Below are 237,109 nucleotides of genomic sequence, written 5' to 3'. Positions count from 1 at the left end.
CTGAGGGGGCTAGTGAGGAATGCCTGTTTTGGACCTGGAGTGATGGGGTGCACCACCAGTGTGGTTGTGTTTGACGGACTGCGTACGGTCTTACAGAGGAACTGTGGGTACATCTGCAAAAGTGGTGCTGCTGAGCCCGTTGGGCAGAACGAGGCTGAACAAGCCGCGTGCAGCCGGAGGGAGTCCAGGGTCCCATGGCCAACACCTCGAGTACTGAAGGTGTGTGTGTGTGTGTGTGTGTGCAGTGTGTGTCTGTGTGTGTGTCGTTATTACTTATGACATGCCTGCCAGACTGTAGCTCTGGTCCTATCTCGTCATACAGTATCAATACAACACCAGTCCTGACCTCCCTCAGCAGCCAGGTGCTTCTTTAAATCAAAGTAGTGTCCGGAGACAGGATTTCACTTCCTAAATCCACTCAACTGTCTTCCCATATCCTGTGAATTATATAGGGAACTTTTCAAAGTTTCCTTTAACACCAAACTTCCATTGAAGCAAAATGTGATACCATTTTTCCTACTCAGGAAACGGCACATGATCTGTAGGAAAGTAGGCCGAACCCCATTGTGTTGCTATATTCGTTTTTAATGGACCTCTTATCCTTCCATTTGAGGTACCAAACGCCACAAGGCAGCTTTTATGTACTTAAAATGAGCATAATAATCGTTTTTTTGTTGATAAATGAATCATGAATTCCTCCTTTTTAACTGACCTACTGCATTTCAGCTGCAGAAGTGCACCTATTTCAGTAGTATAATTGACTTGAAGCACCAGTGTGTGAAATATAAGGGGAGGAGGTTTGAGTCTCACCCTCTGCGATGCGCTCCAGGGGTTAAACCCTGTGCAGGAGAGACACTGGGCTCTGTGTCTGCTACAAATCCATCATCTTTGGGCTGCTGGCTGGCTGCATCCTCTGTTCTACCCAGTACCAGCTTGTCTGTCTTGACCTTTGTCTATGTCTTGTTTGCTCTCTAAGGATGCATGCAATTGCACCCTATTCCCTATATAGTGCACTACTTTTGAACTAAGCCTTATGGGCCCTGGTCAGAAGTAGTGCACTTTATAGATTAGGGTGCCCTTTGGGATGCTTCCTAACTGTGTCTAAAGGATACTGATGGCTCTTTCCTCCTGCTGAATGTGACAGCCATTGGGTTAACTGTGATGTGAACAGATTGACAGGGACGGCTCCATGGTAGAGTAGCCCGAAGAGACAGGAGAGATGTATAGGTCAAGGGCATTGTGACCTTCTATAGGTCAGAGATGCTCTGGTCATCTAGCTCTGCTGATTTGAATTCCCTCTCAGCATTTGGTTGTGTCACAAATCATTAGGCGAAAAGGTGCAGGGAGGGAGAATGATGCCGCATGACACCCATGGGTATCATACTGTAACTGATAGGACGTCAGAAGAAACGCAATGGTTGAAACCGAAGCATGTTTAGCTCCTTGGTGACTGCCCTCATAAAACAATGTTTTAATGTAAATAGTCTGGGTGGCCATTTGATTAATTGTTCAGCAGTCTTATGGCTTGGGGGTAGATTATGTTAAGGAGTCTTTTGGACCTAGACTTTGGGCTAAGGTACCGCTTGCAGAGAGAACAGTCTATGACGGGTGATTGGAGTTTAACTCTTTTAAAAAATGTGTTAAAAAAATWAACTGTGTGTGTAAGTAAAATAAAACGTTTCTTTTAAAGTACACACATACAGTTAAAAAAAAAAASTTAAAATAAAAGTTAAACTCCAATCACCCATCATAGACAATAAAATATTCATTTTTGGGGACCCCTACAGTACCTCGGGCCCCAGTTGAATACCCCTMCTGTACAGCATAACTGAATTAGCCGTAGTGTTACTCCACTGGATAAATTGAATTACTTAGCCAAATGTGGCTGTTGTTCCTTTTAGATGGTGACCACGTTGACTAGTCTTGTGTTTGTCTTAATGTTGTTAGGACGAGGTGTAGGACCATTTATTTGCAATGTCCGTTGCTAAGACCATAATATATTATCCTAGCCTAATTCCTTATAGGCATACAATCCCTCTCCTCTATTTATGTCATCCTTATAATTATTTTCTACAAGTGGAAACTCTGACCAGCCCCCATAGATAGTCAGTGTTATACACACAGGCTGGGCGTTCACCAGAACATCCACATGAAAGCAATGTGCCGTTAACTCTCTGCAGAGAGAAGACAAACAATCAGATCACTCCCCTGTCCTTTTTACACACTAGCCGTAAGCACAGCTKAATAACAACAGACGTAGCTATCTAGCTAGCTAGGGCAATGTTTTGGATTTGTCATGATTGTGTGTAACTGTGTGTGGTGTCTCAGGCCGTTGTGAAGTTGCCTAGAATGGGTTGTTTCCAGACATGCTAATAACATTAAGGTGCTTTCCGTTGCCCTCCCTCACACACTCTGATTGGGACAGGAGAACATTATCTCCAGCACTTAGCTAGGCTCCTTCACCATGACCTGCTCTGGCAACAAGTCCTAGAGACACTAGACGAGAACAACATTGTGTACATCAATGTGCAGCTGTTCAAACTTGACGAGCCACACATTTGTTCGATAGAATTGCATTGCGTTGCGTTCGGCCTTGGGTGAAAAAGACTACATGTATCTATGCAGGGAGGAGGAGGCTGGAAATGCCATAGTGTGCTGTATCCATCCCTACTGTGGTCATGTTTTGTTTCCCAGCTGCTTTGTGTGAGATGAGACTCTTGTTCTCACCTCTTTATACAGTACTGACGTAAGCAGCAGTGGGCGTAGATGTGGACTGACACTGACTGTATTATGATTTGCCTTATCGCCATGCAGTCAGTGTGAATTCTCCATCTTACCTGGCGCCTGGGAGCTCCCCGGGGGGACTGGAGTGAAAACAGCCCGGGTGCTGGTCCTGGGAAGGGTGTGTTCTGATGAAGAGGGGATGTGTGTTTTGTTACATTCCAGGGTTACACCCATCTGGTTTTCCCCTGGCTCCTACTGGGAAGAGAAGGCCCAATTATTGCATCAAGTCTTTGTTATGTAACACACCGCCCCAGCCCTGCTCCCTCCAGCCCTGCTCCGTTCAGGCCGGAATGGGATAGCTGGGTGTGGATGTCTGGCTAGCTTGGCCTAGGCAAACACCAGTCCATACTGAGACCTGGCAGCCATTGTATTAGGGCTTAAATCATCTGAAGAGGGAGATTAGTTGAGGGATTTTCACTATGTGCTAACCTTATCATTGGTATACAGAGCTGAAGCAAAGTCCTAATGAAAACACTGCTATCATTACACAATTTGATAACCGTCTTCTAGTGCCAGATGCAGTGTCATAGGCCCTAGCAATTTACATTCATGCCATAAAAGTCCCTTATCCCGAAAAGGATAACAAGGTGATTCAGTGATGACGCAGAATGAAACTCAATAAAAGTCTAGGACTGATGTAGAGGAAGCAACTCTTTCTTCTTAATGAGAGTGCTTCGGATAAAATGTCTGGGTGGAAATAAAGGGCAACAGTAATGATGAAACATGACGATAACTGTAGCAGACTTCTGTCCCTGCTCTGCTTTGTGTTTCATCACACTCTATATACTTCATATCTTAAAGATACAGATACACATTATGGATGCAATAGAAAACAGCTCTGTATTTATTCTGCACTTTCACAATCCTATAGTACCGTAGTTATAATGTATTCAGTAATATATATATATATATATATATATATATATACACATCCTATCATAGGGATACACTGTTTCAACTTAGTCTGGCGTGATTCTTGGTCTCAGTAGAAACTGAACAATAAGCATAACAAAAAACCCAAATTCACCCAGAATCTTTCCCCCTTCTGTGTAGTTGACTTGACGGCTGTGTGGGAATACAGTAGCAGAGCTGCACTGCAGAGGGGGGAGGGAATGTCTTTTGAAGTCCTCTACAGTACATTATCTCTCTCTGTTGCAGATAGGAGCAGGGGGTGGAACCGGCAGATCCTGACTCCTGTCCATGTATAAACACATTACAGCTCTCTGATCAACGTCATTATGGACTGTTAATGTGTTATTGTTCCTCATATAGAATAACTAAACAATTAGGCATCAGAGCTGATATCTGGTTGTTTCTGCTTGACTAATATACAATTAGTCCACTGTGTCCTGGGTGCTGTGTATGTTTGAATGTGCAATCCAGGATCTAGGAGTCTTTCACCCGCATGACTGCCATTACTGTTTAAGAACTGTTTACATGCTGATTTGTAAATGTAAAATTGTCAATGACTCCAGTCCCCCAAGTCATAGACTGTTCTCTCTGCTACCGCACGGCAATCGGTACTGGAGTGCCAAGTCTAGGACCGAAAGGCTCCTTAAGAGCTACTACACCCAAGCCATAAGACTGCTGAACAACTAATCAAATGGCCACCTGGACTATTTACATTGACCCCCCCCCCCCCCCCCTCCCTTTTTTGTTTTTACACTGCTGCTACTCGCTGTTTATAATCACGGTACCCATTTACGGGGTACCCCGTACCCACTAAAGTAAGCGTTGTTATTGTTAAAAAAATATCTTGTGTTACGTTTTGATTTTGATTTTATACGTTTTTTTAACTTGATTTAGTCTATTTTATTAACTCTATTTCTTGAACTGRGTTGTTGGTTAAGGGCTTGTAAGCATTTCACAGTAAGGTCTACACCTATTGTATTCGGCGCATGTGACAAATACAATTTWATWTTATTTGATGTCACAATCGATATTAACCACACAGTAATTCATTTGGATTCCGCTGAGAGCGTGACATAATGAACAAGTGGGTGTTTCAAAGGATGTCTGATGAAATTCCTCATGGAATTGTGGCGGGCAGCAGTAGGAGTAGCTAGATTACTGTACTTGTCCGCAACTTGGTTGTTCGCTATGTAGAGTCAACATCCCAAAAATAATTTTGTCAACAAAATGTGGTGTCCTTGCATTGCATCAGGGCAATTCCACGTAATGCTTTGACTTGCTTTGCTTTGACTTTAAAATGTATGCCAAACAAAAAACATTGATTTAGAAGTTTAACAAACCACACGGCTATGCACAATTTCCACTAAAACATTTACAAAAACAAATTTGGTGGAAGAACTGTGCAGATGCAAACTTTGGTAACAGAAATACATCATTATGGATATGAATGTCATTCTCCTCATGTTTCACAAGTTTGGACATCACAGCGCAGCACAGTAGAGTGCAGTGCAGTACAATACAGCACAGCAGAGTAGAGTTCGGTACAATACAGCACAGCACAGTAGAGTACAGTGCAGTACAATACAGCAGAGTAGAGTACAATACAGCACAGCAGAGTAGAGTACAATACAGCAGAGTAGAGTACAATACAGCACAGCAGAGTAGAGTACAATACAGCAGAGTAGAGTACAATACAGCAGAGTAGAGTTCGGTGCAGTACAATACAGCAGAGTACAATATAATGTATTGAACTGTACTCTGCTGTGTTCTACTCACTAGTGTTTTGACTTCGATACCAGGTCTAGTATCACGATACTCGATACCACAACAAAAGAAAGAAGGCTTATTAGACAAAGTCACAGAATGGCACTTGATCCAGACAGATAAACTCAGCTACTGCTCTGTTCAATCGTTGGGCGTCTATTGAATTCAATATTACTACATGTTTTAGAGGTAGCCGTGTATGCATTAATGAATACATGTTACAATCAATGTGGCGTAGTTGTAGCAATCATTTTGACTCTGGTGAAAACAATGTAACTACAAAACAACATAATGGTAATCATTTATTTGAAAGGTAAATCTCTATTGATAAACTGGGTAAATCAGGATGTAGCCTAGGCCTATTCACAATACAGGTGAATGCATATTATGCAACAGGAGTGTGTGCATGCATTGAGTTATTGAGCTGATTTCATGGGGCTACAGATGACAAACAATTCCTTCCATTTAGGACTTGTTTTATTGGCAACTGCTAGGAGAACATATTTTATTATCAACAACATGTGCATAGAACAGGGATGGGCAACTTTGATGGGGGTGGGGACCACAAAAATCTGAAATCATCATGAGGGGCCGCAGTTGCTTGCGGGTCTGCATACGACGTGTGTGTATATCGCATTTTAAAATTGTACCTTTTTTGTATTCTACTATTCTAACTTGCAACAGTAAAAAAAATATACAGTACCAGTCAAATGCTTGGACACGCCTACTCATTCAAGGGTTTTTCTTTATTTTTACTATTTTCTACATTGTAGAATAATAGTGAAGACATCAAAACTATGAAATAACACATATGGAATCATGTAATAACTAAAAAAGTGTGTTAAACAAATCAAAATATATTTCAATTTGAGATTCTTCAAAGTAGCCATCCTTTGCCTTTAGTACAGCTTTGCACCCTCTTAGCAAAGCCGTCGTACTGCTTGTAGAAATGTTTGTTAAAAATATCCTTCACTTGTGATAGAGAGAGACCACTATGCTCGACGTTACTGACACCGGCTTAAGTCTTTGTTATGGTAGCAACGTAGGCTACGCTGTTACTCCTCGCAGTTTCAGACAGGGCAGGTCGCAGGGCAGATAGAAACAGCACGGATTTAGGCAACTTAATAATTCATAAACAAAAATCAGTAAAATCACTATAATTGGTAGATCTATCATTACTTATTTCTGTGAGCTTTCATTATCCTCGTTCCTCATGAGGGAAATATCTTAAATATATGTGGGTTTTTGGTAACGGCAATATTTCTTAAACTTACAGAAGGTAAGAAAAATGAACCAACTAATCTATGCCTTCATTTCCCCCAAAACATGGACTCTTTAGCTTTCATTTGATATGCTCCCATACATTTCACATGATGGTGCTCATGGGTCCTTTTTAATGGAAATGCATACTGTAAAACATAATGAGCAATGGTTGTTTAGTAGTATGAGTAATGACAGTCTTGCACCAAATTGACGTTGCAGACGGTGTTTATCAGAGACAGGAACTCTGARTCACTGCTGCTCTGTGAAACCCAGAAAGCGCTGACACTTGTTGCCCTCAGGAAGACAGACTTGTAACTCATTCCACTGTGGAACCTGTCATGAATCCTGTTCCTGTCATGTTCTCCAGTCCTTCTCCCAGAGTCTCTGTGCCTTGAACCTAGGTGAGGCTGGAAGAAGGTTGTGCATTTCACAGCCTGGGGCTCCAGCACGTGAGCGGTCTAGTGTGGGACGGGGGTTAACTGTGGGGGCCAGAAGGGGGGAGGTGATAGTTGGATGGGAACAGCTGTAGTACCCACTGAGGCCCTCACGCTGAGCTCTGACACAACCACGAAAAGATAACATCCTCCCTGCTGTGGCCCACTGAGGAATCTGAAGGGTCGACCCTACACGGAGGTGGGTTAGCAGGGCTATGTTAGCCATGGAATGGCTCTCCGGCAGATGGATCAACAACCAGAGGCTCGTACAGACAGGAGACAAGCATAATCTCCTTGTCCGAGGCCCTGGCAAGGCCCTGTGACAACCAAGAGGCAGTTGGACACAAAAAGATTACATCCCAGCGCTACATACAATGGACAGATACAAACTGGTGACTTGTTTACTCATACTGTATATCTGGAAGTGAGGGATTCAGTCGGTAGTCACTAGTATCATCAAATAAGTTGCCACATTTAATTTAATTCAAGAGTTCATCTTCAGTTGAAAACTGACTTTCAATCAGTTTCAAACTGAGTACCAAAGAGTTTCAAACTGAGTGGGAACAGGAGAGAARGAACTTGGTGTTCACTGTTTTAGATGGCAGTTTATGTGGGTCACTCAGGATTTGTGAAAMATGTTTTCTGAGGTACTCACGACAAACTCAATCTGAGGAGCCGATTCTAGCAGCTTAACTGATGTTGACATGGGGAAAATCACTCCTCATCAGTGCTGTGCTGCTGCGTCTACTATCCTGTCAGATATGAATTCTCCAGATGTTATTTTTAATTCCATGAATAAATGACATGGGCTATGTTGACGATGGTACACTATTCCAGTCTCCGTGTCTATTATAGTCTCGCTTGCTTCTCTCTTTGTTGTTCGTCATGCTGAAATGGGAAGCTGCTCTATTTGCAGCTGTCTTACAGAAGTGGTGGAGCGGTGGACCGGACACTCCCTGGTTGGACTAGAAGACCAGTGGAATGGAATGRGTCTTTGTCTGTCGTTGTCAGCCTTTTGTCATTAGAGTGCAGGTGGATGGTGGGGGGGTCAGGCTGCAGGAGGAGGAGTGTGTGAAGGACAAGTGTGTGTGTGTGTGTGAAGGCTGTAACTCCCCCAGGAAGGCAGGCAGGCAGCGCAGCTGAGTGTGGGAGGGGCCGTCTCTCTCCGTAGCCTGGGTGTGAGTCTAGGACTGGGAGGCTCAGACATTCAGACAGAGTAGTCTGAGAGAGGGGAGTTGGTGCCTGAAGAGAGCTATAGGGGTTCTGGAGAACTTCCCTAACGTTACCCTGCATAAGGCATTTCTCCATTGGACATGCTGGCTGCCTGTTGCTGCTCTTTGGGATCTAGTGAGGAGATTTGTGGCCACAGCTGTTGACAATGCAAGGAAGGGCTAACAAAGGTCCTAAAAAGGAGCTGGTGATCGAGTCACCCCAGCAGTACAAGAGCTTGGCTGGAGCCGAGGCGGAGGTGGAGGCGGTGCCACAGGTGGTGGTAAGTCACGGCATGGGGGGTTACTTAGCCATGGTTTTTGTTGAGACACTAAAAGTTACTGAATTTCCTTACCACATGTTTTAAGTTTACTTTGGAAACTCGAAGTAGGAGCTGAAATGGTTGTGTTCATCACATTTCAGCAGTACTGTCAAGGATATGGTTTAGAGTAATATACAGCTGTAGCACTCTTAAGTGTTGCTTGTTGTGGCGTACTTGTAGCAAAACTGTTGTGTGAAGCAGGTCAGGCGCTTGGAAGCTCTGAGCTGGCCTTGCACTGCCATGCAGCTTCATGGCTAGTCTAAAAATCCACTCTCCTTTTATCAGATCTCAATTATTCTACACAATGGTGCAGGCTCACATTTCAAAGTGCTTTGTGTGCGCCACTGGAGAGGAACGTTGGACTCTYCTGGTGCTAAATMAGCTGCATGGACAAGACCAAGGCAGTGAATTGCATTCTTGAGAGGGTAATTACTGTGGTGTATACCACTCATAAAAGTTCCCTATTTGCCCCTTAAGCTCAAAAGTCAAACATAATAAGAAGTACTGTTTAATCCACGGCAGGTTGAACTTTTCATCCGATTTGTCCTAAACGGTCATTTAACAGCATATTTTAATCAAAGTGAAATAGCAACTGTATCTAATATAAAGGCATCACAGAGCACCATTGTTCCAGTGTGCAGCAGTAGTGTAGTGAGAGGTGCAGAGTAGGGAGAGATGGGAGCCAAGGCCTGGGGAAACACAGCTGTCAGAGGGGTAGAGAGTTGGACTTGGAAGATTTGGCTCCAGAAGCAGCTATTTGTTAACTCTTTCTCTTCAAGGGTTTGTGGTTTGTTTATGAAGCTAATATCCAGATGTGAGAGATTAAGTAATAGCTATGTTATACTCCTTTGGACTGATTGTCCTATAATTGCAAGGCTTTGGTTACTGCAAATGTGGAACTGTCATTTTATATCAAAAGGTTTCCCAGAGGCACTTGTTTTGAGTAAGGGATAGTTATCCTTCTGTTTCAAATCATATTCACTATTTAACCATGTTATTACTGAGCCTCACTACCCATTGTTTATGGTATGTCTCTGGTAGCCCTCAACAGGCGTTTGATTTGCAAATCTCTACAGCAGGGGTGTCAAAGTCATTATTTCTGCTGGCCGCATCAGTGCGGCCCTCTGGACACTATCATTTTTGGAATTGTCTATGCTTCCTTACTATCCAGCTTTCGTTTTGGTGTTTCTTAGCAACCTGAAAAGAGTGTAGAGACTATATCAAATATAGGTCCAATATAATTTCTATACAATTTCGATTTGGTTTTAGACATTTCAGGGAGATTTTTTTCAAATAAATGTTTTACTCAAACCTCCCGTGCCGCATTGAATGGGCTCCGGCCCGCGGGAGTTGACTTTGACACGTACTCTACAGGAAGAATTAGGAGGTTATGTACTATTATCACCAAGGCTAAAATAATATAGTGGAGGCTGTACTGTACAGTAGGAGGAACAGGGTTGTTGGTACAGCAGTGGACTGGACTGTGGTCATTGCTGAGGGAGTGAAAATGACTGGGCTCCAGTCAGTGAATAGACATTTTCATATCCGATGCTTACTCTGTGGTTTGGCTGAACCGGCTCGTATGGTCCCTGACAAAGGCATATGGAAAACCTCAACACTTATGTGGATGGTGGGAGGAAGGCTGAGAATAGGCAAGATTTTAGTCATGAGGCAGAGTTTGTAGGCTGAGGAATTCATCAATGGTGAGAGGAGGAAGACACCTAACAATAAGGTTATTACAACTCATTTAGCCTCCAATCATCTGAAATGTCAAGCCACAGTTACAGTGCATTTGGAAAGTTTTCAGCCCCCTTGACTTTTTCCACATTTTGTTACGTTACAGCCTTATTCTAAAATAGATTTAGTTTTTTCCCTCCTCAATCTACACACAATATCCCATAATGACAAAGCAAAAACAGGTTTTTCAAAAACGTTGCAAGAAAAAACCTCAACAAAACTGAAATCACAGTTAAGTATTRAGACCCTTTACTCAGTACTTTGTTTTAACACCTTTGGCAGCGATTACAGCATTGAGTCTTCTTGGGTATGACGCTACAAGCTTGAAACACCTGTATTTGGGAAATTTCTCKCATTCTTCTCTGCAGATCCTCAAGCTTTGTCAGGTTGGATGGGGTGCGTCGCTGCACAGCTATTTTCAGACCTCTCCAGAGATGTTCGATTGGGTTAAAATCTGGACTCTGTCTGGACCACTCAAGGACATTCAGAGACTTGTCRRGAAGCRACTCCTGCYTTGTCTTGGCTGTGRMCWTAGGGTCGTTGTCCTGTTGGAAGATGAACCTTCYCCCCAGTCTGAGGTCCTGAMRMCTCTGGAGCAGGCTTTCATCAAGGATCTCTCTGTACTTTGCTCCGTTCATCTTTCCCTCGCACCTGAATAGTCTCCCAGTCCCTGCCGCTGATTAACATCCCCATAGCATGATGCTGCCACCACCATGCTTCACTGTAGGGAAGATACCAGGTTTCCTCCAGACGTGATGCTTGGCATTCAGGCCATGAAGTTCAATCTTGGTTTCATCAGATCAGAGAATCTTGTTTCTCATGGTCAGAGTATTTAGGTGCCTTATAGCAAACTCCAAGCGGGRTGTCATGTGCCTTTTACTGAGGAGTGGCTTCCCTCTGGTCACTCTACCATAATGGCCTGATTGGTGCAAGGTTCTCCAATCTCCACAGAGGAACTCTGGAGGTCTGTCAGAGTGACCATCGGGTTCTTGGTCACCTCCCTGACCAAGTCCATTCTCCCCCGATTGCTCAGTTTAGGAATAGTCTTGGTGGTTCCAAACGTCTTCTATTTAAGAATGATGGAGGCCACATCTGTTCTTGGAGACCTTCAATGCTGCAGAAATTGTGGCACCCTTCCCCAGATCTGTGCCTTGACACAATCCTGTCTCGGAGCTRTACGGACAATTCCAACCATGGCTTGGTTTTTGCTCTGACATGCACTGTCAACTGTGGGACCTTATATAGACAGGTGTGTGCCTTTTCAAATCATGTCCAATCAATTGAATTTACCACAGGTGGACTCAAATTAAGTTGTAGAAACCTCTCCCAAGGATGATCAATGGAAACAGGAGGCACCTGAGCTCAATTTCGAGTCTCATAACAAAGGGTCTGAAACCTTATGTAAATAAGATATTTCATTTAAATAGTTTTTTTAAGTACATTTGCAAACATTTCTAAAAACCTGCTTTTGCTTTGTCATTATGAAGTATTGTGTCTAGATTGATGAGGAAAACATTTGAATCCATTTCAGAATAAGGCTGTAACGTAACAAAATGTGGAAAAYGGGAAGGGGTCTGAACTTTCAGAATACAATGATTTTCATGTTGGATGAGGACTTGTGGGGTGGTAAAGTGACATCGTTACAGTAGTTCCGATATTGATAAAGTAGGACACGTGTGTACTAGTTGTCTTCAAATCCATGTACTGAACGCAACAAGCTTTTTGTGTATTTTTATTCCTAGTGTGTAGAGTATTGTTAGCGACTGTAGGCTGATGGTTGACTTATTGTTGTAAAATCAGGCAGCAGTCACCTGACCCCCCCAGGTGTGTCCTACCCAGAGGGTGTGTGGGAAAATCCCTGTAATGAGGTTCCAACAGTATTGTCTCCTTTTGGGCTAATAGTGTACCCATGTACAGTGAACATAACTGTCATATTCAATGAACAGTCACTGACTTACAGGCGGGTTTGGGTCTCAAAGAATGCAGCAGGCGATGAACAGGTTAATACCTGGGTTCAGGAGAGGTAGCTCTGTGATGTTATATAGCTTTACAGTAGCTGTCTCTGACGGGTTACCTGTGTGTACTGTAGGTGTGGGGCCCTACACAAATCAGCGACTCTGCTCTGTGATCATAACGATGTGGAGTTATCAGCTGACAGAATGAACACACACACCGGTAMTCTGTCGGACTGTTATCTCCTGTTAGTCTGTAATCACGCTGAGCTGTTCATCTGTAATATCCTGACTCACCTGGCCTGTCTGCTTGAGTGCAGAGCGTGACTTCCGACGTCATTCCTCCCCTTGTCTCAGTGTGTCAGAGCGTGAGTGTGTGTGTGTGCGRGCATGCCTTTCGTGTGACACCTCTCTGCAGGTATGTTTGGGCACTTTTGTGTGCATGACATGTTCTTCGGGGGTAGGTGTGTGTTCATGCGTGCGTAAGCCGTCGTCGCTCCTCCGAACTGGAGAATGTCTGATGATCCCTCACAGGCTGGTAGCAGCCAGGAAGGAACCCTCCTCCTCACTGTCTTCCACTGATCCTCTGGACTGTGACTGTGAGAGGGACACGAACACGGATCTCACCAGTCAACGTTGATAGGTGCTGGCTGTGTTATTAGCATGGCCGCTAGAAACGCGTCTTAAAACTGGTCCATTTCCAAGACTCTCCCTCTGAGATCATACTTCGTATTATCAGGCCCAGATGTCGACGCAACAAGCAAACTGTACTGGAGCTCAACCCCTGGCTTGTAACACGCTTCACACCTCACTATCTCTCTGAGATCAACACCACAGGCTTCAGAGTTGTAGTGGAGCTGGTGAGAGCGTTGAGGCATGGGCATCGCAAGTGTTCTGTGTCTCTATGGCCACTGTGTTCTTACTGCTTGATGAGGGGAGATCTGACTTGTGTCGTATACACTACCGTGATGTAGCCTACCACGAATTCAACAGATTCATATGTCACCTCTGTTTTCGGTTATTCAGATAGTTCAGTGGACCTTTTTCATTGGAACTAATGGATGTGGTTTGTAGCTTATGTAGTTATTCAACTGCCTGTTGTGGTACAACTTGTCCAAGCAGAAGACYTTACGTGAGACGAAAAGGCTACAGTTCGTTTCCTCTGGAATGAAATCAACATTCCTATCTGCGCAAGGCATTATGTTGACATGAACAACAAGGCTGTTTTCAAAATACCTGAAAGTCGATTTATACAGCGTTCCGATATTTTAGCTAACTGTAATCATATCAATCATAAAGCCAGATGGGTTGGAAGGGGACGTCCAAAGATTCATATTTGAGGTCACGACATTCTGTGTACGTAAGGTAACAATGCTCCTACTTGTGGTGTTGCGTTATAGCTCCTCGGTGACGGGACAGAGCTGTGTGTTAGCTGTCAGTGAGGTGAAGTCATAATGATCCTTCCATCTGTGAGCTAGGCTAGGCGGATGTATTCTATGTGGGAAGCTGCAGGCTGGAGCTCTCATAGGACCGTCATGGTTGGACTGACAGATAGCATGTGTGAGGACAGGGCCCAGCCAGCTACAGATTCTCTGAGCACAACTTACGATATTGACTGCGTCCCACAGTAGACTACTTTTGACCAGGGCCCGCTGTCACTTCTGAGCTGAAATCAACAATCTGACTCAGCCATGTTTTATGTTGTGCGTTAGATCTGAGAGTTTCCTCCTTAAAACAAAGATATCCACCTTTTTCATAGCAGTCCTCTGGTCAACACCAGACCAGCGTTTTAAAATTGATAGGTCTACCTAATGTATGCCTCAGAGTGAGGAAATCCTACTCCGCTATGGCAAAGTGATGTTATAACATCTGTGGTGCATTGAGATGCTGTGCTCTGTCAAATCAGGCCGTTGAGGCCTTGGAGAGCACTACACTGGCATCACTTACTCCACATTTCCCCCATACCTAGGGTAAATGAGCCCACTTTCCACATGCACAATAGTTTCCACTTTTAGTGCTCCTTGGGTTTGAGAGAGAGACTTTCGATTTAGAAGGGATGCTTTAAATAGTCTATGGGGTGACTTAAATCCTCCGACTGACTAGATATTCAGACAGCTATGGTGTTTTCCCTTGCCTTATAATGTACTTCACGGCACATTGCCTGTCTTCTTGATTTCCCAAATTACACTTCCCTGGTGAGGATGATGACATTGTTCTGTCTTAGTTGTGTCTGAATAAATACCTGTATATTAACAGAGCACGTTTTGTTGTTTGTTCCCCAGGTGAAGCCCAAGGTGATTGAGCCGCTGGACTATGAGAGTGTGCTGGTCCAGAGGAAGACCCAGATCCTCAGTGATGTCCTCCGGGACATGCTGCAGTTCCCCCTGGAGGACTTCCAGGTGAGTGACCTCTGATCTTCTGACCTGTCACTGATAGGCTCACAGACCACTGAATTATATTTTCAGGTAGAGGGTGATTCCTCACGAAACTACAAAACAGGGTTTTCATAATCAATTGTTTTTTGACAATTGATTGTTGACATATATTTGACATTTGTATGTTAAAGCATAATTGAGAAATAAATAATTGAGGTTGGACCATTTGACATTTTGGCCTACCTAGGCCTCCTTCAAGACGTGATAATGTTTCATCTGTAGGTGTCACAAAGCAACAATTGGTGTCATATGAAGCTTTACCTCTTGCTCTGTAGTATCTTGATTTCAATAAAACATTTTTACATAAAATTATGAATATAAAAAAATATAAACATACATTGGTACATTTTTCAAGATCTTGTTGAACATAATATACCCAAAGTTCCAGAGTGGGATCTCTGCTACTTTTAGAGTTATAATACATTTTTGTAAGCATGAATGTGTGAATAGATTCAAATTGGCCATCCTCTGCTGAGAATTTGCAGGATGTCCAATGATACAAGTAAAAGGAGGGCTGTGATTGCCTACTATGCCAATTTCTCTGTAAAATACACCATAACTTTAAAACTAGCAGAGAGCCCACCTACTCTGGAACTTTGATATGCCTGTAGTGGACAGTGSATTTGGAAAATATTCCGACCCCTTGATTTTTTACGCGTTACGTTACAGCCTTATTCTGAAATGGATTAWATCAATCTACACACAATACCCCATAATGACAAAGCAAAAACAGGTTTTTATAAATGTTTGCAAATCTATTCAAAATAATAAACTGATTACATTTACGTAAGTATTCAGACCCTTTACTTAGTACTTTGTTGAAGCGCCTTTGGCAGCGATTACAGCCTTGGGTCTTCTTGGGTATGATGCTACAAGCTTGGCACACCTGTATTTGGGGAGTTTCTCCCATTCTCTGCAGATCTTCTCAAGCTCTGTCAGGTTGGATGGGGAGTGTCGCTGCAAAACTATTTTCAGGTCTCTCCAGAGATGTTAGATCGGGTTCAAGTCCGGCCTCTGGCCGGGCCTCTCAAGGACATTCAAAGACTTGACTCCTGCGTTGTCTTGGCTGTGTGCTTAGYGTCATTGTCCTGTTGGAAGGTAAACCTTCGCCCGAGTCTGAGGTCCTGAGCACTCTGGAGCAGGTTTTCATCAAGTATCTCTATGTACTTTGCTCTGTTCATCTTTCCCTCGATCCTGACTAGCCTCCCAGTCCCTGCCGCTGAAAAACATCCCCACAGCATGATGCTGCCACCACCATTCTTCACCGTAGGCATAGTGCCAGGTTTCCTTCAGACATGACGTTTGGCATTCAGGTCAAAGAGTTCAGTCTTGGTTTCATCAGACCAGAGAGTTGTTTTTCATGGTCTGAGTTCTTTTGGTGCCTTTTGCCAAACTCCAAGCGGGCTGTCATGTGCCTTTTAACTGAGGAGTMGCTTCAGTCTGGCCACTGCAGAGATGGGTGTCCATCTGGAAGGTTTRTCCCATTTTCCATAGAGGAACTCTGGAGCTCTGTCAGTGACCATCGGGTTCTTGGTCACATCCCTGACCAAGGCCCTTCTCCCCTGATTGCTCAGGTTTGCCGGGCGGCCACCTCTAAGAAGAGTCTTGGTGGTTCCAAACTTCTTCCATTTAAGAATGATGGAGGCCACTGTGTTCTTGGTGACCTTCAATGCTGCAGATATTTTTTTYGTACCCTTCCCCAGATCTGTACCTCAACACAACTCTGTCTCGGAGCTCTACAGAGAATTCCTTCAACCTCATGGTTTGGTTTTTGCTCTGACATGCACTGTCAACTGTGAGTCCTTATATAGACAGGCGTGTGCCTTTCCAAATCATGTCAAATCAATTGAATTTACCACAGGTGGACTCCAATCAAGTTGTAGAAACATCTCAAGGATGATCATTGGAGCTCAATTTCTAGTCTCATAGCAAAGGATCTGAATACTTATGTAAATGTTTTTACTTTTTCATTATGGGCTATTGTGTGTAGATAGATGAGGATTTTATTTTATCCATTTTAGAATAAGGCTGTAACATAACAAAATGTGGAAAAAGTTAATGGGCCAGAATACTTTAAGAATGCACTGTATATTATTTTCAACAAAAAATATGAATGTTTATTTTTTTCAATATTCGCATATTAATGTTAGAAAATTGGACTTATATTACAGGGCAAGTGGTAAAGCTTTATTACATAAATATTTCCCTTGATGCACCAGGCCGTCATTGTAAATAAGAATTTGTTCTTAATTGACTCGTCTGGATAAATAAAGGTAAAAAAAATTAAAAAAAATACAGATGAATCATTTTGTTGTCTTAAAGGAGGCCTGGGTACGACTAAAATGTTCCAACTTCAATTAATTATTTCTCACTTGTGCTTTAAGATACAAATGTCTAATATATGTCAACAATCCTTTCTCCAAAAGATCCTTTCTATCGATGACATTTCGTGAGCAAAATCAAAATCCTGGTCCTGTTTTGTTCTAGTTTCGTGAGGAATCACCCTAGAATAGAATTAGCCAAATCATTGTAACAAACTATGTTTGGCTTGACAAGGACAGAAATGGAGCACAACCTGATCTGGGTCCAGGCTAAAATAGAATCCCATCTGAGGAGTTTGCTACTGGATAATGCTCCAGAATAGTTAGTGAGGTAAATGATCTGTCAAGTGTTGATAAGATCTTTATAGTTTCCATACCATTGTACCATGTCAATAATTTCCATGATCTATTCATTGTTCATCTATCGACATCAGTCGTCTCTGCCTCCCACATGCATGTTATGGTTGTTATGTTTGTTGTGATTTCATGATATTTCAGTGCGGCCCAGCCAGGCCCATGTTGATTGTAGGGCGAGGTCCTCCACAGAGGCTTTTCTTCTGTTTACATCCATTCATGCTGTAAAGTTCAGGGGTCATATGTTTTATTGGCTCATTCTGCCTCTGCTGTTGTGATAGTGTAAGGGTTATCTCTATCCTCGTTCAGTAGGACGTAGCCCCTGTCACCCTCTCAAACATTCCATCGCTACACAACACGGGACGCCCGGTGTGGAAACTATGAAATGGGAATCTGGCCTGGCAGAAGCCCTTCAGGAAGTGAGAACACTTAGGAAGATGCTCTTAACAGCGGCAAGATGGACCCGTTTGTATCCGCAAAATTTGACCCTTCCTCTGTCTCACGATCCAACTGATATTTTTCAGAAGAGGGATTTTTTTGTCTTTTTCTCTCGTCTACTGAGAGGTTCCTTTGTTTCACGAGCCATAATGGTTTTTACATCTTTCATTAGAATATATATATATGTTGGAGAATCAACCATTTTAAAGAAGGGTTTGATTTCCTAGATTTATTCAGCGTGTAAAAATGTTTTTGTCTTATGGCTGTATTGCCAGAAAATAAGAATGCTCACTGGGCTTACTTATTGGCTGGGCTTACTCACTGGGCTTACATTACGTTTACTACGTTACACTGCAATCGTGACCTCGCTCTTTTTGAGAAAACCTCCTGGCCTGTCTTTGATGCTTCGCGATCAACCCAGTAAAAAACAAAACTGTATTGCATTTGCAAAAAGCTGTGAGGGAAAGGGAGCATTGTGGTGTGAGAGCTGGACAGGGAYCGGAGGCGGGGGGCAGGGGCCGGCTGGGTGTATGTGAAGGCCAGACAGCTGGACCACTCAACTTGGTGACACGGCCTTGACCAGCCGTGTCTGCTGTGCTCTCATGGTGCTCCGGAGTAACCCTCTGACATACGAGTACTGCATACACTACAAGCGGTGCGTTGTGAGGGGAGCGACAGGTGATGKTCCTGGAAGAAGAAAACAGATTGGGAAGACTGAGCCCCACATCTGTTTAGGTCGCATGGCTCTCTGAGATCTTCCTTACACAAGTGGTTTTATCCGGTTGTATGTCAAGACCTTTCGATTGTGTGTATTCAGTGTTATAGGCAGAGAAGGGAGGTTTCTGATGCTATTAAACTCCCAGACTCTGACTGTGTAGTGATAGCAGCCTATAAATCCAGTCCAGACCCGGCAGAGCMCATCTGACCACACTGCTAGTCTGTGGGCTGTTTTCTGCTGGTGTGTAAATCATTTTGTTGGCAGACACCGCCTCAGCTCAGGAACCGCTGTCAGGTTTCTCATGTCCTCTCTCCCCCCCCTCTGGATCCAAGGCCTCTCATTGGAGGTTGTTATCAAATTATATCTCAGAGAGAACAGGGACTTAACTGTTTAGGAAAATAAATTGTGAGATGGTGTTTACATTACCTCATCTGGATTTGATCAGACGGCGCTCGGCATTAGGAGAGCCAAGCACGTTTTGTCAACGTGTCTTCTTAGGGAATTTGTCTGGGATTACTGGGAAAGGGAGAGGAAGGGAATGGGAAGGYACCCTCCCTCCCTGCTTAAACTTGAGATGTACGCTGGTCATAAAGCCTGCGGATCAGGAAGAGCTCTAAACTGTCACTGGATTTACTCCCAGGAATGGCAAGGCATTTTCCTCTTCCTATTTCTCCCTATTTGAACGACTTCAGCTTGGCAGGGTGGTTTTAATAAAATCAATGTATACCTTCAAGTTTCAGGATTCAAAGAGTCGAAGTTGTGAGGGAAACATGAGATGGGGAGAAGTCTAATGGTAATTTTTAGAAGAATATTATATTAAGTACAATTTGAATTGACTACAATGAGAAGTCATAGTCACAAACCACATGCTACTGTCCTCCCTTCCGCTGGCATACTGTTATGTTCCGCGGGCAGTTTTTCCTCTTTCTGTCGTCTGGTGGTCAAAGCAAGAGCGTAAAAGGTCTGGACTCTCTCTCTCTTTCGCTCTTCGCTCTCTCTCTCATATTTAATATTAATGTCACCTCTACCCAAGTGCCCCCTCTCTTTCCATTTACTGTATACAGCAACCTCACGCGTTGAGCATCGACCAACATCGGACATCCGCAGACGCTGAAATTTGGTCAGTCCGCCCTGGCCTTGATTTCAACATCCATAGACATCTGGACCGACCTTAATTTGACCCATACATAGACGTCCATGATTGGTTCAGATTTGGTCCGGWSCGGACCAGTTCACTTACTGTTCAATAACACAAATAGATTTTTTCGAACTKAAGGTGCCATGTCATAGCTGACAACCCATTCTTTCTGCAGACATCTTTGAYTCTTAATTTAGAGCAGATATGTAACACATATTTGGAAAACGTGGTCACATAAAAAACAGATTTTATCAAAATTCTGTTGCCAAACATTGCATCTGCACAGTTCTTCCAGTAAATGTGTTTTTGTAAAAATGTTTAATGTAAATTGTTAAAAGTATTTCTTGTGCATAGAGTTTGTAAAAGAGTATGGTTTGTTCAACTTTGAAATCAATGGTTTATGTTTGGCATACATTTTAAGGGAAAAATCTAATTCTCAGCGCCACTTTGGAATTGTCCTGTATCTCATGCTAGTCTTTTCACTAAAGATCTCCACTGTGCTCCATGGGGTTGTCACCAGTATCGTGATACTATGATAGCATGAGCATTGGCAAAAAGGCAAACGCAAAAGCAGACTGAACTCTTTGGTCCTTTAAAAACCTACTGTATGTACAATATTGTGTGCAGTAYCTTGGAAAAGAGAAATGGGATTCTGGATCACAACATAAGGCTGTTTGTTTCCAAAATTAGCAGGGTTTTCCTCAGGAAATTGAGGACACTACATGTTTTGTTTCTCTCTGAGTACCGCGATACTGGTATCGTGACAACCTTAGTGCTCCATAGAGACTCATATCCCCAGTGCTTCTTCTGGTCCACTTCATGAATCCCTCTGGACTCGTCTGGCTTACAAGCCTGTTTGTTTCTGCTGCTTAGATTATGGTGAGATTGTCATCTCCCAGCAGGAAACCTGGGCTAGAGAGAGGAAATGGAGGAGAGAACTCAGGTTCACAAATAGGACCTCTGCATTGTATTCCTGGAATGGAGCGCAGGGCTAGGCTGCACTAACACCAGGCAGTCTCAGAGAGAAGGCTATTCTATTTCTTTTACTAGATTACCTGTAGTTTTTCATGTCTGTCTGTAATTGTGTAATGACTTGGTGCTGCCTATCTTGGCCAGGATGCTCTTGAAAAAGAGATTTCAAATCTCAATGAGTCCTTCCTGGTTAAATAAAGGTTAAATAAGAAATGCTCAGTGTTAGCCAACTCGTCACATCAACCAGTCTCATTGTATTGATTATCAATAAACCTCTACTGTAACAGCCACTGTATTTTTAACGATAKGTTACCTGTTCACCTCCAGAGTTCCCTTTGAAATGCCCTGACTSTAACCTGGAGCCCTATTCCCCCACTGCCTTTAGGCTAGGTACCCAAATGGACCTCTAGGCTCTATAACCAAGCCTGTGGAGTGCATAATAATATCCCTTTGATTCCCAAGGGAGTCATTTCTGCAGAGKATTTGAGATAGAACTTTTCTCTTTCTTTTGTGGTGCTGTTTTGTATCATTGTACAATGATTAACCTTGGGGTGGTGAGGTTTGGTCTATGATTTAGAATTTCTATTCTCCATCCTTTGTTTGGGCATAGGGAGTAGAAAAATGACGTCTGTACTAACCTGATTCTGCTTTTCATTTCACAGTCTGTGACTCAATTTAAGATTAATTGGAGAGCTGCTTTGCTCTGCATGCTGGAAAAATCCTGGCTATGTGTCTGCTGAAYGCTAGAGATAATGACTAAAGCAGGCCTATTGGTTAGGTTGCTCAGGAAAAGCTGCATGAACAGGGGATTTACTGCTATATTGAATTGCTTACCTTACTCCTGCCCCATTGCCTTGACCTTGAACTATTCTTTACTGTAAGTCAGGTACCACAGTCACATTTCTGTCATGGTTCACCTTTGAACTGTGTCCAGTTTGGCTTTAGCATGATATGAGTTAAGTGGGGAAGGTTGAGGTTTGTTATTCTTCTCTGGTGTTTTTGCTGTAGTTTGTTTCTCTATCACTCATGTGGGGTAACTGTAATCTGCTGTGGCCCCTAGTGTTTATTTTCTGTTTCCCTTACTTTAAAGATGTAAAGTTGAAAGGTTTCTGCTAAAGGAATCACCATGGGTTAACATGCTAGAGAAGATAGGATTACAAAACACTCTCTTTTAGTTTATTATCAAGGGGAATCTCCATTTAAGTGAGATATGTCAAACCGGTCTCAAAGGGGAGCTCAAAACTAGGTTACGCTCCTAACTGGGATTTAAATGTCCTATTAAGAATGAAGAACAACAGAAGGGAGCTCCAGCAATATTTTCCTTTCATAAATCTGCCGACATATCAACATTACTCCTATCTAAAATTAGTCCCACATATAGAGTAATTGATTCATAAAATTGAATTGTATCGGTCTTAGTTAAAGACGGTCTTTCTGAAAATAAAGTGATACTGAATTAGTTCTGTGTAGTTTTAAGAGTGGGTTAAACCGTTAGAGGCCTTGTGAATGGGAAATTAGGTTGAATGTGTGGATAGACTTTCTGTGAGGATTGACATAGGATACTGAAAACACTGAGTTCCAGGTTATTCTAGTGGTATTAAGTTGATACTGTCGATACCACTAGGGGTGTRTGTGGTGTATTTCCCCCTCCCATCACTAAACAACCACCATAAGCCTGCAGAGTGAAGGACATGGCCATTAAAGAGGGTGCAGAAGGAGGTGGTTTTGAGACAGTGTCCAGCTCCTCATGGAGGGAGCCCCATGGCTGGGCTGGGTGGCTGAGAGCCAGGCTAAGGCCCTGGGTGTGTCTGTCCATGGTTCCCTGGCCCAGCCTGGAGATCAACAATGTAGCGTAGCATCACATCCTGACGCTGCCTCCCTCTCTACCCTCTCTACCCTCCCGAAACCCCCACAGACCTGAGACTTTTCTCTGGCATGGAGTAATATTTGTAGGAGTGTTCAGGGAAATCATGTCCAGCTGAGACCACATACTGTAGTACTGAGAAAATATGATGTTAGCAGTCCTGTGTTGTGTCATTCCCAAAGGATATCTTGTATACTTTCATTTAAAAAAAAATCTGTGGTGATTTATGGTTTTAAGTTCATTTTCAGAGCATCACTCATCCAGTGTCATAATCTAGTCAGACCTTGTACTTGATTTAATTAGCTAAATAAAACTGTTTTCCATCCACAGATTGCGACTCAGAGACGCCAAGGAAGAACTCTCTACCCCACAGTGCCTGAGAACGCCGTGAAGGAGGCGCAGAGTCTGTTTGTCCAAGAGGTAAGAACCCACAAGTGCAATAACCCTGCAGGAATYAACCTTTGTGRAGAGAGAGCAGTGGTTTTATTGACAGTTGGATGTTGGCATTATGATGTGCCATTACTTGCTAGTGTACCCTATAGCCATATATAACCATAAATACAGTTACCATAAATACAGACATTAGTGTCAGTCTTCAGCCAGCTTCTGACCTGGCATTGATGTATATGGCAGCCTGCACAAGATCAATAGATATGGAAACACACTGGACTGCACACACTTTTAGTGTCTCTGATTTCCCCATTGTTTATAGAATGTGTCCAGCCAAACTGAACTTCCATTTCACCTAGCACATACTTTGTGACACAATGGTGTTTTATTGTTCAGGACAGGCAGGAGTAGGAATTATGGGCCGTTACTGGAAGCCATCCAGTCAACAGGAGTATTTTCATTCTCTTCAATAACATCTATTCAGGCCAGGAGACCAAAAAACTGATAAGAGCAATCCAGTTCCAAAGTAAATGGATGGTTCTTTTCCGACTTCTGGTCTTCATCCTCGTCAGAGCACTGTTTACACTAGTGCCTCCCTGTACCAAGCCTGGTAAATGCCTCTGGTCTTCATCCTCTCAGAGCACTGTTTACACTAGTGCCTCCCTGTACCAAGCCTGGTAAATGCCTTCTGGTCTTCATCCTCTCAGAGCACTGTTTACACTAGTGCCTCCCTGTACCAAGCCTGGTAAATGCCTCTGGTCTTCATCCTCTCAGAGCACTGTTTACACTAGTGCCTCCCTGTACCAAGCCTGGTAAATGCTCTCTGGTCTTCATCCTCTCAGAGCACTGTTTACACTGTGCCTCCTGTACCAAGCCTGGTAAATGCTTCGGTCTTCATCCTCTCAGAGCACTGTTTACACTAGTGCCTCCCTGTACCAAGCCTGGTAAATGCCTGCCTGGTCTTCATCCTCTCAGAGCACTGTTTACACTCTGGCCTCCCTGTACCAAGCCTTGATAATACCTTCTGGTCTTCACCTCTCAGAGCACTATTTACACTAGTGCCTCCCGTTACAAAGCCTGGTAAATGCCTCTTGGTCTTCATCCTCTCAGAGCCACTGTTTAACTCGTGCCTCCTGTACAAGCCTGGTAAATGCCTCCTGCCGTCTTTCATCCTCTCAGAGCACTGTTTACACTCGTGCCTCCCTGTACCAAGCCTGGTAAATACCTTCTGGGTCTTCATCCTCTCAGAGCACTATTACACTAGTGCCTCCTGTACCAAGCCTGGTAAATGCCTCCTGGTCTTCATCCTCTCAGAGCACTGTTTACACTAGTGCCTCCCGTACCAAGCCTGGTAAATGCCTCTGGTCTTCATCCTCTCAGAGCACTGTTTACACTAGTGCCTCCCTGTACCAAAGGCCTGGTAAATGCCTTCTGGTCTTCATCCTCTCAGAGCAGTTTACACTAGTGCCTCCCTGTACCAGCCTGGTAAATGCCTCCTGTCTTCATCCTCTCAGAGCACTGTTTACACTCGTGCCTCCTGTACCAAGCCTGGTAAATGCCTCCTGGTCTTCATCCTCTCAGAGCACTGTTTACACTCGTGCCTCCCTGTTACCAAGCCTGGTAAATACCTTCTGGTCTTCATCCTCTCAGAGCACTATTTACACTAGTGCCTCCCTGTACCAAGCCTGGTGAAATGCCTCCTGGTCTTCATCCTCTCAGAGCACTGTTTACATAGTGCCTCCCTGTACCAAGCCTTGGTAAAATGCCTCCTGGTCTTCATCCTCTCAGAGCACTGTTTACACTAGTGCCTCCCTGTTACCAAGCCTGGTAAATGCCTCTGCGTCTTCATCCTCTCAGAGCACTGTTTACACTCGTGCCTCCCTGTACCAAGCCTGGTAAATGCCTCCTGGTCTTCATCTCTCAGAGCACTGTTTACACTGTGCCTCCCTGTACCAAGCCTGGTAAATGCCTTCTGGTCTTCATCCTCTCAGAGCACTGTTTACACTAGTGCCTCCCTGTACCAAGCCTGGTAAATGCCTTCCTGGTCTTCATCCTCTCAGAGCACTGTTTACACTAGTGCCTCCCTGTACCAAGCCTGGTAAATCCTTCTGGTCTTCATCCTCTCAGAGCACTGTTTACACTAGTGCCTCCCGTTACCAAGCCTGGTAATGCCTTCTGGTCTTCATCCTCTCAGAGCACTGTTTACACTGTGCCTCCCTGTACCAAGCCTGGTAAATGCCTCCTGGTCTTCATCCTCTCAGAGCACTGTTTACACATGGTCCCTGCTACCAGCCTGGTAAATGCCTTCTGGTCTTCATCCTCTCAGAGCACTGTTTACACTAGTGCCTCCCTGTACCAAGCCTGGTAAATGCCTTCTGCAACCAAGTAGCGTTAAGTGTTTCAAATGTATCTTAAAATCAGATGTCAACCTTACTGTACATTCTGTTCCCATACAGTACTTTATTTATAAATAAATGTTAAATGAAAAATAACACAGTCTGACATTTTAACATCTTGCTCAAACACACAATCTTCCACACACAGTATACCTGAGCTACACAATGGTTTACTGTCATTGTGTCCMATGTGGACAGTTGGACACTTGATGGACACTGCTCCCATTGTAACACAAACCAGAGGCAACCGGCTGCTGACCCCTCAGGTCATGGGTCACAGATTAGGGAGTCCTGTCTTCAGTCATGAAGAAACACTTCCTTTTGGTCAAGTGCAAWATGACATCAGCAGGACAGCTGCAGAGTACAACCCTCTCTCTTTTCCATTCCTCCACTGATCAGATGGACTTTCCGCAACTCAGGACTCCCTTGTCAGACCGTTTCTTGTAAACTACACGCCTCTCTGCATGAATACCATTCTGGATGTTCATATCAATCTGGAAGTTTTAACAGTGAACAGATGTGTCTCACCCAGACTGAGAGATATAGGAGTATACTCCCTCCCAGTTTGTACTGGGTTGATCTAACGCCTACTTGATGATCCTTTTGAGTCTGGGGTGAAGTGTCATACTGTGTGGATGGGAAATGAGAAAGTATCCTTTGTGTGGGGCTGTAGCATTCCTCCTGAAGTGCCCAGGCATAACTGCTGGGTCATAATTAGGATTTATGCCATACTGCTCTAATCATAAAATATTTTATTTTCTCGTTGGTGGATTTGACTCTCCCGAAAAACTCTACCATTTCCATCTTAATATTTGTCTTCAAAGCAATTAGGATAATTACTGTAAATTGGATAGCTAGGATGTGAGATGAGACAAAGTAAGTCGGTGTTTCTTCATGTTACCGTCAAACACTTTTTAAATGTGTAAAGTCAGCAAGTAATGATGTAGGCTGATGAGAAAGTGCTCTGTGGAACTATTTTTCTTTAGTTCCAGATCCTGTGGAAGGCTTTAATTTCCACCAACTATCTGCTCAAGACGAGCATTCACTTTGATCCCTCTTCTTCCCCTTCCTTCCTTCAGATGTACTAATCTGATTTGAATAGGGAGCAAAGGATTCCCAGAATAAGGGCTGTTTCAGAAAGCCACTACGTTTAAAAAAAGGACTTCATAWAGGACCCAAAACATGTTTTATGGAGTTACTGTTGCGTCAGAAGCTATTCATACCCCACATTTTGTTGTTACAGCCTGAATTAAAAACCGATTTAAATAGATTTTATTTCTCACCCATCTAAACACAAGACCCTATAATGACAAAGTGAAAACGTTTTTTTTTTTTTTACATTACAAATGTATTGAAAATGAAATACAGAAATATGTCAATTTACGTAAGTATTCACACCTCCTGAGTAAATCGTTTGTAGAAGCACCTTTGGCAGCGATTACAGCTGTGAGTCTTTCTGGGTACYTTCTAAGAAGTATCCACACCTGGATTGTGCATCATTTGCCCATTTTATTCTTTTTATTTTTTTATTTAAGCTCTGTCAAATTGGATGTTGATCATTGCTAGACAACCATTTTGAGGTATTGCCATCGATTTTCAAGMAGATTTTAAATCAAAACTGTAACTCCACTTTCACTGTCTTCTTCAGTGTAGATTTGGCCTTGTGTTTTAGGTTATTGTCCTGCTGAAAGTTGAATTAATGGATTGTGCTTGTGCTTAGTTCATTCCATTCTTTTTTTTATCCTGAAAAACTCCAGTCCTTAACGATTACAAGCATACCCATAACATGATGCAGCKACCACTATGCTTGATAATATGGAGAGTGGTACTCAGTAATGMGTTGTATTGGATTTGCCCCAAATATAACACTTTGTATTCAGGACAAAAAGTTAATTGCTTTGGCACATTTATTTTACTTTAGTGCCTTGTTGCAAACAGGATGCATGTTTTGGAATATGTTTTATTCTGTACAGGCTTCCTTCTTTTCACTGTGTCAATTAGGTTGGTATTGTGAATTAACTGCAATGTTATCCATCCTCAGTTTTCTACTATCAAAGCCATCAAACTCTGTAACTGTTTTTTAAAGTCACCATTGGCCTCTTGGTGAAATCCCTGAGCGGTTTCCTTCCTCTTCGGCAACTGAGTTAGGAAGAACGCCTGTATCTTTGTAGTGACTGGGTGTATTGATACGCCATCCAAAGTCTAATTAATAACTTCACCATGCTCAAAGAAATATTCAATGTCTACCAATAGGTGCCCTTTTCYAGGAATTGGAAAACCTCCCTGGACTTTGTGGTTGAATCTGTTTGAAATMCACTGCTCGACTGAGGGACCTTACAGATAATTTAATGTGTGGGGTATAGAGATGAGGTGGTCATTAAAAAATGTTATGCACTATTATTGCACTARTAGTGAATCCYTGCAACTTATTATGTGACTTGTTAAGCACATTTTTATTCCTGAACTTATTTAYGCTTGCCATAACAAAGGGGTTGAATCCTTATTGACATTTCAGTTTTTCATTTGTAAAAATGTCAAAAAACATAATTCCGCTTTGACATTATTGGGTATTGTGTGTAGGCCAGTGACAAAAAAATATATTTAATCCATTTAAAATTCATTCTGTAACACAACAAAATGTGGAAAAAGTCAAGGGTTGGGAATACATTCTGAAGGCACTGTAGCTATCTGAAAATATCCTATTGGCCGACACTGATTTGGTTGTTGTGTGCCTGTTTCCTGTTTCTTTAGYCTAAACATTGAAACTGTCTTAGAWTACACTTGTAAACCATTGATTGTCTTTCTTTTTATTTCAGTGCATCAAGACCTACAATTCTGATTGGCATGTCGTTAATTACAAGTACGAGGACTACTCCGGGGACTTTCGGCAACTTCCAAAGTAAACCCTTTGCTCAGTCAGTATGGTGTCTTGACAGACGGTACAATGTTATGTAATGTGTAACCAAGTTGTGACTTCCTCCTGGGCAAGTTAGAACAGCTACCCTCTTTGTGCAGAGATTTCACACTGAAGTGCATGCACACCAGTGGAGGCTGGTGGGAGGAGCTATAGGAGGACAGGCTCATGGTAATTGGCTGGAATGGAAAACATGGAACAGTATCAAACACATCAATCGGACGGAAACCATATGTTTGACTCCATTCCATTACAATGAGCCAGTCCTCTTATAGCTCCTCCAACCAGCCCCCACTGACGCACACACCCGTGTCCATGTCATTCTGTCGGTAATCTTCAATCAGCCTTAGTTGCTGATCATTCAGGATATTTTGGCATGGATAGTCTACAAGGAAATGCAGGTTTTATGATTTAACCCACATTAACAATAGAGACTTCCTCAAGCCACACTTGGGTTGTTCCCAAAGATGTGGGGATTTAGTCAGGTTGGAAACCACCCCCGGTTCTAAGAGTGTCATCAATTCCACCTTCTGCCCTGAGGGCAATGGTTTCCAGTGTCATTGTGCTGGAATTTACACACAAAACAAAGCTGCKCTGACCTTGAGACTTGCCATTGATGTCAACAGACCTTTGGTCAGTATTCAGTGTCCAGGGAGGGAAATAAAAATGTTTTCCCGAGGTGAATTCGTGCAGGCTTCCTATGTAAGTGGGACATGCGCATTACATTGGGTTTCATTTCTTAGATCAATGAATGACCTCTCAGAGATTAGATAAAATAATAATTGTTTAACTTTATTCACATCCTTGTGTTTTACAGCAAAGTGTCCAGACCAGACAAACTGGCTGTCCATGTTTTTGAGGTGGATGAAGATGTCGATAAAGATGAAGTAAGTGAATGTTCTAGCTACAGTTCAGTGGAAGGTTACAAATAACAAACAATTTAGTTAAGCCGCTTATTCCCTCAACTCTCAACCTTAACCACCTGCTCCATGTACAAATCACCTCAATACCCTATTCTCCTTCTAAGTCTTCTAAGTCTTTACTGTAAATACCTGGACTGAACAAATAATCCTCCATACAGACAGACAAACAAGGTTTCCGCGCTCCGCTTTCAGTCCAGCAGCTTTGACGTTGCCAGAATGGCCACGGTATCTGATGTTTTTTCGCACTAGAAACCAGTCTTTCCTAGAACACAAGCACCAGATCTTATTAAGTGATTTAATTCAGATTAGGAACTGATTTGGCTGTCCTGTTCCAATCCCAGTTGTGAAACGTCTCCGGCATGAGATGAAAGCGTCATTGGGTCTAAATAGCACATTTTAATGTGAAGTATAAAGTGTAATTAGCCGCCGGACTTTGGTTAGCTGGCCGCCTCTCAAATGGTCTCGGGTTCTTCTCTGCTCCATGTGTTCATGGCCCCCAGACTCCTCACAGCCCATGGGTTTGGCTCTCTTTGTTGTGAGCTAATTTATAACATTTCGCGTCTGCCTGATTATACAACTGTGAACTCTTAGCTAGAAACCTTTGGTCTGTGAACCATAGAGATGTCTGAWTCTGTGCTGTGAACAGTCTCAATTAGTCTTTGTTGGCCTTGGAATAGCTTGTGCGAGTCAGTGCACACAAGGGAGGCTATGGGGTCACCTTTTTTCAAGCCAACCCTGAAGAGAGCCTGGATCACTGATGCCTGCAGAACCCTCAGAGGGACGGTGCTCTGCGGAGCATGACCGGAGGCAGTCTCAGGCTGTTGATGACACTGATGTTATACTGCCATCTATTAAACTGCTAGGATCATGTTGACATTTGCATATGTCACATACTGTTCATTATGTCTTTATGTCATGTCATACATGAGCAAATTAATAGGGATTTGAGTGACCTCGCTCACTTAACTGGGATGTAGGCAAATGGAWTCTWGAGCCGAGAGACTAGCCCAGGTCACCAGAGGTCAGGGCCTGACCAGTGAACCTTTCAGTGAACATTAGATCTGACAAGGAAGGGGCATTCCTTTCATCAGATAGACTGCCTGATGACAAGACCCCTCCCAGTTCACCCTTACCCTCACCTCACACACAGCTGTGTAAGAGCGTCCCTCACCTCCCACACAGCTGTGTAAGAGCGTCCCTCACCTCCCACACAGCTGTGTAAGAGCGTCCCTCACCTCCCACACAGCTGTGTAAGAGCGTCCCTCACCTCCCACACAGCTGTGTAAGAGCGTCCCTCACCTCCCACACAGCAGCCAAGAGCGTCCCAGCTACATACCCCTCTCCTCAGTTTGTCGCACGCAGGGAAGTAGGTCTGCACCGAGCAGATGATAGCTAAGGAAGTGAGCCATTTCTCCTGAAATCCCCAAATAAATCCTCACACACACATACAGTACATGGAAACCTCAGCCCCAAGTCTGTTCATGTGTTTAATGACAATAGCATTGCCACAGGCTGGGGCTATGTGACCAAAGTTAAAATGTTTATGGTCACATGTGTCATTGATTTATGAAATGATTATGCACTGTGTTGCAGTTTAGTTAATCTGGTTGGTTTGGGTGTTGCCAGGCAACATTTACAGAGCTTTGGGGTTCACTGAAAGCAAACACAAGTCATTTCTCAGCTCTCCTAGGGACTGGCGTATTCTGGTCAGTGAAAGYTGAGTGGAAGCAGGCCCTGAATGTTTCCAGACCCTCCTCATATGAGTCGACGATATACTGGAAATATTCTGCTCTTTGCCAACACTTTGTAAAGCCATTTTATTGGACGAGAGAGGGAATAGGAATCATYTCATCTTGAAAACCCATTAATTATATCCAAAATCATCTGGAACAATGGCTTTTACCTCTGTAGTCTCTCGAAGAGGAGGCTTAAACACTCTGGACATCTGATCGCAAGGACCTGAAGGAGACCATGCGAAGGGTAAAACACTGGTGCAGCAGCTCCTCTTCCCTCACTARCCCCCTAATTGATTTATTTACACAGATCATTACGCCTCTGGAAGTCTCCGTGGAATAGAGATGGAAGCCATGTGTCTAGTCATACTTGCTTTGTGCCAATGGTTTAGCTGGTTTTATGGTACCTGAGAACTGGGATGATATGGTCATGCCTCWGTGAAGAAGCCATTGAGAGGGGCTGTTTATTTGGGTTCATAGCGGTGGTTTGTTGTGTGGCTGGCTGATTGTTTGGAGTCAGATAGACCGACATTAAACTTAGCATTCTCTCATCTCATTCTCCATGTCTCCGATACTGTTTTTGTAACATTATCTCGACCACAGGATCAAGGGCCTCTCTTGAAATGGACAGTTTGGTAATGTTTTGGCAGAGTGATGTTTTGATGTGGTACAGTTTGTGTATGTGTGTATATAGTCTTGAGTTTGTCTGATCCCGTGCTCATGTCTCTTCCAGGACACAGCCTCTCTAGGTTCCCAGAAAGGTGGGATCACAAAGCATGGCTGGCTGTACAAAGGCAACATGAACAGTGCCATCAGTGTCACCATGAGGGTGAGTGATCCTAATGACAATGATGACACTAGCTGTCTCTATTAGGAATGATTATTACACGGTGTGCCAGATGTGCAGTGATGATGAATAGTCAGTGCTCGTGTCACCCGTGACAGAAGGATGGAGCCTGGTTTTCATTAATACCATTTCTCAGAAAAACTGATAGTAGTTTTGCAATATTAGGCTCTTGACTTCCTTCAAACCATGCTGCTGCAATTATCCYTGCCAAAACCGTGCCTCTTGTTGTCTAATAAAATCATTTCTATTTTTATTGTTGTATTCTACTTTCTAGTCTTTCAAGAGGAGGTATTTCCATCTAACCCAGCTGGGTGATGGCTCTTACAACCTGAACTTCTACAAGGATGAGAAGATCTCCAAAGAACCCAAAGGAACCATCTTCCTGGACTCCTGTATGGGAGTTGTTCAGGTAATATAGGAAACTCTGTGTCTGGGATTGTGCTTTGATTACACCACCACACTAACATTATATTGGATAGGTCATCCAGCCAGACATACTTCCCTTCCAAAGTCTTTTACTTCCTATAATATATTTACCCATGTAGAATGTTATAATGATCAGTTAAACTCGGCACAAGTTAAAGKTAGCAACAGGGAACTAATGAGGAAATGTGTCTGTCTGTATCACTGCTGGGACCCTTCTCCAATCCCCACCTAAAACCTGAGCGCACTCCCTCCTTCTCCAAGGTCATAATTTACTGCTGACTCTCAGCTGCTGAAACAAGGTGAATGCCGATAACATACTACCATGCACTTTGCAGCAGGCTAGCAATCAATACCACATGCTATAGCTAGCAGGCGCACATTTCCAAGTCCCAAGATGGGCTATAAGCATTAGTGTCTTCTACACACAAATGGATGGAAAGGTCCTGCTTTTACTTACCAAGCATTCAGCTGACATTAATCAGATACTTTAAAAGGAGGTACACTATACATACAAAAGTATGTGGACACCCCTTCAAATTAGTGGCTATTTCAGCCACACCTTTTGTTGACAGGTGTATAAAATTGTGCATACCACCATGCAATCTCCATAGKCAAACATTCAAATTAGAATGGCCTTACMGAAGAGCGCAGTGACTTTCAACGTGGCACCGGCATAGGATGCCACCTTTCCAACAAGTCAGTTTTGTCAAATTTCTGCCCTGCTAGAGCTGCCCCGGTCAACTGTACGTGCTGTTATTGTGAAGTGGAAACGTCTAGAAGCGACAACGGCTTAGCCGCAAAGTGGTAGGCCACACAAGCTCACAGAACGGGACCGCCGAGTGCTGAAGCACGTAAAAATCATCTATCCTTGGTTGCAGCACTCACTACCGAGTTCCAAACTGCCTCTGGAAGCAACGTCCGCACAATAACTGTTCATCGGGAGCATCATAAAATCGGTTTCCATGACAGAGCAGCRGCACACAAGCCTAAGATCACCATGCGCAATGCCAAGCATCGGTTGGAGAGGTGTAAAACTCCCCGCCATTGGAATCTGGAGCAGTGGAAATGCGTTCTCTGGAGTGATGAATCACGCTTCACCATCTGGCCGTCTGACGGACAAATCTGGGTTTGGCAGATGCCAGGAGAGCGCTACCTGCCCCAATGCATAGTGCCAACTGTAAAGTTGGGTGGAGGAGGAATAATGGTCTGGGTCTGTTTTTCATGGTTCGGACTTGGCCCCTTAGTTCCAGTAAAGAGAAATCTTAATGCGTACAATGACATTCTAGATGATTCTGAGCTTCCAACTTGTGGCAACTGTTTGGGGAAGGGKCTTTCCTGTTTCAGCATGACAATGCCCCCGTGCACAAAGCGAGGGCCATACAGAATTAGTTTGTCGAAATCGGTGTGGGAGAACTTTACTGGCCTGCACAGAGCCTTGACCTCAACCCCATTGAACACCTTTGGGATGAATTGGAACGCCAACTGCAAGCCAAGCCTAATTGCTCAACATCAGTGCCCGAACTCACTAATGCTCTTGTGGCTGAATGGAAGCAAGTCCCCGCAGCAATGTTCCAACATCTAGTGGAAAGCCTTCCAAGAAGAGTGGAGGCGGTTATAGCAGCAAAGGGGGAACCAACTCCATTTAATGCCCATGATTTTGGAATGAGATATTTGACAAGCAGGTGTCCACATACTTTTGGTCACAACTCATTTGTAAGATAAATTTTTRGGTGGGATTTGGAGGATGATGGAGGCAACAGAGTAAAGAGCCTCAGATCCACAAAGTCCCTTCTACCAGGTGGCTGATGAGACTAACTAGCAGATATTGTAAACAAGTTAGAAATGATTTCAACACACTTTGCTGTAGGCTACTATTTACTAGTAAACAAAAAATTATGTATGTCCATATAAAATATATTCACCCCACCCAGTATTGTAATCAAAACTTACCAGAAAGCATGTAGTCCTGGGCTCAGACAGTGTAGTAGTGTGGSKTCAATAGCATCTCYTTAGTGTGCAAGATCTTGAGAATCAGCTGTACATGTGATGGAAGAATGCACTGCACATGTGATGGAAGAATGCACTGCACATGTGATGGAAGAATGCACTGCACATGTGATGGAAGAATGCATGCACATGTGATGGAAGAATGCACTGCACATGTGATGGAAGAATGCACTGCACATGTGATGGAAGAATGCACTGCACATGTGATGGAAGAATGCACTGCGCATGTGATGGAAGAATGCACTGCGCATGTGATGGAAGAATGCACTGTGCATGCAGAAGGTTGCAATTCCATTGAATTGGGGATAGTTTAACCAAAATATGCCACAAGACCGAAAATTGCCTTATGTGTATCCCACAAAAAAGGTTCACTGTTATAAGCTAACTTTTTTGATAAATTTAAGCAAAATTCCCCAAATTCCATGGCTTAACTTCCCATGGAAAATTTACGGAAATATTCTGGAAATTTACTGGAAAGTTTCTGACCCTTTGCAACCCTAATGTACAGTACGTACGTATGTATCCGAAAGCGGGTCAAGCTAGCTAACTTTAGCCAACCAGATGTGTCCCTCCACAAAGTAAACAAAGATGGTGGTGCCTCTGCCTCCGTAAAAAAGGTTGTTTGGTAAATTCTGTTTCCTGTCAGTTGTCTATGTATGCTATCAACTCCACTCTGGACAGGTTTGTGTTTGATTTTTGGGGAGGTTTCACATTATATGGGCAAGATAATATTCCTAATTGTAAACCACAACAGCTGGTCTTGGGATCTGCTCTTGATTAACTCTGCAATTATTGGCATATGGAGTGACGTCATACTCCCCCTCTGGCCCCAAGCTCGTTCAGCATGCTTTGCCCTGCTCTTTTATGATAGGCCATCACACATGAACAAGAATACATACACACGCGCACACACAAACTTATTGAGGCTATCCACCTGACGGCCKTGTGGCCAGCTGCCTGCCGGCCGTCTCTCTGAAGGAGCCTCTTGAGCCTCTCTCACTAGGAGGACCTGCTCTGTGTGATCTGAGATCTCAGGTCTGGTGTCCTGTCTCCAGCCATTCTCTTACACCCCCATCGTAATCCTTCCCATCCCAGTGCTGCTCAAACTTTCCATGATGAGAGAACCAGAGGATGCTTCCAAGATCCTCATCTCCCTCTGRGTAATGTATGGAGTTGAGTTACCAAGGCTTTGTGTTCTAAACCAGTGGTTTAAATTACTTAAATAAAAATACTTTAAAGTATTACTTATGTTTTTTTTTGTGATATCTGTACTTTACTATTTATATTTGACAACTTTTACTTCACTACACCCCCCCCCCCCCAAAAAGTACTTTTTACGCCATATACATTTTCCCTGACAACCAAAAGTATTTGTTACATTTCAAATGCTTTGAAGGACATGAAAATGGTCAAATTCACACACTTATCAAGAGAACATCCCAGGTCATCCCTACTGCCTCTGAGCTGGCGGACTCACTAAACACATGCTTTGTTTGTAAATGAGTTTTGGAGTGTGCCCCTGGCTATCCATTCATTTAAAAAACAAGACATTTGTGCCGTCTGGTTTGTGGAATGATTTATCCTTTTACTTTTGATACTTAAGTCAATTTTAGCAATTACATTTACTTTTGATACTTAAGTATATTTAAAATCAAATACTTTTAGACGTTTACTCAAGTAGTATTTTACTGGGTGACTTTCACTTTTACTTGAGTCATTTTCTATTAAGATATCTTTACTTTTACTCAAGTATGACAAATGTTTTTATTTTTTTTTCCACCACTGTCCTAAACACCAGGCCTGCATATTTCACTCATTTGCATCGTTGGAGTCCTTGCTGCTTAAGGGTGAAGTTAAGACAGTGGTATTCAAAGTCAAGTCGTGGGGGAACTGCAGTGGGGTAGCCAAAAAATGGGCCCATCAGAAATTCTGGCACAAAAAAACGGGGTCCCCGCTGAAAAGGTTTGAATAGCACTGCGTTAAGGATGGATTCACAACCTACAGAAATGAATGTGGCTCAGTAGAGTGATTATKTGCTCATATCTCTAAGTATAAAACTTTTACTCAATATTAATGTGTTATTTTGAGAATATATAGAAAATGTCTTCCTCCTATCTCTCTAATAACCCTGGTTATTAATCCRGTGATGATGAATCCGCTCTGATTCCTATCCCAAACACCCCCATATCTACTGTTTACTTTACTGGTCTTGAGCTAATGACCCTCCCTACCATCCTCCTCCCTCTCTYCAGGATGAAAGCCTCCTCCTTATTGCAATAATAACCATGGTGGCTAAAGCATGGCCTAATGTAATGCAGTGCTTTATCAGAACTCCCACGTGGGCCAACTCAGTCCATGATTTATTTAGAAATGTTCCGGCAATGTTTTGGGGAGGTTGTTTACACAACAGCGGAATTACTGCACCTCAGCCTCCCTCACTTAGCTCTCCGGGACGTTTTATGTTAACTCCGTAAGGATCAAAGCCTGGATGCATACTGTAACATTACTCAACTACGGTGGTTAGTTTATGGTGGCTGACTGAATCACCAGCATCGGGAGGTTCTGAGGCCCACCTGAGGCGGTGACATCACTCTGGCTGGCTGATTTGGGGGTCGTAGGTCAACTCCACAGCTCGGGCCCAGTGCTGCTGACTGACTCCCTCAGCAGACCCAGTCCCTTTATAAGAGCTCAGCTCCAGTCCTGGCAGCACTACGCTTTTTGTTGCGCATATGGAAATACTTTCCCTCTTCCACCCTGCTCCGCTGTGTGTTCACTCTTATGGTAGTAAGATGGGGTTTTTTCTCCTGCATGTCTCTTTTTAACCATCACAAAGAAACACTTTTTAAAGCTTTCGTAAATATAGGATTTATGGARGATGATGCTATCGTTGTCAAATATATACACATACCAGTTTTACTGTTTCCTCGTATTTTCTTAACCTAGTGTGTGACTAGATGAAATGTGCAATGAGGGAGAGGATAGGAGTTGTTTTCAGTAACGCTTTCTTCAAGAAATAAATCAGAAAACTAAGCAGGAGCTGCCTTCTGGTGACCTGACTAAATATTGGATGTTAACTTTGGATGGTGGATCGGAACGTTTGATTCACAGTTGGGCATTTGTTTTTCGACTGTAAGAAACTCAGGCACACTCGACCTGCACACACTGTAATCGTCATCTTTTCAAAAAGTCAGCTCAACTGATGTTGTTTTCGTGTGATGCTACGGCTTAGTTTTTTTTATGAAGAGCACGTCCCTCGGTATTTGTAGTTGACCCTTGCTCTCTAATCAAACTGTTGCTATTCCTTAGCAACTTCCACTCCAGCCCTACATAGACAATGATGGTCTCACCGAGTTTACTCCTCCTCTGTGTGTCTGTCTGCAGAATAACAAGGTGCGGCGCTTTGCCTTTGAGCTGAAGATGCAGGACAAGAGCACGTACCTGCTGGCTGCCGACAGCGAGGGAGAGATGGAGGACTGGATCAGCACTCTCAACAAGATCCTCCACAGCAGCTTCGAGATCGCCATGCAGGAGAAGCGTAACGGGGACATCCACGATGGTGTGTTTGTGTGCTCTGTCTGTGTGCGTGCATGCTCACGTGGGTTCATGGGATGGGAGGTAATGAGAGACATAGACGGGCATTAGATTTCCTTGTGAATTCTGTTTAAAACATCATCCACCAACAAAACCCCTAGTACAAGGATACTGTGCTTCTCATAGTGCCAGTAGAAGAAAGAAAACATCCCAGGGATCACTGCAGTACACTTATCTGCCTGTCAGGGAAAGGAATGTGTAAATAAGGTGTACTTAGGCCTGTTCTACAGTCTGTAGTTTACAGTGTGCCACAGAGAAGAGGATGTCTTTGGCCTGCACCCTTTAATCACACTCCCATGTAAATAACCCTGTTTTAGCGTATTAKATTTTTACATTTACGTCCTTTAGCAGACGCTCTTATCCAGAGGGACTTACAGGAGCAATTKGGGTTAAGTGCCTTGCTCAAGGGCACATKGACAGGTTTCACCTAGTCAGCTCGGGGTTTCAAACCTGCAACCTTTTGGTTACTGGCCCAACCTCTTAACRGCTAGGCTACCTGCCGCTCATATTGATGGCATAAGCACCACATTAATTGAGTGTAGTTGGCTCAGAGTAGTTTAAAAACGCCTAGGAGGTAGATCCGAGAGGACAGTGGRATAAATACATAGACTAGATCCTGTACAAGCTAATGCACATCATTAGCATTCTTGTCTGTCTATGTGGCAAACAATACCAGTCAATCTGAACTCGGTGTTTATGCCCACACACCTCCCAGACACCTCCTTCTCCTGGTCTGTGGTGGTGCTGTAGCTAGAGGGCCACCCAGGTTTTTAATACTCCCCTCCTGTCTGATCCCAGGCCTGAGCCAGGAGGAAAGAGCCATGTCTGCACAAAAGAACCCCGCTAATCTCAGTAACCCCTCAGCTTTTATTAATCACGCTCTCCTAGGGGGGAAACAACCCTGGTACCTCCAGGGGCTCTAAGATCTGATCTGAGGCCTGCTCTGTTCTCAGGGCAGTCTAAGTCACTGTTTACTCTACTTAAGTGTTAGTAGCGTACGATTTAAGGAAGAGGTGTGGTTAATGGAGTTGTAACCTATGAAATAGTGGATTTGTTGAACCGTGTGTTGGRTCTGTTTCCAGTGAGTGCTCTGCTCTCTTTTCTGTTGCAGATGACGAGCTGGGAAAGGCAGATGGTTCGCCTGGGAGTATGGACAGCTTTCAGGTAGGTCCTGTCTTTTCACTAATGCGCTGCCTCAAGCATAAGAGCCCTACAGGGCCTGTTCACATGAGACATACTGTAGGTGCACCATGAAATCACTTCACCATGGGAGGTAGGGAGCAGCCAGTCAGGCCTCTCAGAGGAGTGTAGCTGCCTCTACAAAAATATATTTATTTAGCTTTAACTCTGCTTGTGTTTAGATAAGCACCTCATTAAAAAAAACTATATTCTCTATCTCTGGTTAGACATACACAGACAGATGACAGCTCCCGCTGTTTGAAAAGTGACCAAAAAAAGGAGAGGAACCAAAATCTAATACGTTCCTTTAGAGAAAAGCTACAGTATGAGATTTCCATGGCCATTTGCTGAAGTACTCAGTGCTTGTGCAGACTTCAACGGCTGGGTTTCCAGTAACGGCCTGGGCTCTAAGGTGGACATCTGACTGTCTCCTAGGAGCACATGTCCATGTGTCAGCCCTGAAGAACAGTCTGCCTTTTTCAAATAATAAAAGCAGTTCAATTTTAAAACCTTTTGCTTAAGGAGGTTTCAATTTCTTGTCCTCAGAGTGCAAGAGATATTGAATCGAAAATGAGGAACGAGACCAGATTGAAACTGTTCACCTTGGACCCTGACACACAGGTTAGTAACTATCAAGTTTCCCTAAAGGTATTTGACCATCCCCCCCAGCTCCAAATGTTGATTCAAAATCCTTTTTTGTATCTTTAGAAACTTGACTTCTCAGGGATTGAGCCTGATATAAAGCAGTTTGAAGAGAAGTTTGGAAAGCGCATTTTGGTGAATTGCAATGACCTGGCCTTCAACCTGCAAAGCTGTGTAGCGGAGAATGAGGAGGGACCAACAACAAACGTAAGCCAGATGTCCTATTCAGAGTCCTCAATGAGTCAGTGCTCAATTTGTACAGTCAGTGTGTTATCATCGTAGTGTATAGTATCTGCTCTGGAGAATGGATTAGAGAGTGAAAGAGAGGGGTGGAGGGATCACATCTCTAGCCTATGTCATCACTGCTGTTTGTCTTTGTCAAGAGGGAGCACTGGGTTGGCATAGTAACCAGCCGAGAGCCACGGTAATGAAGGAAGGAGCTGTCTAATGGAGGGCAGTTTCCTGCTGTCACACACAGCAGGCTGTCCAGTGCCAAGAGAACATGTCAACCTGTTCAGAGAAACACAGACCTGACAGATACAGACCTGACAGATACAGACCTGACAGATACAGACCTGACAGATACAGACCTGACAGATACAGACCTGACGGATACACAGATACAGACCTGACGAATACAGAAACTTGGCATAATGACACTGTCAGTCCCTTGTCCATCCTTCTGGCTCACTATGTCATCACAGTGCTCATCTATAAATGGCGTAGACTGGAAGTTCATTCTCAGGCTCTGTTGTTTAAACCTTTGCTTAATTTTGCAGGTGGAGCCGTTCTACGTGACCTTGTCGCTGTTTGACATCCAGAACAGCAGGAAGATCTCGTCGGACTTCTACGTGGACTTGAATCACCCATCCGTCAGACAGCTAGTGCCCAACCCCAGCAGCCCGTACATGAACGGGGGAGGGGACGCTCTGCCGGGGGCGCAGAGGGGGGTCCACAGCCTGCCTGAGGGGGCCATGCAGTACCCCAGACAGGTGAAGAGATTTTAGAGATACTAATCTCTGTACAATCTTTTGAGTTATTAATCTCTCAATATGACCATGTGGTTTTCGAGGTTCACTCATATCTGTTATGACTTGGTTTTCTGTCTCCACAGGGAGTGTTCTCTGTAACYTGTCCACACCCAGATATCTTTCTGGTGGCTCGCATTGAGAAGGTCCTGCAGGGGGGAATCACCCACTGTGCTGAGCCCTACATGAAAAGCTCAGACTCCACCAAGGTACGCTCTGTACCAGGCCTCTGTATCACAAAACGCAAAAGTCAATTCCCCCACGCTCAGCAAATTTTATTTGATTATTCCACACATAACAAATGAGAGAATCATCCATGTCATAAGTGCTGGATGGTTACAACAACACTCCACAAGCATTGGTTTTGGCTATACAAATCTGGTTACGTGCTGTTAAAGGGGGTACAACGAGCAGTAATGGGATCCGAGAGAGAGAATCTGAAATGCATTAGGGACCGTTTTCAAGGTGCGTGTGTGTGTATGCATGCTTGCGTATGTGTTTGTGCACGCTTGCGTATGTGTTTGTGTGTCCGTGCCTGTTTGTGGAGATTGGCAGGCCTCAGAGCTAACTCAATGAGATATGCTGGAGTGCTGACCATCACCTCTGTCTGTGTTGTCAGACCAGCGTGGTTTCACTTACACACTGTTCCTCTTTCCCACCAGGTGGCACAGAAGGTCCTGAAAAATGCCAAATTGGCCTGCAGCCGGTTGGGCCAGTACAGGATGCCTTTTGCATGGGCCGCCAGGTACTATTCGGTTACTAACCTGAACTGATGTTTAAAGTAAGAGATTATTGACAGATGTTTTACCTTTTGGAATATATTTTCATCAGTAGAGAAACTTGACAATATGTAAGCAACGTCTACTGAATATGGCATCGCTTTGAAAGGATAGAGTACAAAATGTCTAGATTAAATAAAAAAACATTGAGTTTTTTCCCAGGCACAGTAAAGGTAGGGAATTTCCTARGTCTGTTTTTCCCTTTTTGGCACTGGTAAATGTATCACTCTTCAATGAATTGTGGAAAAGCTCAGTACCCATGGTGTCTGGAAAGAGAATAAAGGTGTCACAGGATACCAGACCAGGGGGAAAAACCCTGACAGGAACATCAGCAGATCTTTGTCCAGAGACCTAGTGGAAACAGACCTGGGTTTTAATGATTCTCATCTCTCCTTCCCTGCAGGACTCTGTTCAAAGATGCATCGGGGACGCTGGATAAAAGTGCTCGTTTCTCCGCCATCTATAGACAGGACAGCAACAAGCTGTCCAACGACGACATGTTCAAACTGCTGGCTGACTTCAGAAAGTTAGTAACTCTCCTACTGTCTGCAGTTAATGGAATTCAAAATGTAGTTAATTGTTGAGGTACTATATCTTACAGAAATGTTGAATTTGGATTATTCTTGCTTATTCTGAATGAGTACAGTGTTATAACAGTGGGTATTTCTTAAGCTGAATCCCATATAGCGATTTGTTGGCTGAAGAGACTAGATGGTCAGAGATTCTCTTTCACAATGAAAGCCTGTACCCCAGATGTTTTCCCACCTTTACAAATATTTGGTTCTCCTCTTTGGTTCTGTCTGTTCACAGGGTAGTTTCCAGGCGGCTTGCCTGTTTTCCATCAGGTCCTCCTAGGTAGATGATAACAAAGGCATTAACCGCTGCTTATTTTGCTTCCCCTCCCTAGGCCAGAGAAGATGGCCAAGCTCCCTGTAATCTTAGGAAACCTAGACGTTACCATTGACAATGTTGCCCCTGACTTGACAAGTAAGCCCTCCAAACTCAGCTCACACTGGGAACATGAAAGATGAAAGCTGTTTCTCTTCACGTCAGATTGGTCTGATTGTCTGTCGGCTGTTTATTTGACCCCCCCCCCCCCCTCTGTTCTGTGTCTGCATGTACGTAGGTTGTGTTACCTCATCCTACATTCCTGTGAAGACTTTTGAGAGCAGTGAGAAGACGAACATCTTCTTTGAAGTGGAGGAGTTTGTTCCCTGCATAGCCAAGTGCTCCCAGCCGTTCACCATCTACAACAATCACCTCTATGTCTACCCCAGGCACCTGAAGTACGACAGCCAAAAATCCTTCACAAAGGTATAAACATTGACCCTACATTTCTGTTTGATCAAATTATGTGCACTGTACATTTACGTGACTTTCAAATCATGAATCATATTTTGACGCAGTCTGTACACTGATGTGGTAAACTCCACTATTTGCTATTGCATTTCATATGACTGCATAGTTTGCATTTCATATGACTGCATAGTAGTCACTATGGAGTTTACCACATCAGTGTACAGACTGCGTCAAAATATGATTCATGATTTGAAAGTCACGTAAATGTAAGGTACTTGTAACTTGTCCAACTTTCTCTGAGAGAGAAACTTTGCTCTAGACAGTACAGCAGAAATGTGTTCCCGCCAGCATCTTCAAGTAGGTCAGCTTTGTTCTGTCTGTCTCCMCTCTCTCTCCCCTCAGGCTAGAAACATAGCTGTCTGCATCGAGTTCAAGGACTCGGATGAGGAGGAGGCTGTTTCGCTCAAGGTAAGCTCCTAGTCATATGACTCCTTCTGGCAGAGTTCCTGAAGCCACAGTGTCATTTGGTAGCAGAAGAACTGCGTACTACTTAGGGGAGTAAACGTACTGTTGTTATTACCCACAGTGCATCTATGGTCGACCAGGAGGACCRCTGTTTACTAAAAATGCATTTGCTGCAGTATTACATCACCAGCATAGCCCGGAGTTTTATGATGAGGTACGTTGTTATAACAAGCCAATCTGGCCATCTTTATACAGACAGCTCCAGTCATGATTAGTGCGCAGACGAAGCAGTGTCAGCGTGTATGCTTGCTAACTCATAAGGTGTATATTTTTGTTCCTGTCCCTCAGTTTAAGATGGAGCTTCCCACCCAGCTCAATGAGAAGCACCATCTGCTSTTCACCTTCTTCCACGTCAGCTGTGACAGCAACAGCAAGGCCAGCACCAAGAAGAGAGACGTGGTGGAGACACAAGGTATTTATTTATTTATTTCACCTTAACCAGGTAGGCCAGTTGAGAACAAGTTGTCATTTACAACTGCGACCTGGCCAAGATAAAGCAAAGCAGTGTGACCAAAAACAACACAGAGTTACACATAAACAAACGTACAGTCACTAACACAATAGAAAAATCTATGTACAGTGTGTGCAAATGTAGAAGAGTAGGGAGGTAAGGCAAAAAATAGGCCATGGAGGCGAAATAATTACAATTTAGCATTAACACTGGAGTGATAGATGTGCAGATGATGATGTACAAGTAGAGATACTGGGGTGCAAAAGAGCAAGAGGATAAGTTACAATATAGGGATGAGGTAGTTGGGTGTGCTATTTACAGATTGGCTGTGTACAGGTACAGTGATTGGTAAGTAGCTCTGACAGCTGATGCTTAAAGTTAGAGAGGGAGATATAAGACTCCAGCTTCAGTGATTTTTGCAATTCGTTCCAGTCATTGGCAGCAGAGAACTGTAAGGAAAGGCGGCCAAAGGAAGTGTTGGCTTTGGGGYTGACCAGTGAAATATACCTGCTGGAGCGCYTGCTARGGGTGGGTGTTGCTATGGTGACCAGTGAGCTGAGATAAGGCGGGGCTTTACCTAGCATAGACTTATAGATGACCTGGAGCCAGTGGGTTTGGTGATGAATATGTAGCGAGGGCCAGCAAACGAGAGCATACAGGTTGCGGTGGTGGGTAGTATATGGGGCTTTGGTGACAAAACGGATGGCACTGTGATAGACTACATCCAGTTTGCAGGTAGACACCAGACCCAGGATTAGGGTTGCAAAATTCTGGGAATTTTCAATAAATTCCCTTTTTTGAATATATATTTTTTTATCCTGGTTCGAGCATTACAGATTTCCTACTTATTCCCTCCTGATTTCAGGCAATCCTCCAACCGGGAATGACATTTTGCAACCCTACCTAGGATACAGCCCTCAAGGCCTAGATCCAGTGTTAAGCCATGCAGATTCATTGTATCCACCCTGTTTCTATCRATTGCCCTCCCCAGTATAACGATTTGTATCTGTGCCAGTTTCCATTCTTCCCTATTCTCCCAGTGCTGAGTCACTGTTGGGCGTGACCATAGAGATCCTAGTAAATGAATTAGTATTCTAATTCCTAATTCTATGGGTATGACACTGTCTTTGAGCAGACTGACAGTCCTGTCTCTTGTCCTTGTCTCTCCCCAGTGGGTTACGCCTGGCTGCCTCTGCTGAAGGATGGCAGGGTGATCATGAATGAGAGTCACGTCCCCGTGGCTGCCAACCTGCCCGCTGGCTACCTCAGCTGTCAGGACGGTGTCAGCAAGGTAGCGCTCCCTTCACTCCCACAGACACACACACTGTCCTTCTCCCTTTCCGTGGCTCCTTTTTTWATTTTTTTATAAAAACAATTTGAACTAGGCAAGTCAGTTAAGAACAAATTCTTATTTACAATGACYACCTAGGTTAACTGCCTTGTTCAGYGGCAGATTTTTACCTTGTCAGCTCAGGGATTTGATCTAGCAACCTTTCGGTTACTGGCCCTACGCTCTAACCACTAGGCTACCTGCTGCCCCGTCCTTCATCACCACAAGACTGAAAGAACATAATGGGTTTAAAGCAATCGGATTTAAACCTATCCAGTCATTTTAGATCAGTAAAATCGAACCTATTTTAGCCGTGAAAGAAAGTAGAGCCGTGAGCCACAGACTTAACCTTTGTGTGTAGTGCCCTGCCTGTAAATTAGAGTTGGCACTGTGGGGATTACTTGTTGTCTGCCTCAAGGTTGTGTGAGATGTACGCTTTCACCTTCCCTGATTGGATAATTACAACAGTGTGACCAAACAATATTAAGCTAATTGCATGAGAATATATGMCTGAATTATTTACTGATGTGAGTTTCAACTTAATGTTGAGCTTTAGATCTGTTCTCAGCGTTGTTTTGGATCAACCTACGGTAAACTTAAATGCCTTTCATTTTGTATACGTTTCTGCAACTACCTCCCCCTAACAAGCAARGTTTGAAGTATGTCCTACCCTCTTGTGGCATTGCGACAGTGACTCCTATCACGGAGTGCCGTTTTAAATCCATCACCAATACGTGTTGCGTGATCCAGTACAAAACCAATGATAACCACTGTCGTTGTTTTTAAATATGTCCTATGTCTCACGCAGCAGCATCCTGAAATCAAATGGGTGGATGGAGGAAAACCTTTGTTCAAGGTGTCCACTCACCTCGTCTCCACAGTGTACACTCAGGTTGGTATCATTTCACAGATTAGCTCAGGGACACAACTGACCCAGGATTCTTAAAGGCTTGTTCTCCATTGTCTMTTCTAGGAATCTTGTGTTCTAACATCTCTACCTTTTTTCTTTCCTCTGTAGGATCAACATTTGCACAATTTCTTTGCCCACTGTCAGAGCACAGAGTGTGCAGCCCCGGTGGCGGCAGGAGAGCTGGTCAAGTATCTGAAGGTAAAGCAGTAACTGTGGCACCTCTGGGTCTGACAGACATGTCACATCTCTCTCCCCAACACCTGTCACCCATCACTCTGATTTCCTCAGGATGTTTAGAAATCTGTGCTTGTTTCCTCAGGCCGGGGTGGGACAATGCTAACATGACCCTAGGCTCTAATCCACGGGTGCTCTCCATTGTCCCCCTGTGGACATCGACATTTTCAGATGTATCTCTGGGGTGCTCATGTAAACACACGAGTCCACAGCACACAAACAATTGCAAGAGGGTCACACAAGATCAGGATTTAGCAGAGCGTTTCACTGGCAGGTTGCCAAATTCTTTGGCTGGCTTTGGCTGTGTTAGCAGCCCCTACAAATGTAGGCTCTTAATTTGATCACCTTGTTGCAGGGGAACTTTGCTGCAATGTTGCGGTTTKAAAAGGCTGCTGAAGTTTTTAACTTCCACTTTGAAATTTTACACTTGATCTTCTGTTATCATTTTTTTTTATCAACCCCTACAAAAATGTCCATTAATTATAATCCACATATTTCAAATTTCCTGTTGCCACAGGATTATTTTCCTGCTCTAGCAAACTGGCTCAAATTAAGATCCTAAATAGCCAGTGATGCACCAGTGCCCCGCTCTGCCTCATTCCAGGATACACGTGTTTGTGTGTGTGATTAACACATGCTTATTCTCAGGTGTGTCCTGTTATTCTGTGCGACTTCCGTTTCCTCTTACGCAAGCTTGTGTTGTTGTTTTTTCTCGCCTCTTTTGGATGTGGGATGGAACTTTCACCCCCTCATAGACTCCGAGACTGATTAGAGCCAGGATGGGAGGGAATGTTMACAGTACGCCACCAAGCATTTACGTTGAAGCTGATTCTTGTTCTCATGTAGCCTTGTTTTATCTCCCCCTCAGAATAGTTTTATCGTTTTAAGTCAATTCTGATCATGCAGTTAAACCTGTCTAGACATTTGATGTGCTTGTGGATGATATTCTGCAGGTTCAGCATTTTAGCTGGGAGGGGAGCACAGAAAAACACAATGCCTTGAGCATCTGATTTACTGCATTCTCCCCCCACCCACCTCAGAGTCTTCATGCTATGGAAAGTCACGTGATGGTTAAGTTCCTGCCCACCACTCTCAACCAGCTGTTCCGGGTGTTGACAAGTGCCACCCATGAGGAGGTGGCCGTCAACGTCACCAGGTCAGTAGTCTGGCTCCCAAATGGCACCCTATTCCCTATCTAGTGCAATACATTTGACTAGGGCCCATAGGGAAACTATATGGGGAATAGGCTGCCGTTATGCACGTAGCCATAGACATGGTACACTGGYTTCTCTATGTGAAGCCTGAGTATTGAGACATAAACCACAAACATGTTATTATTGCACAACTCTTACACATGCTTTTTGCCCCGTTCAGAGTCATGATTCACATTGTTGCCCAGTGCCACGAAGAGGGGTTGGAGCACCACCTACGATCATATGTCAAGGTAAACGTCATACTGGTCCATTTATTTAAATGGCACATTTTCTTATGCTGTGTTTCTAGAAAAGCTTCTTCTTCTTTTTTTTGTCTCTTTCCTCGTTCAGTATGTGTTTAAGACCGAGCCATACACAGCCACTGCCACGAGAACAGTACATGAGGAGCTGGCCAAAGCCATGACTGCAATTCTAAAGCCTTCCACAGACTTCCTCACCAGCAACAAGCTGCTCAAGGTAATAGATAGCACAGCATTAGTGTGGAAAAGGAGGCTATGGACATTTGCATCAGGTTTCATGTTGGCATTGATTTGTATTTGTTTCCGTATTTCTGTTTCGTAGTACTCCTGGTATTTCTTCGAAGCCTTAGTGAAGTCCATGGCCCAGTACTTGATTGAGAGCAGTAAAGTCAAGGTAAGTCTGATGTGACACTTTACTAAGCCAACTAAGTCTTCCTTTTTCTTTTAATAGAAATGTCAGCTTATCAGTGATAGCTCCTAACATGCACAGCCATGTGGGCTGCCACATTCCTCSCACAGAATAAACACAGCCATAACTAACCATCGCCTCAATGCTATCCACAGCAATCTCTCCTAACCAACCATAGCCCTGAGTTTCCTCTCTGGCATGGCCGTGTATAATCAGGAAGCTGCTGTAGGAACCATTAGGAGTGTGCCACACTAAACAGAGGAAACAGGGACACTCCATTAAGGATTCCCCCTCTGCTGTGGTTTTGTGGTGGTTCACTGGGATGGCCTCTCTCTGGGAATAGCTGTGGTGGGATCAGAAACACAACAGCGAGTTGTTGTTGTTGTCGCTCCTCAAGCACCACATTGGAAATTAGTGTTGTATATGAATTTCATGTGTTATCCTCTTGGCCCTACTGTAATACTAACCAAAAAGGTAATTCAATCAAATAAAAAATGTACTGTAACACCACGGACAGTGACAGCTCTGGCGGTAACAGCTTGTCTCTTGTTTCTCAGCTGTCCAGGAACCAGCGTTTCTCGGCCGGSTTCCACCACACGGTGGAGACCCTGGTCAACATGATGATGCCCCACATCACCCAGAAGTACAAGGACAACCTGGACGCAGCCCGCAACGCCAACCACAGCCTGGCTGTCTTCATCAAGGTCAGCTGGCGCCGTCTGATTGGCTAGTCTAGCACCGTTGGTCCTCCTTGTAGTCGGTTCTGGATAGTAACAATGTATTGGTGTTCATTAGAGGTTGATGATATCCTCTGTACTATACTGAACTGTATGTGGGAATGTCCTTTCCTTCCTGTGTCCACAGCGCTGTTTCACCCTGATGGATAGAGGCTTTGTCTTCAAGCAGATCAACAACTACATCAACTGTTTTGTGCCCGGAGACCCAAAGGTAGTTATCATGATTTAAATAAATATGATGAGTCATTACAAATGATAGTCCACCAGTAGACCTTTTGTTTCTTACACTAATGTGCTCTTTTTTTCAGACTCTGTTTGAGTTCAAGTTTGAGTTCCTGCGTGTCATATGCAACCACGAGCACTATATTCCCTTGAATCTGCCCATGCCTTTTGGAAAGGGGAGGATACAGAGATTTCAAGGTGAGCACATTTCTATCGTTTGGGCAAAATAAAAGCGACTGTATACAGGTATACCAGGGTCATATGAGGTACATCTATTGAACTAGAAGCACAAGGCTTTTGTAATATGAAGTTTTGAGGGCTGTCTGCCAAAGGCTCTTGTCCATTTTTACATAGAGTGTTTCAGCAGATAGTGGATTCAATCGTTTTTCCAGCAGCATCTCGTCGAACTCAAGCACAATACCCGTACTGTCCAAGTTCTGTCAGCCAAATGTCATAAAGACACGTTACAGTATATCATGTACTGTTCTCTTTGTGTTCTTGCTACCTCTGTTTTGGAATAGAGCTTATTTGTTTGTTTCCACTTTGTTCCTCTTCTCTCTCTTGCCAATTAGCTTTACTTTCTCCCAACATGGAGTCATACAGTAATCCTGTAGGTAGGTTCAAGGTGTGCTGTCTGCTTGTRCTGTCAGAAAAAAAAATACTTTGACACCCCCCTTTTAATTATGACCACATAGGCAAAAGAATCCCCTTGAACAACTCAATTGAGTCATTCATTCAACAGCGTCATTGCATACATTTGGCGTGGATGTAGAATGATTCATTTGTCTCTCCCATGTCTAATACTAAATGATAAATCATAAAAATGATCTCTGTCTATATGAACTGTAATTGGCTGTAATGAGTGAGTTAGAAAAGGTATGGGTGTGTGTACGTTTTAATTCTTTGGACTACAAAGCGTTCTTATTTCTGTGTCAAGGGTTTGGATTGTGCGACTATAGCAATAGGTTTGTACTTGAGGGCAAACCATTTTTTTCCCATTTTTTTTTTTTTCTTCAATTTAACATTTCGGAGGTGTTTACATTTAAAATGTGCATGTAAACCAATTACAGCTCATATTGAGGCTAATAGTGGATGTGACATTTTAGCACCATCATTTCAGTACACCTTCTGTGTGTCACTTGTGATTTGATTTGACTTGTGCCTCATGCTCTGTGAAGCGATCAGTTTATTTGCCGGTCTGTTACCCATAACAACCACCCTGCTTGCTAACTGTATCTGTTTATTCACTGCCTGGTCCCCGACTCCTTTAGACTCATAATTACCAGACAAATTGCCGATCTGTGTAGCAAAACAGAATGTAAGCTRGTGAGCCTTCCAGGATGGTTGTACGAGGTTATGACTCCTGTCTGGTTGTCTATTTTGACTGATAATCTCTGTTATATACATTTTATTGTAATACTTTAGAAAGTCATAATTTACAACCACTCTTTGATTTTAGTTGTGTATTTTTTTAAATTATTTTATCTGATCAATTWTCATAAGTGATCATGAAAATGGAATCATATAGTAGCTCACTGTAACCAATATGTGTTATCCTYTCCTTACGCAAATAGATTATCAGCATGCATTGGGGTTGTTTTGTTGTTGGTTTGTTTGAATACTTTATCTTGTTGGAAAAGTTTCTCAGCGTTGGAAATAGTTTTGTGGCCCTGATTACAATCTTCATTAGAGTTTAAGTGCAGTTGAACTTCATTCGGATGGCGCCAGTCTATTTAAGGGCAAAGGTCGGCTCAGTGCTACACTGGTGGTATTGTTTACATCGGGGCAGATAGTTTAGGTTCAGGACTTCCTCCTAAAGTTTGTCTCCTGTTTGTCCTCCTTCCAGACCTCCAGTTGGACTACTCGCTGACAGACGACTTCTGTAAGAACCACTTCCTGGTTGGGCTGCTGCTGCGGGAGGTGGGCGGGGCCCTGCAGGAGTTTCGAGAGATCCGTCAAATATCCATCCACGTGCTCAAGAACCTGATGGTCAAGCACACCTTTGACGAACGCTACACCTCCAAGGTAAGCAGACTAATTCTCCCTGCCTCTTTCCTCTAGTCGTTTCGAAATTCATCATAAGGGACAATGAAGTTTAATCAGAGCTTTATCTCTATTTCAGAGCCAGCAGGCTAGGTTGGCAACTCTCTACCTGCCCCTGTTRGGTCTGCTCCAGGAGAACGTCAACAGGCTCAATGTGAAGGAAGTCTCCCCATTCATCATCAACCACTCCAACAATGTAAGGCTGACATCTAGTGGCTGACTACCACCACAACTCAAAGGCCCTACCTGTAAATGTTTGGCTTTACTAATGGTCCATTTTCCTTTCAGAATGGAAGAGATGACCCACTCTTGGGCAACTCCATGATGATGACGCCTCCACGCTCCAGTACTTTGTTAGACAACAGTTTGCACAAGGATGTGTTTGGGGTTATCTCTGGCACCGGTGAGATTCAGTCTGCTTTTGGCAGGCAACGATATGACACTCGACTCATGTTGTCCCGTTGCGATTGAGCGGCATGCGGGCCATGAGTTTAACTGTGCTGTTGRCTTTGTGTTCTCCAGCCTCCCCCCACGCGTCCTCCACCCCCAACATTAACTCTGTCCGCCACGCTGACTCCCGGGGCTCCCTCATCAGCACTGACTCTGGCAACAGTCTTCATGAGAAGAGCAATGATAAGACCAACTCTCTGGACAAGGTACAACTCCATGGAGTCAGAGTACAGCCACTGTCATGGACTATTACTTAAAGTTGATCATTTCTGKTTTCACTTATTGAGGGTGTAGCCTATGTCTGTTGCATGTGTCCAACTGGCACATGACCTCCATCAGGATATCAGATCACTGCAGTGCTGTTAGTCCATTTGGGCTAGAAATAAATGTGTACGGGTCAATATGAGTTGAGCAGCTATTCAGTGAATGAGATTCAGGCCACGTATTTAGTTGATGTTTCATGCATCATTTTGTGTATTTCTCACTGACACATAAGAGGTGCATCCATTACAGTGGCAAGAAAAAGTATGTGAACCCTTTGAAAATACCTGGATTTCTYCATAAATTGGTCATAACATTTGATCTGATCTTTATCTAGGTCACAACAATAGACAAACACAGTCTGCTTAAACTAATAACACACAAACAATTATATGTTWTCATGTCTTTATTGAACACACCGTGTAAACATTCAGTGTAGGGTGYAAAAGTATGTGAACCCTTGGATTTAATAACTGGTTGACCCTCCTTTGGCAGCAACAACCTCAACCAAACGTTTTCTGTAGTTGCYGATCAGACCTGCACAACGGTCAGGAGGAATTTTGGACCATTCCTCTTTACAAAACTGTTTCAGTTCAGCAATGTTCTTGGGATGTCTGGTGTGAACTGCTCTCTTGAGGTCAGACCACAGCATCTCAATCGGGTTGAGGTCAGGACTCTGACTGGGCCACTCCAGAAGGCGTATTTTCTTCTGTTGAAGCCATTCTTTTGTTGATTTACTTCTGTGTTTTGGGTCGTTGTCCTGTTGCATCACCCATCATCTGTTGAGCTTCAATTGGTGGACAGATAGCCATACATTCTCCTGCAAAATGTCTTGATAAACTTGGGAATACATTTTTCCGTCTGATAGCAAGCTGTCCAGGCCCTGAGGCAGCAAAGCAGCCCCAAACCATGTTGCTCCTCCACCATACTTTACAGTTGGGATGAGGTTTTGATGTTGGTGTGCTGTGCCTTTTATTCTCCACACAGTGTCGTGTGTTCCTTCCAAACACCTCAACTTTAGTTTCATCTGTCCACTGAATATTTTGTCAAACATCCAGGTGCACTTTTGTGAACTTCAGATGTGCAGCAATGTTTTTTTTTGGGCAGCAGTGGCTTTATCCGTGGGATCCTCCTATGAACACCATTCTTGTTTAGTTTATTACGTATCGTAGGTTGTTAGCATGTTCCAGAGATTTCTGTAAGTCTTTAGCTGACACTCTAGGATTCTTCTTAACCTCATTGAGCATTCTGTGCTGTGCTCTTGCAGTCATCTTTGCKGGAAGGACACTCCTAGGGAGAGTAGCAACAGTGCTGAAATTTCTCCATTTATAGACAATTTGTCTTACTGTGGACTGATGAACATCAAGGCTTTTAGAGATACTTTTGTAACCCTTTCCAGATTGATGCAAGTCAACAATTCTTAATCTTAGGCCTTCTGAGATCTTTTGTTTGAGGCATGGTTCACATCAGGCAATGCTTCTTGTGAATAGCAAACTCAAATTTTGTGAGCGTAACCAACATCTCCAATCTCATCTCATTGATTGGACTCCAGGTCAGCTGACTCCTGACTCCAATTAGCTTTTGGAGAAGTCATTAGCCTAGGGGTTCACATACTTTTAGACAAGAAAAATACAATAATTTGTGTGTTATTAGTTTTCTATGTTTGTCTATTGTTGTGACTTAGATATAGATCAGATCAAATTTTATGACCAATTTATGCTGAAATCCAAGTAATTCCAAATGGTTCACATACTTTTTCTTGCCACTGTATACCTGTGACAGTTATGAGGTTACCCCCTATTAACTTATCGTTGTACCATTGACTCCTCCACCCACCCACCCACACACTCCTGCTGCTGGCCGAAGGAGAATATCAGGCGGAGACACTCTGCCAACGTGCTGCGCTTCTTTTCTGAGCCCGAGGACTCCGTGCTATCCATTCGCTCCAAGCGCGCCACCATGGACTTTTCCCTGCTCACTGTCCCCAGTGTCTCAGAGAATCATGTCCCGCATCACACCACCACTCCACTCCAAGTACAGAATACCAATAAACCTCCCTCACCCCCCCTTCCTCCCAAGAGTGTCCCATCTGGGAGTGTGTGTGAGCGAGTGTGTGTGTTTTAGTCTTGCCGAGTTCCTTTCTTTGCCAGGCGGATGATACACAGTTTCGTCTCTGGTGCCATGAAGCACAGCTACTGTGTGGCTTCATGGGGGCTTTCTGTAGGAGTGATACACACAGCTGGAGCCTCTTTATTTTTGATCTCGCTCACATGTGCTGTGTGACTTTTCTATCTCAGTCTGTAAGAGTTCCGAGTTCCTTTCTTTGTGTTATGTTTCTCAATTTTTTTCCCATTTTTTGGGGGGTGAATGATACTCTGAGGAGACAGTTAGCCAGAAGGGGAAAGAAAAACATGAATGTGTAATATTTGTTTAATTTTTAGGCTGTGAATGATACCCATCTAGTATATTTCCAATTATAAATCCTTCTTAATAAAGAATTCATGCAAATGATCACCTACCCTCTTCAGTCAAGTTCCCAGACTTATTTGGGGCAGCTAAGTTTAGCTGCTAACTTTCTCTGTCAACACTCCAAGACAAGACATAGCTTCAGTCTTTCCGTGAGGTCATCCTCAGTTAGGAGTTCTGGTCTAGACTAACTCACCGCTGGCAACGGAAGACGCTGTATTCCGCCAAACCCACGCTGTGCTATAACTGCTGGTTCCTGCTCCCTGCTCTCTGTCCCGGCTTGGAGAATTCTAGTGATTAGGCCCTGCACGTAGAGTTGATCTGGAAGTCTCACCCACGTCTAGAGGCCAACAGGGCCTGAGTGACTGACTCCATTAGTGTAGTCATACTGCACCGTGAGTCATACTACATGCTTATCAGCACATCATATCACATGAATACTAATGTATAGGATGTAGATGTACTGAAGTGCAATTTAGTATTACATAATAATGACAATGATAAACTCTAATGTTTTACTGTTTTCAATATTTAAAATGTCCTTGTTTTTTTTCTACCCGTTTTGCCTTTTAGAACATGGACGGATTAAGATAAGATGAAGAAGTAGACAACAAAATGGCAAATATGTCAACAAAGACAGCAATAGGACAAATACTACAAATCTCCCAATAGCATTATGCTGTGAATAGAGCAGTGCAACAGGGCATAAGTAGTGTGTTGTAGTGTATTCCAGCTGATCTCTGACCAGCGCGTCTGTCCCTCAGAACCAGCCAGCCTCAGCCCTGGGCAGCAGCCTACTGCGCTGTGACAAACTGGACCAGACTGAGATCAAGAGCCTGCTCATGTGCTTCCTGCATGTCCTCAAGAGCATGTCTGAGGGTAAGACCACACCTCTCTCTAGTACAATTACATGATTATATGTTTTTTTGGGGGGGGGGGTTAGGATATGCTTAGTGACCTGTGTTTTCTACAGCCAGTAGTTTCGCCAAGACTACATCCCCTATCCTCTATTTAGTGCACTGCTTTTGACCCAGTGCCATTCGGGAAGCAGCGCAGGTGACTCTCTAACTCCCTTCTATCCTTCGTTCAGATGCTCTGTTTACATACTGGAACAAGGCCTCATCTTCTGAGCTCATGGACTTCTTCACACTAGTAGAGTAAGAAGTGAACTCGGCTTGGCCGTGTTATTATTGACCTGATGCTAGTCCATACCATTTACCGTGCATATCAGGGGATGTTTAAGCGTCCTCTGTCCACATTGTCTAACGATGAGTCTCCCAACGTTTCTGTTTCCAGGGTGTGTCTCCATCAATTCAGATACATAGGAAAAAGATCCATCGCAAGGTAATGTTGTTGTCAGAATGGTTCAATTAGTTGTATGGAGCTTGTATGTAATACCTGTATATGACACTACTCTAAATTCATAATTTATTACAGTTTCATATATTTTATGTTTATATAATTGTGTTGATTCAAATGTTATGTTAATGTTGTGTGAATATTGTCCAACCATTTTAGTGACATGATATTGTGCTATTTTAAGGTATAGGAATGAATGTCGATTTGTAGTAACACTTGAGACCAGAACACAAACCTGTGACTGATATTTCTACCAATAGGCCCAAAACAGTACTAATGTGTGGTTTGTTGAGCTTGGTTAACATTGTGTGTACAGTAAAGCCCCTAAAACACTACACCTTATAAACACACTATACAGTACGCTCATAATTTGCCTTTGGACTCTGGCACACACATTCTCTGTGGGAGCTCTGCGCCGGACACACTGATGGCTATGGGTCTCACTCTCCACTCTCTCTAACCCACCACCACTCTCTCTGTTTTTCTGTTCATTTAAATGCTGGCAAGTTTAATATAGTTTAAAAAAAAACATGGCTCCTGCCCCTCCTGCTTGGGTAAGACTAGAAGTGGAATTAACTCTCCTATACTAAAAGCATGTTGTCTTCTCTCTTTTCTGATTGGCCATCTTATAACAGCACACAACTGATTGGGCATGTAATAGCACCTCACTACTCTACCCTGACATAAGCGTCACCGTATATAGTGTCTGTCACTGTTATGTGCATGCGCTGGCTTCTGCTGCTACTAACTGCTGTGATGCTGATCTGGCACTGTCTGACCCATCGCATGAGAAACACGCTTCTCTGAAATGCCTCACAGCTATGCTTTTACTTCTCAACCCTGAATCAAGACTGTATAGATGATCACAAATGGGAAGAGTAGCAGTGTGTTAAATTAGCTCAAAGATGCTCCAAATATACCTAAAGCAGACATTTGTTCATGTCCTAGAGGTGCGCTTGATTTTCTCTTTAACCCTATTTCTAGCCTGGGAGACAGTTTATGATTTAAGACGACCACAAAGGAGTCTTAAACTGATCTGGTTACCAGGCTATACAGTATATCCTACCATTTTTTAAATCAATAGAATAGTTAGGTATGTGTAATATCCACTCTAACCTGCTTGACTAACCCTGGTCCTGCTGGTAATGAGCCACTCGTTTAACAGTGTCCTGTTTCCTCATCAGGAACCAGGAAGGGGTGGGACTCGTAGCAGCACATGAGCGGAAGTCTCAGACTCTGCCTGTGTCCCGTAACAGGGCGGGAATGATGCATGCCCGCTTACAGCAACTCAGCAGCCTGGATAACTCATACACTTTTAACCACAGTAAGTCCCCCCAAACACCCACCCCTAAACCAAAGGCCCCTCTGCTCCTCCCTCTGTAGTCAGTCATCATCATCATCCTCTTCATTAGAATCATGTGTGCCAAACCCAAGTCCAAAGTCAGCCGTTCTAGAGCCGTCCATGGATGTTGTGGTTTTGAGTGAATAAAAGTTCACCGAAAGCAAAAGAGATTCAACTCTATAGTATAGGGTGTCTGTTACATGATTCCCTTTAATGAAGTGAGTTTCTTTGTGTTTTCAGTGTAAGAAAGATTTCAAGTGTTCTTGGAATATCTGTAGACCATGGTAAGAAAGTATCAGGTCAACGACAGGCAGCTTTCAGACTATTTACTATTAGCTCTGTTCATCTGGTTGAATTAAGAGCATGCCATTTTAAACCCTCTGATCCCTCTATCCTGTTCATTTCTGTTCCCTTAACTCATTTCATTGTATTCAAACCTCTGAAAAATCACAAGTAAAATGCATTTTGTTTTCAACTCCACAGAATATTATTTCCTCCTTTGAAGCAAGGTTTTTTACCTTGATACTAATGATGACTATTCTCTCTGACTGTATTGTAATGAATTCTCACGACGGCATTTATGCAGCCCTGACTCAGGCTGCAGCCCAAATGTCACCCTATTCCCTATACCAGAGCCCTATGGGTCCTGTTTAAAAGTAGTGCACTAAATAGGGAATACAGTGCAATTTGAGACTCAGTCGGAGCAGCATAAGAATTTAGGGGTGATTTGAAAGTGCTCCAGCAGTGTGGTGTGTGTGTGTACCCTGCAGCCTATAGCCACTCTGATGCTGACGTGATGAACCAATCGGTCCTGGAAGCCAACATCGCCACGGAGGTCTGCCTCACCGTGCTGGACACTCTCAGCATCTTCATCATGGGATTCAAGGTACACTCCTAGCTGTGGTTTCTGTTGGTTATAATAAGCGGTCCTTACTTATCTGATTATGTTATCTAAAAGTTGAAACTCCCTCTTCAGTTTTGCCTTACCAATCCCTGACAAGAACACAATCCTGCTTGTGTACATACAGTGCATGCATTTGATATGTCTTGTTTGCCATTTTATTGGATTATGTCACCTTTTTCCCCACTTCTTACTTGATGTTGTCTATTACTGCCAGTCCCCGGGATTTTGAAGATAACTGTCTGTACTTTTATGTTGTCAGACCCAACTCTGTTCGGACCATGGCCACAACCCGCTCATGAAGAAGGTGTTCCAGGTACACCTCTGCTTCCTGCAGATCAACCAATCAGAGACGGCCCTCAAGCAGGTCTTCACCTCGCTGCGCACCTTCATCTACAAAGTAAGGAGGCCATTGGTCTTCAACACTTCGCAGTAGTGAAGTGTTTTTCTCTCCCGGTCTTAAATGTGCCGAGTATCTAATCATCACTATGTGTTTGTTTCCAGTTCCCCTGCACCTTCTTCGAGGGCCGAGCGGACATGTGTGCTTCGTTCTGCTACGAGATCCTGAAGTGCTGCAACTCCAAGCTGAGCTCCATCCGCAGCGACGCCGCCCACCTCCTCTACTTCCTCATGAAGAGTAACTTTGACTACACCGGGCGCAAGTCCTTCGTCCGCACTCACCTCCAAGTGAGAGATAGAGGGTTTCCCTTCCACATGCTGATACATTTGTCTCCTCAGAACATCTCTATGTAGCAGCACGCTCTATGGAGCTTTCATAAAGAGCGGATTGGTTGATGGTTGTGATAGTAGTTTCGTATTGATGTGCATTTCCTGCCTTCACGCCCAGGTGGTGATCGCTGTCAGTCAGCTGATTGCTGACGTCATCGGTATCGGAGGAACCCGCTTCCAACAGTCTCTGTCTATCATCAACAACTGTGCCAACAGTGATAAGACCATCAAGGTCAGATCCCGATGGACACTCTATTCACATTCAAACTTCATGTCATCGGTATTGCTTGGTCTTTAATGGACATATTATATGAAATATATTACAGCCAAGGTTGGACCACTTGAATAATCTGCTGTATTATCCTGTGTAGAACACCGCTTTCCCGTCAGATGTGAAGGACCTGACCAAGCGGATCCGGACGGTCCTGATGGCCACGGCTCAGATGAAGGAGCATGAGAGGGACCCGGAGATGCTGGTGGACCTGCAGTATAGCCTAGCCAAGTCCTACGCCAGCACGCCCGAACTCCGCAAGACTTGGCTGGACAGCATGGCCCGCATCCATGTGAAGAATGGAGACCTGTCCGAGGTCTGTACCAGGCTAGGGGTCAGAGTTTGGGCCTAAAAATATATGAATATAAGTCAATGCCAGAGGGATGGGTGTTATTTTGATAGGTGTAGATATTTAAGGAATGGATTATGGTTGAATCTTTCTATACACAGTATGATGATGTTATATGTTGAATTCAAGTCATGTGGGTGGCTGGTAAAACATACTGATCTATCTGGGATGTTCTCTGTTGTTCACAGGCAGCCATGTGTTATGTGCACGTGGCGGCACTGGTGGCCGAGTATCTCCGGAGAAAAGGTGCGTTTTCCGTCAGCAGTAGAGATGTTGCTGATGATTGTCATTCGATGGTGCCGTTGTCTCTTTTCAAGACAGGAGAACTTCACAAGGGGTTCATGAATGGTCAGCGCAATGTGATTTTAATGAAATTATTGGTAGTTATTAGTTTGTTATTAGTCAGTAGTCCAATACTATACTGTGATTAGTGTACATAGCACTATGTAATTTGTCGTTCTTTCTACGTTCCGATACGATCAGGGGCCGTATGTATTAGGGATGGGGGAGAAAATCGATACAGTGACACAAAGGGATATTATTTTTGACGATATAGGGTGGTGTTTTGACAATATCGCAATATTATTTTTGCGCTAGTTGGCTGTACCTGCACCAAAACTCCTTCATAGCTTTTTCTCTGTCTTCTTTTTAAATAGCACTTTTATTTCTATGACTGATCAAAAGTCGTTTTGTCAAGGCTCTCTCTGTCCCTCTGCAGCAGACATATGGTGAGGAATATGTTTAGAACATCAAATCGCAATAAAATGGCGCTGTCAGATCGCAATACATATACAGTTGAAGTCGGAAGTTTACATACACCTTAGCCGAATACATTTAAAATAAGTTTTTCAAAATTCCTGACATTTAATCCTAGTAAAAATTCCCTGTCTTAGGTCAGTTAGGATCACCACTTTATTTTAAGAATGTGAAATGTCAGAATAATAGCAGTGAGAATGATTTATTTTAGCTTTTATTTCTTTCATTACATTCCCAGTGGGTCAGAAGTTTACGTACACTCAATTAGTATTTGGTAGCATTGTCTTTAAATTGTATAACTTGGGTCAAACGTTTCAGGTAGCCTTCCACCAGCTTCCCACACAAGTTGGGTGAATTTTGGCCCATTCCTCCTGACAGAGCTGGTGTAACTGAGTCAGGTTTGTAGGCCTCCTTGCTCGCACACGCTTTTTCAGTTCTGCCCACAAATTTTCTATGGGATTGAGGTCAGGGCTTTGTGATGGCCACTCCAATACCTTGACTTTGTTGTCCTTAAGCCATTTTGCCACAACTTTGGAAGTATGCTTGGGGTCATTGTCCATTTGGAAGACCCATCTGCGACCAAGCTTTACCTTCCTGACTAATGTCTTGAGATGTTGCTTCAATATATCCACATAATTTTCCTCCCTCATGATTCTATCTATTTTATGAAGTGCACCAGTCCCTCCTGCAGCAAAGCACCCCCACAACATGATGCTGCCACCCCCGTACTTCACGGTTGGGATGGTGTTCTTCGGCTTGCAAGCCTCCCCCTTTTTCCTCCAAACATAATGATGGTCATTATGGCCAAACAGTTCCATTTTTGTTTCATCAGACCAGAGGACATTTCTCCAAAAAGTACGATCTTTGTCCCCATGCGTACTATTGTTTGTACAGATGAACGTGGTACCTTCAGGCGTTTGGAAATTGCTCCCAAGGATGAACCAGACTTGTGGAGGTCTACATTCTTTTCTGAGGTCTCCGCTGATTTATTTTGATTTTCCCATGATGTCAAGCAAAGAGGCACTGAGTATGAAGGTAGGCCTTGAAATACATTCACAGGTACACCTCCAATTGACTCAAATTATGTCAATTAGACTATCAGAAGCTTCTAAAGTCTTGACATCATTTTCTGGGATTTTCCAAGCTGTTTAAAGGCAGAGTCAACTTAGTGTATGTAAACTTCTGACTCACTGGAATTGTGATGCAGTGAATTATAAGTTAAATAATCTGTAAACAATTGTCGGAGAAATTTGTTCTGTCATGCAGAAAGTAGATGTCCTAAACGACTTGCCAAATCTATAGTTTGTTAACAAGAAATTTGTGTAGTGGTTGAAAAACGAGTTTTAATGACTCCAATCTAAGTGTATGTAAACTTCCGACTTCAACTGTAGAATCGTGAGAATCGCAATAGATATCGTATCTCCACCTAAGTATCGTGATGATATTGTATCGTGAGTTCCCAGACCTAGTATGTATCAAGCGCCTCAGAGTTAGAGTGCTGATCTAGGATCAGGTCCTCCCTGTCCGTATTCAATGTGATCTAAAAGGCAAAACTGATCATAAATCAGCACTTTTTTGCTCTGAGATGCTTGATACATACAGCCACATATTTTGTCATGTAACATTGTAATCTGTCGGTCTGTGTTGTTTCACACACAGCTTCTTAACACCAGAGGGATAATCAGCTCTGTGAAAGCAGGTCCACTCATAGCACTCTGTATAAGAGAGCAATTATCTGTTTCCCTGACAACAAACTTTGACCTTTTGCCTGTTAGTACACCAGATAATGTTCTGAATGAAGCTATATTTTCCCCTTAGTGTAGAACCTGTATAAAACACCTCAGAAAGAATAAAATGTCTGTCTATTTGGTTTATTGATGATGGTCCCATCTCCTTAACGTCCGTAGGCATGTTCAAACAGGGTTGCTCAGCCTTCCGGGTGGTCACTCCCAACATTGATGAAGAGGTGTCCATGATGGAGGATGTGGGCATGCAGGATGTCCACTTCAACGAGGTGAGAGACTAGCAGCCTGCTGCTATCTGCTGCTAGGTCAAGACATGAGTTCTGGTGCTCGTTTGAATGTCGTGTTTTGGGCGGGGCATTCACAACTCTATCTTTTTTTTTTAATGATCAGTTTATATCCTTGGATCATTTCCAGCACACTTGCTGCTAAATTTTGGAGTTTGCACTTTCCTGGAGATAACTAGGCAGCTATCTTGTAGAGATGTTATCTGTGAATCGGCTCTGCTCCACACTATCAAACAACATGCAAAACAAAAGCACTTACTGAACAACATGCAACCAATTCCACATCTAATGATACGCTTGAATTTATTACAAATAAATCCTCACTGTTCTCTAATAAGGCACAGTGTAGCTTATCATTGTGGCATATGATAGCCGTCCAATAGCCATTTAGAGTTGATGCCGAACAAATGTGCATTTTAAATCCCATTTTCATATCCTGTTCACCATATCCTCATTATACAGGATGTCATTGGAGTTATACAACCGTTCATGTTGCGTTGAGTCAAGGACAATAGGCCTCTAGTACTTTCTCTTTGCACTAACCTTCATAAAGCTTTGAAATGAAGCCCTCGTGTTGTCTATGTTCAGATCACCTTCGTGTGGACACCATATGAAAAGTGGTGTTTTCTCTCGTCCTTTCTCCAAAACAGGATGTACTGATGGAGCTGTTGGAGGAGTGTGCTGATGGCCTGTGGAAGGCTGAGCGCTATGAGCTCATCTCAGACGTCTACAAGCTCATCATCCCCATCTATGAGAAGCGTAGGGACTTTGAGGTACAGCAGCAGACCTGCACCCACTGTTGGTTCCACTCTCAAGGTCATGGGGCTCAACATTTAAAGGATAAAGGCCCAAACATTGATTAAAAGATGCTGTTTCTTATCGGTGTGTTTCTCAATTCCACAGAAACTAGCTCACCTGTACGACACGCTCCATCGTGCCTACAGCAAAGTGACCGAGGTCATGCACACGGGCAAGAGGCTGCTGGGCACATATTTCAGAGTGGCTTTCTTTGGTCAGGTGAGCTAGCGATTGAAATCTGACGGTAGACTGTTGTATCACAAAACAATGCAATGGAGATCTCAAATTGTTTCACTTTCCCGCTATACTATTGCTTTGCTCTTTCAAATACAGTATGCAGGTATTTTAGATTTTTAACTAATTATATTTTCAATGTATTGTTTAAGATGAATTCAATTTCAAGGCGCAAATGGCTAAATTAATAAGTGCCCTTTGTCCCCCCCCCCCCAAAATAGTCTTGATTTGAGCATGGGAGATGCTGGAAGCGTTTTGATTGATAAAAGCATGACCACGTCACGTGCCCTTTTTATTATCCAATCTAATACTTTTTCCCCCTGCTTTTTTATCCTCTTTAAAGGCAGCGGTAAGTTCTGCAGTAGGATCTGCTCCTGAACAGCCTAAATCTGTGTGTGGTGTGCTGTTGCTGTAATCCATGCCATTTTTTCAGCCAAAGTGTGCTGCTTAAAGCTCTTAGCAGTTACATTAACTCACTAACCTTCCGCCAACTATTTGTGTTTGGTTGTTGCAACAGCATTGCATGTTGCTGATTCAATGGAGTAATAGACTGTCTTCTTAGCTTCCATTTTCCAATGTTATTTTCAAAGTCTTCTTACATCTGGTTCTTCCTCGTCTTTCACTGTGTTAACTCTTGTGTTTTGCAGTTCTTGCTTTTGACAGTTTGCTTTGTTGGCGTGTATAACTTTCATAGAACCATGTTACTTCTGTATGTGGTGTTATAGTGTGAACACTTACATGCTATAGTTGTAGTCTGGGTAGTGTTGGAATAACTATGATTTTTTTGTTTTCTGTTGCTCTACCTACAACTCCGTAGCAGTACCAGTTTACTGACTCTGAGGCTGAGGTAAATGAATGAGAAAGCAAATAACGTGGTAGGCACTCTGCGTTAGAGCTTAAGGCTTGTGATGTGCCCCTGTTAGTGCAGTCAGTGGTATTAACCGCCGCCTAGCTTATCCATCTCGACCCTCTACTACTCTCTGGCTTAGTGTTGCCCTGACAACAAGCATATTATTCAAGGTTCAATGGGAGGATTCCATTTTTCATCTCTGTATCCATTCATCCAGGTGATAGCTACTTCCCCATTCAGCTACAGTGCTGAGGGATTTTTGTATTATTGTTTTTTGGGTATAAATACTGTGCATCCTTTGATGGAGTGAAATCCAAATCCCTGCATCCGTACTTTTATTTGTCCAGTAGCACTGATTCTAGATCAGTTTTGTTTGTTTCTGTGCTTTGACTGTGACATTGATCCAGGGATATGTATTTTGGGAATATTTCTTGCTCTTAGGGTCAGGATATGAAATTGTTGCTGTCACTCATCCCATTTCCACAGACAATTAGTCAACACGGCGTAGTGCCCTGCTCATTTGTCTGTTATACTCTTGTTTTTAAGTCTTCATACTGCTTTCGACGTCGTCGTTACATGAACACCTTGACATTTGGGTTTTCGTTGGTTTCCTTTTCTCTAGTACTGTAACCATAGTGTGTATTTTTGGCTTCCTGCTAGGGATTCTTTGAGGATGAAGATGGTAAAGAGTACATCTACAAAGAACCCAAATTCACCCCACTGTCAGAGATATCTCAGAGGCTACTCAAGCTCTACTCTGACAAGTTTGGTCCAGAGAATGTTAAGATCATTCAGGACTCTGGGAGGGTAAGTGTCAAATCTTTACTCTTGGTATTTGACCCTCGATTTGTGTTTTCGATGGTTGTGATTGGTCATTCCTCTTATTGGTCATTTATGTTATGTGTTCTGATTGGTATTTTGTGTTATGTGTCCTATCCAGATCAACCCTAAAGATCTCGACTCGAAGTATGCCTACATCCAGGTGACCCATGTCATCCCGTTCCTGGAAGAGAAGGAGCTGGTGGACAGGAAGACAGACTTTGAGAAGAGCCACAACATCCGACGCTTTGTCTTCGAGATGCCCTTCACCGTGTCGGGCAAGAAGCAGGGAGGGGTGGAGGAGCAGTGCAAACGCAGGACCATCCTGACCAGTAGGTGTTCCACTTCATCTAGACAGTTAGGGCCAATGAAGGGACCCATAGGTCGACATCTTATTCCAAATGTATGTTCATGGATGTACAGATTTGTAAAGATTTTCCTATTGCTTACACAGTGAGACAAACCTATAGATGACTCTCACGGAAAATAATGTGACGCAAATATCAGACACATTCCTTATCACTCAAACATGATCCGTGCATACTGCTTAGAACACTCCCTGCGTGTAGCTGGGAAAGGGGAGGGTATCCAGGTAATCTACAGATATGTACAGTCCATGGGATCATGCTGTGGCGCAGACAAAGGTAATGAAACACATCGGTCAACACAGTTCCAGTCACAGGGGAATATTGATGTTAAACATGTCTTAGCATCTATAGTATTTACTTAGACAAGCACCTTATACCCATAGAAACCTTTGCTAGTACTGGCATGTATGTATGTACATGTACCTGGCATAATATTGCTGTGCAATAATGGAAATATCTGATTAGGTTCTGAGTATGTCAGCTCTTTGTTAATAATATTTCTTCATCCCAATTGGTTGTGTTTTATTGTTTTACAGTGTAAAACACTCCAATGTACAAACTTAATCTTATATCTTCATTATCTGATAAGGCTGCCTTGCCTCAAAGGTCTTTAGTGAGTGAATGGGCAAGTCTCACGCCATCAAACTGCTTAGGACACATATCTGTCTGAACCCCTAATAAACGTATGTGTGGGTGAGGATGTTTTACGCACCTAATAGGTTGAGCAACCATGTTCACATCCATTTTCTCTCTCTCTCTCATAGCAACACACTGTTTCCCCTATGTGAAGAAGCGTATTGCGGTGATGTACCAGCACCACACAGACCTGAACCCCATAGAGGTGGCTATAGATGAGATGAGCAAGAGGTTGACCGAGCTAAGACAGCTAGTTGCCACCAGCGAGGTGGACATGATCCGCCTGCAGCTCAAACTACAGGGCAGCATCAGTGTCCAGGTGCAGGCCTATGTCCTCATAAACCACAATTCCTGTCCTCACTAACCACATCCCCTGTCCTCACTAACCACATCCTCTGCTCACAAGCCAAATCCTCTGTCCTCACAAACCACATCCTCTGTCCTCACAGAGCACAGAAACACAACTTCCTCATTTTTTTACCCATTCACCTATTTTATTCACTATATAGAAATTCTATATGGCAAAGACATCCCTTAACTTTCCAATCTGAAATAAATGTTATTCTCACCTTTTAGGTAAATGCTGGTCCCCTCGCATATGCCAGAGCTTTCCTGGATGATGCCAGCACCAAGAAGTATCCTGACAACAAGGTCAAACAACTTAAAGAAGTCTTTAGGTGAGTTCTTACAGAATACACATTCCCATGCCACACAACATATCTATCCACTAAGTAATTACAGAAGACCATGAATTACATACACTATGTATTATGTATGACACTGGCCTTTTGTGGAGCAGGCAGTTTGTGGAGGCGTGTGGCCATGGCCTGGGCATCAACGAGCGGCTGATCAAAGAGGACCAGCAGGAGTACCATGACGAGATGAAGGCCAACTACAGAGACCTGGCCAGAGAGCTGTCCGCCATCATGCACGAGCCAGTAAGGAGGAGCTACCTGCTAGCATAACAAACATTGGGACTCAATATTGTTTGTGCATCAGTTGTTTTTAATGATTTGTACATTTTGGATGAATCTGTTCTATTTGTTCTGATTGCAATGCTGGTGAAACAGTTTAGTTTGAGGAATGTTATGAACGTAACCGTTATTATCAGGGATTGGAATTGCATAGTCTAATATTTGGTCTTTGATATCCCCCTTTTCCCTCTGTTTTTCCTTTGTGCTGACATGAGCAGATTGGATGGTAAAACATCTTTGGCATGGGCTTCATTATGTGTGATTAATCCTAATTAAATTGTCTAAAATAGACCATTTATCATTTAGCATCACCTTGAACTCTCTCCCTCGCTCCCTTCCTCCGCCTTCCAGATCATTCCAGTGGAGGATGGCATGAAGAGCGTTCTTCCAGACTCGCTGCACATCTTCAATGCCATCAGTGGTACCCCCAGCGGTGCCACCATTGCGGGCATGCCCAACTCCTCCTCTGTGGTGTGAGATCCACTGGGATTGGCTGACTCCTGACCTCAACGCTCCGCATGCACGCGCCAACCAGTGTGCCAGTGCTGCCATGAGCCCCCATTCCTGCTTCACTGCTCTCCTTATCATCAAGTTTGCTCTGGCTAAAGTGAGACACTATTAATGTTCTTTTAACCTTCTCTCACCACCTCCTTTGGCTTGTCCCGTGGGCCAGGACAAAGGACCATGTCGTTTTCTGATTTCACTATCGTATACAGTACAGCCCCTCTGTGGAGGATGGGACAAGGGACATTGATCCATGAGGGCGACTGAACTAAAGCAGGTCCACATGAACAGAGGAGGGTGGGGGGAGGCGAGGTGAGGTGAGGCAGGGTGGGGCTGTCTATCTGTGGAGCAGACATACAGAATGAGGGGGGACTGGTGTATCCTCCACCCTGTGTCTTGAGTCTGACTGGGGTTCCATGATATATACTGTATATGACATCACTGGTAGTGTTTCCTGTGGAGACGTTCCTGTAGGGATCCTTAAAGCAACACAAATGTGCATGTGATGTCACTAGCTCCCCATCAGCCTCCTGTCGTCTCATTTTCATCTTTTTGTTTTGATCATTGGTCTTCTGCTCTGAACTCTTCAAGTGATCTTGTATGTACATTATTCCACTTTGATAAATCTCATATTGATGTCTTGGCGAACTATATTTGCTGCATACATTGGCATTCATCTCTCTGTACATGAAGACTCGTTATGTTTTTACAAAGCTGCAACTTAATGGAAAAAGAGCCTCCTATGAAAACATTAGTGTTCAACCTTAATCACTGAAATGTCTTAGAATGGGATTTTTTTTAATATTTTTTTTTTACAGCCGTTGCATATAAGTATATTCCAAGCTGTTAATTCTTGTATATAAAAAAGGAGTGCAATATTTGTCTTTTGCAAGGTGTCTTGCTGTGTTGGGTTCAATACACTGTAAAGATGTTTGTCCTTCTTGCCAAAGCAATGAGGTGTGGATCCAGAGACGAGATCTACTGTGGTAGTTTATATGAAGCTTTGACCATTTTAGTGTTCATTCAAATGTTAATGAAATCATTTTTATATTTGGGAAGCATTGGGTTTTTTATTTTTATTTAACAGAAAGTCACTGTTCTGCTGTATACAGAAATGTTCCCTAATGCTTTTCTTTTAAATAAAATTCCCTTATTTCTCTGCACTTCTACTTGATTTACTTATGAACCTTTCTCACAAAAACATTGATGGAAGTAGTCTAGTAGCTTATTGACTGTAACGTTGTTTTGTATGATACAGTATTATCTAATTATTAGCTCATTTGAGGTATTGACTCACTCTCACCTTCCTGCCTCTGGTGTTCTCGCACAAGATAAAACCATAAAACAGCATTCTGGGATACCATTCCAGGGTCGTGCCTCCTAGTCTTAGTGGCAGGAATCACTGTGTTAGCCTGGAAGGGATCACTAAAGGATACTAAACATTACAGGACGAAGAGCAGTCTCTATACACTGCCATCATGACAGGTCAGGCAACAAAATGCTATTAAAATTGCAAAAATTGCATCTGTTAAATGATATTATGGATCAATGCTATTCAGATATCTGGCATTTTCTGATAGGCTTATGTTATTGGTGGGAAAAAATGCATCTATTTAATTGTTACATCAGTACCCTGCTTAGATATCTCTAATATTTTATATATTTAACCTAATGGTTTTATTTCTCACACACAAAAAGATGAAGACGTTGTTAAGAAGGGCAAGTCAAAGGTAAGACTTCTAGTGCACTGTCCATTGTCTGGATTAATTTATTTTACACGTGATGCTCTGAAAAATCAATAAATGCTTCATAGATTAAATTAACTAGCACCAATTGATATACGCAATTCAAGCTTGCATATTCAGCTACACTACACGACCAAAAGTATTTGGACACCTGCTTGTCGAACATCTCATTCCAAAATCATGAGCATTAATATGGAGTTGGTGCCCTTGCTGTTGGGAAGGCTTTCAACTAGATGTTGGAACTTTGCTGCGGGGACTTGCTTTCCATTCAGCCACGAGCATTAGTGAGGTCCAGCACTGATGTTGGGCGATTAGGCCTTGTTCGCAGTCGACGTTCCAATTCATCCCAAAGGTGGGGTTGAGGGCAGGGCTCTGCAGGCCAGTCAAGTTCTTCCACACCGATTGACAAATTATTTCTGGATAGACCTTACTTTGTGCATGGTGGCATTGTTATGCTGAAACAGGAAAGGGCCTTCACCAAACTGTTGCCAAAAAGTTGGAAGCACATTATCGTCTAGAATGGACATGCCAACTGACATTTACTTATGAGGTGCTGACCTGTTGCAGCCTCTGCAACCACCGTGATTATTGTTATTATTATTTGACCCTGCTGGTCATCTATGAACGTTTGAACATCTTGGCCATGTGCTGTTATAATCTCAACCCAGCACAGCCAGAAGAGGACTGGCCACCCCTCAGAGCCTGGTTCCTCTCTAGGTTCCTTCCTTTCTAGGGAGTTTTTCCAAGCCACTGTGCTACTACATCTGCATTGCTTGCTGTTTGTGGTTTTAAGTTGGGTTTCTGTATAGCACTTTTTGACATCGGCTGATGTAAAAAGGGCTTTATAAATAAATGTGATTGATTGATTGATAGCGTTAAGATTTCCCTTCACAGGATCTAAGGGGCCTAGATTTGTCTGTCGGACTGCCAGATGGTGAAGCGTGATTCATCACTCCAGAGAATGTGTTTTCACTGCTACAGTGTCCAATGGCGGCGAGCTTTACACCACTTCAGCCGACGTTTGGCGTTGCACATGGGGATCTTAGGCTTCTGTGCTGCTGCTCGGCCATGGAAACCCTTTTCATGAAGCTCCCGACCAACAGTTCTTGTGCTGATGTAGCTTCCAGAAACAMTTTGGAACTCATTAGTGAGTTTTGCAACCGACGACAGACTATTTAAACGCTACGTGCTTCAGCACTCTGTGGTTCCGTTCTGTGAGCTTGTGTGTCCTACCACTTCGCAGCTGAGCCATTGTTGCTCCAAAACATTTCCACTTCACAATAACAGGATTTACAGTTGACTGGGGGCAGTTCTAGAAGGGCAGATATTTGACAAACTGACTTTGCCGGTGCCACGTTGAAAGTCACTGAGCTCTTCAGTAAGGCCATTCTACTGCCAATGTTTGTCTATTGAGATTGCATGGCTGTGTGCTCGATTTTATACACCTATCAGCAACGAGTGTGGCTGAAATAGCCGAATCCACTAATTTGAAAGGGTGTCCACATACTTTTGTATATATAGTGTATGTGTATTTCATTCAATATCATAGCTGTAAGGGAATCCTTATTTTTAACTGCACTCTGCAATTTTAAAGTAACTTGGCTTTTATTCAGATATAGTATAGATGAAGTTATACAGATACCAGTGTAATATGGCCCTTATTTTGTGTCTGTATGAACAGGAGGTATGTGGCTATCCCCTAAGCATATTCTTCATTGTTGTAAATGAGTTCTGCGAGAGATTCTCCTACTATGGCATGCGAGGTAAGAATATGACACAGTATCTACTACATGGGAGTAATCAACAGTTCTAACCCAGTGAGCAAAACTAGTTAAAAATGTCTAATTTCAACGAGTTTTGCCCACTGGGAACAACTATAGTGGCTTTGTGGAGTGCCCATCCTGAGGAGCTTCCCCTTCTCTCTCTCCTGTCCACAGCTGTGCTGGTGCTGTACTTCAGGTACTTCCTTCGGTTTGATGATGACCTGGCCACCTCCATCTACCACACCTTTGTGGCTCTGTGCTACCTGACTCCCATCCTGGGAGCCATTGTAGCAGACTCCTGGTTGGGCAAGTTTAAGTAAGTGACTGTTCGGAGTCCTAGAACTAGGGTGTATTACAGAACAGGAATTTGTTCTTGCACTGGTAGCTAACACCTTGATTTCCCCTTCCTGCAGGACTATCATCTACTTGTCCATTGTCTATGCAATTGGCCAGGTTGTGATGGCAGTCAGCGCCATTCATGACATCACGGACACAGACAGAGATGGCACGCCAGACAACTTGACCTTGCATATGTGAGTCATCCTCATTTAAAGTCAAGTTCATAGATCCGCTTCCGCAAACACAAGTCACATGCAAAGGCTTGCTGGGGTATGTCCTGACTACATGGACTTTGTGAGGTGCTACTGAATGCATGGCATAACAATATTGCTCTCCCTCCTCTCTCAGTGTGCTGTCCATGGTGGGCCTGCTCCTCATTGCGCTGGGTACAGGTGGTATCAAACCATGTGTAGCTGCTTTTGGAGGAGACCAGTTTCAGGACCACCAGGTTAGCAGAATAACTCAGTATTCAGAGAATAACACCACCACTGTGTCTGTCTGTATCTTTGTCAGTAGGCAGATATTTCCTCACTACAGCTGCCAAGTCATTTTAATACCCACGAACACTGATGTTAACCTTGAAATGAAGAACGTGTWGGAGAACCTTGCTCCTTTGATAAGTGTAATGTACATGTATCTCCTATGAATGGCACATAATATACAGTACCAGTCAAAAGCTTGGGCACCTACTGATTCATTTTTACTATTTTCTACATTGTAGAATAATAGTAAAGACATCAACACTATGAAATAACACATATGGAATCATGTAGTAACAAAATAACTGTTAAACAAATCAAAATATATTTTAGATACTTCAAAGTAGCCACCCTTTGTCTTGATGACAGCTTTGCATACTTGGCATTCTCTCAACCAGCTTCATGAGGTAGTCACCTGGAATGCATTTCAATTAACAGGCGTGCCTTGTTAAACGTTCGTTTGTGGAATTTCTTTCCTTCGGTATTGTTGTAACAAAGGTAGGGGTGGTATACAGAAGATAGCCCTATTTGGTAAAAGACCAAGTCCATATTATGGCAAGAACAGCTCAAATAAGCAAAGAGAAACGACAGTCCATCATTACTTTAAGACATGAAGGCAGTCAATCTGGAACATTTCAAGAACTTTGAAAGTTTCTTTAATTAAATGCAGTCGCAAACACCATCAAGCGCTATGATGAAACTGGCTCTCATGAGGACCGCCACAGGAAAGGAAGACCCAGAGTTACATCTGCTGCAGAGGATAAGTTCATTAAAGTTACCAGCCTCAGAAATGGGCAATTAACTGCACCTCAGATTGCAGCCCAAATAAATACTTCACAGAGTTCAGGTAACAGACACATCTCAACATCAACTGTTCAGAGGAGACTGCGTGAATCAGGCCTTCATGGTCAAATTGCTGCAAAGAAACCACTACTGAAGGACACCAATAAGAAGACATGCTTGGGCCAAGAAACACGAGCAATGGACATTAGACCAGTGGAAATGTGTCCTTTGGTCTGATGAGTCCAAATTTGCGATTTTTGGTTCCAACCTCCGTGTCTTTGTGAGACAGGGAGTAGGTGAACGGATGATCTCCGGATGTGTGGTTCCAACCGTGAAGCTTGGAGGAAGAGGTGTGATGGTGTGGGGGTGCTTTGCTGGTGACACTCTCTGTGATTTATTTACAATTCAAGGCACACTTAACCAGCATGGCTACCACAGCATTCTGCAGCGATACGCCATCCCATCTGGTTTGCGCTTAGTGGGACTGTCATTTGTTTTCCAACAGGACAATGACACAACACACTTCCAGGCTGTGTAAGGGCTATTGAGAGTGATGAAAGAGAGTGATGGAGTGCTGCGTCAGATGACCTTGCCTCCACAATCACCTGACCTCAACCCAATTGAGATGGTTTGGGAAGAGATGGACCGCAGAGTTAAGGAAAAGCAGCAACAAGTGCTCTGCATATGTGGGAACTACTTCAAGACTGTTGGAAAAGCATTCCAGGTGAAGCTGGTTGAAAGAATGGCAACAGTGTGCAAAGGTGTCATCAAGGCAAAGGGTGGCTACTTTGAATAATGTCCAAAAACAAATCAAAATATATTTTATATAACACTTTTTTGGTTACTACATGATTCCAGATGTGTTATTTCATAGTTTTGATGTCTTCACTATTATTCTACAATGTCAAAATAAACAAAAACCCTTGAATGAGTAGGTGTGTCCAAACTTTTGACTGGTACAGTACAAACTTTACACACGATACAAATCTATTCCTTTTTATTTTCGCAGGCAAAACAGAGGAGCACTTTCTTCTCGGTTTTCTACCTGTGTATCAATGGTGGGAGTCTCCTGTCTACTATCATTACACCAATCCTCAGAGGTAGGGGGAATGTCCAAGCCAGGCCAGGCTATGTATAATAACTCCATCAATGCCGTCTGAAGATATTACCACAAATCTGCATAAATAACTATTTAATACACAACACAACTGCAGCTAGTGTATGGATGAGTGATGTCTGTGCTGTGTCCCTGTGTTAAGGCCAGGAGTGTGGCATCCACAGCCAGCAGAAGTGTTACCCTCTGGCCTTCGGTGTCCCTGCTGCGCTCATGGTGGTCGCCCTTGGTTAGTGTCTCTACCATCTTCTTTATTCTACCTACAGATGTAGGATCTTAATTTGACCTATATTGTCACAGCATATTAAATCCTACAGCAACAGGATTTGAATGTTCAGTCTGTAATTTTGCTTGTTCAGTGGTCAGACTATTAGCCGGGCAAAAGTAGGCTGCAGGAAAAGTGCAATACTGTTAATATAACCATGTGTTAGTGTGGGTTTTCAGTGAATTTATGTAAATCACGAAGCTCTTTTGCATTTCCTGCGGTGAAGGAAAATTCTCAGCAACAAAAGAGTGATCAAATTAAGATCCTACAACTGTACCTTGTCCCGTGGTTTTGCTGTAAAAAACATTCTGATAAAGAGTATAAAAATGTAGTTTGAAAGTGCTGTTTTGCTGTTTGTCCCTACAGTCGTGTTCATAATTGGAAGTGGTATGTACCATAAGACTGAACCGCAGGGAAACATAATGCTGGATGTGTGTAAATGTATTGGGGTAAGTCAAAACATTATCTAGTACCAGCATTTAGCATAATTGCATCAACTTTCACAACGATGTGAAAAATGACTGGTGGACTCTTCCCTGCAGCCATCCTGGTGTTTCTGAAAGGATCATTTCTGTGTCTGCCTTTACAGTTTGCAATAAAGAACCGCTTCAGGCATCGCAGCAAGACGTTCCCTAAGAGAGAACACTGGATGGACTGGGCCGATGAGAAATATGATGTAGGTCCATGTTCATTGTTCTATGGGGAAACCAACCAGATTAGCAGTTCATATAACTGTTGAAAATGAAAGTCAACCGGACGATGTTTACAACACAGAGAACTCATTAATAAATCCTTCCTCTCCTCTTCTTCCTCTTCTTCTCTCCTCCTCCTCCTCTCTCCCCTCTCTCCTCTTCTTTCTCGTCCTCCTCTCTCCTCCTCCTCAGAGAAACACGAGGTAGGTTATCTACACTGCAAACTACACAGTACTATCTAAATGGCATGTTCGGTCTCAAATATATGAGCAACACCTCATATTGTCTTTCTCTCTTTTTGTGCTTGTAGAAACTCCTCATTGCTCAGATAAAGATGGTGCTGAAGGTTCTATTTCTGTACATTCCCCTTCCCATGTTCTGGACCCTATTTGACCAAAAGGTATCTGACATACGTTGGTAAATAATCTAGTTTGTCCTGCAATATGTGATGTAACTTGTAATATCCATATGGTATAATCAAGTAAAACGTTCTGCTCCCTCACAGGGCTCTAGGTGGACTCTTCAGGCCACCACCATGGATGGGAACTTTGTACGTTTGCAAAACCATCCCACTGTAAAAAGTCAACTAAAGCTACAGTTTGCAAGTTGTTCTTGTTAGTAATAACCTTGCTCTCTTTCCAGGGAGCCCTCATTCTGCAGCCTGATCAAATGCAGGTACGTTAGAGGTACTTTATGGTTCCTGTTTGTTTTCATCCATGGCTAAATGCACTTCTCACCATAGAAACCATCTTTTTGACAGACTGTCAACCCTATCCTGATCCTGACTCTGGTACCGATCATGGACAGTGTGGTGTACCCACTGATAAAGAAATGTGGCCTGAACTTCACGTAAGTTCTACTTAAAGAAAATGATAAAACAAATGCCTGTGCAGTATCTACAAAACAGTGAAGAGGCAGGTGTAAGCATGCTTAGGAATCTAACCATGAACCTTTCCTCAACAGTCCTTTGAGGAGAATGACAGTGGGGATGTTTTTGGCAGCCATGGCCTTTGTTGCTGCAGCTTTGGTACAGATCCAGATTGATGTAAGTGTGTACGATACATCTACATTGTGTGGCAGTTTGTTTCTGGTTTAGTAAAGTATTATTTGATGCTATCATGCCTTGTATGGCTAGGAATAGATGTAGCATTGTTGAAAGCAGAAACAGTCTAGAACCCGGGCTACAGGAAATCTCTATTATGACGAAGTCAAAATGGAGAGTATCCCATTTTGACCCTCTTAATGGCAATACTTTCACTGTCTATAGAATTGGAACGCATAACAAAGAGATTATATTATTTGCTAAATCCTTACTTGTACCCAGAGCCATATACTAACATATATCTATCTACAGTTGAAGTAGGAAGTTTACATACACTTACAGTTGAAGTCGGAAGTCTACATACACATATTTTGGAGTCATTGAAACTCGTTTTTCAACCACTCCACAAATTTCTTGTTAACAAACTATAGTTTTGGCAAGTCGGTTAGGACATCTACTTTCTGCATGACACTTAATTTTTCCAACAATTGTTTACAGATTATTTCACTTATAATTCACTTTATCACAGTTCCAGTGGGTCAGAAGTTTTCATACACGTAGTTGACTGTGCCTTTAAACAGCTTGGAAAATTCCAGAAAATTATGTCATGGCTTTAGAAGCTTCTGATATGCTAATTGACATAATTTGAGTCAATTTGAGGTGTACCTGTGGATGTATTTCAAGGCCTACCTTCAAACTCAGTGCCTCTTTGCTTGGCATCATGGGAAAATCAAAAATAAATCAGCCAAGACCTCAGAAAACAAATTGTAGACCTCCACAAGTCTGGTTCATCCTTGGGAGCAATTTCCAAATGCCTGAAGGTACCACGTTCATCTGTACAAACAATAGTACACAAGTATAAACTCCATGGGACCACATAGCCGTCAAACCGCTCAGGAAGGAGACACATTCTGTCTCCTAGAGATTAACATACTTTGGTGCAAAAAGTGCAAATCAATCCCAGAACAGCAGCAAAGGACCCTGTGAAGATGCTGGAGGAAACAGGTACGAAAGTATCTATATCCACAGTAAAATGAGTCCTATATCGACATAACCTGAAAGGCCACTCAGCAAGGAAGAAGCCACTGCTCCAAAACCACCATAAAAAAGCCAGACTACGGTTTGCAACTACACATGGGGACAAAGATACTTTTTGGAGAAATGTGGAGAAATGTACTCTGGTCTGATGAAACACAAATAGAACTGTTTGGCCATAATGACCATCGTTCTGTTTGGAGGAAAAAGCGGGAAGCTTGCGAGTCAAAGAACACCATCCCAACCGTGAAGTACGGGGGTGGCAGCATCATGTTGTGGGGGTCCTTTGCTGCAGGAGGGACTGGTGCACTTCACAAAATAGATGGCTCATGAGGAAGGAAAATTATGTGGATATATTGAAGCAACATCTCAAGACATCAGTCAGGAAGTTAAAGCTTGGTCGCAAATGGGTCTTCCAAATGGACAATGACCCCAAGCATACTTCCAAAGTTGTGGCAAAATGGCTTAAGGACAAGAAAGTCATGGTATTGGAGTGGCCATCACAAAGCCCTGACCTCAATCCTATCGAAAATTTGTGGGCCAGAACTGAAAAAGCGTGTGTGAGCAAGGAGGCCTACAAACCTGACTCCGTTACATCAGCTCTGTCAGGAGGAATGGGCCAAAATTCACCCAACTGATTGTGTGAAGCTTGTGGAAGGCTACCTGAAATGTTTCACCCAAGTGAAACAATTTGAAGGCAATGCACCAAATACTAATTGAGTGTATGTAAACTTCTGACCCACTGGGAATGTGATGAAAGAAATAAAAGCTGAAATAAATCATTCTCTCTGCTAGTATTCTGACATTTCACATTCTTAAAATAAAGTGGTGATCCTAACTGACCTAAAACAGGGAATTTTTACTAGGATTAAATGTCAGGAATTTTGAAAAACTGAGTTTAAATCTATTTGGCTAAGGTGTATGTAAACTTCCGACTTCAACTGTATATATAAATATATGACTCTGCTTGTATCCATTTCAGAAAACCTTGCCAACCTTCCCATCATCCTCCCAGAGCCAATTAAAATTACTCAACATGGGCAGTATCCCCTTGACAGTTACCCTACCCAATAATGATCCATTCGTCATTGAAGCAGCTAAGGTAAAACCATCTTGAGGAGGTTCTCTTAGGCATTCATATCACAAAACCTGACTGTATTGGCAGAAATCTTACACAGATGTTGATGTCTACTAGAAGAATATCTTTTACATGTTTTATTTAACCTTTATTTTATCAGGGAGTCATACTGAGAGAAAGGTCTCTTTTACAGATGAGCCCTGAATTACAGAATTTACAGAAAATACACACATCAAAATATAAATACAAAATGCAAGCAGAAAGAACACACGGTCATAAAAAACAAAGCCATTCGTCAGTAGTAAGGTCCTCAAGTAATGGTTTAAGTAGAATGGCGAAGTTATGATCAACCAAAACATTACATGAAGACATGTATCAGTTGTAGTAACTTTTCTAATTGAACCAAGTGCTTCACTGTAACTGTCAAGTGTTTACACCTTGTTGTGGGACTGACTCCACTTATATATTTTACAGGCTAGTGCAAATTACCTTACATTTGAGGAAGAAAGCATCCAAGTTTCATTTCAGAGTCCTGCAATATCTAGGACTATTTCCTTAGCAAAGGACAAGCGACAAACACTTCTAATTCCCTCAAACCTCAGTGCACCAATGTGGGAAGTGGTAAGTACATACCTATTATTGCACCCTTATAAAAGTACAGTATAAACATCATGAGCATTAAGTCAATATACATTTTCTCGGATCCTCTGTTGCAGACTGATGATGTGATGGCAAAGCCAGAGCAAGGGGCCAATGCAATCAGGTACATTTGGATGCATTTCCCAATGTTTGTTTGCCGAGATGACCGAAATGAACATACATTTTCAGATAATCTATAGCCATTCATGGTTAATTTGGATGTGTTTTTTTGTTGATGCTGTTTCTCAACTCTATGTGTATTCATTTCCAGATTTGTTAATGGTATGGCTGGAGCGGTGAATGTGTCAACTTTTGGAAGCATTGACTACTCCTCTGCTTCCAACTACTCTCTCATATCAAATGGAAAGTAAGGAATTAATTCTTGATTATACTTGCAAATATGTAGTATAATAAAGAGGATGACATAAAGAATATGCAGCTAAATCCTTAAAATGTGTATTTAGCTGATTTTGCTTACGTTATAAGACTCACAAACACAGATTTCCAAAGCATCTCTTCTTACTCATTTCCAGAGCCACCTTCACCATTACCAATGATGCAAACACATGTGAATACTCCAGAGAATTTGGATTCGGGAGTTCTTACACTCTGCTTATCCCCAGTCATTTTGCATGGGGCCCGACTGTAAGTTTCACTCCTTCTACGTGTCACTTAATAATACAGTGATATATCCCATAATCAGCTTCAGAAAGTTACAGTTTTGATTCTCTTTTATATAGTGCTCGGAATCAATTTCTGGGGTTGAGGATATCCAGCCCAACTCCTTCCACATGGGCTGGCAGATCCCCCAGTACTTCCTCATGACAGCAGGAGAGGTGGTGTTCTCTGTTACTGGCCTGGAGTTCTCTTATTCACAGGTGAAGCACACACAACCTTATTAGTCGACATTTAGTCATATGTTAGACCCTGTGCTGAACTTGAATCATTTTGATCTGCCCAACAACAGGGGAAAGTATAAAGTAATCTCTTGAATTTTCAGTTGTAAAATAATGGGTGGCTGTCCTCCAATTTGCAGCCTYATTTACCAAGCTATATTTCTTTCTTCAAAGGCACCGAGCAACATGAAGGCAGTGCTACAAGCAGGCTGGCTGTTCACTGTAGCTATTGGCAACTTTATTGTCCTTATTGTGGCTGAGATTGCACAGATCGAAGAGCAGGTACAGTGACACTACACTACACTCTAAAGATAAACCTCTCATTCTATGTCCTCTGAGGACACACTCACAGCCCTCTTGCGGCACGTTGTCTGCATATTGGGAAAGCCAGCCCTGACTCTATGGGTGAAAGAGTTGAAGTCTTCAGTGCCCATGAATCATACCTCAAGGGCCAGATCTGATGAGGAAAATATGTGACGTGTCAAATCTTTGTGTTTTTTCCTCCTGCAGTGGGCAGAGTTTGTCCTCTTCGCCTCCCTCCTAGTGGCAGTGTGTGTCATCTTCTCCATCATGGCCTATTTCTATACCTACATGGACCCTGCAGAGATCGAGGCCCAGTTCAGGGACGAAGGTGGTAAGGAAGAATCAGACAAAGAGGAGTTTCAAATGCAGAAGAAAGATTCCGTAGCCCATCACAATCAAGATGATGAAGCCAAACAAACCAAAATGTAAATTTCTGTAAATTTGCATAAATGTGTGTGTGTGTGTGTGTGTGTGTGTGTGTGTGTGTGTGTGTGTGTGTGTGTGTGTGTGTGTGTGTGTGTGTGTGTGTGTGTGTGTGTGTGTGTGTGTGTGTGTGTGTGTGTGTGTGTGTGTGTGTGTGTGTGTGTGTGTGTGTGTGTGTACACATCTAGATGTGTATAAGAGACAGGTGTGTGTGTGTGTGCGCGTGCGTGCATAAGAGAGAAGGGGCAAGAGAAAGAACATGAATACCAATTGTATTATATTATAGTTTTGATATGCACAAAATAACTGCTCCAAGTATGGTGCAGAGAGGGAAAATAACATTTTTGCTACATTTAAAATACATTTAAATTCCAGACTTGTTTTAAGCTTTCGGCTGTAAGAGAAAACAACAAAACATTACAAATGGACAATCTGTTTTTGAAAAAAACTGTAAAACATCCCAATGTCCATCGATCAGGATTAATTTTGTATGATTATACTGTATAGGTTGCATTGTTATTAATATAGAAGTTAGTGTGTATTAAAAAACATTTACATTTAACATAAACATTTCATTATATAACTGGAGAAAAAAATCTGTCATTGCTAAAATAAACATGAAGAAGACATTTTTACCATGGCTCTCATTTAGGCTCACTTACATTCATCTGTGGCTTGGGCATAATACAATTTATAGTCCATGTGATCTGTCTTAGACTATAACATACATTTTTAAAAGAGGACTGGGTTTGCACAGGCCAATCATTTATAATTAAGTTACTTTTTGGGTCATAATGAGACAATATGTGTCAGATAACATACATTAGGCCAACTCATATTCTGCTCTTCTTAAATACATTTTATTCATATCATGTTTCTTTAGACTTGCCTAAAATACAGTTGAAGTCGGAAGTTTACATACACTTAGATTGGAGTCATTAAAACTTGTTTTTCAACCACTCAACAAATTTCTTGTTAACAAACTATAGTTTTGGCAAGTCAGTTAGGACATCTACTTTCTGCATGACACAAGTAATTTTTCCAACAARTGTTTACAGATTATTTCACTTATAATTCACTGTATCACAGTTCCAGTGGGTCAGAAGTTTACATACACTAAATTGACTGTGCCTTTAAACAGCTTGGAAAATTCCAGAAAATTATGTCATGGCTTCAGAAGCTTCTGATAGGCTAATTGACATAATTTGAGTCTATTGGTGGTGTACCTGTGAATGTATTTCAAGGCCTACCTTCAAACTCAGTGCCTCTTTGCTTGGCATCATGGGAAAATCAAAATAAATCAGGCAAGACCTCCACAAGTCTGGTTCATCATTGGGAGGAATTTCCAAACACCTGAAGGWACCACGTTCATCTGTACAAACAATAGTACGCAAGTACAAACACCATGGGACCACGCAGCCGTCAAACTGTTCAGGAAGGAGATGCGTTCTTTGGTGCAAAAAGTGCAAATCAATCCCAGAAAAACAGRAAAGGACCTTGTGAAGATGCTGGAGGAAACAGGTACAAAAGTATCTATATCCACAGTAAAACGAGTCCTATATCGACATAACCTGAAAGGCCGCTCAGCACGGAAGAAGCCACTGCTCCAAACCCACCATAAAAAAGCCAGACTACGGTTTGCAACTGCACATGGGGACAAAGATCGTACGTTCCTCTGGTCTGATGAAACAAAAATAGAACTGTTTGGCCATAATGTCTATCGTTATGTTTGGAGGAAAAAGGGGGATGTTTGCAAGATGAAGAACACCATCCCAACTGTGAAGCACGGGGGTGGCAGCATCATGTTGTGGTGGTGCTTTGCTGCAGGAGGGACTGGTGCACTTCACAAAATAGATGGCATCATGAGTTAGGAAAATTATGTGGATATATTGAAACATCTCAAGACATCAGTCAGGAAGTTAAAGCTTGGCCGCAAATGGGTCTTCCAAATGGACAATGACCCCAAGCATACTTCCAAAGTTGTGGCAAAATGGCTTATTAAGGACAACATTGGAGTGGCCATCACAAAGCCCTGACCTCAATCCTATAGAACATTTGTGGGCAGAACTGAAAAAGCGTGTGTGAGCAAGGAGGCCTACAAACATGACTCAGTTACTCCAGCTCTGTCAAGAGGAATGGGCCAAAATTCACCCAACTTATTGTGGGAAGCTTGTGGAAGGCTACCTGAAATGTTTGACCCAAGTGAAACAATTTGAAGGCAATGCTACCAAATACTAATTGTGTGTATGTAAACTTCTGACCCACTGGGAATGTGATGAAAGAAATAAAAGCTGAAATAAATCATTCTCTCTGCTATTATTCTGACATTTCACATTCTTAAAATAAAGTGGTGATCCTAACTGACCTAAGACAGAGAATTTTTACTAGGATTAAATGTCAGGAAATTTTWAAAACTGAGTTTAAATGTATTTGGCTAAGGTGTATGTAAACTTCCGTCTTCAACTGTATTTCATGGATTTATTGTGATGATGTATATTAAATTGATTTATTATACTTTTTTAAATGTAGATGTTCCATGTTTTTAAATGTAGATGTTCTAAGCTGCTTGTGTGCAATCAAAATTGCATATAATCTCTTCTAAAATACTACTTATYAACGGAATTTAGAATGTTCGTAGGCATACACACTGAAAAATGCAGCGTGTGCCAAATCTTCCAACAGAGCAAGATCAGGCATCTCTCATTTGATTTCCATTGTCGCAGTATTTTATAGTATTTCTACAATGGTTTCACTTTAACATGTGCCTCTAATTCAACAAATTACAGTAGGCTACTTTATATGGATTATTATCATAACAAAAGCACTGATGTCAACTTAAATATGTATCCTGTCAACAGTTGTTGCATGAATTCACAATGGAAATACAAGTCAATTAAAATATATATATATATATATATATATATTACTCTAACAATTTCCCACATTTTCAACATATTCTCCCCATTCTTGACAAGCAGTTCCCTTATTCCACCACTTGGCACTGTGCCTACACATGGTCGTGTCTGTGCTTAAATGTACTCACACTCACAAGCAAACATTTATATTGATATATCTCACACTATGCGTGGAAATGATCCCACGCATGGTTTACGCACAGATTTGTGCCTTTGCACGGTTGATTAAAGAGGCCCCTGGAGATGCTAAATGTGTTTGTTAATTAAGGGTCACGGCAGGCTTTTGTATGACAATCAAATCCAATTGTATTTATCACATGCGCCGAATACAACAGGTGTAGTAGACCTTACCGTGAAATGCTTACTTTCAAGCCCTTAACCAACAATACAGTAAAATATTTTCTAAATAAACTAAAGTAAAAAAATCCAATCAAAAAGTAACACAAGAAATGTACATAACAGTAATGAGGCTATATACAGGGGGTACAGGTACCGAGTCAATGTGCGGAGTACAGGTTAGTCAAGGTAATTTGTAAAGTGACTATGCATAGATAATAAACAGCGAGTAGCATGTAAATAGTCCGGGTGGCCATTTGATTAGTTTAGTGGTTCAGCAGTCTTATGGCTTGGGGGTAGAAGCTGTTAAGGAGCCTTTTGGTCCTAGACTTGGCGCTCCGGTACCGCTTGCCGTGCGGTAGCAGAGGGAACAATCTATGACTTGGGTGACTGGAGTCTTTGACAATTTTTTGGGCCTTCCTCTAGTATACAGGTCCTGGACGGCAGGAAGCATGACCCCAGTGATGTACTGGGCCATACACACTACCCTCTGTAGCGCCTTACGGTCAGATGCCAAGCATTTGCCAGACCAGGCGGTGATGCAACCGGTCAGGATGCTCTCGATGGTGTAGCTGTAGAACTTTTTGAGGATCTGGGGACCCATGCCTAATCTTTTCTGTCTTCTGAGGGGGAAAAGGTGTTGTTGTGCCCTCTTCACAACTGTCTTGGTGTGTTTGGACCATGATAGTTTGTTGGTGATGTGGAAACCAAGGAACTTAACTCTCGACCTGCTCCACTTCAGTCCTGTTAATGTTAACGGGGGCCTGTTCTGCCCTCCTTTTCCTATAGTCCACAATCAGCTCGTTTGTCTTGCTCACATTGATAGAGAGGTTGTTGTCTCTGACCTCCTCCCTATAGGCTGTCTCATCGTTAACGGTGATCAGATTGTGTCGTCAGCCAACTTAATGATGGTGTTGGAGTCGTGCTTGGCCACGCAGTCGTGGGTGAACAGGGAGTACAGGAGGGGACTGAGCACGCACCCCTGAGGGGCCCCAGTGTTGAGGATCAGTGTGGCGGATGTGTTGTTGCCTAACCTTACCACCTGGGGGCGGTCCGTCAGGAAGTCCAGGATCCAGTTGCAGAGGGAGGTGTTTAGTCCCAATATCCTTAGCTTCGTGATGAGCTTTGTGGGCACTATGGTGTTGAATGCTGAGCTGTAGTCAATGAAAAGCATTCTCACATAGGTGTTCCTTTAGTCCAGGTGGGAAAGGGCAGTTTGGAGTGCGATTGAAATTGCATCATCTGTGGATCTGTTGGGGCGGTATGGTAATTGGAGTGGGTCTAGGGTTTCTGGCATGATGGTGTTGATGTGATCCATGACCAGCCTTTCAAAGCACTTCATAGTTACCGACGTGAGTGCTACAAGGCGGTAATCATTTAGGCAGGTTACCTTCGCTCTCTTGGCCACAGGGACTATGGTGGTCTGTTTGAAACATGTAGGTATTACAGACTTTGCCAGGAAGAGGTTGAAAATGTCAGTGAAGACACTTGCCAGTTGGTCTGCACATGCTTTGAGTACACGTCCTGGTAATCCATCTGGCCCCATGGCTTTGTGAATGCTGACCTGTTTAAAGGTTTTGCCCACATCGGCTACGGAGAGCGTGATCACATAGTCGTCCAGAACAGCTGGTGCTCTCATGTAGGCTTCAGTGTTGCTTGCCTCAAAGCGAGCATAATAAAATAAAAAATACAATGTATGCTTGATCCGAAAATGTGGTCGGAGGCTTTGTATGAAGGTTGTGATGCAATTGCGGAGCCTCCGGAGGCATGCAGAGGCTAAACTGAGCTCCGTACCTCATCGCCGTGTGCTTCTCAAATTTTGTAACAATGCGGAAGGCTCTGTATAGCTCCGCATTGACATGATTGGTTGATGGTAGGTGGGGGCGGGAGATCTTGTATAAACAAAAACTTACTTCCTTGACAACTTCCTTGAAGCTCAAGTATGAATGCCCTGACTTCTGCAGAGGTCATTTTACCGTAAATGCTACATGGCCAATGCAGACGTCAGATTGACCATTCACTTTTGCATGACAATAACTGGCTGACAAAATTTCATGACTACCATAGCCTTAGCCACGATATGTCTGGAAATCACAGGACAGGTGAGGGGCCGAGCAGACAGGTTGCAATGTGAGAAAACTCATGTAATCTGAGCATGCAGGTCGCAGACTTCAGGATGACAAGATTATGCAGACAATTTGCATTTTATTGCTCACAAAATGTCAACATTTTTGTCATAGCCTAATGTATGCCTAGGGGCTCTTTTCAATCGGGATCGAGGAAGTTCAGCGTTACTGTGATTGAAATTTAAAGACAATGATCCCGTGTTAGAAAAGACTGGATTCACGGTAAACGTGGCATATGTTGGCTCAATCATAAAGTAATTAAACATTTATTATCAGGTATCAAGGTAAGACCCAGATGCAGACTGTGTCGAAGTAACAATGTTTATTACAACGACTGCGGCAACGGTACAGGATGGCAGGCAGGCTCAGGGTCAGGTCAGGCAGAGGTCAGTAGTACAGAGGTGGTTGCAAAGGTACAGGACGGCAGGCAGGCTCAGGGTCAGGGGCAGGCAGAGTGGTCAGGCAGGTGGTTACAGAGTCAGGACAGGCAAGGGTCAAAAACCAGGAGCACGAGAAAAGAGAGACTGGGGAAAAGCAGGAGGTGACACAAAAACGCTGGTTGGCTTGACAAACAAGACGAACTGGCAACAGACAAACAGAGAACACAGGTATAAATATAATGGGGTAGATGGGTGACACCTGATACATGGAGACAGTCACAAAGACAGGTGATACAGATCAGGGTGTGACAATTTATATTGCGCAATCTGTAACGTTTCAGAGATACAGATTGAATAGAGCCCTACTAAGAGATTTCACTGTCTTTCAGTTCATCAAGTGGTGGGTCGCCTTCAATTTCTTTGCAATACTTAAGCCAACCTGCTAGCTACTGTAACATTGCTACTGACTCAAGGAAGTCAACGCACATCCACACTAGCTAGCTGTGTTAACTAGTTTATTAAATTACTAGCTATCCAACTATGGGAAGACATAAGATATTGAATCATTTGCACCAGAAAAAGGCCCGCTGATAAGGCCAATCTATTGAGCCATACACTGAGTGTACAAAACATTCAATTAAGGACACCTGCTCTTTCCATTACATAGACTGACCAGGTGAATCCAATAATCCCTTATTGATGTCGCTTGTTAAATCCACTTCAATCAGTGTAGATGAAGGGGAGGAGCTGGGTTAAATAATGATATTTAAGCCTTAAAACAATTGAGACATGGATTGTGTATGTGTGCCATTCAGGGTGAATGGGCAAGATTAAAGATTTCAGTGTCTTTGAACGGGGTATGGTAGTAGGTGCAAGGTGCATTGGTTTGAGTGTGTCAAAAGCTGCAATGCTGCTGGGTTTTTCACGCCAACAGTTTCCCCTGTGTATCAAGAATAGTCTACCACACAAAGGACATCCAGCCAACTTGACACAACTGTGGGAATTATTGGCGTCAACATGGGCCAGCATTCTTGTGGAATGCTTTCAACACCTTGTAGAGTCCATGTCATGACGGACTGAGCCTGTTCTGAGGGCAAAAGGGAGGAAAACTCAATATTAGGATGGTGTTCCTAATGTTTTTTTACACAGTGTATATGTGCAAAAAAGGCAGTGTCTGGTATGCTGATGTTTTAATCATGTAGTCTTGTAGATTGTATTATCATTCTTGTCAAGCGGTGTTTCACTAATTTCTCTGTCTTTTTATCTAGATAAAAAGATTTGCAAATGCAATTTGGACTGCAGGACAGCAGTGGCATGGTGCTAAGGGAAGCCAGGCTTCCCCCCKAAAAATGTACAAGGAAAAACATACAAAAACATACAAAATAGTGTATCTTTCGTCTCTGTTTCATAAATGTCTTTCAATTGGCTTGACTGTATCTCACCAGATAAAGCATCCGGGCAAACGAAACAGCGCCCATCTGTCTCAGTATGTGTAGCCCGTCTACCTGATGCTGTCTGATCAAAAAGAGTATGACATTGTTGCCGCCCGTAGCATTGAATGCAAGGGAAGCCAGCGAGTATTTGGCCTCCCTTGATWAAAAAAAATTATAAAATAATAGCCAATCAGCGTTGAGCTAAACTGAGTGAGATCAGCTGTGAATTGTACTGGTGTACCCAAAAAAGTGTCAAGGGAAGGGCTTCACACCAATCACAACACATCAGAAGCCATTGACAGAACAAAATTGAATTGTTGCATCATCTCGTTGTGTTGTTGTTCTCCGGTGGCTGGCTAGCTAGCTAAAATTGTCCCTTTCCTAAATTAGCTATAGATGGAGATAGGGATATGGACTTGTGGTTTAATGCTGGCCAAGGATTATAATGCCGGTTCTGATCAAACCATAAATTCATACATTGTGCCCCTGGCCTGAGAGTATTGAAGTTCAACAGGAAGCTAGATGTAGTAGGCTCATGTTAATTAGAAGACCCTGCGCATCGCTGCCCATTAAATAAAGTTAGGCTACGAGCAGAAATCAGTACATATGGACAGCCATATTTAGTTTACYTTGATTGGACTAAATCATTTTTGGTATATTTTAGTTGTCACTATTAGACTAAGCATAGGTGATTAGATGATGTTGAAGTTGAAATGGTGCTCGAATAGTGACAGTAGTGCCTGTTTTCTTTGCTACTTGCGTTAACTCTCCGTGGCTCTAAATCAGTAGTTGTTTAGTAGTCAGAAATGTCGAAAACATGAACTCTCTTGACCATGCTGTAGGTCATGTAACTGTTTGTTACATGCAATATGTTTTGTGGACTTCACCGGACAGATGTTGCTCTCCGGTTTTGTGATGAAACAAAGGTGTGGTTGAATTTATTCTGCTGCTGTCTCCTTATTGTCTCAGCCTTAGCGCTATATACCACGGTGTCAAGACATATGAACTAACAAGATATTATAGACCAAACAACGCAATTATCACAACACAGGTTGTAATATGGATTTCCCCCCCTGGCTTGGCTTCTCTGGTGATTTTACCCATGCACCGCTACTGTAGGACAGATGGCCATTATCACTGCCCCCAGTCTGAAAAAATCAGGGGAATTAACATGACAATTCACCTGCTGTCGTCTCAAGGGGCTTCTCTTGTTACGTCATCTACACTGCCCTCCATGCCTGCTTGGTTGTCTATGACAAACAGAAAGTGTTTTTTTAAATCTATTAATTATTTGAGATTAATGGCTATAAATCAATCTCTGAATGTGCTACCATGATGAAACGACTCTCTCCTGGTGCGCTACGATGTAACAATTGCAGCACTTTGTCAGTGGCTGTGACGTATGGTTCAGCCAGGAGTTGATGGACAGTCGGAAGAGCGAATTAAAGTGTAGGGAGGGACATCCCAGCTTCAGGTGATTTCAGATTTCACATCCTACGTTATAAAGGCTCAGAAAATATAGTCTGTGTACGTGGGAACCAATGCAAGCCATTTTGATCTATGGTTTCCACAGATCTAATTGTAAATGAAAATGTTGGTTGGAACTGATACCAGAACCACACAGGTCCCCTAAACAGGGGACTTTACAACTAAGAGGTTTTAAAAGTAATTTTGCCACCCACCTAACCTGAAAACATACAGACACTTCCAAAGATTGTAACAGTCACAAGCCATCTAAAAAGCATCTGTGTAGATGCTACAAATAGGATATTAGCATTTAAATAAAACTGAAAGGATTTTCAGTACCCATACACGTACAGTAGAAAACCTGGGGCAAAAGTCATTCCATCAGATGCGAGTTAGAGGAGTGTCGACAGTATCGTTTCTTTGCACAAAGGAGTAATCTACCCTTCAGTCAGTGTGAACATGTCCGTTCACTTGATTACTGTGAACACACACAGTCTGAAGAATTTCTTGAAACAACAGTTTTCAATGAATCGGTTGCATGCACATTTGTGGGAGAAACTAAAAAGGCAACTTGCCTAAAGAGGCAAAAGCTGCCCCAGAAAGCTCATGTACCATTTTCTGTTTTGGTCCAATTTGGTGAATCCCCAAAACAGATCGGTCTGTCAATCSATGAGCACGTAATAAAGCATTTTAGTCGGCTTGGCAGAGGTAAAGTGACCTACAACACAAACAATAACACTTGGCATTGTTTGGCATATCCTGCCATCACAAAAAAAACATAGGAAAATTGCACTTATTTGAGACAGACTGATTCACCACAAGAACCCCAAAATTATGTCATCTGTCCGCTCACCAATGACTTGGAATGCATTGTTCGATATATACACTGAGGAAAAAGTTCCAGGCAACCTCCCAGAAGAAGTAATCTGTTTTTAAACACCAACTGAGTATGCTACACAGTTATTTCCTGCATATACCAAATGCACTCTCTGTCCAGACCATCCAAAGCTTCAAAAACCAGTTCAGATAACTAAAAAATGTGTAATCTCTTTCTCTCTCCCTCTCTCTCCACCCCTGTCGCTCCTTCAAATGTTTCCCCTAGGGCTTGTGTGATGGCCTCACTCTCCATGGATGGACACACGCCTGAGGCTATTGTGGGAAACTGTTTTACTATGCAAGGGTCTACTGTTATGGTTGTGAATGGAAAGGTATCATGTAGTTATGAAAGTTCAATCAGTAAGGCTGGTCTGAATGGATCGTCACTTTTCATTCATCAAGTAAACTCATAACTCATATCACTTTCTCTCACTCATCAGCATAGCAGGTATTTCTATGGTGGTGGTTATAATGTTACCTCATCAGCTTAGCGTCATGTTTCTCCTCCTCCTTTACTATTAGCAAGTGTTCGGAATGTCATCCACCTATTTAACTTCGGCCTATAAGCATGGCACACTAAGTCAATTCCACCACGGTTGCTGATTAACCTATGGGCTAACTCATGCAATAATCACTTCCCTTTCTTTCAACCAATGGGCGTGAATCTAGGGGAGTATTTATATGTCATCTCAAACTTCATCTCCCACTTGATGTTTTGCAGCAGAAGTCTTCCAATGACCTTCCACCACCCCATCACCACCAACTGAAGGCCCGTCATCAGGGTCCCCGTTCTCCCATTGGGTTCCGATGCCAGCTGTCCAGGGCAACCCACCATCAGCATCTGGCTCTGAGGAGCATTCCTCGGAGACGAGGCCTACCCCAAACTATTCAATAAAATTCCATAATGTATTCTGTCTATATTGTCATTCAGTTAAGACTTTACTTAACTTTACTTAAGACTGAATTGTTGTGCTTGAATGTGTAAGTCTGGTTCAGTATGACCTACAGTACCAGTCAAAAGTTTGGACACACCTACTCATTCAAGGGTTTTTCTTTGGCTTCCTATTTTTTACATTGTTGAATATTAGTGAAGACATCAAAACTATGAAATAACACATTTGAAATAATGTAGTAACCAAAAAAGTGTTAACCAAAACAAAATATATTTTATATTTGAGATTCTTCAAATATCCCCCCTTTGCCTTGATGACAGATTTGCACACTCTTGGCATTCTCTGAACCAGCTTCACAAGGAATGCTTTTCCAACAGTCTTGAAGGAGTTCCCACATATGCAGAGCACTTGTTGGCTGCTTTTCCTTCACTCTGCGGTCCAACTCATCCCAAACCATCTCAATTGGGTTGAGGACGGGTGATTGTGGAGGCCAGGTCATCTGATGCCACACTCCACCACTCTCCTTCTTGGTCAAATAGCCCTTACACAACCTGGAGGTGTGTTGTGTCATTGTCCTGTTGAAAAACAAATGACAGTCCCACTAAGTGCAAACCAGATGGGATGGCGTATCGCTGCAGCCATGCTGGGTAAGTGTGCCTTGAATTCTAAATAAATCACAGACAGTGTCACCAGCAAAGCACCCCCACACCATCACACCACCTACTCCATGCTTCACGGTGGGAACCACACATCCAGAGATCATCCTTTCACCTACTCTGCATTTCACAAAAACACAGAGTAGGTTGAAACCAAAAATGTCAAATTTGGACTCATCAGACCAAAGGACAGATTTCCACCAGTCTAATGTCCGTTGCTCGTGTTTCTTGGCCCAAGCAAGTCTCTTCTTATTATTGGTGTCCTTCAGTAGTGGTTCCTTTGCTGCAATTCGACCATGATGGTTTTTGCGGCTGCACTTAAAGAAACGTTCAAAGTTCTTGAAATTTTCCGTATTGACTGACCTTAAAGTCTTAAAGTAATGATGGACTGTCGTTTCTCTTTGCTTATTTGAGCTGTTCTGGACTTGGTCTTTTACCAAATCTTCTGTATACCACCACTACCTTGTCACAACACAACTGATTGGCTCAAATGCATTAAGAAGGAAAGAAATTCTACAAATTTACTTTTAACAAGGCACACCTGTTAATTTAAATGCATTCCGACTACCTCATGAAGCTGGGTGACGGAATGCCAAGAGTGTGCAAAGCTGTCTTCAAGGCAAAGAGTGGCTACTTTGATACTTCTCAAATATAAAATACACTTTTTTGGTTACTATATGATTCCATATGTGTTATTTCACAGTTTTGATGTTATTCTACAATGTAGAAAATATTACAAATAAAGAAAAACCCTTAAATGAGTAGGTGTGTCCAAACTTGTAACTGATACTGTATACTTTTCATAATATTTTCCGTAATGTTATTAGCCTACCTCCTCTTTCTCGCTCTATCGTTACTTCATTCCTTCCTGGCTTTCAACAGTTAAATGAAATACGTTTCGATGTCCTTATCTTCATCATTCTAATGACATCCTTGAATAATATAGGACTAGAATTAGATGCAGAAGGCCTTCTCTTTTTGAAGATGGAATGGTTATGGGTCAGAAGGAATAACTGCTATAGCGTAGCGCCGTCGTGCGTTCGCTCTTCTTTCAAACTACCCTGTGAGTTATATTGTCTGCTGTATTTAACATTCAGCAAACAAGAGCTTGCCTCCCTCTTCGAATAGTCTATTGGTATAAGAAATGCAAAAAAAATAATAATGTCCAGCAAGCTGTTTTAGAGCACAGGTGTGTGCATATTGCACAAGAGACGGCTATAAATTAGAAGCTTATTATGCATAACCCATCATTAATTAGATAAATATAAGGTGAATAGTGAATTGAATGTACTACCTGAAAGTGGTAGGCTAGAACATCTATATATAGGCCTATATATCAATCCAGAACAGGATGATCTATTTTGGATGCAATTTGAATCATGGAGAGAAAGAGTTGATGGAGAGAAAGACTGTGAGAGAGTGCTCGTGCGTGCACTGATTTGAAAGCAACAATATTCAAGTGATAGGCTGTTTTAAAACTCTTTACAATAGAAAAATAAGGTGACCCCCTAAAGCCAGATGGAGATGGATAAATTTGACGGGCATTCGGTCTTTATATTACTGTAGCATAGACTATGCTGCAGCAAATGCAGACCTACCTGTCACAGGAATAAAAGTTACCATGATGAGATAGATGATAGGTCTACATGCATTGTGAACTGCGCTCCATACTGAGATGGGCTATCTGTCCCCACCATGAACATTGATGATTCATCATGCAGAGGCCGTAGAGAAGCCAGATTTAGACATCACATATAATTTAACAGTTCCATTTCACTCCATGCTGTTCATATAAATAATTTATCATAATTTACCGGTTTCTAGCAGTTATAATGAAAAAGGGACTGGTTTTGGGCAGTAAATCCCAGTAAATCTCAGCAACCGGTTTCCCTTGATTCAATTCTAGTCTACATGTAGTCATCTTTTAGGCCCTGTGCTGAACTTGAATAATTTTGATCTGCCCAACAACAGGGGAAAGTATAAAGTAATCTCTTGAATTTTCAGTTGTAAAATAATGGGTGGCTGTACTCCAATTTGCAGCCTAATTTACCAAGCTATATTTCTTTCTTCAAAGGCACCGAGCAACATGAAGGCAGTGCTACAAGCAGGCTGGCTGTTCACTGTAGCTATTGGCAACTTTATTGTCCTTATTGTGGCTGAGATTGCACAGATCGAAGAACAGGTACAGTGACACTACACTACACTCTCCTGATAACTCTCTCATAACACTCATAGCACTCCTGCAGCATGTGGTCCGTGTATGGGGCGAGCCAGCCCTGACTCTATGGGTGAAAGAGCTGAAGTATTCAGTGCCCATGAAGCATACCTCAAGGGCCAGATCTGTTCAAATCTTTGTGTTTTTTCCTCCTGCAGTGGGCAGAGTTTGTCCTCTTCGCCTCCCTCCTAGTGGCAGTGTGTGTCATCTTCTCCATCATGGCCTATTTCTATACCTACATGGACCCTGCAGAGATCGAGGCCCAGTTCAGGGACGAAGGTGGTAAGAAAGAATCAGACAAAGAGGAGCTTCAAATGCAGAAGAAAGATTCCGTAGCCCATCACAATCAAGATGATYCGGCCAAACAAACTAAAATGTAAACAGCTGAGCATTTCTCAATTCATCTCTGTCAATTTGCATAAGTGTGTGTGTGCGTGCGTGCGTGCGAGAGGGGATTAGAGAAAGCGAGAATTACATGAATTAGAGAAGATACACACATCAAATGCAAGCAGAAAGAAAAACATGGTCATAAAAAACAAACACATTAGTAATAAGGTCCTCATACAGCTTTCTGAATTGCCCTAGGCACCAAAACATTTTGAAGATTGTTCCACAAATAAGGTGCAAGAAAACTAAAATCTGATTGATCTAACTCAGTAGAGACCAAAGGAATTTCCAGAGTTAGCCATTCTATGTCAAGTCATTTTTTACCAGTTACATGCAGCCTGATCTAGGCCAATTGAGTTATTATCAGAGGAAAGCCTCTGAACTAGCAGTGAGTGGTCAACATATTGAAAGCCTTCTGACAGGTCAATGAAGAGGGCAGCACAATGTTGACTTTTATCCATATAGTTAACCACATCATTTATAACTAGAGATGCAGCAGAGATAGTGCTGTGACCTGGTCTAAAACCTGACTGATGTACATTTAGAATAGATTTAAAAGATTTAAAAAAAGATATTAGCTGAGAATTAATCAAGGATTCTAAGATTTTAGCTAGGCAAGAAAGGCAAGGGTCACCACCTTTGTGAAGGGGCAGTACATGGGCAGTCTTCCAAACYTTGGGGATAGGACGAGATATAATCATCAGGTAAAAAATATGGGTTATTTATTCAGCAATCAGGGGGCAGAAAAAATGGATCAAACATATCAGCCCCAGTGGATTTCTTTTACATCAATCTTTAACAAGGCATCTAGTACATCACAGAAAGTAAATTGTTGAATTGTTGAATACCAATGCTATTATATTGTAGTTTTGATATGCACAAAATAACTGCTCCAAGTATGGTGCAGAGAGGGAAAAGGACATTGGTACTATATTTAAGATACATTTAAAGTCCAGACTTTTTTAAGCTTTCAGCTGTGAAAGAAAATAACAAAACATTACAAACGGAACCATCTGTTATTTCTTAAAAGTCTAAGCCAATGGGGGTGGGGACCCTTTAGGTATACAATAAATATATATATTTTTAAAAATGAATAGTCTCCATTTTGATAGTCTCCCCTTTCGGACGCTACAGACGTTTTCGTGAGAAGACCGATTTTCGGGATGGGGTGGATTGAGACACATCCAATGCAAAAAACATATCTCTAGCTTAACCTGATGGATTTTGATGAGGATTGTTTTATTATGTTACTTACATTGACCCACAGGCAGTAGTGGAAAAAGTACCAAATTGTTATACTTGAGTAAAAGTAAAGATACCTAATGGAAAATTACTCAAGTAAAAGTGAAAATTACCCAGTAAAATACTACTTGAGTAAAAGTCTAAAAGTATTTGGTTTAAAATATACTTAAGTATCAAAAGTAAAAGTATAAATAATTTCAAAGTAGTACTTTAAAGTATTTTTACTTAAGTACTTTACACCACTGCCCACCGGTGCATCAATCGGCTCTAGGGGGTTATTAAAAATAACTGTAAAACATCCCAATGTCCCTAGATCAGGATTCATTTTGTACACTTGTATATGTTGCATTATTTTTATATCGAAGTTAGTGTGTATTAAAAAACAAWTTTTTTTCTTGATTTGATTAAATAACTGGAACAATTTTTTTCCTTGTCATTGCTTTAAAAAACATTTTTGTCATGGCTGTTATTTAAGGTCACTTACATTAATCTAATCTGTCTGGGGATAATAACACCCTGTCCTTGTGATTGGCCTTAGACTATAACAAAAATGTTGAAAGGAGGACTGGGTTTGCATAAGCCAGTAAATTATAACAGTGATATTTAGGGACATAATTAGACAATATTGACCTCCCCACCTGTTCAAGTTGGTACATTTCCATTTGTCCCATGTGTTGGACCAGTGTGCTTCCTCCCCGAAAGCTCCAATGTAACTACTTCCTAAATAGGGCTACTGGCTTCTGATATTTGAAGAAAAATATACACCCGACACACATGAAAACTAGATGTATAGCTAGATAAGGTGTATACATTTTACTGAAGGGATACAGGGCATACCTGATTGTCAGTAGTTACCACAGCCACAAAGTCAATAAATTTAAACAAACATTTGCTTTTTCTAGACATGAGGTTAGCAATGTGGTTAATGTTATGGTTATGTTTAAAATCAGATTTTAAGAAGATAAATGTTTAAATAGGCGTGGTTTAGCCATGACTATGACTTTGTGGATGTGGTAACTAGTGACAACCGTCATCCCTTCGTTCTATGACGTTATAGCACAGCTGTAGTTTTTCTGGAGTGTGATTGGTTCCCCTTATATGTGAATGACAGCAATCAAGATGGCGGACGGCAATAGAGAAAAGTGATGAGGACAGGACAACAAATGATACAACTAGCCTCAATTTAGACATTCAATATCTTATTACTATCCTCACTGTTCACCGGATATTTGCAGAAACGTTGCGAATTAATCAGACTTGTGTGGAAGGAGCGCATAACCTAGTTTGCGCTTATGTTAAAGATTTAGGTAGCTAGCTAGCCAGCTGCTAACGTTATCTGCGGAAGAAGAGGCACGTTGCAGCCAAAAAACAAGTACTGTTTTTGAGCTGATTGCGTGGTAGACTTTTGTAAATTCGGTCACCGATTATAATACCTATAACGCAAGGTAACGTTAGGTTGGCATAAACAGCGTTGCGTTCTCCGATTTGGGCTTGCTAGATAGATAAACTAGCTAATCGACTTCGCTATCTAGCTAGCGTCAACTGAGTGAGGATTTTTTTTTTTACTGACGACATGGCTCACTCCCCGGTTCAGAGTGGCATTCCAGGGATGCAGGTAAGTTATATCGCCGTCCTTTCAGCTCATCAAGTGGTCGGTCTCCTTAAATTTCTTTGCAATACTTTAAAAGTTTAGCATACTCCCTAGCTACTGTAACGTCGTTACTGACTCAAGGAATTCGACTTTATTATTGATATTGTCACACCCATTGATATTGTGTTAACTCGTTTTTTTTTTTACAAGTTAGTCCACTATGGCAAGACATAAGGTATTGGCCCACTGATGAGGCCGATCTATTTAGTCATGAATGTTGAGCAGAGATGTGGCTATATTTGCCCCATGTGTTGCAGCATGTCTCTGGCAGTGCTGCTGTAAGTCCTTCAGAATCCAAGAGTAGAAGACTTAAATATCCCTTTAATACTAAGACATTTTTRCGACAATTTTACCAAACCGCTAACGCCATTTCTTTATATCTGAAAGGTATTACCGATATCAAATTAAAAACTTTTATTTCTGCCAAACCACCAAGTAATTATTTCAGTGAAGTTCTACCTGCAGGCTTTAGTATTCCCGAGCTGACAAGTTAAACAGCTGTCGTTCTGCCCCTGTCCCTAGGCCGTCATTGAAAATAAGAATTTGTTCTTAACTGACTTGCCTAGTTAAATAACGGTAAAGTAAGAAACGTAGCCGCAATGCTGAGGCTGCATTTGGCATACACTAAACTCTTAAACTATTGGTTGCTAGGCAGCGCCTCGTTACCATCCTTCTGGCAGTTCTAAACTTTGTCACTTTGTCAGCATGTCACTTCGCCCATCGCTTTGCATAGCCCACCACTAAGCAGTGGTGTAAAAATACTTTAAAGTTCTACTTAAGTCGTTTTTTTGTGATATCTGGACTTTACTATTTCAATTTGACAACTTTTACTTCACTACATTCCTAAATAACATGTACTTTTTACACCATACATTTTCCCTGACAAACAAAAGTACTTGTTACATTTTGAATACTCAGCAGGACAGGAAAATGGTTTAATTCACACACTTATCAAGAGCATCCCTGGTCATCCCTATTGCCTCTGATCTGGCATACTCACTAAACACAAATGCTTTGTTTGTAAATTATGTCACTGTTGGAGTGCTATCCGTGAATAAATAAAAACAAGGAAATGGTGCCATCTACTTAATATAAAGAATTTGAAATTATTTTTACTTTTGATACTTAAGTATATTTTAAACCAAATATGTTTATACTTATGTAGTATTTTACTGGGTGACTTTTACATTAATAGAAAATGACTCAAGTATCTTTACTTTTAATCAAGTTTGACAATTGGGTACTTTTCCCACCACTGCTACTACACGTGCACTGTTTTCTTAACTACAACTGGATGGCTCCATAAAGAATTACTGTGGGAAAAATAAAACTGAATAAAGAAAACATTGGGGAAAAAGTAGGCTAGTTCAATTAATATAAGGCATGTATCAAATTGTTTCTTACTGAAACTCCCAAACTCATCCAATCCTTGTAATACATTTGAAGCAATATGCTATATACCCGTGTGTGGTCAGTTAGATGATAATTTCAGAACTGTTTTGATTGGGACAGCTCCATCGCACTGCTTAAGACAAGCGTGGGGACTCATCTTGATAAATCAATCCATGTCAGATTGTTTTCAATTAATCTCCGTTTGGATATTGGTTAGGCTCAAATTCAAATCAAATGTCACATCCACTACAGCCCCTTACTGTGAAATGCTTACTTACAATCCCTTAACCAACAATGCAGTTTTAATAAAAATAAGAGTTAATAAAAATATTTACTAAATAAACTGAAGTAAAAAATAAAAGAGCAACAATAAAATAACAATAAGGAGGCAATATACAGGGGTGGCAGGTAGCCTAGTGGTTGGAGCGTTGGGCCAGTAACCGAAAGGTTGCTGGATCGAATCCCCCGAGCTGACAAGGTAAAAATCTGTCGTTCTTCCCCTGAACAAGGCAGTTAACCCACTGTTCCTAGGCCGTCATTGTAAATACGAATATGTTCTTAACTGACTTGCGTAGTTAAATAAAAAAAATACAGGGGGTGCCGGTACCGAGTCAATGTGCGGGGGTACAGGTTAGTCGAGGTAATATGTAGGTAGGGGTAAAATGACTATGCATAGATAATAAACAGCGAGTAGCAGCAGTGTAAAAGTGTCCAGGTAGCCATTTGATTAGCTGTTAAGCAGTCTTATGGCTTGGTGGTAGAAGCCTTTTGGACCTAGACGTGGCACTCCGGTACCGCTTGCAGTGCGGGTGCAGAGAAAACAGTCTATGACTAGGGTGGCTGGGGTATATGGCAATTTTTTAGGGCCTTCCTCTGACACGCCTGGTATAGAGGTCCTGGGTGGCAGGAAGCTTGGCCCCAGTGATGTACTGGGCCGTAGGCCCTACCCTCTGTAGCGCCTTGCAGTCGGAGGCAGAGCAATTGCCATACCAGGCGGTGATGAAACCAGTCAGGATGCTCTCGATGGTGCAGCTGTAGAAGTTTTTGAGGATCTGAGGACCTATGCCAAATCTTTTCAGTCTCCTGAGGGGGAATAGGTGTTGTCGTGCCCTCTTCACAACTGTCTTGGCGTGTTTGGACCATGATAGTTTGTTGATGTGGACACCAAGGAACTTGAAGCGCTCAACCTGCACCACTACAGCCCCGTCGATGACAATGCGGGTGTGCTCTGCCCTCCTTTTCCTGTAGTCCACTATCATCTCCTTTTTCTTGATCACGTTGAGGGAGAGGTTGTTTTCCTGGCACCACATTTCCAGGTCTCTGAGCTCCTCCCTATAGGCTGTCTCATCGTTGTTGGTGATCAGGCCTACCGCTGTTGTTATCGGCAAACTTGAAGGTGTTGGACTCGTGCCTGGCCATGCAGTAATGAGTGAACAGGGAGTACAGGAGGGGACTGAGCACGTACCCCCCCCATGGGCCCCCCATGTGTTGAGGATCAGCGTGGCGGATGTGGTGTTACCGATCCTTACCATCAGGAAGTGCAGGATCCAGTTGCAGAGGGAGGGGTTTAGTCCCAGGGTCATTAGCTTAGGGATGAGCTTTGTGGGCACTATGGTGTTTTTCACTAAATGTAATCCATAGAAGGGTCCTTCTAGAGGAAGGATTGTTGACTTTTATATTTTACATTTGTATCTTAACTTTAAAACTAACAGAAATCCCACTGGAACTTTGCTATGCCCCTAGAGTATATTAGTAGTATTATGTTCAACAATATATTGACAAATTTGACAAATCAAAAATCGTATTTTCCATATTCATGTTTATATTTTGTTGCGATGCACGATATATAGGTGTGCCTATCGGAATCGTCCGATATTAGCTAAAAATGCCAGGATCGGTCCGATGTCAAGTTTAATGCCGACGACATCGGTTTTGCACAAAGCTGACGTGCATACCTATATAACGTAGGTAGATGACGTCATGACGCCACGAAAAATACAGTGCTACACAGAACAAAAGCAGAAAAATACTAAGTGCACTTCCATCAACTGAACAAGTTCAAGTCGAGCAGTCATTTGAAAGAGTAAGAACATTTCAGCGAGACAACTCAAAGGCGAAATCCATTAATGCCAGACTAATGGAATTCATTGCCCTTGACAATCAACCGTTCTGTCGTGGAGGATGATGTCTTTTGCCGACTGGTCGAGCACCAGTACACACTACCAAGTAGGCGCTAGTTTTCAGATGTTGCCCTACCGGAGGTACACAGTATTGTTGAAACGCACATCCGTGAGCTACTTGCTATGGGTGTCACTGCTATTAGCTTCACGACTGACATTTGGACCAGCGATGTCAGCCCCATATATGTTTGTTCTCATACCGCTGCCGCCATTTCAATGGCATTTAAGAACATGTTTGAAACTTGGAAACATGAACACACTCCTAGCTCCATTCGAACAACTGACTTGAGAAATAAGCTAATCAGCTGCGTCTGCGGCAGACGTGATACCATCTGTCATGGCATTGAAACGCCTGCTCAAAAAAACGTACAAAAGTACTCAAGGCTGTAAACAAGCGATTCGGTGGCATTCTCTCTGAGCCTCTTTACTGTGTCGCCACCATGCTCGATGCTGGATACAAAGACCGCTACTTCGATGCAGACAAGAAACAGGGTTTACGTGAAATGTTACACACACAGCTGGACCAGATGGAAACGGACACAGTGACAATGCGCACAGAGGGAGAGGCCACGGACAGACAGAGCTGAAACTTCACTGCTTGACATGTATGATGAAATCCTGGTTGAGAATGAAATGACTGATCAAATGAACAACGAAACAGCACAGCAAGTAAGTGAAAGAAATAGATTTTGATTGTTTTACTGGTAATGGGGACATGCGTAAATGCCAACTACTCTTTGTGGTGTGTGTAACCTTTATTTAACTAGGCAAGTAAGTTAAGAACAAATTATTATTTACAATGACGGCCTACCCCCGCCAAACCCGGACGACGCTGGCCAATTGTGCGCCGCCCTATGGGACTATCAATCACGTCCGGATGTGATACAGCCTGGATTCAAACCAGGGACTGCAATAACGCCTCTTGCACTGAGATGCAGTTCCTTAGACCGCTGCGTCCGTGTGTGTTTTTGCTAACTATTTAACTGTACTAGAATGCTTAAAATCCAGCTAAAATGTTTAATATCGGATATCTGTAATGGGTGTTTTTGGCAAGGAAAATATCGGAATCCGCCAAAAATGGCATATCGGTGCATCCCTAATTTTCCAATCTTCATAAATTAATATAAGCAAATTATTAAAATGTAAATACTACTCATTACAGAGCAAGTGGTAAAGCTTGTTTTTGCTTTGTAGCACTTACAGATGAAACAACATGGTATCTTAAAGGAGGCCTGGGTAAGGCCATAAGGTCACACATGCTCCAACGTCAATTAATTATTTCTCCATTATGCTTTAATGTCAAATATACAAATGTCAACAATCCTCCAAAGGATCTTCTGTTGATTACGTTTTGTGAAATTCCCCAATATCATGGTTTTGTTCTAGTTTCGTGAGGAATCACCCACACGTTATTGAGGTGTCTGCCATTTTATGAGGCAGTGGAAATTAAGTCTTTACTTTTTAACAAGAACTGCAAGGACATGACTTATCTCGTAAACTAGGTCACTTGGTCTTTCCCCATTCAGACAATGGACATATGACTGACATTCTCATGGGGCACCGTGGCATAGCTTTGAGTAGGGCTGTGACAGTCATGCAATTTTGGATGACAGTTATTGGTCAGCCAAATGACCATGGTCACTGTTACAATTTTTTTTTTTAAATGTAACTTTACATTTTGAGGCACATTTTCTCTTCGCCGCCGCTCCTGACTTCATGTGCTGCTGCTGCAGGAGGGAGGGCAAACACTCGTTTGCTTGTCTCAGCAAGGACCAAAAGTTTCATCATGTTGTAAAGGGTCCAGGTAACTGCGGAAAAGGGCTCAATTGCGCAAATGCCCGGCTGTCCAGTCGTCAGTCAGCTGTTCGTTTCACCCACTTTTTTAAGTTTCATGACGGACTTCGTCCATAATTGTCGGTTACACGATTATACGCTAATTGTGCCAGCCCTAGCCTTGAGCTGCATGAATAGAGCCATGTTTCACCTCCATACTGTCCTCTCCTGAATAGTGGCAACCTGGTTCATGCTGTGTCCAGCATGGGCTTGGAGAGCAGGTCCAGAGAGGGCGATATGTCATTTGGTTATGGGGTTGGGGGGGAGCCGATGAGCTTCAGCCCTCAGGGTGCGGACTGACTGCAGTGGACCACACAATCGGGTGGTGTAGCTGGTAGAGGATCAAACGCATGCTTTTAGAGGGAGGTTTCGGGTAGCTTTAGCAGTCGTGATAAACCTGCTGACTGTGGGAACAGCACAGTGTTTTTCCAGCATGTGGAATCTGTAGTAACAGTGCCCAGTGTTGTTTTTCCCCATTGTGACCACCAAAGTCAGACTCAACAGGATGATTTTCACCTGGATGACCACTCTGCTGTTGGGCTTTTATTTGCCTTGCTTCATTTTTCTTCACCCCCGCCCCTTTCAGTCTCTTGACTTAAGGCTCTCTTGGAAACTCAAGTTAATGACTCCTCTCTTTCCCTTCTTTGTGGCAGATTTACAACATTCTCTAGGGGATTGCTTGAGAGCAATGGCTGCACAGGCATTGCTTATCTGGTAAATTAAACAATAATTCTGGTGCAAGCAAATCAAGTCAATCTCCAGAATGTCCCTTAATGGGTATCAAAATGTTATTAGTGTGGAGGAATATGAAATCTTTATGCCTCTATTGAAATTAATTGGACATTTTTTAAAGCGGTATTTAGATTTAGATTTAGATTTTTAAAGCGGTATTGTGACTGGAAAATGTTCCTTCACACTATTTTTGTCATGCAAGTTATTTTATGCTGCAACAAAAATGCTTCTGCTTCAGGCAGTTAATCGTTGCACTGCAGGAAGTATAAAGATGTTATTGGTTCCTGCTTTTGGGACTGCAAAGCTGTGACTCCCCCAGGTTAATTTGTATTACAGCATTTCATGATCGGCCTAATGAAGCATGAAGAACTGAACGCAGGCTACGCAGCCCTAATACATTTACATTCTAGTCATTTATTAGCAGAGTACGTTGTGCAAAGCCTATATAGCTATTATGTGCCCTTGCGTTCACGCGCTACAGGTTCGTAAATGCAACTCATAGCTTTAGAGTCTTGAATGAAATCATTATCTTGAAGAGCGAGGCACCTTTGCAACCCGCTAGTGCTGGACAGGCACGCTTTGCATTGAATAGTCAGCCTGGGTAATATTTGGTAACAATTTATTTTAGCCACCCCTGTCATAAGGCCTAGTAACACAGCAGATCATAAATAGACATGACCACACTAGGCTAATTGAAATGTACCACGGCGTGCTCCTCTGCATTGTCAATGTTTCTAAGTTTTGTTTCACGTCTACAGCCTGCGTCTTGCCATTTGCTCTAAAAGGCCTAGCTGGTTTGAAATGCACCATACACATTTTGTTGACCTTTTTAACCCAGATATGAAACCTTTTTTTTTTTTTTTTTTGGTAGGGCTGAGAATTGCCAGGGACCTCACGATACAATGTTATCATGATACATAGGTGCCGATGTGATATGTATTGCGAGACGAGGGACAAGAAAGAGGGATCCATGAGAAAACAAGTTTTGATCAGTCATGGAAATAAGTGCTGAAAACAATTTGGCTCCCTATTATTTTTTTAAAATGTTGGTGAAGGTAGAAAAATAATATTGCAATATTGTCAAAAGGATACTTTTAGGCCTATGATCTAAACCCAAACAGGCTACAACCATAAACTAAAAACCTATGCTAAATCTCTTGATTGCATGGTCCTTATTTACCTGTAYTTGAAAATGCCTGCTCTGCTTTTTTTACTCCAACCCACTTTGTTTCTCTCCTTCCCTCAGAACTTTAAAGCTGATCCGGAGGAGCTGTTCACCAAGCTGGAGAGGATAGGGAAAGGCTCTTTTGGAGAGGTGTTCAAAGGCATTGACAATCGGACTCAGAAAGTAGTGGCCATTAAGATAATTGACCTTGAGGAGGCAGAGGATGAAATCGAAGACATTCAACAGGAAATAACAGTCCTTAGCCAGTGTGACAGTCCCTTCGTTACCAAGTATTATGGATCATATCTGAAGGTAAGTTGACTAAACCAAATGTAATCTCAGAATGCTGTGAGAAAGGATTTAGGCTAGATGGTCAATCGTCCTTATTTTAATTTTTTTATGTTCTTTTTCTACACACATTTGAGATGCTGTGCTCTATTTGTGTTACAGATTTGGTGTAGATTTAAGTATAGTTGTCAGTGGTGGGATGTGTAACAATTGCAGACAACTGTATGTGGGTCAATAAATCATTCATACGGGCAATGGGACAAGGCTCCCATGAATTGTGCCTGAGCATTAGGCCTATGGCATGGATTGGCACTGGTGCTGGCGAACAGAACACACAGGCATACATCACACTTCCCTTCACATTGGCCTATATTACCTTCAATGTATGTCATGCAAAGACAGGAACACTATGAAAAACCAAGAGACATTGAGCATCCTGTGTTGACTTGATTGTGAGAGATTGCATCATTTCCTGGCCTCGGTTGCTGTCAACCATAAGTTTGAAGTGAATGTGGAGTAGACAGAGTACTAGTAGACTTACATGTGATGGGGTTTAAGTGGCTCACAGAGCATGTTGTGTGTTAGTGGTTTACTTAAGGCCAGTGGGGAGAGTGCCAGTGGGCTGTCGGGTCCAGTTGTGCTGATGGATGGATGAAGAGGGAGGGAGGCTAGCGTTGCGTGCATGACTAACAGTGGGGCAGGCAGCAGGTGCTACTCCAGCCCTCGGCGCGCTGGATCATACGGCTCAGACCCCAACATCTGCTCAGAGAGAGAGAGAGAGAGAGAGCCGCCTGACAGCCTTCCAGCTCTGCTCTGGAGAAGCCAGGCAGCTAGCAACAGCCGGGCTCATTCTGCCCATACCCTGTTCAGTCAGACAATTAGTGCTACAGGCTATCAGGCCTTCCAAGGGCGTCTATGCATACTGATCTTATGCAGTCTCTGAAAAGGTAGGCCAATCATGTCGAACAGGGGTGTCAAACATACGGTCTGTCCCGTGAGGGGATCCAGTCTAGCTCGAGGGTGGTTTTGAGTTGTGGAAATGACAATGGACCTACGTTTCTTTACTGTGTCCAGCTCGCTAATAATCGCCACATTTTGACGACTAGGAAGTATAACCACACGGCCTACATTACCTGTCTATAATATAACCACACGGCCTACATTACCTGTCTATAAGGGGGAAATCACTTCCGCAGCATGCACAGCCATTTAGAAACAAAAATGGCCACTCGGTCAGAATGCCCTTAATGACATAGAAGTTATATTATAAATAAACCATATTGCAACCTGTCAGAGGTTTCAATTTGGTTCATTTTATATATTATTCAGATATTTCCCCCCTGACTTCCAACCTTTTGGTATAGAAGTTTTCTGCAGAGTTGGTCATATTTGTGCTGGATCATTGCTCTTCCTTATGGGCCGTATGAGTGCATGGGCTACTTCCTAATCTCTCGGGTATTGTTAGCTGTGAGGGCTTCGGTTTGGGTCAGTGCATGACTGTATATCTAGTATTGTGTAAGGATCAGCCACCAGCATCTAAAACATGCACTCTTCCACACTGCTACTAGTGAGAAGACACTTCTCAAGACCCCAGGCGACGTGCTCTGTCTGATGGAGGCTATTGAGTGTGTGTAACTCTCATGTCTGCTCTCACCGTAGGCTTGCTCCCTCCCTAAGACGACGGGGTTCTTCTACCATGTGATTGGCTCAGTGCAGGGCCCATTACTTCATCTACTGTTTGATTTGGTTATGGTTTACATATGAAATGCTCTGTCTGCTCCCATACTGAGGATACTTTCTGGTGAGTTAGTATGTCAAGCTGCTGCTGATGCACTCTCAAAACAGGCTGCATCTCAGACTGAAGAGGTTCCTGCCAGGGAGACTGTCTGATTTATGGATCATAAAGTCTGAATGGTCTTGTGTTTTGACGTTTTGGCCTACACACTGGACTGGTATATCTAGAACCTCCGTTAGTATTTCTTTGACCTAATGCTAGCCTCCCTTTTAGAAATGGTGTATAATGCTATCAAGTCTGCTATAATAACGTGTAGGCCTAAACTGTCCTATAGGACGCCAGGCTTTAGGCCACTACACCTAATGAAAGCAAAGGGGCTTCAGCAGTACTTCCTCCTCCAAAGCACATTGTTAATGTGCTGCTTTATTGAACTGCACTTGGTCCAGGCATCACTAGGCTGTTATGGCTTCATACCTTAAATGACATAATTGTCCGTTATCTAATATGATCCCTGATGCGGCCAGATGTGCTGTGATTGGCTCCCCTAGACTCACTGGGGGAAGGGATGGCTGAAGTGCTTAGCGTAAGCTGCCTTTTAATATGTATGAAAATGGTTGAATTTTTATGAAAGTGAAGGGAGGAGATTAGCGCTGTCTTGATTTTGAGATTTAATTTCCCCTTCCACTCTATTCCAGTATGATGCTAAATTATAACTGTACAGGTTGATCTGTTTTAATGGAGACTCTGCGTGATTTCTAAAATCATTCTCATTTTCAGGATGCAAAATTATGGATTATTATGGAATATTTAGGAGGAGGATCAGCTCTGGATTTGGTAAGTTTCCCTAAGATTGAGGTGATGTAGGCCTACATAATCCAAAGGCTATAATTAAGCAATCAGGCATGAGGAGGTGTGGTATATAGCCAATATATCACAGCTAACTGCTGTTCTTAGGCACAACGCATCGCGGAGTTCCTGGATACAACCATTAGCAGTGGTTAATTAGCCATAAACCACAAACCCCCGATGTGCCTTATTGCTATTATAAACTGGTTACCAATGTAATTTAAAGCGGTAAAAATAAATGTTTTGTCATACCTTATTGCTATTATAAACTGGTTACCAATGTAATTTAAAGCGGTAAAAATAAATGTTTTGTCTCAGTCTCATTCCACGGTTGACAGCCAATCAGCATTCAGGGCTGGAACCACCCAGTTTATAATCACATTTCAGTCACGGTGCATGCAAGTAGCCTAACCAAATATTGGTTCAGGAAGACCCTCGACACAAGCCTTCTTTCTGTTTCAGTTGGAGCCGGGTGCCTTGGACGAAACCCAGATAGCCACAATTGTCAGAGAGATCCTGAAGGGGCTTGAGTACCTGCACTCTGAAAAGAAAATCCACCGAGATATTAAAGGTACTGTTCAGAACACTTTAGCAACCCTTTAGCAACATTACATCTTAACATAGTATTGTCTAAGTTTAGATGTCTGGACAACTGTCTTATTTAACTGTGTTTTCCCCCCAGCCGCCAACGTGCTGCTGTCGGAGCAAGGAGATGTGAAGCTGGCAGACTTTGGAGTGGCGGGGCAGTTAACGGACACTCAGATAAAGAGGAACACGTTCGTGGGCACTCCGTTCTGGATGGCACCTGAAGTCATAAAACAGTCTGCGTACGACTCAAAGGTCCGAAATACCACAAGCTCTCTTTCAGGTTCCAGGTTAAGATGAAACGGCAGTTCATAGGTTCATCCACGTGTTATAATGGGTCATAGGTAACGTTATGGAAATGTCAACACAGTTTTGAATACTAACTCTGTTTTCCATAATTGTCTAATGAAGATGTTTTTTTCCCCTAGTACTGAAATGTGCTGTGTAGAGGCATAGCAGGGGTAGCTTCAGCTCTGTGACCTGCTTTGATCACACTGGAAGTCCGTGRACAGCGCTGCACACAGATGGAAATATCACCAGACACATTAGGAAAGGCCACAACCATGCGGATAACCAGAAACACCACACTGTCTCATCCTGGGTTGACTGTAGTTCCTTAAATGGACTATTACAGCCTCCGTTGATATAGGCCTACTAAATTGGGCCTTTCTAGTGGGTGTGAATGTTGTTACTAGCTAGAGTGTTAATGTGTGACTATAAAATGCCACCCTCCATCTTTTGAGTACAAATCTCTAGTCACGTCTCAAGAAGTGTTATTTATCACTTTCATCCAGTGAATCATGCCAGCTGTATATCAGTTGCATCACCAAACCGGCCCTGTTGGTATTTTCCTATGACGTTTTTGAAGTGTGTAGTGGGAGTGTGACGAATTTGTACTCAAAACGTTCTCCCTTTTTTATTGTTGTGTCTCAGGCGGATATCTGGTCGCTAGGCATAACGGCCATAGAGCTAGCCAAAGGAGAGCCGCCCCACTCAGAGCTCCACCCTATGAAGGTCTTATTCCTCATCCCAAAGAACAACCCGCCCACGCTGGAAGGAAACTACTGCAAACCCCTCAAAGAATTCATTGAAGCCTGTTTGAACAAAGAGCCCAGCTTTGTAAGTGGTGTTTGGGGAGAAATTGAGCTCAAATTGCCATTCTGATAATGGTCTTCTTTCTAGAAAGTCGACCCTCTGTACGTTATGCAAAGATGCTAATGTTGAGAACATCCAATATTTACACTTGCTTGACGCTCTGCGCCTCCTTAGAGGCCAACTGCCAAAGAGCTGCTGAAACACAAGCTGATCGTCCGGCACGCCAAGAAGACATCCTACCTTTCAGAGCTGGTGGACAAGTACAAGAGGTGGAAAGCAGAGCAGTCTCGGGAGGAATCCAGCGACGATGAGTCGGACTCGTAAGTCATTCTCATTTGGTCCCTTCGTCTGTCCTCTAGTGTTGTTCAGCAGATCGTGGTCACTCTTTTCTCTGCAATTCACACAGAAGGGCTGGTTTACCAGATTGTGTTTTGGAACAGTTCACTGATATGCTCTTTTTAAAGGTGCATGCTTCAGACGGCGTCTCCATGTGAGGTTGTCTAAAGGTTGTTGCCTTGTCTTGTCAGGGAGCAGGATGGCCAGGCGTCTGGAGGGAACGACTCTGGGAACGATGACTGGATCTTCAACACCATCAGGGAGAAGGACCCCAAGAAGTTCCAGAACGGAGCCGCCCAGCCTGATGAGCTGGAGAGGAACAAGGTAAGATGGAACCTGGTTGAAATGGCAATATAACAAGTCATATGAAAGGGGTTTCAAGAGAAAAATGCTACTTAGTTTTGGAGTTTGATTCACATGGTTATTCTCACCTAAAATGCTGATTTTAAGCATAGTGTATATTCATACCTCAAGCTTTCTCGTTTCAGTTTTTTTATATACATGTTCAAACTACAGTAGTTCAGGAAGTGGTTTCTGGGCGTTTTCAATCTCATGTGGTGTCTCTGACCTTATTCTTCTGCTTTTTTTATTTAGCTCTTTCTCTGAGCCGTTGTTGTAAAATGAGTGATTATACTTCCTTTTTCAGGTGCAAGAAAGTCCAAAGAGGCCTTTGTCACAGAGCTTGTCCACTATAATTTCCCCTTTGTTTTCTGAGGTAAGAATATATTTATGCAAATGTAGGGTATCTTCTGACCCCTTGTGGTGATCCCTTTTCTATTTTTATTATTTCACTGAAAGGTATGAGAGAATCTGTCAAGTTAAATTATTCAGTGTCAAACTGTTCTGAGATCTGTGTTGAAGCTATTGAGGCTTCAGCTGCACACCATGCATAGAGCCCCACCGTGGAGGTGTCATAATATCCATAAAACCTAGCGGTCAAACGAGGAAATAGTTCCAATCGTTTCTCTACCATTTTTCCCATATGAGATTTTAGAAACACTTAACATAAGGGCTGTGTTTCGTGTAGGCGTACCCTGGCGTGACGTTTTGATAACCATGTAAATCTCTCTTGGACAAGGTGACGTTTATCAATATATTGGGCTCTGTTTACTCTGATTTGGAAATGCTAATTACCATCGAAGTAGACTTATTGCAAAACTACAAATCCTTGCAAGCTCCTGCACGTCATCTCAACCTGAAACCTTCGCTGATAGTTATTGTGTCAATTTAAAACTTGCACAAGACAGTTCACAGAATTGTTAATTTTTAAAGAAATGTTGCCAATTTATTCATTACTACATTTAGCTAACATAAGATAGTTAATCCAGAGATTCTTACCTTTGCCTCGATTCTGCAGTCTGTCCACATAATCATGACATTTGTAGTTCTTTATGATAGCCACATTAGCAGCTAATTAGCTTTTCATTTTTGGGGCTTAAATACATGTGAATACATATATTGTGAATACATATATTGATAAGTCAGCTTGTCCTAGAGAGATTTACATGGCTATAAAAACGTCACGCCAGGATAAGCCTACACGTAAAACAGCATTTATTTGAAGTGCCGTAGTCCCTTATGGTGGAAATACAATTGGAACAATTTCCCTGTTTGACCGCTAGGTTTTATGGGTATTATGACTTTTATACTGTGGTACTCTATTAGGATGATCCAGTAAACCATGTGTCAAACTCATTCCACAGAGGGCCAAGTGTCTTACATGCTGACCAGACTGGAGGTCGCGTGCGCGAGTGTCGCAAAATAAATTTTGAAACCCATGTTATTCAATTATTGCACCCACACTGCTTGCGCGCACCAACGAGCGTCTGCGACACCAAGGGCTAAAATAMATGTCGTTCCTATTTCTGACGCAGATCGCGCTGCAAGTCCTGCCTCTCCCATCTCCTCATTGGTTTATAGAAGCAGGTACCACGTACCATCTCCTCATTGGTTATACCCACGTGGGTGATAGAAAGACGAAAACTGTTTTGCTGGTAGTCGTGGTAATACAATGAAAGTTTAGATGCGATCACCATATAATTTAAACGATGAAAAAGCCTGGAAGGAGGAGAGATGACTAGAAACGATTCGGTTGGCCGTTTTATATGTGGATTAATTGTCGGAGTAGAGATCCTTGTCCATTTCAGGTAAAATAACAACTCAATGTTTATATCCCAGGACAAATTAGCTAGCAACAGCAAGCTAGCTAAATAGGACAAATTAACGTTAGCTAGCAAGTGCAAGCTAACTAGCTAAAATACCATACATGTTTAATGCTTTTCGACCTGTCCCCAAATGAATGTCATTGGTTCAGAGTTTGTTTTGATATTTTAACCTACGTGTCGTGATCGCGTTTGGTGTGGGGGGGCAAAATAAATTTATGCACGATAGCGCACGATGGCGATTTGGGCAAGGTGTTAGGGTTTTCGCTCCTCACTTGATTGAAGGTGACTAATTAGTAAAGAACTCGCCTCAGCTGCTTGTCTAGGTGTTAATTGAAAGAAYAAAAKAAACCCACAGACACTAGGCCCTACATGGAATGAGTTTGACAACCCTGCAGTAAACGGTCTCTCCTTCCCTTGCAGTTAAAAGAGAAGCAGGTTGAGGCGACCAATGGCAAGCCAGAGGCTGTAGATGAGTTGAGGGAGGCCATTTTCCTGGCAGAAGAGTCATATCCTGGCATCTCTGACTCCCTGGTGTCTGAACTAGTGCAGAGACTACAGAGGTAATGGCAATACCATCATTGCCTCCATGATTTGATTTAGGTTATAGCTTCAAGTTTTTCTGCTCATACATTTTCATTTTATTCCAACATTAGGGTGCAGACCTGTTGTTTCTCACACCTCCATTCCAAGCTACGTCTTCCCGTTTTTAATTCCTCCTTTGCTTCTGCAGGTTCTCTCTACCCGGGGCCGCCTCCTCTCAGTAAGACCTGCTGTGTCCAGCAACCATCCACCTCCCACCCATAGCAGCAGTCAGTCCATGGCCTCTGACATCAACAGCCAAGATGAAGTCTCCCAGGAAGTTCTCATCACTCATTCGCCTAAAGCAAAACCTCGACCCACTTTATCTCTACTTGTCCACGCCAACATATTGTCACATTGGGGACAGTCAGTGGCTAGTTGATAATCTGCCACCTTCACTTCCACCTGCTGTAAGACATCTTAGTCTCATTAACTCCAACATGAGTGCAGTTTATTTTAGGGGGGGGGGGATTTCATTCACAATTCTTCTAAAAGAACCATTGATTTAAAAAAGTTGGTGTGGCTTATTCTGAAATGTCTATCTGCAGCCTTTGGGGGAGTATGTAACTTTCTTTAGTTTGCGTGGTTGTGTGCGAGTCGGTGTGTGCGAGCGCATGTGAGCATCTCCCTTGATATCCTGTGAAATGTGTGGTGGAGATTTGAAGCATTCGTTTTGAAAACTCAGGTGTCCTGCTTTAAGTGGATGTGGTTCTCTGGGAGATGGAGAGAGCTCTGTTGGGTGGCTGTACAAACTTGTATATAGGCACATTTTTACAGATATTGAGAAATAATGGCGTGTACGCAAAGGAATCACTGTGTACAAATGGCCAAATGCTTCTGTAGATATATTCTGTTAGAAAAGGTAAATATTTAAAGAGACATAAATGGCCATAACTGAGATTGCCTTGCCTTTATTACTTGTTCTTTTGTATTTCAATCTTTGATTCCCTCTGGTTTTAATACATTTTTCAAGGACACTCATCATTTCAATGGCTGCCCCCTGTCCTGTTTTTATGTTGATTGACACTTTGGGTACCTATGTTACTTAAATGCTCTTTGACCTTTTGAATTCACACTATGTTATGGCTGTCATTGCAATGCGGTGGAGACCATAGAAACAAAACCTTTCTAGCTGGATCACATCTAATCCTCTCCAGTCTACACACTGGATGCTATGTTCCCAGCTCCATCTTCATGAGGCCACATGGTTTTATGACGATGGTTGTTGGATTGTTCCTCTGTCCGTCACGTGTTAGATGAGCGCTTTAGTTTAGTTATATGGAAGGTTCACCTGCCCTCTCCTTTTAACATAGCAGTAACTTCAACTACTTAATCCTCAACAGACAAGTCTTCCTGGGAGCTGCAATTGATTCCCTCAGTGTACCAACCGCTTGAATTGCACTTGGAAAATAAATGCCTTTTTATTGTAGACAAAGTAGCCATAAGACAGTAGCATGATAATTATTGTATAGGTATGTGTCATGCTACATAAGGACTGTCCACCTGAAGCAGCACAGCTTTGAGAACAGAAGAACCGATATGATCTCCTGTAAATTGGATTTACACACACAGGGTTTAGTTTAAACGGATTGCAGAAGTGCGTTTAGTATATTCATACTAGTTGACGTCGCTGCTCATAGATCTAAAAAGTTGCAGAAAGCCAGCAGCCATTAGGAAACATACTGCACTTCCCTGCTGCTACAGACTCCGTGTAGTTTGAAATGAATGTGCATGGAAAAATAGCTCCTGTGAATTGAACCGCACAGTATGTGTTGTAGCATACTACAGGACTCTGAACATGATGTACTGGACCTTGAGTGTTAAAAGCCTTAGCATCTTTGGCGAGAGGAGTGCAGAGTCACAGCTTTAAAAAGATTTGAGCCAAGTGTTTTTTTTGGGGTCGATTTTGGCCTTTTTGTAATTGGTAGAAATCCTGCAGCTATCAAGACATGTATGCAGCAGTGTTTCAAATAAACAAATCGTGGCAAGGCGTTCAACTTTTAATCCCATTCTATCGCAGCATGGCCAAATTAACGATTGACCTACGTGTGCTTTAAAAAAATAAAATAAAAAATTGAATAGTTTTAGTTGCATATTTTAAATGGGGTCAGATCCTATAAAGCACACCAATTCAGAAGTATGTACAGTGGGTCTCCTATGGGATTTCAACAGCTACTGGGAACCTTTATATTAGTGTTCAGACCAATTTTAGCTGTCCACTTTCCCTCTGAGTTTTGGCGTTTGGGGTTGGAATTATCTTGCTTTATTAGTCCAAATTTAACTTGCAATCACATCCATCTAAGTAGTAAGTAGCCTATTATAAAAATTATTTAATGTAACCCCCCTTCACGATCAAATTTTTCCTCTGACATGTCTCTTGCTAGTAGGATTTGTAGGAATGGACTAGACAGCATGTCGTTAATAAAGGAGGTACATCATGCATTTTCATTTTGGACTATAAAAAATATTCCCACATGAACATATTCCAAATAGTTGCCATTTACCCCATTTTTATTCTATTGAACTGTTTGCCAACATTTGACTGGACCCCTGAATCTATTTCCATTTCCCCCCTTTTGTCACATGTATGTACACACACCTTTTTTGTTGTAATTTGCACCTTGTGGAGACTGTCCAGTTTGATTATCTGTTGCACTTTGTAAGCGTTTCTTCAGAATTCAAGAAAAGAAATGGTACTTGAGGCCGGTTCTTTTTTCCGTTGTCATTTGTTAAATGATTACTACTGTACCTTTTTGAGTATGGCAATAAAGCAGAGGTCATCAGGTCACAATTCTCAGCGCAGGTATATTCTATGGAACAAGAATATTTTTCTAACTAAAGAGCAGTATTATAGTATAGAATAAAACCAATATTGTCCTGTTATTAATGATAGTTATCACAAAGTTCACATTTCATTTTCTGTAACATTGCTGACCGTTTATAGTCCTGTTTATAATCCTTGCTTATGTCACTCAAACACCAAGGTATTGGACTCTTTATAAGCTTTCAAGTGATTAAGAAAAATAAAAATCTAATGCAAATATAAATGGATGTCTTTGTGTGGAGCAATATTGCTTTCTTAGCACCGGATAACTACAATAGGACACAGGTTACTATGGTACATTCCGTTCTCTTCTAATTTCATTAGTTCCTTGGTCTGTAGAACATCACCACACAGGTGTGTAAATGCGTAGGACAAAAGGCCCTGAAGTTTGATGACTAATCTAAGGCAGCGAGACATATCTGAATTGTCCATCTAGAAATAAAAACACTGCACAACCCCTGTCAGCGAATACCTCACAGCAAGTTTTATTTATACATCCAAAAACAGATCAAATTATCACACTATATACAGATATTACATACAGTGTTTATACACATATTACATCATTTGTACACAAGAAAAATATACATAAAAATGTAAACCTTTGTATACAAAAAAATACCTTAGACAAATTAAACAAGGACCAATAAAAGGTGACTAGATTATTATTAGCTCATCCTATCATGTTTAAAAACAGTAATACAGTACATTCAATGAGTATAGGAATTTGTCAGCCATCTCTCAGATTTCAAGCGCCTACAGAGCCCCGTGGAGTTTGATCTATATCGTTGGTGGGGAGTCTAGCTGTGCAATGTCTCTAATCTCATGCTTTGTGAATACAGCAGTATCGCCTTGCTTGCGCAAATTTAAGACCACTTTCCAGCCCACCTAATTCCTAGGGGCTATACATCTAGGAACAACAATGGGGTGGTCAAGCAAAAGAAACAAACTTGAGTCTGCTCTGGTAATGTGTCTCTTTGGAACTGGGAGAAAGAACTAGGCCTTCAGTTGGAATTGGGACCTGCTCAGGTCTTAAAAATGTGTGTGTGCAGTTGACAGCTGTTAGTAATCCGTATCCTGACAAAATGCAAGATGCCTACTAGGCGAATCTCTGGCCTCTCTCAGTCCTGTTTAGAGCAGGTCAGCGATGTGCTCCAAATCCAAACTGATTACAGGTGCTGTTATGTATATCCCTAGTACTTGCAAAAAATAAATTTAAAAAAGGTTAAATGGTATGCAACGCTATGGTTGGATTTACTGCTACCTAGAGTGATCCAGTAGTAAATGAGGGAGAAATGTTCTGGCTTTGCACTCAGCTGTCAGATTGTCTCTCCATGCAATCCCAGTCTTTCAGCAGCAAATGCTTGCCAGAATGTAATAGCTATCAAAATTACTGTCTTACATAATTATAGACATTGTCTATAATTGACAGTGTACAGAAACATAGATCATTCCACTTAAGATAAATGAAGAGTTCTGATAGCCATTAAAACAAGAAAGGTTTCCACAAAAGTTTCCATCAAGCACTTTGCAAATGGCAAGATTATTTTTATTTTTTGTTTTACTTCATTTTCAATCCATTGCAACTCGTTAACTCACCAATAAAACCCACTGTAGAGATTTCTACCCTACAAATATATCTAATACTTAACACTGAGTATCTTTCAGTTAAAAAAATATATACCGAACCTCATGGTTTACTGCTGTAATAAGAGTTATTAAAAGCAGATAGGACAGAGTTGTCAGGTAGAGTCCATCCTCATTCCCTAACCAAACAGTTAACAGAGACCCATGCTTCATTGACCTTAATTCACCTGATAATAATTTTGTAGTACAACAGACAGTGCTATACCTCAGAAATGCTCATTGCACCAGTTTACATCAATGGTGTCACTACCACACAGACAGCTAACAGAGGGTTAAACAAGGGGGCCATAATTCCACATCCATATACACATCCACTGTATCCATATACACTGCTAGACTAGTGAAAGACAACGTWCTGGTCCTTTACTGGATGAGTTCTGATATTGAAGAGAACCATCCCCCCCCACTGGGTTCCTGAAGTAGAGAGTTTCTCTCTTAGGAGGGACCACATGCATGCATGTCCCTATAAAAACACCATTATTTAGCAAGACCAGAGAGCACCATGGAGAGTTGCGAACAATAAAGCCCCTGGATATGGCCATTACCCTTGCAATAACATTGACCCTTTTTTCCTTCGCTATGTGAAACTAAGTATGACCCAAGAGAAGCTACCTGACCTGGGCCCGGTTTCCCAAAAGCATCTTAAGGTTAAGTTCATCGTTAGAACTATAAGATCCTAACAATGAACTTAAGATGCTTTTGGCAAGCTGGCTCCTGTTTAGTGTTCTGTTACAGACACTCTATATCTCTACTCAAACAGTTTAGCCTTGATTTAGAACAAACTGTTTATGACACAGAGTTATACAGGCCCCAAAATATTTCTGGTCCACATTGGTATGGATTACATAATGAAGATACATAAAGTGAAGACTAATACAATACATTACACGACTGTGACCGAGTATGGCAATGTGTTTATTGCTTAAAGTAACAAGATTTACCTTCAAGTGTCTAATAGGCCACCCGTAAGGAGTTCCCCAAACAATGGTGAGGTCAAAAGACCTTTTACATTTGAGTAAACCGATAAAATACCAAATATATACAAAATATAAAAAATGATGTTTAAAAGTGGTTCGGCCAAATTCTGTGTCTGTTATGTCGTAGGAGGAGATGAGTCTAGTTCATGATATTCGACAGAGCAATTTCCTCTGTTGCTTCATAATGGGTCACACACATAGATGCCTACAAAGGATCTACCCTAGAATCTCTTTCAAAGGTGAATGGAATGAGGAACAGATGAGGCGATGCAATGATCAGCAAGGCAGGTTATAGTTGAAGACTGTTAGACAGGACTAAACTGGCGATACAAAAAAAACACAAAAAAAACAAGACCACTAATTGAGGCTTTGTCACAGAATTCTCTAGCACTGTTGCGGTCACTATGATAGGAATAATCGCTCCTAAGGTACTTCCTCCAATGTTCCTCCACGTCAGTCCATGTTTCTACTGAGCGACCTCCCTCCACACAAACGCTGCCCAACATCTCCCCCTGCTGGTGAAACCCTCGAGCGGCATTCACATCAAACCACTGGACTCTTTGCATACCCTTTCAGATGGCCAAATGGCTATAACATCACCCAAATCATTACAGTTAAGGAATATCTGAAGTTGTGGAAATTCAGATAGTATAGTGCACCGTTACCACATTTCACACTTGAAGTAGATGGAAAATGCATCGACTGTGGGTGAATGAGTGTCTAGAGTCCATGGTTTGACCGACTTGCTCTCAGTCACTGTGTGGAAAAGGGGGTGTTACACTGTTGGCACTTGCAGCGGTGGCACTAGCTATGGAGAAGCCAGTGGGGGGCGCCGTGGAGCTGTGACTGGGCTGCACGTCCTTGGGGATGCCACTGTGGGAGGCCAGCTGGTGGCCAAAGGCAGCGCTGAACTGAGGGAGCTGCTGCTTAGACTGGGTGGAGGTCAGGAGGTCGCGTGGTGAGGGGTCGGGGGAAGCAGTCAAGCCCGTCAGGCCACTCTGGGGGATCGCTGAGAGGGCAGCCATGGGCTGCAGGGTCACAGAGTGGGAGGAGGAGGGGGGAGTGGAAAGAGAGGTGGATATGAGGTGGCCCTCAGGTCTGATGAGGTTGCCAAACTGTGTGGGGTCAGTGAGGGGCAGGTGGAGGTTGTTCCAGGAGGACTGCGGGGGGCCTGGTACCCCGCTCAGAGGGACCTCCAGAAGGAGAGGAGTCTCTGTCTGGAAGGAGGTGGCATGGGGGGAGGACATGTGGTCACTGTAGGGGGATGGCACATGCTCGCTGCTGTAATGGCTGCCCTGTGGAGACGAGGTGGGCACCTCAGGCTTGGCCAGGATGTTAGGCTGGTGTGTCCGGGGGAACGTTCGCTCTGACAGGGGGCTCTGTGCGACTGTGGGGGTGGTGAGGCTAGGCCCTGGGGGGGGGGCCTGGCCCTGGGCAGGGGGCTGCTGAGGTGACACCGCAGAGGAGAAGTGGCCCCCAGCAGAGTGCAGCAGGTTGTCCTCCAGCTCCAGGCTGGAGAAGTTCTCTGGGGGGATGCGGCCGTTGAGCAGGTCCCCAATCCCACCTGGCTGGACCCCTGGCCCAGGAAACACTGCTGCCATGACCCGATGGTCCACTCCGTCTGCCTGTGCCAGCTCCGCCATGGAGGTCAGGCACACCAGGGAGTCTGGGTAGGAGCCCATCAGCCCAGCCTGCAGTGCTCGCACCAGCTCCTCAGCCTCCTCCGTGGTGGGTAGCAGCTCCCCATTTTTACCTGAGGATATACACAACTTTCTTACCCACACCCTAGGAATCTACCAACAATCTCCCTTTCTCAAGAGATCAAGAAGAAATGGGAGTAAATAGTTGAGACTTCAGTTTATTCAGCAGACAAACCTGATCAAATATAACAATTTTTGAAAAATAAACTATAAAAAGGCTGACATCACACACATGCTAAAAATACCCCCAATGGGAAAGTCTTAATCTAACGGAGGTTATATAGCAGGTCAAATCTAAAAGTATAAACTAACATTGATGATTAGGACCTTGAGCAGTGAAATCCATGACAATAAGCAAATGAAGTGTACCTTCAAACAAATCAAAGTCCTGCAGGTCGTCGGGGAGCCTGGGTAATACGTCCGAGAAGTCTTCCTGGTTAAGTTCGAGGTCGTTTGGAATGTCTGCCATGTCATTGGTGATGTCATCAGGAAGCTCATCAGTGCTCAGTTCGGGCGTCGAAGGACTCCTGCCACCAAGACAGCTTCATAAAATACAATTCTCAGTGTACACTGATAGGACTGTGCAGTCGTTTGTGACAATATATTGATTAGAGGTCGACCGATTAATTAGGGCCGATTTCAAGATTTCATAACAATCGGAAATGTTGTATTTTTTTACACCTTTATTTAACTAGGCAAGTCAGTTAAGAACACATTCTTATTTTCAATGACGGCCTAGGAACGGTGGGTTAACTGCCTTGTTCAGGGGCAGAACGACAGATTTTTACCTTGTCAGCTCAGGGATTCAATCTTGCAACCTTACGGTTAACTAGTCTAACGAGGAGCCTGCCTTTTACGTGAATGCAGTAAGAAACCAAGGTAAGTCTTATAAAATCTTATAAAAAACAATCAATCAATCATAATCACTAGTTATAACTACACATGGTTGATGATATTACTAGTTTATCTAGCATGTCCTGCATTGCATATAATCGTTGCGGTGCGCATTCGCAAAAAAGGACTGTCGTTGCTCCAACATGTACCTAACCATAAACATCAATGCCTTTCTTAAAATCAATACACAGAAGTATATATTTTTAAACCTGCATATTAGACTAAAAGAAATCCAGGTTAGCAGGCAATATTAACCAGGTGAAATTGTGTCACTTCTCTTGCGTTCATTGCACGCAGAGTCAGGGTATATGCAACGTCACTCGCTCTGAGACTTGGAGTAGTTGTTCCCCCTGCATGGGAAACGCTGCATCGAGGGTGGCTGTTGTCGATGTGTTCCTGGTTTGAGCCCAGGTAGCGGCGAGGAGAGGGATGGAAGCTATACTGTTACACTGGCAATACTAAAGTGCCTATAAGAACATCCAATAGTCAAAGGTATATGAAATACAAATCGTATAGAGAGAAATAGTCCTATAATTCCTATAATAACTACAACCTAAAACTTCTTACTTGGGAATATTGAAGCTGGAACCACCAGCTTTCATATGTTCTCATGTTCTGAGCAAGGAACTTAAACGTTAGCTTTCTTACATGGCACATATTGCACTTTTACTTTCTTCTCCAACACTTTGTTTTTGCATTATTTAAACCAAATTGAACATGTTTCATTATTTATTTGAGGCTAAATTGATTTTATTGATGTATTATATTAAGTTAAAATAAGTGTTCATTCAGTATTGTTGTAATTGTCATTATTACAATTGTTTTTTAAATATAACATTTTTTTTTTTTAAACAATCGGCCGATTAATCGTATCAGCTTTTTTGGCCCTCCAATAATCGGTATCGGCGTTGAAAAATCATAATCGGTCGACCTCTAATATTGATACTACTTATGTACATCTTTCCCTTTCAAGACGATTCGATACGCATCTAGATAGATGGGCTCCCATTTATACAGGAACCACAAGTCTTAGTTTGAAACGATTCAGTGCAATTCTGTTTGACTTGAGAACAAATCGATGCGATTCGGTTCGATGCACTAACATTGGTTGCATAAAAACATTCATTATCCATTCTAAATTAAAATCTGCTGATGATGGAATTCATGAGCTGGGTCTCTCTGAGCTGGGTCTCTCTGAGCTGCGCCTCTCTGAGCTGCGCCTCTCTGAGCTGCGCCTCTCTGAGCTGCGCCTCTCTGAGCTGCGCCTCTCTGAGCTGCGCCTCTCGAGCGTTGCGTCCTCTCTGAGCTGCGTCTCTCTGAGCTGCGTCTCTCTGAGCTGGGTCTCTCTGAGCTGGGTCTCTCTGAGCTGGGTCTCTCTGAGCTGGGTCTCTCTGAGCTGGGTCTCTCTGAGCATGCGTGGGTGCTTGTATTAGTATCCTTGTGGGTACCGGAAATCCCTAAAAGTTCCCACAAGGATAGTAAAACAAGGAAAATGATCCCCATGTGGACATTTCCCACATCCCCATGAGGACAAAGGCTATTTTAAACTTGGGTTAGGTTTAGGGTTAGAATTAGGCTAAGACTGTGGGGAAATAGGATTTTGAATGGAAATAAAATGTTAGTTCCCCACAAGGAGAGTAAAACATATAACATATGTGTGTGTGTTTAAATGATGTATGTCAGGGATGGGCAACTTAGATGAGGTTGGGGGCCACAAAAATATCTAATCATGGGGGGCCGCAGTGGCTCACTGGTCTGCATACCCACATATGTAGATATGCTAAATTAGGGTTGGACTGAAAACCTACAGGACAGTAGATCTCCAGGAAGAGGGTTGGGCAGCCCTGATATACACGGATTGTTTAAAGCTGCAATATGGCACTTTTTGGGCGACCCGACCAAATTCACATAGAAATGTGAGTTATAGATCTGTCATTCTCATTGAAAGCAAGTCTAAGAAGTTGTAGGTAGATCTGTTCTATGTGCGCTATTTCTATGCTTCCTGTTCTTAAGGTTTGTTTTTGCATCTTTTACTTTCGGTTTTGTACAGCATGCTTCAAACAGCTGAAAATACAATATTTTTGGTTATTGAAAAGATATTTCACAACGGTTTAGATGGCACAATGATCCTCTAAACTTGTTTTGTCACAAACTGCAATTAGGCAAAATATTAGAATTTTAGCAACCAGGAAATGGCGGAGCGATTTATGCATATTGTACCTTTAAAGCAAATCTATTGCTGATCGTAAACCTGAACAATCAAAATAAAATATACTGTAAGCCCAGTTCAGCAGGTATAGCCAGATGAGAGCTGGTCAGCGCGCCAAGCTTGGCACAGTGCGCAGTTTGACTAGGCTACTGATATGCCTGTCAACAGTTACATGCTTAGTTCGACAATGAAGGAGAGGACGCGTCAGTTGTCACAAACGACTACGTAGAAGAAAGTAATATGAGCAACAAAACAAAATGATTAATCGGAGATTCGTAACATTTGAATCTATTTTCTGACCGATCCATGGATTGGTGTCCGTGGACCGAGGCAGTCATACCTTATCTTAAACATTTGAATCGGGGACAGATGCGTATCGTTACATTCCTAGTTAATACTAGAACTGAGAGAGGATGAGAGAGAGATTACGTGAGTGGGACAGACCTGATGCCAGCCTGGGTGGGCATGGTCAGGCTGGAGGAGGAAGGCATTCCCAAGTTCCCCTGGGGCAGAGCCGGCGGGATGGGCTTTTGGGGCCGCCATGGCCCTCTCCTCCTCTTCTTTTTGTGTTTCTTGGTGAGCGCCGGTGGTTTGCTCTTCTTCCGCGGCTTCCGCTGCTGCTGTTGCTGCACTCTTCTGTTACCATCCCCACGCAGGAAATTGTCCTATAGGAAAAACACATGTTCACAAGTATAGTAATACAGAGCAGATACTGTGCCATAGGTATTACAATGGCAACGCTCCAATTAACTGACTGAAGGGGAACTCACCATCTTTTTGGCATGCTCCTCACAGAGCGGTGTCTGATGCGTGATGTCAAACACAGGGATGGAGCATTGTTGTCCATCTGCAAATTTGGCTGTACAACTGGAGAAGAGCTGCTGGGAGCGATTCAACAGAACGTCTGCAGAGAAACCGTGAAGGAAACACTCCAATGGAAAAGATAGCACACAGTCATGTGTCAAAAACAGAACACATTATTTGAATCTGTTCGCTAAGTTGAAATAAAACAAGTTAAAAAGCCATATTCCCCAATAAATTACAGTTTAGCTATAAGAGTCCAGTGTGCCATGTAACTGATGTAAGGGGTTGGTGAAAAGGATACGCTGGAAGCAGTGTCGGGTGAAGGGTAGAGCTTGGCTACTGCAGGGCCGGCCCTTGGTGCTTCCAGTGCAGATTCCCGCCTCTGTCTCCTGCTGCCCCATCGCACTGAGCAGAGAGACAGACCCACTCTCAGGACACAACCACATCAACACTTCCTCAGCTATTCACAACACATCTAGCATATCAACACTCCCTCAGAACTCCCTTAGCTCTTCAGAACAGAATTATCATTACTGGGGACAGGTGCTTCTCCTGATCATGTGACCAACTGACCAGGAAAGACTTGAGTATCTAGGGCCTGGGCACTAGTTATAACTTACGTCACGAATTTTGGTAGATTATCCATTGACAGATGGTATTGAAGGAGACTAACCAGGCCCTAGGGAGTTTTGAGTCCAGTGTTGAGTGTGGGTACCTTGACGAGGTCTGGGAAACCTTGCGCAGCTCCTGGATCAATTGGCCAGCACAGTCAGGGTCTTTACTGGCGGCATGCAGCAGGGCTTTGCGGAAGGCATAGCGGTATCTCTTCTGGCGCATGGTTGCCCTCTCCTGCCTGCACAAGTGCTTGTATTTATCCTGGAGGTACGAGCACAGCCGCGCCAGACGTGTTCTCCGAGAGCTACCAGCATCTTCATCAGAGCTGTGATGGGAAAAAATAAACAGTCATAGCCTATCCATGTCTGACTACAATGAGAGCCTAACTATTAGCATGTGAGAAAGCAACATACACGTCCTGTGTGTGTCCTTCCTGTAGTCTCCAGGCGTTGTGATATGGTGGAACTCTCTCGGCCTCCACGTCATCATCCTCTGCACTGTCTTCAGACCAGTCCAACCCTGAAAGAAGATAGCCTGTTAGACCAGCTGGCCTCAGCAGCATAGTGTCAGATCATCTATATTACACAGACCCCATGTCCCACAACTAATAAGCCTACTTTTTTTTTTTTAAGTTATAAATGCCTTTTGTAAACTAACACGTAATAAATGCCTTTTGTAAACTAACACTTACACTTGTCTTTTCCTACTTAGCACTGACTATGCTGATACCTACTTTGAGGTACAAATGTACTTACTATGACTGAGATAAGTGGTTGTTCCACCTAGGTATCTTAAGATGAATGCACCAACTGCAAGTCGCTCTGGATAAGAGCATCTTCTAAATTACTCAAATAGATTTTTCCCACCCATTAATTGGTCTACTGACCAATCAAATCAGATATTTTCACATCAGATCAAAAGAACAATTACATAGTGAAAAAAATGTATCAGAATTGTGCTGCCTGTGTAAACTCTATTTAACATGGATAGGAAGAAGAGGTACCTAGATGAGGGAAAAGGTCTCCGTGCTCCTGATGTCTTTGGGCGCAGAGCTGTACCAGATGCTGTAACCTGGCCAGGCAGGCAGGGGGAGGTGAGAAGGCAGCTGGGTGCATGGCCACCATATGCCGCTGAGTGCTGTCCCAGCTACTGGATGGCAAGGGCGTGGCAGTGAACAGAGCTTTCCTGCTGAGGGGGGGACCAGAGGACTGCACCTGACTGGGAGCCGTGTTGGGGGGCAGCCCGACAGGCAGAAAGGCGGGAGTCTGAGGTGGAGCTGGCTTGCATAAAAAACCCTGCTGCTGTCCTGGGAGGACAAACGAGGGCATGGTGGAGTGCTGGGGGGGCTGGAGGAGTCCTGTCTGCTGTTTACGGGGGAGGTGAGGGTGGAGGGGTGAGGGGTGCACACGGGGAAGAGGAGAGGGGCTAAAGTGCTCTAGAGGTGGTTGGAGAAAGTCAGTGTCGTGATGATGGAGCTGGAGTTTCTGGCTGAGCACCAGCCGACTGTGTAGTTTCTTCCTGACGGCGGAGCCCTTCCGAGCAGCGCACTCTTCCCCGTTTGTGTCGTCCTCATAAAAGGCAAAAGGGTCCAGGATCTCCCCGTCTGGGAGGGGTAGGAGACGGGTACAGGGTGGAGAGGGTGGCAGCTCATCCAGGCCGTTGGAGGCCTTCAGGGCCAGCGAGGGCACAGTTATGTTAAGAGCCACTGACTCCAGGTGAGGTCGTGAGCGCATCTCCTCCAATGTATCATGCTTCTTCTTCCGCTCCTTCTTGGGGATAAACCCAAGAACTTGGAGGTGGCTGTTACAGTATCTGTGGAACACACAAACGTTTAACAAGCTGTTCACAACTATGACAGATGGGTCAATGACAAAAACCTACCGTCCTCAGTGCAGAGGACAACTTTCTATTGTATTGTCACACCTACCTGCGGTCCTCAGACTTGGGGATGGGGTTGGTGCACTGTTGGCTGTTGTACTTGGCCACATATTCACATTGCTTGAAGGGGGCAGTCTTATCCTCCAGAACATGACGGATACAGAAGGCATAGCCATTGAGCCTGCGCTGCTTGCAGAGCTTTGGGCTGTATGAGCACAATGGCTTATTGTCCACCTCCGAGAAGTGGATGTGTTTGCCCTCATACATCACGTGACTCTTGTCCTTGAGAACATCAGCTGATGGGAGAGGAAGATGCCAGGGGAAACCATAAGTCTTACATCATGCACAGTAATGCAGAGACTGCCCTGAATATGCAAACAAGACAAACACAAACAGACTGGGGGTACAGAAATAAACATTTACAGCTCCCCTGACTCTATAGTTTGACTTGTTAGCAACATCACCGTTCACAATTCAGGAATCAAATCAATAATTTGTTCATGAGGTACGCCAAATAGTCTACTAGCGTAAAACATGCACACATGACCGAAATAATCGGAGGATCTGTGGCATATGACTTCATGTTTGTTTAATTTGTTTTTTTAACCAATGCTGTAAAGGGACATTTTTGGCTTAGGGCAATCAGTTGTAGAAAGTACTGTAATGCTTCCCCATACCTGTGGCCACAGTACATTCATGCGCACGAGGATGCAGTCAGACTGAAGTTGCCCGTTACATGCAAATAAATACAGGATGTGGAAACGCTGTCCTGTATTGTCACTTTCAGAATGTCACCAGTTATTCCATTAGCTAGTTAACCTTGAATTAAACGAGGCTCTCATAAAAATATAACTATTACTAACGTTATGATTAAAACTGAAGGAATAGCTAGCTAGCTAATACATGCACACTTCTTGAGCAAATTGAATTAAATAACGTTAAGTAAACTACGTGTCTAATTATCTACGAAACAGCCCGACAAATACTAGTTAGTTATCAAAACAAATAGTTAGATACCATATTTACCTACTTAGCTTACGTTAGCTAACGTTAGCTAGCTAGCTCGGTTCGCTATCTAGCTAGCTACATTTCTTGGGCAGCTAGCTTGCTATCGTTAGTAGCTAGTTAACTAGCTACATTCTGGCCAATTTACACACCTCCGAAAAGTATTGGCATTGGACAGCAATTACAAATGTATATGTTAACGACATACTTTAACATCATACATAACTAGCTAACTAGTTACCTTATACACTCGCCACTGTAGCCTACTGTCTAGCGATATGTTGTTAGCTAACGTTAGCACATTAGTTAACATTAGCCAACTACGCTAAAAACACAAAAGTTGCGGTAGCCAGGAAACGGAAACATCAATATACACCAGAAAATGTCTATGAAATATTATGCTCCATTTGCAGTAACCTGAAATATATTTGATAGTATAAAAACATCTTCAGACTAGGATTTCACGAGAACCAAACATATGGCAAGGGGAGGCACAGAGGCCCGGTCAAAAAGGCCTTCAAAACAAAACATTGCATGCAAGTCATCTGATCATTTTCTGTTTAGAAAAATACATTTAGGTGATTAATGAAACGTTGTGAACGTATGTATATTATTTTACAGCTCATTAACCAGCTATAATTATCATATGTTGTGTGATACAGATAACAAATCAAACGTTTCAACATTAAACAATAAGGCCTACCAGACCTAATAATCCTAGGGCCTCGAGTAGCAAAGTCGTCCTTCTAGTCCTACGCCATAACCGGGCTCCCCAAAAATCGAAGTCGAGGCTGTGAAGAGGCTTCGCTTACCTTCAATTGGTATAGGCTATGTAGGGTATTCACTCCGGAAAGACTGTAGAAGTGCCAGAAGAATCAGCTTGCCTATTTGTGCATCAATAATCAATATTTTAGGATACTAATAATGCTCCTATTCGAATACAATATAATTGAAAATACTGATGCATGTAAATTAGGTTTATCCACAGCAAATATTAGCAGTTGGGAGCTGCTGAGGATTTTAGCTCAGTCCACAGTAGACTCCTCACAGCACCACTACAGGCACTGCGGAGACATGACAACAGTCCACTGTACAACAACAACCTCTCTACCATATTGGAAATTCAACTTTGTATTAGCTACAGCAGTGAAGAAATGCAATTTTATGCATTGCCGAGTACATGCATGGCAATGCTAATTGGAGTGTAGAGTAGCTATAGTTATGCGCTTTGAAACAAGTTACATTTCCCTACCTATATCAACCTTATTATAACACGTCACGGTTCTATCTGGCAACGGCTGATATCACAGCATTCTTTATGAATGAGTTCTCTCTACCCTAGCTGCAACACTGTTGCCCAATGCTGATGCAGCTAGTACCCATCACGTCTATTCCTACTAACAGCTTGTAACTATACAAAGTTATAGGGGAACACAGCTTTAATGTAATACTCCACATGAAAGTATTCTTCTTTCCTTAGGAAAATAAGTCAAAGTTAGATTTTTTGTTAATTTCTCTGCTGTAGAAATTAACATTTCTGATAAGCCTGCCTTATTTGGTTCGCAATGCACTTATGACATTCTCACCAGCGCAATTTGGCCATTACAATACATGCATTTGTGGGTGTGTGATTATAAAGAAGTATTTCATGAAGGTTACAAATATGTACATTTAATCTATTTCAACAGTGTAATAAAAATATTTGTGATCACCGATATAAACTGTGCTACAGTTTAGATTGTGCTGACCAATGGCTCTATTCAGGCTCTATCTCCAAAAATTAAGAAGAGTTTGTGCTTTACCATTGACTCCTAATGAAGAAAAATAGATTTATTACATTTATTCTTGTATACATTATCTACAAAGCAGCGTATTCTCAATCATTGGGGAAAATACAATCTATACACAATTCACAGTGGTACGGTAATATACATAGAGGAAATAAATGATCTATGCCGTTGTCAGCTGGAAGACTGAAAGGTGCTTGTACTGCATTTGGTCATTAAGGGTATGAGGAAGTTGTGTGTATACTATAGCATAGGAAGTTGTGCGTATAGTTAGGAATGGAATAGGCATCTATTACAATAACTTTACTGCATAATAAATGTTTCTATGGATGTGCCACAGCTGTTGTTAAAGTGAGAATTGTATTAGGTACTGCATCTATTGCATTGACTTTACGACATACATTAATATATTTTTGTAGGTGTGCAAATTATTTCTATAGGTGTGTGAGTTGAACAGGCATCTATTACAATGACACTGTACAGCATATAGATACATGTCTATGGATATATGTAGGTGGTTGGTTATTTCTGCAAGTATGTGAGAGTTGGATAGACATGTTACATTTAGAGAGGAATGACCCTGAAAACAGAGCTTTAGCATATGGATGGTTCCTCTATAGCTTGGGCTCCTTCTGTTACAGCCTTCACACACTTAGCCATTGTCTGAGAGGCTCTGCTGATAGGATCTGTGGAGAAGTGAGAGATTTTAACACAACATTCACATACAGTAGTAAAGAAAAGACAGAGTCAGTAGGCCTGCCTCACCTGTCATGTAAAAGTCTCGAACAGTGAGCTGTGGAGGAACCAGAGGCTCTGTGAGGATGGTCTGATTCACAGCCTGAGGGAGAAGACAGAGACCATTAGTTTACAATCTAATTAACCATATGGAGCCGACACGAGGCACTAGAGTGTGTTTAAAAATGTAAAAAATAACATGTTCATAGGATAGGTTTTCCTCAGGCCAACTATTTTTCCTACTTCCTAAGAAGAACAATAACAATATTCTTTAGGGAGTTCCAGGGAAGACAGAGGCTTTTGTGTGGGTGTATATAGTATTATTGTATACTGTATATACTATGTATATATATATATATATATATATATATATATATATATATATATATATATAGATAGTGTTACAACTGACCTTGGCCAGTTCATTTGCCTGCTTAAAATAGTTAGCCTCCTCCACGTCATCATAGCGCACCAGGTTGGGTGAAACCTCCGCCAATCTGTCACGCACCTCATCCATGGTCTCATAGGGCAGTGTCAATCCAGCAAGCTATAGAAAAACGCCAACACAGTTAAGTCATGAAATTGCTACTGAACACATTCACTGACTGATAAGTGTGGTGAACCAGTAGTTTACCTCAGATATGGCACGGATGATCTTCCAGTCCTCCCTGGCCATGCCTGGAGCAGTCACAGCCAGCCTAGTCTGTTGGGCGCGCCCCTCAGTGTTCACATAGGTGCTACATTTCTCTGTGTACGCTGCTCCAGGGAGAATGATGTCAGCCATCGTCGCCCCAGCGTCTCCATGGTGCCCTGTGTAGAGTTATGAAACAAAAACGACATTCAGTCTGGCGCAAGACTCACTTAAAGATCATGGATATTATTGTTGAAATTCTGCACACCAAAGAATAGTGTTATGTCTCTGTTGTGGAGGAGCTTTGCTGACCCTGATAAATGATGAAGCTGTCCTTTGCCAGGTCTTGGCGGGTGATGCAGCCAGCATCGGCCCCAAGGAGGAACAGGACTTTGGGAGGATTCTTCCTGATGGCCTCCACGCCTGGCTTGTACCCAAGATCCAACGCAGCTACTTGACTGGCCACCCTGTAGTAAGAAACAGACAACAACAAAAAAATACGGATTTGCTGTGAAAACTAATAAAAACTAATTCTACATCAATCTAAATGTGAGATCAAGTACAGTAGTAGTTATTACCTGTGAAGCACATTGAGAACCTTCCAGCTTTCCTCCACTCCACTGCTGACACGGGCATTCTGAGCAATGGTAGACACTGCTGCGTGTATTGCACCCCCATCCTCTCTCTGCAGGGAACCACTGCCCAACACCACTACAGGACGCTTTGCCTTGGCAAGAACCTGGGAACGAGATTTTAAATAACTGTTGATGTAGCAAATTCTCAATGACAGCACTAAGTGGCCGACCATGAGAGATCTGTAAATAATACATGACTACCTTAGAGAAGGGGTGAGTCCCAGCAGCTATTTCCTGCAGGACCTTAGCAGACACCCCAAGATGATCGTATGTGTAGGTCAAGTCCACCTCCTGCCCCACCAAGGCTACCTGCAGCTCGTTATGAAGCCAACTACCCACGGTACAACATGAAGCATGCATACCAGTCATCTCAATGGTGTAAACATGTTTCAGATTTATAGTTTCCACTTAAAGAGAGTGCGTAAATCAGGAGCTGGATGCTGCACACAGCTCTGACAGTTTACATGCTAATTGAGATGCCAGTGATTTTTGTCAGCACTTAAATCCCATCCCAACTATACCTCTTCCTGATGCGTGCGTTGAAAAGTGGTGCCTCATAGCGTGGGTTGGTGCCAACTAGGAGCAGCAAATCAGCCTCTTCAATGCCAGCGATGCGGGAATTCAGTAGGTAGTTTGAGCGCAGGTCAGAACTATAGTAAATAGAACCCAAATCAGGAATGTTCCACTGAGGTCTTATCTTAACTAGCTCTGTACCACTGTATTCCCCTCAGGCTCAGCCTTGCCTTACCCAGCCCCAGCCATGGGGAAGATCTCCTCAGTACATAGGCTGTCACTATTCAAGCGGTTCAGCATGTCTTTCAGGGCGATTAGAGCCTCTGCATCCACCATCCCTCCTACAACGGCCGCTACACTGGTGCCTTGGGCTCCTTGCAACTGCAAAAGTAAACACTGATGTAATAGGCTACTCGTGTCTACACACCATTTAAAAGACTTGCACACAAACACAAGAACATCAACATGGAAATGCATGAATCACAACAGATCAAACTACATCTCAGGTCATGAAACACTGTGGATAAACTGTTCTCTCGTTGCTGATAAACTTTTAAAAAATTGTTTTTAATTGAACTTTTATTTAACTAGGCATGTCAGTTAAGAACAAATTCTTATTTACAATGACGGCCTACACCGGCCAAAACCAGACGACGCTGGGCCAATTGTGCACCACCCACATAACTTGGAGGAAGGTCCGACTGTAAACAGAAACGTTCAATATGCCACAAATATCACATACCACCCCAGCCACTCTAGTCAACACATCCTCCCAGGAAGTGGCCACCAGCTGTCCAGACGCATCCTTCACCATGGGCTGAGTGAGGCGCTGCCGCTTCAGCCCATCGTAGGCAAACCTGCCATCGAGGGAGAGAATGAGTTCACTGTTAATTCAGACAGACAAGGGAAAGCAGTGTGGTTTTGACATGAGCTGGTCCTCAGCTTACCTGGTCTTATCTGAGATCCACTCCTCATTGATGTCCTCGTGGAGACGGGGCAGAATCCTCATGACCTCACCACCCCGGGTGCTCACCACGATGTTGCTGCCCACCGCATCCAGCACGTCAATGGATTCAGTCTTCCTGTGAGGAGAGAAAGGTTAGTTGATAACCAACAAGGTCTATATACTACTACTTGGATTCCATTTCAAGAGCTGGCTTGTATTGTATTCAAAACAACATACTGTAATGCACATACCTGGTCTCCCAGGGACGGGAAGTGAAGGCATACGGCTTGGAAGTCAGTGCTCCCACAGGGCATATGTCAATTACATTCCCAGACAGCTCCGACATGAACATCTTCTCCACATAAGTGCCAATTTGCAAGTCATTGCCCCTTCCAGTGGTTCCCAGATCCTCCACACCTGCAATCTCACTGGCAAAGCTGCAAAGATGGAAAACATTATTTAGCACATAGATATCGGTCCCCTTTTGAAATTATTAGTATAATTAATCCTTCCAAGGTGGACCATGATTACTAGTCTGACTCACCGGACACATCGGGTGCACTGGATACAGCGGGTCATGATGGTCTTGATGAGGGGACCAATGTTCTTGTCCTCCACAGCTCTCTTGCTCTCCAAGAAGCGGCTTCGGTCACTGCCAAACTGCATGGACTGGTCCTGCAGTCAGCACACAATGGCAAAAACARGTTACTTTTACAAGTCCAATGCCAAAAACCTCATTACCAGTTCCTTTCACTTGATGAATCATCATCATTACTATCCTCTTCAAGAGGAGATTTAGAAGTTCTAGGAAACAACGATGACATATTTTTACCTGAAGGTCACATTCTCCCCCCTGGTCACAGATTGGGCAGTCTAAAGGGTGATTGGCCAACAGGAACTCCATCACACCCTCTCTACCAGAAGAGTGTAAAAAAAAAAATGCTATAGTACTGGTGATGATTACCAAATAAGAAGGTAATGAAAAAGGAATATGTGTTTGCAGGTGATTCTTCCTACCTAGCTTTCCTTGTTTTGTCAGAGTCAGTTAAAATGTTCCAACCCTTCATGACTGGCATGGCACATGCTGCCACTGGCTGTAAAGAGATGTGCATGTGTTAATATTAGAATAAGAGTGTACATCATAAACAAGGGTACAAGTACATGCCAGCCAATTGAAAAGCTTCAATAACCCATAAGAACATACCTTTGGAGCTTTCTCGATCTCCACGAGACACATCCGACAGTTCCCTGCAACTGACAGGCGCTCATGGTAACAGAAGCGAGGAATCTGCACTCCCACCTTTTCACATGCCTAAAACAAGATATCAATAAAGTCTAGCGTAATTGCCAAAGCAGTTACTCTGTATAAACATCTGACAAGACATTATATTCTAGAGTCAAGTATTTGTCAAATATTAGTGATTAGAGCCCCTGCTACCTGCAGCACTGTGGTTCCTGGTTCCACCATGAGTGGCTTCCCATCCACAAATACCTCCACCAGGTTACTGGCTGCTGCTGTAGCTGCGTTGCGAACTATAAACACATAAAAAAAAAAATAAACACAGTCTACATCCTTGTATCTAAAACCACCCTCCATCTTACTCTTTGTATTTCACACAATGGCATAGACTTTATTATCCCAATTTTTTCAATTGAACTAATGAATTATGTAGTGCGCCATCACAATAAAAGGCCCTTTTAACAAACCACCTGCACTAAATTGAGCAGATCGGATATGACCATTCCAGCCAAACCCTGGCAATTCTGTTATCCTGCTAATAATCCGTGACAAGAATAAAGTAACAAGGACAACATGGGCGCATGTGCCATACGAATTGTTCACATCTTATTCCTTCATGTATAATAACATATCATGATATTATTAATACTGTTGGTAAATTTATGAGGCCTACCATTTTTTGTGATTGCCACACTCCCTGTAGAGTGAGCGACTCCGAGAGCCCGACTCACCCCAGGTAGACGCAACATGCTGAAAACGAAAATATGTACAGGTAAAATAGCCAACTAAAAAGGTCATTTCATCAACTTTACTTGCCATTTAGAAAGTGCAATCACTTCCATATTTGCAAGCAGCATCACCTGATATTTGTGTATAAAAATTGCTTGTGTGTTCAGACATACGCTAAGTACGCAAGTGATGCATTTGGCATTAACCCGTCTCTCAGATTAGACAGGAATAAAAAGATTAACGTTAGCTGTGTAAATAGCCAGCTAACTTTAGCTATAAAGTAATCATTCACATATTTATTTGTAAAGCTACATAGCAGTTGCGTATTTATGATAAGAAAACAACAGCTTGCAAATGCATAACTGCTATCCCTGACAACACTGATCCTTTATTTTACTATGGCCATGACCCATCTATACTAAACCGCTAACGTTAGCTATCTATTTTTACAACCGTCGCACTTCGTGGTGCTTTGTCCTAAACTAGTCATGATGGATTTCAAAACACCTTCAAATATCACATTCCTCTTATACTTTTAAAATGTAAACACGAGAGCAGTCATTGTAAGTCCTTACCTTGCCACTAGCATCGGCAGTACCCCAATGGACACCACTGACTGCGCACTTTCTCTATTCAAATGCGACACGATTTGGTAATTCCCGTAATATATGCCGCGTTCAAAACAACTGGGAACTCGGAATTCTCCGACTTCAGTGCGTTCAAGACAACTGGGAACTCGAAAAAAAGTGCTCCGACTGTGAAAAATCGTTTTGAACGGTCATCCAACTAGGAATTCCAAGTTGGAAACTCGGGCATCTTTCTAGAGCTCCGATTTTCCAACCTGAAAAAAACCGACGWCATGCTTTGACCTCGTTCTTTTCCAAATTCCCAGTTGTCTTGAAAGCATCATCCTAATGTAGCCTAATAATGTTGCCATTTGGTCAATACATTACCATATCTCTATGGGGATGCATTCAGTACCTAAAAAGACAGCCTCTCAACAATAAACATTGTTGCTACCATGTTGTTGTCATGTTGTMTTGCTACCATGCTGTGTTGTCATGTGTTGCTACCATGCTATGTTGTTGTTTTAGGTCTCAATATGTAGTGTTGTCTCTCTTGTCGTGATGTGTGTTTTGTCCTATATTTTAATAAAATGTATTTTTAATCGCAGCCCCCGTCCCCACAGGCCTTTTGCCTTGTGGTAGGCCATCATTGTAAATAAGAATTTGTTCTTAACTGACTTGCAGAGTTAAATAGAGGTTCAATAAAAATAAATAAATAAAAATAAATTATATGAGTATTTTCCAATCTGTAAATTAGTAGTAGCTGAACTACTAGTCTTTTATAAATCTGATTTCTTTGCATGTGAGAACTTCAGACATTCTCCCTAGCTGAGCAATTCATTTCCATCCAGGACATGCAACTGGATTTGCTTCCCTGAGATGCACTTGACTATAAAATGGCTTTTCATTCCTATCTCTATTCAGTTTAAATCCCCAATTAGGTGTCCAAAAATCCCAATCTGGTTTCATTCATTCCAGATTATTTTTCAACAACACCCCTCATTTGCCTAATAAATTAATCTGAATCAAATGTCAATAGCCCACTATTCCAAGTGTTGTGTCAAGGTATTGGCAGAAGAAATGGGGTGATTAATACAACAATGATACAGTTGATGTTTCCTCAGGCCATGGTTCCAGATGTGGACCACATTACCCAACCAATCTCAACTCATCTGGGTTTGTTTACCAATAACATTTACATTGACAACAACGGGACTGAGCTTCAGGAAGACAGCAGTTAGGATTAAGTGATATATTGGAAATCCACATATTTGACAGTGGAGAGTGGCAACACACTCTCTAGCTATAATTGAATGCGTATTAGATGTTCACGTCTTCTTGTGTATTCTTCTTTGATCAACTACGCATGTGGTATGTTTATTCCATCCTCAGTGTACTCTAACCTTAATGAGGTTACAGGCAATATCCTGTTAGTTCCCTGGAGATTGAGCACCACTTTATATAGCAGCACTCCTGGCACTGCTTCCCTATAACAGATGCAATAAATATTTAAACACACTACCAATAAAGATAAGGGATTGGATTTATTGTGTATTCCTTTGACTCAAATATATTAGAATTAACAAATAAATTGCATTTCAAATTTCCCTCATAGATTGCAAATTCCCACACAGTGAAAGCAATGTGAACACTATTTGAAAATGTAATGTAAACATAAGTGATTCATTTATAGATTTATTATAATTTGAGAAGGAAATAAAGGCCAAATAGAATTTGGTTCTTGTGTACACCAGCCATACACTCGAAAAAATGCTGGGTTAAAAACCCCGGGTCAGATCAGAAAACTGGAGGCGTGGCCTAGTAGTGGCGTGGATTTTATATAGATATTTTTGGCCACCCACGAGAGTAAATGTTGTAAATGAGAACTTGTTCTCAACTAGCCTACCTGGTTAAATAAAGTTAAAAAAAATAATAATAATTACGGTTAATCTGTTCTGTTGTATTGTGTGTATACCTTCAGGTTGAGTAGTGACGCTTTTGTAGCTTAATAAATTAAGTTGTTCAAGTGCTGATGCATATCCCAATGTTTGGATAGTTAAATAATGTTATTAATTTCATATTCAAATATGTAATGTACAAAAATATTAAAGGAATGTCTTTATTATAAGTGTACCAAACATAACATGATGAACAGGAATTACATTTACTCTCATGAAAGCCATGCCTCTTGAAAATAACCTATGGATTACATTAAAAAGACATCTGCTGAGTCAACCCAGCATGGAAGTGAATAGTCCCTGTGTCCAAGAAAGCGAAGGTAACCTGCCTAATTGACTACCGCCCCATAGCACTCACGTCGGTAGCCATGAAGTGATTTGAAATGCTGGTCATGGCTCACATCAACCACACCATCCCGGAAACCCTAGACCCACTCCAATTCACATACCGCCCCAACAGATCTACAGATGGCGCAATCTCAATTGCACTCCACACTGCCCTTTCCCACCTGGACAAAAATAACACCTATGTGAGAATGCTGTTCATTGACTACATCTCAGCAATCAACACCATAGTGCCCACAAATCTCATCACTAAACTAAGGACCATGGGACTAAACACCTCCCTCTGTAGATGGATCCTGGATGTCCTGACGGGCCACCCCCAGATGATAAGGGTAGGCAACAACACATCCGCCACTCTGATCCTCAACACTGGGGCCCCTCTGGAGTGCGTGCTTAGTCCCCTCCTGTACTCCCTGTTCACCAACGACTGTGTGGCCAAGCACGGCTGTGTGGCTCTAACACCATCATTAAGTTTGCTGACGACACAACAGTGGTAGGCCTGATCATAGACAACAATGGGACAGCCAATAGGGAGGATGTCAGAGACCTGGCAGTGTGGTGCCAGGACAACAACCTCTCCCTCAACGTGAGCAAGACAAAGGAGCTGATCGTGGACTACAGGAAAAGGAGGGCAGAACACGCCCCCATTCACATCAACGGGGCTGTGGTGGAGCGGGTCGAGAGTTTCAAGTTTCTTGGGGTCCACATCACAAGCAAACTATCATGGTCCAAACACACCAAGACAGTCGTGAAGAGGGCACGACAACACCTTTTCCCCTGCAGGAGACTGAAAAGATTTGGCATGGGTCCCCAGATCCTCAAAAATTTCTACAGCTGCACCATCGAGAGCATCCTGACCGGTGGCATCACCGGCTGGTATGGTAACTGTTCGACATCCAACCGTAAGGTGCTATAGAGGGTAGTGCGTATGGCCCTGTACATGACTGGGGCCAAGCTTCCTGCCATCCTTAACAGCTTCTACCTCCAAGCCATAAGACTGCTGAACAATTAATCAAATGGCCACCCGGACTATTTACATTGACCCCCCTTTGTTTTACACTGCTGCTACTCGCTGTTTATTATCTATGCATAGCCACTTTACCCCTACCTACATGTTCAAATTACCTCGACTAACCTGTACCCCTGCACATTGACTCGGTACCGGTACCCCTTGTATATAGCCTTGTTATTGTTATTTTATTGTGTTACTTTTCATTTTTTAATTTAATTTAATTTAGTAAATATTTTCTCAACTCTATTTCTTGAACTGCACTGTCAGTTAAGGGCTTGTAAGTAAGCCTTTCGCGGTAACCTGTTGTATTCTGTGCATGTGACTCATAAAATTTGACTTAATTTGAAAAGTGTTAGTGCTCAACCTTAACAGGTGATGACAAGAAAACAGAACAGATTAACCGGAATGACATTTGCACTCACATGTGGCCAAAAATAACTATCTAAAAACCACACCCCTACTAAGTCAAGCCTCCAGTCTTCTGGTCTGACCCGGTGGATCATAGCTCAATAACCGAGCATCAACAACCCAACCTTTCTCTTTTAAAGAAAACAATGGGTTGTTTGTGACCCAACTGGCTGGGTCAAAATAACCCAACATGTGTTCTGTCCAATATTTACCCAAATGTTTGTTTTGTTTTTAACCCAGCATTTTTTATAGTGTATAATAACAGAGAACACTATAACAGGAAATTAGCTTAGAAAGGAAAACATACCTTTTCAATGTAATATATTCCTAAGGGAAAGAGGCCTACTGAGATTTGCACATTTCCATCAGGGTTAAACTTGGATTTGTTTAAAGATCGAAATCTAAATACAAAGTGTTTATGAAAATGGTAGATCTGCTTCTAATAATTCCTGTTCCAGAGGCTGTGGGGATGGTTGGCCCCCTTTCCTGTTTGTTTTTGGGGTAATTAGGATCAGATTATTCTTTCAAATCATTAAAGTTACCTCTTTTTCCCTGTGCAAGTTATACTTTTAGTGCACGACTTTACTCAGGTTTTCCACTGAGGGCAATTTACAGTCAACAGAAGTTGGCACTCTGAGTAATTGCTGCTTGGAAATATCCAACTGAAACAACTAGCAGAAATGTTACACTGAAGTAGAATATAAAATAAGTCACATCTGGTAAAATAATGGTCAGGCTGGCTCTCAAAGGTAAAATAGCAGTTCTTGTTGATTTCTGCTTTACAGGTAACTGTGGGTTTAGGAAGTACTGCATTATAATCATACAGTTGATGATTCTGTGGGCTCCTCTGGTGGAGGGATGTCTGAAGGACTGATGTCTGCTACAGTCACCGATTCAGTTGCAGAGATGGACTGGCTGAGCTCCCGCAGATAACTCTTTGTGATGTCCAGACACGAGCGCTTCAGGAGCTGGCGAACCTTCTTGCCCACCAACATGTAGAGGAGAGGGTTGACACAGCTGTTGAAAAAGGCTAAGCTAGTAGCAAGAGGAAAGCCTGTCTTCAGAACAGTATGTAGAAACATTGAAGAGTGCATGGAAAGCTCCATTAAACTAAAGGTATGGAACGGTGCCCAGCAAAAAAAGAAGGCCAGAATGACAGCGGAAACTGTTTTAGAGAAGCTGGATAGGCGCACAGAATCTTCAGACTGGTGGACTTTGATTGCCAGGAGAATTCCAGTCACACAGATGGCACTGAAGGGCAGTAAGAAGCCCACTGCTGTACGAACGGCCACCAGCGTGATATGTATCATAGCAGCTGTATGTCCATCCTGGACATTGAAGTTGTTGAAGCACACCACCCTGCCATGTATGTGCATAGTGTCACGGAATATCAGAGTAGGGTGGCTCAGTAGAGCAGACACCCCCCACACACAGCCACATACGATCCAGGCTCGCCGTATAGTGCGACTCCTCTGAGACCAGCTAAGGTGGACCAATGAGACATACCTGTCTAGACTGAGAATCATGAGGAAGAGCACACTGGCGTACATGTTCATCACAGACACAAACGAGTTGAGTTTACACATGACCAGCCCAAAGGACCAGTGGAAGTCTCGAAGAACGTAGTCGATGGAGAAGGGCAAAAAGAGCACAAACACAAAGTCTGCGATAGCCATGTTCAGCAACCATATACTGTTCACTGTCCGTTTGCTTTTAAATGCCGTCACCCATATGACTATTCCATTTCCAGTGACACCGAGCACGAAGGAAATACTATATATGATAACTGATATGATGTGCATAGCCTCCTTCTGAGAGTATCCACCTTTGACCTTTTCTTCTTCCAAGTCTCCATACTCCAGATAATCGTAGGTGTAATTGTCATAGTCTTGCGAGGACTCTTCCATTACTGCAGCGCTACTACCTTTGTAAGCAGAGGTCCTGTAAGAAAGAAAAAGCAATAAGACGCAGTCCTTCAATATGTGTCATTTGTTTTGTCAGTTAAAATGTAAGTTGCGTTAAGTTGCTCTTGTACTTCTGTAGTCACCCTGTAATTACTCATGTTGATAACGTGTTAACACAATATTTTTAATTGCCGTGTACAATACAACATGCAGATGTTCCGCAAAAGAGATATTGTTGTCATTAATAGCCCATTATGTTTTTACATCATGGCTTCTCACCTGGTACTGCAAATATCCCTGCACTTCTTTTACACAAAATTTGCTTTTGTTAGTGTCCTGGTCACAGTTCCTCCAGTTGTTTGAAAACTGAAATTTAATTACAGCTGGGTCCTTATCCTGGAAGAGTGTCATCATTAGTGAGCTGACATGAAAAAGAGGGTAGGTGGAGTGCCCACACCCTTCACACTCACACACACACGCGTGCACACACACACACCCACAACACGCACACACACAGTGTCACACATTGTTAAATCATGACTACATCCTGCTTATCTGTTTCTTCCGGGCCTCAACGTGAACTTATGTGACCCGTAAACACAATAAATCTTCAGTACAAACGGACCTCCAACCCACAAAATTGCACACAACACAGTCTCTTCAGTCTAACTTTGGCCTTAAAGGTCTATGGTCAGATAAACTGAAGGCAACAGTAGTAAAACTCAAAAGCTAAAACACAATGACAACAGAATTTAACTGTAGGCATAATTCAAATATGTTTTGTTTTAAAATAATTTGCCACATGATACAGTACTTGAGTTATGAATCTACTATTAACATATACGTTCGTGATGTATGTTCTATATACATATAACTATTTAATAAGTAATGTTAAGGTCAGTCTGAATGATCAGAAAAAACTGCATCTGATATTTTGCGATTTTGCTATCCATTTTCTTATGCGTTATCCAACACCCATGAAAGCCTCCTAGTCTACATACTGTATGCATACCTCCCAGTTGCTTCTCTATGTCCCGCGAACCGCCTCGGAGTCGAAATCACCCAAACGAAAACTTTCAGAGTTAAAGCAGCATAAAATAGTTAGGCTCTCACTAACTCTCACTATTTTACAATTTGTCTCACTGAGTGATAAGTTTAATTGAAATTCCAAACTCCATCCCTATGTTATTACTGGGGTTGGAGTATCGTTTATGTTCGAGTATCCTCGTTAGAGTCTGTGCGTAAACCCGTTACACCGTATAAATACTGGAGAGTTGGGTCGTTGTCCAAGTGGGCGCGTCCACTGACGCATCACTTGCACTGTATAGGAATGAGGAAAACTTGGGGTCCTGGCATAGGGAGGAAAGGAATGCCTTGTTTAAGAGAATAATCGCTAAATTACTTATATTAAACATTCCATTACTTATAGAATAGGTGAGGACAGATTTTCCGACTGGCTGACCACTAGCAATTCAATCTCAGAAGTTCCAAGCACCAGTAAGCCTATAGTAAGCATGATTTACTGCAGTGTATGGTATTTAAAAAGAACATCAGGAAAATATACAGAGCAAGTCTAAATCAATAACACAAAAACGTCAGGTTTAGAGTAACCCTGGTCTTCAGGAATCCATTATATTGCATTAATTTATTGTTTTTACAATCTCTGAGCATATATGATTATCATCTCGTGCAGATACTAGATTTGATGTCAAGTATAAGTTAGGAAATTTAAATCCTCCGCATACCAAAAAAACCCTGCAAATTAAATCCCCCAAAGAAGTAATTAATGTGAAAAACTGCTTACTTTTACCACTTTTTGCCTCTTAAAATAACAAAACAGGCTTTTCTCTTTATCTCTGCCAAGCGACCCTAGCTGGCCATCCTACTGCGGCCCATTTAACCCAGAGGGAGGAGCTGTCAGATCCTGCAGGACCGATAGGGGGACAGTGTGTGTGTGTGTGTGTGTGTGTGTGTGTTGTGTGTGTGTGTGTGTGTGTGTGTGTGTGTGTGTGTGTGTGTGTGTGTGTGTGTGTGTGTGTGTGTGTGTGTGTAAAAATACTGAGAGTGTGTCTGTTTGTGTTTGTGTGTGTGTGTGCGCACGGTGCGCAACAATCATAGATTTGATCAAGAGGCCTGCCGGTCGTGCCAGGCACACATGAGTAGTCCTGACAAACAATCCTCCTGGAGGATACTAAGTGCTAAGGAGGGTCTTACTGGAAGGATGGACAGCAATAGCCTATGGCAGCAAAATGCAGCGATGGTGCCCTCTAAAATGCCTACATTTAAGGGTATTTGTAAAAAGAGGGTAGGGCCTACCTTCATACACTAGTTGTAAGAGCAACCCCTCATAGGGATAAAGTAAAGCAATGAATGTGACCATTTAAGTATTTCTCACCCTATGTAATTAAACACGGTTGGATACATTATTTGAACTGGACATACTGGGCACTACATTAAAATCATGATTGAAGTGCAGCTCTCTGTGTGGATTTTATTTACTGCTTAAAAGAGCGTGATGGACATGAAATCTGGAGGTGCCATGTGTTATGCAAAGGATACGCAAAGCTTTATCAAATATTTAAATGACAGCAACGCAGCCTTATTGAAGCAGACATACTCTCCCACTAGCTCCGATAGTAACTAGGATCTGTCTTGGGCAATTTTGTGTGATCTTTATGTGATATAGATCCTATCTGTATCACACAGAATTGCCCAAGACTGATCCTAGTTGGGATGGCACTTTTTCATCTGAAGTAATTTGTCTGATTGGTATGATCCAAAATTAAGCTTTGCTCAGGTCAACCTATTTTATTCTATTTGTCTGAAATCAAATAAAGAATTTGAAAGATCAATGTGATTTTTTGAATTGAATGAAACGCCTCATCTGCATTCGCATTGCATATGGTGGGTGCAATTTAGCGATGGCAGCCTATCATAAGAGTTGGAGGCGTGGTCTATGGGGGGCGGGCTTTAAGTTTGTTATTTTTGGCCACCCGTGAGAGTGAATGTCATTCCAGAAAATGTGCTCTGTTTTATTCTTGTTTATAAGTTCAGTTTATATTTGTGTATTGTAATACTAAAGATCATGGAAAGGTTACTATTGATGAGATGGTCACCATTTGGTTACAGTATTGTAACAAGTTAATGTGGAAATATAATTTAAAGAAAGTGTTTGGAGTCAATATTTCATGTTATGGAACTAACATAATATCTTGATTAACAGCAAATGTATTTAATTACTTGTAACCTAATTTAAGAAATGTGGATGGGTAATTCTGAAGTGTAAAATTAACTACTGTATAACTGGTTGTATACAATATATTGTYCAGTATATTGTATGTATGCTATTTATTAGGTTTAACCAAAGTAAGTTGACATAGGTTGCAACTTGAAATATAGATTAGTTAATAATCAAATATAACAGTTGAACAGGCATTGAATCATATATCTAGTTTCAACTAATGTCATAAAAAAAAATTGAGAATGCCTAACTCATTTACTTGCAACCAGTTGATGTAGTTATTTTTAGGTTGATCCAAAGAGTAATTTATTACAGTGTACCCCATTTAGGTTAGTCTATAGCAGGGTTTCCAAAACTAGGCCCGATGGACCCCAAGGTATGGACATTTTGGTTTTTGCCCGATCACTACACAGCTGATTAAAATAATCAACTAATCATCAAGCTTTGATCATTTGAACCAACTGTGTAGTGTTAGGGCAAAAAACAAAGCGGGCACCCCTTGGAGTCCCGAGGACTGAGTTTTGGAAATGCTGGTCTATAGACTTCGGTCAAGCAGGTAGCCTATTGGGCCAGTTACCAAAAGGTTGCTGGTTTGAATTGCCGAGCCGACTAGGTGAAAAATCTGTTGACGTGCCCTTGAGCAAGGCACTTAACCCCAATTGCTCCTATAAGTTGCTCTGGAGAGGATCTGCTAAATGACTAAAATATGAACATTTTTTTAAAGGAAAGCCAAGATGATTAACAAAACAATTAAATAATTCCCATCAAAATAGCTCTCCAACTGTTATGATGCTTACCAATTTGAGTTTAGACCGAGATAAACACTGTGGTGCAGAATACAGTAAAATACTCATCAGCCTTCAAAATACGTAGGCTAAATACATAGGCCACCATATCATAAAACTGCTCACCATTTACTTTGGACCATGTAAAATAGAGTGTGAATCAGAATAGGTATGACCTCATACACTATAGACAGAGTACATAATTGCAGCACGGATGTGATGCAGTTTAAGCAGATGACCCGGGCTCTCTTCTCTCTGAAAATCACCTGCATGTAGGCTACTTTAAGGCTCATGCACGAGCCTGTGCTATGTGCGCGCGGGCAAAGGGTGGACTTGTGTTGAATTGTGGTAGACTCGGCACTTGCGCGGATGCAGAATCAGGAGGAGTCTGCTCGTTGAATTCGAGTGGCTGGCCACCGCCTTCCATTCGCCCCCCCCCGCCCGTTGCTGCAGGAGTCCTCTCCCCCACTGACTGGATACATGAAGAATTACCCGTAAACGACATCTTCCCTGCAATAATGGGCCGCCAGCTAATTACTGCGTTGACGTGTTGATATAAAGATATTTCAGATATCAAATATGAATCATGCATTTGATATTTCTGGCAAATTTGCTCGTGAGCATTCTTGCGTCCTGGCTCCATCCATCCATAGCGGCAATTGGTATGTACTGCATATTCTTAGCCCAATCCTGTCCCTTCATAACGGTATCAGTTACATTTAATAACTCGCATGCTTCTTTGTGTCATTATCTGATATTTATGATAGATATGTTGGTTTTTCTCGCTATGCCGTTTCTATTTTGGGACGGATCTGTCTGTGTCCGGAGGACAATTTAATATGCCGAGCCCTTTTAAGTGACGGTGAGAGAGGGGGCAGACGAAAGCACCTCAGCATCTTTTGTTCAGGTTTATGAACATGAAGTATAGCTAAATTAACCCGAGACAAATGTTTAAGATGAACTCGTTTTAGCTGTATAATTGTGTCTAATTATTAGTACCTCAAAGATCAAAACACCTTTATAAACTTGCTGTTGCAGTTTACCTTAACGTTGACCTTAACAAGGCACTCCTTTATTATATTAAGCGCTAATTTAATTATGAATTGAACTGTTCTATTTTCATTAGTAGAATAATATTCAACATAACAACATGAAGAAGCCTACCCAGTCGGTCATATTCAATTTATATTTCAAATATAGATGTTTGTAATGCAATTTAACACTATTTTGAGTTTATGTACATTTGTATTTAATTGTTTATGGGAATCCCCATATCATTATTTTTAGGTAGACCTTGAAAAAGGAATGTCATAGTTTACTGCAATACTCTAATGGTACACATACACAACATTATACACTTAACTCTCTCAATTGTGTCCTGGAGGAATGGTGAAGTCATAATCACTTCCTGCAGTAGCAGCAATTGTTTACATGATTAGATTATGATTGACAGGCTTCCTTATGTTGGGGCTATGCAGAGTATAGACTGACTGTCATGCTCGTGTGGTATCTTCTCTTCTGCAGTTTCTCAAGGAGGAGAGAATGAGGTGGTTGAGAGGGACGCAGTGTCATTATTGTTGGAGCGAGAGGCAACTGCAGCAGCGGCCACAGACAACACAAGTCACCATGCGGCTGAGCATGTGATCACCTACCCCTCTCGGCTCATCTACTACCTGAACGAGGACTCAGAGAGCACTTACCATGACCTGGACACCCGGGCTAGGAACCAGGCCACAGAGGGTCATGATCAGGTAAGACTTTTGGTCAGAACTTGGGATTGTTATCCTATTGGGGAAAGGGGGATACCTAGTCAGTTGTGGAACTGAATGCATCTTCCGCATTTAACCCCTCTGAATCAGAGAGAGCTGCCTTAATCAACATCCATGTCTTCAGCACCCGGGGAACAGTGGGTTAACTGCCATGCTCAGGGGCAGAACAACATATTTTTACCTTGTCAGCTCAGGGATTTCATCCAGCAACCTTTCGGTTAGTGGCTCAACGCTCTAACCACTAGGCTACCTGCCGCCCCTGAACCTATTGGAGTGCAGTGGTGGTTATGCTTGCCAATGGCAGTACACTTGTCCATGTTGGCACACTGGATAAAGTAAACGGATGAATGGGTATAGTTTGATTTAAATGATAGAAGGAATCATCAATGAGAGCATTGTCTCGCTCTATCCTCCCCTCCTCTCTCATGTTATGAGGGCATTGCCCTATTTTACTTGATATGCAGGGGAGTTTCTTAACTTGGCTCGGCAGTGAAGTTGGCATGGCATTCCTTACAGTCATTACAGTTACAATTTCTCTATTAAATAACCATAGAAATAAGATTATAATTATATAACTATTAATAATAATAATAATAATAATACATGTGATTTTTATAGTGGTATCACTAGTCTTACCATTACCCTTACCAATGGCATCCATTCTCCCAATAAACCTACAATTAGAAAAGAAAACAGCCTGATAAAAACTGAAAACAAGGACCTGTGATGTTGTTAACATTCTCTCTCCCACAGGCAGTCCACCTTGCTCAAGCCAGTTTCCAGTTAGAGGCCTTTGGCTCCAGATTTGTACTGGACCTAACGTTAAACAAGTAAGTGTTTTTGTCTACTTCATACCTTGCTTCTCTTACTCAATACGGTTTGGTTAGCAGGCGGATCTTTTAGCTTCTGAAATAGGCGTGGGTATTAGCTAACAGTGATGGATATATGCATTTGGGTGTTGCCCAGCTCTTGTTATTTCATGGTGTACAGCAGAGAGGTCATTTTATATAAACATAAGGAGTAATTTTCTGAACAGTCTTCCATTTTCATCCAGATCCAGTGTGTGGAACACATCCAACTACAATTTCTGTTATCAAGGTCATGGTCACAACAGTAGCCACGTTCTGCAGGGCCACCGTGCTAGACTCATTGATACGGAGAGCACCATGTTGGGCTGGATGGGTCATCTTTAAATCAAAGTGACAGGTCCCCATGATTCCAAGGTAGTTGTAGGTGATTTTCCTCACTAGTAATGAGGTGTACTATTGGTCAGGTTAATGCAGGGCCTCATGAGTCTTTGCTATGGTGATTGAACAGGTCCTCTTGGCAGAGACTGCCTGTGTGTCTCATCAATGGTAGACCTCATGTTGTGTTCACCATCAGTCTTCTCAGAGCTGTCARATGAAGAACATTAGCTCCTATGACCGTGAACATACATTATGTTGTGGGCTGATTATAATATCCTAAAGCTAAATGAACACTCAAATAAGAGCCTGGCAAATGCATTGTCTTTTCAAGTGAATATAGGTATGGGGAAGCATGGAGACTCTTGGCAGCCATTGACCTTTGAAGGTAGTGTGGTTTGGTGACCATGTGTAGGAAGGTAGTAGAGATGGGGGAAGTGGTCATGGTGACCAATGCTGTCAGAGGAGATGGGATGATACACACACACACAATAAACTACAGCAGGAAGCATGAGGGGTCGGTGCCCTGTCCCTGACCTGATAACTTAACCATCTCCTGGCCTCACAACACAAACTAGTTTTCCTGTTACTCTCAGTCCCAACAGTCAGGCTTTGAACAATAGCATTTAATCAAGAGAAAATGTGTTTTTGATCAGACAATAATTACACAATAAGTATTATGTGAGTGTGACTTTTTGGTGCAGGTCTTTTTAGTCTGTGTCTATGGGTAGGATGAATTCTGCTCACTGTTGTAGCTGTGAGAATGCTGATCTAAATATAGATAGGTCTGCAACCTGCCAATGGGTGCAACTTGTACTGCTCGCTGTTCCTCTTACTTCTGCACCTGGAGAACATATTTTCAGCATAATAGAGTTGACTATTTTTAAAGGGATACTTCAGGATTTTTCTACTTCCCCAGAGTCAGATGAACTTGTGGATGCCATTTTATGTATCTCTGTCCAGTATGAAGGAAGTTGAAGGTAGTTTTGCGAGCCAATGCTAACTACCATTAGCGCAATGACTGGAAGTCTATGGGTATCTGCTAGCCATTAGCGCAATGACTGGAAGTCTATGGGTATCTGCTAGCCGTTAGCACAATAACTGGAAGTCTAAGGGTATCTGCTAGCAGCAGATACCCTTAGACTTGCACTAACACTATTTAGCAATTGTGCTAGCGCTAGTTAGCAACTTCCCAAATCCCAAGGTATCCCTTTAACAGTGAACTGTGTTTTATTGTCATTTCAATGTCAAAACCGATATAGTTTTCATGGAAAACCTATATGCAGATGGTTTAATGTAGGTCTAGATTGAGTATCTACTGGTCTCATAATATCTCTGTGTTTTAATTAGCATTGATCTGGGGCTGATTCAGTCATGCAGTGGTCTGGGCTGCAGTACAGTATGTCTTGTCCTCCCTTTCCCAGAGCATCACTATTCAATTAGGCGCAGACTGATTATTTCCATGTGCCAGGGCTATAGCAATGATAGCATCATGTGTCATTGGGGGATTTGGGCTGGAGCTGGTCTTTCGCCAGGCCCCAGAACCTCCTGCAGTTTCTGGTCTTTCCCCTCTCCTCTACCACTGCATTGTGTAACTCAGTCTCCTGTGGACTCAAATACCTCAGGGTAGGACTCCTTGGCCCCAAACACATAAACACTCTCATACACACTGGCTGCACATTACACATTGCGACATGTACTTCTCCGGCCTCCCTTCTCTACACACACACATACACACACTTCGGTACACTCACGTTCCACTGCTCCAGCCCTCCACACTCTGCAATGCCGCACTCTCCCCTCTCTCCCCTCCACGCACTTTCTCTCTCTCTCTCTCTCTTCCTCACTCACTCACACATACACACACACTCTGTCTCTGTCTCACACATACATGCATGCACGCACACATACACACATTTTCTCTCACGTACACAGACATTCACACACACACTCACAGTGCTGTGGCACACTCTCCTCTCCCTGCCTCATACGTCAAGCTAAAAATAGCCCCTCACTCAGGAATCTCTCACAGACACTGCACTGGTGCTTTGACTCTCTCTCTCTCTCTCTCTCTCTCTCTCTCTCTCTCTCTCTCTCTCTCTCTCTCTCTCTCTCTCTCTCTCTCTCTCTCTCTCTCTCTCTCTCTTTCTCTCTTCTCTCTACACTCAACTGTGCACAGCACTTCCAGCCCACCGCTGAGCAACGCTTCAAAATGTCACACACGTACAGTACATTTCCAAAGACACTCTTTTGTATTTTTTTTTCTACTTTTCTGCAGCAAAAAGGTGCTGTATGTCCAGGGGGGAGGGTGTTTGAATGAGATCTACAAGGTTACCCCGAAAAGCGCCATTGTGGCAGAAATGTCAGTCTCTTGAAGTCAGTCGTCAGCTAACAGATTGAGGTGTTGTAACGGTGTGGTGTGACATGGCTCGCTGAGTCAGACGGTGGGAACAGCCTGGAGGACAGTGGTGCTCAAGGTGAAGCAAAAGCCTCACACAATCATTTATCATGTCTTGCTTCATTGACACCATTTTGAAAAGGGATATGATATTCTTAGTTACTTGTATCAATGTCATACCTGTCATGGCTGCTTTTCTATGCTTTGCCTGTCATGGCTGCTTTTTCTATGTTCTTTGCCTGTCATGGCTGCTTTTCTATGTTCTTTGCCTGTCATGGCTATTTTCTATGTTCTTTGCCTGTCATGGCTATTTTTCTATGTTCTTTGACTGTCATGGCTATTTTTCTATGGTCTTTGCCTGTCATGGCTGCTTTTCATGTTCTTTGCCTGTCATGGCTATTTTTCTATGTTCTTTGCCTGTCATGGCTATTTTTCTATGTTCTTTGCCTGTCATGGCTGCTTTTCTATGTTCTTTGCCTGTCATGGCTGCTTTTCTATGTTCTTTGCCTGTCATGGCTGCTTTCTATGTTCTTTTGCCTGTCATGGCTATTTTTCTATGTTCTTTGCCTGTCATGGCTGCTTTTCTATGTTCTTTGCCTGTCATGGCTGCTTTTCTATGTTCTTTGCCTCTTATGGATGTTCTTTCTAATCAATGTACTTACTCATTTTAGAAAAAGTATTTGTTTTTGAAATAATGATACAATTTCAAATTATGAGTTGTTTTAGATGTTCTCTTGCTCTAGATGGTGTTTAAAGGTTAGAATAGATTTGTCATTGGTTTGAACTCCAAAAGAGCATTTCTCCTTGTTTGTTCACTAAATGACAGCTTTGTGATGGATTCTCTATCCCTTTTTTGGAAGCAGTCTGTCACGACTGTGTGTTGACTGTCTTTCATACTCTTTCAGAGTATGCAGCTTGGTGTATTTATGCTGTATTATACTGTATGTATCTTATACATATTCTTGTACTGTCTCAACCACCTGGCAGCCTAACAAAAATAATGTTTCCCTCACTCCCTCTACTCATTCGAACTGAAGCATCTTACCTACTCTTTTTATAGCTGCACAGTATTCAACGTTTAAGCTACCTTTTTAACTGTGAGATGGTGTGGGTGTATTTTAAGTTCATGTGGGTGTATTTGACGTTGGGTTTTTGAAGAGGATTACCTAAGGTTTGTGGTGATTGTTGAATGTAGCTGTTTAACAGGATACACACCTTTAACCCGCCAAGTAAGTCACAGTACTAGGCCAGACCACAGCCAGACGGTTAGGGCAGCAGGTCATCACTACAGACACACATGTCACTAACCCACACCCTTCTCCTTTTACTTCCTAGTGACTTGTTGTCGTCGGATTATGTGGAGATCCACTATGAAGAGGGTAAACCTGTTCTATCAAAGGTAACATCTCCAGTCAGAACACACACTCTGTTTGGGTACCTGTTTTTCGTTTTCTCTTTTTTCAGAGGAGCCTAATTGGTTCCCTGTGGAAGGTACAGGGCCTGCAGCTGTTACAGGATGTATTGTTTTGTTTAACTGTGGCTAGTTAGGGCCAATCAAAGAACAAGTGGAGAGTTAAAGCAAAATGCAGAAAAATGCTTAAAGACATCCAAACTATTCATCCTACTATGTTGACAGGACCACTGGGGTTCACAGACATGAAAATAAATAAAATGGCCTTGTATAGTACAGAGGTACTTTGACATTTCTATTTTGATGTTATTTATTGACTTGGTCTTGATGTATCCTGACATTGCTGTTATTGATTACCATTAGCTAACCTCATCAAGTCAATGGTGCTCCATCATCAGTACAACTATACTTTATCTTATCCACCCTGATGTTGTGTAAGTGTTGCATCTGTTTTAGTGATGTAAGAGAAAGACCGAGGGAAGGAGGGAGGGATAGACTGCTAGCAAGAGAGAGGTAAAAGAGGCTAGAGATGTGATAGTTGGCTGATGTGTGCCTGTGTTAGTTACTGTACTGCTGCTGCTGGTGTTGCTGAATCAGGTTGAGGCAGAGGGGCTGGGCTGGGCACAGTGGAGCTAGCTGACTCAGCACAGCTCCACTCCGCTCCCCTGCAGCCTCCTGTCTCTCCTGCCTGCCTGGCTGCCTGGAACCCAGGTCACGTGACAGGGGAGCTAGAGACGCTGGTGCTCTGCAGTAGCTATGCAGTGTGGGATGGTGGGAGTGAAAGAGAGAGTGTCCTCTGCTCACCCTGGGCCTAGTTGATAACTGAGTCACAGATGAGGGAGAGGGCGAGGGAAAGTGATGTGGACCATTGAGGTCTGAAGAAGAACAGTCATTAGTTTGAGGCCCACCACCACAACCCACACTGCAGAAAGATATTATTTATAAATGTGAGCTGAATGCGTAAACCAGGCTGCAGATGACATATTGCACACATTTATAGTCTCTCCAACTGAATAAACAGTCAAAGTCGACAATGTTGCAATAATCCAGCAAATACACCCTGGGCCTAGTTGAAAGTAGGCTACTCCATCTGAGTTATGTTGCATTGCTATTTATTGACTCATATGGTACAGCTGTGAATGTGATAAGTACGCCGTGTATGTATTTGTTTGATGAATATTTTGAAGGAAGCTCCACTCCAAACCCATGGAGTAATGTTGGTATGTACACTCAGTGGCCAGTTTATTAGGTGCACCACCCCGTTCACGAAAATGGTTCGATCCTACTGACAGTGAGTTACATGGCCGTGGCTTGCTATATAAAGRGGGCAGACAGGCATCGAGGCATTCAGTTACTGTTCGATTGAATGTTAGAATGGGCAAAACAAGTGACTTAAGCGACTGAGCATGGCGATGATTGACAGTAGCAGGCCCGCCAGTTCCAGTATGTCAGAAACGTCCGGCCTCCTTGGCTTTTCACGGATGACAGTGAAAATAATGGCAAATAACGGCGCAGTACAACAGTGGTGTGCGGAACGGCATCTCAGAACGCACAACTCGTTGYTCCTTSTCACYGATMGGCTATTGCAGCAGACGACCACACCGGGTTCCACTCCTATCAGCTAAAAACAAGAAGAAGCGGRTCCAMTGGGCACYCGATCACCAACACTGGACAATTGAGGAGTGGAAAAACATTGCCTGGAACCAACAAATCCTGGTTCCTGTTGCTTCATGCTGATGGCAGAGTCAGGAATTGGCGTAAGCAGCATAAGTTCATGGCCCCATCCTTCCAAGTGTCAACGGTACAGGCTGGTGGCAGTGGGGTATTGGTGTAGGGAATGTTTTCCTGGCACACGTTAGGTCCCTTGATACCAATTGAGCAATGTTTCCATGCCCCGAACAATTGAGGCTGTTCTGCATGTTTTTCTGGAGGCAACCCCGTGCTAGATGTGTGTACCTAATAAACTGGCCACTGAGTGTACAGTATATGTCTCATATTTGCCCTCTGCTCTACAGTAGGTGATGTTGTATAAGTATTGTATAAATGTTGTTTCTGTGTATCCTCAGGGTGGTGAGCACTGTTACTACCACGGCCAGGTGAGGGGGGAAGATGACTCTAATGTGGCCTTGTCTACCTGCAATGGCCTGCAGTAAGTGAACACCAGCAGTTTTACATAAAAGTCCGTGCACGGAATACTTTTAGATATCGGTGCTTTCCACAGCTGCTATTGACTTAGTATTGACTGTCTTCTCTCTTCACTTTTCCTCTCGCTCCCTCTCTCTTTACCTGACAGCGGAATGTTTGATGATGGACTCTATGTGTATCTAATTGAGCCTTTGCAACAGACTCACTCAATTGTAAGTTCTTCCTCATATTTAGGTTTTTCAAAAGCTTTGCTACACAAATACTATTTGTTCTACCTCTACTTGTGCTACTGCTAGGATTGCTTCTGCCACTTTTYCTGTTACTAAAGCCTCCTTTTTTCCTGTAAAGCACATTAGGTTATCTAGTAAAGATTGTATGTTTGCCATTGACAAGGGTGTTCTTGTTTTTAAAGGAAGTCCATGGTTTACAATAGTGAAGGACATAATGATAACAAAGTGCTGCAAGTGTGGAAATGGTTATACCTCACTAATCTGTATTGAGCTTTTCCAAAAGTTATATAAGCATAGAATGTACAGTGCCTTCAGGAAGTATTCATACCCCTTGACTTATTCCACATTTTGTTGTGTTACAGCCTGAATTCAAAATTGATTCAATAAAAAACAAGTATCACCCATCTACACACAATACCCCATTATGACAAAGTGAAAACATGTTTTTAGAAATTCTTGCAAAACAAACAAACAATGAAATACAGAAATATCTAATTTACATAAGTATTCACATCCCTGAGTCAAGACATGTTAGAATCCTCGTTGGTTTAAAAAAAATCACTTCTACTTTAAGTTAGAGGCCAGGAAATAGATAAGTGATTACAGCTGTGAGTCTTTCTGGCTCTTGAAGTTCTTTGCACACCTGGATTGTACATTTGCCCATTATTCTTTTCAAAATTCTTCAAGTTCTCTCAAGTTGGTTGTTGACAATWAAAAAAAAATGATAAAAAAAWATATATATTTGTATTTTTTWAATAATTGTTTTTATTATTAACCCATCCACCATCCCCTCTCTTCGGAGGACACATATATTTTGGGGTGCTTACAGGTTCTGATACATATACATACATTTTACATATACTTTTTACATATACATTTTACACATACATTTGACATATACATTTTACACATACATTTAACATATACATTTGACATACATTTTACACATATATTTTACATATACAGTACTTTTATATACAGCAATCACATAACAATAATACGTTACCGACATAAGCTCTTTAATCCCTCCCTTCAGCCACTCTCAGCCCATCCCACCTAACACCCTAGACCCTCTTTTGGTTTCCATGTGCCATGTATTTTTCAATTGTGCTGTGATGTTTTACATACATGTTGAACCTTTCTAATTCATAGTATCCACAGATTGTGAGCTAAAGATGAAAAGATTTCCTACGAGTATTATTATATTATTGATTGACTGACTATGGTTTTCCAAATCGCCCAACACTGCTATTTGTAAGGTTAATTTTAAGTGAATGTTGTGATTTTTTAAGTGAATGTTGTGAGCAGAAACAAGCTACATAGGGGCAATACCAGAATGAATGATCTAGTGATTATGTCTCTTCGCAGCAAAATCTACAGAGCTGAGATTTTTGTATGCCCGATATTGTTGACCATTGCTAGACAGCCATTTTCATGTCTTGACATAGATTTTCAAGTCGATTTAAGTAAAAACTGTAACTAGGCCACACAGGAACATTCAATGTTGTCTTGGTAGGCAACTCCAGTATATATTTGGCCTTGTGTTTTAGGTAAATGCCCTGCTGAAAGGTGAATTTGTCTCCCAGTGTCTGTTGGAAAGCAGACTGAACCAGGTTTTCCTCTAGGATTTTGCCTCTGCTTWGCTCTATTCTGCTTATTTTTATCATACCCATAACACAATTCAGTATATTTATGTATTTAGTACATGAAGTTCCTTTCTTTGCCACATTTTTTGCATTATTACTTTAGTGCATTGATCCAAACAGAATGCATGTTTTTGAATATCTTTTTTTCTCTACAGGCTTCCTTCTTTTCGCTATGTCATTTAGGTTAGTATTGTGGGGTAACTACAATGTTGTTGATCCATCCCCAGTTTTCTCCTATCACAGGTATTACATTTTGTAACTGTTTTAAAGTTACCACTGGCCTGAAATCCCTGAGCAGTTTCCTTCCTTTCTGGCAACTGAGTTAGGAAGGACACCTTTATCTTTGTAGTGAATGGGTGTATTGATACACCATCTGAAGTGTAATGAATAACTTCACCATGCTCAAAGAAATATTCAATGTCTGCTTTTTTTCAAGGAATTGGAAAACCTCCCTGGTCTTAGTGGTTGAATCTGTTGGAAATTCACTGCTCGACTGAGAGACCTTACAGATAACTATATGTGTGGGGTACAGAGATGAGGTAGTCATTCAAAAATCATATTAAACACTATTATTGCACACATAGTGAGTCCATACAACTTATTATGTGACTTGTTAAGCACATGTGTATTCCTGAACTTATTTAGGCTTGCCATAACAAAGGGGTTGAGTACTTATTGACTCAATATTTCATTGAATTTCAAAAATTTCATTTTTTCATATTTTATTAATTTGTAAACATTTCTAAAAACATAATTCCACTTTTACATTATGGGGTATTGTGTGTCGGCCAGTGATACAAAATCTCAATTTAATACATTTTAAATTCAGGCTGTAACACAACAAAATGTGGAAAAAATAAATGGCTGTAATACTTTCTGAAGCCACCGTATATCAGTCAAGGTCCATGATGCAAATGGAAAGAATAATGGTAATGTAATGATAATGATAATGTAGTAAGCTTAATAAAGTATTGAGTTTTACATGTCTACCTTAAATATTGATTGATGTTGACTAGTTGTGAAAATGTGATCATGTCCCTTGTCATGCAGACCAATGTCGATGCCCTCCGAGCCAGCCAGTCTCTACCCCGTTATGACCTATCTTTTGTAACTTGACCCCTGTTCCCTGATCCCTGTTTCCACCACATTTATCACACCCTTGCTGACGGTTAATGGTTTCCCTCACAGGATACAGCTGCACGACCCCACTCACTGCGCAGGAGGCCCACCCTCCAGAGGAACAATGACCAAGAGGAACTGGGTAATGAGTTATGCATCTTTCTGCCATCATGAATCTTGCATAACCTCCAAGAGGCCTCCACCACTTTACATCAACACTCTCAAGGCGTGTCTACCTGACATTCCAAAACCGTTCTTATCCTCTCCTACTAACGCTAACATTAGGTTCCCCATATGACAGCTCTAGACCTGGGTGAAATACATATACACATACTTTCAAATAGCTGTGTTGCGCTTGATTTGGTTTGCCCAGTAGGTTGGAACCAATGGAGTGAAAGGGAAAGGGGGATACCTAGTCAGTTGTACAACTCAATGCCTTTAACTGAAATGTGTCTTCCGCATTTAACCCAACCCCTCTGAATCAGAGAGGTGCGGAGTTTGTTCTTGTTCTTGTTCTTCACTAAGGCAGCCCGCCTTAGTGAAGAACAAACTCCAAGGTAAATCAATTGTCTTTTATATGTATTTGACCTACGCATACTTCAATGTATTTGACCTATGTATTTGACCCAGATCTGGACTGTGTCACAGGACACAGCAGGTTTCCCTCCTATGGCAGCTGTATCTTGCCCTATACATTGGTGTGTTTCTCTTCCCGGGTAAAGGTCCAATGCAGCCGTCTGGGTAACATTGAAAGTAGCTTGCTAGCTAGGTTTCCATCCAATTGGCGACAGATGTTCATGCAAACTGACTTGTTGGAGATAAAAATCACTGCAAAATGACGTAGTGCACCCAAAATGTACTTTTTAGTTGAAGTTAAAAATCTAAAGTTCAATGTGATTCCATCGCATTTTCAACTCTAACCGATAATTGTCACAAAAACTGTTGTGTTAAATAGAAAATGTGCCTACTTTGGTCTTGGTACCTGGGCTCTAGCAAACAGCTCGCAGATACAGTAGGCTAGTCTACATGATGAGATAATTATGGATACGAGCYAAAATATTTGTATTTGTCAAGCGGCAGTCAAGCATCGATCATCATTTCAACAGAATAAGACCGTTGATATTTATTGGAAAGGAGCATCAAGCTCATCACCTTGCACTTTCACCTCCCTGTGAAGTTCATCACAACTTCTATCATCTGTAGCCTAATCAACTGTATGGTTTCCTGAGGACCACACACTATATCATCGCGTGATCCAAGTTTACTTCTATACGATGGTTATTATATCAATATTTGTGCAAAAAGGCGTTCCCACCGCCATTTCTCGCAATTGTACCAACACAAAAAGATCCCACCATATCGAACAAACTATTTATCTTTCCTTATTTATTCAGTTGTATCGAAACTTCCTGTTTCCATCACAACTGTCATGATTTTCTTTTATACAGTATGACTGTTTTCAATTAAACTTGTCAAAAATAAACAAAATAGCTTCTTAGCAAAGAGCCATTTTTCAAGAAATAATTTTCCTAGGACTGTCTGGGAGTGGTCTGAGTGGGAAGGGGAAAACAGAAAAAAGAGCTGTTATTAGCAGAGAGGTTTGGAACTCTCTTTCTTATTGGTCTATTAACTAATTCACTGCCTGGTGATGTCACCAGGCAGGCCAAAACTCCATCCCAACAAAACAGGCTGAAATTTCACTTCAATAACATTATCATAATTTTCACAATTTCACAGTATTATTCCAACCTCATAGCGTGGAAATATATATAACATACAGGCAAATCACATTTCTGACTGCACTGGGCCTTTAATGTGTTCTATGTRTCTCTAGTGGAGGAGGAGCAGCTGCTTTCGGAGCTGGATGACATGTCCTGGCTGAAGCGCAGGAAAAAGCGGGCTGTAAGTCTGTGACCTCATCAGTCCCTTAAAAGGATTTTGTAACACACTCCACCTACTGTAAGTTCATTCACTCCTGCTGTATTATGTAGTGTGTTAAGTTATTGTGTTATGTAGCCTTGGGTTACAACGTAGCCTCCCAGTATAGGTCCATCATTTAAAGTGACCTCTTTTAATTTTGTTTATCTCTCACATCATAATTTGCAACTCAACTCAGCACCACACAACATGTTGTCTTTTGTTGTCTTCCTCTATACATCTTTCATGTCTGTGTGTTATGAAAGTGAACTGATCTGTGTTTTTTTCCCAGATGCCTCGGAATGTCTTTGAGGAAATGAAGTATTTGGAGATTATGATTGTCAGTGACCACAATATGGTATGTGCCCTCAAAAAAACAAAACAGTCAACACATAGACACAAGACAGGAAATATGAGTGAGCTGGTGTGAAATATTTCAGCAATGTCTTTTACTGTAAGAATGACTCAAAATAGTATTCAACCAACTATGCCCACAAGAGGGTGCAACACGATTGAATGTGGTGGACGCATGATTCATATCCTATCTAACATAACCATTGTCCAGATTTGAAAACACCAGTCTTATTCTATTGTTGGACCGTRATAAAAACAACATGCATATTTTATGCATTTTTAAAATGGTGTCGGAGAAAATTGGTATATTTATGTATTTATTCAAATTGCACTTAATAATCCTTTTTAATCAAAGCTATGTGCCATTGTTTTTGTGTGGGGTGCAGTATAAGCGACACAAGGCCAAGCAGCACACCAGGAACTTTGCCAAGTCAGTGGTGAACTTTGTGGATGCTGTGAGTAACCTCTTCAGTTGGCTCTGAGAACTGATTCTTTACTTTGTGCCTCTTTTAAACTCTACAAATATTCAGTCCTCTATTTCCTTTTTCTGGTATATGTATCAGGGTGCCCACCAGAACATCCAGAATAAGGCTAAACTCTGATACTTTACTGGCTGTTGATATGTTTGTGTACCTTGAGGTATATTTTCAGTGTAATCATAGTTGAATCAATGATTGTGTTTTTTGCAAAGTACAGGAATACCTAAACGTTTATGTGTATGCGTCCAGCACAGGAGGTTGGTGGCACCTTAATTGGGGAGGACGGGCTTGTGGTAATGACTGGAGCGGAATCAGCGGAATGGTATCAAATACATCAAACACATGGTTTGATGCCATTCCATTTGCTCCGTTCCAGCCATTATAATGAGCCGTCCTCCCCTCAGCAGCCCCCAGTGGTGTATATCACGTTATGCGTATGTCTATTGAGAAAAGTTGTTCAACATGTTATTAGAGAGCCCCTAGAGGTAGAACCCAGTAATGACCACTTCCTCATGTATCACACTGTACATCTCCTGTACCCTGAGTCGGCCCCATACTCGTGTCTGTGCTATTCAGATTTTGTACTGTATCACTACGGTGTTTGTTGTTGCTCTGTGTAGCCGTGATGTGCAATAACAGTCCCTTGTCTCTCCCTGCTCCCAGTGTGCTTTGTCCCCTGTCRCATGTCTGTCCTCAGACAGTACAGATGATCATTCACACCCAGTGTTCTTCTCCTGTCCCTGTGCTGTCATTTCTCTCTCTCTCGCGCTCTTTTTCTCTTTCTCTGTGTCCTCCCACTACCCATCATGCGCCGATGACAGGTCTTTAAGGAGCACCTGCACACACGGGTTGTTCTGGTTGCCGTGGAGATATGGACGGACAAGGACCACATTCCCATCAGTGTGAAGCCACTGGACATGCTGAAAGATTTCTCTAAGTACCGGGCGCAGAGCATCAAGCAGCACGCTGACTCTGTGCACCTCTTCACGTAAGTGCCCTCTCCTCTCTGTCCCTCGGGGCCAACCCATGCTGCTACTCGCCAGACTGCCATTAGTATATCTTACACACTGAGTCCTTATGGCTTCCCAGAATATTAGAGCATGTCAGAGGACTAGGCCCTAATACTTTGGCTTTAGCAATAAAGCAAAACATTTCCATCTARTTCCATTTGTCTTCCAAGGGCAGCTGAATACCTCTCACTTGTCCGTCTACCTGTCTGTTTGATAGTTACTCTGTGTCTCTTTGATGCACAGCAATGTGACCTTCCACTACCGCCGGAGCAGCGCAGCGTACTTCGGGGGCATGTGCTCTGTGAGCCGTGGAGTAGGGGTCAACGAGGTAAGATGTGCTGACTAATGTACATGATCGTACTGTTTGATTACAGCAGAGCAGACGAGTAACTGCTGATTTGCTGTACCTYCAGTATGGCACCACGTGGACCATGGCTTCATCACTCTCCCAGAGCTTGGCACAGAACCTAGGCATCCAGTGGGATCCAGCCGCCAAGAGAAGTACAGAGACTGGCTCCCATTCATCACTGCACATTAATTTCTGCCTTACAGACAGACACTATTTAAGGAACAGCTTAAAACATTTTAGGCACATACACTACCGTTCAAAAGTTTGGGGTCACTTAGAAAATGTCCTTGTTTTTGAAAGATAATAATTTTTTTTGTCCATTAAAATAACATCAAATTGATCAGAAATACAGTGTAGACATTGTTAATGTTGTAAATGACTATTGTAGCTGGAAACGGCAGATTTATAAAAATAAAAAATGGAATATCTACATAGGCGTACAGAGGCCCATTATCAGCAACCATCACTCCTGTGTTCCAATGACATGTTGTGTTAGCTAATCCAAGTTTATAATTTTAAAAGGCTAATTGATCATTAGAAAACCCTTTTGCAATTATGTTAGCACAGCTGAAAACGGTTGTCCTGATTAAAGAAGCAATACAACTGGCCTTTTTTAGACTAGTTGAGTATCTGGAGCATCAGCATTTGTGGGTTTGATTACAGGCTCAAAATGGCCAGAAACGAAGCACTTTCTTCTGAAACTCGTCAGTCTATTCTTGTTCTGAGAAATGAAGGCTATTCCATGCGAGAAATTGCCAAAAAACTGAAGATCTTGTACAACGCTGTGTACTACTCCCTTCATAGAACAGCGCAAACTGGCTCTAACCAGAATAGAAAGAGGAATGGGAGGCCCCGGTGCACAACTGAGCAAGAGGACAAGTACATTTTAGAGTGTCTAGTTTGGGAAACAGACGCCTCACAAGTCCTCAACTGGCAGCCAGTCTCAACGTCAACAGTGAAGAGGCGACTCCGGGATGCTGGGCTTCCAGGCAGAGTTGCAAAGAAAAATACATATCTCAGACTGGCCAATAAAAAGAAAAGATTAAGATGGGCCAAAGAACACAGACACTGGACAGAGGAACTCTGCCTAGAAGGACAGCATCSCGGAGTCGCCTCTTCACTGTTGACGTTGAGACTGATCAATTAGCCTTTTTAAATGATAAACTTGGATTAGCTAACACAACGTGCCATTGGAACACAGGAGTGATGGTTGCTGATAATGGGCATCTGTACGCATATGTAGATATTCCATAAAAAATCTGTCGTTTCCGGCTACAATAGTCATTTACAACATTAACAATGCCTACACTATATTTCTGATCAATCTGATGTTATTTTAATGGGCAAAAAATGTGCTTTTCTTTCAAAAACAAGGACATTTCTAAGTGACCCCAAACTTTTGAACAGTAGTGTATGTTTGTACCAATTTCTTTGTATGATAGCCATGTTGTGTGTTGTTCTTTCACAGAGGAATGTGGCTGTGCTGACTCCTGGGTGGGCTGCATCATGGAGGATACTGGGTAATGTTCTACTGCTCAACTGTTATTCTCACTTTCTCTCTCTGTTTCTGTGTCTGTCTCTATGTCTTTCTCTCTCAAACGCACGCACGCACGCACGCACGCACGCACGCACGCACGCACGCACGCACGCACGCACGCACCACACACACACACACACACACACACACACACACACACACACACACACACACACACACACACACACACACACACACACACACACACACACACACACACACACACACACACACACACACACACACACACACACACACACACACACACACACACACACACACACACACACAGAGACAGAGTATAACACCATGAAGCAGATGTTATAATTAAAGGTTCGATTAGGAGAGAGAATAGATTCTTTCCGTGGATTTGTGTGACGGTAATGTGCAATAACGAGCTTCTATCCCCCAGTCCCCCAGCCCCTCTCCATGATAGCAGGGTATGGCTCTCCCTTCGCGTAATGACAGGGTGTGCAGAGCTGCAGCTCAGCTGAGTCTCTCCTGGGTCATGACCAGCATTAGCATGTGAAAGGTGCCCTGGCGTCATGCTTGTGTTGTTGACAGCGGCTCTTTAGGCACACTGGCTCAGAGTGCGTCACCTGACGTGATTGACTGCTCATACAGCCTCTTGCTCTAAGCTGACTCATGGAATTGTTTTTAAGTCATACCATGGATCATTTACAGTTCCGGGAACCTATTGTTGATACTGAATGTAATCAGATCTTCAACCAAAACCTAATATTAGATAAAGGGAACCTGAGTGATCAAATAACATAACAATTACTGTACATACTTACTTCATTTATTTCATAAACAAAGTTATGCAACACCCAATGAACATGTGTGGAAAAGTAATTGCTCTTTTACACTCAGTAACTGGTTGTGCCACCTTTAACTGGAATGACTATAACCAAATGCTTCCTGTAGTTGTTGATCAGTCTCTCACATTGCTGTGGAGGAATTTTGACCCACTGTTGCATGCAGAACTGCTTTAACTCAGCGACATTTGCGGGTTTTCAAGCATGGACTGATCGTTTCAAGTCCTGCCACAACATCTCAATTGGGATTAGGTCTGAAAAATAAACCAAAATAATTTTATAAAATATTACATTTGGCCTACTATAGCCCATAGAAATGCATTGAATAACACATTCATAAATGACAAAAAAGACAGTCAAAAAATAAATCATAAGGAATAATATTTTGAAGTTTCTGTCCTATATCTATGAGATATAAAAAAGCTCAGGAATTGTACAAAAAATAGTTTTGCACTTATGTAACCACTTATTTTTGCTGGCACAAAACTACCTCCGTACTTCCCATTCATTTGTATGGGTTACCTTCAGACGAGTCCCGTGACACTTGTGGGAGCCGTAGAGCAAAACGGAAAACACCARCGTGTCGCCCTACGTCCCCTTTCTATAGAAAGGTCATAATACATTGTTGACCAAACCGTTCGAGTGCTACAGATGTTTTCGTGAGAAGATCGATTTTCGGGATCTCACCTGGTCTGACAGACAGCGCTGTAGCTCTGACACTTTCCACCACAGATGCAGAAGGACGCCATTGGCGGATGTGATGAATTGAGACGCAGCCCATGCAAAAAAATGATATCTTTAGCTTAAACTGACAGATTTTGATGGGGATTTTTGTGTTATGTTACTTAGATTGACGAACCGATGCATCAATAGACTCTAGGGGGTTTAAAAGCTGGATGTTAAAGGTGGATGTATCCCTTAACCTCCAGGGTCCAGCATCCCCGGATGTTCTCCAAATGCAGCATCTCAGACTACAAGGAATTCCTGCTGAAAGGCGGTGGATCCTGTCTTTTTAACAGGCCAAACAAGGTGAGTCAGACGAGAATAGTTCATGTTGTGGTTGTCATACAGCAGAAAATCAAAGACAGATACTGTATATAACCAGTAATAAAAAGACCATAATAACCCTCTGATTGTGTTTGCTTTGGCAGCTGTTTGAATCCACAGAGTGTGGGAATGGATACATCGAGGTGGGAGAGGAGTGTGACTGCGGAGCTAGATCCGTGAGTTACGATGCAATATTATTCTATTTACATCACAGTTATATTATTCGAATACAGTGTCAGACTGGTGGTGTCGTCTGTGTTGTAGGAGTGCTACAAGGAGTGCTGCAAGAAGTGTTCCCTAGCTAATGGTGCACATTGTGCTGATGGACCTTGCTGCAACAACACTTGTCTGGTAAGGGCTTTTTAATCACTGTGTAAGTCTGCTCACTAAGAACCAGAATGGCTTTTTTCTTAGTGTACAAAAGCTGAAGAACATAGGCACGTCCAGGTCATTTCTTGCAGGTGCTGGAGTTATAGGTGAACTCGTGAAAGATAAAAATAAAATGCGGCACACTGCTGTTCATGCTCCCAGGAGATTTTATTGATACAACGTTTCAGGTCTTCATTAGGCATCAACGTCCCAGGTGGGGTGGAAGGTCCTATATACAGTATATATCGGCAGTGCTCAGTGACATCACTTCCTGAAACAAGAGGTACAAATATATAATATAGGTTCACAATATCAACAGTCAATATATCAAATATTAGCTCAGCAAAAAAAGAAACGTCCTCTCACTGTCAACTGCGTTTATTTTCAGCAAACTTAACATGCGTAAATATTTGTGTGAACATAACAAGATTCAACAACTGAGACATAAACTGGACAAGTTCCATAGACATGTGACTAACAGAAATGGAATAATGTGTCCCTGAACAAAGGGGGTGGGGGGTCAAAATCAAAAATAACATTAGTATCTGGTGTGGCCACCAGCTGCATTAAGTACTGCAGTGCATCTCCTCCTCAAGGACTGCACCAGATTTGCCAGTTCTTGCTGTGAGATGTTACCCCACTCTTCCACCAAGGCACCTGCAAGTTCCCTGACATTTCTGGGGGGAATGGCCCTAGCCCTCACCCTTCGATCCAACAGGGACCAGACGTGCTCAATGGGATTGATATCCGGGCTCTTCGCTGGCCATGGCAGAACACTGACATTCCTGTCTTGCAGAAATCACGCACAGAACGAGCAGTATGGCTGGTGGCATTGTCATGCTGGAGGGTCATGTCAGGATGAGCCTGCAGGAAGGGTACCACATGAGGGAGGAGGATGTCTTCCCTGTAACGCACAGCGTTGAGATTGCCTGCAATGACAACAAGCTCTGTCCGATGATGCTGTGACACATAACCATACTCTTTTTTTAGTATGCTGCTATAGGCAAACTGTTAGTATCTGTAGAATATGTGTGTGATGTTAGATAAGGTCTCTAATGCTAACAAATATATTTATTTTCTTGGTAACCTGAACATTGTCTGGTTATCATCTAGTTCTCCTCTCAAGAGGAACCTTCTTACTGTGACTAATGCCTGTAACATGACCCAGGTTATCACTCAACCAACTGCAGTGTATACCAATAGTGTTGGATCTGTGACATCCACTTGTATTGATCGTATCTTCACTAATTCTGCTGAGCTTTGCAGCAAAGCAATATCAGTTCCCATTGGCTGTAGTGACCATAACATTGTGGCAATAACAAGGAAAGCCAAAGTACCAAAGGCAGGGCCTAAAGTTATGTATAAGATATCATACAATATGTTTTCTCGAGACTGTTTTGTTGAAGATGTAAAAAATGTATGTTGTTCTGAAGTGTATAAGGAGGAGAATCCAGATGCAGCACTTGGAGTATTTGTAAAATTATTCTTGCCAATTGATGACAAACATGCACCTGTTAAGAAACGGACTGTGAGAACCGTTTGAGCCCCCTGGATCGATGATGAATTGAAAAAGTGTATGGTTCAATTAAATTATGCAAAAAAGGTGGCAAACAAGTCACACTGCTCAGCTGATTGGTTCACATACTGTCAATTGAGAAATTGTGTGACTGAAGTACATGAAAAACAATGGGAAAAGACTTTGGAGCACCTTGCCTAAAATATAATTTATCTCCATCGTTCATTGAGGTTGATGGGTCATTTATAACAAAACCTTTTGATATAGCCAATCATTTCAATTACTATTTCACTGGCAAAGTGGACAAACTGAGAAGTGAAATGATATCATTGAACAGTAAACCATCATATTTTGTGTATTGAAAATAATTAATAATAAGTAAAAGAAGGATTGCTGTTTTGAGTTTGGTCAAGTTTGTGTGGAAGAGGTGAAAAAATTATTGTTATCCATCAATAATGATAAGCTACCAGGTATAGACAGCCTAGATGGGAAACTATTGAGAATGGTAGCAGATTGTATTGCCAGGCCTATTTGCCATGTCTTTAACCAAAGCCTAAAGGAGTGCGTGTGTCCACAGGTGTGGAAGGAAGCTAAAGTAATTCCACTACCTAAAAATAGTAAAGCACTCTTTGCTGGCTCTAACAGCCGACTAATCCGTTTGGTGCCTCTTCTTAGTAAACTGATGGAGAAAATTGTGTTTGTAACAAATACAATGCTATTTTTCAAAGAACAAGTTAACTACTGATTTTCAGCATGCGTATAGTGAAGGGCACTCAACTTGTACTGCACTGACTCAGATGACTGATGATTGGCTAAAATAAATAGATAATAAGAACATAGTTGGAGCTGTATTGTTAGATTTCATCACCGGCCATCACATGGTTGGAGAGTTACTTATCTAATAGAACCCAGAGAGTATTCTTCAATTGAAGCTTCTCTAACATCAGATATGTACAGTGCGGTATCCCTCGGGGCAGTTGCCTTGGGCCGTTACTCTTCTCTATTTTTACGAATGATTTGCAACTTGTCTTACAAGAAGCTAAAATTACTATGTATGCTGATGATTGCACACTCTACACATAAGCACCTACYGCCAGTGAGCTCACTGAGACTCTTAGCAAGGAGTTACATTCAGTGTCGGGTATTTAACAATAAACTGGTCTTAAATACATCTAAAACCAAAAGCATTGTATTTGGTTCAACYGATTCTCTTAGACGTAAAACTCAACTGGAGTTGTGCATAAAGGGTGTGACCATTGAACAAGTTGAAGAAGCTGAACACCTACGAGTAACATTGGATGGTCAGTCATCATGGTCAAGTCATGTTGACAAAGTTGTTGTGAAGATGGGGAGAGATAATGTATGTCTGTTATAAAAAGATGATCTGCATTTTTAAGACAGAAATCAACTGTACTAGTTGTTCAGGCTCTGATCTTGTCCCATCTTGATTACTGTCTGGTAATATGGTCAGGTGCAGCAAAGAAAGACAGCAAAGCTGCAGCTGGCTCAAAATAAAGCAGCTTTCCTGCACACACAGATGTTACTCGTAGGAGTTCAGCTTCTTCAACTTGTTCAATGGTCACAACAACAGGCATGATAGTCTTTCATGGTTGTGGCTTCTCTTGTAGTCTTTTTAAGAAACATTTGTGTGTTGAAAATGCCTAACCACTTGTATAATCCATTTGTATACACTTCAAACAGACACAAATACCCCACCAGACCCYCCACTATGGGTTTCTTCACGGTACCCAAACCAAAAACAGATTTAATGTGTCGCTCAGTTATGTATAGAACCATGTCATCATGGAATGTTCTGCCACCAGAGATTACTRAGACAAAAAGCAAGTTTAGCTTTAAGAAACATATTGTATCACAGCTCCTCTTTCTAAAGATCTTTATTTAACTAGACAAGTCAGTTAAGAACAACTTCTTATTTTCAATGACGGCCTAGAAACAGTGGGTTAACTGCCTTGTTCAGGGGCAGAACGACAGATTTTTACCTTGTCAGCTCAGGGATTTGATCTTGCAACCTTTCCGGTTACTAGTCCAACGCTCTACCCACTAGGCTACCTGCCACACCATCTAATTGATCTGTAATGTATATAAGAAAATGAATAGGTACAGTGCTTTCAGAAAGTATTCACACCCCTTGACTTTTTCCATATTTTGTTGTGTTACAGCCTGAATTTAAAATTGATTAAATGTAGATGTTTTGTCACTGGTCACCACACCATACCCCATTATGTCAAAGGGGAATTATGTTTTTTAATKGTTTTTACAAATTATGAAAAGCTGAAATGTCTTGAGTCAATAAGTATTCAACCCCTTTTTTAGGGAAAGCATAAATACGTTCAGAAGTAAAACATTTCTAAACAAGTCACATAATAAGTTGCATGGACTCTGTGTGCAATAATAGAGTTTAACATTATTTTTGAATGACTACCTCATCTTTGTACCCCACACTTATCTTTGTACCCCACAATTATCTGTAAGGTCCCTCAGTCAAGCAGTGAATTTCAAGCACAGATTCAAGCACAAAGACCAGGGAGGTTTTCCAATGCCTCGCAAAGAAGGGCACCTATTGGTAGATGGGTACAAATAAAAAAAGCAGAAAATTGAAAATCCTTTTCACTTTGGATGGTGTATAAGTCACTACAAAGATACAGGCGTCCTTCCTAAGTGGCAGGCGTCCTTCCTAACTCAGTTGCTGAAGAGGAAGGAAACCTCTCTGAGATTTAAATCACCATGATGCCAATGTTGACATTAGAACAGTGACAGAGTTTAATGGCTGTGATAGGAGAAAACTGAGGATGGATCAATAACATGGTAGTTACTCCACAATACTAACCTCATTGACAGAGTGAAAAGAAGGAAGCCTGTACAGAATAAAAAATATTCCAAAACATGAATTCTGTTTTGCAACAAGGCACTAAAGTAATCCAGCAAAAAATGTGGCAAAGTAGTTCACCTTTTGTCCTGTATACAAAGTGTAGCTCAGTTGGTAGAGCATGGTGCTTTCAACGCCAGGGTTGTGGGTTTGATTCCCACAGGGGACCAGTCTGAAAATGTATGCGCTCACTACTGTAAGTTGCTCTGGATAAGAGTGTCTGCTAAATGACTAAATTGTGAAACATGGAAGGTGTTATGTTTGGGCCAAATACAACACATTGCTGAGTACCACTCTCCATATGTTCAAGCATAGCGGTTGCTGCATCATGTTATGGGTATGCTTGTAATTGTTAAGGACAAGAGTTTTTCAGGATAAAAAAAGCAATGGCAAAATCCTAGAGGAAAACCTAGTTCAGTCTGCTTTCCACCAGACACTAACCTAAAACGCATTGCCAAATCTACACTGGAGTTGCTTACCATGAAGACAGTGAATGTTCCTGAGTGGCCAAGTTCAATTTTTGACATAAATCTGCTTCAAAATCTATGGAAAGACCTGAAAATGGTTGTCTAGCAGTGATCAACAACCAATTTGACAGAGCATAAAGAATTTTGAAATTAAGAATGGGCAAATACTGTCCAATCCAGGTGTGCAAGGCTCTTAGAGACTTACCCAGAAAGACTCACAGCTGTAATCGCTGCCAAGGCTGATTCTAACACATATTGACTCAGGGGTGTGAATACTTATGTAAATGAGATATTTCTGTATTTAATTTGTATAATATTTCCAACAATTTCTATAAACATGTTTTCACTTTGTCATTATGGGGTGTTGTGTGTATATGGGTGAGCAAAGAAATATTGAAATATGTTTTGAATAAGTCAAGGGGTATGAATACTTTTGTTGTCTCTTGGTGTCTTTTCAATATATAACTTATTTTATTTGTATTTTTTATTTGAAATGTCATGTAATATCTTATGTTGTTGTTGTCTGTGATGGTTCTGTACTTTGTCATGTATTTGTACATGTTATGTGGACCCCAGGAAGAGTAGCTGCTGCATGTGCAGTAGCTAATGGGGATCCTAATAAACTAAACATGAGGAATGTGATAAATATTTACAGTGATATACAGGTATAAAACATTAAGAACACCTTCCTAATATTGATTGCCCCCCCCCCCCTTTTTCCCTCAGAACAGCCTCAATTCGTCATGGCATGGACACTACAAGGTGTGGAAAGCGTTCCACAGGAATGCTGGCCCATGTTGACTCCAATGCTTCCGACAGATGTGTCAAGTTGGCCTGGTGTCCATTGGGTGGTGGACCGTTGCAGTTCTTGACACAAACTACCACACCCCGTTCAAAGGCACTTAAATCTTTTTTCTTGCCCATTCACCCTCTGAATGGCACACATACACAATCCATGTCTCAATTGTCTCAAGGCTTAAAAATCCTTGTTTAACCTGTCTCCTCCCGTTCATCTACACTGATTGAGGTGGATTTGAAGTGGATTGAATCAATAAGCGATCATAGATTTCACCTGGATGCACCTGGTCAGTCTATGTCATGAAAAGAGCAGGTGTTCATAATGTTTTGTACACTCAGTGTACAGTGTATAAGTGTATATACACTATTCGATTAGGGTAAAAAGCTGTTTGGTTTTTATTGTCATGAATCTTGCCATGGAGGCAGCTCTGCAGAGTGGTCACTAGCTGGCACAGCCACAAAGTCATAAAATCTGATTTTAAACATGCAGATAATCAGGCCTTGTCCTGTGCAGGGGTGGGTGAAATAGCCACATTTGTACGTGAAACTGAATTTGGCACATTGGCCACATTTTTAATTCCTGTGGGTACCCTCTGGGCACACAATGGTTGAATCAACGTCGTTTCCACGTCATTTCAATGAAATGACGTTGAACCAATGTGGAACAGATGTTGAATTGACATATGTGCCCAGTGGGTAGTCAGATTTGGCCACAAAGTCTCTCAGGTTTGGGGGTCTTTTGAAGACCATACATGGGGATGTTTAAAGATGGGTTTCAGTTGTGGGTGAATGTCAACAATGTACCAGTGCTTCCTGATAATGTCATTGAATGCCTTCCCCAAGGCGTGAAGCATGAGGGGACATGTTCTGCTTTTCTTTTACTTTTGGTTGAAGGCTTTCTAATTGTGTTAGACTTTCAAAATGATCATCGGCATGTTTGACCCAATTCTCTTTGTACCCCCTGTGTGAGGTCCGTGGTCTGTWTCTGGTAAGAAGCATCAGAGCTACACATGAGACATTTAATGAGTGGAGGTGGATGGAAACGGTCACCTCTAAGGAAAGTGTTCCTTTCCGTAGGTTTCCTGTAAAGATCAGTAGAGAGGGACATTTTGTCCTTAATAACCATCACGTCAAGAAAACAGATTTTGATTCATGGTTAAAAGGATGTGCTCATTCATAGAGTTTAGATAAGCATGGAGTTCCTAGAGTTCTTCCTGAGTCCCTGTATAGATCAGGAAAATATTATCTAAATATCTAAAAACGAGAAAAATATTGGGGAGAAAGGAGTTAAGTTCTGGATTCAGCACCATCTGTTTTTCTAACCTTCCTCAGCCAAGTCCACAATACAATTGGTGCTGGGAAGAGCATCGAGGTAGAACATGAGGGCCTCTAGTCCACCCTGGTGGGGGATGTTAGTGTATAGACTGGTAACATCAAAAGTACACGGAATAGAATGTTCTGGTATGTGGTCCACAGATTTCAGAAGATTGATAAAATCAATAGAATCTCTGGTGTACGTGGGTAGAGAGCTCGGTCAGGGTTTCGCAAAATCTTCTACAAAGGTAGAAATGTTCTGTTTCAGAGATCCGGGACCACTCACAATGGGCCTGCCTGGTATAGGTGGGGTCATGTTCTTGTGAATTTTGGGGAGGGTGTACATGACAGGTGTGGTTGGTCAGTCAACTTTCATATACTCATATTCTGTCTTTGCAATCTCCACTTCATTCTGAAACTTAGATCAGACCATGGATCAGAGACTTGAAAAAATATCACTGTAAATATTTATCACATTCCCGCATGTACGGTTGTATATTATATTGAATGTCGATATTGTGAACCTATATTATAAATGTGTACCTCTTGTTTCAGGAAGTGATGTCACTGAGCACTGCCTCTACATATAGGACCTTCCACCCCCACCTGGGATGTGGATGCCTAATGAAGACCTAAGGGTCGAAATGTTTTATCAATAAAATCATCTGGGAGCATGAACAGCAGTGGGCAGCGTTTTCCTTTAGGTTTTTTCTTAGTGTTGCATGAGATACCAAAGTGGTACAGGAAATTCCACTCTTGTTTTTTCTCCCTCTATGTCAGTTCTACCCGCGGGGTTATAGTTGTCGCTATGCGGTGAATGACTGTGACATCTCAGAGACATGCTCAGGAGACTCTGGCCAGGTGAGTTGGGCTCTAACTATTATACATTTCGGAGAAAGGATGAAACGTTCAGCTCTGTTTCAAGGAAATATTTGTATATCGTTTATTGTAGTGCCCTCCTAACCTTCACAAACAAGATGGCTACCACTGTCAAGTCGACCAGGTGAGCAGCATGATCACTGAGACACAACGACATACTCATATCTATTCAGATTGTATGATTTAGAAAATGGTCGTCACCATAGGCTTGCTTGAACAGATAGGGAATGAATGAGTGTGCCCTTTTGTCTCTTTAGGGACGCTGCTACGGTGGAGAGTGCAAGACCAGGGGGAACCAGTGCAAATACCTCTGGGGTTCAAGTGAGTTCAAAATCCCTTTTGCTTAAGTTGCTTTACTCACTGCAAGATATGCAAAAATATGTAGTCAAAAAGGCATTGAGACAGAATCTGAAACGGCTGTCTGCGCTCCCTTTCCCCTCTCCTATGTTGCGTCTTCCTGCAGAGGCGGGAGGCTCCGAGAAGTTCTGCTATGAGAAGCTCAATACAGAGGGAACAGAGAAGGGAAACTGTGGGAAGGATGGAGAGAAATGGCTCCAGTGCAGCAAGCAGTGAGTTGAACATGATACCAAATATACACTGTACACTGTAGTTATGCACTATACCAGAACAAACATTCGAGTGTTGCTGTATCTGTTCTACATCAATGTAGTACTCACAAAGTATCAGTGTTCCCTTAGCTCTAACTCTCTCGGACTCTCTGTCTGCAGCGATGTGTTCTGTGGGTCCCTGCTGTGCAGCAACATAGGACGCAACCCCCGCATCGGGATAATGAAGGGAGACATCACCCCCACCTCCTTCAACCATCAGGGCAGGCTGGTGGACTGCAGGTGAAGACAACCGTCTCACCTCTCATGTCCACACACAGAGACACCAGCCACGGATACTGTCTGACCTCTCTCCTACGGCACCCTCTCTCTCTCGCTCTCTGTCTCTCTCTCTCTCTCTCTCTCCGTCCACAGTGGTGGCCACGTTCTTTTGGACGATGAGACTGATTTAGGCTACGTGGAGGACGGGACGCCCTGTGGGCCGTCCATGATGTGCCTTGACCACAAGTGTCTGCCCATCCAGTCCCTCAACATGAGCACCTGCCCCAGCGGGCCCAACAGCCAGGTGTGCTCAGCCCACGGGGTAAGTCCAGGGGAGCTGCTTAACCCTCTAGGTGTACCCATACGAGCCCAGACGATTACCGCAACCTTGAATGTTCTATTATTAGCCATAAGTGTCCACAATGGTATCTCCAGTGACAATGTCAATTAAGTGACATATTCACTACAATTTCAACAAGCGTGTAAAATCTCGTCCCCAGCATGCGGTAACCATTGAACCTGGGACGTATTCACTTGTTATGGAGCATAGGTTAATGAAGTCCTCCCTGCCCGCCTCTCTTGCTCCCTCTATCATACCTGGCCAGGTGTGTAACAACGAAGCGACGTGCACCTGTGACACTACATGGGCGGGGACAGACTGCAGCATGCCTGACCCCCCCAAGGAGCCTGCACCCGCAGAAGACGAAGGACCCAAGGGTTTGTTTCCGTCTAGTTTTCAGAACGTCCCTATCTCCTCTCCATGATAGACTAAATATAACGTCCTTTCTTGAGTACGGTCAGTCCATTGTGTTTTGTATCACATTTAAAGTAGATTTGTTAATATGTCAGTTATTATCAAGTGCCCTCTTCTGTCTAAAGATCAAAGCTACATGTCACGGAACATTTGCACATGTCAATGTGATTGAAAGGTCATTCAAGATGGCACTGGCTTTTAACTACTGTGCCATTTAGTTCTTGTTTGTCTGTTTTTAATTTGTAATTGTTTTTAAATTCGTTTTTTTTATTGCTGTTTCTATTGGTTGACTTTTATTGCTCTTATTGTTTTACTATCATGTTTTATTGTGTTATTTTATTGTTTTTTTTAAAGTGCTAATTGTAAAAGCACTTTAAGCTGCTATTGCTTGTATGAAAGGTGCTAAACAAATCAAGTTTATTATTACCATTAATATTGTTATAATAACATGGAACAGGCACACAGATACGTCTAATGATTCCCAGGAGAATAGAGAAAGATGTTCTAGCTGAGGCCTCTGGCTGATAATATCACCATGCATCACAGATATAGAGAGCCTTTTGAACATAAACACATAGTCATGTCTGAGTATTTCTATTGGCTGTTATAAGTCAGTGGATTTCCTAGGGCTTTCGACAGCAGGTGGAGGGGAGGCGGAATGGACAGTTGCCAAGGGAACGGCATCACTCTACCCATGTTACTGAAGCAGAACAGAAGCCTGCTGTTTGTTGTGACCAGGTGGTAATAATGATAATGCTCCTTTTCCCTCTGCGCAGTGAGCGTGGCAACTAACAGGCTGATAGGGGCAGTAGCAGGGACCATTCTGGCCCTGGGGGTGATTTTTGGAGGCACAGGGTGGGGAGTAGAGTAAGCATCTTTCTCCGTTTCCACAGCTCTTCCTCTCATTGTGGTGCCTCAGTGTGCTGGCTGAGGGTCTCGTGACCCGGCCTGAGCCCGTGTGTGCGTCCTGGTGGCTTTGTCTCGTGTTGGTGGTGACCATATAAATGTCATGTGATTGGATGTTTCAGTGTCATGTGATTGATCGATGGATTCCCCTTATCCCGCCATTTCCTGTTGTTCCCCCATTATTATTAGTCTCCCTCTTCCTCTTTTTTTCCTCTTCTTCTTCCTCTTCTTCTTCCTCCTCTTCTTCCTATTACTCGTCATGTGGCTCCTCTTCTGATCCTCTCCTTTCTGGGGCATGTGGGGCATGGAGATAGACCCCAGTCAAGGGAAGTGATTTGCAGTGAGATAGCCTGTCTTTCAGTGGTGGGCTGTGTGGTGACTGGGACTCCCAAATAGTGCCATGTGGTCATTTTCCACGATTCAAATCCTCATATAGATCACCTGAGACATAACCTTTATGTAACCTGTCATCGGAAGCTAATGTAGGTTAGGGTGAGACTGTAGCTAGGTACATGCCACCATAAAGGAGTAAAACAACTCAGTTTAAGATGATACAGTAAGAGAGAGGTCTATGGTCTCCTGTGGTTTGTTGTGTGCTAAACGTGTGCTAACCACCATGTTTATCGGGACCATTGCTCTGCCCAACTTTTCAACTTAGTGGTCTGTCTTTTCAGAACCTCCGCCCGTAGACAATAGGGTCCCTGAAATGTAGACTTGACCTTTGAATTTACAAGCAAAGTGCTACATCACATCAGATTCACGATCACTACCATGGTAACATTATTGTCGAAGGGCCTGATGAGCATGCAAAAATATACCATAGACGTAATTAGTCAGTTCAATGGGTATTCTCATGCTATGTGTTCTTGTTCTTAACATCTGTGTAAGATCATCCATGTGTAGAGAAATGCCATACGTGAGGCACTCATGTCTTTCTCCCCCATAACCCTTTGCAGGTCCTAGTGCCACCAATCTTATAATAGGCTCCATCGCCGGAGCCATCCTGGTAGCTGCCATAGTGCTGGGGGGGACTGGATGGGGCTTTAAGTAAGCAACACGCCGCATGTCTCTCCTACCGTGACTCTGGCATCCCTGCTGCTGCTTATAGACACCAGGGTTTGAGCTCCTGCTACAGAATATAGACCCAAGGGGACACACAAACATACCTGATACGTACGTCAGCTCAACCACACATAGACTTACATAGTAAGCCGTAAACACACACTTAACATAGACATATTTAAAGTAATCTTGCCTGTGCTCATGATACTTAACATTGTCTTAAAGTAACTGTCCAGTGAAAATCTCCCTTTTAAAAGTTCATATTCTGTTAACTCATACCCAAATAATGTTGTTGACTCATTTTATACTCGTATTTTTGGCCAAAGCATAAATTGGAGGGGGAAAAAACACTTTAAAAAACCCACTTCAAACTTGTATCTCAAACAGAGCGTTTAAAAAATGCTTGCTATTTCCTCATAGAGGATTATGTCATCCTCCTGAAGAGGCCCAGCTGGCCAATCAATAGTCTACTCTCATTAATATTTTTAATGACCAGTATCCGCCCACACTATTCGAACACAGAAAATAGGTTTTTTGACAGTACAATTGGAAGGAAAACTATTTAACACATATTTCATAGAAATCTGGAAACATTGGACAGTTACTTTAATAGAGGTCCACAATCAGTAATATAGGGTGATTATCATAGAGATTATGTTGGAGAGGTGGTGGGCATCTGTGCGTCTGTGGCAGAACCTCAAACTGATAAGACGGGCACAGCTCAAAGCTTGACGTGCATGTTCAATACAGTTACTAAACCTGCTGGTTAGGGCGGAAGGTAGCCTAGCGGTTAGAGTGTTGGGCCAGTAACAGAAAGGTTGCTGGTTTGAATACCTGAGCCGTTAAGGTGAAACATCTGATGTGTCCTTGAGCAAGGCACTTAACCCTAATTTTCTCCAGGGGTGCTGTACTACTATGGCTGACCCTGTAAAACAACACATTTCACTGCACCTATTTGGCGTATGTGACAATATAACATATTTTTTGGGGGGGGTTAGCAGAAAAATAATTGAATCCGTTTTATAAGAGCACTTGTAGACCAAACTGTTCTTATTACTAATTTAGTCTATGGATTAAGATTATACCTCCTTTACACATACTCTTCCAGATTGTACATGTATACACTGAGCATACCAAACATTAGGAACACCTTCCTAATATTGAGTTGCACCCCGCCCCAAACTGTTGAGCGTGAAAAACCCAGCAGCATTGCAGTTCTTGACACAAACTGGCACCTACTACCATACCCCGTTCAAAGGCACTTAAATATTTTGTCTTGCCCATTCATCCTCTGAATGGCACACACACAATCCATGTCTCAATTGTCTCAAGGCTTAAAAATCCTTGTTTAACCTGTCTCCTCCCATTCATCTACACTGATTGAAGTGGATTTGAAGTGGAATGAATCAATAAGCAATCATAAATTTCACCTGGATGCACCTGGTCAGTATATGTCATGAAAAGAGCAGGTGTTCATAATGTTTTGTKCACTCAGTGTATATACAATATTCAATTAGGGTAAAAACGCTGTTTGGCTTTTATTGTCATTAATCTTCTCATGGAGGCAGCTCTGCAGAGTGGTCACTAGCGTGACCAATAAGGGATCATAGCTTTCACCTGGATTCACCTGGTCAGTCTATGTTATGGAAAGAGCAGGTGTTCTTAATGTTTTGTGTACTCAGTGTATAATACATAGCCAGCTAGTTTACTGTGTGATGCAGTATGCTATGTTCCCTAATCTGAGGTATCAAGTGCCAATCGCTCGCTAGTAAGCCTGCTGTTTCAAGCAACAGGAGTGTTAGACACCCTAAATCTAAAGTAGGAAAAATAAGGAGTTGATAAGTATTATATTGCAGCCACCAAAGCATGCCAGTTAGCAACGCATCATGTTTCTCACCCCCKAAAATATTTCTGCATGTAGACTTGGTTGACTTGGAGAAGGTCAGTTCATTGCACAAAGGCTGAGCCCAACTCAGGATGACATGCTCCTGGGTTACCATACTCTTATCACTACCATAATCTTTTTCTCAATCTGGTACGAGGGTTCAAGGGTGAGAGTTTAAGCGGAAGTGGTGAGAGAGAAGCCAGGGCCATATTGTTGGCCGCAGCCTTTGTGCCATGGCTGGCCACACCCACCTGGATGGCCAGGCTCCGCCCTAGAGCAGAGCAGGACTCCTGGACCCGCCCACACCAGCTGCCATTGCTGCCTGCTTCACAGACCTGGTACAGACACGGCGCATTGAGCTGCATGACCCACCACGCACATCAATAGTGCCACCTCCCACTGGCCTACTATTGAAACAGGTGCATGACAGACTGCTAGAAGCCCCACATCAAGCCACATTACGGGGAGGTTATGCATAACTCTCCTGTTGGTGTTATCTTGTTGTTGGTGTTGTTGTCGTTGTTGTTGTTGATGTGTTGTTGTTGTCTCCTCTTTCCCCCTTTAATAGAGTACATTTTTGTTGGCTCTCTCTCCCCCCAGATGGTAATGTTTTGAATGGAACTAATGTATTTTCCTGTCAGAGATGGTAATGAGAGATTCGTGTCCTATCCTTGTCCTTGTGTTTTGGAAAGCTAACTGTATGCCACATGGACAAGCACAGACTCTTCTCATTGCCTCCAGCACCATATTATGGTTGCACATTTGAAACACAAAATGGATGTCATTACAATGCAGAAGAATTGACTCATAGGTCAATCTGAAAGACTTAACAACAGCAATACACATACCAATAGTGAACATATCAAATCAACCTAGGGGATCTAGTGACCTCACTGAAGCACGTAGCTGCAGGGAGCAGTCCAGTACGAAAGGAATAGATATGGCTCCTGTTGTCTAAGAGATGAGTGTGGCTGCTTCTCCACGGTGCACTGACTGTACCACCATCATCAGTAATATACCATGTATTGATCCCTGTCTTCTTTCCCCAACTCTCCCCTGAACGTGAAGAAATGTGAAGAAGCGACGGTACGACCCCAACGCCAGTGCCATATAAGGCCGGAGGAGAGGTCGAAGGGCACAGAGGGATCCTCTGGACTGCACTTACAGCTGCTGATTTTTGGCATTAGATTTACTTGAAAAAGAAATAGAGGACAATTTAACAAATTCCATCTTAGTCATGTAGAAATGCAGCCTTTTTCAACCCCATCCTGATCTCTAGAGCCACAGAACTCCTCTCCTTTTCCTTTCATCGTTAGTGCCAGTGCACAGGCGTTCAGGCGGAACTCACACCATTATATTCTCTCACCAGGCATGATTTCCCGCACAGAGCGTGCAGCTCGCTGGCTCTGGCATGAGGGGCCCTCGCTAAAGGACTTTGCATGGCTACCAAAGCTATGAACGACACACAGCAAATCAAAAAAAAAAGAAGAAGAGAGAAATCACTACTGAATCGTCAAATGGAGGAGATAGCCTCATTAAAAAACAAACCCGGTGGTACCCTGACAAGGCTCCTCCTCCTTAGGTCACCACAATGAGAGGAAGAGGGCTGCATGCTAGAACCCAAATGGGAAATGCAGACCACATTCAATAAATTGAAGTATATAACGGGCAACATTGTACATAAAAGAGGAGAACGAGTTCAGATTCTGAATTCTAACATATCATTTTACACTGACACACTCTGCTTCTGTTTTATCTTTAAGCATGTTGTATAGCGGGTGTTTTTGGCAATGTTAATGAAAAACAGTAACGCAATTATGATTTGGGCCAAAATGCTATGGATAACCAGACAATGTCATAATCTGTCTATTAGGTGTTACCACACGCTACATTCTGTATTTATCCAATATAGAGGTCAAGGGTCAGGTTCAGTATACACAGTACAGATGAGAGGTCAGATTTAGGGGTCTACATGTGTCTTCTCTAGAGGTCAGGGCACAGCGATGATGACAGAAAGATAGATCGCAGATTATCCAGTCTATGACTGACGTCATGGGGTTCCTTAAGTACTTCCAGTAGTGACTCAAAAGCCAAAGAATCAATCACGTGGAATGTTTGGATGTTGTCGCACACAGAGCACTTTCCCCTTTGTCTGCAATCTGTGTGCCTCTCCCTCCCAGTGCTGCAGACAGGCATGCAGTGTGTCCCTGCAGATTAGTCCCACCTGTGTTATCAGGTGGTGTCACTATTTAACAGTCCTCATCAACACCCACTATACTGGCTAGCTTGGCGCTCTCCATAAACTCTTACTAGAAATCAAGTTCAGCTCTACTGGTACGCTGCATGCATTCACACTATAGTGGGCTTATAATTCTATAAGGGAGTCCCAAAATCCGCAAGCTAAAATACGCTACAAAAGATAGGTGCATGTCAACAAACAAAACATTTAACTTTTATTTCTATGCAAAGAAAGATATTGCACAAACTTATGGGTTATTAAATGTAATAATGATATCAGTATAAACATGGAACAAAAACCTTTGCAAATCAGACAACCTTTTGTATTCGGCCACTCCCACATCTCGTTTCATTTAGCTTCAAAGTACTGAAATAAAGAATGGAAAAGCATAATTGAATTCATATGTCCAAGTGAAAAGTGAAAGAACATCCTTTTACGTTTGTGGAATCGAAGGAAAATATTATTTTTGTGTGTTTTTCCACCAATCTAAGATGACATTTCTAATCTGACATACTGTATGTGCCGAGGCCTCAACAGGTTACTTTTCCAGGACTTTAGTTTCCAGCCCAGCTGACAGACAGACAGTTGGTGTGTTCCAGGTGCTGCCATAGCACTGGCATTGTGTAAACCTCCATATTAGTCATCATCTCGTGTCCCTATCAACACTGCATCATGTACAGTTGGACCGACGAATAAACTACTGAAGTATTTTATCCAAGAGCCTCTGTCTTTCTTTTTAGCCTTAGAACTGTAGAACTGTGCTTAAAGGTCCAGTCCAGTCAAAATCGGGATTTTTCCTGTGCTTTACATATACACTGCTCAAAAAATAAAGGGAACACTTAAACAACACAATGTAACTCCAAGTCAATCACACTTCTGTGAAATCAAACTGTCCACTTAGGAAGCAACACTGATTGACAATAAATTTCACATGCTGTTGTGCAAATGGAATAGACAACAGGTGGAAATTATAGGCAATTAGCAAGACACCCTCAATAAAGGAGTGGTTCTGCAGGTGGTGACCACAGACCACTTCTCAGTTCCTATGCTTCCTGGCTGATGTTTTGGTCACTTTTGAATGCTGGCGTGCTTTCACTCTAGTGGTAGCATGAGCGGAGTCTACAACCCACACAAGTGGCTCAGGTAGTGCAGCTCATCCAGGATGGCACATCAATGCGAGCTGTGGCAAGAAGGTTTGCTGTGTCTGTCAGCGTAGTGTCCAGAGCATGGAGGCGCATCAGGAGACAGGCCAGTACATCAGGAGACGTGGAGGAGACCGTAGTGTCACGAACCGGCTCAAAGCCCGTAACAAAAGGGAGACACCGTGGAGATAAGGAGTAACAAATATATTTATTTAAAATAAAGTAACCTAAATGCAATTAACAATGGTGTGTGTAATCAGTAATCAGTAGTGTAAGTGAGTGTTTTGCATGCATGAATGTGATATGCGGTGTGTTGAAGGTGCTAAAGCAAACAACCAAAAAGTCACAAAAAACCACAAAAAATCTATTACGGTGTCTGCATGGAGAGAGTCTCCTCCATGAATGGGGAAGTGGTGTATTTATCCTGGGAGACACCGGGCCCAGGTGTGTTCCCATGTAGCTGACGACCCTCCCAACTCCGCCCACCGACATCCTAATAAGGAAACAAGAACAAAGAGAGAATACGGCAGACAGAGTGGGAGGGTCGTCACAGTAGGAGGGCAACAACCCAGCAGTAGGACCCCTACCTCCGCCTTTGTGCAAGGAGGAGCAGGAGGAGCACTGCCAGAGCCCTGCAAAATGACCTCCAGCAGGCCACAAATGTGCATGTGTCTGCTCAAACGGTCAGAAACAGACTCCATGAGGGTGGTATGAGGGCCCGACGTTCCACAGGTGGAGGTTGTGCTTACAGCCAAACCGTGCAGGACGTTTGCATTTGCCAGAGAACACCAAGATTGGCATTTCGCCACTGGCGCCTGTGCTCTTCACAGATGAAAGCAGGTTCACACTGAGCACGTGACAGACGTGACAGAGTCTGGAGACGCCGTGGAGAACGTTCTGCTGCCTGCAACATCCTCCAGCATGACCGGTTTGGCGGTGGTCAGTCATGGTGTGGGGTGGCATTTCTTTGGGGGGCCGCACAGCCCTCCATGTGCCTCGCAGAGGTAGCCTGACTGCCATTAGGTACGAGATGAGATCCTCAGACCCCTTGTGAGACCATATGCTGGTGCGGTTGGCCCTGGGTTCCTCCTAATGCAAGACAATGCTAGACTCATGTGGCTGGAGTGTGTCAGCAGTTCCTGCAAGAGGAAGGCATTGATGCTATGGACTGGCACGCCCGTTCCCCAGACCTGAATCCAATTGAGCACATCTGGGACATCATGTCTCGCTCATCCACCAGTTTGCAACCACAGACTGTCCAGGAGTTGGCGGATGCTTTAGTCCAGGTCTGGGAGGAGATCCCTCAGGAGACCATCCGCCACRTCATCAGGAGCATGCCCAGGCGTTGTAGGGAGGTTATACAGGCACGTGGAGGCCACACACACTACTGAGCCTCATTTTGACTTGTTTTAAGGACATTACATCAAAGTTGGATCAGCCTGTAGTGTGGTTTTCCACTTTAATTTTGAGTGTGACTCCAAATCCAGACCTCCATGGGTTGATAAATTTGATTTCCATTGATCATTTTGTTGTCAGCACATTTAACTATGTAAAGAAAAAAGTATTTAATAAGAATATTTCATTCATTCAGATCTAGGATGTGTTATTTTATTGTTCCCTTTTTTTGAGCAGTGTATTTCCACACTATGAGGTTGGGAATAAAAATGTTAAATTGGGAAAATTATGATAATGTTGTTTTAGTGTAAGAGCTGTTTGAAAAGACCGGCAGAAATGTAAGCCTGATTTGGTGGGATGGAGTTTTGGCCTGCCTGGCGACATCAKCAGGCGGTATAATTTATTAGATCAATAACAAAGAGAGTTTCAAACCTCTCTGCTAATAACAGCTAGTTTTTAGGTTACATATCCCCCCCACTAAGCTCGTCCAATTAGGCCCCTCACTCAGACCACTCCCAGACAGTCCCAGCACAATTATTGCTTGAGAAATTGCTCTTAGCTAAGAAGCAATTATTTTTCATTTTGACCATTTCTATCAAGTGTCAGTGTGCAGCGGATAGGACGGAGTCAGGCGCAGGACACAGAACTGAGTAAAAACGTACTTTACTCMGAAAATCACAAACAAATTCCATACAGGGAAAAATATTACAGCTCGACACAAAAGAGCGACTACTTAACAAAGAACAAACACGCACAAAACTATGTGGGAGCCAGAGGGTTAAATTTGGAATAAATTATAACGTAATGGAAACCAGGTGTGTACAATCAAGACAAAACAAATGGAAAAAGGAACGTAGATCGGTGGCGGCTAGAAAGCCGATGACGTCGACCGCCGAACGCCGCCCGAACAAGGAGAGGCACCAACTTCGGCGGAAGTCGTGACAATTTCAATTTTTTTAATAACAGTAAGGTACTTAATTGTTACCCAGAAACGATTTGATATTGAGATAAAAACAGATGCATTGGGCCTTTAAATAATGCAGTCAAGCTATAAAAGTGTAGTAGAGAATGAATACGAGGTTAGAGCATGTTGTACTGTGCTTGAGTCTGTATATAAATCCATCATGTGATACTGACCACCTCCTGTTCTCAGACGTGTGTGATATGAACTTTGAGCGTATTATAAACATGTAGGTAGTGTGTCATGAAGAGACCGAGTCATCAGCCAGGAAGTGCAGCTCAAACTCAAACTAAATAAAGTCCTCCAAAGTGTTGTAGCTTTTGTCACATATGTACAGTGTAACAAAACCTTTCCAAATGTTTATACCATCTAATGAATAATGATTCCTAAACTTCCTGCCTATAATCACTCTAACATTATGATTTGAACTTTAATATTCCCAATTTTACTGAGGTGATTGCTTCCTTTAATTGAAAGACCATTCTAGTGTCTTATCCAGTCAAAACACCAAAGAGAGAAAAGGTGGAACTTCCATCATAAAACCTCTCTTAATGCGTCATTAGAAGGATGAATGACTTGGTGGTAGCCCACTGCAGCCCACTTATCTATGGCTTCTCACTAAGGCTGCAATTAACTCCCAGATCACGCATGCATGTGGCATTTCACTAAAAGCATCGGCACACTGCTTATGTAGCACACCAGTACTCCCGTGTGTTTCGTCTGCACTGGAACCGGAAATAAGGACTTTCCAAGTTGACCCAGAGTCAGATCTCCTGCTGTCTTCCTTTCAGTGACTCTTCAGCTTGAATGAAACTGGGCTGTACTCATGGCTGTGCAGCAGTCTGACTCATTCACTCAGGAATATGGTTATACCCGAACTGCTTGAAATTGTAGTTATCCCTGAGATGTGATTTAGGATATGCAAATTATCCTAGAAGTTCTGTAAGAAATTCTGATATCTGAATAAAGTAACGGTTCTTTGCACAAGGTTGCAAATAGAGGAGATCCCCCCCCCCAAAAAAAAAAAAAAATGTTGGGTAAAAACAACCAATTGTTGCATTATAAATCGGGTCAGTTTTTACTAACCTATGACCTACTCAGTAAACATGTATCATGATTAAAACATGCAACAGAAAGTAATCAACCAAATAGCCTGTTTCATGAACGTGTTTACTTGCTTACTCCCGGACTTGCTTTCTTACCAAGAAATATGTAATATAATATCTCTGAAAGGTTTAGTCACAATTCCTGTTGTTTTGTTAATACAAGCTTTAACCACAGACCAGAGGCCTAATCCAAGGTTGTTCATAAAACCACCTTTTCAGTTCTTAACAAAGTTTATTCAGATGGTTTATTAATATATTAATGAAATATTTAGTTTTTATTTATTATGTTTTTGTATAGGCGATTTAAAAACAAAGGAACAGATTGATGCACTGCCAAAGAGGAAGGTCTAGGTTATAGCCTCTGTGGAAATGAAAGAACCCTCCCTCCAGTGTAAAATTCCTGAAGAATGATGTGTAACAATGTACATTTCAATTCACATTTTATGCAAATGATGAATCCGTCCAATAGAAATCAGCATGTGACAGTCAGACAGTGTTCAATCACTTCCATTGGAAAGCTAATAAACTATTTGGCCGTCCCCCTTAGATAGACTGACGTACTGTATTTGAGAGCAAACAGATGCGCATCTAAACATCGAGGGCTGCACAAACTACATCACTCTACAAAAGGTAAGTCCCTGTTTTGCACCTGWTGTATTTTATGAGCTTTTTCGTGTATATTTAATAAAAACCTGAAATTAGAACGTTTTGTTTAAGAAATATTTGTTGCCAGGTTAATCTTGCAAAATGTACTTTATTCGAAATAAAGCAGTTTAAAATAAAAGCTTAGTAGGCCTTTCACTTTTATGATATTTCCTCACACAACAGTTATATGCCTATTCTTCATCAATATTTGGCATGTTATTTATTTTAAAAATCATAATTCAAAATAGAATGCCTGATATTTGTTCGGAACATATTACTTTATTTGGATTTTATGGAAACATAACTATGTTTTAATCTTTACCATTTCAAGGGAAAAGTTTATTCTGAGAACGTGTAAATTCCTATGGGCTATCTTTAACAATAGCCTAATTCAAATATCCATTCTGAAAACAGAATGCAGTGATAACATTATGTTTGATTGATGTCATTCATGTTTTACTAACACTTACATTCTGTCTCAACGCAGATGGATACTACAATCCTCAACATGTATCTGGCTACAGTGCTGCTCATGGGCTGTGTATGTGTGGTACCTCTCCAAGGTCAGAAGCCAGGACAGGTGGACCCCCTGACTCTGAGCAGGGCATCACAGTGCTGGACCTCCTCCTCAGAACTCCTGCTGGAGATGCGCTCCCCGAGGATCGCTGACACCGTGCCTGCCTTCTGGGATCTGATGGTGTTCCTCAAGTCGTCAGACAACAGGAAGCACAGTGCTCTATTCTGGGACCTGGCCCAGGTCTTCTGGGACATCTATGTGGATTGTGTCCTGTCCCGGACCCATGGGCTGGGGAGGCGGCAGCTAACTTGGCCCCATGAGCAGATCACTGCAATGCGCTCACTCGTCACTGACAGTAAGTACCTGTCTCTGACACTTTTCTCTCCAGTTTACAGTTTGGGCATGGATACTTGTTAAGGAGCCGAGTTAGGCTCTGTCTGTGTGTACAGGATACATGTTCTATTGCAACTGATATCAAGGCTGATCTGGTGCCATAATTATAACACAGAAGTAGCCTATAAATGTGTGTTGTGAGATAATAACTGCTATGTTGTGTGTTGCTGTACATATCATTGATTAGTAAATTGCAAGTCATTGTTAAAAGATAATTATTATGAGACGATGGGATCTTATCTGTACCCATTACCATGCTTAAATCTCTGAATGAAACATATTCACCACTAGTAATGAATCGTTTTTTCTGACTTTATCTTGCAGAATCTTTTGTTCAGGACTCACAGACGAACGTCTCCAAACTGAAGGAGTCATCTCAGGGATGGCTAAAGATCCAGGTTCAGCACTTTGGACCAGGCATTTTAAATCACATCATTCGTACCAGGGGGATCAAGAGTAGATCTATTCTTTAACCACGCATTATAATTCAACCAAGTCCATATGTCCTATTGACTTTTTCTACCTTTGATGTGTTGAATAAAAATATTACATTCAGAGTACTTCTCTAAGTGTATGTTGTGTGTATGACAATGCATGGATGCCACTGTACGTTTGTGAGGATTATGGTGACTCATCTGTATTAATTACAGCTACATTGCAACATTTGGAGAGGGTGAGACCATTGGTTGAAAATATTGAAACGGGGCGTATCCTATGAAATTGGCTCGAAGTACTGTACTGACTTCTCGCCACTTGTATCGAAACCTCCCGATACTTTCAAGGAAATAAAATGACTTGTAGTTGTTATCGGGAAGAAGACAGGATCTTTGGAAAAAATTGATATTCCTGTAGTTTATGTTACCTCCAAAAGTACAGGTAGGCCTATTTGGACTTGAAATATCAGGACGCACATTTACACTTCGAACGCACTATTATTCCTAGCTGAGGAACGCTCAACTCCGTCCTTCAGGTATACTTTCCCCAAACTTGTTCTTGGGTGAGACATTTGTTCTAATTAAACAGTAAAACAATAGTATTATACACTGTATAGCCTTTTTGGACAGTGTGTTATTTTTTATTGGACAGAGTGTGTGGCTTGTTATGGGTGAATTCATGTAGATTTGTCATGGTTTCTCATTCTCAACTTTACGTCTATAATAATGTGGGCTAAATCCGGGTGTACACTATATGACTTTCAGAATCCTAACATCGCTGAGCCTCTCACATTAGACGTCTTTTATGTCACTAAACGATGTGGCACAGACAGTGGTCACACACTGCAAGATATTTTACTTGGTCGTGAGGATTGTTGATACCACGCTATCTCGCAAAAAACATTGTTTGTGCACTTCAGAGCTGTAACGATTTGACGCTTTGGTTAATTAAAGGCAAGTACAAAGTGCAGACGCATACTAGTAGTAGTCAACGCTCCGGTTCGTGAGTCTACGCCTTCTAGGTGATGCGAAACAACGTCATCATCTCACTGCTTTCTTCTCTGGCGAGCTTGCATTGGCTGTCGTTGATCATTGTTCTCAAAACTTGTCAGGGCACATCTCACACTACAAGAACATTGCAGATTGTGTGCTGCTAAACTCAAACGTTTGAAAATATCTTCGAAGTCTGGGATTCCTGAAAGATCGGTATCCCTCGGATTGTGTCTCTGAGCCGCTCATATTAAACCAGCGTCCGTGACGGCCGCGCGCCCAGATTAGGCAACGACATGGGGATTTTTGTCTCCGATRTTAAAAACTTCTCTGGGACAGCTAAATCGGGGCCAAAAAACGTGTAGTGTACACCCGGTTTAAGAGACATATTACTGTTTTATGTAATTATGTGAGCAWAATCTTCTAGTGTTTTAAGTATGAGCTCTTCTATAGAATATAAATGTTTTGCAATGGTTTCCTCTCTGATTTTTATGCGGCTGGAAATMTAATTATAGAAAATAATTATGCTGGAACAAATTAGAAAATTCACTGAGGCCACTAGGGGTCCCCATCCCCTTGAAAGTTGCTGCACTAGAGGACTGGGCTAATTGATATTTTCAACTGACATTATATTAATACCATGTACAGAGATGGTAAATTCACAATATSTATTTATAGATATCAAACATAGCAATCATATTGGTATTTCGACAGGAGATGGATTTCCAAAGGCTGCTGTTGCAGGTGGAACAAGCCCTGAGCAGTGAAGAAGTACAAGCACTTGCATTTCTTTGCAAAGATTTACTGGATAAAGACCTGAACTCAGTGACCACAGCTAGTAAACTCTTCTCTCTTCTGACGGACCAAGAACTGTTATCCCCTGATCAACCTTACTTGCTTGCTGACCTACTACTCACCATCCAGAGGCACAGCTTGATGCGAGGCCTTGGCCTCAACAACCAGCTACCAACAACCAGTAGACACATCTCTCCTTATAGGTGAATATARAGGCCACATTTACTATAACCTCATCCCCAGGCTTAGTGTTGTCGGAAGTGGCTGGGAATTAAATGATTACTACATCTGAATCCATACATCTTCCCCCACAATTGAATACAGACAAAGATAACTACCCACTCATGACACGAATATAAACACTTGTTGTGATACAGTTGATCACTTCATATACTGTACTGTAATATGATGTTCTCTGAAAAGTGAATGACACATTGTATCTAACCATCTGCAGAAAGCTGCTGTATAACCTGTCAGAGAACATCACTAGAGATGAGTTGAGGGAGATCAAGTTCTTGTTGTGGAATGAACTCCCTCGTAGAAAACTGGAGGACAACCTGGTGAGTATGTCAGAACAGTCTAAAATTCAATATGTGTTGTCCAGAGTAGGGCAGTAACCTTTTATTTAGTGCAATATAATTAGAAAGAATGCTTATCTTAATGGACCAACTGACGTTACACATTTTGCTTCATTCTTTCAGACTACCTTGCAATTATTCCTGGAAATGGAGAAAATGGATATTTTGAGCATCATAAAACTAAACACTCTTGAAAGCATTTTTGAAAGTGTCTGCCCCATGTTGAACACAAGAATCAAAAAGTATAAGACACAGAATTCCTTAGCTGGTAAATCACTTATATGCTGAACAATCCAATCCCTTGCCTGTCAATCATTTAGAACAGGGATATGACTGAGATGTTTTATGCTATTCAATCAAAAACCAGGAACTCAAGAGACAGGGGTGGGACAGTTAAGACCAAGATCTGTGTCTGACGCTCATCCAGGAATCCAGGTAACATACAATTCTCATCAGCACTCCTTTTTATTTCTTACATTATCTTGATATCCAGGACACATGGACACATTTCAGTTCATATCTTGATCAGCTACTACAGTATAATCCTCACAGACTCTCATGCCTGTTTTATTTGTTTTCCTTCAGGCTGCCTCCATGCTTCCAAAGAGGCCTGTCTCTTGTGAAGTATCAGGTAGATAGGAGCTGTCACTATCCACTGGGCACAAACTGGTTGAATCAACGTTGAATCACCTCCTACTAGAGAGTAGATCTGCAGCTGTTCATTTGGTCTCCCATCCAGGGTTTTAACCAAGCCCAGCTTTTATATTTGTTACTGACTACTATTAATGTGCTATCGTGAGAATGATTTTTGAGTGACCTCTTAAAAACGAAATATATTCACTTTTGCTATCAAAGTCATTCCAATAGGTAGGTTTAACAGAGCAAATGAAATGGGACCATACGTTATCAGTCATATATCATCAATGATGCTATTCAGGACTATATAGCATTAACAAAGTCATCAACAGCTATTGTTTCAATTCAACCCAGAATTCAACAACAAAAATAGACAATACATATGCTTAGGGTTTCAAGCTTTGGTTGATTTCAAGTGTAATCTTCAAGTTAATCATTAATATGTTGGATTCACATCTCCATCTCAACCAAAAAGTTGAAGAGTATAACTAATTCTAATGAAACTTTATTCAAAGTGCTTTTAATGTTTGATTAGATTAGATTTAGTACTATTCTTTAACTTGAATTTGTGGTTGAGATGGAGATGTGAATCCAACCTATCAATTATTAATTTGTGTAATATCAACATTTGAAGGAGATGTCTCTCCTGCTTGGATAGCTCCATCTGTACCACTGAATTAGCCTGGCTTTAATTCCACTTTGTCTACAAATTAATCATTGATATGTTGGATTCACGTCTCCATCAACCGAAAATCAAAATGAAAGAGTAGGGCTAAATCAAACTTGAAATGTACTTTAAATAAAGTTTCATTTGATTTAGTCCTATTCTTTAACTTTGATTATAGGTTGAGATGGAGACGTGAATCTAACATATACATTATTGATTTGTAGACAAGATGGAATTTGTTGACCATCAAACAAAATTCAATATCACTTTTGCAATACAGTCAATAGCCTATTAACTTGTCGACAAGTTAACAAATGATGTTGGATCTCCAACTAATCCAAAAAAAGTTAAAGAATGGGATTAAGCCAGTGGCTCTAATGAAACTATCCAAGCATTAAATGTTGATATTTGGTTGCAATTGTCAACCAAACACAATTCAATATTAATTTTGTAATACAGTAAATTGCCGAAAGTGAAAAATATCTTACAAACTAATGTAACAGTATTTATTCAACCTTAAAATGGGTAACACATCCATGGCCACCTTTTGACGTTACTGTAACTATAAATYTCTTCTTATGTAATCACATTAAGCGTGCATGTTCAAGATAGCATGAATAGGTCTGTGGAGAACTTCACAATTGCTGTAATAATCTGTGCAGAATCTCGAACTGCATTGATCGCTTGCACTATGTACTTATTATGCAATATCAACTGCAATCCAAGTCATTTGGTTGTGCTATTAGATAAAGCACAGTGATAACATATCAAGTTGTGTAAATACAAAATATGTGACATTGTATTCCCATTTGAACTTTGTTTTGCTTTGATAACACATTTAGATGACAACTAGACCAAAAATCAGACATTGTTTTCCCATTGAAATTTGGTTGTGCTTTTAGATGGTTGAAAGCATAGTGATAAAGCTTTGGGAATTCCACACATTTCTGGCAGTCTTTTTGACTTGGTGAAATCTCATTGATCAACGCCTCAACCAAATATTACCCAAATTTCAACGTTGAAATGACACGATGTGCCCAGTGGGTACTTTTAATGTCAAATCTTCTTCAGTATGTTATAACATGCTCACCTTCCATTTTCTTGTTGTCTTAGTTGAACAGTATGACCATTCTGACGAGACTCTCATTCCCCACACTTACTTCTCGAGTTCACAGCCTTCAGCCAAGGTAGGTGTCTAATGTTCAGTCCAGGTTTTGGGGCCACACTTATTTGCTGTATATGCTGCATTGGAGCATACAGCATACATCAACAGGAACACCCCACCTGTCTTTACATCAGAGGCCATGGCCATCCCTTATGTCTGTGTAGTAACTTGTCATTACCTCTTCTTCCATTCACAGGTAACCTCTCTGAATCAATCTGACACCTCTCTGGGTAAGTCCCACACTYAACATGCTGTGCTGCCCTCTACCCTTGTTCTCTGTTTTGGAGAACAGTGCAGAACTCACATGACCTTTTTGTGTCATCTTGGTCTATCCACACAACAGATGCTCGGAGAGTCCCATATTCGATGGATGCAGGACTTTCACACGGGCTGAGTCTCCTCAGTACCAATGGGGACAACTGTGCTGCTCCCATTAAAGGTCAATTGAGAATGTATAATGCCAATCTGCAAAAGGGGCCTGCTGACTCTTACCTTTCCTACTCACTCTGTTGGCTCATTGGCCTCACTGTTTAATGTTAGCTGTATCATTGATGCATTCTTACCTGATCCATGTCTTCTCTCACATAGAGTATCATCATGTTTCATCCACATCCTCATGTGGAGACAGTAAGAACTTTGGCCCAGCAGATCCTCAGACAGGAAACACCAAAAGAGAGGTTTCTCTTATAATTATCTTTTTAAAGGAGCATTGACAAAGTCATGTCAGTGCCTGTTTTTACTGAAAACTGACTGTAATGTATAGATTATTTTAGGTACACTAGTTGTTTCTGGGATTATGGATTTGTATATGACGTACAGTGCWTTTGGAAGGTATTCAGACCTCTTTTGACTTTTTCCAGATTTTGTTACGTTACAGCCTTATTCTAAAATGGATGAAATTGTGTTTTTCCCCACATCAAACTACACACAATACCCCATAATGACAAAGCAAAAACGGTTTTTTCTAATGTTTTGCAAATATATATATAAAAAAAGCTGAAATATCACATTTACATAAGTATTCAGACCCTTTACCCAGTACTTTGTTGAAGCACCTTTGGAAGTGATTACAGCCTCGAGTATTCTTGGGTTTGACGCTACAAACTTGGCACACCTGTATTTGGGGAGTTTCTCCCACTCTTCTCTGCAAATCCTCTCAAGCTCTGTCAGGTTGGAAGGGGAGTGTCGCTGCACAGCTATTTTCAGGTCTCTCCAGAGATGTTTGATCTGGTTCAAGTCCAGGCTCTGGCTGGGCCACTGAAGGAAATTCAGAGACTTGGAAGGTGAACCTTCGCCCCAGTCTGAGTTCTTGGTCACCTCCTTGACCAAGGCCCTTCTCCCCCGATTGCTTAATTTGACCTGGCGGCCAGCTGTAGGAAGAATCTGGGTGGTTCCAAACTTCTTCCATTTAAGAATGATGGATGCCACTGTGTTCTTGGGGACCTTCAATGTTCCAGAKATMTTTTGGTACCCTTCCCAAGATCAGTGCCTCGACACAATCCTGTCTCAGAGATCTACGGACAATTCCTTCGAACTCATGGCTTGGTTTTTGCTCTGACATGCACTGTCAACTGTGGGACCCTATATAGACAGATGTGTGCCTTTCCAAATCATGTAAAATCAATTGAATTTACCACAGGTGGACTCCCAATCAATTTGTAGAAACATCTCAAGGATGATAAATGGAAACAGGATGCACCTGAACTCAATTTTCGAGTCTCATAGCAAAGGGTCTGAATACTTATGTGAATAAGGTATTTGTTTTTATGTTTAATACATTTGCAAACATTTCTAAAACCCTGTTTTCGCTTCGTCATTATGGGGTCTTGTGTGTAGATTGATGAGAAAATAGTTTTATTTAATACATTTTAGAACAAGGCTGTAACGTAACAAAATGTGGAAAAAGTCAAGGGGTCTGAATATTTTCCGAATGCCCTATATGTGTTTTCTTTCTGTAGGAACTGGGAGAATATTCTATGACAGGAAAGAAGAGAGGTTTCTGTCTGATCATTAACAACCACGACTTTAGAAATTCCCCTCAACCGTTAAAAGACAGAGAGGGAACACACATTGACAAAAGTAAGATCATCTTTACTTGTAATACTTACTATACTGAAATACTTCCAATACCTGTATGTTGGTTGCTTTTGAAGAAGCAGGGCTAAACCACAACCACTTGTATGTGTTTGTGTTTTAGAGAGTTTGGTGAGTGTGTTTAAGTGGCTGGGCTTTGAGACACAGACTGAGCCAGACTGCAGTCGGGAGAAGATACTGTCTCTACTTGCGGAGCTGCGCAACCGGGATCACAGCCAGATGGACTGCCTGGTGTGCTGCGTTCTGAGCCACGGCCTAGAGGGAGGTGTTTACGGGGTGGACGGGCTGGAGGTCAGTGTCAGGGAGCTCACAGAGCCCTTCTCTGGACTGGAGTGCAGCTCACTGAGGGACAAGCCCAAGCTGTTCTTCATCCAGGCCTGTCAGGGCAACAAGGAGCAAAAGCAAGTGTTCATCCAGTCTGATGGCCCAGGACCAAGCTCTACTACCACCAGCTCTATCTGCACTGATGCAGTGGTACACAGAGACTCCATTCCCACTGATGCTGACTTRCTTCTGGGCATGGCCACCGTCCCTCACTTTGCCTCTTTTAGAGACAAGAGGCAGGGCACTTGGTTCATCCAGTCGTTGTGCCAGAACCTCATCGACTTGGTGCCCAGGTTAGTGCTCAGAGATATGGTCTCTCTGTTGTTAGATTCTGCCATCAGTACACAGTGAKATATGACATACAGATGTGAGGGTATTGTTGGTAAATTAATATTTAATATTATATTAAATATTATATATTTAATTTCCTCTCATTGTTCTCTCTCTGTCCAGTGGGTATGACTTGCTGTCCATCCTGACCAAGGTGAATGATGATGTCAGCAGGAAGACAAATGGCATTAAGAAGCAGATGCCCCAGCCTGCATACTCACTCAGAAAGAGGGTGGTCTTTCCCATTCCCAAAGAACATCCTCCCAGACTATGTGAGCCACAGGCATTGGCTTGAGACCACTAGAGCAGATTTCTTTAATGGTCGTCACCTTTCCCATCTATTCAGGGACTGATTCAGAAACTAGTTGAGTGGACTCTCACCGACGATATTAATCAATGGCGAAAAGACTAGTACTTGAATAGCACTGCCCTAGACTGAGAGACTGTCTCCACACTCCTGTCTACACTGCACACCTCGGGGATCCTCAAGTATAAACTGCTGTGTTTTTCCAAAACTGAATGTTAACTGTTTTTTACACCTTATATAAAAAATGAAATTCAATATACATATATCCAAAGAACTGTAAATAGAACATTTCAGGAATTTTTTAAAAGGGTATTTTTAAATGTAGAGAAAAAGCAAGAACAACCGAAGAGCACTTAATATGCAATGTTTTCCACGTGTTTTTTCTAAATGGTCTATTTCTTACTCCCTTGCACATTGACTTCCTAAATGAATACAAAATAACATTTTCAATCAATATTGATCATTTTGTTGTTGCTGCTGTTTCAATACATCACAGTGTACTCCTTACACCACATGTCATACAACACATTTAAGACAAATTCTATGACAGAAGAATAAAAAATATGTTCACACATGTATTGGTGTGGTCATGAGTTGCACTATGGCTCTGTTGGTTCTTGCGTGATGCATGACATGCGTCTTGGTCCAAGCTGGCTTGGATTTTTCGCGAAGTCTGACATACGACAGGTCTGTCACAACAACAAGATAGCCATCACTAGCAGGTTTGAACAGAAACTTCAGTGACAGTTTCTCTGGATGAAGAGGATACATAGAGTATCAGTAGCTCACCACAATATCCAGTTGCTCTTGTGTCTGGTGATAAGCTGTTCTCAACAAACTGATGGTTACATCCTTCTCTGTCAGCTCACCAGCTAGTACCTAGAAAGCCACGCACACTCAATCACTTCAGAGGTAAACTATCCCATTGTCCGAACCACCTTTAAGTCAAATTCAGGTTAACATTGGTAGCAACAATCCTCCTCTGACCTGAATCTCCTCCTCAAACCTGGTCTGGAGTTCTGCCATTTCTGCCTCAAAGGCCTTTCTTTGGTTATCCTTTTCCTGCTCACTTTTGTTCAGCTGCTCACGTGCTGTCAGAGATGAGAAATATACCATTTCTAAATATCAACACTGAAACTGAGGAGCTGTATAATAACTCTACTTTGCACAATTGTTAATAACCTCACAATGCATCAGTTGGTCCATGAGATGCCTTTCCTGCTCCTCTTTCCAGCTGTTCTCCTTCCTTAGCCAGCTGCTACGCATCTCCTCAAATATACTGTCCTAGAGCAGTAGGGAAAAAACTAAATTTTAGTTTTCAATAAATAAATCTACCTTTTTTTGCAGTACATTTCACTGAAAAAATATGAAACGCCAAGTTCTGACTGGTGCCATCTGGCAACAGGTGGCAAGGCTAATTCACCTTGTATGTGCGGAAGGAGCTTTTGAGGAAGTCATAATCTTTCTCCAGCAGGGCTGTGAGGGTTGACGAGCAAAGAAAGGGTGTGAGTGATAGGGACAGGGACAGGTAGAAGAGATACAGTATTAGTTAGACTGTTAGGCTGCCGCAAGTCATTGTTTCTTGTTTAATACCACATCTCTCCTCTGCACAGCCCTTCTCCCCCTCCAGAGTCTTGGTATGGAGGGTCACCAAAGCACTGATCTCTGATCTGTGGGCCTGCATTAGCTGCCTGTAAATCAACGGGAAGTGGTGACTGGGAATCACCTCTTTGTCAAAAGACCTTATTCCAATTTGACAGTCTAGCATGAAAGGACGCCACCTCTGCTAGCTGTGTGGGGCATAAAGTACCTACTCAATCTCCTGTTGTTGCTGCTGCCTAACTCTCTCAGCTCTCCGCTCTGCTTCGTCCAACAGCTGTGAAACAGAGACATGATGAAGTCAGAAGGAGTCAGAGGTTCTCTTTAGATGACCATGTTGGAGAAACTATCTAGATATCTCACCGCACGGCAGCTGTGCTGGTGGGACCGCCGTTCATCCTTTAGGAGGTCTGTCAGTTTCCCCATCTGCTCCTGCATGTCCTGTAAAAAACCCTGCCTAGAGAACACAAAGGCAATAAGCCAAGCATGTAAAGGCCAATAACTCTGTAATCCAGAAGAGCAGATTTCATGCACAGAATGTTACTATCCATGTCAAACTACCCAAATCAACTATATCAATGGTATTTGAATGAGTTCTGTGCTTTGAGTGACATATACTGACAACTGACTAAATACAGGGAAATTAAAAACTCACATGTCCATAGTTTGGGAAACCCAGTAGTCCACTAGGCCTGAGGACTACACTGTGCAAGTTCTCAGGTTTTTTGCTGGGATTCTAATATGAGGTCATAATTAACTTCTAGCTTCTCACAAACTTTACTGTTCCAGTAATCTCTGTTAATCCAGAAGTCAAATATTTCTCAGTCTATACGCAGAATCTGACCATTGGAGATTACTGTTCCAGAATTTGAGAAAAAATCATTTCTGGGAATGAATCAAGCTTTACGCATCCCTAAAGTCACTAGACACATAAGCATGTTACAGACTGACCAAGTGGGAAAGAAATCAGGGGCACGTGTTTAAAAATACTAAATATATATTGTTTTTAATATATAATGTAATAKTACTAGCCACCTGGCAATGTTATGAAGTTGGCGTTAGCTAGCTCAGATAGGTTCCCAATCTCCCAATCTATGTGGACACAAATCAAATCAAATCAAATGTATTTATATAGCCCTTCTATACATCAAATCAAATCAAATCAAATAAATTTTATTAGTCACATACACATGGTTAGCAGATGTTAATGCGAGTGTAGCGAAATGCTTGTGCTTCTAGTTCCGCCAGATGCAGTAATAACCAACAAGTAATCTAACCTAACAATTCCACAACTACTACCTTATACACACACACAAGTGTAAAGGGATAAAGAATATGTACATAAAGAATATATGAATGAGTGGTGGTACAGAACGGCATGGCAAGATGCAGTAGATGGTATAGAGTACGGATATATCATATGAGATGAGTACTGTAGGGTATGTAAACTAAAAGTGGCATAGTTTAAGTGGCTAGTGGTACATGTATTACATAAAGATGGCAGAAGATGCAGTAGATGATATAGGACAGTACAGTATATAACAGATGAGACAGATGGTAATGTAGGGTATGTAAGGATTCGATAGAGGTAAATATATAAGAGTGGACATAATGTTTAAACGGTGGCTGAAGTGGATAAGCATGTATAAACAGTAGATTAGATCAGCGAGTACAAAGTTACCCAGGTTAAAGGGTTGAAAGTGGACTGCCGAGTTGAGGATCAGCTAATCTATGGGCGAGACGAGGACGCGAAGATCGATCAGTGGGTGCGGCTGTCAACGCAGTCTGATGCGACCGTGAGACTAGGAGCTGTCTGTTCGTGCGGAGAGCTACTCACTCGAAACTAAGGGTAAAACCACAAAGGAGGCCCGATAAACCAGCGGGACGCCGGGAGCTAATCCGAACCAGGAACGAAACAAGAGCAGGCGGCCCTGGCTGTTGCGACGTTGGCAGCCATGGCTTACTGCACCCATCCGCCTTCTGCCGATGAGTGAAGCAAAGGGGGTAGAACGAACAGGGAACAGTCGCGCCGTATGAGGTGGTGTGGTTGACCTTGATAGATCTTTTATGGGTCCTTCCTAGTGGACACGGGGAGCTTGGGTTGAATAGGATGTCCTAGAAGCCAAGGGGCAAACCAGATAGTCTATGCCCCGCCCGTAGAGGGGTGGCGCCGCCTCTAGAACACCAGCTCACACCTATGGAGGGAGGCCTTACGGGTTGGCTCGGCGGAAAGCAGTTGCCCGGCGGTGAGCTTCAGGAACGGACAAGGTTAAAACAGCCCGACAGGATGCTCTCGAGTTTGTGCAATCCTGCCATAGAATGCTCTGTGAGGGTCCTTATAGAGGATGAGCCAAGAAAACATCGCGAATTTCATTCGAGGCCATGGCGCGGTAGAGGTGTTGAGAGAGCGGCGCTGCGGTGCGCACGAGTCGGACGTTCTATCAACGGCGATGTCCTGTTGACTGACGCGTCGGACAAATTCGAGTGTATGGTGCCGGGAGTGGTGGGAACGTACCACGAAGAGAGCATTAGAAACCACGCTAAAACCCCTCGCACCTTGGTCCCCTCACACTACTGACCCGGTCGATGTGGATAGGGGGGTGCTCCCTCTGCTGTTTCCTGAAGTCCACAATCATCTCCTTGTGTTTTTGTTGACGTTGAGTGTGAGGTTATTTTCCTTGACACCACACTCACGAGGGCCCTCACCTCCTCCCTGTAGGGCCACGTCTCGTCGTTGTTGGTAATCAAGCCTACCACTGTAGTGTCATCCGCAAACTTGATGATTGAGTTGGAGGCGTGCATGGCCACGCAGTCGTGGGTGAACAGGGAGTACAGGAAAGGGCTCAGACACACCCTTGTGGGGCCCCAGTGTTGAGGATCAGCGGGGTGGAGTATGTGTTACCTACCTCACCACCTGGGGGCGGCCCGTCAGGAAGTCCAGGACCAGTTGCACAGGGCGGGGTCGAGACCCAGGGTCTCGAGCTTGATGACGAGTTTGGAGGGTACTATGTGTTAAATGCTGAGCTGTAATCGATGAACAGCATTCTCACATGGGTATTCCTCTTGTCCAGATGGGTTAGGGCAGTGTGCAGTGTGGGTTGCGATTGCGTCGTCTGTGGACCTATTGGGTCGGTAAGCAAATTGGAGTGGGTCTAGGGTGTCCGGTAGGGTGGAGGTGATATGGTCCTTGACTAGTCTCTCAAAGCACTTCATGATGACGGAAGTGAGTGCTACGGGCGGTAGTCGTTTAGCTCAGTTACCTTAGCTTTCTTTGGAACAGGAACAATGGTGGCCCTCTTGAAGCATGTGGGAACAGCAGACTGGGATAAGGATTGATTGAATATGTCCGTAAACACACCAGCCAGCTGGTCTGCGCATCTCTGAGGACGCGGCTGGGAATGCCGTCTGGGCCTGCAGCCTTGGAGGGTTAACACGTTTAAATGTTTTACTCACCTCGGCTGCAGTGAAGGAGAGCCCGCAGGTTTTGTAGGGGCCGTGTCAGGCACTGTATTGTCCTCAAAAGCGGGCAAAAAAGTTGTTTAGCCTGTCTGGGAGCAAGACATCCTGGTCCGCGACGGGGCTGGTTTTCTTTTGTAATCCGTGATTGACTGTAGACCCTGCCACATACCTCTTGTGTCTGAGCTGTTGAATTGCGACTCGATTTTGTCTCTGTACTGGGACTTAGCCTGTTTGATTGCCTTGCGGAGAGAATAGCTACACTGTTTGTATTCGGTCATGCTTCCGGTCACCTTGCCCTGGTTAAAAGCAGTGGTTCGCGCTTTCAGTTTTCACGCGAATGCTGCCGTCAATCCACGGTTTCTGGTTTGGGAATGTTTTAATCGTTGCTGTGGGTACGACATCGTCAATGCACTTCCTAATGAACTCGCTCACCGAATCAGCATATTCGTCAATATTGTTGTTGGACGCAATGCGGAACATATTCCAATCCGCGTGATCGAAGCAGTCTTGAAGGTGGATTCAGATTGGTCGGACCAGCGTTGAACAGACCTGAGCGCGGGAGCTTGTTTGTTTAGTTTCTGTTTGTAGGCTGGAATCAACAAATGGAGTCGTGGTCAGCTTTTCCGAAAGGGGGCGGGGGAGGCCTTATATGCGTCGCGGAAATTAGTATAACAATGATCTAGGGTTTTTCCAGCCCTGGTAGCACAATCGATATGCTGATAGAATTTAGGGAGTTTTGTTTTTAGATTGCCTTGTTAAAATCCCCAGCTACGATGAATGCAGCCTCAGGGTGTGTGGTTTCCAGTTTACAAAGAGTCAGATAAAGTTCGTTCAGGGCCATCGATGTGTCTGCTTGGGGGGGAATATATACGGCTGTGATTATGATTGAAAGAGAATTCCCTTGGTAGATAATGCGGTCGACATTTGATTGTGAGGAGTTCTAGATCAGGTGAACAGAATGACTTGAGTTCCTGGTGTTGTTTGATGATCACACCACGTCTCGTTAATCATAAGGCATACCCCCCCGCCCCTCTTCTTACCAGAAAGATGTTTGTTTCTGTCGGCGCGATGCATGAAGAAACCAGCTGGCTGCACCGACTCCGTTAGCTCTCTTGAGTTAGCCATGTTTTCGTGAAGCAGAGCACGTTGCAATCCCTGATGTCTCTCTGGAATGCTACCCGTGCTCGGATTTCATCAACCTTATTGTCAAGAGACTGGACATTGGCGAGTAGTATGCTAGGGAGTGGAGCGCGATGTGCCCGTCTCCGAAGCCTGAGCCACGAGACCGCCTCGTTTTCCCCTTTTACGCGTCGCACAGGTCGCCGGCTGGGGATCAGATCCATTGTATTGGGTGGAAGGCAAAACACTGGATCCGTTTCGGGAAAGTCATATTCCTGGTAGGAACGATGATGAGTTGACGTTAATCGTATATTCAGTAGTTCCTCCGACTGTATGTAATGAAACCTAAAGATTACCTGGAGGTACCGATGTAAGAAATAACACATAAAAAAACAAAATACTGCATATTTTCCAAGGAACGCGAAGCGAGGCGGCCATCTCTTTTCGGCGCCGGAAGTGTGCTGATATATCAAAAGATATATCAAAGTGCTGTACAGAAACCCAGCCTAAAACCCCAAACAGTAAGCAATGCAGGTGTAGAAGCACGGTGGCTAAGAAAAACTCCCTAGAAAGGACKAAACCTATAAAGAAACCTAGAGAGGAACCAGGTTATGAGTGGTGGCCAGTCCTCTTCTGGCTGTGCCGAGTGGAGATTATAACAGAACATGGCCAAGATGTTCAAATGTTCATAAATGACCAGCATGGTCAAATAATAGTAATCACACTGAACAGGTCAGGGTTCCATAGCCGCAGGCAGAACAGTTGAAACTGGAGCAGCAGCACGGCCAGGTGGACTGGGGACAGCAAGGAGTCATCATGCCAGATATAGATATATACAGATATAACAGACTGAACCTTGCCCCCCGACACATAAACTACTGCAGCATAAATACATGACACCTGCTCGTCAAACATCTCCAAAATCATGGGCATTAATACAGAGCTGGTTCCCTCTTTGCTGCTATAACAGCCTCCACTCTTCTGGGAAGGCTTTCCACTAGATGTTGGAACATTGCTGTGGGGACTTGCTTCCATTCAACCACAAGTGCATTAGTGAGGTTGGGCACTGATGTTGGGCGATTAGGCCTGGCTCAAAGTCGGCGTTCCAAATCATCCCAAAGGGCTCTGTGCAGGCCAGTAAAGTTCTTCCACACCGATCTCAACAAACCATTTCTGTATGGACCTCGCTTTTTCTGCACGGGGGCATTGTCATGCTGAAACAGGAAAGGGACTTCCCCAAACAGTTGCCACAAAGTTGGAAGCACAGAATCATCTAGAATGTCATTGTATGCTGTAGTGTTAAGATTTCCCTTCACTGTAACTAAGGGGCCTAGCCTGAACAATGAAAAACAGCCCCAGACCATTATTCCTCCTACACCAAACTTTACAGTTGGCACTATGTATTCGGGCAGTTAGCATTCTCCTGACTTCCGCCAAATCCAGATTCGTCCGTCGGACTGCCAGATGGTGAAGCGTGATTCATCACTCCAGAGAACGCATTTCCACTGCTCTAGTGTCCAATAAACAAGCTTTACACCACTCCAACCGACACTTGGCATTGTGCATGGTGATCTTAGGCTTGTGTGCAGCTGCTTGGCCATGGAAACCAATTTCATGAAGCTTCATGAAACAGTTATTGTGCTGACATTGCTTTCAGAGGCAGTTTGGTACTCGTGAGTGTTGCAACAGGAAAGGAACACTCCCCATCCAACCCGACAGAGCTTGAGAGGATCTGCAGAGAAGAATGGGAGAAACTCCCCTCTCCATTTTAGAATAAGGGTGTCATGTAACAAAATGTGGAAAAAGTCAAAAGGTCTGAAAACTTTCCGAATGCACTGTATCTACTGCTTGGATATTTCCATCTGAGCCACTGGCTTAATCACATTCTTTAACTTTTATTTTTGGTTGAGTTGGAGACATTAATCCAACATATCAATTGTTGACTTGTCGACAAGTTAAATAGGCTATTTATTGTATTTCAAAAGTAATATTGAATTATGTTTGGTTGTCAACACAACCAAATATCAACATTTGAAGGAGATGTTTCTATCGTTTGAATCTGTGCCACTGATTTAGTCTGGCTTTATTCCAGTTTGTCTACAAATTGATATGTTGGATTAACGTCTTCATCTCAACCAAAAATCTAAGTTAAAGGAGACGACTAAATCAAATCAAGCTTTAAATGCACTTTAAATAAAGTTTTATTTGACTTAGTCCTATTCTTTAACTTAGATTTTTATTTGAGATGGAGACGTGAATCCAACATGTCAATCATTCATTTGAAGACAAACTGGAATTAAAGCCAGACTAAGACGGTGGCACAGATGTAACTCTCCAAGCAGAAGATACATRTCCTTGCGTTGACAACCAAACACAATTCAATATCACTAAATATCAACAACCAGAGCTTGAACCCCTAGGCCTATTGTATTGTCTATTTCTTTTGTTGAATTGAAACAATAGCTGTTGATGTCTTTGTTAATGCTATATAGTCCTGAATAGCATCATTGATGATATATGACTGATAACGTATGGTCCCATTTCATTTGCTCTGTTAAACCTACCTATTGGAATGACTTTGATAGCATCAGTGAATCTATTTAGTTTTTAAGTGGAGATCTCTCAACAATCATTGGTAATATTCAGTGACAAATATCATAGCTAGGCTTGGTTAAAGCCCTGGATAGGAGACCAAATGGTAGCTGTAGATAGATCAACTCTCCAGTAGGATGTGCTGCCCAACCTATTGTTTTTTCTTCTGATAGTGGATATAAGGTTGAAGATCTGACCTTGTTTAAAGGTACAAATTCAACATATTTTATTTATTTCACCTTTATTTAACCAGGTAGGCAAGTTGAGAACAAGTTCTCATTTACAATTGCGACCTGGCCAAGATAAAGCAAAGCAGTTCGACACATACAACAACACAGTTACACATGGAGTAAAACAAACATACAGTCAATAATACAGTAGAAAAATAAGTATATATACAATGTGAGCAAATGAGGTGAGATAAGGGAGGTAAAGGTAAAAAAAGGCCATGGTGGCGAAGTAAATACAATATAGCAAGTAAAACACTGGAATGGTAGATTTGCAGTGGAAGAATGTGCAAAGTAGAAATAGAAATAATGGGGTGCAAAGGAGCTAAATAAATAAATACAGTAGGGGAAGCGGTAGTTGTTTGGGCTAAATTATAGATGGGCTATGTACAGGTGCAGTAATCTATGAGCTGCTCTGACAGCTGGTGCTTAAAGCTAGTGAGGGAGATAAGTGTTTCCAGTTTCAGAGATTTTTGTAGTTCGTTCCAGTCATTGGCAGCAGAGAACTGGAAGGAGAGGCGGCCAAAGGAGGAATTGGCTTTGGGGGTGACCAGAGAGATATACCTGCTGGAGCGCATGCTACTGGTGGGTGCTGCTATGGTGACCAGCGAGCTGAGATAAGGGGGGACTTTACCTAGCAGGGTCTTGTAGATGACCTTATATGAGGTTTATGTTGAAATTTGGTTACCACGAGGACATCATCCTGTTGACATTTCACCCTTAAAACAAGTTTTTTCAAACAGTTTTTTCAAATCCAATGTTTTTTCCATGTATATCACAACACTTTGACAAATTACGTTGGGAAAGCTGAATTCTCTTGCTAGAAAATGTCATTTCTAGTGCTCCTCATTAAACCAGTAGATGCCAGTATTCACCTATTTTCTGACGTCTAAACGGGTTCCGTGGGACGTCCTAATGCTGAAGTCACCCTAATGACGTTGACATTTCAAACGGTTAAGGTAACACTTACGAGAAAAGGTTGCAGTATACCTGCAGTATACTACAAATACTGCGTCCAAAATACCACAGTCGACTGCAGTTTCAAACTTCAATGTTTTTTTTAAAGGGAAGGGTACGGGTTAGGTTTGGAGCAGCATTTCCCAAATTCGGTCCTGGGMACCCTAAGGGTTGCACATTTTGGTTGCACAGCCAGCAGCATACCACCCTGCATACCACTGCTGGCTTGCTTCTGAAGCTAAGCAGGGTTGGTCCTGGTCAGTCCCTGGATGGGAGACCAGGTGCTGCTGGAAGTGGTGTTGGAGGGCCAGTAGGAGGCACTCTTTCCTCTGGTCTAAACAAAGATCCCAATGCCCCAGGGCAGTGATTGGGGACACTGCTCTGTGTAGGGTGCCGTCTTTCGGATGGGACGTTAAACGGGTGTCCTGACTCTCTGAGGTCATTAAAGATCCCATGGCACTTATCGTAGGGGTGTTAACCCCGGTGTCCTGGCTAAATTCCCAATCTGGCCCTCAACCATCACGGTCACCTAATAATCCCCAGTTTACAATTGGCTCATTCATCCCCCTCCTCTCCCCTGTAACTATTCCCCAGGTCGTTGCTGCAAATGAGAATGTGTTCTCAGTCAACTTACCTGGTAAAATAAAGGTAAAATAAAATAAATAAATAAACATTTTGTTTTTTGACCTAGCACTACACAGTTGATCCAAATAATCCAAGCTTGATAATGAGTTCATTATTTAAATCAGCTGTGTAGTGCTAAACCAAAATGTACACCACTTGGGGTCCCAAGGACTGAGTTAGTGAAGCGCTGGGTTAGGGTTTACGGTAGGGACGTTCGAAGGATTCCGTATAGCACTAACCATTATCTGAAATCCAACTCATATATTCACAATATCRCATTTTCAATGTACTACAACTGCGGAAAAATATTTATTTGACCTGGTGAACCGGATGTTGTTGATCAGTTGTCGAATGATCAAATCGGATTAGTGTCATGGGAGGACCCAACACTAGCTGGATCCTATCCACATTAAGAATTCCGGTTTCCGGATTTTGCCTTCAAAATAAAAGTTTGCGGTAAAACGTGTATGATAAGAACACCCCCCCAGCTTTGCATAGTGCATAATTTCAAAAGTATGTGATTTTTTTTTTAAACATTGTATAACGACACGGTGTAAAAATCTAAAATAAAGAGAATTACTACTTTATATACGATAAAGATTATTATAAGGTGGAGCTTAAGTAAATGAATGTCAAGAACTTAATAGCCTACTGGTAAARWTTTTTTTATAAATCATTATTTTGATTGTATGATCCTTGTTTATTTACTGGTGCTATTGTTCAAGGATGCAATTTTGAAATGTAATGTTTAAGAAAAGTATTTTTGTTGTATTGCACAAACAAATTGCACCATYCAGGAAAATAAAATGATCATGTGTCCATAAAACCAGGGTTCAGTCTACTCACTATAGTCCCTAGAATACAAATCAGATGAGTTTTAACAAAAAGCTAGGTCATAGGAAGTGTTGGACTTTTACGGAGTGTTGCTGGCCTTTTACTCCGTCCATCACATTGGCCACAATGCAAATCACTGTATATGGAATACATAGACTTTATAGAGCAACATCTTAAATCAAATGAAATGTTATTTGTCACATGTGCTGAATACAACAGGTGTAGACCTTATAGTGAAATGCTTACTTACAAGCCCCTAACCAACAATGCAGTTTTAAGAAAAACAAGTGTTAAGTAAAAAATAGATATGTAAAAAAAGAAAAGAAATAAAAGTAACAAATAATTCAAGAGCAGCAGTAAAATAACAGTAGTTAGGCTATATACAGGTGGTACAGAGTATACAGGCGGTACAGAGTATACAGGCGGTACAGAGTCAATCAATGTGTGGGGGCACTGGTTAGTCAAGGTAATTGAGGTAATATGAACATGTAGGTAAAGTTAAAGTGACTATGCATAGATAATAAACAGAAAGTAACAGCAGCGTAAAAGGTGTAGTCTGGGTAGCAAATAGTCTGGGTAGCCATTTGATTAGCTGTTCAGGAGTCTTATGGCTTGGGGGTAGAAGCTGTTAAGAAGCCTTTTGGACCTAGACTTGGTGCTCCGGTACCACTTGCCGTGCGGTAGCAGAGAGAACAGTCTATGACTTGGGTGGCTGGAGTCTTTAACAATTTTTAGGGCTTTCCTCTGACACGCCTGGTATAGAGGTCCTGGATGGCAGGAAGCTTGGCCCCAGTGATGTACTAGACCGTATGCACTACCCTCTGTAGTGCCTTCTGGTCGGAGGCCGAGCGGTTGTCATACCAGGCAGTGATGCAACCAGTCAGGATGCTCTCGATGGTGCAGCTGTATAACTTTTTGAGGATCTGAGGACCCATGCCAAATCTTTTCAGTCTCCTGAGGGGGAATAGGCTTTGTCGTGCRCTCTTTACAACTGTCTTGGTGTGTTTGGACCCTGACCATCTCTGACCTCCTCCCTATAGGCTGTCTCATTGTTGTCGGTGATCAGGCCTAACACTGTTTTATCATCGGCAAACTTAATGATGGTGTTGGAGTTGTGCCTGGCCATGCAGTCTTGAGTGAACATGAAGTACAGGGGYGGCTGAGCACGCACCCCTGAGGGGCCCCTGTGTTGAGGATCAGTGTGGCGGATGTGCTGTTACCTACCCTTACAGGTGTGGAGTAAAAGGCCAGCAACATCCCGTATTATTCATAACCCCATGAAATGACACCATATATACATTCTACCGCCCRTACTGAGTATTCCCGTACAATACTTTTACTGCGGCACCTAGAATATTTTTTGCTCTATAACGCTTCAAACACACCGACAGCGTTGTGGCACAAAATAGTATGCAGCATCATCTGGATGTGTATACAACACAAGTTCAACATTCACCTTCTGCTACCATTTCTGTCAGGCCATCTACGCATACAGTTCGACGCATACGTTCGATAAAAACCAATTTATGCACCACACCAAACGCACTGCAACTGCCTCTGCAACGCAATGCTGCAAGGCAAACACAGCGTTTCATTGGAAACGCATGTAATTCTGGTGTACCAAAATGCAATAACGCTGTRGGTGTGTTCAAAGCGTAAGCCAATATGTATTTCATATACAATGATTTGCATTGGGCAAATTTATTTTTTACCTTGGAACATATTTTAAAACCAATCTTTAATGCAAATATCACTTAAATATGAACAAATATGAATAATTGTTCATGTTTAGATAATAATTTCAGATATCATGAATAAATACAGGTTATTGACACGTTTATACTATTACGTGAGGGACTTTTATTTGGAACATTTCCGAAATTCCGTAACCCGAAAGTACTTGTTTAATGTTGCTGACGAGACGCTGATTCAAATCGGCAACCCCCCCATCCAGCTAATTTCACCGGTTTCTGCAGCAGATAAATTAAATTTGTACAACAATATATTAACGTTACGCACGAAATTGTTTACTAACGTTAGCCATGTCTCAAGACGGATTTCAACCTACACTAATAAGGACCACGCACAATAACAACACGAGGTCTGTCATGCTACTAGCTAGCTCTAGCTAGTCAACGTTACATTCGATTTGTTTCCATCCAAGCATTTGATGCTKGTTAACTAGCCAGCCAGTTAGCATTATTCTCACTATCAAATATATTTATAATTTACCCCTTTAGCAGGCTAGCACATTTTTTTATCAGGGCTTTATTCAGTACCATCATTTGTAAGTCAATAATACCAACAAAAAAACAGCTATTTCTATTGAATAAAATGCAGTGACACTAATGACTGTTAATCATGCTTTCTACGCAGCATGACTATTCAACAAACTCAGGCACCGTGCCCTGGTAAAACGCCAATACAAATTCTGCATGAATACGGAACCAAAATTGGTAACCTTCCCGTGTACGTGATGGAAAAGGCTGAAGGGGAGGCACACCAACCCAGTTTCATCTTTAACGTCACAATAGGCGATGTATCCTGCACAGGTGAGCCATCTTGTGAAGTATGTAAATTAGGCTCTACTTAGCTAGAGGATTATGGGGGATTGATATTAACAACATGGGCTTCAAAGTTATATCCCCATGTTCGCCTCATCCTCAGTACTTTCTATGATACCGTGAGTATCATTCTGTTATATCCCAGGTCAAGGATCCAGTAAAAAAGCTGCCAAACACCAGGCCGCTGAGTCTGCCCTGAACCTTCTGGAAATAGACGCTGGGACACCGTGAGTGAACATGTACAATTTCTAAAATGAGCATTTATGACAAGTTGCGTTTGCAACCATTCTAGTCAGGTAACATTATTATTAACTTCTTACGTCTGATATCCCCTCCTGCAGCCTTCACATAAAGACGGAGAGTAACGGCATCCCAGCAGAGCCCAACGATCAACCCAACTCAGTGGGGATTCTGCAGGTGTCTTTGTTATTGCCCTTCAATGACTTTAGATTGTGTTTTTGTAAAACAATAGGGCGGTGTACTGTTGCAGGGCTGTAATCATAGTAACACATTAATGTTGGCATTATGTCACCTTGAAGATGCTCAAGAAAAGTCCATATGATTATGAATAGATGGGTTGTTTTCATGTCTTTTCTAATATGTACACTAGATATACAAAAGTATGTGGACATCCCTTCAAATTTGGGGATTTGGCTATTTCAGCCACATCCGTCGCTGACAGGTGTACAAAATCGAGCACACAGCCATGCGATCTCCATAGACAAGCATTTGCAGTAGAATAGCCTTACTGAAAAGCTCAGGGACTTTCAACGTGGCACCTTCATAGGATGCCACCTTTTCAACAAGTCAGTTCGTCAAATTTCTGCCCAGCTAGAGCTGCACCGATCAAATGTAAGTGCTATTATTGTGAAGTGGACACATCTAGGAGAAACAACGGTTCAGCTGCGAAGTGGTAGGCCACACAAGCTCACAGAATGGGACCGCCAAGTGCTAAATCGGGTAGCGTGTTAAAATTGTCTGTTCTCAGTTGCAAACTGCCTCTGGAAGCAACATCAGCACAGAAACTGTTCACCGGGAGCTTCATGAAATGGATTTCCATGGCCGAACAGCCGCTCACAAGCTTAAGTTCCCCATGCGCAGTGCCAAGCGTCGGCTGGAGTGGTGTATTGCTCACTGCCATTGGACTCTGGAGCAGTGGAAACACGTTCTCTGGAGTGATGAATCACGCTTCACCATATGGCAGTCCGACTGACAAATCTGGGTTTGGCGGATGCCAGGAGAATGCTGCCTGCCCCAATGCACAGTGCCAACTGTACAGTTTGGTGGAGGAGGAATAATGGTCTGGGTCTGTTACGGGAAGTCTTAACGCTACAGCATACAATGACATTCTAGACGATTCTGTGCTTCCAACATTTTGGCAACAGTTTCAGGAAGGCCCTTTCCTGTTTCAGCATGACAATGCCCCCGTGCACAAAGTGAGGTCCATACACAAATGGTTTGTCGAGATCGGTGTGGAAAAACTTGACTGGCCTGCACAGAGCCCTGAACTCAACCCCATCGAACACTTTTGGGATGAATTGCAACCCCGACTGTGAGCCAGGCCTAATCGCCCAACATCAGTGCTCGACCTCGCTAATGCTCGTGGCTGAATGGACGCATGTCCCTGGAGCAATGTTCCAACATCTAGTTGGAAAGCCTTCCCAGAAGAGTGGAGGCTGTTATAGCAGCAAATGGGGGACCAACTCTATATTAATGCCCACGATTTTGGAATGAAATGTTCGATGAGCAGTTCTCCACATACTTTTAGTCATGTAGTGTATGTTTCCTATGGATTCCTCCCAAAAGGAGCTGGCACTGCAGCGGGGATGGCGCCTCCCTGAATACACTGTTCTCATGGAGGCGGGCCCACCTCACAAGAGAGAGTTCACTGTTACCTGCAGAATGGAGTCACTGACAGAGACGGGTATGGTGGCTCCACGGTTCTTCTTTCTGAATGCTTTATCATTTTAAAAGTAGAAAGTGTTTAAATACTTTACCAATGCAAAAACACAATGCTTATGTTCTTTCAAATGCAAAGTGTTCCGTTGAGTCAATTATAAGTATGTCATCCACGTGTATCCGATAGCAATGGGAAATTCCAAGAAGGTGGCCAAAAAGGCAGCTGCGGAGAAGATGGTGGCTAAACTTCAAAATCTGTCTGGCTGTCCTGAAATCACATGGGTATGTAGAATGTTTCCTCTCATTTGGCCTCCTTGGTAAAAACATATTTAGGGCGTTTTAGAATGAATGTAATGAGTGATCTTTGACCAACTCTTTCCAGACCCCGAAGCCCAGTGTCCGTCTGGAGAACTTGCGTAACTCCTCTGCAGAGAAGATGTCTCTCCTGAGAAGGAATCCACTCAGTATTCCCAACACCGACTACATCCAGATGATGCTGGAGCTGTCCAACGAGCAGGGCTTCGAAGTCACATACTTTGACATTGGTAAGGAGCTATTTCTTCCTTTGACTGATCATAGATGTTAACTTTGTGTTTTCAAGAATAGCTAACCGGGGGCATATTCCAAGTGTATTGTAGAGTGTGTTTGTGATGTGTTTGGTAGATGAGCTGACTGTGAACGGGCAGTACCAGTGTCTGGCAGAGCTGTCCACCTCACCTGTCACCGTATGCCACGGCACGGGCATCTCCTGCGGCAACGCACACAATGACGCCGCACACAGCGCGCTTCAGTACATCAAGATCATGGCTTCTATCAAATGAACGATCCTAGTAAACGTCACAACTGTTTCACCTGCAATACATATTTAAGAAATTGAGGAGGGAAAAAAAACATTTAATCACAACTGAAACGTGTAGCCATCTTCCATCTACCATTATGTTTTCACTCTTTACCCYTGTTTACTCAGTATGAAATTGGTGGATATTGAAGGCAGTATCAATAGGAATCATGTGATTCAGACAAAACAATCCAGTTGTTGTTTTTATAACGGTGACAGTCAACACCYTTCATCACCTATGGTTTCTGTCAGATATTGAAGTTACTTTGAGAAGATCAGCGCAAAAAACAAATCTAATCCCATGGGGGTTATGTACCGTAGAAAAACAAGGACAAGGGAATAGAATGGACACTAGTCTTGAACGGCTTTGCTGCCAAAATGTCGACATATTGAAAATAGTCTCCAATTTATCCCCTTGTCCTTGTTTTTTTATAAGCCAGTTTGAGGACATGCAAATCATTTATTGAATGATACACAATTTAAAACTGTATTGCACTGAACAAAATTAGTGATGGAAACTGGTTTGGACTCGTTTACCTTTAAGGTTATGAGAAAATAATGAATTTAACGTAATCTTATAGGTTCCCAAAATAATGAAGCCGATTGAAAAGGGCCTATTGGATAAACTATGTAGGAACAAACATAATACATTAATTTCACATTTTGTATTTGGTTTGATCTTCTAAATGATCTCTGCTTTATTTAATTGGTTATTTCTCTCTGCCAAGATTCAATTACATGATGGAAATAATTTTCCATAGCAATATTAACCCCTATTTTCCAATCGGCTTATTAAAAAGAGTCCATTATCACTTTGTTTGATTTTAGAGTAAATGTTTTGAGCTTTGGTTGGTTTAAGACCATATTACTGTTTTTTTGTTTTTAAAATGTTTTTTTATTCAGTCATAGGGAGAAGGACTGGTGTTTTTCGACTACCACCACATGTATTTACAAAGAACACTACTATTAAGCAGGTTTTTGTTCACAGTGACTTTATCTCCCAACAATTATCATTATAAACAACTACTCAATTAGACAGTTACATTTAGCTTGTTTAGGTGAAATTGTGCTGGATATAAAACCACATGTCTAGATTAAGAACACATTTCTTTTTGTAAAATGTATCTTTTTTTAAGTTAATGGTAGCAAGATGGCATTCTCGGAAACATCTGGACCACTCCTGACTTAGACTTCAAGACCAAGACTGCCATTATCGTCTCTTCATGCTACAAATGAGCAAGAGCCAATAATTGCAATCTTGGTAGCTTTGATGTTGATGACTAAGCAGGTAGTTGCCCTGTTGTGTATTGTGACGTTATCTTGCTCAGTCTGCCTGTAATGTTGTAGCTAGCCTAGTTATGTCAGCTGTATATGAAAGTCATGCTGCTGTGTGTGTGTTTTGAAGATTTTGAGTTTGTCGGCCTTCACACCGAGTCTTGCGAAATGTTATCCGCCGACTACGGAGGATTTTTACAACTGAATTCCACCCTGTCCTGAGTTGCTGTCACAGAGCCGAGACTGGGCGGTTTAATCACATTTCCGTTTCCTTTTATCAAGGTGTATTGTAAATCGTCTCGATGTTTTGGCGGACTCATCCCAAGCGCGTGCTGTGTACCTGACCATATATTAATACATATTTATTACATGTGAAGTGTGACAGACATGTTAAATAAATCTACCTGACATTGGCCTCATCCTACATTTATTTGACCTTTTTTCCTCCCCTGACCTCCAATTTTAAAACAATGCTGTAGAATGACCTATATAAACATGATTGTAGGGGAGATGGTAATAATTCAGTCCTCCAGTCTCTTGGTCTGGGTCAACATGGTAGCAGCAATGCTGACAGGTAAAACAACTATATAGCCAAGGGAGTCCCAAAATATTCTCAACCGGGTGCAAGAATTTCTTCACTTGTCTTTGATTCACTGGCAAAGGCCCACACAGTCCTTTACTGCCATCTACTGTGCAGGAGTACGATGGTGTTAATACACTATTAGGTACTTACCATGACACTACTATACCTAATGCATGGCTGGATTTGCTAAACGGTGATAAACAGTTTGTGTCACAGACGCCACTGAGTTTTATGTATTTTTATTAGAACAAGCACTATGTAGCAGCAGTGTACAGTGTTCATGGAAAGATATGTACTTAGACAATTGCACTTTAGAAGGTACCCATTAGAAAATAGATAGAACTCAGCTGACACAGTGCGTAGTGGTACAAGTCAGTCCAAAATTCAAAAGAAAAAGCCCAATTGAGAAAATAAAATATTTCGTAAGGCATTTGCAACATTCATTGGCAGGCTATGTCATTTAAACATGCAGATATAAACATTGTAACCGACGAATTACTCAGGTCTAACTGTTCTACTCTGATGAAACAAGTCTCTTATTTTTTTACTGGTCTCTGAAAACAAATGTATTAATCTAGAACTAAAACTTTACAAAGTACATTGTCCTCAAATGTCCTTATGAACAAAGTACTGTGTTAAAGTCGATGGTGTAGTCTTTGCATCAGTCTAATCCAAAAGAGGAGATAGGAATATTCTGCTGTTTACATGTAGTGCACTGCCAATAACAGTGATCACAAATGAGTGGGGGTGACGGCACAGAAAATAAGGAATTTCTAGATTATTTATGGGCAATGTCAATTGAGTGTGACCACAGTCTCCCATTCTCCCTCCCTCTTAACAAGATCTCAGACGTCTACATTCCCTCCTTGGTGGAATGTGACACATTCAGAACATTTTCATTCCCTGACCGTCGTTATTCAGTACATAATACTCTGGGGAACAATACTCTTGTGGGGAAAGTAGTTTATTCGATTTTAAATGGTTTTCTTATCTGGCTTGTATGGGGTTTCTTATCAGTATTGTGTCAGAGGCGTTAATTAAAATGTATTAAGGCACAGCAAGTGGAATTGACACTGACAAACAATTGATTTCTGAATACATAGCTACAATATGGTACTATAGTCATATCTATAATTTTGGGATCTAATCTGCAGTACTGCACAGGATAGTGCACACAAATTAATAGTTTTCTTTACAATTGAACATTTAAATTCTACATATTTCTAACATAAACCACTTTCCCTGTTTCAATTTCAGGCTTCATTCTGGACAAAACAATTCAAAGAACAAATAAATATAATCCCAATGTAAAAATGTTGTTCACTCTACAGATTCTGRGGTAATGTAACAAATGTAACCATTGTGTATTGACTTCTACACAGTGACAGAGGGAGGGGAACATCAAATATACATCAAAGCTGAAATGTTTGGCAGTAAAAGATCTAAACTGTTTAAATTGTATTGGTGTAAAGGATAATATACCAGTAAACTCTAGGAACTGGACACGTGTTTAAAGGATATTCAAATATAATAGCATTAGCTGTGTCGTAACTACCTAATTAAAACCACAGAACTTGAACAAGTTTATTTTTATTTATCAAAATGTTGGTCTTTGGCTTTAACATCCACACTCTGCCATTTGCAAAAGCAGAAAGTTCTGAACATTCTAAAACAACGTAATAAAAGCTGTTTGACTTACTCAAGCCCTTGGCCTCTACATAACACATTTCCACATACATATGAATTCATGTAAAGTGTTTTCAAAGAACTGACAGTAGGTGGCTCTAGTGTTTCATAAAACACTAATTGTATAAGTGGGGGTAGTCAGTCTGGTGTAGTTGTGACGGTCTAATGGTCATGAGTCATGTGGTTCCCAGTAGAGGACACATTGACCTCTATACTGCCACAGGAGGACTCCACTTTCACTATGACATTTCAGTGAGTGGCTTGGTCGGAAAATAACGCGAGACCGGACTCGCGTGAAACGGAAATACATTTGACGAGCACACTGGCTCCCTCACTATATATGGACAGAATCAAAGATGATTCGTGTAACCATGTATCCAGATAAGTGACCAGGTTTTAAATTGATTCCTCAGAAGGGTATGGCACAAGGCCAAACGTTCTGGGTAGGAATCTCTTCAGATCATCATGAGACGTCCTGAGTGTTAGTATTACACGTCCTTTCAGTTATACTACAGGCTAAACTGCAAACAGCAAAAAACACAGAAATTGTAGTACAGGAAATTAAAGAACATTACAATTATATTTATAATTACTTTTTAAAACTTTTATTTTACCTTAAACTATTAAAACTAGTTTGAATGTGAGCTGTATAAGGGAAAGAAGTAATGTCTATACATGTGGTTTGCAATAACAGTTGTGGTGAGTAACATGAAGGGTCAAAAAGGAACTTGTTTCTCAGGTCAGTCCTTACGCATCAGCAGTTGGGCCAGTCTTGTAATGATGGTCCTCTTCCAGGCAAACTGGAACTAAAAGTCTCTGCTCAAGGGGTTTGTCTTTTGGAGTTGCTGAGGAAATCTCTCAGTATACAGCAACGTCCATCAATACCAGTGACAAAAACAAATTAACTGCAAAAACAAAAATGTGTCCCAAGAGAGAATAAAGCTATGTTACAGATTCAACTAATACAAAAGGCTGATCCAAAAATAAGAGCAATCTTACCAATATTGTATAATAGTTACATTTTCACTAAATTCTATGTGTTGACGATATTTTGCAAAAATATCAGACTTCTTTCAATTTTATTTTTGTTATAGTCTATATAGCATATGCCAATGAAAGCTGCACTCTAAACATGCATGATACATACAGTAATAGGTAATCAAAAGCCTAATCCAAACACTAGTCTAAATCAAACTGCTTTCAGAACTCAAGTGGGTTTCACTAAAAGCTTTAAAATGTGTGGTGTGGATAGGCGACTTTTTAAGGCAAGGACATCCTCTGAAGTCAAAACAGCTTAGGATAGATCTACGTGGTAAGATTGTTGCCCTGACAACCCAGCCTCTGCAGCAAGCTCAATGAGGGGGATCCAAGAGAATACTTGGATGGGTGACTGGTTGGCTGCAGTGCCAAACAGGGTGACGGTTGGTCCAACTCATCTCTCAGCTCAAGTCTTTTGTATCCTTCCACACTGTCATCTTGTCAATGAGACGTTCATTTGAAAACCGTATTGTGCATAGGAAAAAGCCTCTGTCAGCGGTGATGATATGGTCTGTATAGCGATCCATATGCTACCATAGATTAGGGTTTTCCATGTTGATGAAGCCGGGGGATTTGCGAAGCTCCCAGTAGGTGTTGTTAGTGACCCAGCGCTCCCTATGATTGGCATCAACCACTTTCCTGGGAGTAAAGAGACGGGCAATCAATGAAATCGTCAGGGAGTTAAATGTCATGAATGGAATGGATAATGACAACTCAGCCACACAAGTGTAGGAGGAACAGCCAGATGTATTGCTGTCGATCTTGGGGATACATTCCCCAATCTACCCCTCGTTCTTCCCCCATTAAGCTAGCCTGGTTTATACTTTACGTCGTTGTAAATGACCCTCTAGCCTCTGTACTTACTTGAAGAAGCGTGGCTCGTGCTTTATGTCATTCTCCTCTTGCCACTTCCTTCTGGTGCGTTGCAGGTCTTCGATACGCTGCTTCTCTGAGGCAGCCATTTCCACATTGCCCTCCTCCAGGTGTCTAATGTAGAGAAACAACATCACTATGACTCAAATACACTGTCAAGTGTCACTCAGCAGAGAAATACACAAAGCTTATCAACATATTTACCCGTACAAATACTATTTGACTGATGTCTTATTTCTGATTTCAAAACTCGTTTTTAAGCCCTTTTTGTAGCTTCACAAATCAATTCTGAAAATGTATATCAGAGTACAACTAAAGCTGCAATGGTTCACTAGTCCAGTACAGTCAGATCTGCATGATAATGCTACTGTACCACGTTCTCTCAGCAGGTGGCAGCAGTAGCACACAGTGCATTTCTCATACTGTCTGGGCATTACAACAACCTTCACAGTAGCTGGAAGTGTGACGGCTGTCTGACTCTACCTTTGATCGGGTCTGAAGCGGGCATCTGTGGGTGGTAGCAGATCTTGCATCTCCGGGCAAAGCTCATTGAGCTCAATGGCAAACCTGGTGAAGCCATAATACAGCTCGTAATCGGTGGGCATGGCGCCTGAGGGAAGAACACAAGAATCCGTTTCAAGTCCTTTTTTTGAATTGTCTGGACTATTGACACCATTGTCAACACTTTCTTTGTTCCCATATTATGGTCTCATGTACTAGTAGCATATGTTCTACTCTAATGCTGTTATCTGCTAAATGAAAGGAGATATCCAATCAAAAAAAACTGTTCAAAGCATCCTGCTTAGCAACAGTATGATTAACGTGGTTACCTGTCCTCCAGATGCATTTGGCAGAGGGCGGGACTCCACAGTAAAGGCCCTCATGCCATTTTCCGAACAGCCGATGCACTACCTTCCCCTCTTGGTCCATCACGATCCCTTGAACCTCATTGACATTAGAACTCCAGTAATTTCCCTGCAAGTAAAATGGTAACAGTAATATTGTGACCGCAAGATAAATAGCATTCACCCCCCACCTGAAAGGTAACAAATAGACAATAATTACATTTCCAAATGAAAGAGACAGCTATGGTAATGTGAAACGCTTCACAGGGATGGTTATTTCTCAGCACATAATTGTCTTTGGACTTCATAGTGTTTGTACTGGTCATATCCACAGCTGAGTTCACCGATGTCTTACCTTGACGAAAGTGAGTTTGCAGATACAGGCACTGCTTTTGGTGTTCCTAATGGTGATCTCCCCGTAGTGTTCGATCCACCTTCTGCCGCTTAGGATGTTGTGCACGCAGGTGGTGACTTTGTTCCATTCATAGTGATCACCAAAGCTGAACGACACAATAGCGATTAGCGTGAAAAGCTTGAAACACTCTCAGGATATCTACAGTAATCACAGACAATGATAGTTATTAAGTCGGTCTGTGTCTTTGAGATGCTTACTGGGCAACATAATCACAAGTCTCATAAACAAAACAGCGGGGGCTTGTGGATACCTGTGCAATCTCATTTTCTGTCGAGGCAGACACGCTTGCAATCTCCTATAATCTATGTGCTTATTCAGCAGCCCTCCCACCCCCCCTTTCCTGCTCCTCTGTCTTTCTGATTCATTTCTCACAGGATGGAAAATAGAGCGCAGCCCATCTCACTCCTCCCTAACCCAGTCAGGGGATCTTCAGTAGGGAGGACAGTAGCTCCTTAAAGCTTCCCAGGACCCAGCATAGAGCCCACTCCACAGGGGGAAGTGATGACTGTGGCAAGGGGAGGCTGGCAGAGGCCTGATGGCTCTAAGTAGGTAAGGCCACTGTTATGGAGTTATTTAGGTAGCTCCTATAGCGAATGACAGTGGGGACCAAACTGGGCCCGCGAAGACGTTTGGTTTGGCCCGCCAGAAGGTCCACTCCAAAGGAACATCTAAAGGATGTTACACAGAGAGGGYTTGTGTGTGTGTGTGTTTGTGTGTAGCTGAAGAATAGGGCCAAAGCTGGATTACCTTGGAAGCATAACATTGACTGTGCCAATGGGTAGGATTTCCATGGATTTCCCCCAGAATTTGTTTTTCCATCTAACATCTGAGAAGAAAATTGGCAGAATTAGCCGTCAAGAAAAAGAAAACCATGACCTCATTGAGGAAGTGCACAACGTGTGTGACACTGTAATTCAACAGATAACCTACCTTGCCAGAAGGTGAACTTGTTGGAATCAGCGTGACAAGCTGAGATTGGTGGATGGTGGCTCACCTTCAAGAGATAATCAAACGTCACACGTCTTATCAGTGGCAACATTGCTAGATTGTTGCCTCGTAGAGGAATTTATTTTAGGTCAAGATACAAGAAGGTGAGTCATTATATTGTGACTATCATGCAGACTGGGTACCTGGTAACAGCTGACACCAGCACTTAGGCTAAGTGCAGACTAGGTTCAGTCAGACCAAGGGGAAAAAAATTGAGTTGCCATCATACCTTCAAAGGCCCTGTCAGCCGACTGGGACACACAGTCTTTCTTTAAGCACGCCGAAAGCCACCAGACCTGACAGGTCTGTCAGTCTGCAGCACAGTGCAATACAATACTGCAACCTGCAGCTCATGTTACTATTAAYTTGATCTTACAGACTCCAGTACATGGAAGAGAACTGACACATTTGACCTAGTCTTGGAAAACCCAGACCCAGGGAACATTGTGGGAGGCAACCCGTCTTGTCTTTCTAGAGCAGGGGTGGCAAACATTCGGCCCACGAGCCCATTAAATTCAGGGGGTGTGGGGGGGGGTTGAGTAAAACAAATATATACACCAAGTGTACAAAACATTAAGAACACCTGCTCTTTCCATGACATAGACTGACCATGTGAATCGAGGTGAAAGCTACGATCCCTTACTGATGTCACTTGTTAAATCCACTTCCATTAGTGTAGATGAAGGGGAGGAAACAGGTTAAAGAAGGATTTTTAAGCCTTGAGACAATTGAGACATGGATTGTGTATGTGTGCCATTCAGAGGGTGAATGGGCAAGACAAAATATTTAAGTGCCTTTGAACTGGGTGTGGTAGTAGGTACCAGGCGCACTGGTTTGTGTCAAGAACTGCAACGCTGCTGGGTTTTTCACACTCAACAGTTTCCCGTGTGTATCAAGAATGGTCCACCACCTAAAGGACATGCAGCCAACTTGACACAACTTTGGGAAGCATTGGAGTCAACATGGGCCAGCATCCCTGTGGAACGCTTTCGACAACTTGTAGAGTCCATGCCCCGGTGAATTAAGGCTGATCTGATGGCAAAAGGGGGTACAACTCAATATTATATATATATTTTATAATATTTTTTTCTCAATAAGTAGTCCGTACAGTAGGGTGTACAGTACGATAGATTTAAAAAAAAAAGCAGAGTTAGACAGGATTACCGACACATTATGTAAAAAGCAAAACCGATCCCAGATCTACTACTGAGACGCTTGATACATACGGGCCGCGCAACTCTGTAATGAATGTGTTCCGAGTACCTACCTGCTCAGCGATAAAACACATGCCCTTGTCCTCACGGATACATTCATACGTCTCTCCCAGTAAAGGGTTGAATGGCTTGCTTCCCGCTCTGTAGTACGTGGAGGAGTATCCTGAGATGACGAACGCTGCCATAATGGCCTGTAGCAGAGAAACGGCAACACAATGAACGCTAACAACGTAAAACATACACAACGCTTTCCATCAATACTGCCAGTGGCGTTACACTGAAACAGAAGTTCTCTTTGTTTGATAAAAGTTACGAATGAATCATTTGTGCATAAAATAATACATGATAAAATGATCTAAACGCCATTTAAACCCCTGGTACATACTGGTTTACAACCTCCCAGTAAAATATCATTATTGTCATACTTGTCTTGCAAGTGCAACGTTAGTATTCACACACCGTCCTGTTATGGTAACAAAGACAGGAGAATGACAGATGTGAGATTGAACAAGGTCGACAGCTGCAGCGGAGCGTGATGTCTCTGGAAGAGGCCAGGGCTGTTGTTCAGACTGTTTACTTTGGGCATGGCACTGCCAACGCCACGCCAGCGCACATGCCATGGACTGGACTCACCCAGTATGGGTTAGTGATGGTAGAGACCGGGAATGTATATAGTTGCTTGTGCTGATGAACTCCATCTTAACCTGAAGAGGTTTTCCGTCATCTAATGAGCCTCTCCGGTATGTCTTCTGTTAGCTGGTTTAGTGGGTCACATCATCACTAAGAGTTCCAGTAATGTAAGATTAGGTCATACCTTGTGGTAGAGAATGCAGAGTTATACTTGTGGCTTTTCTAAGTGCATCCATACAGTTATAGGACTCAGAGAGGTGAGGGTTTGGGCTGTACCATGCATTGGTTGTCAGAGGGGTGAGCATTGCAGTTGTACCATGCGTTGGTACTCAGAGGGGTGGGTGTTGGGGCCGTACCATGCGTTCGTAGGGGTCCTCCGTATCGGCAGCTCTGTCCAATAGCTCAGTGTACTCCAGCTCCTCACACATGTGCTGCAGGGTGTTGAGGGGCTCGTTGAGTTCCACGGGCATGGACACCTTGGACAGGTCCTTCCCTATGTTGTTCCTCAGGATGTTCCACAGGTTGATGTTGCTGCAGTCCGGCGAAGGGGCGGGGAGGGACGGGCGCCGCCCGTTACGGAAGGCACTTCCAGCCAGGTCTCCGTTCAGCACTGAAAAAAAATAGGAAAGTACAATACTGTCACGGAGCATCCTCGAGGACTCACAACCGTCTGAACCAGGCTTCGTCAAATCCTAGTCCTTGCATCTCATAATAGCCACAGGTAGTTCATGACTGAAACATAGTCAAAGGATGAATGGCTAGAATAGAAGATAGAGTGCCTGTGCAGAGGAGAGGGAGGCCCTGCTTCACTTTCCCCTGACAGCTTTCATAAACCCTGAGTGCCGCTCTTGGCACACTGTGAGCCCTGCAAGGTCAATCCCTGCCTCAGTGATAAATGACCTGGCCATCGCAGTGGGAGAGGGGGGAGGTGGTGGTGGGGGCAGGGGGTTCACCACCACCTCTATTACATTAGCCCCCTTGCTCTAATGGAAGGAGAGGCCGCCGCAGAGGGGGGGACCTACTTTGTCTGGAGACGTTATCGGTCACGCTGGCATTGTCCTCTGAAATGTTATCGCTCACATCGCTGACGTATGACTCATCGTCTGAGGCCTAGAGGGAGCGGGGGACAAAAGAGCCAGAGTCAGTACAGTACACACACCCAGAGAGCCTAGTCAATAACACACACACACACACACACACAACACACACACACACACACACACACACACACAACACACACAACAACACACACACACAACACACAACACACACACACACACAACATCACACACACACACACAACTACAGTTTGCCAAGTGGCTAGCAAACTGCAGTCAGCGCTGGCTTTCTCTCTCTCGCTCTGCAGTAATCAAAAGATGAGACACTGCAGCATTTCCATGCACTTTATATATAGTAACATACAATGAACTCATTGACGGTGCCAGAGAAAAGCAGATTGTAGCTGGCGGTAATGGCCTCTATTGCAGTACAGTCGGCTGCTGGAAGAGCTTTTTTGGCCAACAGCACTCTGCTGGTTTGAATAGGGCCTGGCACCTGAGGCAGAGGGTTTGGCCCTAGCCTGGTGATGGACCTCCTTGGTGAGTAATCCTTCAGCAGGACTCTAGATAGTAGCACTTGGTTTTCATACCTGGGGAGCAGCCAGATAGGCCTGAAGGGTGATGGCTCTTATGGGGCCATATTGACTGGTGCTCGGTACTCATGGCATTGGGCCTGTCATGGCAGTGAGGGAAAAAAGCCATCTCTTTGGCTTAAGAACAGACAAACCATCAGACTGGAGGAAGGACCATGGAGAAGGACCATGTCAAATCCATAAAGAAGGGCTTATCATTGAAAACCTGGAGTTGGTGGGAAATCCCGGGGGACGGTGGCATGAGAAATGCTGCCGTGCTTTAGGACATGACTGGACCCAGTTGAAGGATTTAAGCAGCAGGATAATAGAATGGAGACTGGAGAGCCTCCCTCCAGTGTGGCTTTGTTTGACTTTCCGTTGTGTTATCTCTGTCCCTCACACTCTTCTCATGAATCGCTGACGAACTCCAGCTCCACTCGGGCCATCGGCCATGCTTAATCTGAGCTCCCAGCTCTTTGACATGTTTTCACCCTCCCCCTTCCTCTTCAATCTGCTCCCCGTGGTCCTGCTGCCATCCCCCTCTCAACGCCCCACTCTCACCTCGTTCTCCGACGAGCTGGCAGACAGAAGCACTTCCTGGGCGTCGAAGAACTCGGACACAGACTCTGACATGGACAGCCTGCTCTCATTGGACGTCTGTTGTGTCAGAGGGATTCCCATCTGCTCACCAGCCTGTAAGAAAACACAGTGAAACACAAGTAACTTATTTGAAATTAATTGGGAGAGGGGAATGACAGAACTGCAATGTGTAATGGGGGTCTTTATTCTTCCTATATTTCTGAAAGGACTGAGGTCACAATGTTTTCTGATTAGTCATTTTCCCATTTACCTTGACGTCGGGGTCAGCATAACTTAATGATCAGTAAGCTCACCTGCCAAGATATACTGGAAGCACCATCCTTCTTTAAGGACAGGAATCAATAGTGTAATTGGCAAATGCAGTAAGCAGAGATTACACAATGTTTTCCAGTTAACTAAGGCTACATGGCCAGCTTTATAATGCCTGTGTATCACACACAGAGGGGGAAAAACAGCACACAAGATCACGCTATTCTCCCTGACCTCACCTGTCAGCTATCGGATGGCTGCTATAAGCACATTCAGCACTGCAATGGCAGGTTTTCTGCAAGTCAGGGACATTGGTTTTGGGGAATAGAAAAACTTCAGACAAGTTTATCTAGTTGAAGATGTAGCTACCTCGTCAGAACTGGGAATGATGTTCACACTGACTTTTTGTTCAGACAGGACCGACTCAGAGTGGATGCGGCCCAGTCGGGTTTTAAGCTCGGCGTTTTGGGACAGGGCCTGAAAGAAATAATGATCAATCACTAATCTGTCAGCTAGATGAAAAAACAGAGTGGAATAGAGAACTAAAAAGAAAAGCATTAAAACTGGATCTATGTCTTGCAGCTCTACATTCATTTTTCTTAAACAGAAAACCCTAACATATGGCAGCAGATCCACAAGGTCGGCCATGAGAGGTGACTGTATAGTTCCCTTAAGGAAAAGCACCTTTAGTAAATCTGCTTTCTCTGTGGGAGCTTCCCATGTCTGGAATACACTGCCATCAGAGACACATAACTGCACCACATATCACTTTCACAAAATGCATGAAGACATTGCTAAAGGTCAATCAGATTTGTGAACATAATCCCTAGCTGTGTATTGCCGCTTTCCATGTTGTCTGTTGTCTGTAGCTTGTGAGGTGTGGAAACACTTTGTTGCTTTTATGAATTTTGTCTTACTGCTTTTTGTTCTATGTTGCTCTGTCTGTATGCTATGTCTTGCTTGTCCTATGTTGCTCTGCGTGTGCTCACTGCTCAATGATTGTCTATATTGTAATTGTTTTTTATAACCTGCCCAGGGACTGTGGTTGAAAATTAGCCGGCTGGCTAAAACCGTCACTTTTACTGAAACGTTGATTAATGTGCACTGTCCCTGTAAAAATAAAATAAACTCAACTCATTAACACAGAAATATCGGAGGCTTATACTGTATGTACTGGCACACTATGGACATATTTTGTGAAAATGAGATACAGTTATAATGTCACCTATAGTTCGACAGATTTTACTGCTGCAGTTATGGTCTGTATTGGTCTAAACTGTAATATCTCCAATCAAACCTACCTAACAGGTCCCTAAGGAGAGTATAGTACATCAGCTACCCTGACTACCCTTAGCTGCAGTAAAGGGCATGTTAAGTTGACATCCCGACAACCCTCTCTGTAGCCATACCATGACTCTATCTTGCAGGCACCCAGACCACACACACACACACACACACACACACACACACACACACACACACACAACATGCCATGGCCTGATACCCTTGACCTGCACTATTACGAAAACTCCCAATTAAGAACCAAAACAGTAAACGGTTGACACATTTCACAAAAATAATTTGACATGTCAACACAGAACGTGCTCCAATGAAATCATTGGCAACCCTAAGGAGTCAACTTAATGGACTTGAGACGCACAGTTAATATTACTTTCATATTATTTTGAAAAAAGGTAACAGCAGTTTTTTTAAACTAAGCTGTCCTCTTTTTCATCTCCACGTTTCGCTTCTCAGAAACAGATGAAAGCGATTGCAATGAATCAGCAATGGCTGCTCTGCTTTCCATGATGAGTTATTAGCTTAGTCTCACTATGTGACAATATAAAAATGGATCCATTCTCATAAAAACAGAAAACAAAGCAGTGTGTCTAGTAAAACAAATGACGAAAGCCATATCATTCTTTCAAAACACCTCATCTCTCCATCCATTACATTAAAAAAATGTCATGTGCTGCAATGAATATTTGAAGTGACGCAGTGAATTCTGACAAAAACAACAATATTAACAATTTATAATGACAGTTCCCAGTGCAGGGGAATTCTGGGTACTGTAGTACATTTCTTATAGAACACCTGCATGTCTCACCTGTGACAGAGACTTCCTGAGGGTGATGAGCTGGACAGACTGCCCTGATGACTGATCCTGGTCTGATAAAACAGTTTTGATCTTCTCCTTCTCTATGGCCACTGTGTTGAACGCAGACTTTAGCAGAGAGTGGACTGCAAAGAAAGGAACCAGAAATCCCTTTAAACACACCCTCTAGTAACAACTCTTCAGTATCGCTTTCACTTTATTTTAGTGGTATGGATAGTGTAAAGCCACGTGAAGTGTAAATAAATCTGTTGGTTGGTGTCAAATGTATTCCAATAGTCTAACACAGGGGTTCTTAAACTTTTTCAGTCTATGACCCAAATTAGGATTTCTGTGTTTTCCTGGGACCCAAGCTTATAAAAACATGCAACTAATTGTAAATATGGGTACATTCCATTGCCCTTATGCCTAAAACAAATGCAGTATAGACAAAAACAAATAACAATTAAATACCCATATAAATATTAATGTTTATTGTTCCCCATTAAAAAACACACTGCTTCCTGCTGTAGATGAGCAACCCAAACATTTACATTTACATTTAAGTCATTTAGCAGACGCTCTTATCCAGAGCGACTTACAAACATGTGAGTGTTTGCCTCAAAAAGCATCTTGCTTCAATCAGTTTATTCCAGTTCAGAATAAAAATGCATACTTGTATTTTAACTGCAACACTTCAAATCTAGACTTGTTTTCAACAATACTTTCTACAGTAATATGTACAGTAGGCCTGATAATTTTTCAGGTTGCACTATCAGTAGCTAGCTAGCTTGCTTTGGCTAACGTTAACTAGCTATTAGCTGTGTAGAAGGTGATTGTTTGAAAGAAACTCACATCGACTACTATMAGATATTATTTCTGCTTATCATCAACACCTGTAATAAAATGACAACAATGCCTTGCTAGCTGACGTTTTCCAAGAGGCCCCTGGGTTTACCATCATGCTGTTTGGTCAGGACGTGTTCGTTTGAGACACTCATTACCAAGCACTTCCCCGCACAAAACACATGGTGGGCGCTCCGAGTTATTTCTCAAAGTTTGTATGAAACCAAGAGAGAGAAACTCATCGCTGTATTCGCGTTTCATGACGATTGAGTTCAGTCAGAACTTGTGGCTAGCTTGAGTCAATTGGATGACAGAGATGCGTGGGAATGAGAAGCCAGTGGCTCACAGCGCATCGTCTGCTGCTGAACGACAGTGCCGCAGTGTGTGGGTCGCGGAGGGATCTTCACGAAAACTGCAGAAGAAAGATCCGGTAAATCACAGAGCACATCTCCCTCCCACTCGCGCAGTGGCCAAACTGTGCAGACACAGCTGCTAAGCAGAGAGCGCAGTTGCACTTGGCCAAATCAATGAGTCACTAATGAAATAATTATACATTTACTCTGACACGTCGCGACCCACCATTAACAGGTCCAAAGTGGGTCGCGACCCATACTTAAAGACAGTCTGGTCTAACATGACTTTTCTATTCAGTGCAGAAGCCTGTATGTGTGTCTGCGTCTGTCTTTCTGTCTGTCGGTGTATATGTATGTGTGTGTACCTTTCTGAGCGATGAGGCAGAAGTCCTCCTGTAGTTTGATGTAGTCGCCTCCACACTCTATGTTGTCAGGAGCCAGGCGAGAGGCAGGGGTCTGGATGTCCACCAGCTCAGCACTCAGGTTGGGGTTTGAGGAGTGGAGGCGGACTGGAGACATGCTGGCACTCACAGGGAGAGATGGGACCTGAGAAGGAGGAGTGAAGTGGGGCACTGTAAGTACCACCTAGAAGACTTACAGTGCCTTCAGAAAGTATTCAGACCCATTTACCTTTTCCACATTTTGTTGTGTTACAGTCTGAATAAAAAATGGATTACACTGAGATTGTGTCACTGATCTATACACAATACCCCATAATGTCCAAGTGGTTTGTAGAACCTRTTTTTTTATTAATAAAAGATTAAAAGCTGAAATGTCTTGAGTCAATAAGTGTTCAACCCCTTTGTTATTCAAGCCTAAATAAGTTCAGGAGTAACAATGTGCTTATTAACAAGTCACATACTTAGTTACATGGACTCATTCCGTGTTCAATAATAGTGGTTAACGTGATTTTAGAATAACTACCCCATCTCTGTACCACACACATACAATTATCTGTAAGGTCCCTCAACCAAGTAGTGCATTTCAAGCACAGATTCAACCACAAAGACCAGGGAAGTTTTTCAATGCCTTACAAAGACGGGCACCGATTGGCAGATAAAAAAGCAGATGCTGAATATCCCTTTTGAGCATGGTGAAGTTATTATGGTGAAGTTGGATGGTGTGTCAATACACCCAGTCAATACAAAGATACAGGTGTCCTTCCTAACTCAGTTGCCAGAGAGGAATGAAACTGCTCAGCGATTTCACCATGAGACCAATGGTGATATTAAAAACAGTTACAGAGGTTAATGGTTGTGATATGAGAAAACTGAGAATGGATCAACAACATTGGAGTTACTCCACAATATTGACCTAAATGACAGAGTGAAAAGACCCCTGTACAGAATAAAAAATATTCTAAAACATGCATTCTGTTTGGAACAAGTCACTAAAGTAATACTGCAAAAAATGTGCCAAAAACATTTTTGTCCTGAATACAATGCGTTATGTTTGGGGCAAATCCAACACAACACATKACTYAGTACCACTCTTCATATTTTCAACCATGGTGGTGGCTGCYTCAWGTTATGGCTAATGCTTGTCATTGGCAAGGACTAGGGAGTTTTTTTAGGATAAAAATAAATGGAATACAGCTACAAGCACAGGGAAAATCCCAGAGGAAAACCTGGTTGTCRGCTTTCCAACATACACTGTAAGAGAAATTCACCTTTCAGCAGGACAATAACCTAAAACACAAGGCCAGATGGGTGAGAATTGTTTTCATTTCATCCATGTTTGAATTCAGGCTGTAACACAACAAAACGTGGAATACGTCAAGGGGTATGAATACTTCCTGAAGGCGCTGTAGGTGGGTGGGAATGTAGGCCAAGTTATGTGTCTACAGAAAGGAGTGAATGGGTCCAGATTAAGCTCAAGTTCTGGCTCCTTATAGAACACCCTTCTGTTGTCTCTTCAGATAAATATTTGAGCATACAGACTGATGGTAAATAATAGATAGATACGCATACTTGTATGTTTGTTTACATCCCTCTATAAAGCATAGCAAGTCTGCCGAGTCATTGGAGACGGTGAAGCACAGTTGAATCAGAGGCTTTGTTCCAACCAATGCTCTTTTCATGTTCCTCAGCTATAAATAAACCATAAAACAAGGGAAAAAACCTTTCCCCTTGTTTCTCCTGGACTGATGACTCACTCATTCATTAACACTACGTATCCCAGAGGGCCGCTGGTGAGGAAACGGTTGGTTCTGGGCTACATAATCTACCAGAACGCCCGTAGTGAAAACAACTCAGTATCATGAAGGAAAAGGCTTTTAAACTGTCCGTTGTTGCAATCGGCCATTGGAACAGTTTTAAATAACGGAGCGTTATATGAATTCAAAGCATGACTAGCCTTTTCCCGAAGCAGTAGAGTGTTAAAAGTAAATAGGGGAATTTAGTCAATATAAGAAAAAAGTAATTGTACAGACCAAAACAGGGTATGTGGTTCAGGCTTTGTATTATGATAAGTACAAAAGGACATTGAATCCTGAGCAGATAGCCTAACATGTTCTCTGTGTCCTGACCTATAATTGCATGACCCATGTTGGTAGGCGATAATGCAGTGGGGTTAACTGGATACATCCCGAATGGCACCCTATTAGTGGTGCCCAACTTTTGAGCCCTATGGGTAGGGCATTTGGGACGTACCCACAGAAAAAAATTCAACATAATGATGTGCCCTGTGCTTCCCCCTGCAGACGGCTGCACAATGAGGGCCTTCGGACACAGAAAGACTGCCTTGAATATATCTGGGGCATTTTGTATGGAGGCTACTAAACCAGAAACGATTCCAAAGAGCTATGTGTGCGTGGGACAGAAAAAGAGAGAGACTGGATATCTAAGAAATAAGAGGTACCTGAAGCTGCAATTTTGCATCTTTGCCGACACTTTTTGTTCTCCATCTTCTGTTCATGCGCTTGTCTTTCTTTGACATGTCTACACAATTGCTCTACATAACAAACACGGATCAGAATATGTGAGAGGTGGTTAATAAGACAAGCAAAGGTTGCATCATCACTAAGAGAGAAGCAATGATGCCAGATAACATAGCAGCAATGATGCCAGATAACATAGCAGCAATGATGCCAGATAAKATAGCAGCAATGACAGTTAACCCACACACACATTGTTAGCTATGAAATTGAGGATGAGATCGTCTCCACACAACTGAGTAAAAAAAAACTTTCTCTTAATGAAAAAGACTTTCTCTTAATGAAATGTAACGATTCAAAGCAAATGGCAAACATTCAAACGTTGATGTATGCTCTTAATCAAATGCAATTTGTTATACATTGATTGGAAAGCAACAAAAGCAACAGTGAATTATGTGAGTCTATTAGAGTGTGTTGATGTACAGTGACAGAGATGAAGGCTGTGTTGGAAACGGATTGGGCCTCACACAGCCTGACCATGAGGCCCAGAGATACACACCTCCATCCATTAGTGTAAAAACAGCCCCCCCCCCTACCCCCCACCACACTCAGACACTGCTGTACTAAGATTAAACTCTCCCTACTCCTGCTATGTGTGTGTGTGTGTGTGTGTGTGTGTGTGTGTGTGTGTGTGTGTGTGTGTGTGTGTGTGTGTGTGTGTGTGTGTGTGTGTGTTGTTGTGTGTGTGGTGTGGTGTGTGTGTGTGTGTGTGTGTGTGTTACCGCATGTCAGTGAAATTAGGAGCCGACTGGGTCCTCTGTAAGATCTCCAGGCTCTGCAGTAACTTGCTCAGCTCAACCAGGCTGGACTGGCAGCGGGCGAGCTCTGACAGAAGCAACACAAGGACATGGGTCACACACTGGAAGACCACGTCTGACACAATCATCTTTTCTATCACTGCTGTGCTTCACAAATGAGAGAACAATTATGGAAAAACAAATATCTTATTAGTTTAAGTAACAAAGTGGAATAATATGACAGGCAGTTGCTACGGCTATTCTTTTTTTCAATTAATATACAGTATTAGTATTGTCCACGAGTGTCTAGTCGATAGACCATATGGTTCAAGAGAAAATAGCCAAATAATCTAATCAACAATGGCATTATTTTCAATTACTTCTGCAACTCGTCCAATTATTGACTTTTTACACAACATAGACAACAAATACATATTGACATAGTAAAATAAATAAAAGTGTAAAAGAAAAATAAGGATATTTAACACTGAAACCCTTATATTAAACACCAAATGGTGTTCATTAAGTTGATGGTTAATATTTATGTTTTACAGCTTTGATATTCTCTCTTTTTTTATTTGACATGTTTGTAAAGCCAGAGAGGCGCCTGTGATAATATGAAGTACCCCAAAGGGCCACTAGATGTATTGTGATAGATTACATAAAATCCTTGAAAGATTCAAAAATTCTGGTAGTTTACTGGTAAACTTTGAAAGTTTCCAGTAATATACCCTCCTTTTGCAACCCTAGTTGCTACTCACAGGAGCTATTTAAAATCAGACACGGGCATGAGGAGAATATCCCATCATATGAATAATACAATAAATCTTTCAATGTTGGCAGGGAAAGGGAAATATATTGCTGATCCTTATCATCCCGATATAATAGATGGATGTTTCACAGCAGTGATGGTGGGAAGAGAGCACTTACCCTCTGTACACTTGTCCATCTCCTCCGACTCCTGGAGCCATGCAGCCACTTTGCTCTGTCCGTTACTGTAGGAGGCCGGCAGGCTGCTGCTACTAGGGACCGGGGGGGACTGCCATGATGGAAGGGTGGTGGGTTTGGGCTGCTGGAGGACAGGGGTAGCGACACAGAGGGTTGGGTTAGTAAACACACCTCAGACATACAGTATGTATACCTTCTGAATAACACACACCAGATGTGAGAGAAACATGTATGTTTCCTGCTTTCTAAGACACATTCTAACAGAATTCATGCTTTCTAAGAGAAATTAGAAGAGAATTTATGCTTTCTAAGAGAAATTAGTATAGTAACTGTGAAGCAAAGGACAGGAGATATAGTATGTCCAAATCATCAAAGATTTCCTATTTAGAACAGTAAAGATTTCCTGCATCATCAACACTTCAAAGCCACAGATCTTTATTGACTCAGGTCCTGTGAGAGTGCTGATCAGTAAGAGCCCGTAGCGCGCAGGCCGAGACCCAGGCCCAGCTGCTCTGAATACAGGTTTGTTTGATGAGTCCTAATAACCTGAGTCTGCCAGAGACTCTCCCCTCCCTGGGGGGATTCAGTGCCATTAGTCTTATAATTAGCTCGGTAACTGAACAGGGTTGTTAGAACCCGTCACAAATGAAAATGTTGAGTGGCTGTATATTGAAACGTTAATAGCGTTGTATGAGGGCCACTGCCACTATGTAAACCCAACCTGAGTCAGACAGACGTAAGAGTTCAGCTTACCACAGCAGAGAACAACTGTGCCGAGGTAACCGCCAGGGAAGAGAGGCCCACCTTTACGTCATGTTGTCCCGCAATGGGGGTGGGGGCTGGCTGAGGGTGGGGGTGTGGGATGGGGGACTCGGTGGTGGCAGGGGGAGGGAACGTCCTTATGGTGGCGTCTCGGGGGGAGCGGACGATTTCGTTCTGCCGGTAGAGACGGTGGTGGCGCAGCTTGACCACCCAGGAGTCAAAGATGTCTGGAGACTTGACCTGGGAAGAGAGAAGAGAAGAGGAGAGGGGAAAGGAATAGAAGAGCCGTGAGAAGGAGAGGAAAGGGCATAGTCTTTGAATAATGCAAATGTAGAGTGATGCCACAGTAAATCCAATCTAATGTTATTTGTCACATGCTTCGTAAACAACAGGTGTTGACCAACAGTAAAATGCTTATGTAGGCTACTGTACCTAGACTACATGACCAAAAGTATGTGGACATTAATATGGAGCTGGTCCCCCCCTTTGCTACTATAACAGCCTCCACTCTTCTGGGAAGGCTTTCCACTAGATGTTGGAACATTGCTGCAGGGACTTTCTTCCATTCAGCCACAAGAGCATTAGTGAGGTCGGGCACTGATGTTGGGCGATTCGGCCTGGCTCGCAGTCTGCGTTCCAATTCATCCCAAAGGAGTTCAATGGGGTTGAGGTCAGGGCTCTGTGCAGTCAAGTTCTTCTACACCGATCTCAACAAACCATTTGTGTATGGACCTCGCTTTGTGCACGGGGGCATTGTCATGCTGAAACAGGAAAGGGCCTTCCCCAAACTGCTGGATGCACAGAATCGTCTATAATGTCATTGTATGCTGTAGCGTTAACATTTCCCTTCACTGGAACTAAGGGGCCTAGCCTGAACCATGAAAAACAGTCCCAGACCATTATTTCTCCTACACCAAACTTTACAGTTGGCACTCTGTATTTGGACAGGTAGCGTTCTCCTGGCATCCGCCAAACCCAGATTCGTCCGTCAGACTGCCAGATGGGGAAGTGTGATTCATCACTCCAGAGAAGGCGTTTCCACAGCTCCAGAGTCCAATGGCGGTGAGCTTTACACCACTCCAGCCGACGCTTGGCATTGCGCATGGTGATCTTYGTCTTGTGTGCACTTACATAGTGCAGAAATTTGACAAACTGACTCGCTGGAAAGGTCCTATGACGATGCCACATTGAAAGTCACTGAGCTCTTCAATAAGGCTATTCTACTGCCAATGTTTTCTATGGAGATTGCATGGCTGTGTGTTCGATTTTATACACTTGTCAGCAACGGGTGTGGCTGAAATAGCCGAATCCACTAATTTGAAGAGGTGTCCATATCTTTTACATATATTGATCAAAAATATAAACGCAACATGTAAAGTGTTGGTATCATGAGCTGAAATAAAATATCCCAGAAATGTTCCATATGTACAAAAAGCTTACTTTTCTCAAATGTTGTGCATCCCTGTTAGTGAGCATTTTATCCTTTGTCAAGATAAAGTCCTTTTGTGGGGAAAACTCATTCTGATTGACTGGGCCTGGCTCCCCAGTAGGTGGGCCTGGCTCGCAAGTGGGTGGCCCCTGCCCAGTCATGTGAAATCCATAGATTTAATTTATTTCAATCGACTGATTTCCTTATATGAACTGTAACACAGCAAAATCTTTGAAATTGTTACATTTTTGCTCAGTGTAGAAATTGTCCTCTTCCTGACTTAGCCTATATCATCCATCATTTCTATCTCAGTCACAATGAAGCTTACTTTGAGGTGGTAGATATGCTCCTCTGTGTCCAAGTCAATGCGGCGGGCCCTCTTCTTGATGGACATGACTGACAGACCCACATCAATGCAGCCATGCAGTTTGGCTTTCTGAATCTGAGAAAAGAGAGTTTAACAGAAGTCAACGTATGTCATGTAAGCAGGTGTGATAACTCATTGTTGCTGTATAAATAAATGGAATCTTAAGATGAAGAAAAAGAAAAGAGCATCACGATGGAAAGCTACAGGCCTACTTGTCTCTAAAGTCTTATTCAAAAGTAATCATCATGTGATTCAGCACTATTACGCAACATCATGCATTGAGGCTAGTTTGCCAGTTCGGTTCAAAGAGATCAAGGCTGACAAGAACATGGCTGCTTCCAGGAAGCCCTGTGAAAGGAAGGGCCCTTTGTACACATCTGATTAGTGTGGACGCAGCAGTTTAGAAAGTCATTTGGAGATTTCCTGCAGGCTGACTTGGGCAGCTGAAACACAATGGGCAGTGACCCTGGGGGTGTTTCTGCTGAGTCACCATGGTGCCACAGCCATGCCAAGCGAGGCTGCCCTCGGTCTCTGCCTCGTGGCTACTAGTCAGGGTTACTCACATCAATTGGCGACTTGGAGTACTTCAGCATCCCATTGTCCAGGACAAAAAAACGCTTTGGAAAAACAACAACAACAAAACATTGAGTTGGTGACTAACAGTACTTGTCTCTAGAAATATATGTCCTTTTGAGAATTGTGTTTGGTGACTTTTCTGAAGGGTTTCGCAACAAGGAAATCGATGAAAACAAGTAAACAGTTTTGTGTCCCACTCGGTCATTAAGCCCTACCTTGTGCCAGCCTTTCAGCGGCCATTTTCGCTTCTTCAGCATGAAGCCCTCGTGTTTATCTGGCCTCTGGACGTTGCTCTGACCGATTCTCAGTCCCTCAATGATTTCCCAGCTGTCTGCCTCCTAGGGATGGAGACAAAAACAGAGCCGTGTCGGAACTCATCTGTTCACTTCTCCAGGGTCAGGGAAAACAGCAACAGTAAAGAAACGCCCCCGGCCTTGGCCGCATCGCATTCTGCCTGTAAACAGTATGCATAATAGATATTACCAGCTATAACAGAAATACTACTAGTATACTACAGTATATTACATCGAACTGGGCATTTTGTCTACCTATTTACAGAAATACTGCCCGATTGAGTATCTTGTAGCCCTCTCAGCATTTCCACTCCATTAGCTTTCCCTTAGTCTGCTCTCCTGTTTCTGTTGGCTCTGCAAATCACAGGCCTCCTCTGGAGTGGAGGGAGGGATGGGGTCAGGTAAGGATACGTATGACAGGGCAGAAGTGTCCCACTATAAGACAGAGACCCGGGAGATTCCCCACTGGGCTGTGTGGGCCGGGCGATGGTCAGGTGAGGTTACAGCTGAATACGGAAACATTATTATCTGCCTAATAAGAGTCCCCTGCAGCGCTGACAGCCCAGTGTGTGTGTGTGTGTGTGTGTGTGTATGTGTGTGTGTGTGTGTGTGTCTGCGTGTGTGCATGACAGGATGAGGCATCACTCACCACCCAGGGATTACTATAGGCCATGAAGGGTCATGTGGCCATAACCACACATACAACACCCAAGGCAAAACAAACTGTTGGCTGCTGCACTGTTGTGGACAAAAATACACCTCTCACCTTGCAACAACCGCTCCTGCTCCGCTCTCTGTGTTTGTTTCTATGTGTGGGTCTCTCTCTCTGTGTGTGTGTGTGTGTGTGTGTGTGGTGTGTGTGTGTGTGTGTGTGTGTGTGTGTGTGTGTGGTGTGGTGTGTGTTGTGTGTGTGTGTGTGTGTGTGGTGTGTGTGTGTGTTGTGTGTGTGTGTGTGTGTGGTGTGTGTGGTGTGGTGTGTGTGTGTGGTGGAGAGATAACAACATTGGACAGCCTAATAAATATGGCAAAGTAGACTTGACTTCAGTGTGTAACAACCAGGTTTTTAACCAGCCCAGTGCAGAAAGCCAGAGACTACAGCTGTTATTCTGTTCTGGTCTGCCCCAGTTCAGTCACCATAGCAGCCTGGGAGGAGAAGTAGGCCATTCCAAGCCCTCTATTTAAAAAGTTCAACTCACCTTCCAAAGAAATTAATTCAAAAAAACGAGATGCTTCCAAAGAAATTAATTCAGAAACGTTTGCATTCTTGCCCCCATTACGCTTGAATATGAAGAGGAATGAATGCATCATAACCACTAAATCTGTTTCCTCACAATGTTGGAGGATAGATGGATTGAGGTTGCAGGTTCCATGTGTTATTTCATAGTTTTGATGTCTTCACTATTATTGTACAATGTAGAAAATAGTAAAAATAAAGAAAAACCCTGGAATGAGTAGATGTGTCCAAACCTTTGACTGGGACTGTATATATTTATTTGTATGAAGTAGGCTATCTTATGAAGACCTAGGCCCAATAAAGCATTATTAAAAAGGACCCTGGCTTTCTAAAATGTTTCATTTCAGCTTTAACGTAGTCTAAATCGTTTTACTACCTGGGATTGTGATTTAACAGCCARGATATCCACTGGATCCAACTCATGACTGATTATTCCACTGCTTTAAGCTTGCAATGCATTATGCATCCACCAGCGTGGAAACAGTATAAACCTATCAAATGTCCAGGCTATTTATATCTTTCAATGGTAACTAACTACCAGCTCATGGGACCAACCTTCATGTGTACACAGTGGTGTAGTAGGCTACATTCATCTCCAATACTGCAATGAATCAAACCGTTACTACAGTTAAGGTCTTTAGGAGCAGGGAAAAGGACCAACGYTCCGTGGGGACAAATTAGGGTAAAACTGGACTATAACTATCTAGACCTACACGGCACGGCAGAAGCAGAATTCCTATGGCAGCTTCGTCTGACACATCTGTTTTCCCAGGGACTCCCAGAGTAACAGACACACAACAGAGCATTGAGGGGATACTACTGCTGCTTGAGCATTAGGCAACATACCACCTTGTTTGGTATGTTCGCTGTGTATTGAAGCACACCTAACAAACTCAAATCCGGTAATGCTAACACCACAACACTTGAGACCATGTTGATTTTGTGTAGCGAATCTCTCTTGCTTCGCAACTAAGCAAGGCAACTCACCTGCAACCTAAACAACAACAAGTAGCAGGCTGAGATTTGCCGGAGGAACATCCACACCGTAGTAACTAATCCCCCAACACGATGGATGTTAATTCAAGTACCACATTAAGTACCCATTGGACCCTAGCGCTGATCAGAAGCAGACAACCTAAGTGCCAGGCATTGGTAATCACTGCCAATGTGATTGTAACGAGACGAGAGTCATTTGCTGCAGTCTTGGGTTTTGCTTTGCCATAAATCTGAGTGTGAGAGGGGCTGGGCTGTTGCTGCGCTACTGATGAGATGTAACACAGTGTGAGGTAATATAAACACTGCCTGCGTTCCAAATGGCACCCTATTCCCTAAATAGTGCAATACTTTTGACCAGGGCCCATAGGGAATATAGAGAATTATACACTGAGTGTACAAAACATTAGGAACACCTTCCTAATATTAAGTTGCACAGTCTCAATTCGTTGGGGCATGGACTACAAGGTGTCGAAAGTGTTCCACAGGGATGCTGGTCCATGCTGACTCCAATGCTTCGCACAGCTGTTTCAAGTCAGCTGGATGCCCTTTGGGTGGTGGACCATTCTTGATACACACGGGAAACTGTTGAGCGGGAAAAACCCAACAACGTTGCAGTTCTTGACACAAACCTTGTGCGCCTAGCGCCTACTACCATACCCCGTTTAAAGGCACTTCAATCTTTCGTCTTGCCCATTCAGCCTCTGAATGGCACACATACACTATTCATGTCTCAATTGTCTCAAGGCTTAACAATCCCTCTAACCTGTCTCCACCCCTTCATCTACACTGATTGAAGTGGATTTAACAAGTGACATCAATAAGGTGTTAGGTTCCAAATATCAGAGTAAGAACTCGACGGACAATATGAAAGCTTAAACCAAGTTTATTCATCCCAGGGGTCGAACAGCTGAACAGACAAAGACATATTCACACAAAGACTGATATTTAACCCTTTCTCCTATGAAGAGTCTCCTCCTACACATCTGAACAGCCACTACATCTCTGTTGCTAGACAGAACCTTAGTGATATCTGTTCTTCATCTGACCTGACCTCTGCCCCAAAGTGCTCACTCCTCCCCAACTCACGGCTGTCATGGTGATTGGTACCAGACTGTGTCTCTTCTCATCCCAGAGGATCCCTCCCATAGGATCCCTGATGGCTAACAATAACATATCCTGACATAATGTAAACATTACCCTCTCTCCCTCAGTGACATGAATAAGTATATTTCATGTTATCAAAACCCAACAAAGGGATCCTAGCCCTACACCTGGATTCACCTGGTCAGTCTGTCATGGAAAGAGCATGTGTCCCTAATGTTTTGTACACTCAAGTGTGTAGGGAATAGGGTGCCATTTGGGCCTCTCCCACTGTCTCACTGTAGTAAACATGATTGATTCAGAGCTGCAGGAGGGGCGAGGGGAAGAAAGCACTGAGTTAAACCTTTAGGTGCCAGAAGGCAGAAGCCTGACCTATAGTGGAGCAGGTGGGAATATGTAGTGTGTCTGCTGTACTCTCCACTTCACACATTGCCATGGGCAACAGATGGCAGATTTACCCCCCCACCCCCCAACACAGATTGCCCATGGATTGTCCATTAAGAGGAGGATCTATGGGCCAACCCTTGCAAAGAACGTGTAGTGCAGGGGTCTCACAGGGTTGGAGTGAAAACCTACAGGATGGTAGCTCTCCGGGAACAGGGTTGGAGTGAAAACCTACAGGACGGTAGCTCTCC

The 237,109-nt window shown here is 42.5% G+C and overlaps 13 protein-coding genes and 1 non-coding gene across 38 annotated transcripts in view; 9 read left to right on the top strand and 5 right to left on the bottom strand.

Moving 5' to 3' along the window:
- Window positions 1-67,567, top strand: part of LOC111975661 (dedicator of cytokinesis protein 9) — a 116,012-nt gene extending 48,445 nt beyond the window's left edge. Inside the window, exons 1-53 of one of the 4 annotated variants that reach the window (XM_024004224.2) lie at window positions 8,372-8,649; window positions 14,660-14,776; window positions 22,948-23,037; window positions 28,220-28,302; window positions 29,135-29,204; window positions 31,707-31,802; window positions 32,095-32,229; window positions 37,635-37,809; window positions 38,956-39,008; window positions 39,570-39,644; window positions 39,732-39,872; window positions 40,445-40,657; window positions 40,780-40,902; window positions 41,356-41,438; window positions 41,876-41,998; window positions 42,380-42,459; window positions 42,599-42,786; window positions 43,174-43,239; window positions 43,358-43,450; window positions 43,585-43,708; window positions 44,920-45,038; window positions 45,889-45,969; window positions 46,096-46,185; window positions 47,262-47,377; window positions 47,596-47,665; window positions 47,766-47,891; window positions 47,997-48,068; window positions 48,641-48,787; window positions 48,948-49,031; window positions 49,129-49,240; window positions 50,889-51,067; window positions 51,165-51,281; window positions 51,374-51,488; window positions 51,608-51,741; window positions 55,027-55,141; window positions 55,353-55,419; window positions 55,559-55,606; window positions 56,806-56,945; window positions 57,734-57,849; window positions 58,127-58,264; window positions 58,369-58,551; window positions 58,712-58,825; window positions 58,965-59,180; window positions 59,402-59,459; window positions 61,877-61,983; window positions 62,649-62,771; window positions 62,902-63,015; window positions 64,541-64,687; window positions 64,821-65,031; window positions 65,832-66,022; window positions 66,280-66,380; window positions 66,503-66,641; window positions 67,029-67,567. In XM_024004224.2, coding sequence (XP_023859992.1) covers window positions 8,536-8,649; window positions 14,660-14,776; window positions 22,948-23,037; window positions 28,220-28,302; window positions 29,135-29,204; window positions 31,707-31,802; window positions 32,095-32,229; window positions 37,635-37,809; window positions 38,956-39,008; window positions 39,570-39,644; window positions 39,732-39,872; window positions 40,445-40,657; window positions 40,780-40,902; window positions 41,356-41,438; window positions 41,876-41,998; window positions 42,380-42,459; window positions 42,599-42,786; window positions 43,174-43,239; window positions 43,358-43,450; window positions 43,585-43,708; window positions 44,920-45,038; window positions 45,889-45,969; window positions 46,096-46,185; window positions 47,262-47,377; window positions 47,596-47,665; window positions 47,766-47,891; window positions 47,997-48,068; window positions 48,641-48,787; window positions 48,948-49,031; window positions 49,129-49,240; window positions 50,889-51,067; window positions 51,165-51,281; window positions 51,374-51,488; window positions 51,608-51,741; window positions 55,027-55,141; window positions 55,353-55,419; window positions 55,559-55,606; window positions 56,806-56,945; window positions 57,734-57,849; window positions 58,127-58,264; window positions 58,369-58,551; window positions 58,712-58,825; window positions 58,965-59,180; window positions 59,402-59,459; window positions 61,877-61,983; window positions 62,649-62,771; window positions 62,902-63,015; window positions 64,541-64,687; window positions 64,821-65,031; window positions 65,832-66,022; window positions 66,280-66,380; window positions 66,503-66,641; window positions 67,029-67,154 — 6,258 coding nt within the window. In that variant the 5' untranslated portion in view covers window positions 8,372-8,535 and the 3' untranslated portion in view covers window positions 67,155-67,567. Of the gene's footprint in view, window positions 1-8,371; window positions 8,650-14,659; window positions 14,777-22,947; window positions 23,038-28,219; window positions 28,303-29,134; window positions 29,205-31,706; window positions 31,803-32,094; window positions 32,230-37,634; window positions 37,810-38,955; window positions 39,009-39,569; window positions 39,645-39,731; window positions 39,873-40,444; window positions 40,658-40,779; window positions 40,903-41,355; window positions 41,439-41,875; window positions 41,999-42,379; window positions 42,460-42,598; window positions 42,787-43,173; window positions 43,240-43,357; window positions 43,451-43,584; window positions 43,709-44,919; window positions 45,039-45,885; window positions 45,970-46,095; window positions 46,186-47,261; window positions 47,378-47,595; window positions 47,666-47,765; window positions 47,892-47,996; window positions 48,069-48,640; window positions 48,788-48,947; window positions 49,032-49,128; window positions 49,241-50,888; window positions 51,068-51,164; window positions 51,282-51,373; window positions 51,489-51,607; window positions 51,742-55,026; window positions 55,142-55,352; window positions 55,420-55,558; window positions 55,607-56,805; window positions 56,946-57,733; window positions 57,850-58,126; window positions 58,265-58,368; window positions 58,552-58,711; window positions 58,826-58,964; window positions 59,181-59,401; window positions 59,562-61,876; window positions 61,984-62,648; window positions 62,772-62,901; window positions 63,016-64,540; window positions 64,688-64,820; window positions 65,032-65,831; window positions 66,023-66,279; window positions 66,381-66,502; window positions 66,642-67,028 lie in introns of those variants that run through there. The other 3 variants (XM_024004215.2, XM_024004188.2, XM_070447536.1) reach the window with 3 other exon arrangements.
- A 1,009-nt stretch (window positions 67,568-68,576) lies between these two features.
- slc15a1a (solute carrier family 15 member 1a) lies at window positions 68,577-79,869 on the top strand. The gene is made up of 23 exons (XM_024004237.2): window positions 68,577-68,666; window positions 68,880-68,911; window positions 70,608-70,689; window positions 70,864-71,005; window positions 71,103-71,222; window positions 71,377-71,476; window positions 73,300-73,390; window positions 73,550-73,633; window positions 74,036-74,118; window positions 74,259-74,345; window positions 74,672-74,761; window positions 74,867-74,911; window positions 75,004-75,036; window positions 75,122-75,210; window positions 75,325-75,406; window positions 77,421-77,540; window positions 77,991-78,137; window positions 78,233-78,279; window positions 78,427-78,522; window positions 78,689-78,800; window positions 78,896-79,033; window positions 79,226-79,333; window positions 79,562-79,869. The coding sequence occupies exons 1-23, from the start codon at window positions 68,660-68,662 to the stop codon at window positions 79,781-79,783; spliced, it is 2,157 nt and encodes a 718-aa protein (XP_023860005.1). The 5' UTR covers window positions 68,577-68,659; the 3' UTR covers window positions 79,784-79,869.
- A 13,054-nt stretch (window positions 79,870-92,923) lies between these two features.
- LOC139028646 (solute carrier family 15 member 1-like) lies at window positions 92,924-93,479 on the top strand. Its single transcript, XM_070446477.1, has 2 exons — window positions 92,924-93,041; window positions 93,233-93,479. The coding sequence occupies exons 1-2, from the start codon at window positions 92,946-92,948 to the stop codon at window positions 93,452-93,454; spliced, it is 318 nt and encodes a 105-aa protein (XP_070302578.1). The 5' UTR covers window positions 92,924-92,945; the 3' UTR covers window positions 93,455-93,479.
- A 2,336-nt stretch (window positions 93,480-95,815) lies between these two features.
- Window positions 95,816-114,336, top strand: LOC111975654 (serine/threonine-protein kinase 24). The gene is made up of 11 exons (XM_024004141.2): window positions 95,816-96,318; window positions 103,738-103,968; window positions 106,457-106,513; window positions 106,988-107,096; window positions 107,208-107,365; window positions 108,044-108,229; window positions 108,380-108,525; window positions 108,733-108,865; window positions 109,188-109,256; window positions 111,127-111,266; window positions 111,437-114,336. The coding sequence occupies exons 1-11, from the start codon at window positions 96,277-96,279 to the stop codon at window positions 111,468-111,470; spliced, it is 1,305 nt and encodes a 434-aa protein (XP_023859909.1). The 5' UTR covers window positions 95,816-96,276; the 3' UTR covers window positions 111,471-114,336.
- A 2,710-nt stretch (window positions 114,337-117,046) lies between these two features.
- LOC111975633 (INO80 complex subunit D) lies at window positions 117,047-126,849 on the bottom strand. Of its 3 annotated transcripts, none has more exons than XM_024004087.3 (10): window positions 126,651-126,849; window positions 124,883-125,129; window positions 123,959-124,767; window positions 123,369-123,474; window positions 123,056-123,280; window positions 122,642-122,745; window positions 122,307-122,440; window positions 121,966-122,201; window positions 118,803-118,960; window positions 117,047-118,486 (listed from the first exon to the last, which is right to left on the bottom strand). In XM_024004087.3, exons 2-10 carry the CDS (start codon window positions 125,098-125,100, stop codon window positions 117,483-117,485), a joined length of 2,994 nt encoding a protein of 997 aa, XP_023859855.1. In that variant the 5' UTR covers window positions 125,101-125,129; window positions 126,651-126,849; the 3' UTR covers window positions 117,047-117,482. The 3 variants fall into 3 exon arrangements, with proteins under 3 accessions (XP_023859855.1, XP_023859873.1, XP_023859863.1); XM_024004105.2 differs by having other exon boundaries at window positions 121,981-122,201; XM_024004095.2 differs by lacking the exon at window positions 126,651-126,849 and adding an exon at window positions 126,547-126,641.
- Window positions 126,850-127,647: 798 nt separating this feature from the next.
- Window positions 127,648-133,724, bottom strand: LOC111975647 (NADH-ubiquinone oxidoreductase 75 kDa subunit, mitochondrial). 2 transcript variants are annotated; one of them, XM_024004118.2, is made up of 19 exons: window positions 133,630-133,724; window positions 132,999-133,075; window positions 132,524-132,618; window positions 132,290-132,397; window positions 132,103-132,179; window positions 131,918-131,999; window positions 131,630-131,760; window positions 131,337-131,522; window positions 131,087-131,221; window positions 130,882-130,996; window positions 130,375-130,520; window positions 130,148-130,276; window positions 129,828-129,957; window positions 129,570-129,730; window positions 129,304-129,458; window positions 128,995-129,170; window positions 128,773-128,907; window positions 128,391-128,463; window positions 127,648-128,311 (listed from the first exon to the last, which is right to left on the bottom strand). In XM_024004118.2, the coding sequence occupies exons 1-19, from the start codon at window positions 133,641-133,643 to the stop codon at window positions 128,220-128,222; spliced, it is 2,217 nt and encodes a 738-aa protein (XP_023859886.1). In that variant the 5' UTR covers window positions 133,644-133,724; the 3' UTR covers window positions 127,648-128,219. The 2 variants fall into 2 exon arrangements, with proteins under 2 accessions (XP_023859886.1, XP_023859896.1); XM_024004128.2 differs by lacking the exon at window positions 132,999-133,075 and having other exon boundaries at window positions 133,630-133,721.
- Window positions 133,725-137,680: 3,956 nt separating this feature from the next.
- Window positions 137,681-140,349, bottom strand: cmklr2 (chemerin chemokine-like receptor 2). Of its 3 annotated transcripts, none has more exons than XM_024004074.2 (2): window positions 140,260-140,342; window positions 137,681-139,284 (listed from the first exon to the last, which is right to left on the bottom strand). In XM_024004074.2, the coding sequence occupies exon 2, from the start codon at window positions 139,248-139,250 to the stop codon at window positions 138,162-138,164; it is 1,089 nt and encodes a 362-aa protein (XP_023859842.1). In that variant the 5' UTR covers window positions 139,251-139,284; window positions 140,260-140,342; the 3' UTR covers window positions 137,681-138,161. The 3 variants fall into 3 exon arrangements, 2 of the variants coding, with proteins under 2 accessions (XP_023859842.1, XP_023859832.1); XM_024004064.2 differs by lacking the exon at window positions 140,260-140,342 and adding an exon at window positions 139,527-139,616; XR_011481156.1 differs by lacking the exon at window positions 137,681-139,284 and adding an exon at window positions 139,557-139,643 and having other exon boundaries at window positions 140,260-140,349.
- Window positions 140,350-143,578: 3,229 nt separating this feature from the next.
- On the top strand, window positions 143,579-179,302 carry LOC111975605 (disintegrin and metalloproteinase domain-containing protein 23). 6 transcript variants are annotated; one of them, XR_002878857.2, is made up of 27 exons: window positions 143,581-143,935; window positions 144,798-145,024; window positions 145,796-145,872; window positions 149,960-150,023; window positions 152,102-152,184; window positions 152,329-152,392; window positions 155,245-155,317; window positions 157,010-157,077; window positions 157,385-157,450; window positions 157,833-157,901; window positions 158,747-158,913; window positions 159,179-159,263; window positions 159,349-159,436; window positions 160,753-160,804; window positions 162,569-162,668; window positions 162,791-162,862; window positions 162,951-163,037; window positions 170,818-170,898; window positions 170,990-171,040; window positions 171,174-171,237; window positions 171,380-171,485; window positions 171,645-171,764; window positions 171,897-172,065; window positions 172,349-172,460; window positions 174,360-174,450; window positions 176,508-176,688; window positions 177,419-179,302. XR_002878857.2 is itself a non-coding variant. In XM_024004025.1 (26 exons), exons 1-26 carry the CDS (start codon window positions 143,860-143,862, stop codon window positions 177,462-177,464), a joined length of 2,358 nt encoding a protein of 785 aa, XP_023859793.1. In that variant the 5' UTR covers window positions 143,579-143,859; the 3' UTR covers window positions 177,465-179,302. The 6 variants fall into 6 exon arrangements, 4 of the variants coding, with proteins under 4 accessions (XP_023859793.1, XP_023859802.1, XP_023859818.1 ...); XR_002878856.2 differs by having other exon boundaries at window positions 176,508-176,769; XM_024004025.1 differs by lacking the exons at window positions 174,360-174,450; window positions 176,508-176,688 and adding an exon at window positions 173,274-173,364 and having other exon boundaries at window positions 143,579-143,935.
- On the top strand, window positions 167,559-167,628 carry trnae-uuc (transfer RNA glutamic acid (anticodon UUC)). The gene has a single exon. It is a non-coding gene; the product is annotated as a tRNA-Glu (tRNA).
- A 5,023-nt stretch (window positions 179,303-184,325) lies between the features above and the next one.
- Window positions 184,326-185,231, top strand: LOC139028535 (protein FAM237A-like). The gene is made up of 2 exons (XM_070446210.1): window positions 184,326-184,710; window positions 185,073-185,231. The coding sequence occupies exons 1-2, from the start codon at window positions 184,326-184,328 to the stop codon at window positions 185,219-185,221; spliced, it is 534 nt and encodes a 177-aa protein (XP_070302311.1). The 3' UTR covers window positions 185,222-185,231.
- Window positions 185,232-185,492: 261 nt separating this feature from the next.
- On the top strand, window positions 185,493-193,644 carry LOC111975582 (caspase-8). Of its 3 annotated transcripts, none has more exons than XM_024003975.1 (13): window positions 185,493-185,624; window positions 186,887-187,170; window positions 187,422-187,527; window positions 187,669-187,813; window positions 187,913-187,980; window positions 188,131-188,176; window positions 189,962-190,035; window positions 190,210-190,243; window positions 190,357-190,452; window positions 190,602-190,690; window positions 191,972-192,092; window positions 192,211-192,724; window positions 192,885-193,644. In XM_024003975.1, exons 1-13 carry the CDS (start codon window positions 185,604-185,606, stop codon window positions 193,054-193,056), a joined length of 1,770 nt encoding a protein of 589 aa, XP_023859743.1. In that variant the 5' UTR covers window positions 185,493-185,603; the 3' UTR covers window positions 193,057-193,644. The 3 variants fall into 3 exon arrangements, with proteins under 3 accessions (XP_023859743.1, XP_023859750.1, XP_023859759.1); XM_024003982.1 differs by having other exon boundaries at window positions 185,493-185,718; XM_024003991.2 differs by having other exon boundaries at window positions 185,495-185,745.
- Window positions 193,364-195,516, bottom strand: flacc1 (flagellum associated containing coiled-coil domains 1). The gene is made up of 7 exons (XM_070447520.1): window positions 195,031-195,516; window positions 194,662-194,944; window positions 194,492-194,544; window positions 194,256-194,352; window positions 194,056-194,159; window positions 193,858-193,947; window positions 193,364-193,757 (listed from the first exon to the last, which is right to left on the bottom strand). Exons 2-7 carry the CDS (start codon window positions 194,834-194,836, stop codon window positions 193,668-193,670), a joined length of 609 nt encoding a protein of 202 aa, XP_070303621.1. The 5' UTR covers window positions 194,837-194,944; window positions 195,031-195,516; the 3' UTR covers window positions 193,364-193,667.
- A 10,894-nt stretch (window positions 195,517-206,410) lies between these two features.
- Window positions 206,411-210,072, top strand: LOC111975576 (interferon-inducible double-stranded RNA-dependent protein kinase activator A homolog). The gene is made up of 8 exons (XM_024003960.2): window positions 206,411-206,580; window positions 206,856-207,031; window positions 207,189-207,270; window positions 207,385-207,460; window positions 208,850-208,967; window positions 209,130-209,224; window positions 209,325-209,487; window positions 209,606-210,072. Exons 1-8 carry the CDS (start codon window positions 206,522-206,524, stop codon window positions 209,761-209,763), a joined length of 927 nt encoding a protein of 308 aa, XP_023859728.1. The 5' UTR covers window positions 206,411-206,521; the 3' UTR covers window positions 209,764-210,072.
- A 1,789-nt stretch (window positions 210,073-211,861) lies between these two features.
- The window catches only part of LOC111975536 (oxysterol-binding protein-related protein 6), a 60,726-nt gene continuing 35,478 nt past the window's right edge, over window positions 211,862-237,109 (bottom strand). For 4 of the 10 annotated variants that reach the window (XM_024003862.2, XM_024003878.1, XM_024003870.1 and 1 more), the window contains 21 exons: window positions 233,066-233,188; window positions 232,838-232,891; window positions 232,236-232,349; window positions 230,470-230,718; window positions 229,699-229,840; window positions 228,755-228,856; window positions 227,956-228,050; window positions 225,462-225,642; window positions 223,913-224,046; window positions 222,175-222,282; window positions 221,518-221,649; window positions 220,349-220,436; window positions 219,683-219,936; window positions 218,750-218,887; window positions 217,426-217,489; window positions 217,243-217,321; window positions 216,436-216,580; window positions 216,066-216,210; window positions 215,719-215,845; window positions 215,227-215,349; window positions 211,862-215,001 (listed from right to left, as the gene is read on the bottom strand). In XM_024003862.2, coding sequence (XP_023859630.1) covers window positions 214,893-215,001; window positions 215,227-215,349; window positions 215,719-215,845; window positions 216,066-216,210; window positions 216,436-216,580; window positions 217,243-217,321; window positions 217,426-217,489; window positions 218,750-218,887; window positions 219,683-219,936; window positions 220,349-220,436; window positions 221,518-221,649; window positions 222,175-222,282; window positions 223,913-224,046; window positions 225,462-225,642; window positions 227,956-228,050; window positions 228,755-228,856; window positions 229,699-229,840; window positions 230,470-230,718; window positions 232,236-232,349; window positions 232,838-232,891; window positions 233,066-233,188 — 2,706 coding nt within the window. In that variant the 3' untranslated portion in view covers window positions 211,862-214,892. The remainder of the gene's footprint in view (window positions 215,002-215,226; window positions 215,350-215,718; window positions 215,846-216,065; window positions 216,211-216,435; window positions 216,581-217,242; window positions 217,322-217,425; window positions 217,490-218,749; window positions 218,888-219,682; window positions 219,937-220,348; window positions 220,437-221,517; window positions 221,650-222,174; window positions 222,283-223,912; window positions 224,047-225,461; window positions 225,643-227,955; window positions 228,051-228,754; window positions 228,857-229,698; window positions 229,841-230,469; window positions 230,719-232,235; window positions 232,350-232,837; window positions 232,892-233,065; window positions 233,189-237,109) is intronic. The other 6 variants (XM_024003904.2, XM_024003895.2, XM_024003909.2 and 3 more) reach the window with 6 other exon arrangements.

This window comes from Salvelinus sp. IW2-2015, linkage group LG2 (genome assembly GCF_002910315.2).
Source record: "Salvelinus sp. IW2-2015 linkage group LG2, ASM291031v2, whole genome shotgun sequence".
Classification (NCBI taxonomy): Eukaryota; Metazoa; Chordata; class Actinopteri; order Salmoniformes; family Salmonidae; genus Salvelinus; species Salvelinus sp. IW2-2015.
This window is presented reverse-complemented; position numbering and strand designations above follow the sequence as displayed.

Coding starts and splice junctions, on each gene's coding strand:
- slc15a1a (XM_024004237.2), top strand. Junction 74,762..74,866: donor GGACCCTATTTGACCAAAAG/GTATCTGACATA, acceptor GCTCCCTCACAG/GGCTCTAGGTGGACTCTTCA. Junction 75,407..77,420: donor TGGTACAGATCCAGATTGAT/GTAAGTGTGTAC, acceptor TATCCATTTCAG/AAAACCTTGCCAACCTTCCC.
- LOC111975654 (XM_024004141.2), top strand. CDS start 96,277: ATGGCTCACTCCCCGGTTCAGAGTGGCATTCCAGGGATGCAG. Junction 96,319..103,737: donor GTGGCATTCCAGGGATGCAG/GTAAGTTATATC, acceptor TCCTTCCCTCAG/AACTTTAAAGCTGATCCGGA. Junction 111,267..111,436: donor CTAGTGCAGAGACTACAGAG/GTAATGGCAATA, acceptor TTGCTTCTGCAG/GTTCTCTCTACCCGGGGCCG.
- LOC111975633 (XM_024004087.3), bottom strand. CDS start 125,100: ATGTATGAGGGCAAACACATCCACTTCTCGGAGGTGGACAATAAGCCA. Junction 122,441..122,641: donor CACCCGACACTGCTTCCAGC/GTATCCTTTTCA, acceptor GTTTCTCTGCAG/ACGTTCTGTTGAATCGCTCC. Junction 118,487..118,802: donor GGACTTTGATTTGTTTGAAG/GTACACTTCATT, acceptor GTATATCCTCAG/GTAAAAATGGGGAGCTGCTA.
- LOC111975647 (XM_024004118.2), bottom strand. Junction 130,997..131,086: donor TGGATCTCAGATAAGACCAG/GTAAGCTGAGGA, acceptor CCTCGATGGCAG/GTTTGCCTACGATGGGCTGA. Junction 129,731..129,827: donor GGACTCACCCCTTCTCTAAG/GTAGTCATGTAT, acceptor TCTCGTTCCCAG/GTTCTTGCCAAGGCAAAGCG.
- cmklr2 (XM_024004074.2), bottom strand. CDS start 139,250: ATGGAAGAGTCCTCGCAAGACTATGACAATTACACCTACGATTATCTG.
- LOC111975605 (XM_024004025.1), top strand. CDS start 143,860: ATGCATTTGATATTTCTGGCAAATTTGCTCGTGAGCATTCTTGCGTCC. Junction 145,025..145,795: donor CCACAGAGGGTCATGATCAG/GTAAGACTTTTG, acceptor TCTCTCCCACAG/GCAGTCCACCTTGCTCAAGC. Junction 173,365..177,418: donor GGCACAGGGTGGGGAGTAGA/GTAAGCATCTTT, acceptor CTGAACGTGAAG/AAATGTGAAGAAGCGACGGT.
- LOC139028535 (XM_070446210.1), top strand. CDS start 184,326: ATGGATACTACAATCCTCAACATGTATCTGGCTACAGTGCTGCTCATG. Junction 184,711..185,072: donor GCGCTCACTCGTCACTGACA/GTAAGTACCTGT, acceptor TTTATCTTGCAG/AATCTTTTGTTCAGGACTCA.
- flacc1 (XM_070447520.1), bottom strand. CDS start 194,836: ATGCTAGACTGTCAAATTGGAATAAGGTCTTTTGACAAAGAGGTGATT. Junction 194,545..194,661: donor CTGTGCAGAGGAGAGATGTG/GTATTAAACAAG, acceptor CAACCCTCACAG/CCCTGCTGGAGAAAGATTAT. Junction 193,758..193,857: donor AAGAGCAACTGGATATTGTG/GTGAGCTACTGA, acceptor TTGTTGTGACAG/ACCTGTCGTATGTCAGACTT.
- LOC111975576 (XM_024003960.2), top strand. CDS start 206,522: ATGTCTCAAGACGGATTTCAACCTACACTAATAAGGACCACGCACAAT. Junction 207,271..207,384: donor GAAATAGACGCTGGGACACC/GTGAGTGAACAT, acceptor CCCCTCCTGCAG/CCTTCACATAAAGACGGAGA. Junction 209,225..209,324: donor GCTGTCCTGAAATCACATGG/GTATGTAGAATG, acceptor AACTCTTTCCAG/ACCCCGAAGCCCAGTGTCCG.